Source organism: Crassostrea angulata, chromosome 7 (genome assembly GCF_025612915.1).
Source record: "Crassostrea angulata isolate pt1a10 chromosome 7, ASM2561291v2, whole genome shotgun sequence".
Classification (NCBI taxonomy): domain Eukaryota; kingdom Metazoa; phylum Mollusca; class Bivalvia; order Ostreida; family Ostreidae; genus Magallana; species Magallana angulata.
In genome coordinates this window covers 50862602-51103115 of record NC_069117.1, presented here as the reverse complement: position 1 = coordinate 51103115, position 240514 = coordinate 50862602, and the positions used below count along the sequence as shown (strand labels likewise).

Here is a 240514-nt window from a genome sequence, read left to right as displayed (position 1 = left end):
AAATAAACATGCTTTGCAAGTTATTTTCCAGGTAAAAAAACCCCTAATGGCCATTGTAAAAAAAATGAGAGTGACAAAGTTTTTTGTGGTATTTCTTTTCTACTGAGACTTATGTATCTACTAGTATTCTATTTAGTTGTTACTATGCGTATACTTATCTTACTTGATACACTATCCCTCTAAGGTGCTTAATTCTATTACATGTACTTGTTTACTGTTGGGGCTACCAATGTCATTGAGAAAGCCTGTTGATAGCTAGTGTACCTGTTGTTACACACTGTTCTTCGTACGCTAACAATTAACAACTTCACAAATATCGTATAACAGTTGAAGGAGAACATCACGGATACGTGCTTTGTTTTGACTATACCAAGATGCAGTTTTTTAATCTTGTCCAGCATTGTATTCTGTAGTACTTTGGGTCCTAGTACATTGCATGTCCTTACTTTCATACTCCCTATTTGATCACAGATTCTGCAAGGATTTCTTCTGTATTCCACCTCTCACTGTTCATCCTTTTGTGCTATTTTTGCATGAAAAAGTGCAAGTCGTTTGTTTCAATCAAATCTAAATTTGAGAATGTGTGTAAATGCAAAGAATGATTTGAAATACAACCCCTTAAATTATACAAAAAAAAGTAAAGTTTCATTTTGGATTTTACCCAGTTACAGGTGCTTGAAGACCAGATCGTCTCACCCCCTTTCACCCTAAGTACAGACCACGGGTCTAAACTCTTTTTTTCATTGAATTATTCTTTCCTGTCATATTTTTTAAAATCTAATTTATACCTTCGTTGCAAAAACATAACACAAAGATTAAAAAACCCCAATTATACTCATCTATATTATAATATTCATAGGTCAAGATGGGTATTATTTTTATTTCATAAAAGGATAATTTAATTTGGGAAAAAACAGGCACGTTGAAGTTATATGTACAAGTACTGTACGCGTGTTTATCTGGTGTGGATTCGCTTTGCCTTTTATAATGTTACTCGTCTGAACAGCGCGTGTCACGTGATATACATTTAAGTGTGATCGGTGTGATTTTATATGCAAAACATGTTCATTTGTGTGCGTTCAGTTTTTGCAAATTGTTTTTTCAACTGATGTTTTTCCGAATACTATGTATTCCCAACTGGTGATATTTTGGCGATATCAATGTTTATTGTTATATGGACCACCCATTCTATTCTTTTTAGCTCGGCTCATCGTGTGAGCAATGACCAGGCTATATATAGTTACCGTGCTCGGTACCGCATGCTGATTTAACAATTCTGTTAAAGTTTGTCAAAAAGTAACGGAATCAGTAACCTGGGACAAATTACAATAACCTAATTAGAGATTCGGTGTAGAGAAGAATAATGACCCCCGTAGAATAAAAACCGAGGCTCATTTATAGTCAAATGAGCCCGGTTATCTGTACTTTGAGTACTTTGATTATTCATTGAAATGCAGGGTCATGATTATTCATTGACATGCAGGGTCACTAACTAAAAGAAACATCACTGTTGCAGTTACCGGGTCTTTCATCGATGCTGTGCCAATGCTAATCATTACAAACTGTCCAAGCTCGCGATGTGTCATTATTTAAAAATTATCAATATTATGGCAGATTTTCCGTGCTTCATTGAATAAAAAAGAGCTGCTGACATATCAAGGGACATTGGGTTTTTTTTTTAAACGAATATATATGGTAGTATTTGGCTGTTAAATGCAGCATGCCTAATGTTGTACGATTTTGAAACAATAAACAACAAAATTCATTTATAATGAATATGTTCCCCAAAATTCTTTTTTAACGAAAAGTGCTTACCGTTAGTATATTATCGATATTATCAATACTTAAAAAATTGACCCGAACTGCGTTATCCTTATATACATGATATACGAATTATAACTTCTTTTTTTTGTATAGTGATTCTTCCATTTCCAAATCTCATTTTTAAGTATGCTGTTGCTTTGTAATTTATAATCTTTTAGAAAAACGTGGTCTTGCATAGATTTGGTGGAAAATGGGGAAAAACTGCCATTTTTGTTCACTTCCTGTAATCATCTTACAAACAACATGTGTCCTACATCCCATGGTTCTACTGTCACGTGCCAGACAGTCTGTGTAAGGCATTTAATTATATACGTCCTGTGCATTCGAACAAATCATTTTATACCATTTTTAAAAAAGTGATAACGTCTAAACTTGTTAAAAGGCAGTTAATAAATTTAAGCTACCGATTTGTAGATTTTATTGGGTTGTATACCATCCAGACTAGCGAGCAGTTAAATCCCAACGGCTTCCTAATCCTTTTTTCGCTGTGTGATCGGATTTGATCCTCCGCGAATATGCATAGTATACCGTTAAATATAACTACGTTAAATAGACATAGGAGAACGGACTGCACGAGTTTGTCCTTACCAGTGACATCCAATATCCATCTTCATGTAACCGTGCCATCGAGTCTCGGTATATTTAAGTAGTATGATAAATTACAGATACATTGATGTTGTGTCTAAATTAATATCATTTAAGTCATCTTTTTTTTTTTTATCTAAAATGACCAATACAAATCAATTCAATATTTCAGAATAAAGACCAATAAAGTTTAAGGTGGCTCTATACACCACTTTTTGATGACGCAATACGCAAAAAAGGAAATCTGGAAGCATGCAATTCTGGTACTGGCTGATTTAAACTGAGGCGAGTTGTATGGGGACCGCTCTTTTGAAAAATTTGATAAATGAATAGATTAAATTTAATTGGAAAATTCATTACTTACAAGTGATGTGGTATGTGACATCTTCACGTTGTGTTGTATTATTTAACAAAATAAACAATAAAATCAAGTATAGTTTTTTAAATAGTTTCTTTCCCATCACCGACATCTGCAGTGGGTTAGTGGGTTCACTACAAACATGTAGGTCATGAGTTCGAATCCCGTTGAAGACAATAAATTTTTTAACTTTCCAAATTTTCTAAAACGTATTTTTTGGTTGAATACTGTGAAAGATAACTCTAAGCCGGCGAAAGTATTTCAATTCTAATATACTTTAATCCACATTAATATCGACAGGTGTTCCTTACCACCATAAGGGGATGGGAGGGTGGCTTTGAATTTCTCTCAGGTTGGGATACATAGATCCTGTTAGTTGTTTTTCCTCTTTCTTTATTTGACTTTGTTTTGCATTAAAGCGAATATATTCACTTATATAGGCCTATAATGAAATATGTATGTATTTATTATTCCAACATGACATTTAGGAAATTTTCTTCAACTCAGAAATGAAAAGTCCCCAAGGTATTTGGGCCTTGACACTTAGGAACGATAACTCTTACCTGAGGAACTTTCATACCTTTCTTGTGTTTATTTGCAATGATTTTCATTCAATTTTTTATGTCACATTTATTAAAATACATTTTCTTATAACATCAAGCGGGGGTGGGGGGGGGGCTAAAATTTTAAATCATATCCTTAAATCAGAGTATTATTTGAATTTGGAATTATCTTGATTCTTTGAATAGTCTAAAAATGGCTGCGACCATCAAGCCCTCTGAGGTTCATCTATGACCACACAATCAATGAATGGCTACAGAGGTGTGAAATTTGTTAATTGGAATACATATGGGGAAACAGTGTAATACTAATCATGAATCTCAAGGGTTAAAGCTTGTAAAGACACAAGAATTTTTACAGAAATTCATATTGTTATATCATGAAACCCTGTGTTCCTACAATGTGAGTTCATAGTTTAAAAAAGAAAATTAAAATTAAAAAGGGATAAATAAAATTTGTTGTAAACTGTTACTCAGCTCAGCAATGTGGCCCAGGGGCCTCTTGTTACTTTAACTTTCACAAATATACAGACAAATAGGAAGGAATGTGTTTATTTAAAGATAGAAAAAAAGTACAAACTCAAAAAGGTTAATAAATACAATACATACCCGGGTATGTATAATTCTCATTATCACATAAAAATTGGGCGGATTGACAGAAATGGACAAAATTGTTTGGATCTACTGACAAAATGTCAAATTTCAACAGGAATTGTCTCTACTTTCTTAGCAGTAATGCATGTATAAAATAAGAAGAAAATCACTATATAGACAAACATATAAATGATATGTATGTAACAAAACACAGATGAATACAAAAAGAAATACCGGTAAGCAAATATATCAGGAAAAAATCAAAATGTACAAGACTTAGTGTTTTATGCCTATCAAAAAATACAAAATGATCTATTCTATATAAAATGATGTACAATGTATATATAATTTTATTAGTTACAAAAAATAAATAAATCTTTGTATATCAACATTTAACAAAACCAATGAGAGGCTACACTACTACATATAGAAAAGATCATTCTACAGTGTAAATGTAAAATTCACAATAATAATCAATAAAGCAGGAATTTGATTTCTTCTTAATAATCTGAAGTTAAAAAAGGGCAATTTAGTAAATCATCATCACTATAGAATAAAGGCTAAACTGTAACAGTAAAAAAGTAGCAATGAATACAATGTACAAATAAAATGCTTCTGTAAATATCAAACCATGAGCAATATCTTTTTAATAGTACTTGATGCTGAACACTTCTGTCATTGCACAACAAATTAAATACCCTCCCCTTCTCCCCTGGGTAAGCCTTTCTTTCTGTCAAGACAATAGTATCTGTCATCATGCAAACATCAGTCTTTCACTTCAAAAAACACACACGCTCACAGTCTGAAAACAATTTTATCCTAAGAAACCTTAAAGAGTGCTAAATACAGGCAACTCCAGCCTCAAAATGGACAAGTAATAGCCATATTTAGTCACATATGTTCACACATCTCTCAGAGATAACAAATAAAATATCGAAAAATAAGTGAGTTACAACCTGTGACAGTAAATCCTCCGTTTGTCAAGTGAGGTAAACAATATTATAAAGGGCCAGGTATCTTATTGTTATTAATAATATTGATACCTTAATTCAATAAATCTTTGCATAATGTCAAAAACTGGAGAAAATATACAAAAGAAATTACAATAGCAGTCTGTACGCCACAATCTATTGATTCAATAATTGAAATCATTTGGCTTTTTGTTTGGTCACTGTGGTCAGTCTGGTTTATGAGATGGAGCATCCCCAGGATGAATAATAACCTGCGTCCACTTCTGGGGAAACCTCCACTGGTGGTTCCTCAAACTCGGATGGGAAATACATCCTTAAAACCAAACAATACAATCATATTAAATCTTAATAAGCAGTCACCCATAAGGTAAGCAATGGATCTATACTGGTACATGCAAAAAATAATATGAAAAAGAGTCATTGATGGCAATTATCATATCTAGTTCTATCTGGACTTCAACAAATACAGGCTTTAAACCTGCAAGACCTAATATTGCAAACCTGCATACATGTTGAATTACTACTTTCATGCATATATAAATTGACATTTGATCTTCATTAATATCAAAGACAATGAAAATAGTTCCTAGCAACGTCTCATAAGAATCATGTTACCATGGAGTACATAGGTACTGTAAATTCCTAATTAAACGCGAGGAATTAATATCCGCGTAAAATTGCGAGAAGCCTCTCTCGCGAATTTTAAAATCTCGCTTTTAATTTTCAGACATATGTAAACTACATGAAACTATGATAAAATTTCGGCATTCGCGATTTTATGTTCTCGCGATTTGATGGAAAACCGTTGAATCGCGGAATTAAGTACTCGCGTAAAATAAGGAATCTACAGTATTAAACTTGCCTTGTTACCTGAACAGAAGTATCTACACCTGTGTAGTATCTAATGATCATGATAGTACATGTATAAGGTGCATCAGTATGTTTAAAAAGCTGACTGAATTGTTCACTAAATATGTCCACGCTGGTACAGGCAGATGTCCTCTTTTTAGTGTTTATAAATAAAGATACATGGGGCTATTTCTGGTGACTCTTAACTAACAAGTTATTCTTTATCAATTTAGAGAAAAACTATTCCTTCTACCTTATCCTAAAACCATCAACTAAGAGCTAGCGTTCATGATAGTAAAGATTTAGTGGTACCTGACTGTAGACAGGTGGTAGCGGCCCAGGTTACGCCTGACTGAGTTCTCCACCTTGTCCTCCAGGGTGGGGGTACTGTCGCCGTCAATATAAAACTGGTACTGCACAGTCTCTACACCAAATGGGGGAACCTCTGTATAAAAACACAATCAGTTTTTAAAATACCCATAGATATACATCAGATATCGATTGTAAAGTAATTGTATATAAATTATCAACTATACCGCTAATTAAAGTACATGTATGTTTGTTTTGCTTACTTGTGTAATTCATCCATTTATTTAATCTCATCACTGTCTTTGACCAGGATTCGAAGTCACGACTATACACTCTGACAGGTACAAAAAGTCTGGTGGAGATTTTGAGGGACTGGTAAGGACTTTCGTCAGATTTGGAGGAGTTGACCTGGTAAAATGTGCGCAGGATTTTGCAGTACCTTGTTTCTACATGTGCTGGCTCTGAGGAACTACACTCTTCATGTTCAATTTTGATAAATCCTGTAAAAATAAAAATAGAAGATGTTAAAATACATTATTAGTTATCTTTTGTTAACAGATGGTAAAAGTGAAGAGTATATCAATACCAGTAAGGCATATTAGGATGATTTTTGTTTTTGATCTTTTAAATAACATACACTTGAATTCCACATCTTTTAGTTAACACACAATGTATGTTTTATAATGTCCCTTTGATTGTTGTATTTACCTTTTGAGTCGAGTCCACATCTCACATTGACTGTCTGCAAGTTCAGCATTCTGATGTTCTGTTGATAGATGATCAGTATACTGTATTAGATTGAAACTATGCACTGTTTATTTTATACAAAAAAAAAAATTAAGTGTGATTTATTTTAAAAAAGTAAAATAAAGCAATAACTACCCGCTGCTTTCTTAGCCATATTCCCATTTTGGCTACAGCTCTCCTGAAGGGCAGAAACTTGAATGATGTTCCAAAGGAGTTATCAGCAATATCAGGTTGCTCGTCATGGAAACCTATGTTTTGAAGTACCGGTATTTGATAAAACAACCAGCCATAAAAATGAAGTATAAATATCATCAAGTACAATACAGTGTATATGGTACTTAATTTCTCTTTACTCACCAATAGTACAATATTGAGGTTTTCCAACAATGTAGAAGATTCTCAAGCCATGAACAAAAGCCCTTGCCTTGGACCCATTTTCAGCCCAGCATGTTTCATCTGGATCCACTGACAGTATCTCACCAAAGTTTGTAGAAACCCTATAAATCACCGTCTCCATATTCAAAATACTACCTGAAAAACAAAATAGGTATACAACATTTAAACCTTGACTTACACCTATAAAAGTTATGTGTTTGTTTAATTGGAACTTTGCAAGCTAGGGCTCTCTCTGTTACAAACCTGGTAAGGGACTTTTCATTATTTGTTTGTTTAGATTTGTGATCATTTCTGGCAACCTGACTCCTTCAGATACTTGAATATTTGACTCGTATTGACCCTGCATTATGGAAGTCTGTCGACCTGGTAAAGCTGATGTGTAACCGATCTCTCCTACAGGAATGTCTGGGGAAGGCCTTGGTACAAGCCATAACCTTTCAAATAAAGAAATGGATCATTGCTTTGTCATACATGAATGAAATACAGTAAGTCCTTCTGTATGTTAAGTCATGGAAAACTCATCAATTCAGTAATACATGTATTTGAAAATGCATCTAAAAGTTGCTTGATCAATATCTAAGAATTTAGATTCAGAAATCACCTCTTACCCATTTACATAGTCAGGCCTTAAAATTCTCAGCATTTTTTGTTTTCTTAAGGTATTTTGCAAAAAAATTATCTGATTAAAAAACCTTTTTATAATCTCGTTCTGAAGACCTAATGCATTTTGCTTACTTTTTAGTATTCATAAATGAAATGAATTCATCTAAGTACATAAGTATGTTATACATTCAGATCAAACAGCTTCGTGTTTATGATTTTTATATCCCTTATCATTTTACTCACCGAAGTACCATTAGGAAAACATTGGTGCCATAGGCAGATTCCATATAGTACACACTTTCTGTATCAACTTCGTCCTCTGATTTCAGCTTCATTATAACTGTCTCACATTTCCACAACATTCTTTCTGGGTTTTCTTTCAACCATTGGTTTGCTTTTTCTATCAGGGTCCTGGCAAAAATAATAACATTTAATATGAACATGCACAGAGTTTTTTAAAATTTATGATAGTTTTCATGGGCATATTATGACAGCCCAGATGCAGTTTACAGAGCAATATTTTTATTTCCAAAATGGGAAAGAAAATTTTTAACCTATACAAAAACTTCTATTTATATAAACTGATTATAAATTGTAATACTAAGCCTAACAATAATGTAAAAATTAAAAAAGCTGGTGAATTCAAATTAATTTACTGGCGTGCAACCGGATCTCGCCAAGTACCAATTCTCGCCAGTGCATTGTGTATATAATTATACCGAGCGCAGCGAGGATTTATGGTAACACGTATATATAAGAAAATCAGTGAAAAATGAAAGTTGAATCAGGGGTACTAAGGCCAAAAAAATTTTCTTCCAGCCCTGGGCGCCGCCATATTGGCAGCCATTTTGTTTTTAAAATGTTAGTTCGATCATTGATTGATTGGTACTTATCGATGTTTGTTGCCACTAAACTCGATTTGATAAGTTCCAGTGTTTCAATAGAAGGTAATTTGAATAAAAAGAAATTAAAAAGGAAACCAGATGAGTTTCAATTGTGCTATAATCAAGAAACACGACTTGTTCTATGTATGTCTTATCAAATTATCGGATGGAAAATAAAAACATTGACGTCAAAGAACTGATCTTTAAGATTCTGAATAAAGTATTCAATTTTATTACATTGGCATTCATATAAATTAAATTGATGAAAAATGAAAGAAGAAATCAAAAAAAAAATCGGAATCACGTAGGTCTCTTCGGCTATTTCCGAAGACGTTTTACGTCTGAAATATGACGTCATAATATAGACTGAGCACGCGACGTTTAGTTTAACTTTAACGAATGACCATGCTGGCGGATCCTACTGTGTGCGTTTTAAATAGATTTTATTTTACAAAAATCAAACTGCACTGTGTTAAATCTGCGCTCGGTCCAACGGTCACACCGTTTACATATTATGTGCTGATGAAATGATGATACAATGCAGAGGCAAGAAATGGTACTTGGCAAGAACTGGTTGCACACCAGACGTATATATAAAACCAATCATAAGCCTACTCTAAATTTTAAATTATGTTGACCAACCATGAATTAACTACATATCATAGAAATTAACTACCCAAATCTTGAGTACTGTGGTGCAGTTTCTTTGGATTCTGCTCTTAACAGAAGCTCAGGAAGAATATCATGGTATGATATTGCTGGAATACATTCATCCTGGTGTCCTTCATCCATGGAAAAGGCTCCGTTTTCTGAACTCTTCATGTCTTGCATTGGAATCTCTGCAGGTGTTTGTGAGGGTACAACTGAAATTTCTTCCTGCTTATCCTTCACAGATGAGTTTGATTTCTCTTCAGACACTTTCACTTCCTCTTGAATTGGTACTTCATTACTTGCCATGACTACATGTACATTAAAATTAATTGAGATAATTAGAGATTGGTTTTCATTTACAAATTAAAAAAAAATCCAACTGAAATAAGACATAAAATTGTTAAGGATTAGTAACATTATCAATCTTTCAGCTCTCATGTAATCAGATTTTTACTGCTTGTTGACTGTTTATAAATACAGAAATATAATAAAAAGATGCTTCTATAAATTTGAATTAACTATAGTAACATTTACTCAGATCATCTACCAAACTATAAGCAATACCTGTATCGTATAATCCAACTCACTGCAGAAAACTGATTTGCGCAATATATTTATTCTAAATTGATTGGACTTGACATGTCATGTTTTGGAAACGCTCAGTGTTGTGGTTCTGTTTAATTACATAAGCTCTTAGCGATTTTGGTAAAACGTTTCAATGATCAAGATATGTTTATTTCAGTTTCTACTAAAAGGGGGAAAGGAATATTAAAAAAAAAATTATTATAATATTAAATATGAAAACCATTCATTGTGAATGCAAGTAATTGTGATTTTAATAATTAATAATTACCAGATGAGATACAGATTGAATTAAATTTAAATGTTTAAGCTTAGTATAAATAAATTATTCTTTTAAATATTATCGTAAACTATAGGCCTGAAGTGCCGTATGACGCATGTGCAAATTCGCTGGAGGAAGTAGTTATTTTCGGAATTTGCAAGGAAAATGTAGAAGATGTGTTTATTGAAATTATAAATACGAGGTGATTAAGGTGCGTTTAGTCAATAAATATTTAACGTTTTTATGTCTTAAGAGTAAGCGACATTCATAATCTTACACGCACTTTATTCTTTTGGTATTAAGTTTTAGTTTATCAGTTCTTATTAAAAAATGAAACTGATTTGATTAAATTGCATTCTTCAATTGTTATACTCCTTGGAGCATCGATATGATTCATACATGAGATTTTATTGTTTACTGCGGATCTAAAGTCCCTAGCATCAGAAAATTTGGTCCGTGCTGAGATGTACTGTATGGTTTTGGTTTGGGAGTCGGGGAACACTAATTGTAGAACGCCGGTCCCACTGTATAACATGTTCAGTGTTCCCAATCTTTGAAAGTACATGTTCATTAGATGAAACTCTGCTTTGTCAAAATTTATAACCAGATACTTATATTTCTTATGTAGTTTGATTTCTATTTCAGGCAATATGGGATATGAACTCAATCGCTTTCAAGGTGATGTAGATGAAGAATTGGTTTGTCCCATATGTAGTGGAGTGTTAGAAGAACCCTTGCAGGTAGACATACTCCATAATAACAATGTGTATTGTTGAAAACAATTGTTTTGGTACATGTTTTTTGAATTGATTAAAAGTTCACCATCTACTTGTGCTGATTTTATTGTAATTTTTCATAGTAACCAAATTTTGACATCTTTTTAGGCCCCACAATGTGAGCATGCATTTTGTGGAGCTTGCATACAGGAATGGTTAACAAGACAACCAACTTGTCCAGTTGACCGGAACCCCATCACCCCCAATCAGCTGAAGCCTGTCCCCCGCATCCTCAGGAACCTTCTGTCCCGCCTACAGATCGCTTGTGATAATGCCACCTATGGCTGTACCGCAGTAGTTAAATTAGACATGCTGTCTGCACACATACAGGAATGTGAGCACAATCCCAAAAAGCCCGTTCATTGTGAGAGTGGGTGTGGGATTGTTGTTCCCAAGGATGAGTTAAAGGTTTGTCTGTTTGTAATAGACGCTCTGTGATGTGATGGTGTACCTCTATCATAGACAAATTAGACATGTTGATTAATCTTGGTTTTGTACACAGGATCACAATTGTGTTCGAGAGCTTCGTAATCTAGTGCAACAACAGGCATCAAGAATGACAGAAATGCAGACTGAATTAACAGAACAGAAATTAAATATCAGTGAACAAAAAAGGGAACTACAGCTTTTAAAAGTAAGAGTCAATTTTTATATTAACATACCCAAAACAATTTGGTATCTTATTATGGGTGATATTATTGAACTGTCAAAGAGTTTATGTTAGCTTGTTCTATTTGCCTTATTCATTTGCAAACAATTCCAATATATGAAATTAAATATATGAAGTAATTTTTACATTCGTATTAAAAGGTGGAAAAATAAATTTTTTTTTTAGAAAATGGAAGTTTTTCTTTTTATAGAATTGAGTACAAAGCCAAATATTTTGTCTGCAATAAGTTAGAAATAGGTACATGAGATAAAAAAATATATTTGTCAAGAGTTATCTTTTGATGTGACATTTTTCTTGGGGCAAATTGGGTATTTGGATCAAATTGATAATCATAGTTGGCTTCACTAGTATTTCTATGTAGATATCAAATTCAAATATCCATTTGAAAAGGTCTTTGCAGCTCATATCATAGTTTAATTTTTTTCTTTCTATTTTACAATGGTCAATGTTTGTGATTAAATAAATGTAATGGCCCTCTGAGACACGAGTTTAGGGTAACTATCTCTGTGTGAAAAAAAATCTTTTGTTTAAACAGATATTGAAACCAAAGTCAGAGGGGGGATGTAAATATGGTTGAAGGTGATACATGTATCTACAAACCCCAAACTTTAAGTTATCAAAATAAAGAAGATTTTAAGTTGAGATGCACAAGAGCATACTTTGGGAACTATCATTGGTTTATGAAGTACGGTACTAATTACATGTAATAAACTTATGTTTTCTTGCAGGAGTATATGAGATCAATGAGAGTGTCTAACCCCAGAATGAGAGAAATACAATCAGAGATGGAAAATGCTGATGTTCTAAGGTAAGACTGAATTTCATTTAACTGAGATATCACCTTCTTAAAAGATGCAAGAGTACGCTTTTGATCAAGATGGTTTTTATATAAGTATTATTACTTATTGAACTGACTTTGGACTTAAATCTATAGATTGGCATCTTCCCAAGTCAAGGGTTTCTGATCTGCTCCGCTTCTCAAAAACCCTTGACCGAATAGGCAGAGTTTGACGGGGTTAGAAACCACATTTTCTGGTTGGTCTCATTAAAGTTTGCATGATCCAATAAGAAACGTTTTTTCAAAAAATTATGTTAATTGTGCATCGATCAATTTGTGCCATTATCAAATGATTTTGAGAAAGACTAGTAAGTGATTGACTTACTACCATCAGCTTTTAGTCCAAGTAAACCCATCTTTTCTATGAATTCAATTACTATGAACAACTTGTTCATGGGCACATCCATATTGCTGTCTTTTTTCGGTTTAATATGCATTTGCTGATTGGTCAGAAGAAGAACTCCAAAAATAAGTACCGGTACTCTCGCTAGATGGCAGGATTGTAAACCCGAATTTGTTTTGTTTGTTTGATCAAAGGTTTATGTTGAGCAGAGCGGATCAAAAACTTTTGACTTGGGAAGATGCTCTAATGGCCAAATATGAATCCTTTTGCAAATCCGTATAATAAGCAATATGTTGTTGATATGAAATTTGTTTTCAGCTTAAGGTATTCGATGTATAACGACCACATTTTGTACCTAAGAAATGTATGGTCCGATTTTCCTAATCATGGTATCATTTTGAAAGTGTTATCAAATGAAAATACTCCACCAAAGGAATTTTCAAAATATTAATTATGGTTCAACTAATTACACCTTGAATTTTGTATTAAAGTCTATGGGCAACGTATGTTTTAATGCGATATTGTAATAAGAAACTTAAAATTTGTAAAACACTCTTGGTTAATACATGAATAAACTTTCTCTTTATCAAAATATGAATTAAAATGAATCATTTACCGCAGATATTCTGACGAAATTAAAATTTTCGTTTTTTCAACAATGGGGAGATAACTCTTTAAAAAAATTTAAGGTGCAAAATGACCGGCTTCTTATATGTTGTCAGTCATGTGAATTTGGTTCATTTCACTTTCATTGTTTTTTAGCAGTACTTATTTAACTGGTTTTAAACGATTCAAAATTGTTCAATATCCCTTGATTATACATTGAATACCTTAATTAAGAAACTTTTAAATGCGAGTCACATCTAGTTTGTCATTAAATTTTGATATTCACCTTTAATTTTGAATATCAAATAAAGTTTCTAAGGGCATGGGGATATGGTGTATAAGTTTACACTTGAGTTCCAGAATTTCACGTAATATTTGGTGTATTTTGTTTATAATAGATGGGTGAACAGTTTACAGACTGCCAGAGTGACACGGTGGGGTGGAATGATTTCTACCCCTGATGCTGTGTTACAAGCAGTGATCAAGAGGGCCCTCATTGACAGTGGCTCCCCACCCCACATAGTCAATGAGCTGATGGAAAACGCCCACGAACGACGGTGGCCAAATGGACTCAGTACTTTGGAGACCAGGCAACTCAACAGAAGACAGTATGAAAATTATGTCACAAAACGAATTCCAGGTGTGTTTGATGTACATTTTATTATCCTCTTGTGCAACTTGTTGCGAAAGGGATATAGCATTGCTACTGTGCGTGTGTGTGAATGTATGTATTTATATGTGCCCATTATCAGCTTTTTAGCAAAATTCAAAGAAAACCCTCTCATAAATGTTCATTAAACTTTGTATACTTTTTTTGCATGGTAAAAGGACAAACCCTATAGATTTTCAAGTCATTTGATTAAATATTTTTAAATAAATAGGATTTTTTTGTACGACTTGACAATAGACATTTCCAATAGACACCCCCCCCCACCCCCACCCCACCCCATTTTACACCACAAAGTGTGGGGATTGGGGTTTTAAGAATATGAATACTTGTGTCATAATTAATCTGATACATTTGTTATATTTAATTACTTCTTCAAGCTAGTTAAATAACAAAGATATGAAATTAATAGATAGTAGAAAAAGTTTGTTTGATCCTTTGCATTTCTCATTTGAGTTGTATGTTATTGAACATGTTTATGAATTTAAATGTGAAAATTTGAGTTTAGTTTTTATCAAACCCAGACATTTTTAGTTAATGTTAAAAGAGTTTTTTTAATAGTGTGAATGGTCATATATGAAGTAATTTGTGAAAATATTACACACATGTATATGCATATATGTATGTCAATATATTCGTGAAGAAACTAAAAGTTATAAAATATGAATTCAGGAAAGCAAGCTGTGGTGGTGATGTCATGCGAAAACGAACACATGCCCGATGATTTGATTATGGAGCCCGGACTGGTCATGATATTTGCCCATGGCGTGGAATGACCAAAAATGTACGAGTTATTTATTGGTGTGTTTTTTTGTACTGTTGTTTACAGCATATAAATGAGACCACTATATTTTTAATTTCTATTTTATTATGATGACATTTTTTTATGATGTATGTGTTTGTTTATATTTCATTTTTAATATTGAATAAAGTTTTTTATTTGATTGCAGAATGAGCAACGATCTGTGATATTCTGTGATTAATGGAACTTTTAGGAACTAGATTTGAGATGGCTGACAGAACAGGAGAGATAAAGTGCTTTCACATCTAGTAACAAACAGATCACATGTTCTAGATGACCATTCTCATTACTATTGTGTATATTACTAGGAATGTACATGTTGTTTGACATTCTAATGTTACTTACAAATGGTGCATACATATTTTTTGAATGTTGAATACCTGTATAAATTATAATCATGTTTTCTTTTTGATTTTTTGCTCCAATTTTTAAAAAAAAAATTCTCTGTCACAACTTCTGTTTCACAATGGTACATGTATATAAGTTGTTAGCATGAATGAAGTTATGTCTATGCCTTAATTTCTCTCCAAATGATAGTTTGTCTTGCATCTATCACCTTATTTTCAAGTTTTCACAGGAAAGTATTTATTACAAAACAAAGTTCTTGCTTTGTTGTATGATCCTTTGTTTTGACAAGTGTTAGAACTTTTTAATAATGATAATGTCTTTCAAAGTTTTGAACAAATATATATATTTTCCCACAAGTAATAAGTAATAAAGACACACTTTGCATTTATATCTAGGTTTTGTCCTGTCTGACTATGTACCTTTTGTAATATGTATAGAATTAACAAATGTGTACAGTGAATCACCTCTTTCTTTTTCATTGTTTAATAGTCAGTACATACATTTATGATCATTTTACTTTTACACTGAGGTAAAATAATGATTGACTGTTCACAATTGTATGAGATTTCCTCCAAAATGTATGGTTACATTTTTCGGATATGGAAGTATGATATCATTTTGCAGTCAAACTGTAAACATTACAGCCAGGCTGTGTGTACCATTGACTGTTTATTTAGATGTTGCTTTTAAAAGTACATTAAAAATTATTTATGACTATATTTAATAGGTTCTTTAAGATGTATGTATATTGTATATGATGACATATATTTTATTTTATAAAAATGTAGTTAAAATAGTTATAACTGCATTTCCATGACAGAAATATGTTAAATACTTGTATAAATATTGATTAATGTTTAATGAAAATGATGGATTTATTTTGTGAAGAAAAATTAGTTTCATAGGCAAAAACAATCTGATTTTTGGACAGATTTGGTTGCCCACTTTATCCATTCAATTTTTTTATGTACAATTTGCTTGCCTTATTCACTCCAATAGGTAAGCCTTGAACTATTTAGGAAAACCTGAAAGCTTTGAGTGATGGTTGGCCACTGTTTTTTCACCAAACTGAAAGTGTAAATCATTAAAGGCAGATTGGGAAATTCAAACTGCTAAACATTCTGTGCAATTGTATCCAGGAATCCAAATGCCCCAACATAGGCAATGTCTGTGTATATGTAAGGTTTAATTGAATATCTTAACTATCTGTCAAAGTGTTGTAAATATTGTGCATGTGTAAAATACAACATATCTTGCATTTACAGAAATTCATTGTGTCAAGTCAACTTAATGTTGCGTTCAGCTACACTTTATTGTTTAGATGAAAATAAAAAATATAAAAAATATCCTACTGTTTGTTTGCATTTCGATCAAAGCCATATGTAGAACCATTTTAACAAGACCTTGGACTTTCAGTAGGGCGTAGCTATCTATTCCTAGTGTCAAAGCAAATGACGCGATTTCAAGCAAAATATGCACCGATTGGTAGTCTTAGCTCAAAAGCCAGATAAATCTTGTTGATTTCAAAGAGCCATGGCCGAGTGGATAGCAATGAAATAGACAGGCCTACGTCACATTGCTGTTTGACACAACTACCTAAAGTCCAAGCTTTTATTAAAATAGTTCTAATAGGATTTGTCCTTTCTGGGAGGCTGCATCATTTACACTGTGTATAATATAATACCAACCGTCAAAGTTGTCATCATAGAAATTCTCTATTAGACTTATCTGGTGCAGTAAGGATATATTGTTGCCATCAGTTGATTGTTGCCGTTGCGGCATTTCTTTTGCTTTAAAACTATCTTTAATTTTTAAATGCACATGCCCCCCCCCCCCCCCCCCCCCATAGAGCCGGATTTTCCGACTTGGTTTTAATTTTATCTCTTAGTCACTAAAGTGTTTTTTTGAACGATAGAAATAAAATTTGTTTGAAACGCTTCTAAGACGATTGTAAACAAATTGCAGAAGAGGAAGAGGTGGTCACCGTGATGCCCGTGTTGAAAAGATAGTATCCAAATATGTAAAGTAAATATCCCTTTCCATGTTGAAATATGAGTCATTTCATGTTTTGTATACGTTTTACATAATTGCTACTTCTACGAACTCTAGAGATAAGGTAATGAATCAGGATGGCTACATTTGGAGATTTTGAAATCGTTGACAACGACAACGACGACCTCATCGAGAGACCAAGAGAACAACCCAGGGAAGACATTGAGAGACAATCTGCAGACGAAGCAAAATCAAATGAAAGAGATAATTCAGAAAACTTCCAATCAATTGGAGATTTTGATTTAGCAGACTTTATTCTTGATGATCTGTCATTCGATGTTTGTGAAACCAAACAGCAGTCTGACAGCGGCTCTGAGTTTAGTTTTATAGAGATACCTAAAAACCAAGCCATAGGCACAGCGTTTTCTAATGATGATTATTCCAGACCAACAACACCTGCTTCGTCAGACTGGAGTCTGTTACAGTGTGGCTTGATCTCGGACAGTGACACAGAAAGTTTAGAACTGACGAAAAGCACCTCTCCTTCCTCATCAACAAGTGAAAATGAAAACCAAAATGAAAGCAGATCTTCTTCACAACCGTGTGCATCAAGCAAGAAGGGGGCTCGCAAAAAAAAGAGAAAATCTAGAAATAAAACTGATCATAAATTAATGTTGGAGCTTTTTGGTGGCCTAAGTGTGGGTGACGTGGAAGAGGACAGTTCGTTGTTGGAAATACAAACACAAACAGCTAGGTCTGTTCCTACCACGTCAAATGTCCCATCCTTGACAGAAATGTGCATGAAGAAAATTCACCTCTATCGAAAAAGCCATCTAATCAAAAGCTTTATCAAATCTTCCCATTTCCCTGTCGGAATGAATAAAACAATTTTGTCTTCAAACTTACAATATTCAGTTACAAAAAGTAATTTTTTATGGTTATGTCAAAATTTATCAACTGTGGAAAAAATACTTACAGGAAACATGAATCAGTACCCATTTTATCATGGGGAAAACAGAACTGGTAATGACTTTTATCGTATGAGCAGCATTTGGAAAGAATTGGAAAATGTGAATTCAGTTTTGATTAATGCTTGCTTCGACAAAGATGATTTAGAAAATTATGGACATCATATTAGAGCAGATGTTCAGTTTTTCATGGGTAAGTTAACAGTAGTTGTAGTTTCTAATCACAAACTTATAGAGATTTAACAGGGTAAAATTGAAATTATATAAAATAATAGAAGTTGATATACATATAATGAATAGAGTTCATTTTAAAAAGATGGAGTACAAAAGTCCGATAAAATTTTTATGTTAAGCATATGTTTAACTTGAAAGTTAAATATCTTTATGCTTTTATGTAAATCTCGCTGTCACAATAAGTAAATCAAGCAAATTAATATTAAAACTAATTTTATACAGCTTATCTTGTTAAGTTGTTTTACATTTTCTCAAAATCTACAGTTTTTGCAACTTTGGTGACTTTCTTGATGGGAAGTGCCAGGAAGCATATTGGAAAAGATGGATACCATAATAGGAAGAATAGAAAATCCAAAAAGATATCAATTAATGAAGGCAAAAGTGTGGAGTCACTTCATCAGTTCTTGAAATCAAGGTAAATTATGATGAAGTTGAACTGTTATCACATGGATTTTAATACGATCACATATACATATCTCATGTGGGAGGGGGGGGGATGGTAGGATCAACATTTAAAGATTAATAACTATTCATATACCTAATCAAATTGAACGGAGGACCTGCTAGTCAGTAGACTGAAGATTTACTCATTGCGCTACAGAGAATGATCGACACCCAAGTTTGGCAATATAAAAATTTTCACAATGGGTTGATATCGCCATGATGTGATATAAAACGTAAAGGTCAACGGTGTCCAGGATTCTTGAGCATTCATAGTATAGGACTGTAAAATACTGTATGCTACAGTAGTTCTCAGTGATGTCAATTCCACCAATGCAAAACGAGCATTGTTGTTTAAATTTATTGTCATGATTATTGTATAGCCAAAATATGTACCGGTATTTATGTGGAATCATCCGAATGTAGCATACTTGTAATAATTCTACAGAATTTTTTATTAAATTGCAAAATAAAAATTTTGGATTGTATTTTTTTTAACAAAAAGTTGAATATTTGATTAAATATTACATTGTATTTTATCATCATGATGAAGATAATTACTGTAATATCCCAGGTTGAACATATTGAAGGAAGTACTTAATAAAAAAAAAAAGGCAAGTAAATTGGTAATCAAGTGTCTTTGTGTAACTTGAGTATGTTGGTAAAATGATACATAAACTCAGATTATGACCTCTTCACAATTAACATTGGAATGATTGGATTGTTTGTAAACATTCATTGTGATTCACTCTGAACCGTTTATGCGCCTTTTTTTCTTCAGATATCCTCAGGCAACCAAGTTATACTTTAAGAGAAGTCTTCCATATGTCTACTGGGCAAGAGGGAATTTCAAAGGGGCACTACAGGCTTTTGTAGACCTGTATAAGGGGCCATCTGCCACAGGTATTTATAGTAATAATCCTGTGATATATGTCACTTGACTGCTGACAACTTTTCCTGAAATAAGCATGCTAAGTGTAATTGTGAAGATTTTGTGCTATGCAAAATTCTGTTTAAGTGATAAAACGGAGAAATCGTCATGTTTGTCACTCTACTTTTAAACGTGGTCCAAAATATCGGACATTTTATTTCATTTTTGTTGTTGTTTCAATTTTGATATTTTACATGAATGTTGTCAGGCAAGTAATTAAATAATCAAAAGCCACAAAAACATCAGATATTTCAGACTATCAAAGTTTATTGCTTTTCATGTTGCTTGTATTCCATATTAAAAATGTTTGATGTATAAATTACTTAATGAACCCTTTAAATATTGTGCATTTCAGAAGAGAAGCTGTTTATAATTGGAGAAATCGGGAGACTCTATGCCATGATTTATCAGTCAGAAAAAGCCATCAAAATGTACCATCTTTTAGGGAATTGCCTCTTACAGGCTCATTCCTCGAAGAGTGATATCATAGAAACACAGACTCGGTTACTTATAACTGACGTACAGAACCAGGGGTTTGTAATACAGTAATGATACATTGTTAAAGAAGGTCTAGATATTTCGTGTTTTCTTTGTTTATATTTCTTCTTTTTTTTTCATTTTTCACGTAAAACATAAATTTCTCTAAAACTGTCATTAAAACTAGAAATTATTATTTTATTATAAAAAAAACAACATATGCCATCCAAAAGCCATTTCACTGTTAAAGTTGATGTAATTACAAATTAATGAATGCTTTTTGAAGACCAGTTGTTTAAATATCCCCCGAAAAAATCCAAAATATACGAAAATGATGTAATTATATCGAAAAAAGACTTGATTTCAGAAAAGCATAAAAATGAAAGAGCAATATCTGTTCAAGATCAAGCTGTATCTTTTTCGTTGTTTGATTTGTCAGTGTGAACATAAGCACAGAGATTTGGTTTGTAGAGTTCTGACAGAAAGCAAGGCAAGAAACCAACCAGTTGTTTGGAACACAGTATTTAGATTATGTCCCTCCAACAGGCGCGATGAGCTGTATGTTGAGGCTTCTGATATTTTATTGTGTTTACACTTAGGGAACTTGCAAGGGGACAGGACAGGTAAGATTACCGATTCATACTTAATCCTTATAGCTACTTCTACATGTATACACAAGTATATAATACATGCAGTGATCATGGTGATAATTTATTTAAAACTTTTGTTATTAATTCAGAAATTACTTGAACAAAATTCTTTTGATATGATTTAGATGGAAGCAGCTTGGGCTTTGTTAGAGATGTTTTGCAGGAATACAGCAAAAATAACCCCAAAGTTTGGTATCACCGGGCATTTTTTAGTGCCATAATGGGTCAATCTCAAGAATCTGACCACTGTTATGGAGAATTTATCAAAAGGTATACTCCCTTTAACAAGATGTTCTCATTAAAAGTTGTAAGCATTCTATCCTCTAATAATAGACCATCTACCTCTGACAATTTTCAATGTTGGACACAGGAGGGTTGTCCTTACTTATAGTACATATATATAGATAAAGTTGTTTCTACTGGTTCCCCCAAGATTGTCTCTCTTTCTTTGACAGTTTTGGAGGACTAGACGGTGATGAAGAATACAGACAGAGGGTCCCTGGGCTGAAGATGGTCGACCTCCTGACAGGCAGGAAGTTGTCCCACCACAACATGGACGCCCTGCAGCTGGCTGTCCAAAACCCCTTTGAGCCGCTGTTGTCACTGGGCCCTGTCAGAGCTCTGAAGGTGGTTTGGAGAAGACAGTTTCATCATGCTCGCGGGAGCTGTAATAATGATAAGTATGTCATATAACTATAAGGAGATACTGTGGAAACATTCAAAGTTGTTTTTTTTTGGGGGGGGGGGGGATCTATTATTTTTTTTGTAAATGTCACTTCCGAGATAATGTGAATGGCAGTGCACAGCCGCAAAATCATTGAAATGCAAGCAGCTGAAGCGTCAGGATGTGGTGTTGATTGCTGTGCATGTTCTATGTTTATTGTTGGTTTTATATTTACAAGGTCAATATAGAAATACTTTTGATTAATGGATTTTTGGTGTATAAACTTTCTTCTCAAAAACTATGACGCCAGGAAAGCTCAAATTAAATTAGAAGCATCCTCAGGTAGTGTATATTCTAGTTTGTTCAAATCATGGTCCCCGTATACCCCTCAACTACATGTATGTGAGAGGTATTCAAGCCCATAAAGACTTCCTCAATTTATACATTACCATGTGGATATAATCATTCATATATTAGATTAGTAATGAAAAAAATTTAGTTGCTGAGAAAAGTCCCAGAAATCTTGATTATAATATACTTTGAATTCCTTATATTATTGCTGTTTTGTATCAAATTGCAAAAATATAAAATCACAAATATGAAACTTATTCTTATTTCTTATATTTTCAACTCTCAGAAAATAATTGAGATTTTAAAATCAGCAAAGAGTGCTTTTTGCAATTTTATGCTGATATTAATTCCAAGCAATTAATTAGGAATCTACAGTATATAAAGGCTGAGTGCATGAATTTAACTCCAGGGGCTGTAGTGGATTTGATCTCTGTAATCCAGACCTGAATCTAAGAATGACAGACGATGGCCACGTAACAGGAGACTGCTCCATGGTGTTACCTCCAGTAACAAGCATCCTACTGAACCCTTACACTGGGTATGTGGAGACCAAAAATCTCTTACTTCTTTATGTTTAACTATTTAATATTCCAGTGGAAATCTCTTTCTTCTCTATGTTAATATATGTCTGTCCTTTTGTTTCCTCCACTTTCTCGTAATATATACAGTCATACACTAAATATGCCATAGCCAACAATCTATCAATGTTTTTTGTTTTAATAATGCATAGTACTGTATACAGAGAAATATTTGACTCGTTTTAATATTTTTGCCCCTTTTGCCCTTCTTTTCAGTAGGGGAATTTAAGACTGGGCTAATTGAAACAATTTTTAAAAAATACTGTGTTAGCTAGAAAGAGTTTCTATTTCTAACTTTCTTTTGGCGAATTTAAGAATGAACAAAATGGCTTTCAAGAGTAGAATGTGGAATTACACGGAGCAAAATAGCCCTGTATATAGTATCGTTCTATCCCTCTTGTAATTACTTTCTTTATTTGCAAGCATACACACCATGTCTGTGATTAAAAAAAAAACATTGTTTTTACAATAGTTTCCTGAACTTGGATCGTGATGGGAAAGATCTAAATCCTTGGAAAGCATTTCCCACCGAAGACAGTCGAAGACCTTTTGGTAAGAAGTGATTTTGATGCCTTATGATTACACCAAGTCCTTTCTTGTTTCTGCTTGAATGTCAATATTTGATGGCTTGAATGGTAAATTAAATTTTGATATATTTTTTTTACTTATAGATGACTGGAATTATTTACCTAATGTGATGGAGATCTATCATAATGATTGCAGAAAGAAACAGGAAGACGTCAAAGCTTATCTCACTGGAAATTGTTTTTTTAAGATATCTAATAAGACATATTGGCCGGGTTATTATTGTGAACCCACGACTGACCAGGTTGTTTATGCTCACTGGAATGGTCCCAACGGTCAGAGAGCAAAGTTCAGCTTGGTTCAGAAAATCAAAGACTTCTTGTATCAGGTATTCTTCAATTGTTGTGTTGTTTCGATGCTCGATGTCAAAATCGATGCCTATTTCCCATCAATTTTTTTCATTTACCATAATGTAAGTTTAATGTTAGTTTGCAAAATGTGGGAATTAGCTCATATGAGTGACATCATAGATGAGCAGCTATTAGACAATGATGACTAATATCAAGATTAATGTGATAAACATCCTCTCTATAATGTTTTATAAAGATTTGATTTTGATACAATACTTCATATATTTGAAATTTGCTTAAAATGGGGGGGGGGGGGATACTTGATCATATCAAATGTAGTTGTTTATCATTGAAATATCAAATTAATCATTTGTATTTCGTGGTCTTTTTCAGAGCATGTGTTATTGTCTTATGTCCAGTGAGCATGTTTTATTATAACCTTTACTTATGACCAACTTTGTAGGAAACTGTTGATAGTCTGAATAGTATGAATTGTGGCCCTGAAGTGGAAAAAGTCAATAGTCTTCTGACCAAGTGGTACAAACAGGGCCATCCAGTGGCAAGCGGTGTAAGCAAAAACCTGCACTGCTGAAAATACAGTGGTGTAATAATCATATAAGTGCAAAAACCATGATCAATTTCTTGAAAATGTATATCATTTGTGAAAATATATATGACTGACTAATATAAACTTGTTGGCAAATATGATTATTAAAACTTCTTTCTTATAGGATGTTGGCAGAGCTCTTAACATCATCAAAAGAGACAAAGAGGTGGATAAAAAGAAAAAGAAACATAATGCTCAACCAAAGACAGCAGGAAGACTGTACATGAAATTCGTGGATCCTCCTCAAACTGTGGGAAACAATGCTTTGCTTACTATTCAGATTTATCAGGATATCTATTATGTGGTGAGGCAATTCTTAGATTCTGAAATGACTTAGTAGGATAACAAACTTTTTGGCTTTTGAATTTGAACATACAAGGCATGTAGTTTAATTCCTGTAAAATTGTGAACAAATATGAAATGAATATCCTACATAATTGGAACTGGTATATCAATTTGTGTTGGTTGACTATTACCGTTATAACCCATTTTCTTAAAGTTAAATTTTAATTCTTTATAGCCATTTGAGAGAAAAATGTTGAGAGGCATATTATGCACCAGTTTGATGATGTCATACAAACCAAACTTAGTGTCTAGTGTTTTAAATTTTGATTGGTTTTATACAACATACCTCTTTATCAAGAGTTTTATTTTAAGTTGTTTCTGAAGTGCAGTTTTACAGAAATGTCAAAGTTAAGGGCAGAATTAAACAAGACAAGCATTTTCCTTTATCAACAATTATCTACCATCATGATTTTAATGTATATTGGTTTTAAAACATATTGTACTGCCTTTAAATTAATGGATGATGATTATATATACCTGTATTTGTGTCAATTTTGCCTTGTTGGCCAAAGTTTAAAACACCAATTGAGGACCTTTTATTCTCTATATGTTAACTGAGAAAGTAGATGTTTTCATGTAGATAATCCAGTGCAAAGACCGGGATAGCTTTGTAAGTCCGATAATAATGAGACCAAAACAAAAGACTGGATTTATGGTGACATCCCCTAGATCTGATTACATGTACTTCTGTGTGAGGACCACAGACAGGTAAGAATCTCATGATAGGTCCATGTACTTACACGTTCATGTTTAGTATCAAAGGATTTTTGTATTCCTGGCTCCATTTTATTTTTAAAATCTTATACAAGTATTCTACATATCTTAAAATGAACATGAAATTTAATTGAAAAATATAGCCAGGAATATTTGTTTACACCTGATTTTGATGCGAAATTTTGATTCCTTTATTTTTCTGGAAATTTGTCAAATTTAAACTTTGAATTTTTAAGAACTTTTTGTGTTATTTCTAGGAACTTGATCTTGATTCATTTATTGCTGAATACCTTAGCATGGGCAGTTTGCTTAATGAAATGTACTGCAATACATTATTAACTTGCTATTTTCCTCAGAGGTAGTAAAAAGTTGTTTGGTGTTCAGTTGTTTAATGTACATGTATACTGTATGTAATTATCCCCTCAATTTAGTGCTGATTTGCTCACGGTAAATGTGCAGTAAATCAATTATATCTTTCAATTGGCTGGTTTTGAAAGCATAAAAAAAAAAACTGTGAAGTATTTTTATTGTTTTTTTTTCTTTTTAGCAAATTGACAATTTTTGACAGTAAAGGGAAAGAGATGCAGGAAATTTTCTTAGGTGTAAATGTTCCATTTCACACAATGACACTTATTGGAGACAACCTCATTTTCTTCAAACAAAAAAGGTACTGTAGTTATTTTTATTACTATTTTATGAAACTTGCAGGTTCTTAAATGAATGCATTTCTATTTGAATAACTCTGATTTTCCAAGAGATGATATTATAGTATGATTTTTACTAATTTAAAAGAGATGCAACAGAAAGATATGGTACATGTAGGTACTCCTGATGTGTATGTTCATGTTTCGGTACTCTTTATATTAGGTTCTCTGACTTTAAGCCTCAAATTGTTTGTTCATTATAAAAATGTTATTCGTCCTTCAAACTTTATAAATGAAATGAAGAAAAGAAATTTATTGATGGTATCGATGCAATTTACAAAGATATTGCAATTTGCCCACTATGGATATACTGAAATAAATATACAAGTTGAGATCAAATTTAAAAATAACTTGTACTGGCGTGTCAGTGATACTTCCCTTTACCTATATATAGTGTCTGTAGATCTCCGTTTATGCACTAACCAAGCATTATGTTGAATCAGTGATGGCAATATTAACTCTAAAAGACTAATCAAAAAGGCAGATTTATGGTACAAATAAATAAAATCCGGACAATTGAGAGTTATTGCAAATGGCTGGATCGGAGATTGTTAATTGTTGAAATGAATGATTGTTATGATACATAAAGATAAAGCTTATTCGCTCTTTTGAAGGTTGGGTCTTATGGAGATAAACAATGGGTTTACAAGATATTCTGATGACTTCCTAGAATGCAGTTTGGTTGGAGCTCTATTGGACATAGTGATTCTGAAGAATGAGTTTGGAATCAAGTTTGCAGATGGACGACAGAGTCTCTGTCACCTAAAACCAATGCAGATTCGATTAGATGGATCACTTCAACAAAGGTACTATCTCATTCTGTCAGTGTGTATTTCTGGCTGTCAGAATTATCAGATTGGTACTAATTAGTCTGTTTAAGTGCACAGAACTGTATTTATTCACTAACTTTGTAGTAAGATATACGGCACCATATATATTTCTTAACTTCTTAAATGTACATGTGCAATACTTTCTACACAGATTGATTTTCACATACATGTATGCTTAACATTCCCTATTTCAGAAATTTGTGGCATTTTCCTGACACTCAAAAATAAAAAAAATTACGAATATTATACGTTAATTTTGATTTATTCTTAGAAATAATTTATTGGTGAATTACTGAAATAATACTTTATAATGTCACTTGCTGTAATTTACTTATCTTGCTTTTGTTTCAGTTTTCTTCCATTTAAGATTAGTGAAAATGGAGAGCAATTAAATGGGAATTTTGAGCATGTGGAAGTCTTATCAGAAGACACGGGAGAGTTGATAGGAGCCTTTTCTGTTGATAACATTCTGGTTCTTTTCACAATTCAAAACCCACAAGACAGGTAAGACGAAGAGTCAGAAATCTTGAATAACCTTATAATTATTGTGATGTTGTTTTTTCATTTCATTTTCACTGCTCTCACTCTTCTTAGTTGTATAAGAGAGGTCCTCCTGACAAAAGTCATAGAACTGCCCGGTTTTCCAACCAAAGTGAAATTCCTTCATAAATCAGGTAAGTTACATATTTTAAAACAACATTTTATTGATAAAAAAGCTTACAAAAACAAAAACCAACAGTTAATACAGTGTAAGGTAAAAGTAATGAGAACTTGTACATAATTTTAAGCCTATAAATTGGTAACACTTTTAAAATTCCATGTACAAGTATTAGGGGCTTTTGTGTGTCAATGTATTTGGAAAAATGGAAAAAATCAGTAACAAATTTATGTGCTCAAATAATTTTTGACATTTGATAAAGTTTCCAGTAGCAAACATGTACAATACCAGTCCAGATTTTACGCTGTGGAACCATCACTGTTAGTGGGGGACCGATGTTCATGGCTTTCGTGGAAAGCCCTTGTCCATGAATTTACATCCCCACAAATGTATATTCAAGCATTTGTGCAATACTTATTGAAATTAATATTTAAATCCGAACTTGCTACCAATGAAATAACGTCCCCACGAACCAAGAAAAATTTGGCTGCCCCTGAAGATTGAACTCCATTAATGAAAATTATTCCACAGTATATTCTTTTTGTGATGTACATACATAAGGGATCAGGGTAATTATGAGTAATTACGAAAAAAGACAAAAGTTTGATCAATGTTAAAATCCACGGGTACACAGAAAAAGTTACTTTGCCATTACAGTTGGCTTTCTGGTGAACTGGAGCCAGCATTCCTTGAACCACAAAGTGCCCGGCTACAGAGAGCACCTGTTCCAGTACAGCTACAGTGGTCAGCTACGAGGGGTGCTTCCCTTCCTCTCGCGGTCCCACTCCTCTCTCTGTGTGGTGTACTTGGACGGGGATGACGAAGTTACCCACACGTACCCCAGCTGTGGACACCAGGGCTGGTACCTGTACGTACAAGATGGCAGACAGGGGGTGATGTGTGTAAAGCTGTTCCAGGAAGATGTTTAAGAAGCCTTCAGACGAACCAAATTACCAACCAGACAGTGGAGGGTCCCTGGAAATTACCTGGATTTTTTGGTACAACATAAAATTGACAGCCAGTTTATAGGATACACGAGGAATGGAACTAAAGCATAAACAACAAAAATGTTCCTGCTTATCAGTATACAATTTCTAGATGCAGGGATGTAGGAAAGAAGTGGGGTATCTTTTTTAAACCAATAATGATGTGTCATCAAATGATACAAATGATAAGTATTTTTCAATTCAGAAAGCACACACACACACACACACACACACACATATATATATATATATATATATATATATATATCTCTGCTGATCGAATGACAAACTTTGTGCAATGACAACTAAATGTAAATCATTTAGATGATCAAACATTTGGATCAATGAAATGGCTTTAATAATTAATAATCCTTTTTGTGATATTTTTGAGATTTTTTTTACATTCTGTGATATGAAGTGTGATACCGTTTTATTACCTCTTATATTTTATACCACTTACTCATATTAAACTTATTTATTAACATAACTTGTCTATTGTCTACTTCATTGTTTATGCTGTTCACATAAAAAGTTATTACATGATGGAAAGACATTATTGCAACTTTTAAATGTTGCTATTGTACAATAGTACAAGTACAAGATAAAAGTTGTTAAAACAACTTATAGATGCCATACACAAGATGAAAAATCCTTATTACGACTTGATAACTAGGTCATTATTTAGAGATTAAAAGTTGTAATTCAACTTTTGAAGTCTCAATTGTCTTGTTATTACATGTACAAAACTTTTAAATCTAAAACGGATGGTACTGATAATAAAAACTTTCTTCAATACTTGCATTATTATGAAGTTATTAGCCATTTATATGTTATGTGTGCAGGTGACAATCGAGGAAACATAACGGTGTACAGAAAATAAACCATAGTATTTCTAAAAAAAAGATCAACAATTAATACAAATTTCTTCTGATACTCCACATTAGTATAAAAATTTCAGTTATTCATTTGCTCTTGTACCTGTTTAAATCAAAGAGAAGGCCACATGCAATAATTACCTGGTATCTTATAATTTAATGAAAGGATGAGATCCAATCCCATTCAAAGTCAGCAGTCCTTTTTTAACAATTTTTGGTCATACTAATTACATGTAAAAAAAAAAATTATTTATCAATAATCTTAATTTTATGTTATTTAAGTACTTTCAAAATACTCAGGTAAATTCATCTTTTTTATTTCATACAAATCATCCACACTCAAAACAAAAAATTAACTAAATACACAGCCTTTGGCCAGCCAAAAGAGTTCATTGACAAAAATTACATCTGAACATTCCTACAGTACTACCACCCCCTCCCCCCCCCCCCCCCCCCCCTCTTCTCACATGCAACTTTTAGTATATGATCCATGTATTATGTAAAATATGTTGGAAAAAGTTAATAGTATTGGAATCAACGAAGAGTGAACCATAAAATGTCAAAAATTAAAACTAATTAAATCATTCAGTAACAGAGACTACAAAGGAAGCTTTGTTGATTTATAACTGTTTAATTTAGGCCAGCTACCAGGTATATACCTGTACACAAAACATACTACCAGAGTATCAAAATAAAGTTAAACCACACCACCCCCAACTCCTTTAATCCAGCATCCTATGATGTTCTTAAGTATTACCAGCACACTAGGGGAATATAAAACTAACCCCCCAACAAAAAAATTCCACTTCATTACCCAAATTCTCATGATGCCCTCACAATATATACAATTTATATTCAATATACGGTAGACAACTACATTAATTAGTATAAAAACTAACCTACAGGAGTTCTATTGAGGCCTAAACCTTTCACACTATATATACAATAACTGTCAATATGACAGACTTAAATTCCATCTATTTACAATAATAGGCCTTTTTAGGGTATATATAATATACATATTACAGTTGTATGTACAACATAACTGGCCACAGGACAGAATAAACTATTTACATGTGTATATACACTATTTTATACAATATACAGTGTTATACTCTGGTTCTGCAGGCAATGTTGTACTATTTCCTGCATCACACATTCTCATCTAAATTCAGAAGATTTCGGCGTTAAAACAACTGACAAGCAACGAAGTACAGTGGCACAGAGTCTTTTGATCATCACTGTTTCTAATAAGCTGTCATGTTGTAAATTTTGAATTTACCGGGTGGCAGTAAATACAAAATTTACAACATGACAACTGTTGTCATGTTGTAAATTTTGTATTTACTGCCACCCGGTAAATTCAAAATTTACAACATGACAAAGCCCTCAATGTCCACGCAAGCTAGTACACATGCACAAATGTGAATGGTATAGAAGTCTCCTTGACTCTTTTTCTCATACAAGGGCAGCTAGTATAGTTCACAAGATCACAGCAGTCAAGCACACTCCCTAGACACAACTATGTCTCAACACAAGTACATGCAGCTTTTAAGCTGAAAAGATAAATAGAATGGCAAGATAAGAAAAATTAGCAAAAATTTTATATCTAAAAATACCCAGAACACAGCTCGATCTCAATACTCAAGACAAATACCCAATTCCTATTGACTTGACTTCAATAATTACTTTAAACTTCCTGCGCTGTTTGACCATTTTTAACATTTATTGAGTAACCTTGACCTTTGATTTGATTAATCAAGGTTATAGAGTAAGACACACAGACAAACAAGCTTTGGTACGTCTGTACTTACACAAGAGTTGCTCCTTCAGTACACAATAAAGGAGGAGTCAGGCTGCTGCAAACAACGTCTCCTAGCAACCTTGGCTTCCTCTCTTGTGGCACATTGTGCTTCCTTTGTTGCGGCACATTGAGGCGCACAGGACGATGTCTGAAACTGGTGCGTGCCAGCCATTCAATCTGTTAGGCAGAGAGAAACAATGGATACTTAATAGAAACACAATGTAGAATAATTCATTTTAGAACATATAACACCTTACTGTATTGGCTTAACAAATTCATAACTATCACATGCATGTATTACATAACTTGCATGCTTAAGTCACATTATGAGACACACACTAAACATGATATTACATTTACATTATCCAGTGTCTTTGCCTGTGATAACATTACGTATCGATTTTGTACTATATAACCCATAATACAAATGACGCCAAATTGAGGCGCCAGTGGGGCTTGTTTATTTATATTTAAATATTTAATCGTACGATGGCCTAAAATTGTATAAATATAATAAGAAATCATTCTTTGAATATTATGAGGTGATAATTTCGGTCGGGGCGTGATCAAATCTATCATAAAGCCTTTCGGGCTTTATTGGATTTGATCACGCCCCGACCAAAATTATCACCTCATAATACTCAATGAATGATTCCTTATTCCTTATATAGAATTGAAAGAGTACATCATAACTCTTTTACAGTATTACTTGGAATAGTTTACACTTAAACTGTACAGAAACTGTAAAGTTATATGTGTCGTACATATGAAATAACATATAACTAATCAGCGCAAATTTATTCAATTTCTCTGCTCATGAAAACTCCAAATCTATATTAAAGCAGTACTACATCAATATGAGTGTATAAACGGTTATACATACTGTGTGGGTGGATTGCGGGATTGTAGGCAACTCCCTTCCTTCTTCCGACTTGTTGATTGCACTCGTCAGTTTGTACTGTAAACCAAAATAAAAAGAGACTGCTTCATTTCTACGTACACACCAACACATATTATAATTATGTATTTTTTATTGAAAATTTATCCAGGAGAATTGTTCATTGTTACTGACTGTGCAATCATGAGAAATGATCCCAAATCTCAGAAAGTCTTACATAGTCATTCATGTGCTCTTTCCATGCATGACGGAAGGAGACAAAAGATGGCTGTTGCTGTAGAACACAAAGCACAGAGTGAGAGAGTGAAAAAGGAGAGACAGAATGAAACAGAAGGGAGAGAATGAAGCAAGTGAAGGATGAAACAGGAGAGAGAATGAAACAAGAGGCCCAGGGGCCACACCTCTTACCCGAGCTACGAAAGCTATTACTGATCAAATTAGCTTTATGGTATCAAAAACAAAATTTAAGCATCTAAATTTGAAGATCTTTGTTAAAAGATTTACAAAATTTCTCAACTCATTTTAATGTTCAACATTAATATATAAATAGTGCCTGTTTGGGAGGGTAACAGTTGAAATTGACACCCCGAGAAAACCATTGTCAACCGACGCGAAGCGGAGGTTGACAATGGTTTTCGAGGGGTGTCAATTTCAACTGTTATCCTCCCAAACAGGCACTATTTATTTTGTTATACTGAATGTCTTTTTTAAAATTTTTAAGAAAATTTTACTGCTTTTATATAGGAATAACGTGAATTCTACAGCGAACCGTACGCGCATAATTTTCGCGCATGTAACATTTTTTAATGTTACCCGTTGCCAAGTGCGTTGCTAACGCTGAGGGTAATAGTAAATATTATTAACTGCGTCTTAACCAATCAGATTTTAGTATTTAACATGAAAGTATAACAATATATAAATAGTGCCTGTTTGGGAGGGTAACAGTTGAAATTGACACCCCGAGAAAACCATTGTCAACCGACGCGAAGCGGAGGTTGACAATGGTTTTCGAGGGGTGTCAATTTCAACTGTTATCCTCCCAAACAGGCACTATTTATTTTGTTATACTGAATGTCTTTTTTAAAATTTTTAAGAAAATTTTACTGCTTTTATATAGGAATAACGTGAATTCTACAGCGAACCGTACGCGCATAATTTTCGCGCATGTAACATTTTTTAATGTTACCCGTTGCCAAGTGCGTTGCTAACGCTGAGGGTAATAGTAAATATTATTAACTGCGTCTTAACCAATCAGATTTCAGTATTTAACATGAAAGTATAACAAAAAATATTGTTATACTTTCATGTTAAATACTAAAATCTGATTGGTTAAGACGCAGTTAATAATATTTACTATTACCCTCAGCGTTAGCAACGCACTTGGCAACGGGTAACATTAAAAAATGTTACATGCGCGAAAATTATGCGCGTACGGTTCGCTGTAGAATTCACGTTATTCCTATATAAAAGCAGTAAAATTTTCTTAAAAATTTTAAAAAAGACATTTAGTATAACAAAATAAATAGTGCCTGTTTGGGAGGATAACAGTTGAAATTGACACCCCTCGAAAACCATTGTCAACCTCCGCTTCGCGTCGGTTGACAATGGTTTTCTCGGGGTGTCAATTTCAACTGTTACCCTCCCAAACAGGCACTATTTATATATTATTTTGTTATTTTTCTCAATTTATTCCTATGTTAAAATCAACCCCTCTATTATGGCCCCCACTTCTTCCATGGATTTTGATTTGAACATACATCTGTGAACAATTTTGAAGTACTCACAGTAGACTTGATGTGGAGTTCCAGCAACAAATCGTACCACTGACACTCATTTGCATAATCTGACGTCGAGGCATTTATGCTGTGCTGAAATTTATGATTTTTCATAGTTTTAGCTTTGTAATTAATAACACTATAATTTCATTCATTTAAACATGCATGCTAAGCTTATTGAAATATATTTGTAAGATGACACAACTATACTTATAAAACAAAATCAAACCTCAACCCTACAGTATCATAGTATCATATTGACATGCTTGCTATTTGGCATTTACTTTTGAAATACTTTTAAGTTATTTTCTCTTTTTTTTCTATTAAAAATTATGATTTAAGGTAATTGCAAATCAATTAATATCAAATGGAAGTCGTGATATGAAGAAAGTTGATCAAGTAAAAGATGATTTGGCATCCATCATGGCGACCAAATGGCATCTGCATCAGTTACAGAAAAAAATCACTTAAAAAGGTTATAATACTGCTCTTGTAAGTGAAAAAAACCCTTGATTCTGAGAGCAATTACCCTCTTAGACGAGTTCTTGCTCTTTCTTTCGGATGATCGCTCTCTTTTCATTGCGATTCCCTGATTTTTGCGCTCCGTGTAAAAACACGTCTGATCACCACCGATCAAGTTCAGTAAATAACGCGGTGACCAAAACGCAACGGTGTATATATGGCTATTTCGTGATGACGTTATCCCTAACGACGTCCTACGCTGGATACAGCAATTCTATATTTAGAGTTTGCGTCATCATGCGAACACTGACGTGATGTGAAGATAATGTGACCCACTGGCGTCGGAAGCAAATTGAAAGTAGGGGGGCTAGACTAATCCTCAGAAATATTGCGAAAAAAACCTATTTCCCAAAATCATGAAAAACCTAATCGGGGGGGGGGGGGGGGGGGGGAGGGAAAACCTATCCAAAAAAAATTTTACCTACCAATTTTTTTCCCCCCCAAATCATGAATTTCCTAATCCGGGGGGGGGGGGGGGGTAGGCCTATTACTCAAACTTTCTCAAACTTTCAAGGTTAATTTAGGAACAACTATATTTCCAGTGATTAAAAAGTGGGGGGGGGGGCTAAACCCTCTATGATGCTATGTGCCTAATGGTTAGGTCTACATTTGCGAAAAAAGTGGGGGGCGGGCTAAGCCCGCCCTAGCCCCTCCCCCCCCCCCCGGTTCCGACGCCGATGTGACCTACACTGGTTACAGGGGGTATAGATACGCTCGATATTTACCTTGTACTTAAGAAAATTTCTTTAAAGAATCTCTGCATGCTTCAAATCGGCAATGATAATAAATTGTTTGCAAAAATTGACTTTATTATATGTTTTTCGCGTTTGTTTTGGTGCACCTTGTTTTATAATTGTTGAGGGCTAAAAGATGAATGAAAGATTTATCATTTACTCATACGGTACACGTACTTTTACTTACCGTGCAATATTTCATCTTTGCTAGTGTTTTAAAAATAATTAAAATTGAATTCAACAATTTCTTGAAAACAATCTAATTTTATAAATTATGAAACATTTCGTTTAACTTTTGTTAAAATTGTTTTAATTAGGGTTTTTATCATTTTTGGATACTGCAGACTTCCTATTTTCCCTTTATCATGCATTTGTAGTGTTGTGTTATTATATCCCACGCAAGTTGTTAAGGGACATGAAATTTGTTTAGTCCCCTCCATTAGTCAGTCCTTCAAATCTGTTTTTCCTTTTTTGGATGTAATGAATTTTAGGGGAGTTATGTCCGTTTGTTAAATTATTTTGTGTATTTAATTTGTACAATGCCATTCATTATGTGTAGTATTGTCAAGTAAGGGTCGGTGGGGAGGCGTGGGGGTATTCGAGCTTCAAATGCTCACCTTTTCTTTCACTTTAGAATAAACATATGTTTGGTTTTTTTTTAAATACATTTTGCTCTTGATTCAGGTAAGATATTAGCGGAATCGTAATTCAATTTTTTTAGGGGGGGGGGGGGTGCGGGAAAAAGTTTAACATATATATTTAACTTATGCGTTCAAAGGTATTTCTGTGCCGCCATAGATATATTTTGGTCATAATTGTATATAACATTTTATCCCCCAAATTGCCAACAGTTGACTAGAATCGTTAAGCATCCTTGGTCCTTTAACATGTATTGGGTCGCTGCGATATTATACATTCTCTCAAGTTTATACCATTTCGATTTTATTTCCAAAAGAATGAAGAATATTTAAAGTTTAAGTTACCGTCACGGCTGACAATCTTCTCGATTTTGGCCCAATACCGCTTTTAGAAACACTTGATTTCTGTAATCCTCTCAGCCATGTCAATTGTCATGACACTTTCTAATTTTAGCAGCAATTGTTGGAGAGTTTTCTCTTGAGGTGAACAGTTTTGGGTTTTTTAAAATAAACTTCTGTTTTTGGTTAACCAGGATTGAGATGGGTACGTCAGGCGCAAATTTAGCATTTGTAATCCCTGCAGTATAAAAGTAACCCATCTTGTGCTTGTCCTTAACCATACAATGGCGGACAGTTTATTTAAAGGCTGTTTTGGCATGTTCATCAGCTTCCTTCATTTGAGTAAGTACAAGTCATCATTGACATAGAAACAATCTTTATCGTTGCCTACCGCTGGTGTTTAAAGGTTTTCTTCTTCTTCATGTTCCGACTGTATCGCGATGTTTTTTTGCCGCGTAGTCTCGTGTAACTTTAGCAATAAAGCAATATAACGAAACTTATTTACAATTTACTTTTCGCCGTACCTTGTTCATTAATTTTGTTTTGTACATGTACACATTCAGTGAGCGAAGTGTCGGGCAGGGCTGTGCAACCCCCGACTCGTCAGCTGATTATCGGCGGAACTTCCGCCGACCGATGGGCGTGGCCCTGGCAGGCCGGGATCATGGTGGCGGACCAGCTGATCTGCGGGGGTACTTTAATACAGTACGACATCGTCCTCACAGCGGCCCACTGTCTGATGGGCAGAAGGTACCATATATAATACAATATTGTGATTACTGTCATTAAGTATTTCGGTTATAATTTTTATTACATTATTGTGGTACATGTACTTTGATTCTCTTTTTTAAACCATACTGCAGTACCCAAATTAACATTGTACACAATTTCTTGTCTGGAAAATGTTATTATTTTCATAACCTTAATGTGTAACTTTGATTTTTGTGATAGTAAAGATTCGTACAAGGTGGTTCTGGGTGACTATGATCGGACTGTACAAGAGGGCGGGGAGCAGTTTATAGAGGTGTCAGCTTTTGAAACGGTAAAGGTTGCAATATTGTAATTGTAAAAATTTCATGATTATTGTAAATTTTACTATGCCTTATGATGTGCAATAGATTAAATCGATTCATTGTAAAATGATTTTAATCACCATCGTGTAGCGATCTACATGAGCGGATCAAAAGAATCTAATTTAATAAGATTTGTTGAAAAATTATGTCTTTATTCTTGAAACGATTCCAGCATCCGAAATTTGAAGGTAATTTCCTGAGTGGATACGATGTGGGGATAATACACCTGGTGAGGAATGCCAGTCTTAGTGAGAGTGTGGGGGTCATCAGGACCGCGGAGCCTGGGATGGTCACCCCTAAACTGTCCAAAGCCAGGTGTCTCATCACCGGCTGGGGGGTCAACAGTCTCGGTAAGTTCACGGGGGATTGGTAGTTGTGGTTTGAAAATCTTAGTTATTTCCAGATTTTTAGGTTACATGTATGTGTGTTGGATGAAAAATTCTATTTTTCTGAAAAAACCCTAAACTTTTTGAGATATTTAGGTCTTTATACAACATTGGACGTTTTTCACACATGGCGAAATTTCAGTTAAGGTTGATTTCCAATCTTGTAAACAGTTAACTTTCAGCAAATACTAATTCTTAATTTCCTATAAGCAGGGAATCTGAATTACGGCGTTGATGATATATTAAATTCAATACAAACTAAACAGTGTATGCCATAATGGCATACGTACAAGTTTAATATATACCTGTTTATATACCACTGATGTGTACCTGAACCAGAGGTCATTGCTATGCAGCTCAAGTGACACGTGCTTTCGATACAAACCAAAGGTTGACTGTGCACTCTAACGCGCGTCTTATTGTCAACTAATCGGTATAATTTCTTGTATGACATTGTTGTATGACATTTAGTTTTGTATAAAAGAAATAAGGAACTGGTTTACCTTTCATCTTTAAGTTGATTACTAGCTCTGTTCAAGGTCATTCGTCAGGTTCAAGGTCAATTTTCTAATTTCCTAAGATAATTTACCCATACATTTTTATTATACAGCTACAGGGGACGAGGAGCTGGCCACTCAGCTACAAGAGGCCGACATAGAAATCATCAGCAACAAGAGGTGTAACTCCAAGCGTTACTGGGACGGGCTGGTGAAGCGCACAAATATATGCGCCATGTACAAGGGCACGGCGGCGTGCCAGGTAAATAACTTTAAAATTATACATATTTTTTAATATCTGACAGAGACATATATACGTCCTTGTGTCTGAGAAATTGTAAAATATCGACCGAAAGTGTTATATTAATATAGATCTGGGCAAATTAAGAGTTACGTCTTATATAGATCTATTTATTGACCACAATTTCATGTTAGTTTATGATTTACTACTTGACAAACACCGACATGTAATTATTGTTTAATGCCACGATCGAATGTGTAAATATTTGATTTATTAATACATGTGTGATTATATGACATACACTGTACTATTGCATACATGTAATTTCATGATCGATCATATATTAACAGTTGCATCTATTTTTGAACATTATCGGTCATATTTACATTGTTCCATTCATTTTTTTACCAACTGATATTTATTCATCAGGGTGATAGCGGGTCCCCATTAGTGTGTTGTTGGGACGGATCCTATATTTTAGTTGGCGTCACATCTTGGGGGTCCAGCACGTGTAAGAATTACCCGAGTGTGTATACAGATGTCTCCACAATCATTCCCTGGATTACATCCACGGTAATGGCGCTAAGAAATCACCACTGCACAGAAAACACAAACAGTCCAGATGTACCAGTAAAACTGTATTGATGAACGGAAGAATGTGATACTTGGTATGGATGAATATATGCTTGTACATTGACAGAATCAATGAGACGTGGCCCCGCCGTCACCAACTTTCCTCACGTCAATACGCAGCCTCTAATCCGAGCATGATTTATGCCTGTAAGGATTTGAGTTGAGGATTGAGTTGAGTGATTTGAATATTATGGTGACGGCGAGGTCTGGATTCATAACAACGACAATTTCCTCAAAACACAGGAATGCTGTATAACTATAGGTTAATAAATAAAATAAAAACCAGTACAATGTTTTTTTTGGATTAATTTATAAAAGTTAGACATATCCACTTAAAGACGCCAATGAACCAAAAAACGAGCGGACATACTCACATACATATGTATATCCGAATATAAACAAGTGGCAGTCATATCTGATATGCACTCGATTTACAAACGCTATAACAGCGCATGCACTTTTATAACAAGGAAATACCGTCGTAGTTTGTGATCTGTTTGTAGATTTACACCTGGTCACCGTCTGTTTATACCTGTGGCATTGAGTGGAGTGTGTGTGATGTTCATCAGAGTGTAGAAATACCGCTCTCATGTGACTCCGTATAAAAATTCACGGTCACACGCTAAAAAAGTCTCGTGTATTAGAGAAAACGTGTTCTTCATGTAAACTTATTTTTGTATGTAAAACAAATAAATTAAATACCACTCATATTTAGAAAGTATATCGTTGTAAATATGTATATCGTAATTTTTCTGCTATTTTATATAAAGGTTTACACTATTTTGCTCTTTATTGCAGTGCAATTACATTTTTATAACTATGTTTTAATTAAATCATTGTCAATATAAATGAAACAAAATACAAAAAATCACATTCTTTTGATTTTTAAATTATGTAAAAGAAATTATAAATACTTCGTCATAAGATATCAGTGGCAGTTACCTTTAATACGATAGTAGGACATCTACTTCTGAATGAAGTTTCTTCAAGGCCATCCGTATTTCTTATATTCGTCATGTGACGGCACTCGCTCTCTCTTCACTATTGGAAAAAAAATCTCCCAGTGTCAAAACATACTTATTCGAGCATTAGATAGGGAGAGTTTTTTGTTCCACATTGAGGTTAGATTTCAATCTTCTTTACCAGAAAGTTTCTAAACTCAAAGTGAAACGCGCTGTTAAAATTCCTCCTCTTGAACTCGCACACAGTAACTGTTATTATTAATTGGAATAATGTATTATTGTGGCGAGTATAATTTTACGGAAATTTGGGTCGACAGTGGAATAAACCGGTGCTTCTACGAAACCGTCTGGTCCATCGTTTTGGTGGCCTTTATGACAATAGCCGGATCGGGACAACTAGCGACCTACGCCAAATATGGGAGAAGGATAGACCGTAACTTCAAGCCCAGTCCCGTGGGACTGGTGATACAGCTTACGATAGTGGTGATCCTGATGAACGAAGTGATGGTCCATGTCATCCTACACGACACCACCATTGGGACCCGCGACCTATCAGGGTCCCACGTGGTGGTGCTCTTCAGTATGTTTTACGTGTGGTCCTTCTCCATGCGACTCCTCCTCTTGGAGAGGAACGAGACCCTTCCCAGGTTTGTCCGGGGGCACGGGTTCGCTCTCCTAGTGTTCTGGACTTTAGTGTTTGTCAAGGAGAGTTTGTATTTTATTTCTTGGAACAGCAAGATTTATTGGTGGAATGAAGATACGTAAGTAGAATGTCTCCAGTACAGTAAAGTTTGTTCGATATAGCATTTCCAGTAATGGGCAGTGTTGATGAACTGTCCTAACCCGTTTTCATTAACTGCAGTGTGTCTAAGAGAGTGGAGTTTGGACTTTGGTTGATCCGGTACATTGGAATCATCAGTCTCCTAGTTCTAGGATTCTGGGCCCCAAGTCTTCCGAGAAGCTGTGCCCATCTAACCACACGCATCAGAAAGGTAAGAAATTAATGAAACTGTCACAAACAGGATGTTGGTCAAATCCCTTAAAACACTGGTGAAGAAGTTAATAAATTGATTCTAGGAGCCAAAGACAAACCTTAAAGAGTCTACGTGGAAGGGTCTAAAAGAAAACATTCGCATGATGATTCCTATAGTCTGGCCGAAGGGGAGTTTTTGGCGCCAATTTCTGGTGTTCGTCTGCTTCATCATCTTGGTCTCTGGAAGAGTTGTCAACCTGTTTGTTCCAGAATATACCAAACGTATAGGTAAGAAAACCTTACATACTACAGCAAAAGCATCACGAACATTGTGTGGGAACTATTTTCTTTCACTGCTGGGTTTTGAACTACTGTTGTATTTTCTTGTTTAAGTCGATAGTTTGACGCCCACCAAGACTGAGTCTGGTGAACTAATTGCCCCTGTGTTTAGATGGGACCTGATCCTGCTCTACTGTCTGCTTCTATTTATGAGGGGAGGAGGAACAGGTAAAAGCAAAAAAAAAAAAAAAGACAAATAAGCAAAACATAAAACTCATAACTATACCATCAACACACCTGACTTTGAAAAGGAAAATTAAAGAAAAAATGACAATCCTCTAAATGAGCAGCCGATCTCTTATAGTAATAAAGTATGGGATAGCCACACCAATTTCTCTTCCTTTTATTTTCTAACATACTAACCTCTGTCTGACCAGGTACCACCGGGTTCCTGAACAATCTGCGCGCCTTTCTGTGGATCCCCATTCAGCAATACACCACTCGCCGTATCCAGCTCAAATTTCTCCGCCATCTTCACAGGTACAGTCCAATATAACTAAACTATGCTAACATATTACACACTCATTTTAAAAATCTGTTATATTTTTAAGAGGGTTAAATTGGGTTTTGGCGGAACAGAGCTTCCAACAAATAATCAAAGTACTGAAGTACAGACGGGAGTTGATTTTATCGATTATTATTTATCTTAAAATCAACGATATGTTATTTTGCTTGGCAATTACTTTATAATCTCTATTTGAATTACGCACATTTTTATAATATGGATTATAATATGGATTCTCGGACTTTTCCGACAAGAATTTCGAGAAAACCTCTTATGAATTTTGTTGTGTTATATATTAAAAAATAGAACTGATTTCATCAAACTATGTATCAGTATTCGAAATATTTTAAAAAGTGTATGGATCCAACCAATAATGAACTCTAGTTCAACAGTCTGGGCGGACTCCGAAAACGGAGTAAACGGAAGTGATTTTTCAAAAGAAAAAATACTCCGAAAAAGGAGTTCGGCGCATGCACAGTTAATCAAAATATCCCATTTTTACGTGAAAACAGGGCACTCAGGAAAATTGATCGTGCAAAGCGGATTATTCATTTGCAGGTCTGAAAATACGTTTAAATGCTTTATAAGACATGTTTCAACAGAATGTATTTGGCAAAAATATACGTTCGTTGGGCAAATCAAATTTTATTTGTTGTCAAAGTTGGTCAATTCTGTTTCCGATGACGACGCCACTAAAGTGAATTAATTGATGTTTTTCCCATGATTTCACTATTATTAAAGATAATTTATGTGCTTGGGTGTGAAATACACTGTTACTGTTAAGTTTTTTTTATCTCGTTTGTAGTCATTACACCGTTCTTTTGATCACGCGCTGACTCGCCAAGTCGGCACTTCTTAAAACCTTGTATACATCGTAATTTTGTCGTATTTTTAAAAAAAACCATCATGTATATTAAAGGCTTGAATACTTTCATTAGTGCAACATTTAATTTTCAATTTCCATACTTCCAAGTCTTAATTTGAAGTCTGATTTTCTTATCTTATAACTCCTGGTCGACCACGTATGAGTTTTAATATTTGTATGTATTTTTCCTGTTGTTTACCGAAACATTTCCACTGTTTTTTCTGGTATAATTTTAAGATTAATCATTTCTGAGTCGTTTCCATATTTTTTTTCACGCTTCTGAAGGATTTTAATCTATTTTTCAATCACGTTTTTTACGGGAAAGGGAGGCAACTCTCCATTATTTACATTAGCTACAAAACGGAAGTTGAGAAAATCGCAATGCATGACGGTGCCAAATACTCCGTTTTCGGAGTTTACTCCTTTTTCGGAGTCCGCCCAGACTGTTCAACCAGATGCTCAACTGTCTCCGTTAATCTCCGACAAGTAAGAGATACCAGGTCACGTGATATCTTGATGATGCGACCTCTAAATATAGACTGACTCTCTGCTTGTCGGAGATGTACGGAGACAGCCGATGGTTGAACGAGACAAAATTGAACTCTGGCGTAGGAATATATACGACTGCAAAAAACTTCTAAATTATTCGTACTATTTAAAATCTTACTATTTTTTAGGTATTTATAAATAAGTTTCCTTTAAAAACAATGCTTCAGCGTACATTACATCGAATTTATCGATTATTTTCAAGAACTAATTCTTGTCAGCGGTGATGATTTGTGCTTAGGTCCAAACACTGTTTCGGTTTGCCAGAGTAACTGCATAGGAGAGTTGATTAAAATCAACTCCCCAAAAGTACATCGCCAAATGCCATAACTACACTGTAGTACACGCATTCACAAATATTCTTAAAACGATCTACGCTCACTTTTGAAATATCCATTACCTCTAAAAATCGTTGCAAAATAAAATACCAATATCAAGAACATGCAAGTTTAACAGCAATGAATAAGATCTAATTGAAATGTCATTAAGGCGTAACAAATCTGTATTACTGGTTTCAGTCTATCCCTGCGTTGGCACTTGGAAAGGAAGACGGGAGAAGTTCTGAGGACAATCGACCGAGGAACAACCAGCATTAACAGCTTACTGGGGTCAGTCTCAAAAGGAAAGATTCATCAACAGATCTTTACCTGTTTTCCGTCCATTGACGTATCTTTTCTACCATCCTAAAATTATAGCAAAATTATGTTTTTTTTAATTTTTGGAACAATAGGGCAGAATAGAAAAATTTGTTCGTGAGGTAAGCATGCGTTTTTAAAGAAAGCTTCTTTTTATACAGGTACATTTTATTCAATATTTTCCCGACCATCGTCGATGTAATCCTCGCCATCATGTACTTCGTCCTGGCGTTTAACTACATCTTCGGAATAATCACCTTCATGTGCATGCTGTTTTACTTAGGTTAGTCCTTTACTTATAAGTATTTTATGTTACGCCAGTAACTGCAAGGACAAAGTTTCATTAGTATTGAGCACAGAGGTCACAGAACTAAATGTCTTTGAATTAAATTTCTCATTGCAGGCATTACGATTCTGATCACAGAATGGCGAACTAAATACAGACGTCTTCAGAATCGCCTGGACAACCAGAGAAACCAGACCGCTGTCGATTCCCTGCTCAACTTCGAAACGGTAAATTACCTTATGTTGATTGCATTGGACGGTGATTTTAAGGCGGTTGGATAGTTTACTAGTTCTATCGTAATGCCTTTCTATCCCTACTTCGAACATTTTTACTAATCCTTTCATATAGCCGTATGCATGATCAGAAATCAGACGAATATCGTCTTAGTAACATCTTGCTCTTAATTCTTCACATATTGACACTTTCTCTACAGGTGAAGTACTATGCTGCTTCAGATTTTGAAATCGGAAGATACGATAAAGCAATCCACAGTTTTCAGGTAAATCCTGTTGTACTTCACTAGATTACTATTTTAAACCCAAAGCTGACCTCTATCTTGATCAATATCAAGGTATTCATTAAGTTATGTATATTTTCATCAGTATGAAGTTTGCGAAGTTCCAAACACAAAGCCAAACTCTCCCATGTTCCCTTATTTATGTGGCCTAATACAATTTCAATTCTAAGTTGGCGGAGTTCAAATCCACTGCGTCGCTTAACCTGCTGAGCTGCCTCCAGAATATCACGATTACAGTGGGCTTCTGCGTGGGGTCACTGCTGTGTGCCTACTGCGTGGTGGACGACATCGACGGACTCAAGCTGACCGTGGGGGACTACATCCTGTTCGGGACCTATATCACTCAGCTCTACGGACCCCTCAACTGGATCGGCACCTACTATAGGTAAGTAGAGAGAGAGAGAGAGAGAGAGAAAGAGAGAGAGAGAGAGAGAGAGAGAGATGATATTGTGAAAGAGTTGATAGACTATATTCTTTCCATTTATTTCTATTTATTGCTTTTATTTTGTTAATTCCCATTTTCTCTCTTTTTTTCACCCCTATAGAATGATTCAACAGGCGTTCATTGATATGGAGAATATGTTTGAACTGTTGCAAGAAAAACCTGAGGTATTGGGATTTTTTCATCATTTGTTTTACTAGCATTAAGTCTGATGGTCATATAACAAACCTACTTCAATGGTGCATGGTTTTGTAGATTAACGATCCAATGGGCGCTTCCGGTCTGGTTCTACATGGAGGACAAATTGAATTCAAGGATGTTTCATTCAGCTACACAAAAGAGTAAGCAGAACGTTTTGTTTGATGCTTTTTGTAATGTTGAATGAAATGTATTATCGTCTGCTAAGAAATATGTGACTTTACTTTGTCATTTTTCTTGGTCTCTTTTAGGCGGCCAATCCTGAAGAACCTGTCTTTTACAGTTCCAGCCGGACAAACGTTTGCATTGGTGAGAATCTCTTCAAATAATCAACGACTCTATGTTCACTGGTGTGAAATTTCGACAGAAAGGCAGTGTTTAGATGGATTATGAATATTTCCTCTCATTTGCCTAGCTGTGAACTAACAAAACTATTGGGTTATAAGATCAACTCATATTTATTTTATAAGCAATTCCCTTCCAGGTTGGCCACTCAGGAAGCGGTAAAAGTACCATTGTCCGTCTTCTGTTCCGTTTCTATGACATTCAAGGTGGCGCCATTCTTATTGATGGGCAAGATATTTCACAGGTACACAATCAAGCAAACATAATCAACTTGGTCCATGTTGTTTTTGAAATACTAGTATGCGCGCTTTTGGAGAGAAAGAGTAACACCCTATTTTATTCACCTGTCCAGGTAACACAGGTCTCCCTCCAGAAACAGATCGGGGTGGTCCCGCAGGACACCGTGCTGTTTAACCAGGACATCCGGTACAACATCCGGTACGGGAACCAGGAAGCTGATGACGTGGACGTGCTGGAGGCGGCCGAGGCGGCGGATATACACAACAGGATCCTCAGCTTTCCTGAGGGTAAGGGGAGGGAAATCCTAACAAAAAAAAAACTTTCTATGGGAAGTGAAGAGGAAATTTTAAAAAGTTAAATAGTATATACATGTATAAGGAAGCAATAAATGCGACGACTGTAGCTTGGACCTGCAAACAAGAGTTAATCTTTTTAAAAAATTAGCTATCCACAAAAAAATCATTATATTATATATTTAGTTGGATATTTTTTGGTCAGGCTATGAAACAGTGGTTGGAGAGAGGGGGTTAAAATTGAGCGGCGGCGAAAAACAACGAGTGGCCATAGCCAGAACCATACTGAAAAACCCAGCTATCGTTCTTCTTGATGAGGTAGTTATTTCCTGATGATATATTTATATAGTTATATGATACCAGGACCGATATATAACTATCATAGTCTGAATATTATTTGATTCACCGTGGATGTCTGATGTCCTGCTCTTTAATTGTTGGTAATGATGATGATCGTAATTTTATTATATTCTTGTACGCAGGCGACATCGGCTCTGGATACAAGCACAGAGCGATACATCCAGGCCTCCCTGGAAGAGATCTGTCGTAACCGCACTACTATAATCGTGGCTCATCGACTGTCTACGATCATACACGCTCACCAGATCTTAGTGATGAAGGAGGGAGAGATCATAGAGAAGGGCAGGTATGTACCAGCTTCAATTCTCAGTTATACGCAATGTCTTATTGAAAGTGTTACCCCCCCCCCCCCCCCCAGCTAAGCGCAAACGCAAAATGACATCGTAAAAATATATTCTTATGAAGTCCGACATGCAAACATTTTGCATTTGAATCCATTTCTATGTTTTGGACCAAAGCACTATGAATTTTATTGTATATATTTTAGACATGATGAGCTGTTATTGCACGGAGGATTTTACAAGGAGATGTGGAAACAGCAACTACAGAACCATACCGATAAAGACAATGGCGCCTTAAGCTCTACGTCATCAACTGGCTCAGCAGACGACGGTGCCAGCTGATGAAAAGCCTTCCTAGATTGGGATACTGCTGTTATAATAAGAATACATTGTTAAAAAAAACCCTGCCATGAACCATTTGTTATTCACAAAGTGAAATATTTATTATATATGTCAAATTTTATGGATGAATGGTTGAGAAGAGAAAGGGATCCCAAAAAAGTGTTAGTCTTTGAATGTACGAATTCTATAAAATAGTATGAATAAAACTAAGGTATTTTTAGTATTACGTATGAATTATGTCTGAGTATTACATATGAGATACATGTATTTTTAAATATATAAATATGAGGTTTATATGAGTATTTCGTCTGTGATATGGTTGAGTATTACATATAGGGTATGTTTGAGCAATATGTATGGGGTATGTTTGAGTATTACATATGGGGTATGTTTGAGCTTTACGTATGAGGTATGTTTGAGCACTATGTAAGAGGTATGAGCATAACGTATGAGGTATTATATAATTACTTTATTGAGAGGGGTTGTATTAGCGTGCACAATGTTACCGATCTGTTGCTGATGATTCTGACACTCTTGGTTGTATACTTATAAATGTTCAATGTAACTTTTGCATGTTGAAGAAAAAAACCAAATGTTGATTATACTTACAGCTAAAAGAATCGTGAATTTATTTTGGGGGGGGGGGGGCGATGAACATGTTTTATGGAATAAATCAAGATGATCAGAAACAAGTTCTCGTAACTAACGAGTACTTTGTATTACATTGCAGGACAGAAATGTACAATAACATTGTAACTGTTGCATTCATTGTACCAGTCGTGTACAAATTAACAAGTCAACAATTATTAGCTCTGTGTAGTGCCGAGCACATATCTGACAGCTCCTTTGCTTTAATTTGTGTTTATTCTTGCAAATAAATGTCCTAGAACTTAATTCATTAGTATAATAGTCTTTCCTTGAAGCATTTTCCTTTTAAACGAGATCATGGTTTGTTGTGTATACTCATTTTGTCTGAATTCAGCCACAAAGCATTTTTGTACCGGTATTTGATATCATGCAATGAATCTGTTTACTTAGGAAAAAAACCTGATTTATGTACCTTCATTTATGTGTAAAGAACAAAAAATCTTGTCAAGTGCTGTTTTAAAATTGTTTACAAAATAAACTTTAAAATCAAATGTTTTAGCATGCGTGAATTAAAGCCATGAATGTGAAATAGCGATCAAACCAAAACATTTTATTATCAACTGATTTGAATTCCTAAGTAATGCAGGCATTTGAATCACAAGCTCTTAAAAATTTGAAACCCTGGTAACTACGAGTATAGTTGTTTAAACGATTAAAACATTGACAATGACTGTTCTCTATTATCTAAATGGTGCTACAAAATTTACAATATTTAAACAATAAAATGCTTTCTTCGTTTTTTTCTGCAATGATCGTTACCTATCATAATCTGCATGAATCGTCAAAGAAAGCATTTCAGTGTTTATATTTATAAAACTTTCTTTTGACAAATTATAATAAATTGATTGTAAAAGTAAGTTAAATTAACTAAATTACTGTTAATGTACATAAGTAAGTTAGATAAAAGAAATAGTCAAAATCGTCTTCTCTGGGAATTCGAGTCTGACATCAATGTGATAATTTCGTTTAGTGCGAAATCATACTCGGTAGATGTAAACTCGAATTTCTTCATTAATCTTAGGTGGTGACAGATTAAGCACATTCCGTGGTCGATTATACTTCTCACTCACTTCCTTGATCTTTTCAGCATTGAGCACTGCACGCACACCATCGCTAGTTACTTTGGCCAGTTTTTCATGAACTGGCTCGCCACATTTTTCTTCTGTGCCAAAACATTCGGCAAGTTCATCTAAAATAGTGTCGTTATCAAACTCTTCAACTTCATCTACTTCATCAACTAAATCGCCGAACTCGTCCCTCTGAGTTTTCTCTTCATCTTCTTCATCCGATGACACGTCACTCAAATCTTTCGAGGAACACGGTTGATCTTCGGCTTTCCGTTTCTGTCCTCGTCTTTTCAATTCACCGACAGATGATGCCAAGGAAGCAATATTGTTTTGCATTTCCTTCATCATTATCAGTATGGATGGGTTCACTGGAGCCTCTTTTTCTTCCGAAAGGCCATCAGCCATTTCAGAATGCTCAGAGACACTCATTGTATGAATATGCGTTAAATACGCAAATGTCAATGCGAATAATTCGCAAAATAATGCGTCAATACGCAGTTCAGCGTTAATACGCAGTTTAGCGTTAAATACGCTATATGTTTTTTGAGCAAAATTATATAAATTTCACAAATCACTACAGTCCTATAATAAAACTCACAATGTAAATCCAGATACTTGATAATAATTAATACACGTCTGCTGCTGAACCACGCTAACTTATCTATGAACCACGTGATAATCTTATCATCTCATTTGAGACAGAAGCACCAATTGGGGGAGAAGAAATATAAGATAGTGTATACATGTAATTATTGATATTCATTTTGGTCAATTTCTGACTTATCTTCATATTTGTAAACAACGGTACCACTTATTGACCCTAAGGGTAAACTTGAATCATAGTACATGTAACACATCTCACAGCAAACTTATTACACGTCACAACAGCCTGAACTTATCCGCATTTAAAGATTATTTGATTGAGTGCAATCTAAATTTTACCACAAAGAATTTCAAAAAAAATTTTTTTTTTGGTCAAACAGAATGGAGAGTGTTGAATCACGATTTTAGAACAAACCAGTCGTACATGTACCTGCTGGGACCAGCATTGGTTCTCTTACTTATAGCATGTATCGATAAGCCCCATACTGATATGTAGGTCAAACAATACCAGGAACTCTTAGATAGTCACAAATATGGATACAGTACTGTTTTGCCTCTGTCTTATTTCTGGACAATATATTTTGTCAGGTAGGGTTCATGGTAAAATGTCAAAATTAAGCTCTAAACTCATTGAGAATGACATGGACATAGGGTTTAAATTTTAAATATTTGACTGCAATTTTTTCTGATATTCAATGTCAGTGTTTGCAAGGTACGTGTACATGTTCTAGTTATATTAGTCGGCGAAATCACATGTAAAGTAGTCACGTGATACAAGTATCGTGTACACAATTATACAATGCCTCGGTAAAATCAAAAGGCAACAGTATATCTTGAAGAAAATTCACTATGTACATGTATTTCTAAAAAATCCTTTATCAAATTTGTCTGAGCTACATATTAGTCACGACGTAGTAGCTGATATTTGAAGTTGATATGAACTTTCATGGTTCAATAGCCTCAGCGTCCAGAATACGGTTGGTGAATGGCCATGGGGTACCAAACCAAGGCCGGCTGGAGGTCTACGACAATATGCTGGGTGTGTGGGGGACCGTCTGTGACGACCTGTTTGACAGGAACGCCGCCAGTGTCGTCTGCGAACAATTAGGGTACAGCAGGTGCGTGGATCTTTGTGGATGAACAAAAAAAAAAACAACAAACAAAACAAAATGAGGGGTATGTCTCGTGAATTTAAGTTGTGTTGATTAAAAAAGATTTCAGAGGTAAATTTCACTTTGAACCAGGTTAAACGCACAGGTGAGGACCCAAGCCTTCTTTGGTCCTGGAAGGGGGCGTATCGCGTATGATGACGTCAAATGTTCTGGATCAGAGACAGACCTGTCTCAGTGTTCGCACGCCATGATCAGTGATTGTACTCACGCAGAGGATGTAGGAGTCATATGTCAGAATACCTCAACCAATGGTAGTCAGCGCATCCTAACTATTGTATTATTGTAATATTGATTGATGATGACGACACATTGCATTTTTAATATTTTTATTGGATATTTGTTAATCTGTAACAATACTTTATAAAAATATTTATTGCTTTAATTAAGAATTGGATGAATACAATTTAATCAAAACACGGGTTTATCAAAGCCTTAGATCATTTTGAGATGTAAGGAATATGTAAAGTTGCAATCGATGATGACATGATCACTGTATTTTACAGCCAATTGTAATTTCGAACAAAGCGGATGTCCGTGGGTGAACATTCGTGGTGAGAATTTTGATTGGATGGTTCACACCGGATCAACTCCATCATCGGGAACTGGTCCCGTGACCGACCATACACTCGGAACCTCCTCAGGTATTTACAAGATGGTGTATTTATGAGATGGATCATGGTCCATGAATGCTTTTGGTCTATTTCGACGCTGCGATTAATTTGGATCTTTTGAGTTGATCAAAATTCCCATACATTTATTCTACTTTTTTTATTAGCCATTTCATGAGAAAAGGGATATCTGTCGTGCGCGGATATAGAGGTGGTGGTTGGGTGGGGTGGGGGAGGGGGGTGGGTGGGGGTCAGGGGGTCCACGCATGTCTGTAGTTTTTAAGAGGCAATGACTTGGTATAATTCTTTGGAAATTTCTTATTTGAGCGTAAAAAATGGACGTATTGAGAATGAAAATCAGGGTATATGGTACGAGGGTGGGATGTTTGTGTATTTTTCTAATAATATATTTGGTCATTTCATTAACTATTTAGTCTTTGAAGGGATTGTTAAATACTATAATGTCGAATTTGTTTCCATATTGATGTATTTAAAATTTTTGAAAATTGACCTCACAGTTCTAACAAAGTCAATACTGTTGTTTCAGCAATATTCGTTGAATGGTTTTCGTTGATAAGTTGATCCGCGAAATTCAATGTTCATTGTAGTGCAATTTTTACTAACATTTTGTATTGATATGGTCATAGGCCACTTTTACGCATCCTTGAAACTGCTATTTTCATTGAATCTACGAAAAATGACAAAATTGAATCCACGAAAATTGATACCCTCGAATATTAATGAAACGTATAAAACGTATAAAAAGTGTTCAGATGGAATACAAAAACGATGACGACCTAACCGGACAATCGATGATCAGGGAACCTTGAGTTTGCAGTTGTAGCTCTGCTTAGCTGAAAATTCGTTTCGTAATAAAACATTAAATCTTCTGTCTTTCTTTTATAGATTCATCAGACATCTTCATATATATATTTTTTTCTCTTTTTGCTTAATATTTGTGAAATATATTAAAGTTAAGAAAAAAACCCTGGGTTTGCAGGTCACTACGCTTTTATCGAAACCAGCTCTCCTCGAAGGCCCGGCGACATAGCTCGCCTGGTGAGTCCCAGTCTGTCGCAGTCCAACACAAGGTGTCTCCAGTTCTGGTACCACATGTGGGGCCGAACCATGGGGACACTAAATGTGGTGGTGTCTACATCATCCGGGAACTCTACAGTGTGGAGTCTGAAAGGAGATCAGGGAAATGCGTGGCACCTGGCTCGAGTCCCTGTCACTAGTACAAAGACCTATCATGTAGGTATTACACTATTACAAGAAACAGTCATGTAGATATTACACTATTAAAAGAAACTGTCATATATATATAACACAATATAATAAGAACCTATCATGTATAGTATACACTATATAAGAAGGGCCTGTCATGTAGGTATTACACTATTAAAAGAATCTATCATGTATGTAATACACTATTACAAGAACCTAGTTATTGCACTACTGAAGGGCCTATTGTGTAGGTGTACATTATAACACATTATCACCAAGAACTATCATGTAGGTGTTGCTTTAGAACCATTTTAACAAAAGCAAGGACTTTGGGTAGTTGTGTCAAACAGCAATGTGACATATGCCTGTCTATTTCACTGCTGGCCTCTCAGCCATGTCTCTTTGAAGTCAACAAGATTTGTCTGGCTTTTGAGCTAAGACTACGCGATTGGTGAATATAACTTGGAAGTTCTGCGGTATGATTCGAAATTTCTAATAAAATACCCTGAAAATTGTATTTCCTACAATTATCATTGTAATTGTTGCGCCTACCCACCTGCATATTTTCGAAGTGTTTGGGCTTTTCCAAAGATATCTCAACTCCCAGGTTATTAGAGGTAGTTTATCAATGATCACTGTCTTCCGTGCAATACTTTTGGTAATCAAAAGCGATTTTAATCAAACATGATAAGTCTTTGAATACTCGATGACCTACTTTCATCGCTTCAAAATCACGGCCCCGTGTTACACCGATCACAGCCATGTGGCAACGCACTTTGAAAAAATTACGCACTTTGAAAATTCTTTTCAAAGTGCGTTAAATTTTGGACAAAATCAATGAACTTTGAAATTTTTTTAAAAATGCGTTAAATTTTGGACCCAGTTAACCCACTTTGAGATTTTTTTCAAAAGTGCGTTATGAATGTATATTTTCAGTTTTTAGCATCGAGACGCTTAACGCACTTTGAACAAAAATTGTATAAATCAAAATTCTGGAATCAAATTCCTAATTTGTTGATAGTATGATGATTTGTTAACATTTATGAATCTTATTTACTGTCTTTAGAAATGGGGATAAGGGTGGGGTGTGGGTTAACCAAAGATACAGGTCAATTACCAGTACTTCATTTCACTGATTACAGAAAGAAAGTCCCCATCTCCTCTTTTTTCCTTCCAAAACATATATGATATTCAGGAACTTAGAATAAATGTATAACATCGGAAAAAGAAATACGCTTTGTTGTAAATTAAGTACCTTGATATTGAAAAAAAAAACGATCTGGACAAAGAATAATTTCTCCAATGGTATGTTAAAGGATCTATAAGTGTTTCAACATAGACCCTCTTTTATAATTCTAATCAAATAAATAACTTCATTATAAAAAAAATTACATATACATTGACAAACATTAAGCATTATTAGGTCGTGGTTTTTCTCTCGCACTGATCCTCTAAAAGTTCATTATGTTTTTTAATAACCATAACTAACGTATCCCTTTTTCACATCATGTTTGTTTATAAGCACATGCAATTGAAGACAGTTGAAATATGTTATACATTATGTTTATTATCAATAAATGAATTAGATAATTTTCTTTTCTGGCACAGCACAATGTACCAATGCATTTGCTAAGCGATGCAGTTTATGTCATATTTGGATAAATCAAATCTCCTAAGTTGTTCTTTTTGAAAATTGTAAAACAACGTAAGCTTATGAGAAAAGGAAAACAATTCTAATCGAGAAATTGTTTATCAGCTTAGCTGAGAAGGCAGTGTGGTCTAGAATATACACAAGGTTAAAACAATTATTTATTGTATCTTTATATATTATTTCGACTAAACCCTGAACAATTTTTTTTCAAAGTGCATTAATATCGACGATATCAACACAATTTTAAAAAAAATGATTTTTTTCAAAGTGCGTTGACTTGGTCCCAAAATTAACACAGTTTGAAATAATTTTTCAAAGTGCGTTATAACACAGCCCCCTTATGTGCGATTCTACATGGTATTAAACACCATAACAGTATTGAAAGGATGTACTTTTTAAACGTATATTTTACATCAGTACAAAATCATTACATATGCTTTTCATAAGGTAAGTTTCTACATACAGCCATGAATGTCGTATTTTGACAACGGCGTCATGCATGACAGACTGCGGTCTCAGTATTTTATAGTACACTAGTACATGTATGATTTTCTATACTAGTATGTACATCCTATTGATTGGTTGTAGGTGGTCCTAGAGGCGATCGTTGGGTCTAGTTACACCGGCGACATCGCTATAGACGACATCTCTTTCTCCAACGCCTCTTGTTCAGGTACTGTCCAAATGCCCTAATGTACTAGTAACACTTTGTTTCCTAAAAATAAACATTAATTTTCGTTTTGTATTGTTTCAAATCATACAATTACTGTGTTAAGGTTTATTGATTTCTGTGCTTTTCAGCCAACAAAGTCTGAAAATTTCTACTCACAATGTATTTTGTTTTTAGAATACATAAATAGGGTCAAATACTTAAAAAAAAATTACATTATTATAGTGTTTTAACTGTAATAGACTTTATGTGACAAACACTTACTCGTAGTTGAAATATATATAAATAGACAGAACATTAAAGAGTTTAATCTATCAACTGAGGCACAGATAATTGATATTGAATAATTTCATGAAGAATATACTTACTTACTTACAGTTTCCCCATCAGCTGCTGTAGCACATTTACCATCACAACGTAAGTAGAAAACTGCTTTTGGAAACCCTAAAATGATAAACAATTGACAATAAAAGCGGTATCAAATATTATTAAATGCAAACCCGTTCCTTGCAATTGCTACTGCAAACAAAATTTCAGTGATAAACAATTATCATACTGATTCATAAATTGAAATTTAAAAACAGAAAAGTAGAAAGTCACATGTAATTTATCTTTGCTGTTTCAGCCACTGACTTCCTTGTACGGCTGGTAGATAACAACGGGAAGGCTAACCAGGGCAGGGTAGAGGTGTTCTATAACGGCTTCTGGGGCACGGTCTGTGACGACCAATTCGACCACAACGCTGCCGCTGTTGTCTGTTCAAAGTTGGGATATGAAAGGTACTTTAAATTTTGTAGAAAAATAAAGAAAATCAAGACGATGATTAAATCTTCCCTTAGCTAACCAAGGATTGTCTTTTAAGCTCAACAGCTCAAGTCAGAACTCGTAACACTTTTGGTTCCGGAAATGGCACCATTGTCTTGGATAATGTCGTCTGCAATGGTCACGAGACCGGGTTAGACAAATGTCGTCACAATCCGCCAGGTGTCAGTGACTGTTCCCACGGAGAGGACGTGGGTGTCGTCTGTAGTGCTGGTAAGTAGACTATTGCTTACGTCACCACTCAGTAGAATTATTGAAATTAATGGAGAATCATTATCTACACCGTGCTCCAATATTGTTTCTTTGTAGAGTGCATGCACGTGAAAGCTGACATTGTCTTCATGCTGGACTCTTCAAGTTCCGAAGGAGCGGTCAATTTCCAAAAGCAGAAAGATTTCGTGTCTTCCTTCGTGAATGCCTTGACAATAGGGCCCTCAAATGTCCAAGTAGGGGTGATCACTTTCTCCACGACCGCACGGGTCAATTTCGATCTGAATGACCATCGGACGAAATCAACTGTTGTTTCTGCCATAAACGGAATCTCTTACCTACAAGGTTCTACTCACACTGATCTTGGGCTAAATCTTGCCTGGACCAAAGTCTTCAACCAACTTGGCGACCGCCCTGATGCTCAGAACATTCTGTACGTGCTGACAGACGGACAATCCAGTAACCCCGCGGCCACGGCGGTACAAGCTGGGCAGGTGCGCGAGCACAACATCAAAACATACGCCATTGGCATTGGGACCAATGTCAGGAGACCAGAACTTAACAGCATTGCTATGAACAGTGCCTACGTGATTCAAGTGTCCGACTTCTCCAACCTTCAGACCATCACGGCTAAACTCAGAAACGACCTGTGTTCAGGTAAGGGTTTTACCGTAAAACACATTCTGTTAACTCCCAAGTATTCACATCATGTGTTGTCCCGCGAGACATTTAAGATGGCTTGCTGATCTTTGCCATATTTAGACTACATTGATCTCATTAAAAAGAACAGCGCTAGCTCGAAGTAAAGATATGAGAAAATATTCGAAATTATATATTACATATGTAATTTTTGTTTACCAAATAACAGCTTACAGCTTTAAAAGAATATATCTAAGAATGCAAGGAATATTTGATGGCTTACCTGTTGACCACCAAGCCTCTTTATACTGGAACAATGAGCGTTAAGCATTTGTAATGGTGATATGCTATATAATAGAAGATCTTTAACTCTGTGGACGTGATCTTGTTTTAGATGTCCCGGTGACCACCGCCTCGCCTCCTTTGGATTGTAAAGGAGTAACCTGTCAAGGATACAACAACGTAAGGTTTCTACAATGGTCAAGATGTTTTAGAAGCAATAAAAGCGATTCCGTCCTGCATCTCTTTGACTCTTATATAAATAATTAAAATTGCTAATCTGGTGGGTTTTTTTCTGTTGTCATAAGCATCTCCTTTATTGGCCACTAACGTCCAATACATTCCACAGTGTTTAATTTCGTTAAACCTGGTGAAACATTCTATATATCTGCCTTTTTAGACTTGTATTCTAAGCGACACTGGCCGGAACGGTACTCTTGCAGCCGGCTGTCAACATGTAAGTAATCAGATTTTATTCAAGATACTGTATATCTGAAACTGTAACTAATGTTACCAATAATATACTTGCGCATTTTTAAAAAGTTATAATTTTCAAACGATGAAATGAGATTTATTGTAATGCGTAACTGTTCTAGGAATGCCACTATATCATGACCATTCAATATTCGCCCTGTGGGTCATGGCCGCTCTCATCCTGTTGTTGCAGAACACAAAGCTGCATCGACTCCATCCAAGGTGTGTGAATTTTTCTCTAAACATGCTAAATTATTACCCAGGTTTCCGATTAATTTTGTAACATTACTTTTGTATGGATTATTGAATTAATAGTTTGTATTTTTAAAATTTAAGCCACAACAACCTTCTCTACCACCACTTCAACTACAACAGTTCCAACAACAACACGTAAGATACACGTAATACCTCTCTCTCTCTCTCTCTCTCTCTCTCTCTCTCTCTCTCTCTCTCTCTCCATTGCAATATTACTATGTCCTCTAGAGGCACCTTGTCGAGATCACGGACCAGTTGGCTACTGCACCAATGAAAAGGATACCATTTGTAACCCTACGGACGAGCGGGGTTGGGAATACGCCCAGCACATGTGTCCAGTCACGTGCAACCTATGTTCGGAACACCTCCGTCAGGACTGTGAGGACAACGATAAAAACGGACTCTGTGAACTGAACAGGGACAGTATCTGTAACGCCGCCAATCCAGAGAGAAAGGAGTTTGCTATCAACGCATGCGCAAAAACTTGCAACATGTGCAGTGAATACTATGGTTAGTAAAAGTTCTAAACAGATGATATTTCAATATTTAGACGTTGGTTCTGAAAGTAGATGGCAAAGGTTTAATGACGAATAACTAATGTACACCACACAAGTAAAGTAGTATTCAAGAAATACATGCTAAAAATGTATATTCAAAATAAAATATTAGTCTCAGCAAATTACCCTAAAACTGAAATACACTGTTAAAAGATAGTAAACTGATCGATGATTTGTACAGCAATTTACAACGAGAAGCACGAATTCACAAGCAAAACAACACCGACAACAACCACGCCCACGACAACAACTCCAACGACGACAACAACTCCCACGACAACAACAACGCCCACAACAACGACGACGCCCACGACAACAACAACGCCCACAACAACGACGACGCCCACAACAACAACAACGCCTACGACAACAACCACACCAACTACGACAACAAAACCAACAACCCAGAAGCCGACATTTCCTTCTACAGCAACACCGACAACAACTGCCCCTGCACCTACAACATCGACAGCTGCTCCAACAACTACCACTACACCGACGACGACAACAACAACAGTCGTAGAAACAACAACCGAAGAGAACTCCGGAGTTATTATTATTGGTTGAATGTTTCATGATAAGATCAAATAAATGTGATCTATTATGTGATAGAGGTGTAACGACGTTAATAATACTGGGTATGTTGAAAAGAAAATTAAATTTCTCAGACCGGGTTTGGTGGTTTTGTCATTTAAGACCATTCTAACCTCTTGGAAAGAAGAATACATGTTCTATATAAATTTAAAGAAAAATATTCAAATTTTGAAGCCAAACATTTGGTTTTTTGCTGAACCATAACGTTTATAGTCGATCTGGATGACGGTTTTTCGTTGACTGTTCAAAATTAATTGTTGAGATTAATATGGGAAATTTACTTTTATATTTCTTTAAATGTAAAGAATGTTACATTTGGACATGTCATCACAAAAGCTAACAAGAAAGAGTACTCGTGTCGTACGCTGAGTGCGATATCCTGGAAGCAACACAATTAAGGAGACTGGACGCTCAGCATATTATCCATCAGATCTACGTTAAATCTTAAAAACAGTCATACAATATTATTTAACGAATAAAATCCAAATATTTTAAGTTTAATGTTCATTTCAATAATCCATTTACAATCGACCTAAGTCCTTTGTTATAGATCTTTGCATAAATCAGACCAAACGTCTTTCTAATTTATTTCTTGTAAACCTTATTAAGTGTAAAAATAAGTGAACAAGCTCTTACACCAAACACTCCTAATTCACTTACCAATGCTACACTTTATAAATGGCAGGGATTTGATATAGGGGCATAACTCCCAAAAAATCATTATACCAAAACTTTCGGCACACAACAATTCTCTTCAGTTCAAATGAACCAAAATTCCCAGAAAAAATAAGGAATTGGGATTTCCTAGTTGTATGTTCATTTCCTACTTGTATGTACATTGTACATCTACACATTGTGTCTCATATGTGTATATCATATTTTTTTCAAATTCTACTCAGAACTTTATTCGATACTGGCCAGAGTTTTTTTAAAAGTACCAAAATTCACAGACAAATTATGAAATCGAAAATTTCAGGTAATGTGCACATCTACACATTGCGCCCTAAGTCCCTACAAAGTTTCGCAAAATTATGTGCTGCATTTAAGAAGAGTTGCGCTGACAAATAAAAACCCAAAGTCTAATGTACTGACCGACAGCCGGGTCAAAATGAGTATACCCCCGCAACTTGTTCCTTGAGGTATTATAAGCTTGTGATATCACTATTGTTGTTTAAAGGGTGTTTCTTGTCCAACTGGAGTGATAAATAAATTGGGAAATTGTACAGTTTGTAGAAAGTCAAGTAAGACTTGTTGCTAAAAGCAAAGAGTCTAACGAAATATTTAATAATAAAAAAGAATGCACGATAAAATGATTATGCACAAGCATATATATTTACCATGTTTACACGTATTCTAATAATTCCAACATCCAACTCATATTGTAGATACAATATGATGCAAAAAATGGGGGAAAATTGTATGGAATTTAAAGATTCATCAGCAAGTTCAAAGATCAGACATATATGTGCCACACTATCGAGTGTCATAGATACATGAAAAATAGTTATCAAAAGACATAGCAACTAACAGAACCAACGGTACTTGACGTTGTGTACATCTATTTTGCAAAAATTGTTTATTACGGTTTAGTCTTCGTATTTCTTCAACACATTCTATCTATTAATCTTTTAACAAAATCATAAGCAATTTTCCCCAATACTTCACGACGACTTTGGTGTTGGAACTAAAAGAAGATGGCTGAATAAGATGGCGCAAATGCCCATAGGTTCAATCGTAAGATCTGGAAATCTATTTGATAATTGTATAAGCAATTTTGCAAAGGACAATTTCTTAGTATTGTCAGATTGAATATTCTAACAAACACGAAGAAAAACAAACGAACAAACTGTTAAATATGGAACACTCAACCTAAAAAGCCCAGTTCTGTGTTGAGGCCTGGTGCTCTATAGTAACTGCGCCATTCCGTCACAACAAAACAGGTAATTAAAAGGCTATGTGTGACTCTCGCCACGAGATTGCAAAATTCCATTATTCTTTTAAACAATCAATTGTTAGGATAAAAAAATGATATTTCTAATCACGCAAGTTTTTGATGACTAAAATTGGTTCGTTTCCGATTAAAACTTCAATACTAGGCTATGACAAAAATATAGAGCACAGACCCACTCTATACACTGGTAAAAGGCATCTCTGGTCTTAAAAGTGATACTGATGGAGGATTTTGGAATGTGTACAGTCTAAATTAATATATTCCAAGTATTTACCCTGTTTATGGTTTAAAAATCAATGACATGTGAAATATATATACATACATGTAGAATTTTCAGCTTTGTTGATATATTTTAATTTTTCAGCATCTTTTCCAGTCCAAATTTAAGCATTTTCTCTGCCTTATCCCCCATCTTCTTTACATTACTGATCAATACAAGTAATTATATACATTTAAAGAAAACGAAATCAGTTTAGTATCCATTTATTACATATAAATAATTTAAATAATATATACTGAGTACATATGTATTCACAACGAGGGCTTTGCTGCTGTACATGCATGTTCTATACATAAACTGTAACAATACAAGTATACAGACTACATACATGTACAGGTATGCAAACAATTATACAGGTAAACAATCAACATCATTTGGCACATTCTCTCACCTTTTTATAACATCTGACCATTCACACAACATAAATATCGATAGTCGTCACAACTACACTGCTGAAAGCACCACATACAGATATAACAAATAAAAGTAAATTTTAATTCAAATTTCTGGACGTTTTGTTTCCATGGGACGGTTTAAAAGAAAATAAATAAGATGGTATATGAGACAAATTGTAAATGTCTACAAAAACAAAATTGATTTATAAAAGTTACGATTTATAAAAGTTACTATAAATAGTTAAAACCTATCTAATTCTATATCTGTAAAAACATAATACTAGTTGCAAGATAAAATCACAGACATCTTGGATAGGAATGTCCAAAAGATTGAAAATGACTATGTGTAAATATCACAGCTCTGCAGGAAAGTTTTTAAATAAGTAAGTGTTCACAGTCTACTGGAACTGTTCAGCTTGAGTGTTCTCTGTATCAGGCAACTGAAATGGCAAAAAGAATGAAAATGTAGCTTTCACAACAAATCAAGAATGAATTTAAATTAATGCAAAAACAGTAAAGAAAACACCAATGAAATCATCTGTTTTGATATTGACTGAACAACTTACTGTCTCTCTCAGGAAACAGGGGACTGTGTGACCTCTCATAGGAGCGTGACCTAGATCTAGGTCTCTGCGCCAGGTAACTGCGTCGTGATGTGGGACTTTTGGACCTCTCGCGACCCTGTAAACAAAGCACAACACATCAATGCTTTCCCATAACCCAATAACCTCCACACAACCAATACATACATTTAAGCATATAAAATGCCCCCCATGGCTAATTTTATCTCATATGATACAATTTACTACATCTTTCATACAGTTCCCGCTGCCTTACCCTGATGGTGGTTTCCAGTATGGATTTCCCAGGGGAAGAGGACCGTGACCTCTTTCTGATCAGTGAAAGGCGGGGGTTAGGGTCCTCCCCCGTAGACACCAGCACGTCCTGTAGGGCGTTCATCTTACGTCGCAGACTCTCTATCGTTCCCTCTGACTGCATGCGGGCATGCTCCATGGCCTCTGCGTGTCGCCTCATCTGTTCTTGTAACTGATGCTGCAAGTGATTAATGACATAGAGTTTAGGAAAGAATCTTCATTATTGTACTTGGCTTTTGATTAAAACATTTCTTTATTTTGTATTTTTGTTTGAAGTTTATATATTGATATATTATACTTTAGTTTGTACATGCAGTTTTAAATCCAGGGCACATTATGTCTATTTTGTTCAAAATCATACAAATAGTGACTTTTGCATGTTCAGGAATTATCAACAGTGACCAGTGGAGACCTGTGTTTGTAATATGTTTATGTGTGTGTTGGGGTAGGGAGAATGGACAAGGGCTGGGACTCACCCTAAGAAGATCCTGCTCCTCGGTCATCTTGCCCTTGATGCTGTCCTTCACAGACCCCCCTCCTTCCACATTCACATTCTCCTTGTTGTCAGTCAGCATCTGTAAGTAGGACAAAATTAATCAGCCTGCACTGAATGTCTGTAGAATCTCAATTATATTACTTTAATTGCTGATTCTTTATTGATTTGGAATTATTTTTTAATACTGCATGTTCCAAGTTTTACAAAACAATTTTTTTTTTTATGATAACAAATTTCATTTTGAAAAAAATAAATATATTATACTAAAAATAAGAATCACTAGTACTTGTATTATTTTACTAATACATTTACTATGTTAACAACAGACACAATTACAAGTTAACAACATGTTATAACAAAATGGTACACAATGTCACTTGTAATGAGGACATTTGTATTAGTACTAAACACATAAATGACTTTGATGAGTAATAAGACCAGGTAGGACTAATAAACACAAACTACAAGTGTTTGAGAATGACACAACTATTTACACACTAATTCTCAGATTCTGATACTAAATAAACCATTTATCATACAGACAATACAAAAGAGAAATTTTGTGATAAAGTTACAAGGCTTTCGTTGAAATTTGACAAATGCTAAAGTCAAGTTAGACTACATTAATCCGGTAAGTGTGTAAATTAGAGCTGTTTGTCAACAGTAGACATGAAAACACAGGAACCTCTTGTGATTGCTGGGAGTTAAACTGGAGGTTTGCGAGATGACGGTCAATAATGTCTGGGTCTGTGGGAGGCTCGATCTCTGATTGGTTGTCGCCCTCCTGCTACAAAGTGATTGGATGATAATGTGCTCATGAGAATGATAATGGACGTGCTTTTTGTTTAAACTTTAAAAAATTTGCAATAAATATTTTTAAGAAACCATTTATGAAATGTTCTCTATTGATTAGATAAATATGTACATATTTCAAATAAATGAATGGAGAGATACAGATGTGATCAAGTGTGAAGAAAAAAAAAAACTGAGCGTGAAAGAAATATGTTCCACTATTTTTATGCAGTTCAAATTTTCTACATGCCAGGTGTATTAGTAAATGAAATTTGATATGGTCTTTCACAATGCATGCGCTTCACTCCTTAAAATGACAATAACGAAATTCTCGCCAATGCCTCTTATGCCATGCCCATTGATAAAAACAATAACACACAGTGGCATGTCCTCTAATGCTGACAATTATAGTCTGGTCACAAGTTACTTACATGGCCTATATTTGAATTCAAACAGTCCTCGTCGTCTTTTTCATTTTCATTCAAGTGATTCTTGATTAGTAACTGAAAAATGAATTGTTTGTAAAGTCCCACTGCTCCCTTGTAGATCAGAATAGAAAAAGAGACAGTCAACTCTACATAAAAATGATTATATAGATAATATGTTAGTCATCAGAAATAGAGAAAAGTGTATTACAAAAAAGAAATGATAAATAATGACTGACAAGCAAATAAAGCATTGTGTTTTAAGAAGATTTACCGGTAAACTCTGATTACCAATTTGTTTATAGAAAAAATCCTTTTAGAATGTAAACATATGTTTGGTTACCAAATCATTTTATCTTCAGATAATTTCATTACTCTAGTATCATTGATAAATCAATGTGTGTGGGTCATTATAAATTACATGTATCTTAAAGGGGTATAGTTTTTGATATGCAATTCACTGATAAAATCATAATTCTAAAATGTATCATGGATCAGTTATCAAAATGGATGTACCGGTATATTAGATGGACATGGCTCCTATGAAATCCAAATGTATTGCTGATAATGATTCAAAAATATAATAAAAGAAATAAAATGAAAGAATGTATATAAGTGTACAGTAAGAGTATCATTATGTAAAAAGAAGGAAAATAAATCCATTACAAAATAAAAATTGGAAGCACATCTAAGCAATGAAAAACCAAGAAAAGCAGTAAGTCTAGATGGATCAATTGATGTTAAAAGACATACCTTTCTCCTCATATCTTTATTGTCTTTGCGTATCTTGTTGAGTTCGTCACCGAGACGATTGGCCCGACTAAACTGGATCTCTGCCAAGTTCTGCAGCTCAGTGACCTGGTTAGACGTGCGATTCTGCATTTGTTTCATCTCCTATAGGGATAGAGAATATGTTATAAGTGGCAATGAGAAACGTGATTTTAAAGACTACAAGATAATTAAAAGATGAATGTGATAAGCAAGATGATTGGCTGAATGTGACATCCTGTATTACTGTAAATAATGGCTTGTTGAAGCATCAATGACCACTGATGTGATATTTTGAAAAATGCTCAAAGACAAATGATTTATGATAAATGTGGATTATCTTTTGCTTTTAATTTTTTTTATTAAGTGAATGTAATTACAATGGTTTTTGTAAATGATTATTTCAAAAATAAGTGAAAATGTAAAAAAAACCTGTCAAATCTCAATAAAAAAAGTGTGAATGTAATTAGACAAAGCAATTAAGCCAACAAATCAGATGCAAAACCATTACTTTTCATTATTCATTTAGTTGAATCATCAAAAGCCAGCATTATTCAAACTCTGTGTTAATCAATTGTTGGAGTACTAGTAAGTCAGCTGTTATTTGACTGATCAATTTTTTACTTAAAAGTTACCAATTTTGAACAATGAGTGATGTTAAACAGTTGACATTATGGTACACTGTGAAAAAAATACAACAAGTTTGTGAATGTGAACCCTTTTTTCTGTGAGAAATTTGAATTGTGATGTGAATGAATTTGATTAAAATGAATCAAAGATGTTGACGATCATGGGGGATGTTCAAGAATGATCGATAAATGGAAAAATGGCGATTTTCCTGAGACATCCTGTTGTCGGGGTAGGTAGAGGATTGAACACATCACATAACGGGGGCGTTCACGGAAGCCAATGTTACACAAATCAGTAAGCCTTTTTATAAGGTAGGATTGGCAATAACAATAGGGAATAGATCCTGAATAATCACACAGTTCAATGGTTGATCAACACGCCTAAAACATGCTCACTTATGAAGTCTGAACTTCTCTAAATATTGATTTATATGATAGTATGGGCATTTTCTTTCATATTCTGAATTTTGTACAAAATTGTTCATAGCATTAGAAATTAAGCAAAGTCTTACATTGAAAGCTCATAAAAGCATTAAATTTCAGCAAAATAATTTCCAAACATTCAATGTTAAGACAGTTTGCATGACCTAACTGTTTTCTTTTCTTTCTTTCTTTTTTTTTAAAATTAATTTTTTTAATTAGCAATCATAAGTAAGCATGAGTCTGAACCCTTTACCATATGCTGCATAGTTTCTGTGTTAATGGCCATCATCAGCTGTGGCATAATATATCAAAAATAAGCATCAACATTCAGGATTCTACAGGATTACTGTAAACATGGAAATGTTGGTGTGTGATGGGAACTACAGTAGATTTCACAATGTTCGTATCTGCAAAAATTTTCACTATGTCTAGAGAGTTTTATTTTTTAAATTATTGGCGTTATCAATAATCACTTTTTACATAAAACTAGCAAATACTTTCCCATGTTTACAGTCCAAACAATATAATTGACATCATGCTGCAGCTTATCAATACAACAGGGATACATGTAGTTAGAGTAAATCACTATATCACTATATAGAAGATACGCATGGCTACCTTATCCTTTGTTTCATCACAAATGGACATCTTCAATTAGAGAAACAAAGACTAAAGAAATAAGAAGAGGTTATGAAAAATTCCTCTTACTCACTATAAATGTACCTAACTTTACTATTTTGTTTTGATCGAGAGGCAGAAACATTGCACAAAACAATTTACTCAGCTTCTCATTTTGAGGTTTGTTCCCTTGTTTTCAATTAACCAAATCATACTTTTCATAAACTAATCGATTTAGAGCTTTACCATAATATGTTACCTTTCAAAATATTCCATATAGAGGACTGTCACACATTTTTTTTTTACAACTGGAAAACAATTTTTCCAACCATTCAATTATTAGAAGTGTGTTCTGGCACTTAGATATCATGCATAAAAGACTATCATCAGGAGACTCAGTTTAAGTTTATCTTACACATTGGCTGCTAGGAACCTTTAGACTACAGATTAATTCATAATAATTTTTCATATGTTACATGAAATGCAAGTAAAAAATGATTTCTGTATTGCAAATGCTTGAAATCTTATGTGAGCTGTCAAATTAAATGCACCCAAAACCACAAGCTCCTTGAGTGCTCTATCAAATGGATGAGGTGAAAAAAAATCTCTGATTGCAAATTTCAATATCCTTTATCTAATTCTAGCCCCTGTAAAAAATCTAGGCTAAAAATAAATATATATGAAGCAGAACAGAAAGCAATCTACTATGTCTGCTTATGATACAACATGCAAAATTCTGGGTAATAAAATATTAACCATTTCAGCGATAAGTTAAATAAAATTTCTTAAAATGCTGATTGAGATATTTGACATGAAATGACTGTTACTACATGCAGACGATTTCAACAGGCAGACTATTAAGACATGCAGTGGGGTACACAAGCCGTTACCTGCTTTGCTTGTTCTAGTTGCGTCTGAATATCATGGAGAGCATTTTCTAGTTCTACACGCTCTCTCATCATTCGTTCCTGTTCCTGAGATTGAGGAAGGTCAAGATCAATACATTCAGATATACATAAATAGAAACAGAATTGTCTCTTTTACTTCTTCCAACTTAAATAAAATTTGCAAATTAATAAAGAATGCACACGTTTAGTAAGCTACAACACAAATTTAGTGGTTATGTAGATATATCTAAATTAATACGAGATATAGATGAACTTAATTGATCGGTTGATTATTGACTATTTACCTGAGCGGAGGCAGTGCGAGCTTTTTGTAGTTCCTCATATGACCTTGACAATGCCTTGGCCAATTCATTCTTTTCTTCATTTCTGTCCAGAATTTCTTTTTCTATCGAAAATAAGTTAAAATAATAATAATTAAGATATTTCAATGTCAAAGCCCAGAAATTCAAAAGCAATGTCAAGATAGAGAATATATTTCACAATTTTTGAAGCAACCATTTTAAAGAGAACATACCCAAACTTTTGATTTGCTTGTCCAGATCCATAAACTTTTCTTCATTTACATGTAGTTTTTCAGACTCTTTCTGTTAAGAAAAATAATATTTCTTTACTTTAATTAATAAAGTATGAAACTCTGATGTTTCTGTAGATTTTTTAACATTATAATATATATTTAAGTGAATTAAGATCTTCAGCAACTCAAATTGCAACAAGTGGTATTTCAATGAGATAACAAGAGGCCCATGGGCCACAAATCGCTCACCTGAACAATAGTCCTTGCATCATTTTTTTTCGAAAGGGTTTATTATGATGTGAACTCTTAATAAATATTGTAAAACTCATATATTTCAAGATTTTGCGATATATTAAACAATACATAAAAAGAAGATAATAACAATTTTATCTTTCGCATGTTGTCACTATTCACAATTGCTCCACCTGTAAAATACATTTTATTAATGTATAGAAAAATCATATGCTAGGAAAGGGGAAAACTGAAAAGCTCATAAAAAAAAACTACCTACCCTATTTTAAAATCTGATGAAATAGGAAACACACATATTTGTTTTTCTTGCCTTAGCAGTGTCCGAGAACCTTACTGGAGTGCGACCATTTCTCGCCGAGTACCATTTCTCGCCAGTATATTGTGACGTCAGTTTTCGCATATAATTTTATGTGTTGATAAAATGACGCCACAATGTCCCGGCGAGAAATGGTACTCGGCGAGAACTGGTCGCACGCCAGTAATATAACAATAAATATTGTTCTTTATAGTTCATATTTTAAAAATAAGGGTCCATAAATATCAGTCTTACAATTTTGATGTTGATTGGCCTGCCAATTTATCGTAAAAATTGTTAGACTGCTATCACAGCTTAATATTAAAATTATGTTTACTCCAAATGCAATACAGTCATGCAAACTAATTATAATTAATAAACAAAACATTGAAAAACAAAAACAATTTCTTTTATTTCATTTTATGCTTGTCAAAATGTAGCATCAACATGATATAAACGTCTGTAGAACATCTAACCCCGATTTTAATCTTTCATTGCAAAAACAAATCGTAGTAACATTGTTCTCCGATATCAGTACCATTCATATTTACCAAGGTCGTGGTTGCACTTGTTTGATTCGATCGGTAAACTTTACAATTAAATTACGCAACAATTATTCCAATAATCGATGACAAATTAAATAGCTTTAAGTATAAAAAAAAAGAATCTTGAAAACGCTGTGTAAAAACAAATGGCATGGTGATTATGCTGATAGTTTACTGTAGAGCTGAATTCGGAAGTACGATTTACCACTATTTCATAAAATATTCTTTATAGCGAGCGCAGCGAGGCGGCGCGAAGCGCCGCTCGCGTAGCGAGCTCCATAGACAACGTGTACGAACGGAGGAAATTCGAGTTGAAATCTGCACATTGTTCAAAGAAAATTTTATGAGGCCACGTGAAAACGTTCTACTATCCCAGTGATCCTTTGCGGTGCATAGCAACTTGGCGGAACAGGAAGCGTTTCTAAGGAAAATTAAATTCTTACCTGTAAATCGCATACATCATTTTCATTTAACAATAAAAAATCCTTTTAAAAACATTGAAAGTAAACAACACATATGCTTACGTAAAAACTGTACCTATGACGTCATTTCCTTCCCCGAATTTGTCCGACAATTTACGAAAACTGTCGAGCGCAAAAAGTTAAGTATGACGTCACAGTGATCTCGCGTTTAATATTCCCGCGATACATTTAGAGGTGGATCAAGCATCTGTACTGAATGTAACGTGTAGGAAGTACACAGTAGGGCATCTTCGCTAGCCAAGGGTTTTCTGTCCGAGCAAAGTGGACCGAAAACCTTGGCTAGCGAATATGACAGTAGGGAGTCACCGTTAATACTGATACTGCGCTCACTATTAACGGGGACTCTTTGGCTGATTAATTTTGTTTTGATGATTTTTTTTGCTCAGTAAATACACATGGCATGCAAGTTCCATGCTAAATTTATTGTCACATTGATCCAATCATTGTATAAGTTAGGTAGGTGACAAAAAATTATTAAAAAAGAAAAGTCTAAAAACAAAATGAGAAATAACACAGACGCACAATTTATTGATTTTAATGATCATTATTAAAAGGTAAAGAAGAGAAAATTTTTAAAAAGAAAACCGGCTTTGTGTTTATCAAAATATTCTAATAAGTCTGTTTAACATTTTATTGATGCTCAGTGGTTGGTTTTTGTTTAAGTGTATAAACCTAGTAAGGGACCATTGGAATAAAAGTTTGATATCTTCCGGTTCCTTGCGGTGGTTAAAGTTTTCGAGACAAAGCCAAAGTTTTTTGGTTTGGTTAAGTCCATGGGTTGCATTTAAAAATGATGACAGATCTATGTGTGACTCCTTCTGCGCTCGCCCCAACGGTCACACCGTAAAACATAATATGTAAACGGTGTGACCGTTGGACCGAGCGCAGATTTACCACAGTGCAGTTTGATTTTTGTAGAATAAAATTTATTTGAAACGCACACAGTAGGATCCGCCTGGTTGCCTACTCAAATCATTAGCCAAAGTTTTACTAAACGCCGCGTGCTCAGTCTACATTGTGACGTCATATTTCAGACGTAAAACGTTCAAGTTTTGTCTTCGGAAATAGCCGAAGAGAGTAACGTTATTAACCCCTTCACGGTAACTGCGGTACTGCTCTTTTGCAGGGCAAAATAACATAGTTTGATGAAATATGACGTAACGTCAATTGTTTCATTTACGTCATTTAATTATCTACCTACTGAAATTTCGGCAAAGTGTATCATTTTGCCCTGCAAGATAGCAGTACCGCAGTTATCGTGAAGGGGTCTATTCCGAACTATTTTTTATTTCTTCTTTTATTGTTTATCAATTTAATTCATATGAATGCCGCTGTAATAAAATTAAATACTTTATTCGGTATCTAAAAGATCAGTTCCTTCACCTTAATGTTTTTATTTTCCATCTGATAATTTGATAAGACATACATAGAACATGTCGTGTTTCTTGATTGAAGCACTATTGAAAATTATATGGTTTCCTTTTTAAATTCTTTTAACTCGAATTACCTTCTGTTGAAACACTGGAACTTATTTAATCGAGTTTAGGGGCAACAAATATGGATAAGTACTGATCAATCAATGATCGAACTAACTTTTTAAAAACAAAATGGCTGCCAAGATGGCGGCGCCCAGGGCTGGAAGAAATTTTTTTTGGCCTTAAACCCCTGATTCAACTTTCATTTTTCACTGATTTTCTTATATATATGTGTTACCATTAATCCTCGGTATTATCATTCTTCGTTAAAAACGTTACTTTTATAGTTAAACCGGCAAATCACAAACTTTTCTTTTGTCAAAATTGACGTCTGAAATCTTCTTCAAAATGGCGGTTAGTTAGTACAAACAAAGAGCTTCCGTTTCGTAATTCCGAATAACGAGCCCGATCTTATATAAATGAACACACGATCAGAACACGCTTACAACACATAGTTTGAACCCTTCTAAGGGTCCCAGTATTAGACTGAGGGTCACCATTTTTACAATTTAGAATCTGCCTTATATATAGAAGTTGTCATATAAATATTGGTAATATTGGAGCAGCGGTTCTTGAAAAGAAAATTTTAAAAGATACCCCCCCCTTTTTTCACAGTTTCATGATTATTTCTCGTTTAAAAAGGGATTGCCCTTTGAATTTTACAATTTATAATCTCCTTAATATAATAATGCTTTCTGCCAAATTTCGTTAAAATTGGATGAGTGGTTTTGGAGAAGAAGTTGAAAATGTGAAAAGTTTACAGACGGACGGACAGACGGACGGACTGACGGACGGACGGACGGACGACGGACAACGGGTGATCAGAAAAGCTCACTTGAACCTTCGGTTCAGGTGAGCTAAAAAATGGCAAAGAATTTTTATTTCATGTTCTTTTGATTGAAATAAATTGCCATCAAAAGCTTCCTAGCTTCCGAATTCATGTATAATGTTTGCAAAGCTTTAACAAAAGCCAACACCCAATCTACCTGGTAAATAGAAATTAACCATAACCCCAAAAGAACCCCAAAAATAATACAAAACTTTATTGACATTACAAAGACAAGGAAACTACTCTAATGATTTCATACAAGCTAACATGATGTCATACAAGCCTTGGTGATGTCATACAAACCTTTAGGTTGGTGACAGAGTAGGTAGCCTGTTCCAGTTCTAACTGCTTGGATTTCAGATCGGAGCGAATGTTCTCTAATTCTAAATTAGCATTACTGACCAACTGGAATGGGGAAACAAGGAAGGCATTAACATTGGAGCAATGACCACAAGTCAAAACAAACCATAGGTGAAAGCAGGAAAACACATGTATATGGGGGGGGGGGGGGGGTGTTTACATGTGGAAAACAAAGTTTCTCTGTTCTTTCTATAAAATTAACTCAATGAATTAAACCACAATAACTGCTAAACCAACATGTACACGTTTGGGAGAACAAAGTAGGTGAATTGAAATATAATGATATAAAAAGCTAAGCTAAAGTAAATCATCAAAGGCAAACTATGAAACTAAGTTAATGAGTGTATTGTTCCATAAATTAACTTTTCAAATTGAAACTAAACAAATTTTTCAAAAAACTATCTAAATTTCACAATTTAATATGTCAAGCAGGAGGAAATGGGTTGTGTGTGTAATTCCCTCTACACCTTATATGAATCAAGTGATAAAATAAAAATGGAGAAATACTGCACTGTATCTCACCTTGTTAAGTTTGTTTTCTTCCCGTTCTACTTCTTTTCTGACTTTGTTAAGAGCCTGTTAATAAAATCAACATACTGATAAGCTGTATGATAGTTGACACCTTGTAAATACATGTGTTAATTACAGTAATTCTTGTAATTATGGAGAGTTTAAATTCATTGAAATAATTCTTAGAAAAATATCTAGTATTTTACCATTTTTGCCTCCTGATATTCGATAGATTTATCATTAACATTTTTCAAGAGTTCCTGTAACTCGGACTGTTTTGTCTTCTCCTGGCGCATGTAGTCATCGTGTGCGACTCGGCTCTGACGAATTCCCTCATTCAAACGTTCATATTCTAACTTTGCTTCATCACGTTTCAGGTAAATGTCCTTTAAATCTTGGTCCAAACTTTTGCGCTGATCCTCAGAATCTCTTATATGATCTTTCAGAATTTTCAATTCACTTTTGCAGTCTGTAAAACAAATCAAATTAAGACAATTGAAATTTCATTTAAACCTTTTGTATAAAAAGTCAAAATATCATAGAATCATTGATCATCAGTTGTTATTAAGCTTAGTCCAAAGTATCTGATGTATTCCACGCTAAATTGTATTTAAAGTCTGGAATTTGGCTGGAAAATTACACTATATATTCAGTTTTGAGAATCAGTACCCCAGTGTGCCTGTGTCTACCTTTAGCGTTTGCCCTGAGTGCGTGAACCTCTTTCTGGAGCTGAGCTCGCTGATGATTGGCCTCATCTAGTTCTTTTTCTCGATGTCGGAGCTCCGATTCCACAGTTTCCATTCTCTTGGTAGAGGTGTCCAACTTTTCTTCCACTGATCTGTGAGTTCTATGAAAATTCCAACAAATCAAAACTCTTCCATGAAATATCGACAATAACTACTAGGTGCTATCATTTATGAAGGGAAAACCAATATATTTTTAAAAAATTTTGTGGAGGTAAACTAGGCTTGTACTAATCAGAGTTTGGGCTAACCTTCGCATTTGGTTGATTTTGTTGTCCAGGTTCTTGGTGGAATCTTCCATCATGTCCTTCTCACGAGACATGGCATTCAAACGATCCTCCAGTGATTGCTTCTCCATTGCCAGCCTTTCCACTTCCTGTCTGTCACGGTCCAGTGCTTGTCGCAGTCGATCCACTTCACTTGACTTCCGACTCGTCTCAGCACACAGTTGATCCAACTGAGATCTTTCCTGTTTGAAATTTATTTTAAATCAAACTATTAGTAATTCAAAAATTGTGTTTTTGACAAGTATACTTATTTACCAGCATATCAGATGTACATGTAGTTCATATTGTATAATTTTTACCTCCAATAATTCTCGTTGTGTTTTCTCCAATTCTGACAACTTTTGAGCATGCTGAGATTTCAAACTGTCCAGTTCATGTTTTTCTATTTTTTGCATTTCAAATATATGCTGGAGTTCTGATTTGTTTTTGTTCACTGAGTTAATCAATTTCTGTAACACTTCGTCTTCCGTTTCCACTTCCTCTTTCCGCTTATGAAGTTCACCACGTTTCATTTTCAGTGTTTGTATGAGTTCATTCCTTTGGATCTCTAACTCACTAATTTTGTCTTTATAGTCCTGAGGAAAAAAAGAGTAAACAAATGATTGCTTTTATGATTAAATCATCTACTGTACAGCCTTATGCATACATGTATTTTATGGTATTATTTTTATACTCTTCCTTGCTTTCTTAATCTTCTTTATAACAATTACTGCAGAACAATCAGGGTTTTTCTATTATTGTTCATCTGTCTCTATTGCTCTCTCTCTCTCTGCTTTACTCTTCCTTTTCTTTGCTAAGCTGTGTTTTCCTCTGATTATTCTTTACAAGTTATTCCCCCAATCTTTATATCCATTTACCTGGCGGCACACTCAGTCCCTTTTTTCCATTTTTTTTCTCTCTCTCTAATTCATTTCTTTCCTCTCATCCTTTCTTCTACCATTTTTCCTCAATCACCTACTCTTGACCTTTTCTGTTTCTGACTGTCCCCTTTTCTATCTCATACCATTGCTCCTCTCTGCCCATAACCCTTGCTTCCCTCTGCATGATTCTTTTATACATTTCCCCCTCCCTCTCTCTCTCTCTCTCTCTCTCTCTCTCTCTCTCTCTCTCTCTCTCTCTCTCTCTCTCTCTCTCTCTTTTACCCTTGCTTCCCTCTGCCTGTTTCTTTTATTCACTCTCTCCCTTACCCTTGCTTCCCTCTGCCTGGCTGCACACTCAGCCTCGGCCTCTCGTAGCACTGAGGTCAGTTCCGTAGATTTCTTCTCCATGGACTCCTGGAGGAGCTGGAACTCCGTTCTCTTCTTTCCCATCTTCTGGTCCAGTTTCTCCAACTCCTGCTTCTGCTGATCAATCTGTCAAAACAATATCTTATAGGGTACACAGGATCATTCAACACTCAAGGAGAAATTGGCATCTACTGCTCATGTTGGGTTGCAACATTTGTCTACAACTTATGAAAATGAAAATATACATGTACTTACACTAACTTTGAGATTCTGATCATGCAAATTCTAATTTGCTATGAAAACTACCAATACATGCAATCATGATGAATTTATACACCTGATTTAGATTTCACTGGGTTGTCCTTGTGCCTTGTATAGATCAATCGTTCTTGTGTTTTTGAGTTTCTTCATTTTAAATCATTAAAATTCAGAAAATGTACTATTTTTTTTCTTAGAGTTAGTAATACCCATTTATAGATATTTAACCTGCATATTGTTACAAACTTTTATGACTGTTCTTGATGAAATTTGACAGTCAAGCAGATTTTGTATTTGCTTTATTGTAAATGGTTAACATTATACAAAAATAAATACTGCTATCTGACATAGACATATTTCACTCTACAAATGTAATCACAATCAAATATCACAAAAATCCCATCGTTGAAACATGTACATGAATAAAATTTATATAATTACTTTCAGTCTGTTTTGTTCTAACTCAACTGTCTAGAGATTCTTCACCATAGATAAAGTTAACGTAATAAATACAAATATCTATTGCTCGAGAATGCACATAATATCACAGAAGTAAGTAGGCGACTCCTAGACCCAATACCTGAACTCACCACCAGCCTAACAGAGAGTCTTGCTGAAGTGCTACAAGGAAGAGAGGTCCAGAGACATGTAAACATGGACTTATTGCTTGTAATATTCTTCTGATAAAATAAATGCATTGAATGACGATCAGTATGGCAGTGAAATGAGCCTTGTGGGAATGTAGTGTGTTAATGGACACAGAATTGACACGCCATCACCCACAGTATGTGGTCATTCCCAAACACGGTTAACACAGAGTGCAGCAAGAAGCCACCTGGTTCCCCAAACAAGCAAAGAGAAGCCGCAGAGTGATGGAGTGACCACGTAAGGCCAAGTGTGGAGAGTGGACTGGTGGTCAATGATTGGTTACATTCATTCAATCGAAATACATTACAACAAAGATATTGTCTGTTAAATAGACAAATTCTGAGGTACATGTAGCTCTTCTACCTAGATCTTCTAGCAGAATCAATATTTCAGCCATTATAAACAACGCATTGCAACTAAATGGAGGATTGTTTATAAATTATAATGAATATACACTCTCAAGGGATAAAGTTTCATGCAAACAATGGGCTATCATAGATGAGGACGAATATATTAGGATGCAAGTGAGGGAGTAATTAGGGAGTGTGCTCAGGGTGTTGAAGGAAGACAACAGGAAATGAAGCGACAGCAAAAGCAGAGCGCTGGTTCTTGAACACTACAGAAATCCATATTTACAAGTTATATATTGTGGTCAAATCATTATAGCACATCAACACACATTGGCATATATATTTAAATGCAAACTGAGAGACTGTCCATCAAACCCCTGATACACAACATATTGGGCTCAGCTGGTGGTGAGTTAAAGTTTGACATGGCTGGGTTTTGATCGACGTTTTAGTGCCTTAGGGTGTAACTGAAAAATATAATGCAACAGAATGTTTCTGTTATATTCAGGTTTACTTCTTAAAGCTGTTTTATCTTTTTTTTCAGAAATACATGAATGATATGAAGCCCCCCTTGGTTTTTTAATTTAGTAAAGTGTAAGTTGCAAGTGTTATGGTCAATAATTAGTTTACCTGGTCACGCATTCTGGCAATATCCGAGCGACGTTTTGTCAGTACTTCCTCTGCGTCGTTAAGGGCCGACACCGTCTCCTTCTCCCTCGCAGCTGCTGCTGCAAGCTCAGCGTGAAGCTTGTGCAGACTAAACATGAAAGGTTATTGAATAAAAGATACAATTTTCGAAAAAAGAAAACATAACATATCCACTTCATCATACAGCAAATACAAGTGACCTACTTTTGTGTAGCACCTCTAATTCTACTGTCAAGGTCCTTATACTCAGCATCCTTTTTAGCAGTCACCTGTGAAGGGAAAAAACCATGAAACTCTGATGCTATTACCATTTATAAGGATTTCCTCATATCTTATTGCATTCGTGCCAGGTGACAATGTTCCACCTCAGTGATTCCCTACCTGGTTGATGTCTCGGAGAAGTCGCTCCTGCTTGGTTCGCTTCCGTTCCATGTCCTTGACCTCTTCCCTTATTGCGCGGAGCGTGTCGGACGCCTTGATCAGCTCTACTCCTGCCTGATTGGCTCTCTTCTCCAGTTCACCCGTTTCTTTGACTGTATTCTGTAGACCCTCTGCTGCCAAGTCAAACTTCTCCACTGTCTGTCTGGCCTATAAGGAGCATGAGAAACATGAGCAATTCATCCGAACTAATCTATAAATTTAAAGGCTATCTCAGCATGGGACATAATCTGTACCTCTTCTTTGGCCTCCTGAAGGTCTGAGTTACACACACGCAGGAGCTTGTCTGCGTCCTGTAGCTGACTCCGCCGCTTGGCCAAAGTTCTCTCCAGGGCATCAATCTCATTCCTTAAGAACTTCCTTCTGCTTCCAGCTAAGCCTACGTCATCCTCATCAGTGCAAGACTCATCAAACACATTGGCTCGTAACCGCCTTATCAAAAGTCAAACACAGATCTTATAACACATAACTTTTGATGGATGTGATACAAAGAAAACTTAATCAACCTATAGGAATGTTTGAATAAAGACTAAGTGACTCTGGAATTGTTAAAACAAATTACATGTATCACTTTGGATAAAAATCTTGATCAATGAGACATTGTTAACATCAAGACAGTTTCAACATGGAGGCAGGAAGTGTATTTTCATTCCTTACCTTTTCTTGTTTTCCTTTGAATTGTGATGTCTCATGAATTGAAGTTCATCCCTTGCTGCTATTCTCTCATTTTCTAGGAATTTTTCCTCCTTTTTCAGATCTTTCAAACATTTCTTTTGTCGTTCAATGGCCAAATCTAAACCTTCAAGCTCATCTCTTCTTTGCTGTTCAAAAAGATAAGCAAGAATGTTCTTGTTATCTGGTTATGTTCAGAGGTTCATAAATATCATTGAAAGTATTGCTGTATCATTGTGACAATGACAGATGAGTCGGGCTCTCACCTCTAGCTCTCCCCGTAACCTGCGTATCAATCGATTCTCATCCTCCTCCTCTGCCTGCATTTGTAGTTCCTTCAAAAGAGAAAAATCTCATCAATTTTTTTTGTCAAGTCACTTGCATGGGCTGGAAGTAAGAAAGTGCCACATTTACCAGTGTCTGATGCCTGAGATTGTATAAGATTGATATCTATTTAAAATTGATATACAAATGGAATGGGAATAAATTTTTTTATTAAGTAACTGCATAAGAGATTTTTAACACATGGAAAAAGTACGACTAAGTAGTTAATAAAGACACATTTTGTTGTACTAAATACATGCTTAGGTTTTGGGGGGCTTTTTCTCCCATATTCTGCAATATTAAAAACTCATTGTACCTCCTCTCTTGCTATCTTGGCCTTTAGTTTTCTTAGTTTTTCTTGTAACTCTGCCACATAATCCTCCTAGAAATTAAAAATCAGAAGTTTCAATGACAAACATGCATAATTTCTATAAGTCTACGAATCTATGATACAGAATACATGTACTTTGAAATTATTGGATTTTCATCAGCAGAAACACAATTTAATCGGCTTTACAAGAATTTTTCATAAAAGCTTGTAGATCATTTAGATCTCTCTCAATATAACAGACTACAGTGGATTAGAAGGGATAATATGGTGCATTCATTTTAACTTTCATTAAAAAGTCTTACAAGTAATATCAGTCAATACCTTTACCAATTCCTTTCATTACAAGTACCCTTTATTTTGACATTTATGTCATTTGATTCAATGCTTTAATCCCTGTTGTGTAGGGATAATCTTCCTCTTGTGGCAATTATATTATCACTTATTGAGGCATTTAAATACAAGATCGTAGTAACTTTTCGCCATTTATCAGTTTTTAAAAAATTAGTTAAAAAGGATATACCCTTGCCATAATCCTCTCAAATAAAATCCCTGCACTACTAAAGGAAATTTAAATTTTGATTTTGTTCTTTGTCTTTTAAAAAATCTTCTTGTATTTCCCACCAAATATTATACTAAATCTGAAATTCTGAAAGTTAAGTTTCACTAAATTCATATTAACGCATATATTTCATTTGTTCAAGTATATCAAAAATGAGAACAACAATTTCATAAAAGGACTTTACAAAGTGCAATTTAAGCCACAAATAATGCCAGGAAAAAATCAAATGAAAAATCCATTTATCTCTAACAAATGCGCACTGCAAAATGCTGTTTACTGGGTGGGTTGATGTTCTTTTGGAGGTTGGTTTTATTTTGATGCACAGATAACAATGGAGGTAAGCTGATAGAGTTCCCAATAACAGTTCATTATCAAACTAATGAATTCCATTAAATCCTCCTTACGCCCAGGTATTTGTTGACTCTGGTTTGCTTTGAGTGTGGGTGTCGAGATTTATTGCTTTTGGTGTAGAACACAGCAAGTTTACAAAGTTTACAATCAAGTTTACATTGGAGCCCAAATCAGAATTTCTCACGTAAATGTTATAATTTTTGGAAACAATAATCATGAATAAATAATTTTATTCTCAAGAGAAGGATATGCTTCAGACATTTAAATCACACAAATAGGCACTGATTTTCTAGGTACCACACAATTTACAAATATTGACCCTAATTAATGAATTACTTACCAGGTCATGGTGCTCTGGAACATTACAGAAGAGGTATGTATCGTCTCCGCTGACCTCCGCATTCTTCAGGATCCCTCGTGGCTGACCACCATCCATACTGAGGGATCCAGCCACTGTACAACAGAAATCACACAACATCTCATTGTTATGTATACGCAAGCTTATATATATAATAATTCCATGCTAACTAAAATATAAATAATAAAAACAAGCAAGACAAAATTTAAATTTTCATTCAAACACTGGAGAAATTAAAATACATGCAATTCAAATGATTTGCAAAGAACCGGTCACTGCTTGAGTATTGCCTGGAGGAAAAATCGATGAAAAGAAAGACTAGTGGACAGAGACCAGGCATTGAAAGATTCCTTAATCTCCTTATTTTATGCAGGTGCTATATTTCATAGGATTTAAAATGTCAATTCCTTGATAACATTTAAAATTCTGCAGATCTTCCTTACATTGATATATCCTCTTATCAAGTTTCCTCACTGTCAACAGGCACTTCACCTACCATACAGAACAGCTGTTGATCAGTTTGTTAATTACTCGTTAATTCCACACACATATCACAAAGCAATATGGTCCTAGTGATAGACTATGAATGCTGTATCTCCAACATAACTTGAGTCATACGAGGAGTAAGCTGACCAGACTAGTAAGCCTATGATCTGTCCTCCATGCTAACACACCACCAACCAGTACAGTACACTGATCTGGATGAGTGAGTTTCCTGGACAAGTAAGGACAGGACCAGACTGAGGGCGTATTAACTCAGCTCATGTGTCAACAGTCAATACATTGGGGGGTTTAATTACCATTATTACCCACATACAGATCAAGGACAGAATGCCATTGTCTTAGTTCACACTTTTTAAAGGTCAAATATTAGCTCAATACATGGCACAAGCTAGAGAACAATACACTATATGCACGTAATAATGATTGCCAAAAAAAAAATTACAAACAGAATTTTTAATGTTTTGAAAATATAGGTACATGTAGTACAAATATGACAAGAATTCTTAATTTAAATAGGTCTTGTTGTTAAAATATTAAATTAGTTGTGCATGTATTACTTCATTTTTGAGGTTATCTTTCATTGGCTTAGATAATCATATCAATACATGTAATACCAATTTTCCATTAAGGCCATTGCATTATTCATTTATTTGTACTGATCGTGAAATCAATCTTTCGAAAATAAACACACACAAAATAAGAACCCCAACTGGGCTAAACAACATAATGGGAATGACAAATCCACAGGGACTCAAAATAATACAAACAAGTATAATTACGTGCATCCATCAAAGTCTATTCTCCCTAAGATATCGTTTTTTCCACTGCTTTATCTGATAAAGCAGCTTTCTTTTTTTTTTTACTTAATTTTCAGCTAGTTTATTTGAATAAATAAAATCTATATTACACTTGATCATACTTAATAAATAAAAACTCCATACACTAAACTCACCAATAGGACTGGGAGGGACTGTCATGGACCCGTTAGGTGCCCGGCCCTTTACAGGGGTACCAGCAGCTACTGGAGCCAGGGGAAGGAATGTCACACGGGGCCCAGGAGATGAGGGCCCATACTGGGTGCCACCTGAGGATGGTGGGGGTGGGGGTGGAGGGGCACCACCAGGGGGGTAGTAGATCCTGCCAGCAGGTCGTTCAGGTGATGTGGAGTAGGCTGGTAGGAAGGTCCTTCCTGATCCTGTGGACTGGATAGGATTAGCTGCCACAGGCACATAGCTCATCTGTCCCACGGGGTAAGAGGTCTGTGTACCATGGGTGCCTGGTGTCTGGGTGGCTCCTGCTGCATAAACTGGGACAGAGCCATACCCAGAGGTCTGTGTGGCTCCATAGCCCGGTGTCTGGGTACCAGCATAGCCTGGTGTCTGGGTACCAGCATAGCCTGGTGTCTGGGTACCAGCATAGCCCGGTGTCTGGATACCAGCATAACCTGGTGTCTGGGTACCAGCATAACCTGGTGTCTGGTTACCAGCATAGGCGGGAGTCTGACCCACTCCTCGGTTCTGGTTCGTACCCTGAGGGAACAGACTGCTGTGGAAGGAGCCAGTGCCAGGCTGGTAACCAGGAATGTTTTGTGAGGGCTGTGGCTGGGGGCCCAGACCAGCATCAACCATACCCGGGTAGGCTCCAGTAGTCTGAGCCGGTATATAAGGTTGTGGTTTATGTACTGGCTCGAATGCTGTTTTAGAGCGAGAAGATCTTGTTCTTTCTCGTCCTGATCGACCGTGCCCAGATCGTCCACTCCTGTGACTTCTCACACTGCCTCGGTCAGATTCACCGCTTCCACCTTTTAAAATCAAGACAATTTGGTTACATTTCCAATCAAACAGCTAATCATATACTTATATCAACAAATTTCAAATGCAAATCTTTGAACACAAATTTCAATTCAGTAAAGAATACCAACCCCTGCCACTGTGTCTTGCTCCTTGAGTTAGCCGTCCTTCACTTGACCTTGACCTTCCAGCAGGTCTACCCCCTGATGGTATTCTCCCATCTCCTCTGTCTGCTCCAACCCCTGGTTGCTGGCCACCAAACGAAACTCCACCTTGAGCTGAATACATTGGACCCTGAAAAATGGTACAAGTAAACCACAGTAAGTTATGTCCACTATAGCTAGTAAGTTTTACTTGCAAGGAAAAAAATTACAGCAAATATATCAACAATCAAAGCAACATCTATTACTCTTAAGAAGTTTCTTTTTTACCATTGTTCCTCTAGCATTTGCTCCAACAGGTGCCCCTGGCATGAATCCAACAGGTGCCCCATGCTGCTGAGTTAATACTGGTCTGTATGGAGTAGGTCCAGAAGCTTGACCCTGGTGATGTATACCCTGGGAAAAAGGGCAATGTATATTGTTTCAAATTCATTTCATTTACTGTAGATTGGCAAATAGTCATGATGGTTTTAATTTCACTATGTTCACAATTTATTGTTTTTCCACTTAAATAAACCCATCATAATTATTAACAAGTTTTTCAGAACGTGCTAATGCTTATACTTTGATCAACTAGTTTTCATGGAGCATGAAATTAAAACCATTGTGATTGGGACTTTTTGAGAAATTGGGAAAGTTTAACACCGTGGAATTAAAACAACTTACAGTATACCTTTTAAGCTTTTAAATGAAAGTGAAACTAAAGGATAGTTATATTTAAAGAATTCATTATATAAAGAATGTCCTTACCTGAGCAGGACCTATCCCAGCACTGGCTGGAGTTCCCATTGTCCCCTGAGGTTTAGGCATGGACTGGATGTAAGCAGACTGCATGGCCAGGGTCTCCTTCAAACGATTCACCTCCTGGCGGAGTCTCCATAAGTCATCATCAAACGCAGGGCCAGCTGTCAGAAAAGAAATCACATTGCTCAAAAAAAGTGCATCAAATAGCCTACAATTACAAAATTCAAGTAGTACTTAGCTAATATATGTATTGTTGTTCTGTCAATCAGTTATACATTCATTGAGTGTTCTGTGAAAGAGTTTGTAAATCCTGACCTGCAGCACTGCCCCCTCCAGCCATGGAGTCCAAAAGATGGTTCAGATGTTCAATTTCCTGTCGCTGAGTTTCCAAAATGTCATATAACTTGGTCAACTCTTCCTCTTGGGCACCTACATAAAACACAATCACGTCTAAGCCCATAGCATCTTAGAATCAATTAAACCTGTTATAAGTAACTGAAAATGAATGATGGTCAAATGTTTCATTTGCTTTTTATCTAAAGATGAAAACTTACTATCATGGTACTTTTTTTTTCATTTACAGGTACTTATTATGGGAATTCCTGATAAGTACTGACACAAGACTTAATTTGCATTTTTCACATAAGTGTTTCCAACATTTCTTTGATGGGGAACATTCAACAGATCATGCAGCAATGTAGAAAAATAATTTGCATGCAATTTATTTGACACTGCACATCCACCAAGTTATGAACAACATGTTAATGCTAGGAAGATTGGAGGTAACTGGACCATGATTAAAAGAAGTGCTCCCATTCTTATTTCATGTGAATTCATGTTAGTGCACTGTGTAATTACCTGCTTTTGAATTTAAATCAGCTGTTTACAAAGAAAATAAGAAAGATGAACATGAATAAAATAAAAAAAATTCCTCAATGATCATGACATACATGTATGATTTTCAATCTCTTTCATTATAAAATAATATTGCCTTCAACTTCAATGATCAAAATATCCATGAATGATTCTCTGTCTCTCTATCTGCCCCCTTCTCTCTCTCTCTCTCTCTCTCTCTGTCTCTCTCTCTCTCTCTCTCTCTGTCTCTCTCTCTGACACTTACTGATCATCTGGTTGTTCATCTGTTTGTTCTGTAGTTCTCCGTGGAGGTAGGACTCACGTTCGTCCAGCATGTACTTTAGCTGGTCGGCCGTGCTCTGTGCTTGCTCCAGATCCTGAGCTATCACCTGCATACGGGCCTCATACTTTTCCTGTAACATCATTATCATTGTTACTAATTGATTGTATTTACAAGCATCTGTTTAATATTTATAAAAATCATACCGAACTTGCTATTTTGGCTACCGACTAACATTGGCCAACACAAGTAAAAATAATTCCACAGTATCTTAAAAGTGCTTCAAATGACCTAGATAACAGGTGAAGAAGACCACTGCCCAGGCCCTGAACATATTCTGAACACCAGGAAGTGAAACAGACACTGTTGTGAACAGAATTACGCTCTTGCATTGTGCAAAAATGAAATATTTCCAAATATGAAAGATAACCAGTTTCCATTCATATAAATACTGTACCTTTATCTGATTCTAAAGAAAGGAAATACCACAAATTGATGGTCACATTATGAATCTAACATTCATTTACACTTATTTATAATTAATGGTGCATTGCTTGTATAATATGACACAAAACATAATGTTTACCTTTTCGAGTTCATTTTCCTCCCGAGTCTTGGCTAGTTCCTCTTCTTGTTCTCTCACCATCTGTTCCAACATGGCCGCCTCATTTTCTACACTAGCAAGCTGAAAACAATAAAATACCATGAATTTCTTTTGACATAAAATCTTATTGAGACTTAATTTTTTATTTAAAAGTAGGAGAGAACTCCGTACAAAACATTATCAACAAATGAAATGCCTGGCATCTAGAAACCATTAGTATTGACAACAAGGACTGACCTGTTTGGCGTTCTCGTTCTCTTTGTGCCGCATGTTACGTCGGAGTTCCATTAACTCCCTCTGGAGTTCATCATAGAGAGCTTTCTCCTCAGAATTCAGTGAGTCAGTGTCAGACTCTGGCTTGTACACAATCTTCATTATTGGCCGACCCTGTCAAATAATATCAACCATAACTTTAGCGTGGATTGCCTTCTTATATTTAATTAGTATTGCTATCATTTGATATCTCTGCAATATGAACCAGTATATAAACCATAACTACCTGAGCCGACTTGTTTTCTAGGTCTTTGTAAGCTTCTTTCATTCTCTGTAACTCATTCATCAGCTCCTTGTTGGCCCTTTTTTCAGCCTCCAACTAAAATATAAACGAGGATACAAATACATGTTATTCTTCAGAGTGATGTCTTCACAATAGTTCAGTGACCAAAGTTTTCACTAGACAGTTTATCTCATATCTGACCTTTTCATCTTTACTGTGGTCCTTCTCTGCTCGCTTCTGTAGCCTATTTTCTGCTTTTTTCAGGTTTTCTCGAAGTGTCTGAATTTCAGCATCAGCCTAAAACAATTCAGAGATGGCTTTCAACTTCTAAGAATATGACACATGATACATCATCTTTTAAAACTTTGGCAGACATGGTAACTATTTTTACTACAGCATACGCGAAATCTCATCAAATTCTGTCACACAATTTTGGTAAATTCATTATCACAAACAATAACACTATATGTCTACTCAAAATGCATTAGTGAATTCTACTCAACAAAATTCAGTAGAAGTGTCAAGAACATTTCTAGTTTTCTACAGGAACAAGATACATGACATTGTATAGATCATGTAACTGTACATGATTGGAAGTGGAGATACAGAATTAATTTTACTGATAGATTTATATTTTTAAGAATAGATATGTAGCTTTATAAATCAATAGTATAGGAAAGTTACAGAAATACATGTAACAAAAAAGATATGTTGTATTATTGAATACAATGTATTTTTGAATGTATGGAAGGTAATCTAGAATTTTTTGTGTAAAAAGAAATTTACATAAAATAGCCATCAGACCATCACCAGTTATTAGGTATCAAGGTATCAGATATACCTTGTATAAATACTGTTTACACATGTACTACAAGTTGTTTATATCTACTAAAATTTCAAAACATTGTTTTTAAAAGATTGTCCAGCTAATTCTACACTATGAACTGAGTCTGATGTAAGGAAGCAAAAGGTTATGTACATGTGTCGGTCCCAGCTGGGGGTTGTAATCACTTACGCTGCCCGATTCGAGAGGCTACCAAGGGGAAACATCAAAATAAATAACCAGTGAAATATATCAAATGCATGTTTCAAAATTTACTGCCAATTAACACTGTTACATAAAAACCAATGAATGGTATAAGTAAAGCAGTGGAAACTGTTGTTTAATAGACCGTTACCTGGTTGGTGGATTTCCTAATCTGCTCAACCTCTCGGAGACTCTTGTTGGCATTGTCCTGGATGAACTGCTGGATTTCCTTGAAGGATTTCCCCAGCACGTCTCTGTCACTCTGGGGGCTGATGGGACTCTGTAACAGAGACCACAACCAATGATGAAGCATGAATTCATGTTAAAATGTAAATAAGGGGTGGTTAACTATTAATTACCCATCAGCCTTAGACTTTTAAATATGATATATTTGGTCATAAACTGCAATTTAGTCAAGGAAAAATCAAAATATTCTAGCTTTTAGAATTTAAATATTTTCCTATATCTTTGTACAAATGTCTTTGGCTAGAGGAGGTAAATATAGCCTAAAATGGTCATGCCCATGCAACCCTCTTAAAGTCAACATGGAGAAATGAATAAATGGCCTTACTCTGCCTGCTTTGATAGCCTGTGTCAGGTCCTTCAGCCTCTTCTTGAGCTCTGGGTGAGGGATGGAGTCATTCAGCCGTCTGTCTTTGTCACTTAGCTGAGCCTGATAAACAATGTCAGACATTGGTTAGATCATGAGTAAAATATGCTGATATAATGTAATTTTGGCAATAAAATTACAAAACCATTGTCAGAGAAACCTTTGCTGATTTACAAGCACAAAATGTGAATGTATCTCTATGACCCATTAATGAAAATTTGCATTTTGCTATGAATACATGCATCAGCAACTACATACCGAAGTATTATTAAGTTGACCCTGCAGCCTCCTGATCTCGTCCTCAAGCTGAGATTTATCTCGAGCTTCCTTCATGGCTTTCTCTGTCCTCTCTCTTTCTGTTTGTACTCTCTGCTCATACTGCTGTCTGTCATTCTGTCAAATACAAAATTCACGTTTCAATAAAAACTTTATATACCTGATATTTTTTATATCATTAAATTCTAAATCTAGACTTCTAAATAAGTATAAGAGCCTTTAGTGAAGGAGAACAATGCTCAAATTTTGATCTAATATATTTATCTTTCTATCCCTCTTATTTTTAAAATCATATTTATGTCAATTTTAAGTAAGTATGAACATAAAGTCCATTTGACAGTAAATCTATCTCTTTGACTGTATTTGACCCATTTTCTAGATGTTTGAATGGCTTACATTGATCTTCCTCTCGGCCTCTTTGAGGGCCTTCCTCATCTCCTGGAGTTCCTGGGCGGTGGTCTCCATCTTGTCCTGGTACTCGGCATCCTTGGACCGGTTCCGGTGGATCTGGTCCTCCAGCGTCCGGTTCATGTCCTGGTGCTGTGCCAGGGAATCCTCCAGCTCCATTAGTCTCTGTAAAAATCAGATATAAGCTACATAAGTGTATGTAACATCTAGTCTTTATAAATATGAACAAGAAATCTAGAACTTAAATCTATATGAGGCTAACTAACCAAACATTAGTTTCAGTCTCCATGGATAATTTGTTCTGATATACATGTATAAGGAAACATTACTGAACATTTTTTAGACTTCAAATTTTCCACAACTGAGAAATGAATATCGTAATGAAATTTAAATGCTTTAATTCTTTTCAGGATAAGTGTTAATTGAAACACATTTTAAAATTTACCTGTTCGAGAGTTGGCACCTTGCCAGCCTCACTGTCCAGCACACTGAGTTCTTGCTCGAGCTTGCGACACTGATCTTCTAGAGTCATTTTCTCACTGAGCAGCATCTCGTAATCTCGCTGAGCTTTCTGACCTTTGGTCTTGACATGAGCCAGATAACCTTGTAAACCTCCAACAATGTCATCTAGCTCGTTACGAATGGAGTCGTTACTTTCAATGCGATCTAAACACGAACAAGAGATAACGCAAGTTAAACATCACAAAAATTCTTTTTAAAAATAAACCCTTTCAAATGTCATAAAGCTAAGATTGGTTTTAATGTGAGCCTGGAGGCGGATTGTTTGGCTGATTTACCGTCATTGAGCTGGGTCTCGAGCTTCTTGATGTCATCCGTTTCCCTGGCGATGGTGTCCAGCATGACCTCCAGCTGTTGGTTCAGCTGTCCGTACATCTGGTTACTCTCACTGATCTGCTGCTCCTTGTCAACCATCTCTGCGTACAGCTTCCTCTACAAACAGACAGAAAGGTCAAACTTATGGTCAGCTTCTATGAAAGATGAGTACTAAAATCAACAGTTTTCTTTTTTAATATTTACCAATTCACTTTACCAGGTACATAAAATAATTTGATATCCCCCCCCAAAATTCACTACATTACAAAATGAAAAAAATTGCAACTTCTGACTGTCAATAAATTACTGCATTAGGATTCAGTACAGGTGTTTCAATGAGGGTGTGTCCATTTGTAATTAAGTTATACATCTTCAGTGACTCTAATGATGCAATTTCTCTTTAATGACCCTAATAAAGCAATTTCTAACTATATTTAGGGAATACACTGATGACACTGTGACATATTCAATGACATAAATGGCGCTGCGACTCACGTATTTGGGGTCCTTGGTGTCCATCCTCTCCAGCTGTCCCTTCAGGCGCGCCACCTCCACCTTGTTCTGATGCATCGAGTTCTTCGTCTTGTCAATCTCTTCCTCTATCTGGGTCGCACTGTCTCGCAGCTCATTCACCTGTCATCAGATGATAACTCAAATATAATATACAACATTCTTTATTGTACTGTTAATAAGTAAGGACAGCTCATTCATAGATATCAGTCAAACCTTGATATAAAAGTACTTAATGAAAATAATTAGGTTAAAGATGCACTGTACCATGTGATAAATGTATCTCATGCACTGTGTGAAACAAGCATCTCATGCATTACTTGATGGAAGTTACATGTGCACTATGTGATAAAGGTAACCTATGCACTGTAAAAAAGATGTAACCGTCGCACTATGTGAAGGATATTACCTATGCTCTGTTTGATAGATGTAACAAGTGTGTTATATATTTTACTTATGCACTGTGTGATAAATGTAACTAAGTGCTGTGTGAAAGATGTAACCTATGATCTGTGTGACAGAAGTTGCTTATGGATAGCCATCACTTATTCGTTGTAAACGACATAATTTATGTGATAGATGTAGCTTGTGCACTGGATGATAGATGTAATGTATGAACTGTCTGATAAATGTAACAAATGCCCTTTGTGCTAAATAAAACTTAATATGTACTATGAAATAGATGTTACTATAAATACACCTTATAATAGATTTCACTAAAAATTGTATTTTTTATACAGTATGATAGATGCAACTTATACACCATGTGATGAATGTTACATGCACTATCAAATGGTTTCAACAGTGAAAATATATGAATCTCTACTTAATCGAGATTAATTTGTAATGTATACTTTGTGTTTAGTTGTAATGGCTATAATTGTTCATCTATGTGACACCAATGAACCCGTAGACTACCCACCAGCTGCATCTTCTTGGCCATCCTCTGTCGGATCTGGACCTTGATGTCGTCTTTGTCCGGGATGTCCCCCATGCGTTTTAGGTCCTTGGTGGCCTGTAGCAGCTTCCTCTCCGTCCCCATCAAGTCATCCTGCAGCCGCTTCAGTCTGTCCTCAGCTGTCAACAACACACCAACCACAGGCCTTAGTCACTACCTCTACACTCAATGTCGTACCAGGATGTTTCAAATGCATCTCATATATAAGTGATTGAATTTTCTTTCCTGAATGCTACTATATTTTTTTTTCATAAATTTATTTGTATTTTTTAATAAATAACATATAATCAGAAATTTGATTAGTAGTGAGATAAAAAAAATAATAAATTAAAAAGTACTGCACCACCTGAAAACAGAGTATTTTGATAATGTCAGACTGTGATATTATTTAACTTCTAGCAATTGCTCACACATAGACTTTCAAATATATGTACATCTAATATGATCACTTGATATTATTTGTGCTGATAAATGAATTGCATAATTTCTTGTCATAATTACACAGAAAAGAATAAACAGAAATGGCATGATGAATGGTTTTCTCCACAGGGAAACACTTGAAAGATTTGTACAAACTGTTTTTAAAAAATGTGGGTATTTAAAATATTAGAGAGTGAAAGATATTAAATGAAAGGAACATTAATGGAGAACAAGAGGTCATTGAAAGGTCCATATCCCACGATGCAACATCACCAGGGCTGGGGGATTAGCAACAAAGAGTACTTCTACATACAATAATCTAACTAACGGTGAAGTTAATAATGGAATATGAGCAAAATGGAATATAGCAAAAAGAAAAAATAATTTAAAAGCTAATGCTAGCAAAAACGTTTTCTTTCTTTTAAAAAACAAATTGAATAAAATTTTAATTTGAGTTTTATTTCTATTTCATTTGAGTTTCATTTGGTAGTGAGAGCACTTTGAAGTTTTTCTTCACTCAAGGCAGGTAGTTTTTTAGGCCTAGGAGCAGGTCTAGATCGAGATTCCACAATACAGGATCCGTCAAAGTGCTCTCACTGATGTCCCTCAAGTGGAAACTTTGTCAAAATTGATTTTTTACTCAAACTCTGGTCTCCTTGCTCTCGTTCAATCAAAACATAGAGGTGTAATATACTTACTCTCCTTGACTCGGCTATTTGCTATTTAAAGTCATAAACAAATAAACAATGGTCATCGGTGAAAATTGAACAATCAGTTTGGTTTTCATATACATTAAACATGGCTTACATGAGGGCAACAAAAAGACATGGACACATATTTATGAAGAGAAAATGAAAACATACATCTATAATTAAACTAAAACTATCACCATTATTACACCATCAAACCATTTGACAAATAATCTATTGAATGTTAAACACACATGCTACCACTAATCTACCAGTAAATAGAACTGAAAGACTTTTTTCATTTAAATTCAACTAGGACTATCAGTTCACGTAAATATTTGTTTTCAGGAGAAAAGAGGAATTTTCATTTGAAGTTTTACAAATTCAATTCCCAGCTAAATTAAGGACTGCAATAAAACAGAGTTCAGTATTTGCAAATTTCATGCCTGCATGAAACAGCTAATCCAAAATTTCACCCTGCATAGTAAACTTGTTTAAACTATAAGCTACACACTAAAGCAATTAACTTATGTGTGGGGATTTACTGCTCAAAATCGTCTAAGGATCTCTTAAAAATTGGAGAATTGATTAAAACTAAAACTGACATTAAGGCGGACACAAATATCTACAAGGTGGTAAATTATAACCATTTTATCGATTTTATAAAATGCACACAACTAGAGGGAACAGTAGTGCATCCCATTTTATTCTCTTACCATCTTCTATAGCCATGGGTAACGCTAGTTGTAAATGACCAATATGTGTAGAAAGTATGAATCATAGAAATAATGATGCATTGTCATAATGTATCCAAAGCATATATAAATGCACAGGTGGTATTTTCTATTACCGGTAAATGTTTCATGCAACAATAATATATACACAGAATTTTGATTATGTAAGTGGTAAATATCTGCCCTGCAATAAATTGATCCAAATTTTGATGAATCCAGACATAAAACAATTTTGAAGCTTGACAAGCCTTGAAAGATAAGAGAAGTTTCATGGCCTTTTTTATATCAGTATTTACCCTACAGATAATGAATTTATTTAATAACTTTGACGCAACCAATAAGTCGGATTAGTCAACATAAAAAAAAACCACACAGACATTTACCACATGAGACAACATGATCGTCCGTTATACATAATGACATGATGTGAGATAGCATATTGTACAGGTACTCACTTTTCTGGACTCGGTCCTGTTTCTGAGCCAGCTCAGACTCTAGCTGGGCATTTAACCTCTCCATGACCTCCACTTTCTGGGGGCTGGGCTGACTGTTGACGCTGGCGTGTTGTTGGGGGGAGCCTGATAGATCCCCCTCCCGGGCGTACTGATTGGCCTTGTACCTGGCCCTCCCTATGTATGGACTCTCTCCTAGCCCCCCACTGTCATCTCCATCCTACAGAGAATCAGGGACATTATGTCGGGACATTGATATCAGCATAAGTGCTGAATGCACCAACACAATCAATAAATGCTTTATACTGGTAATCACACAGAAACATAAAAAGCAAATACTAATTTAAAATGTGTGTGAAAGTTAATTACATGTACTTGAAATTCAATATATGTACATCTAATTTTGCTAAAATTTCAATGGTAAAACAACTGTAACTGTTAATCGAGCTCTGTCTATAGGTACCCAACAAAATATCTGTAACTTAATGCTAATGCCATGATTCCATTCTGAAGTTATCATGCTTAATTTCGAGATAAGCATACCGTGTTATAATTGGAAGGACTTTTGCCAAGACTGTCGAACTTGGAGTCAATTTTATAGAATGCCAATTCCTGTTCTAGCTGATAATGCTTTTCACAGGCTTTGTTCAGCTCAGAGGTTTTCTTTTTTAGCTGAAACATAAAATACAAAATAATGATCCAATAGTCTCTATTTCTGACTTATGGCAGCAAGACAAATAGCTCTTAAGAATGTTTAACAGCTCAATTATTTATTATGCACTCGAGATACATTGTAATTGGATTTATCAGTTGGATCGGAACTACACTTTTACTTAAAAGTCAATTGAATCACAGAACATATTCCTGTGCGAAAATTATCCAAAATCCATTCTTTGGTCTTTTCTGATTGGAAAATCATACTTGGCTAGGAGAATGTCTCACAATATTTAGCCTGACTCACAGAAAAAATCATGTGCAAAAAAAAAAAAAAAATATTCTGAACGCATGGTCAAAAGATATTTGAAAAAAAAAATGCATTCACATATTCAAGCTGAATATAAAATGGTATTCCACATATACAGAAATAGGTGTAAATTCTCATCCATTTTTATATTATGTATATCCATAAGTGATGAGCACTGAGTAATAATAAGTGTCTATGAACCCACTTACTCTTGGAGTTTCTGATCGCTCAGAATCTGAGAAATTACATCCCTACTCCCGAGTTCTCGAGGCACACGACTGTGCACCAACACGCTCACTTCACAAGTTCACTATCATTAATTCCGACATATAATAAACATATTGAAAACCATCTAACTCAGGACGATTAAACTCCTATGTGGACACAATTGTAGTAAGACAGATTTCAATTAAATCAGTTGTACGTGACAGTATTGTGAAGTAAATGCTGCCGTTTCTCGTAGACATGTATTTTCAAGCTTTTAACTTTCTATTGAGATGATAACAGGGGTAATCTTTTGAGGGATTAATTGCCTCATTTAACTAAACTGTATGCTTTATTGAAATTCACTATTTGAAATTGTCCTTCTACATCAAATGCAAAGAAATAAATTTAGATATGAAATAAAATATAGCACTGGAGTTTAATTTTTCAATTCGTACAAAAATCTTTTCATTAGAATTATAGGTATTGAATTATTGTCATTGCTAAATATCCCCATACTGAACCCCAGTTCAGAAATATCAGCTCTTTAAACATTCCTTACAATTCAACTACAGAAATGGTGAAGAAAAGCTAGAAATTTATCTACTGTGCAGGGGCATTTACCATAAGCCACTATTATCTAGTACAAATAGCCTTAGTCGGACCATGAAGAGAATCACAGAGCTTGACAGTCACAAATTCATTTTCACTGGACTGATTATTCCATAGACCTGATAGTCTCAGTAAACTGACTTAACACTATCAAAATATTACACTAAGCAAGAAAACAGTCTCTTAAAAATCGATGGAATTTGCATGATCTTATTAATTAGATTAATTAGTTTGGTCCTGAAAGCATAGATCAACATGTTTAATTGATACATGTAATTAATATTGCAGTTCTAATCATTGTACCAGCTAATTAACACCTTTAAATTCTAATTATTTTGACAGCCATTACAAAATTGATTGTATCTAACCGAGTGAAAACAACTCTTACGGTGATGTAAAATGAATTCCTACTGATCAGCAAAGTACTAATATATGAACAGACTGGTTATTATGCATATTTATGGTGGATGTACAAATCCATTGGAAGATTAAATCTTCTACATGTACCATCCAAACTTGACCAATCTCTTTACCTGCTACACTCTATGAACAACATTCATCTTATAACCTTTCCTTGATGGTTCACATTGACATATTAACCTTGTTCAGGCCCTGCCATCACCAACATTTTTAAACCACTCAACTCAGTCCTCAACTCAAATCCTTGAAAGAAAAGTGTATGAATTTGAGGGCAAAACTCGGACTTGAGGCTGAGTATTGACTTGAGAAAAGTTGGTGAAGTATTGTCAATGTAAGGAGAGGTGGGCTGTACCTGAAATGGTGGGGGTTTACCGGTCACATCCCAGGTCTCCTTAGTTTTTGGAAATGTCCGCCATTCCATAGTGTGCCTACATGATTGGTTAGTGATTTGCTGTGGGATTTATCATACAACACTCATATATCCCTCAATGAATTGTCACAACATCCAATACAAAAAAAACTACAAATCCAAAAAATTGCCACACTGTTGTTATTGCCTGTGGTTCTATATGGAATGGCATCCACCAAAACAGAGAATTATGAGAAAGTGCAGCATGCAATCTGCACACAAAAGGAATGGGTTTCTACATGTTTAAAGACATATTTGTACCACACGGTTGAGCCGACTTCTAGTTTCTCATTTTGCTTTATTGGACATACATATATTCTTTTGTCCTCCCTGCTTTTTAATCTGAGATTAAATGGGATTAGATATAGTGTTAAAAACTCTACATGCAGTTTCTATAATCTCCCGTTACAACATTTAATGACCTTTAATTTCGTGTCTCAATATCTGTTATAAATGTCTACCCTGCATAAAAGTCACCAGAAATGCAGTTTATAAATAGGATTGACAAGGAAGATAAATATCAAATTATTGGATCACCACTCACTTCATTTAAATCTATTGATTATTATGTATATATGCATGTCCATCAAACCTTTTTTCTTTAGTTAGAAAAGAAATGATTAATTCAGCTTGTAGATATTTACATGCATACTGATTTCCCCTTTATTCCTAACTTCATTTGATCACACAAGTCAACTTTTTATATATCAAAAACAAATTGCATCACAGACATTTAAGTCATTACGAATATCTATCAGTATATATCATAAACGCAATAGAGTAATCTCCCTTAAAAATGCATATACAACCTGCGATAATTCAGAGGTATTATGGGTCTCAGGAATAATGTGCTTTTGTTTTCAACAAAGATCAAACTCAAGTTCACGCTATATCCACTATATCCTCTCAGAGTTTAAGAACTACATATCCATTCCGTAACTCCTTGACTCGTAAAGAGCTGGTTATATATACATGTATTTAGTGTATAATCTTGAAATCAAAATACATATTCATTCTATGAATTTTCAAACCCTTCTTTCGATGGAGGTATAGATCTATGCTATGATTCAAAGGGTTACAAAGTCATAACTAAACATTCATGTATCACCTTTGGGTTTAATATGACTCACCAGGTAATCCTTGCGTTTGAGTTAAATAAATTGTATATATGTTTTGACTCACCAGGTTATCCTTAGGTTTGAGTTCTATGCATTGACATACCAGGTCATTTTTGAGTTTGAATTTTATGCTTTGACTCACCAGGTCAACCTTGAGTTTGAGTTCTATGATTTAACTCACCAAGTTAACCTTGAGATTGAGTTCTGTGCTATGACTTACAAGGTTGTCTTTAGGCTAAGACTCACCAGGTTTTCCTTGAGTTTGGGTTCTATGCTCTGACTTATCACCCTTCAAATCTTCATCTGCGCTATGACTTACCAGTGCTTGGTCACTTTTTAAATAGTCAGAGTTAAATAGTTCTATATCTAGGCTCTGACTAACCACATTGTCCCTGAGTTTGACTTAAATAGTTCTACCTCTAGGCTCGGACTCACCAGGTTGTTCCTGAGTTTGACATAAATAGTTCTATATCTAGGATCTGACTCACCAGGTTGTTCTTGAGTTTGACTTAAATAGTTCTACATCTAGGATCTGACTCACCAGGTTGTTCTTGAGTTTGACTTAAATAGTTTCATAACTAAGCTTTGACTCACCATCTAGGCTTTGACTCATCAGGTTGTCCCTGAGTTTAGGTTAAATAGTTCTATATCTAGGCCCTGACTCACCAGGTTGTTCTTCAGTTTGACTTAAATAGTTCCATAACTAAGCTTTGACTCACAAGGTCGTCTTTGGCCGACAGCTCGCGCTCCATGTCCTTCATCCGGTCCATGGACATCCTCTGCTGCCTCACGATCTCCTCTTGCTGAGCCTTGAGAAGGGACGACTCCTGAGCGGACAGGTTCTTCTCTTCCTCGAGTTTCCTCAGTCTCCAGTCATCCTCCTCCACCTGTCTCTCCAACCTCTCCAGCTCATCTACAGCAGGTAAATAATACCAAATTAATGTTCCTATCATATGGTACATGTTATGTAAAATCTTTCAATACCATTTTATATGCTACAATAAAATTTTTATATAAGAAATAAGGTCTCATTTTTTGGATGTATATTGGGATAAAAATATGGGTTGATATGTGATCAAATCTTCCATAAAGCCCTTATTTACATTTGTAAATTATGGCCATAACATTGCTCCATATATTCTTTTTTGTGTTACAAATTTAAAATAGTTCAACAGTTTTTCAAGTATGTGATCAATATAATAAATAAATATTACACTACCTTTTATCCTAACAAAGTGAAACAGTTAAGAAAACTCACTCGTGTATGTAAGGGAAAACTTAAGCAAGTGTAAACATTGCTAAGTTAATGAACAAGAACCTACTGGTATCTTAAATTTTTTAAAATTCTAAAATCTTTTATGCAATGTTTTTTTTTAACATTAGAGCTATTATATATGCATTCCCAACCAACTCTTTTTAAACATCAATATTTATATGATTTATTATCAACAATACTTCCCTTTTTAACGTTTTTTAAAATGAATATTAACTGTATTGAACCTACACCAAATATTTACTCAATAATTAACATTGTATTCTAATAATTTCTGAGCTACGAAGCTGTTTGTTTTAATTTAATCAATAAATTCAATTTCTTACCTAATAGAATAAAAACAGGGTAAACATTTACTTAAATCCTATTAGCATGAATATTTTGTCATAGAAAAAAGAATGAACATTAAATATTTACATTCAAAGCCATTAATACACTGTAAGCAATTAAGGAGGTAAGGGACACCTCCATATTGGGACTACTAGTGATTTCTTTCAAAATAAGCCATAAAATTAACTCTCACTTTATACATTATTTCCTAAATTATCTTGTAGATTTTGGAAATTTTAAAACGGTGATTACATTTTGAATTTGATGTACCCGGTATTTTCATCAAATTGATATCTTCAGGTGTCCCATCCTAAAACAGGAGTACCCGACTCCTTTGTGGACGTCTAACGTTTATCAGGGTACTGACCTTGTTCAAACCTGTCCCTGGCCATCTGTCTGTCCCTCTCAGTGACCGGCTGGCTGTCCAGTACTTCCAGGGTCCGTAAGTGGTACACCAGGTATTGTCTGTAGTGGGGCAGCCCCGCCACTGGGTTCTCAGCCACCGTTAACTGGGTCAGGTCAGGGAGGGGCTTCAGCTTGGCCAGCTCACTCAGCTGTTAATTAGAACAGGTGGATTCTAAGTAAGTCATTGACTACAAAACTTATATGGCTAGACTAAAACTTAGCTGTTTAATAGAACAGGAGGACTCTCAGTAAGTCATTGACTACAAAACTTACAAATCTTACCCAAGAACTTAAACTCAGTTGTTTACCAAAACAGGGGGACTCTTACAAAGTTATTGAATACAAGACTTATCCTAAAACTAAAACACAACTGTGTAACAGAACAGGGACACTGTTAGTCAATCTACTCTATAAGACTTACTCAACTCATAATACTTTAAGAATGATGTCATAACAATCAGGGAGATATGTCTTGCACTGATTAATTGTGTATAAACTATATACATGTATGCTCTTCACAGTGGCTGCTGTTACAGAAAGTTTTCATACAAAATAGCATGAGGAAAATAATTGCTTCTAATGGAATGAGAGTACCAAGTCATCATTTACACAATGATGCACATCTTTTGTCAGTGATTCTGTTTGAAAGATTTTGGGAGCATGTCATTTTCCAGCTGATGCAAATCTTTTGTCAGTGATTCTGTTTGAAAGGTTTTGGGAGCATTTCATTTTCCAGTTGAATGGATGTTAATTCAATGAAACAAATGTTTATTTGTGAAGAAAAAAAAAGAAAAAGAAAAGGTCTCCGAATGTTTTATTGATATAAAGAAAAAATCTTGTTTACTAACCGACTGCAGATTGTTCTTGCCCAAATGTAATGTCCGTAATGCCCGCAACCGCTTGGCCAGCCAGACGGGTATGTGTTCGATCCTGTTACCTGTCAGGTTCAACACCTGGAGGTACATCAGGTTCTCAAGGCCCTCAATCTTGGGGATCAGGTTGTACGACAGGTTCAGATCCTTCAGCTTTAGACATTTGTCCAGCTTCTCAATTCTCTCAATCATGTTACTGCTAAGATTGAGCTGTTGTAGCTTCTTTAGTTTATCCAGGTTTTCTATGTACTGCAAACAATAACAAGACACATTCAAACTTTGCACTCATATTTTATAAAATTTACATATCTTCTATGGGGAGGACATCAAATGGAGCTTAAAACAAGAACTTGCTTAACTAGACAGGAAAGCTTACTGGTATACATTTTATAACACAGCTATAATTTCTACTAAAATAGAAATGACTGGATTCCAAAATAAGAAGCAACAACATTTTTATTAACCATTACACAGTTGCTCCATTGGTACATTTTTTTTCTTTTTTTGCCCATCTAAACTTGCAAACAGTTTTATCCCATCTTGAATTTAACCAGACACAGTTCTGGGTGAAATACTTTCTTATCAACACAGTAATTTAAAAATTGTTTTGATTTCATTGTCTAAATTTGTCCTCTGACATTGAAGGCAAATGGGGGGAAAATAAAACAGGGGCAAATATTTCCTTGTATACAGTATATGTGTTAGTGTATCATGAATGCCAGAAGAGCAGTTGCAGTTCATAATGCCATGAAAAAATGTTTTTGAATTCTTTGAATAAAATATTAAAAAAGCATCGATAATTTCATGTACTTTAACATTAGTACTCGGAGTCTGAGACAAAGCATGCTTAAATTTTTTAAGTGTATTCTGAAACAATATCTGAGTAAAGATTATGACCTTTAATAAGTTAAGGCACTTGATACCATTGAAATCTGAGGTACAACCAATTGTCTCCTCAGGTACATAGGAGTTGGGTTTAAAATATTCCATTGTTATCTAATCAACAGATTTTTTTTAAATATTCAGACCTCGATTATATAATATACAACAGGGAGCACAGTAAGTTTACAAAACCATATAACCAGTGTTATTATCAAGATTAACTGTGAAGTGGGTTAAATATAGAGATCACAAGAAATTTTAACTGTCCTTTTAAAATCAATATCTCCAGGTCATCTTTATTTAAATGGAGGCCTTATTTCTTTCATTCCAAATATCTGGCAATAAGTTAGGATATTAAACTCCTACCGTCAGTGGGAGTGGGTAATAAAAACCAAATTTCAACGCAATAAATCTGTTTACATTTTCATTGATATGGCCATGGTATTATTTAATTTTTCCATCTCCTATGAAACTATTTTTATATAAAAAAATCTGCTAAATGCCAGGCTACAAAGTAATGCATGTCCTTTTATATAAGAGTTTCCAAAATCACAGGTGGATGGTAATTTGCTTTCATTCTCACTTCTGGATAAATTGCTTACATCAATGACGATATCTTATCTTGTGTATACAGGTACGGGGAATAAACAAATTTCAGAGAAGAATACTCCAAAAGCTTCATATACATATTGGGTCTGTTTGTTTAAAATATCAGCTTAAACCCAAAATATTTTACTGATGTGATTACTGAAATTTAAACACTACCATAGTCTCAAAGACAGATTTATTTTTCTGATAAATCAAAACGCTACCTAAATTGGTCTGAAGGTGGGTAAACCTGAACAACCGTATTCTCCTTCTTATGGACATACAAATATTTTATGCAAACAAATACTTCATACAAAACATAAGGTATTTTTTGCCGATGAATTTACCGAAGGAGTCAATTTTAAATGAGGGACATTTTCTATGTGAACTAACACAATGGGAAAGAGGGATTCAATGTTTTCTTTCAAAGTTACTACACAAAAGTGGATAATTGTTCCTAAATGAGTTTCAGTAAAAATGGATTTTTTCAATGGCACTTTAAAATATCTCTATTGTTGCGTCTTAATGGTTACCTTGATTTTTTTACCGCCCTCTTTGGCCAGGGTCAGATTTAGGTTTGTGATCATCTCAAGGGCATCCTCTTTGGCGATTTTCTTGACCAGATCCTCTGTTATGTACCTCACACCAGCCTGACCCCCTGTTGATGCAAAAAGAAATCACAAACATTGACCAAACATTTAAAATGCTGCAACTATTGACAAGAATCATTCTTGATTTACTGACATATACGGTATATATCACTCTGAAAGTATTAATACTTTGGTTTTATAAATATTTGTTGAATACCAATTTTCATGGATTTTGTTGTTGAGTTGATCCATGAAATTAAAGATTCTTCAAAGTGCAATATTCAATAACACATTCTATTAATAGCATTATTAACCACAAATTTACTTATCATTAAAACTTTGATTTTCCTTAAATCCCTGAAAATTGCAGTCCATGAATATACTGTAAATGATAATACACAGTATGATAATTTCTTCATTACCTTGCTCTCCAGGCACACTAAGCCCCCTTCTCTGGTCCCCTGGGGACACCGCCCTCCGGTGAGGTGAGGGGGTGCCATAGGAATTCTGTACTTTCTGGGGAATGTCCTCAGCAGAGTGAGCAAAGTTCCCTCCCCTTCCTAGGGACTTGGAGTTCCCCGGGGATCCTCTGGAGGCCTTGGGGACAGGGAGATTGGAGTGGCCTCCCCTTGTTATTCCCCTCCGCATTTTAAATCAACTGTGCATTCTGTAATTAAAAGAAAAACCCATATCATTTCACATCCATTATATCAATACAATAATAGTTTATCAAATTCAATGCCAATAACTTGCTGTTGGTTCCAGTCAGACTAAATCAATTCATCATTTATTAAACACTGACAATCATACAGAAAGAATGTTTTCATAAGCCCATTTAAAAAAAAGTTCTTATTCTAATACTGTTCTGTATTTCTGCGTTTTCTCTACATCAATTCACTTAACAATACTATTCCTGAGGTTTTACAATCACTCATCAAATATGCCTGAATAACCCTAGTAAATAATGAGTGAATACCACGCAAACACAATGCAATTCTCAACATGATATTCATGCAAGCTAAGAGACATATGCACATTTTAAAAACGCTTAATCTCTGAAAGTTATTATTCTTTACAAAACTCATTGAAATCTTCACAATAAATGACTCACAAACACGGGTTTATATATCATACAAAATACATGAGAGAAAATAAACAAAGGTCCAGTAAATCTTAAAAGAACAAAGTAAACCAGGTATATTTCACTGTTCAAGAAACAAGTAATTAATGGAATGCAATTGTATCAAAGAGCATACAGACTTATATTTCAATACCAGTTATAGCAAAATCAGCAGATGGGAGAGGAATTCTTTTCTTAATAATCTTCCAACCTACATTTAAATGCCCCCCCCCCCCCCCCCAATCTAATTAATCTTTCACACTCCCATATTTTATGTTATGCTTTGCGGCATCGAAACCAAAAAGCAGAGGGACATTCTAATTTTAATTCAATTGCCCCAACCTCACCGCTGGCTACAACCAAGTTTTTAGACTGTTCAATCATTTACTACTTGAAACTCGTGTTTATGCAAGTAAAACTAACATTAAAAGTTCCAAACTCCAACTATTTAAAATAAATTATCTGGTATTAGAGCCAAAAGAACATTTTGTAAGCAAAGTAAAACATGCCATAATATACTATATGTACATATCTCATAAATTCATTTTGTGCAACTAAACGTACAAGTTGCTGAAAAAAAGCTAAATATATTCCATGTAATTGAAATCTTATTAGGTACATGTAGTTCAAAAAAAATCCCCAGGTTACGCATAAATGGTAAAATGGGAAATAGAAAGAACGTTTAAACAAAAGTATGGCTAACGAAATAATTTAACGACTGTCACAAAGGATATTAAGAATTGAATAGCACTGGCCTTTACACTTTAAGAATTGTCCAAACATGCTTAAAGGACTCACTCCATTTGTGCTGACTGTTCACAAAAATCCCTCACTATAGTACACCCAAAACAACAGAGCAGAAGATATGCATTTCTTTCCTATGTAATAACAGACCAAACTAATCCTTCAGTAAGAATGCCACACTCCTGTGGACAGGCTCCTTTACTGACGATCACTGGCACAGTTCCAGCCTCAGAGTCGATATTTGTGAATTATCTATAAATGTATTTAGGAAATTTAATGACCGCCAAACCAGCTAGCACTCTGAAGCACTTACATTCTTACAGAAAATGACAGGCACTGTGTAGCTTTCTTCTTCCATTGTGTGCCTCGAACTATGTCACCTCTTATCTAACATTAAACACTCCAAAAAGCAATCAACTTCTCTGATAACCCAACATATATCATTAGGACCTTTAATAGCATTCTATCAATTAACATAATGTATGATAAATATTTGGTTCATATAAAGCACTTTTCCCTTTTTACTGAATACAGGAACATTTTGGGAATGCAACATTTGGCTCCATTTTGGCATTTTAAACTGAACAAATTTATCCCAGTCTATTCAAACACATTTTTCATAGGGAGCTACCAGATAGGTACACTTGCATTTAAATATAAATTCATAATACCACTGTATAAACAGTACATTATATGTACCCTTAATAGCAATACTGAAATATATATTTACCATCAATGCTCAAGTATACAACAAACTACATATAGTAAGGAAAATTGTCAAAAAAGATGTTTCCTCTTGTTCTACTGGGTGTACAGTTATACCTTTATGATTTATAAAACAAACGTCAATACAGAAGCCTTTCCTCTCAGATTTATTAGAGAGTGTAAATGTACCAACTGACACCAGTGAAAAAAGGTAATTCACATGATTGTTTGAACAAGCTGCTTTTTGCCATATACATGTATTATTTTATTCATTCAATGGCTTGAAGATTTTAAATTTACAATTGTTTCCCGATAAAATGCAAAAACTGCTCATAATAAAAAAAAAACCCAGTCAATTGTTTTTATAAGTTTATAACTAGCTCCTTTTTTTCATAAACAAAGTTGGCAGTAATCCCAATACCTCGAGACTAAATCCAATCTTACATCTGTACATTATGTATTGTAAAGTTAAGCATAGATCTTGATGAGAAATATTTTGTAAACGCATTGTTTGCTTCTTGTTTCTTGTCAATATGTTTCAACACGGATGAAAAGCACACATGCGAGCAAAACTTAGAAAACTAAAATAAATTAAACTTGCATGAAAGTTTTATCAAAAATAAGCCTCATTAAAGACAATACATACATCTGTGAAAAATTCAAATTTACTTGTTAATCGATCATCAAAGGGTAAAAATCCAAGGTTTCTTGAAAGAAATGTTATTTCGATTAACCCAGAGAAATTGATTTACCCATAGATATTGACAAGAACAAAAAAAAAACAACAAAAAAAAACCAGATTTCTTACACAGATTTAACAATGCAAGTCTATGAAAAACCTGGCATATTTCCTCCATTTTAAAGGACAATTTTAGTGCTATCATGCATCATATGTCAATTGCAATGTAAAATCTCCAAAGGGATTTTTCATGCTTTTGAATAAATAAAATATTTATTAATAAGCCCAGAGGTATTTATTATATAAGAAAATGTGCTGCATATATATCTTGGGACAAGGTATAAATTACTCTAACATCCATGTAACTTTTTAAATTATTTTTCCTCTATTTTTTCCAATACTTCAAAAGGCATCTACATTATATTCAAAACGTGTTATGGTGTGAACATTCCATGCAATATAACTTTAACACATTTTAACAAGATTAGGAAAAGATAGCTAAATAAAATTCCACACAACAGCCTGAATAAAATAAAAAGAATGCAGTTATGGTCTTAACGATTAGATAGAGATAAAGAGTTCAATGAATGCTAACTGATTTTTAAAGGGATGGATAAGGTATCTCATTTGTCCCAGCATGTCGCAGAGAAAAATATTGATCATTACAGTTCATAAGTCAATCAAATGCAAACAATGCTTTTAAAAACAAGAAGCCAAAATCACAAACTCAATTTATCTCATTTAAAAAAACCTCCTACCTTTACAAAAGACGAGAAAATAGCTTAAATATCCCTGGTCTATCGTTTTGTTGTCATTGAATACGCGCCATGTCCGTTTCTGCGGGATTGGTTTATCTTATTTTCAACTTTGATAAAAGATAGTCAAAGAAATAATGTTTAAATAATTTCTAAAATTATTGCTTTTGACATCAGACAAAATTTTATATAATACACATTTAATAAAGAATTGTGATTGATAACGGTAAATAATTTTGTCCAATAGATACACGGATTGAATTCAACTTATCACTTCCGTTTGGGCGTGTTTGAACTTGACAGGTGCACGTGTGTTTTGTTGACAAACACCATCAATGACAGCATTTATCATGTTTATGCGTTAGTTGCCAAGTCATGCAACTTTTTTTGCTCAGTAGTGGTTCGGCAGTGTTTTACCGATTGGTTTTCTTGTATTGTGTACATCATTTATGGTTGAATTAGAGAAACAAATCGACAGAACATTTTTTGTGAAATTTACCCTTGAATTTTAAATATGCAACCTGTGAAGCTAGTCACTCTGGATGTGACAAACACAGTTATACGAGTTGTTGGAGGCGTTGGCTTTCAGTACGCTAATGTAGCAAAAGTACACGGAGTAAAACTGAACCCTGACGACGTCAGTCGAGCATTTCGACAAAAATGGAAAGAACACAATAAACTTCATCCTATCTTTGGGAGCAAAAATGGTTTGACATCCCGCGAGTGGTGGAACGGTCTGGTAAAGAAAACACTTACACAGAGTGGAATGGATCTAGAGGATGATGCACTAGGTACAGTTTCTCTAGAGATCTGCAAGCATTTTGAAACTGAGGGCTGGATGTTGATTCCACAGTCAGTCCGAGTGTTACAGGAACTGAAGGAGAGGAACCTGACAGTGGGGGCTGTATCAAACTTTGACGATACTCTAGAAAGTGTCTTAAAAAGGATGTCTATTCATCATTACTTTGACTTTGTTCTTCCTGCATGGACTGCAGGCTGTGCTAAGCCAGACCCAGAAATCTACCTCCAAGCTCTGGATGCTGGTGGAGCAACCGCTGCCGAGGCCATTCATGTAGGGGATGATCTTCAAAATGATTATCTGGGACCTAGAAAAGTCGGAATCAGGAGCATTTTATTTTGTCCAAATGCCTCCAATATTCCAACAGATGTGGACTGCTCTATTACAGATCTGTACGATATATTTAAATATTTATAAATTGAGAGCATTCCTTTACCGGTATTTTGTTTCTTCTTATAAATAATGAAAGATGATATCATTAAAACCAAATAACTCACTAGTATTTAAGCTGATCAAAACTAACATTTGAATTCTGCATATTCTCAAATACCACTTAAGTTACGGTACTATTTTTAATTACGAGCTGTTTGACACAACATTTCATAATACATGTACAGCCAACCCTGTCATTTTGAACTCAATGGGGCAGAGATAAAGCTTCGTGTTATTAAATATTTTAAGATTTATAGGTAAAATGTGCATAATAAACCATGGTTGGAATTTCCAACCACTTCAACATATCCAGGTTATTCAATTTGATTTTCAAAATAAAGAAGTTAAACTCCGTATTGGTGTATGAAATATTATACTGGCCTACAGCAGCTTTAATTCTTTCTTAAAATCCAATACAGTATTCTGTATTAAAAGAAGATCTGGGTGCTCAACACTTTAAAATTCTTTCATACTTTAGTGTTTAGTCTTTTGCTTAACATCCGTTAGCTTGGTGGTGTTCCACACTTGAACTTCAGATCCTCGCAAGAAACCACTTTGGTATTCCAGATTCATTTACCAATAAGAACAAAACGAATTCATTTTATATCACTTTAATTTATTATGTTGTATATTACATGATCTGTACACGACATGACTGGTTTATGACCTATTAATTCTATACAGTTTACAGTTGTAGCTACTACACAGATTGGTTTTCAAGATCTTGGCTTAAATATTAAATCTGAGAAGTAACAAATCTGATTCTCTTTAATATCTTTTATTCAAAATTTTTCAGTTTCCCCTTCATTCATAACCTTGAAACCCACCCTCTTTTTGTCTGAAGATTATGAGCAAACTATCACACAACAAATAAACCATTTTTTTTCTACTAAATGCTTAAATGCACAAGAAATATCAATTTCGCTATCAAGAGTGCACACTTGTGAACCTAGATAAGACTATGTATCAAGTCTATCCACATTCATAGTCTACCAATATCAAATTATATAAATTATCATATTCCATACAACTGATTGAAGTGACAGTCTTCTTCATTGTTTTATGTAGAGTTATTTTGAAATTGCAAAAAAAAAAAAAAAAAAAATGATGAAAATTGATAAAAATAAAAATTTCATGGTTATCAAATGACCTAACTAATAGTAGTATCCATAAATCTGGCTTCAAAATGCTAGTTGTAAAAAAGATGAGCAGAGATGCTACGGAGTGAACAAAGGTCTGTGATGTCGTGTTTCAACATGCAGTCTGTTAAACAGATACACAGAACCATAGAGCAACAGTTTGCATATTGATTTCTATACTGTCAACAAAAACAGAACTTGTACATCCTTCACAAGACAACTGTACATCTGGCCTACAAAAGTCAAACAAAGATTGCACAAATCATCACATAGTACCAACAATTCAAATGATGAACATGATAAAAAGATATGGTCGAAAATGTCATATATAACAATCTATGAACATCTCAAATGAATACATACATGAAATAATTTCTGCAGCAATGAAAAATCACGATATTTTTTCCCCAAAGCAGCATAATATTCTTTTCACTGTCTATTGATAAATGTTAAAATCAATATAAAAACTATTGATTAATGCAAAGTTTCCTATCAGGGGCCACATACATTTTAACAGTACATATATTTCTTATACATATATAATTTTCCTTTCTTATTTCTAGTACATGTATATGAGTGCATGCACTACCATGTACAAGTATAAACATATCACAACAATTATTCCAATTTTGACGTTATATGGCTACTACTGGTTTCTACGGAATAAATAGGTGTCTGATGACATCACATCAGGGTGCAAGTTACCATTGATCTAGTACAAGTTACCACTGATCTAGTACATGTACAAGTTACCATTGATGTAGTACAAGTTACCACTGATCTAGTACAAGTTACCATTGATGTAGTACAAGTTAACACTGATCTAGTACAAGTTACCATTGATCTAGTACAAGTTACCACTGATCTAGTATACGTTACCATTGATCTAGGACAAGTTTAGTTATACACCCACACATTTCTTTTTTTAACAATACCTGTACTAATTCACGTGGTAATTAAAATCAAGATTTAGAATTTCCCATAGCTAATCAGAGCAATATTTTTGAGACAATTATACATTCAGTTTGTCTTGGAACCAAACTGAGAGCAATCAGCTGCTATTCATGTAGCAAATTCAAAATTAGTTTCTTGTGATTAATTATCCCTTTCTTGTCAAATGGTTTTACAGTGCATAATGTGGTAAAAAAAAAAAAAGAACAGGAAAGAAGTCCAGTTTTCTTGATCTGGAAGAATTAAATAGGTCACCAGCCAGCTGACGCCCCTATCACAGCTCCCAGCAAATCTTTTGTTGTGAAATCCAGGCTTATTCCAAGTAAGAATGATATCCACTCTGTGCCTTTGCATAATAAAACATCAAGCAGTTCCTGCTTCCACTCACTCCATTGCCTACGATCATCTTCCTCTCAGTTCATGTTTGGTCTTGATGGAATTGATGGTCGCTCTGGAATTCTGGGAACATTTGCTTGTGATCCAGGGCGACTGAAAGACAAAACAAACCTAGTGAGTACATGTACAGTGCAACAGAAAAATCTCAAACCACACAATCAACTCTGCTGAAGCTTTTGTTTTAGCTCAAACTTTTGGGAATTAATTTTCACCGCATAGTGCTCGAGACCATTTCTACTCTATTTGCTGTTTCACAGATGTTTTAACTACTCCATATCCAATTCTTTCCACTTACTGTATACAGGTTATTTTCGCCTGTATTATTTTCGCCCTTCTACACTTGCCAATGGTTTTGTTCAGTCTTGAATTTGCCAAGATGAAATAGTGTTAAAAAAGATATTATTTGCGAGAATGGAATTTGCCCTGTCTTAAATTCTCCATCCGACGAGGGCAAAAGGGGCGAAAATAAAGCAGGGGCAAATATTTCCCTTTATACAGAAGTTATTTGAAAATTTTCACAAAAATGAACTTTCTTCATGGATTGTGTAAAGATCCAATAAAAAGCAGCATGACTAACCATTGCAAAACAATAAATGGATAGTTAATGGTCTCACAAAATTGTACATACATGTACTAATTAACATATTCATGTTTACAGCTGCCAATGCAAGATGACATTTTGAGACAAAGCTAAGAATACTAGTACATGTATTGATGAAAATAGCTGGTGGTGTCCAATACATGATCTGTGATGGAACAAACTCAGAACATATTGTTTCGGCTCAATCACAATATGCAAGCCCCATTTACAATATACATTCAAGCAAATGTTGGGACTTCCATCTCGCTTTCACATATCCATGGTATTCAAGACCAAAATGTTCAAACAATCAAGTTTTTCTTTATCAAGACAATATTGTGAATTTTCTGTCATTGCAATAGGGGAAATAAAATAGCTAGGGAAATAAGATTCACTTCTTTATGCTCTCAAAAATGCATCATGTTATAGTTAAGTTAATGCAATGTACAGAAGTTAACTAGTATGCAAATATTCTATGTAAAGTATATTGATATGCAAAGGGAGGTAATATGCACACAGCTGTAGACGAAGATGATGTCATATATTTGTATGTGCCCGTAGATGAGCCCCCAGGTTTTTAAAATTTTCAATTGAAAGGATTTTTGATGCCCTCTCCCCCTTAGATATGAATGGCTACATGAGGACATGAGAGATGTATTAAATGGTATATACATTGTTAAAAGTTATATTGGCTGCAATATATATGATAAAAGATACAATTAAACAAAAAATCACATTTCAGACAGACGAGACGTTGTAGAGCTACATATAGGCAGTATCATGCAAACAAATTAAGAAGCGAAAGCATGATAACTTCCTGATTATATCAATATAGAAGGAACAGAGGAAGGTCAACATACTTGCGCATATATGCACTTCCAACCGCTTGGCCAACATTCCAGCTAAATGTTGTGAAAAAAATAAACACTTTATATTCATTCCAACTAAAAATATAATAAAAGCACTAACAAAAATGAAGATTTTCTATTTAACTACTTTTAACTTAAAATTTCTCCAAGCATAAAAATAAAATTTCCAATATCAATTTTATGACTATGAAAATTATCATTACGAAATTTTAAAATTTGCTATCTAATTTAAGATTCCGAGCATTAGATATTTCTTTAATAGAAAAACATACATTTATAAACGAAAAAAAAAAATTATTCAAAAAAACTAAATCTAGCCAAGAAGAAATATAAGCCAAACAAAAGTTGCGAGCCTGGTGACTTAAATATATATGTATATATATATAACAGAGCTATCTTTTTTTTACTAGATTATAAATTCAAATACAAAAAGTGTTTATTAAGTACACAAGAGAGGACTTTAGTTTGTTAGTTGGTTACTTGAATGTCACAGAGATAAATAAAGGTTGTTAATAGAATCTGCTAATGGCCAGTAATGTTCCTCCACTGTTGGATTTACTTTGAATGCAAAAGCTCACAATCATCAACTGCCTGGATGTAATATTTTTTGTAATACTAATTCCTTGGTATTTTTGGGGCTAGTTTCACTACCACTTGTGACTTATTCAACAAACCAGTACATGTAATAAAATAAAATATGAATAGCATTACATTTACTTTTGTCTGTGGTAACACAACAAATCATTTTACCCCCAACCGTATTTGATCACCCCATAATACATAATGATTGCTTATTCCTTAAATAAATCTGTGGTGATTAAAAACTGGCCAATTCAAATTATAACCCTATATACCCTTTCCAACAAACTCAGGTTTTATTAACTATATACCTACCAAAATAGGCATATAGGTGATTTTCATGTACTACACTTATCTTCTAAACATGACCACCCCTGACTTATTGGCCACAAGAAGGGAGAGATTGATTAGTGTCATGAATAACAAAAGTCTCAGAAATCAACATGTGCATTAATTGTTAAACCAACAAATTTCAATGCATATATAAACTTTGAAAAATGCCATTCAAAAGCAAAAACCACATGCATGCAAAATGTGTCACACGAAAACATTCATAAATGATTTCCATTTGACATCAATATACTGCAGAAAGACTACAGATAATTGCTGAGACATGAAAATACTCCAAGAAATTCTATAAAATAAAAGCAAGAAATACCATTACAAATTCAGCTCTTAAATGTATAGTTGATTTTCTATGAACAGCAAAGCAATAGGCCATTCTGAACATGTGCTTTAGGCCATATCCCATGTTTATATGTTGATGATGCATTATCAATACAGTTAATTAGGATTGTCAGTATACACTGAAAGTGTATAAATACTATCAATTTGAATTAACTAAGGCTGTAAATATATTGATCTCAATAGTATTTATATATGGAAAGGTGGAATATTTGAATTTTGAAGCAAATAAGTTCTACAAATAAAATCTTCCTTAGACATACAAGTTTTTAACAGCTACAAGTAACTAATGCGCCACAAGAACATTTTCATCATTGAAAGTCTGGGACAACATATGCATAGGATAACAAAAATAACTCAACTTAATATGGTGATGAGAGGGGATTTTAAAGCTATCATCTTAATCAAATTAAAATACTATATATACGATTTAATCTCTATTTTAAAAAGAATTTTTTTTTTGGAGGGGGAGGGGTTAAAAAAAGATGAAGTTTTCTTAGTTTTGTGAAATACAAAGGATTTCTGGTAGTTGAGCTCTATAGCACATGTTCTAAAATGGCAGACCATGCCAGCAGCTACTAACTCCCCCCAAGTCTGGCCAACACCTCTAGCTGTTTGTAAATAAATGTTCTCACTTTCTGTTTATACAGTTCATATGTGGTTTATACAGGTAGATATAAGTTTTAACCCTCCATATACAAAGTCAAAATGTTAGAAAGCAAATACATAAGGAAATAATGTGCTTTGATAAGTTGTTGTGGAAATTAAATTTGGAGAGTTTCCATTTTGGTGACAGTAAATTTTACCAGTCCCTGAGATTTAAGAAACATAGGATTTTGTTATATTTTATTTGGCTGTACAAAGATTTCAGGACTGTTAGTATCAACTAGAACAGTCAAACAGAGAGTGAGCTACTGGAAAGATGTGCTTTGTGTCTAACCCTTTCTGTGCTGTTTTCCGATCTATTTGCACATCATATTTCCTGTAAAAAAAGATAAAGGTGCCCATGTTGTAAATTTGAAAAAACTCTTAATGGGTTCTCTTTAGCCACAGATTAGTATGCTGTATATGACAATTTATGAAATAAAAGTAGATGTACTACTTTTAACCACTCAATTGCAGTGTGTCAATCATACAAACAAGGTATTTCATAGAAATCATTACATTAAAAAGAGCATGTTACACTTTTGTTTCCATTTGTAAAACACCAGCCAGCATTCAGTGAATCATGATTTTTCAACCATATGGCTACATTATAATCTATAACAATATCTATAAAGTGCACCGTACACCAAATACTCTGTGAAATCAATGTTAAACTTCACATACAAGTATCTAAAACAATCTGAAAGAAATAGGTCTCAAGTCAACTGAACCAAATACACCCTTCTCCACCCACTGAGTACAAGTGTTCAATTTTTTTTTAAAAACATATTTTGGATATGCATTAGACAAAGTTCAGCTCAAATTTGATACAAATACAATTCAATATGTAACAAAAGATTTCTGAAGGTTTCCATTGGGAAGGAGTAAACAACATATACTTCATCCTTTAAAGTAGATCCAGTGTTCTGTGACGTCACACTTTTTTGTAAAACTTTGAATTCTTTAAAAATTATGCAAGATAGTTTTATTCATTTTATGTGAATAAAATCACATGGATGTAATTAGAATTATTGGTAGGTTCAAGATATTTTCGCACTTAATTTTATACTAAATTTCCAAATTTTTATATATTTTATCTAAGCAAAGGGGAAATAACTCTTTTTCTGACTTTTCTCTTAGCTGTATGTCTAAATGCTATAGTTTTTCTTATTCCAACGATTCAATTTAAAATATTTTTGATATTTTAGTTTTCTGATAAAGTTGACATTAAAATTAAACAAGAAAAACAAATTTCTGCCTACAAGATTTTACTTTCAACAAAAAAAATATACATTTTTCTAATGCCAAAATATGCTTTAGTTTATGTTTATCTGACATCTAAAAAAGTGTGATGACATGTATATTTTTTCTAACAATTGATGACATTTAAGTCTATTAAGTCGAAATCAGTTGGGTTTTTCAACTTTCCTCAGAGAATTTTACGAGTATGGAGCTACCTTAAACTGTATGAAATCTCTCCAATAATGAGGACACTTACGCTGGAATGGGAGGAACGTTAGCTCCCATCATGTTCGCCACCGCTGCTGCGTTGGATGCACTGAGTCCACCAGGCGCATTAGGCGCCGGTCTGGATGGAATGTTTGGTGCGGGCCTCGCTGGGACATTCTGTGGGGGAGCACTGCCCGGTCGGTTGGGCAGTGGTGGGGGTGGAGCTCGTCCAGGCTTCGGGGAAGATGGCCGAGAATTTGGTCTTCTAAATTAAGAAGGGATATTTTAGTTTTCTACATCCAATGGAAAATGTCATCTTGAAAATTCTTGTAATATAAACTAAAAGTATCTCATTGTTGATGAACAAAATTAGTTTAATATTTGTACCATTTTGCAAAAATTGAAATTCTATTACCTCTTACATGTGCTAGCAATAATCAATAATTATGGTACATGTATTTCAACACCCGCACATGGGACGATTTATGCAGCAACGTGCTCCAATTCAGACTTTTTCCTCCCATGCATAAAAAATTTCCATGGGGAAACACTAATGGATTTGCACATGACTCACCCATTTTGTACAGATTGGTCGACTTTGAGCCATTCATCGTCTACAGGTGGGGGTACAGGGGTGGAGTTAGTGTTCATGGTGATGTCCCCGATGATACTCAGCGCCTCCTTGGTCACGCTGTACATACGAATCAGCTCGTCTCTCCTCTGTGCCTCTTCAGCAGACTCTTCCATCAGTGATCCCTAACCATTCAAAATCATATGCTACATACATGCTTCACTAATACAAAGGTACTGTAAACTACAACTAGTGTACCAGTACTAATGTAACAACTTACCTGCTCTGTTGTGGAGTATAGGTGAGCTAGAAGGTCAGCACCAATGAAATCTTTCACCTGCATAGAATAGTAAAAATCAATGTTTTTAATATACTTGTTATTGCAGTCTCTGGTAATTTCACATCTAAACACATTCTTTACACAAAAAAATCCCTCTAACTAGTACTCCACAATTCTAAATATGAGACTTGTGATTACACTAGATGAACAATTAACTCTACCTGCATGTACTTACATCGTTCACAATGATTGACATAATGCATTTGGGAACATGGTCTCTCTGAGTTTTGTTGACAATCTTCATGTAGGATTCCACCAAGTTCCTGATGGTCTCCACTTGTCGTTCCAACTGAGGGTCCATAGAGCCCATGTCATCTTTTCCCTGCAATACAACAAGACTCCAGGGTTTGAATTATCTATCAATAATATACAGTGCAATGGGAAAATCTCAGTCTCACCACTCTATTCTATGTCTTTTAAGCATAGTTACAGTATATATATCCAATGCAGACCTCATTAAAAAGCTGAGTTTGTTAGCACTAAGCCCCGAGTTCTGTTTGATAGCACTACATTTCGTAGGGATGGCAACTGATATCAGTATTGCTAATCAGTTCATCACAACTTGTTACAGGTACCACCAATTTACTGTTTAATCATATCAAAAAGCACAGCTATATGACACATATATGTAACTGGGGTTTTTTTTTCATTAAAAATCCACACTACTACAGATGTCAGATAAAATACTGTCAAAAACAAAAATAGTCTGTTCATTAATCAGAACATAATTTGAATTTTAATATCATAATTAGTATTAATAAAAAAAACCTAAGATCAAACTAGCATATGCATGCAAATTTCTAAAGTTTTCTGACCACATATCAGATATCAATGTAGTTCCCATGGTAAAAGTTTGTCTTTGCAGAAAAGAACTAAAGCTGCCATTTAAAATATCCATTAGAATCATAGCTGTAATGTGCCCAATATAGAAAATAAATATGTACAGATATATGTAATATCAGAGACATAAATAACAGAGATAGGCAACTCCGCCATTAGCGTGATTTGTTGTTGAAAAATGGTACGGGACCAACCTTACTTTGAGAACTACATTTTAGTAAACTTAGATAATGATCTTAAACCAAAAGTATATTGTTTTAACGAAAAGTGTGCATAGGTTTTGGACATTTTTTAAACAAAATATTGAAAAATAAGATTAATATATAGAAAATATATGGGCCAGCCATATTGACGAAATCTCGGATGGCGGATGGCCGACTGCCTCCTAAAACTCCTCTTTTAATATTTTTTATATGACATAAACTCATGAAAATATAATTTATTTGAATGTTTTGGTAATAGATTTTAGCTGTTTGTATTTCGATGTAATTGTTTATTAGAAAGATATACTGATTTAAACTGGAAACACTTTACAATAGGGACCTTGGATTTCGCGAGATTTCGATCGGTTGCCAATTTCTGTTATTTATGTCTCTGGTAATATAAGTTTCAAAAAATGGTATAAAATATATATTGAAAGTAGCTTTATAATAAATATGTATAATAACAATCATAACTCAGTAATTGTTCTGATCATTAATTATGTAAAGTTGAACATTAGGTCAGTGACAGGTGTAAACAACAGCGTTTATAATTTACATCCAATGACCACTTTCTTTCCATAGTTCCAATAAGCCCTGGGACCTTGATTCTCTCCAATTTAACTTGATTAAATATCAACATCTCTTGGGATCAGAAAATCAAGGAATTGTCTTAAAATATACCAATTTTAAAATTTTTTTTTACAACTATTACCAATTAGCGGTTATGTAACCCATAACCAATATACCACTGTTTTGACCAGGATACCACTTAAATTACCAGACCAAGTTACCACTTACCAGTTAATCAGTTAGCTATTGCCAACCCTATTGAATCCACCAATTAAATTACTAGCATAATGATCACCTAGAACTTAGTAAATAACCATCATCTGCTTCGACTGAATGACCTTGAATTACTTTGTCCTTAACATTCACGGTCACTAAGTCTGAAGATTAACCAGCTACATTTCATAAATCAGGAGAAGGTTTAAGTTTTAGGAATATAGACAGAAAGATAGACAGATGGAAGGACTTACCGAACGCGACTTGTCCTAAAGTTTAAAGGCATACCCATATTTTAAAAAATAAAATGATCATCAGAAAAACTACTAATACTACATAGCATCACACTGTAAGACCTCCATCATGACTGATGGTTGGGTCCTCACCTTTCTCTCCTCGTCGTTCTGGGATCGGTCGGGGTACACCCCCGCCCTGAGCAGGGAGGCCTTCCAACTGTCGACCTCCTCCTGGTTTTCCGCTGACAGTTCAAGCTGTTTGTAGTCCTTGTATACATTCCTACAGAACCAATCAATTATGACTTCATATATTTTAATATTCTCACATTAAAAATTTTTGCATTTGAATAAATACATGTACATTATAATCAACAATATTTTGAAGGAAAAAATAACTTTGTTCTGAATTATATTTTTTTTTTTTAGAATTTAAAATTCATGTCTCCAATCATTATTAAATTCAAATTTCTATTGACAAAATTCAAAGAGAGACACATTTTTCAATAAAGTAACTCATATACAATGAAGGTATGATGCGTAACACAAAGATAATATGGAGGTGAACAGAAATAAAACAAGGCAGCAAGAGGAACAGAAATGTGTGGAATCTGGTAATATAGACGCAGGTACTGGGCAGGTAAACAGTAATCCCAGAATCCCTGCCCTGCTGTACCTGTCACAGGCATTAACTCAACCAACCAATAAAGCTGCAATTTCTCAGAAACCCCCTCCCCTTTTATTATTAACCAAACAGCAGAGATAATAAAATAAGTCATCAATTTTAAGAGAAAAGTCTATTAGATGAGGGGATTTCATATATTCTTATAATACATGCATACAAATTTTTTAAACATCGACATGAGATGACACATTATATATAATTTAAACTTAAGAGAACATACGAAAACATACAAATTTTAACTTAATACGATGTCATTCTTATTGGCAAACTGGCTTATGTTTGACAATATATGCATAATATATATATAAAAGATTTTTATATCGACAGTAGGTGTACACTAGCAAGGCAGCAGCATAGAGCATTATAACATCTGTCAAAATTAAAAATTATCTACGGTAGATATCTGATCTCGGAATGTATTTACTGAGTTAAAAGCTCAATAAATTCTTTCTTTATGTACATGAAATATCAATACACAATACACAATGTTATAAGCAAAAGCTCTAAGCTCTCTGATATTATCATTTCATGACTGAATCTTATTATTTTCAGTGCTGAATTGCTTTTCCCAGAATTTATAGTACCGGTGTCCCGGGTCCAATATTTCACGGTATCAAAATATTATATGACACTGGTAATCTTATTTCTACTGAATGCAGCAAGTACGTACAATAGCTTGAACATGTATGATGAGAGAGAGAGAGAGAGAGAGAGAGAGAGAGAGAGAGAAAGAGAGAGAGAGAGAATTGTTAAACCTCTTCCCACTGCAATCAAAAGATAATGTCAGCTTATTGAAAAATTGATAATGTTGCATGAGCACAGGGCTCACACTCATGCAATTTAATCCACCCTCTGAGGCATGCTTGAGTCTGTTGATATGTCTCAGGTTCCTGGATTAATCAGCCATGTACATTAACAGTCACTAACCCCTCATACTCCGTTATTCAGTAATCCATTGACAGATAATCCATCACACACTAATTGTAGTGAATTAAGAAAAAATAATCACCTACTATCATATCATATTAGTCTTGTTAATTCCTTGAGTGACGAAAGTGAAATTTACAAGGTAGCATAGAATTTTCCTTGTACAGATACTTAGAGACTTTCTAGAACAACTATCATAGTTTACATGTACAAGTCTACAATGCTATTAATTGATTACATGAATACTAAATGCATCAGCTACCGGTATATTCAGGTGCACTATATTTTTCTTCTGCACTATAGTAAATATAATTAACTGTACAGAACGATGATGAGCATTAGCATGAATACAATAGCTAGGCAATGATTGCAACACCCCAAGCCATGCTCATGCAGGAATTAGATGAATACACAGCATATCTCAAACAAGTCCCGTTAGCAATATGAAGAAAGTAAGTCCGAGTAATGACGAGGTTGAAGTGAGGATGAAAACACAGAAAGGCTGTCTCTGGTTCCATCACATACCTGCCAGAGTCGGGGTTAAACAATGCAAAACAGTGTTTAGTAAACAGACCGCTCTCCAGATCTTTCACTTTCAGACCATCGAGGGGTATCATAAATTTCTTCTCTTTTTCCTGGAAATTTCAACATTCAAACATGCGTTAAAATGTTGTGACAATGCAAACGTGTTTCTGAAAAAAGGTGAGTCTCGCTGCTGCCGAGAATCAGTAGTCAGTGGAACGCGAGATCCTAGGGGAGAGATGGAATGTTAGCACCCACGGAGTTACAGACGTCACATTGATAATGTTAATAAAAGCTGAATGTTACACTGGCCCACAACCATGCCATACAGCTCAATATGAGGCCAAGTTTTAGTGGGGGCACGAATGGTCATGTGTTGAACAATGAGGTTTAAATGAGGTGCAATGTTTTCACACATAATGATGATGAGTGACTAAAAACAACACATATTAAAATTCAAAGAGGAAAAAAATTGTTCCTAGTCTTCTGGTTATTATTAAAAACAACGAAATTAATTTCCACCATTTCTATTCCACAGGTGAAAAAATTTGGGAACAAGAAAAAAGCAACAAGGGTTTAGTAGGAGGACACAGGAGACAAGACGAATAGCACACGAAAAGTGCCTTCACTAATCTAGTATCCCGACCTGTTATCTTGGTGAAAGAGTGCAAACGACTTTTTCTTATTCACAAAACCCGAGTCTGGGATATCTCGGACTAAAAGGCCGTCCACCGTCAACACATACTTCTTCTCTTTCTCCTAGAATAATTGGCAGTGATCTCTGTTATTTACAATCTGTTTGGAGAAGTGTGTCAAATATGCACCAGTGCCAAATGCTCGAGTTAGTGGGAGGGTGGGGCAGTTAGTGTGAGACTGATCAGAGTTTGGTTGAGCAGGGAGGGTCATACACTGGCCGGCAGGGTGGGGTGTTTGTCATTCATCCATAGTATTTTGTAGATGCTAACTTAAGTTACTTTCATTCTGAACACTGGGCAAATTACCTCAATTTCATTTTAATTTTAATGAGCTAATTGATTCCCTACTGTCATCCCTAATACAATCTTATCTCAATTTACACCCAATAATTGCACCCTTCCATTTTTTCCTACAGTAAATACTCTCTGTCAGTGTTTTAATTAGCTCACAATGTACCATGCAAGAGCTTCTTAATTTTAAATTCATAAGTGCCTATTAGGAAGTAGAAGTTCTTTTTATTTTTGTTTTAAACGTTGAATTGCACAAATAATAGGGTTTTAAACTTGAAGTGTCTTCTACTCTACATATCATGAAACCATGCAATAAAACAAAATTAAACAGAGTACAACACAAAAGCACACAGAGAGCCCTGCTATGTAGGATTGGCAGATAAGGAGCCATGGAAAAACTTGTTTCCATTCGCTGCCTGTAAATACCTATTTTCACTTGAATACAGAGCAAATGTGGGCCGTTTGTTCAGAATTCCTGCTTCTACATCCCGCACTCTTAAATTCTCCACTGATAACATAAATTTCTTGTCTTTCTCCTGCAAATTCAAATTCTTCATGCTTGACAAAATTTAAATATGCAATTGCATTTCTTTTTCAGCACATTCCAAATCTGCAGTCTGATTAAAACCACCCCTTCTCCTTAAACTCGTCAGGGTCTGACAGGTATCAATAAAAGGTTATCTTCACATGACCCTTACATTTGCATACAATCTAAATATGCCCTACCAATCACAGACATGCTTTCATCTGTTTTATGAGAGGTGCAACTCTTACATACTGGAGGTAACATAAATAACTAGTATAAATTTATTAATCTATCTTCTTTGAAGAGTTCCAATAGATTTTTTAAAGCAGTGAAAGTCCTTCCCTGATTAATCAGACATAAAGGTTGTGGAAAGATGACCTCCTATTGATACTTGTTAGACCCTCACGAGTGTAAAGAGAAGGGGGTGGATTTAATCAGACTGACAAATCTGTTAAATATCGCAATTCACAATAACCAAACATCTTTACAAAATCCAGGGTATAAACCGTATTGGGTTACATAGCACGGTGCTTGTCATGCAGGGCCAACAACTAAACAAAATAGCAGTTAAAACAAAATCACATGACCATTTCAAAAAATTTAGCAGGGACTGAAACTTAAATAGACTAGGAATTAAAAAAAATAGCAAGTTAATAATTACCAATGTGGTGCTAGGATAGCTACATATTTTTTTGTTTAAATTCAGTGACAAATGCATAGCATGCGAGTGGTGACTTCATTGTGGAGGTGAATACATGAAGGATCTATTTACAGTGGACAGGGTGATTTAATTTGTACGTTTAATTCAATGTATGTTGAAAAGAGCACACAATACTATATACAGCTTTTAATTTTTCTCTATACTGTAAAGCAGTGCCCAAGCCACTTTTGCTTTTTGTTCCAATTTAAGCATAAACATATAAATTTTCTTCTTTTTTAAAACTTTTCCCATACATAAACACAAATTTAGTACCCTCAAAACTCTCAAACTCTGACGGAATGAGAAAAACTTTTATCTTAATCCTTAATAAACACAGCAACAGTCCAGTTGTATAGAGTTTTGGTATGCCAAGTAAAAATGCAAGCAATTTAAAATATATAATATTCTTCTGCAATGCAACACTTGAAAGTATAAGCATATTTGATGATACATTATAGATTCTGATATGGTACATGTAAATGAAGATAAATTTAAGTCACATCAATTACAATTACATTTTAATTATATGAACAGTAAGTAATTATTTAAATTAAGATAATTTTCATTTAAATATTTACATCACATAAATTGAATTTGAATACGGTAAGTTTTTTTAAAAATTGGACTTGAAAGTCATTCTCATTCAGCCGAGGGATAGAAATTTGTTCAGCCTACCTCTTCATCCTTGTACCAGGAGATGCTCTCAGCTGTCAGCACAAACCAGAAGTCCTTGGAGCCTCCCTTCATGAAGCTGATGTTGTGTAGAGTCAGATATCCCTTACGTATCACCTACAAAAAAGGTAATTCAATACAGAATTTATTAAGGTATAAAGCATTCGTGTTCCTCATTGACCTTACTTGTAAACACCAGTAGGTCCTGGGACCACAAAACTTCGACAAACTCACATTTTATCCAAGTCTCACTTTCACAAATGGAATATACAGTATATAGTGGAAGAGTGAGACTGAGATCAAAAGTTAGCTTGTCCAACTTTTATGGCCCAAGGGCCAGATAAACAGTCATGTATTTTTGATTTTCAAACTAGAGCTTATTTTGAGTGAGAAAATGTCAATGAAATGTTGAAGTTGGGAAAGTAATGAGAAACTAAGTTTGGTTTCAGAAGAAAATGGTGAGAATGCATCTGAGACACAAAGTTGACAAAGACAGTTAAAGTTTCATTTAAAAATCAATGTTAAGAAATGTTTTCATCGTACAATCAATCACTCATTTGTTAATTAATATCAAGATTAAGTTTAAATCAATGCTATAGTGACTCATGCTTCTGAATCAGTAATCAAATACTTTACAAGAAGGAGTAATATTATCAATATAAGATACTATGGATTAAGATTTGTATTAGATAAGTAGTTTCATATTCATTACCAGTAAACTTTTGTTACTGAAAATTCTTGTAAATACAAACTTGCCTTGGTATACTGTAATTATTCATTTCAGAAATCAATTTATATTATAAGTACCGGTACTGTATAACAATACCCATACATATATTTAATTAGGTTCGTATATGTTATATAAAACATTTCTTATTATTATAGCATTATTTATAAACCGTACATTTCAATTTTTACAAAAAATTGTCTGTACAGAATGAAAAAGTGAAATACCTGATATACTGTGGAAGGTGGCAAGATGACAAGAGTGCGATTGGATAAAGAATGTAAAAGATAAGGATTGAAATACCTGATTTCCAACTTTTTTCCTTTCCTTATTTTCGGCTTTGTTATGGGCACTGAAATGATGATCAGTTTTATGTGAGTCAAAGATAGAAACTACAAGATTAGTACCTGATTGGTGACTTTTTTCCTTTCTTGTCTCACAGCTTGATCCGCGCTACAATAAAACCAGTCATCAAAAAACAGGGGCTCTTTGAGGCCTAAAGTAATTGGTTTTATCATCTTGCCTGAGTTTCATGGCCTGTACCATGTTGTGGAACAAGATTACAATATTAAAATACAACAGCATTGATAAAGAGATTGAGTATTTCATACAATCAACCATGTAACACATGCATATAAATTTAATAATAATTGAAACAAATAAATAAATATTTCTTGAAGCTCATGTTTCTACCCAAAATATTCATTCAAAATCATTTTAATAAAGAAACCGAACGATGTAAATTGATATGCTTTCTGTCCATTTTTAATCTCAAAAAGGTAAAATATTTTCTCTACACACAGGTATATAGGTTTTTCACTTACTTGGCAAATCCAATAAAATCTTCATGATTGGTGTTTATGTAAGCCAGCTCAAATTCTACATGCATCAAGAGCTGGTCCTTAGCAACCATCTCACGTTCCCTGATGCGGTTGTTAACAATACTTTCTGTCTCGTCTCGTAGCCTGGGATATCTGCTCATCTGATCAAAACAAATCATGGAGGATTTTAACTGACAGTAATCAGCTCTTCTCTTGTGTGAAAAAAATTACACAATTCTCATTCTATAATACAAGTATTTCATCGACGTATTTATAGGTTAATTAAATTAGCGTTTCTATTTTTCATAATGTTGATTTCTTTCTTTTTCACTGATAAATTTATCTTGATTTTATAACCAAACATGACTTTCAGCAAGAATCAGAACCAAGTACTCCATACCTTTTCTGTGCACTTGTGTACAACATTTGTTAACTCTGTAACCACCATATCCACAGCTTTCAGAGATGGCTGTTTTAGTTTCTTGATGTATTCCTTTACTATAGCCTCAAAGGCTTTATCTGGAGTAAAGAGACCAGTTCTGAAGAAAAAGTAAATCAAATTAATGAAAGATGACGTATTTGTTGCTCCTTGTCTTAAAATATTCACATGAACAGACATACAGTAAAACATACTTAACGAAGTGCCAAGGACAGGCGATTTTGATTCGAAATAAACGTATTTCGTTATACTTGTGAAGTTTACAACGTGTAATACAGTCAAAGGGAATGAAAATCACTTTGCTGTAAGTGTCAATCTATTATAAGCGTGTTCGTTATAACCATGTTTTACAGTATTTCACATGTATTTTACATGTACACAAATATGCAAGCAGTGAAACTACAGCCAAAAAGTACAAGTACAATATCTTAAAAGAACTACCTGATAGCATGGATGTTTCTGATGGCTATACTAATTTCTTTCCTGAGTTCACGCTCATCAAATTCAATCTACAAATAAATAAAAGAAAATGAGTTAAAACAGATATATATCAATAAAACTGAAACATCCAATGGGAATAATTGTACAATGTAAAAAGTCATTTTTCATTACTAGACCATATGAAATGGTATCTACAACTATGCATACCTTGACCAGCTCAAAAGGAAAGCGTTCGTGAAATATCCTGTTGATTTTGGCTCCCCCTGACAATTCTCGGGTGTTAATCTCTGTTCCAGAACCTTCGATGCTTTTATCAAAGTCGACATTAAACTGTTGAATCATTCTGAAAGAAAGTTAATAATATTACATAAAGTTGATTGTTATAAAAAAATTGTTTGTTGATTACATTAAGAAAAGATTTTGGTTCACCGACAGACCATTATTTAGGCAGACACAAAACAACAGGGCTGCGTTCAAGATCGTACCTGCTACATAGGGCTATGTAGTTTAACGGTAAGCTAGCCTAGCCGCTAGGTAGATATTCGTAGCCTAAATATTTTATACTAAGCATCAAATTCAAGATGGCCACCTTAGTTACCACTTTATAACAAACATGAAATCTATTTATTTAGTGATATTTTATTCTTCCTTTAAGTGAAAATGAATTTTAATATGTATATTTCCGCTTGAAATTAACAAACTATGTCGATGTAATTAGTCTTTAGTTGAATATTCTCAACTTCAAATCTGAGACCTAGCAGCTAACCTAGCAGTCCGTTCAATAGACCTGGATAACTACGACCTAGCGGCTAGGTTAGCTGCTACGATCTTGAACGCAGCCCTGATTATCAGAAAAGCATATATGACCATTAAGCTCAGATGAGCAGAATATTGCAAGGGAACTACTCAAGTAGGGGTTAGCCTTACTGCATCATGGCCTTAGTTTTTCGGGAGGGGTCATCAGGTCTGTAGTTCTTGAACTCCTGGACATCTTTCTCCATGGACAGAAGCTGAGACTGGAGTTTGTTTCTGAGGGTAGGCAGAACATCACGAATATGGTTTGTTAGCTGCTGATTCAGCACTCTTTGTAGGTAGGGCGTACCCATTCTGTCAGCCATGTGCCTAGTGACAAAAGATAGAACCATACCCTATGATACATTACATTGCACACAATATGAGAACTGCAAAGATCAATTACTGTACCAGCTAATTGCTTGACTTCAAAGTTTATACACACAGAAACCAACCTGTTACCAGATGAGTTTATATTCTATATACAAGAATATGTTATTTACACATTAACAGTTACATTTTATTGCTCTTTTAACAAACATTAGAAATGAACAGATATAAATGGAACTATATTTAATGATCACTGAGAAATAACTGGACAAAGTAAGAGACAGTACACAAACCTGTATGAAGGGTGACTAAGGAAGAACTTGCGTTCCCCGGCCAATGCTGCTCGAATGTCCTTTCTTCCATCAATATCTTGTTGACTTCTGTTCACAACTCCAACATAACCTGAAATAGATTTTTCAATTATTATCATCATGAAGAAAAAATTGCCAGAGAATAACTCTGAACATTTTCATCTAAAAGTCAAGATATGTAAATCTTGAAAAATATATACAAAAATAGTAGAATTAAATTCATTAAGAAGGCTAAAAGATTATGTACAGACCAAATACTGTAAACCAACTTTTACTCGTGATGACTTTATTTCATGATTTGCAGAAGATAAACTGATTCGCCGTGACTAATTTTCACTTGTCTCGAAAATATACCAGAAAAAGTTGAGAACTAATTCGCGATGAGATATAGTCTTTGGAGCTATCATGAAAATTTCTCGCACACGAATAAAAGTTGGTTTACAGTCCTTTTCTGGATATTGATTTAACATCTAAGTATCTGATGTCTGCTTTAATCAAAACATCAGCTATTCAAATAATGAACAGCAATGTATTCTTGATTAACTTTTTCTGTACAGATTTGTAATTTTTCCACACAGATTTTAATGTATGTAGAAAACAAGCACAGACACATAGCAATTATAATCTACAGAGAGATAGTACCTCTCCTCAATGGTAGAGTTTTGTTTTCTAAGATTTCCCTGGCGTCTGTTCCTTTGTCCATCAAGTCTAGTTTGGTAATCACACCTATTGTCCGTAACCCTGTAATAAAAGTAGTAACAACAGTGATACACATTCCTAATTATATAATCAAAGTGGGGTCAAAATGTTTCATGAGAAGTATTTCTCTTTTTAATAATAAGTGTTGAAAATGCATTATATCTTATGTACATGTCTTATACAAGTATATAAATGTACAAAAACGAAAACCTAATTAAAAAAAATGAAAGGTCCTTCTTGACCCTGGTCTTAAAATAAAACTTTTGGGCATGTGTTGTACCTTGGGGGTCTACCTCCTTTGCTATTTTTAGAGCATCGGAGTTTGCAAGATCTGTGTTGGCGGGGGATACGGCCAGGATAAGACAACTGTCCTTGGTGATAAATTCTAGAAGCATGGCTCTGATCTGCATTTCTATGTCTGGGGGCTGGTCTCCAATAGCAACCCGTGTCATTCCAGGCAGATCAATCAGGGTCAAGTTCAATACTGAAAATTTGTGCAAAACATTCTATTTCAATAACAGTCAAAACTTCAATTTATTTTTATAAAACAACATTCAAACATATACATGTAGTTAAAAAATATGAGCAAATGTGAAAAGAATATTCAACTACTTGTGAACAAGGAACCACTTAACTTTGACAAGGACATGTGATAATATTTTGATACTTATTACTTACCATGAGGGGAATAGACTCTGAGGTTGATTGGGATGTTGGAAATGCCCTTATTGTGGCCCGTTACTCTGTCTGTTTCTGCCTCGATTTCTTTACGAACCTCTGCAAAGTCCGTGAAGCATGAACCTTTCTTGTGGAGAAACTCTGCATATTCTAAAATTTTAAAAAAAACCCAAGTGGTAATATAAAAGTATACAGTTTTTGCTAAAAAAAATAAACATTTTGCTTAGTCAAAATCATACATAATAATACTAGTTTCTGAATTATGAGGAAAAAGCTCTATGCAGAGATATCAGAATTTCTGCTTCAGGCAATGCAATCAATCACATAATCAAGTGTAAGTATTTAGAACTTATAGATCACAGTGTGTAGAAGCATAAAGTTGATTTTGTAGTATCATCACTAGTATAACAACTAAAAACAAATGTGCTTTAAAATGGATTGATCCTGAAAAGCAATTTCAAGTCTCAATATAGGTCATAACCAACAGTTGAAATAAACATTTATGAAAACAAGATAAAAAATATTTGCATGCACAAATGACACAGGTTAGTAATTGCTTGCCATTCAATCAGACCGGCTACTTTCCTTTCTGCACATCCATCACCTGTCCATACCTTACACTGATTGACAGGCGAGTTCTTACCTGTATTGCTGTTGATCAGTTGTAAAACCAGAGGGCGCCTTGTTACAATACCGGACCCTCGCGGCAAAAAATCTCTGCAAAATATAAAACAGGTGCTTGTATATCATTTACCATGAACATTAAAATTTATACATATAATTTCCTAGAATTCTAAGATAGTTCATTATAAAATTTTGACATTGGTACATGAATTTTCATTGAGCTTAATGACAGACACGCAAATTGAATGTGGATAAAACTAAGGGCCTAAACTTGGCTTTTTTTAGTCTACCTTAGTATTACTATGATTATATCTCTGTGGTTGTTTATCCTTTTTTAAGGAGGGGGGTGGGTCCTTGTATGTAAGTGTTTAAATCACCAAAACATGTTTTCCTACGAGGAAGTTATCCATCTGAATACACAATACACTACCTTAAATCTATATACCAACTTGTCAGTTGTCAAGGAAGAAATTGCTTTTATTCAAGCATCAAAAAAAAATGAACAAGATAGAAAAAGTAAACAAAGTAAAGGATCTGTTCAGGGTCCATTGTGCATCTGTATTCTTTTCCAGGCTTTTGTGGCCTCGAGTTATAATAGATTTACATTTCTCAATAAACAAGACTTAGAGTTTAAAAATAACAAGATATTTATTACATTTACCATCATAAATATTGAAGTCAGTTTCATAAAAAACTATTTTTTTTAAAGAAAAACACTAAGTAATAATCATCAATGTGTAATTCCTTATAAGGACTTTCTCATATACATTAAGCAACACAGGTTGTGTTTAAAGGAACCTAACTTCCTTCCAGTTTCCTCTGATGCATTAATCAATACAATGTATAAAAAAAATATAAAATGAGACAGTTTACTCCATAGACTTGTACATATAATTACGTTTGATAGATTAAGCTGAGAGATGAAAATTTAATTTAATTCTTGGAAAGGCTCTAGTTCTAAATAACATCAATATGCTTTTAACAAGTCAAGGGAGTTTAAAGGAGGCTGGTGCGGTGCTTTCATCAAAAGAGTCTACAATATGAGAGATTCCTTGACAAATCAATGCTGCTCACATTGTAGTTACCCCAGCAAAAGCTAAGAATATTCCATTTCAAAGCTGGGGCATTTATTGACTATTGGACAACAGCGCCCTATCTGATCGCTTTCCAGGAGTCAATCAAATCATGGCAACTCTGCTGTATGAGCAAGAGCAACACAGAGAAAGAAATACCCCAATTAAAATTGCCTTATATGTGTATGTGGTGGTACTTAATGACATTGTATTGGATCGCTCATAATTCATTAACAGAAATCATTGGCTGTGGATAAAATAGGTCAGTAATATTTCAAGGACATAGCAAGAAAACAAGCTGAAGGATGACAAACTTTTCAAATTATCTCGGAGCAGATGATTTAAAAATCATTCAATTCTTCCTCAGAATAAAAACTGTTTTGTAAATTGTACTTCACTCTGCCAACTCTTCAAGGAGATTGCTTACACTAGCCATTTATTGCAGAAATCAGAGATCAATAATAAACTGTTATGGAAGGCTGTACACCACACAAGATTTAGGGCAAAAGAAATAACAACACATTTAACACAGCAATGAGTCTGTATGTCTTTCTTAACTGGTTTGCATTTGCGTGTTAAACTGTTAAACTGCTGTATTGACGGTACTTCTTTTGACATTCATCTTGGAGTAGTTTGAGTATTAAGATCTAGCTGAATTCAATTCTGATTTTAATTTGAATCAACCATCTCCAAACTAATAGAAATATGCTATTATCATAAATATGGATCAAGGTAACGTAAAAGAAATCCAGGCTACAAACTACATGTACATGTTTTAATTGAGCTCTGACCTATGCTTTATAAAGAGTGACCTATCACCAGTAATTGAAAACCAAGCATCATTTCCTTGTAATTCAGAACCCATTTGGGAACCAACATGCAGTTGGTACATATAATGTATAGAGTCTTCAAGGCTCCATTAACCAGGTATAACACATATCTTCCTTTCCACCAGGAAACTCTTATATACTCCATAGTTAATTTGAAGTGTATGTATGACCTTACGGTGCAAGGAGATTCCTCATTACATGTACTAACATCTGATTAACGATATCATGATGACAAACCAACGACATTGATACCATCTGTTCCTTGTGCTTGTATTTCTGTAGATCAACCTAATACACTGAACTTTCAAGTAAACTTGACAAACATGCACTCCAGCAGACTTTAGCAATATGAATCATACATAAGTTTTGCAGATCATTTACAAAAATTATTTTGCAAAAAACATCTGCTTTCTTTTGATTTGTTGAATTGCAAAAATGTTGAGTTTTGAATTTTATTCCTCATAATGCCTATCATTCATTTACTTGTAATATCTGAGAATTTTACCTTCAAAATGAATCATTAATGTCAGTGTAACATTACAATCCAAGATGTGATTTTAAAAAATGGGTATCTACATGACTTAAGGACATGATTCAACTTTTCAACTTGAAGATTTGTCTTATGTACTCTGCTTTTGAATTATATCTCATGATTGCTAATCTTTGAAAAACTTTTTACAGTACCATTAGAGAATAAGCTTAAGTCAGGAGCTTATAATGACACGGTCAACATTACACATTATGTTATTCAAAGCAATTCCTCTGTACTTTTAGGCAATTGTAACTGCCTGCATGTTCATACTTCTATTTGATCCCTATGCAAATTACAAGATGAATATATTCAAAAAATAAATTATGATATACTACACACAGACCTTACTCTTTTGCCCCCCCCCCCTTTACTACTGTAAACAAGGATATTTCGGTGTGTCAAATCAAGCATCGGTGAAACCACTAGGCATACAGCATATTAGATAAAATAGTGTATGATTGGTAAAATGTTTGCAGATGAAAACTACACGTAACTTTTTTCCCCATGTTCAGCAAAATTTGTCCTGATACTGAATAGCACATAAAATTTCCATATTAATTTACACAGTTGTTCATTCAATAAAATCAACTGGTGAGTAGTGAACCCTGTAAAGAGTAGCCATGAAGTACAAATGCTTTTGTTGAATGCATTTCATTTTCTTTGAAATGAAAAGAGGTATATGGGCCACAGCTTCCATACTATGATTAAGATTCCTTCAAATAAACAATGCAATTGATCTATAATCTATTAAAATCCATTTTTTCCATCACACTTTTATTTTCTGACTAAGAGCGCAGTGCAATAAGTGAGTGTGTCAGGTACTTATCTTCAAATCATTAGTATGGTTTGTACAACTTGAATTTTCCAAATGCATTTTTATAAAGTCATATTAAACATGTACTATACAATTTGAAAAATTTTAAATGGTGGTTATAATTTAATATGATGTACATATTTTCATTATCCATATATACTATATAGATTTTTTGAGATGTCCAGTACTACTCTAATAAGTTACAAATGTCATTAATAAATTTATTAGTTACAGTAGACTTTGAATTGTATCCCTATGTAGTACAAGACATAATAATGAATATAAAAGGATAACATTTAAAATGATAATACTTAGTATTACCTTCCTACGTTAAAAATATATTGTACCATTTAAAACATTTAATTTTTCATTATACATGTATTATCACACATCAGTCCACATCATTTGAAACTATTTTTAAACAAAATGCATTTTGATGTTATTCTTTTGATCCTCCCACATGATATGATTCATATTGAAATCTGTGATAGTATTCCACTCAAAAGATCAAATGTTTGACCCAAACAAGATGTCCCGACTTAGCGTTACTTCATTTAATATAACATGGACTGATATACATGTCTGGGTATGTGATTTAAGTAATCTATAAACCAATATTGACCGTTTATTTTGATACGCCCCCTTATGTGCATGTTAACATTTCACACAATAATTAAACTTGACATCAGCATTGATATATAGTAAAAAGTTTAAGTAACATATAGAAAAAGTAGTACATTTGTTAACCAAAGGATTTTATGTGATCATAAAGTTATATTGCATAATAATTTACCTGCCCACAAAATTCTCTAACACCGAACTTTTCCCCGCACTTTGACTTCCAACTACAGCTATCTGGGGTAGATCAAGGGAAAGAGGGAGGCCTAAGGACGCGAAGGCATCTTGCAACCTATTCACAATAGGAATAAGCTGCTCCATACCAACATTTCCGGCCATTTTAGCGATCTGTTTTCGGGTACTATACTATGTTGACAGTCATTCAATTCATGGCGGAAGCTGATATAATGAAGGCCGCTTATATCAAAGAATATTCATAGTGGAAATACAAAATTGTTTTAAACAATACTACAATGAACCTTAGATATAAAAAATATGAATAATTTTTTTAAAATCTGACTAAACGAATTACTTAAAACTCTGTCTAGGCCTGAATTAACATAAATGTCAAACATCAAAATAAAGGGCAGACAACTCTACCTCACATGTTGATGAGCCGCTAACTATATTTAGGCCCTGTATCATAGTTACTCATTTCCTTTTGATTGTGTATATAAAGCGTATAGGAAATTATTATTTGGTAGATTATAAGCATCTCATGAAGTTCCCGAAATCAACTTTCAAGCCTTTTTAATGAAGCACGGGAAAGAAATAAATGGGCAGGGGGGAGGGGGATGTAATAAAAATAAATTAACTGAGTGATTAATATGGTCACCTTCAAATTTTAGTAATTGGTATTTCATATTGATAAAAAGTTTGCAATCAGAAGGGAAAAAATAAAAACTAAGACAAAAGGGACTGATAAATGGTGTGTTTTTAAAATGGGGTTGGTATTTTTAATGAACTTGGGTTTGGACATATCAGTATAAATTATATAATGCCATATTTGATGTATCTTTAAAAAATCATTTTATTTGGCCAAGTTTTGTATCTTCTCTCTCATGGACAGTCAGACTGCTTTTCTTTTTTAAATGTCAAGTACAACGAGCACATACGTATTTTTTTTATTTAGAATAACCTATAATTACATTGTATCGAGAAAAAAAAGTTTACGAAAATGTCACATACAATGGTTTATAGAGCATATTATGAAAAGTGATGTCCAGTCCGAAAAGTATTAAGAAACTGAGATACATTTTTCGGTCACACGTGTCGTAGTGATTTTATGGGTATTTCATGGAAAACAAACAATAAAGTTCCTTGAACATATTTGATCCTGACTATGTCTCCGCGTCATTTTAAAGTAGAAAACACAATGGATTTTGAAATAGAAATGGAACTTCATTTCTATTTCAAAAGCCATTGTGACTCTCGTGAAAACACATGATCCTCTTCGGGGATTGTATTATTTGATTGCTTTTGTCATGAAAGACCAAAGAAAGTAGGTATATACGTTTTTAATAACTCCTAAATTATTTAAATGAAGTTAGTAAAATTGTACATCTGTAGTTGAATGATCGTAATCATCTATTTGTATGTTACATCTATAGATCTCCAACAAATGAGTTGATACAACTTTTTGAAGGCTGATGAAGTTTATTTTTGTTCAAGGATGTTTCAATCTATCGCAATGCAAGCCATGAGTAATAAACAAAAACAAAAAAAAAAAACCACACACACACACACCATTTTACGAAGTAACTTACAGATGATGCCACTATGATTATAAAGTCCTGTATGGCACGCCAAATTCAGGAAGAGTTCCACAGTTGATAAACTAGGTTTACCGGCTATTGACTATTTAACGAATGCAAACTGTAGTTTACAGACTTGAATCCAAATTTATCACCAAAATATATCACTAATGTTTATTTACAGGCAGAAAAACTTAATTTATTTGCATTCGTAAACTATAGTTAAGAATCGTGAAACATGGTTTTACAGATGGAAACTATTGTTAAAAAATCGTTAACTATGGTTTACGGTTCGTAAATATTTGCGTAAAGATTTTTTTATTTTTCATCTTTTCTTTTTATTTCAAAATTGCAACAGTTACATATTCTCTACATTCTGGATATTTTGTGAAAAAAATGGAGTTATTTCTTCCAAAAAGTCAACTTATTGTGAAACGTCTCTTACATTCATTTTGCATAAATCTTAGAATCGTTGAAATCAGTTTTTGTGTAAAACGTACTTAATAATTAGTCCCTTTGTTTTAATTCTAGTTAAACAATCAGTAAATAAATCCCGGTTAACTGAAACCTTTGACCCATTACCATCGTATAGATTTTGTTAAGCAATTTCTTGGCCAGAAAGAAATCTTATTCAGAGATTCTCCCAAATTTGCTGTGCCTTGACGTCAAATACGTACAATAAACCGTCAGTCAGATTTCTATTGATGGGTACATATTTGTAAACTATCTCCGTATTTCAAATCAAACACTAGTGAAACTTGCAAAAAAGTTAGTCATAATGAATAGCAAAATGAACATATATAATTTGATTTCCTTTATTATAAATTGTACGTCTACAAACCCTTGGATGTAGATGTTTAAGTTTTTGGTGTTTTTTTTTTTTTTAATCGGAGTTCGGGCCTGCGCCGGTACTCCGACCACTAGCTGACAAATTACTTATTATTTTGCAATATTACTTTGCTCAATTATTTGTTAGGTTTCTTAAATGTTTATGTCAATTTTCACTAAAATTCGCCTATGACAGGGGAACACATTTTTTGTGTTGTGTCAATAATTTTCGAACAACCCTCGTATATTATAATAAAAAAAAAATCCGACACAAAAATTACGCTAATGGTAATAAAACAAGATCGATTTATTAAAGTGTCATGTTGTAAATTTTAAATTAACCGGATGGTAGTAAATACAAAATTTACAACATGACAACTAAATATCATGTCGTAAATGTTGTATTGACTACCACCCGGTAATTCAAAATTAACAACATGACAAAAGATTATACTTCAGCATTGTAAAATCATCATCCCGATTTTTAATTTCATCATATTATCATTGTAGATGGAGGTTTTGTTTTCTCCATGTCCATGTATTGCACATCACAAGACATTTGCATGGAAAACATTACACATAGGTACATAAATTGCTCAAGCATTACGGTCTCCAGTTACCATCAGTATCTAGAGTTTGATCAATCACTGACCTTTACAGGTCATGAGGTGTTGGAACAGATTACCAAAAATTGGTTTAAACAAGGACGATCCCAATACTAAAGATGGAATATTAATCAAACATATACTTAATAATGATAATCAAACATATACTTAATAATGATAATCAAACATATACTTAATAATGATAACAGATAAAGAACTTTTTATGTTGTGTAATGAAACTATAAAATATGTCTGCATTTATATGTTTAAAGTATGACATGCCGTTCAATCCCATCCCTCGTTATGAACTATGATATCTATTTAGGCTGAAGAAGATAAATTATTTGGAGTACAATATTACACATGCGCGCACCCAGAAAATTCTTTTAATGGATGTTCAATGGATATCTATGTTTGCCGGGGGGGGGGGGGGGGGGGCAAATGCTCCCTCTAGATCCGACGATGTTATATAACTACTGTTTCAATGAATATCGTACGTTCAGGATTGACTGATTTAAACTCCCTGTCACGTCACCCCTAATTATGCAATATAATTTAAACGTCAAAGGTTTTAAAACCGATTTCTTGTAATTGCAACTTTATTCACACTCAGACTTACAGCACGCCTTGTATTACAGCACGCCTTGTTATGCAATATCCATAGTAAATGTTTTTCTATCACAAATTTCTTGTAATGGTAACTTTTATCCATTCTGAGACCGAGTTATTTACCTGTCTCAGGTGCATCTGTAGATCTCCGGACCCACAGGTGTCATAAACATTGTACACGGCATTATTGTCTTAACATGAAATTTACTGTCGCAGTAGGGACACTGGGCTAACGGTCATTTTATGTCCGAAACTCTAATACATTACAACAATATGCCATTAACAAACATAACTTTCTCTCCCGGGATCAAAAAAACAGAATGAAATAAATAATAACGCATACAAGTTGATCTCCATCCCCCAAAACAGCCAGCATTGCCAACAGAAATAAGTTTTATCTCCGGAGCTTGCTAGAGTGCAACCAGTCGACCAATGGGCAAGGCAGCGAGTGGTCGTCCAAAATCACCCCCCTGTGATTAATGTACGCGCTGATTATAGTTTATGTGGACCGGAATAAGGTGTCTGGAGGAAGATTCTGTGTTTGTCGTGGTCATCTCATGGACAATAATTAACGTAAACATCCCGAGAGCGGCCTTCAAGGACGTTACGTTATGGTCTCTATTCACTGGAGGTCATTTACAGTTTCCGCATTATAATTACTCGAATGGATTTCAAAACAGAATCATTTGCAATTGATTTGCAAGGGAAAAATGCACTGTGAATAAGGGTACTTGTATGTTGACCAAGGGGAAAATCGGACACGCCGGGCGTACGAAATGACAGTGAAACCCAGCTTTACCACGTGTCACGTTACATGTTTTATACTATGCGTCTTCCTATTTGTTGGATGCACCCACGGGCACATGCAGGAGGAATGGAAGAAGTATGTGGACTCCCAGCTTCTTTACTTACGCTCAGAAATTCTACAATACGTGAAGGACCATTCCTTCATCTTAAATACCCTAAGAGCTCTGAACTGGCATTTGTTAACTCTGAGGAAGGATATTAAACAACTTGATGCTGGAAGAAGAATTCTGAAGGTACAAATGGAATACTCGTTGACCAACGTAACTAAACATGTAGATAGTATTGAAGAAAAACTAAAAGATTTGGAGGAAATCATAGCAAACCACCAACAAAATACAGTGGGCCCTGACGTTGATACTCTGGAAGGCTCAGAGACTGTTGAAAAACCGGTCCAAACAACAACGGCGAAACCGACAACAGCTAGGCCGACAACACAAAAACCGACAACGCAGAAACCGACAACACAGGAACCGACAACACCGGAACCGACAACACCTAAACCAACTACAGCTGAACCGACAACTCCCAAACCAGAGGGACCAAGTAAGAGAAATCCGAATCCATTGATTGCATGTGTCAATCCCTTTTAATATATTTGAGTTTTTGATTATGAATAATGTATATTAGGTTCAAGTGCTATTTTCACAGCTGAAAATATCAATCTTAATTCAGTAGATAAATTTCATACATTTCGCTTAAAAAAAAGAATTCATTAATTAGATGCAATTCAGAGGGGAGTGGACCGAAAAGTCTGTCTAGCTAAGATGTAATTAGTGCCACTTTTTGCTTTAGAGAAAAAATATTGTTTTTCTCCCGCGATTGAAAAATGTAAATAAACCAAAGTAAAGACTTTCATGAACCGCGTCCATTGCCAGAATCCTGATTTATGTATTTATATGAATAATGTCATGTTGAATTCTCAGTTTAATCAAAAGTTTAATTCTCGGTTTAATTTAATATCTTAGAATGACCATCAGAAGTAAGAGTACTTACTTTGATGTCTCTATACAAATATACCATATTTTGGTGTGATATGGGCCATATCTTGGAGGATATTTTTTATTTGAAATAAACGAAATGTAATGACTGTGATGAATGAATTGGTGGAAAACAGTCTGTCAAATCTACATATCACTGCCATCAATTTATTGTATGGATTTCTATCACATCCATTAAAACTTATCGAAGACCTGCCAAATATTTGGCCTTGAACCGAAGGGTAAATCTGAAAGAGAAATATTTCAGAGATAAAAGAGATCATCGATGTTTTTTCCCGACACTGTTTGGTGTTGGTATAAGAAAATGGAGTACCGGGAAATTGTTTGATTGACAGATCCCATGCACCCCCCAGTTGTAAACAAGTTGATATATAGCTTCTCAAACACAATATCAGTTCCTGTAATACGTTTGATTTAGATTGATACAGAGCCGAGTCTGCATCTCCGTCATCTGCCAATTTACTAAGTATCTGAACATGGTCATCAGATGGGGGAATTCACGGGGAGATAAAAGTGATGGTTATCACCTCGGTAGAGAAGAGGGAAAGCCAATCAAACCAGGTATCCCTGGTTCCGAAATAACAGCGGGGTCACACAGGGTTCTTGGCACTATCAGTGAACATTCATTGGCAATGTGATTACACACTCAATTGCTGAAATAAAAAACAAATCAATTATATCCAGAGGACAATTATATTGCATTGCCTGAAACCCTTTCCAACCAACTACATTTTCTACAATGTTGTTGTTGTTATCCGAAGGAACTTTTTATAACACAGACAGACATGCAAACATTCTTTTCCTTACCAAGGACAAAGTGTGCTCACAATTTCCAATTGCAAATATTTATTTACAAATGTATTTATTTTCACCAAAAAACTGAGATACTCAAACTTGCATATCCAAATTTTAATACATTGCAATATTTGCACAAATGCAGGACCCCATTAGATTTATTACATTAATTTCTTTGATTTTCAGAGCTCCGTTTAGCCGGAAGCTCCACTGGTAACGGAGGGAGGGTGGAAGTATACCACAATGGCCAATGGGGAACAGTATGCGCGGACAACTTCGAACGCTTCGAAGCAACTGTCATCTGCAAAATGTTGGGGTTGTAAGTATCACGTAAACTTGGCTTCTGAAAAAACACATTTCTTCAGTTTACATATAATATACATTAGCAACAAAATAATAAAAAATGAAGGCGTAGGCTCTGAATTCCAATATTTAAAACCTGTATGATTTTTTCTTTAAAAAGTAGAGCTAACTATATTGCAGTACGGTAAGTAAACCGTATAGTGCTATGCTATACCGGTATTTCAGGCTAATGAAGATAAATTGTGTTTGTGTAATTTGACTACATTTTTATTTTCATCACCATTTTAGATTGTTTGTTGCAAAAGACACGATTTTATAATATGTATATACCTTATTAACGTTCGAAATCAAAAAATACATTGTTATGATATTTTTAGTCTTTATTGGTGAAATTGGTGGACTATAGTCTTTATCGGTATCAGTCATTCTGTTCCAACTTCGTTTTCCAGACTTTTTTTGTAATGGTTTTCGGATTCGATTGAAACTTAATGTGTAACTTTATATAAAAACTGCAGATGACGTTCGCGAATTATTAACATTGATCAACAGATGACGAAGAAAATAATCTTAAAAGATGTAAACAAAATTGTTCATCGAACTTTTTCATGCATATTTTAAGCACATTAAATTCTATTGTTTTATAATTGAGGTGCCAGTAGGGAACATATATTTCTTATGCAATACTCACAGAATGCTTGTTTGTTCAGTCTCCGGTATCCAAGGATGTTGATCGTATGAGTCCGGTAAAATAGGCATTTGCATTAAATTTAATTTTATGCTATAATTTTTTTGACAATTTCAATCAAGTTGATCGTTGCATATAATTATAATAATTTAATATAAGCTTGTAATATAATAAACCTTGATTATCTTACCTAAACAAGGCAAGGGTTTGGTGTATTTTATCTACCTCAAGAATTGGATAAATCTTAACTGTATATGACGTGGATGTAAATTAGTTGTGTAACAAACTGTTTCATTATAGGTCAATATGTAAGTTGTGACTAATGAGGTATAATTAAGTTTAGAAGATGATTGCAATGACAACCTCCAACCTCCTTAGGCCACACATTAACGATGATTTTGACTCTTCACTATACATGTATGAAGATCATCTTTCTTTACGTATAGCTCCGGAGGCACTATTCGCGTCTACAAGGAATCGTTTGGCCCCGGAAGTGGTCCAATATGGCTGAGTAACTTAGGATGCCGCGGGGACGAGTTGTCGCTGTTTGACTGTCGGTCGGGGGGATGGGGAGTCCATAACTGTGGTCACTATGAGGACGCCGGGGTCCAGTGTAACTAACATCATGGTATCCTTGGCTAAGCCCTAAGTCAATCAGAAGGTCAAGGACATTTAAAAATATGATTACATTTAAGAGATGTTTAAAAGACCGAAAATGATTTGATGAGTGCTGTATATTATACCGTATACGGAATGCATGTTGACTTCTTTTCAAATGTCGGCGTTATCAATAATTGTGTACTGTAAATAGAAGGTATTGCGTTATTTTGTAAAATATCACTTTGAATTCTTATGTAGTATTAGTCATCACATATTATATATGTAATAGAAAAAACCACAGAGAATGTATCATTTGTACCTCACATAGATTTAGATATGTGCCTTATTTTATTAAATGGCAGTTGAAAATAAAGAAAATTCTTTTGATATTTTGTACTTGTTTTAGTGAAACGTTTTCTATATGCTATCTCAGAGTAAAAGCTTACTTGTAAACCGTTATGTTGAGACATAAACCGACGTCCTGAGTAACATGAAACCTTTAATGTCTTGACTGATTAATCAATATTACGCTTTCATATTTTGAGATCAATAGAAATTAAAGAAAAGAGCCAAGTATCAGTGACACAATTTATAGATTATTATTTAAATCATGGATCTCGAGTAACCTTCAAATGAGTTTGATATCGTTCCGTGCATGTCTGTTATTCATGGATTAGCTTTCCTGTAATCTGTGTAGAGGGGTGCAGGCCCGAAGAGAGTTTAAAATAACCCAAGAGTTTAAACAGAGACTGGCGCTTTCTTTCTATTCTTCGGGATCTTTGGCACCGGAACAATATCACATTCAAAGTTTTTTAATATAAAGTTAAACCTAAATCTCTCTAAGCGCTCAATCTGAATATTGTGTTTCGCCAGTGTTCAGGGGCATTTGATTGAAAACTTCGCCGATTTTATGTATTGTAATTAAACAGAAGGAGACAAACACTTCAACTGGTGTTAGTTTTACAACCTATTAGACCCGAACACCTAATTGCGTTTCCAGTATTTTTGTTCTCCCTGACTAGATTATAAAGTGCAACAAGGAACATTAATCTTCTTATTCCTCTCGTTACCGGATTAGTGGATTGATACTTGTGAATAATTCAAAGTGTAATTAACGGTCAGACATAACAACTCTCCGGGCTTGGTAGAGCCAGTGTCTCTTGGATACTCTAGATTTTTGTGGATATTTACGTTAAAAAATGGGAGAATTCAAGACACCGTTTACTCGTATACTGTCTCAGGATATAAAGCACATCTACAGTGGATTCCCACAGACGGTGACACTGAGGTACTCCTCGCCTTACCCCACCCAGGAACAGCTCAGACAGAAAGAGGACAGTCATGACCTCAAAACCAGCGTTCTACGCTTCTCAGAATACGATAAGTCTTATGGCTGCTTGATTCCCAGGGCACCTGCTTTCCGAATCCTATCCCGACACGAAATCGACAGTTTGGTAAACCGTGTGTCGACGCCGACAGTCGCAAGTAGGGGTTTGAGCAATTCTAGCGACAAAGCCGTAGTCAACGATACACGCAGCAACTACCCCAAATATCTGGGACTCCAAAAAGTTGAAAAAGGGGAAATGAATGAAATCAACAGTAGAGTCAACCGACCAACGAAAATCAGCGAAATTAGAAAACACCAAAATATAACAAAACTCTCCGATATCAGTGTCTGAATGACTAGCGTCCACCGAAGTATCGGCCATCTTTAAATTTGCACAATTGTGGTACCATCGTGATTTAATGAAACTTCGTCGTACAACGACTGTTGTCCTTTGTGGGTAAATTCGGATTTGTTATTTCATCTCTCCGTACAAAATACTATGGGTAAATTTCAGATTTGTTATTTCAATTCTATGTAATACCATGAGTAAATTCGAATTTGTTATTTCAACACTATGTACAGAATACTGTGGGTAAAGTTCGGATTGTTAATTCAACTCTATGTGCAGAACACTTTGCAAAATAAATAGCCATTTGCTCCTTTTTTATTTTTAATCTTGATCCATGTGTGAATTGAAGTTTAGTGCGGTGTTCCGGATTTAGTTGTTTTAATTAGATCAGGACTCGTTGGAAATACCAGAAAATATTTCAATGCCAGAAAATATTGGAATGGTGTCAGAATTTTAGTTGTTTTAACTAGCTAGTATTCTAATACAAAGCACAATCTATAACTCCGATCATTATGAACGTTCACAGTTCTCCAGAGAAAATTAGTTTATATGATTTTTATTGCTGTATGCCTAGTTGGCTTCATTGAATAACGTTTATTCCAAAAATGTGAAGCTGTTTTATAGTTATGCAACACAGAAAACGACAAATGTGAATTTTTAAAAAAGCATTAAAAAGGTCTTAAGTTCATACAGTCAGATAATGGTAGAGGGCCTACAACGTCCATTACTTCCGCCGGTGGATCACCTGAATCAGCAGGGATATTACATGCTTGAGTTGATATGATTTCACAAATTTTGGTGACCGTTTTTAAAGATATAATAAGTTCATGTGATGACATAGGTAATCATCATACTAATTACACACTCTATCAAATCGATATGCTAATGAAATGTAAAACTCGGTGTCGGAAGACCTTCTTCCCCTTGAATATTTACTTCTCTTACGGGAAAGTTTACCACAGCATGGGAATGTTAATACTTATATTTAATTATAAACATTTCTCCATGCGATTGATTCACTCTTAAGAAGTTTTTTTTTCTATAATGTCACCTATGCGCAGTAGGTTAGAGGGTTAAATCAGGAGTTCGAATCCCGCTGGGGGTTTTACATTTTTTACATCTCTAAATATTTTCAAAAGCTATTTTTTGTTAAATAGTGTAAAATTTGAAAATTTTAAACCGGTGGAAGTATTCATATTTTGATGTACTTTAATCCACAATTATATCGAAAGATGTCCCATGCCACCTTAATATAAAAACGCCGTGGGACTTTACCAGAGTTCCCAGACAACGTCATTGTATTTCGTTTAAACGTACTCTGGATTACAATAACCAGTTATTTGGCTTGATATGATTTAAATTGAATGACGTTGTATAATTGAAGACTTTCCTAATTTCCAACCAACGTAGGAATTATAGCCAGAGATAATTTTGAAATGCAAGCAACAATAGAATTCAATTCAATTCAATTCAGTTTATTCGCTCACACCATGGAATGGTACATGAGGTCAATCATTATATACAGTTCAAAAGTCAGAGGTACATTGTATAAATGAATAGATAAGTAGTAGATAAATAGTAAATAAGTATAAATATACAATATATACAATGAAGATAGGAAAAAGTATAATAATGGAGGACAGACTATTATATCAAACTGTATATTTTGATAATAAGATAACATAATTTTTTCAGGTTTGTAGCAATAGAACAAGACATAAGTTCACAAAACTTAATAGTATTTGGCGCTGACCAGTATTTATCATCAAGATATTTACGTCTAAATGTCAATAGTTCTTTACATTCAAGAATATAATGAAATTCGTCAGCAATTTGACCTGAATTACACAGTTTACACACTCTTTGGTTTAAAGGTGTATTGTACCACCTCCACTGGGAGATGGTGATTTGAGGTTCTAAATTTCATAAAAACCTTTCTGAGCTTAAGTGGCAATATATTAATGTAAATTTTCAGAATTAAATTTTTTCTTAAAAATCTTGTAAATTTGCCCTTTTGACGAGTCATTAATTTCACTAGACCATTTTTGGATATATTGGTCTTGTAACCTTTGTTTTACAATTGTAAAAATCCACTTTACATTTACAATATTTACAATAACAACACCTTTTCAGAACTCGTAAACAATACACGTTTCACAGACAGGCGATATGTGTACATAGAAAAAAAGCCATTTAGAAGCCTTTTGAAAAAAAAATCTATTTGTTATATTCAACATTTTGAATTCTATTTGTTATGTTCAACATTTTGAATTTATCTTATATATATATATATATATATATATATATATATATATATATATATATATATATATATATATATATATATATATATGTAATTTTTAGTGCTTATTTATATAAATATATATATATATATACACACACACACACACACACACACACCATAAAGAGCAGAGCGGATAAGATGCCCTAGCTGTGGTCTGCTCAAGCGGATAAATTGTGTTGATTGTTATTGTGGTACGTCTGATATGGGAACAATAACCCAATTGTCCATTAAAACCAATTATACACCAAAATTAATTGCTTTTACCAGTATATTGAAAAAGAAAATGCTAGTAATGGAAAACTTTAATATTTTTTAAAACCTTTTTACAATTACACATGTATATATTGTCTACATATAGTATATAAGTATTAAGAAGTGTATCAATATACATCATTAATCTTTCATTCATGTTACCAACAAGGCCTTTTTTTTTAAATCATGACGCCATTTGCCCTTTTCAATGTTGTATTGGGTTATTACTTTCATGGAAGAAAAAACATAAACATAAAGCAGATGACTGATTACAATGTCAGTTAAGCTATCATTTCTGATCCGATTTAAACTTCTTATCATGATATGGACAGCTAGACAAAATCTGATGAGATTCGTCAATCCACTGTCAAAACATTGATAAAAGATATATTATCCATTTAAGATTAATTTTAAGGATTTGTTAAATCAATGAATCCAAAACCAAATTTGACAATGTTATAGATAATTTTGAAATTTTTTTTAAATTTCTAAACTTTAGAACGCTTATTTCAATAATGTATTATAAAAAAATCTTCAAAGTCACTGTGGTATCTTTCCTTATTTTAATCAACCCTCCATTACAGTTCTAAACAGATCCTCGAACGTGCGCAGTTTATTACTCGTTATTGATGTTCCTCTTGTTTAAAGATTGGATGCATTGTCTACCCTCTCGTTAAAGTGCCGGTGGGTTTCAAGAATAATATACTCTGAATAAAGGTATTGTTTACAATTTAAAACCACTTAGTTTCAGCCTTTGAAGTTTTCTATACATGTACTATCTAATACTATTACTGTCCATGGCATTTAAACAAATTATTTGACATTAGCCTTCAATAAAATTATTTTTCAAAAACAAGTAAATTTTTTGCTAAAAAAAACTTGCTGTGGTTACTGAGAGAGAGAGAGAGAGAGAGAGAGAGAGAGAGAGAGAGTTTCGTCACCTAAGTTGAATCAACTGATGTGAATCCTGTATGCAATGCATTAATGCTTTGCAGGCATTAAACTAATTCAATTACTCGTATAATTACAAGACTTATTTAGCATTAAAAAACCCATTTCATTAAGTTTGGTACGCATTTGATTGCAATAGTTTAATACATTGAAATTTGTTTGTTCATTTTATATTATTTCGATATTGACTCTATTTCTACATACTAACCACTCTCTTCCAGCATCAGTTTTCTGTATTGCATTAATATTTTTATTTAACAAAAACCATGATATCAGTATACTAGTAATTATCCTTTTTTCATATTGTTATGATTGTATTTATCTTCAACTACGTGTATCATTAAAGAACCCAATTGTAGATAATATTTCATTCATTAAAAGTTCATTAATGACATTTAAAATCTAAAAAATATACATATATATCGAAATTACTCTTCTCAGACATGATCATATACAGTTCATGGCTTATTTTCACTTTCAATAATACTGAAAATAAGTCTTAGAACTTCCTTTTCAAAAATTTTACAGTTACGAAAAAAACTTTGAACAAGTCGCTGCCAACCAAAGCAAACAGTGTTCCTATGATAACACACGTACCCAGAATTCCCATCGTCATCGAAGATTGTCTTTCATCAGGTGCACATATTAACTTCCGTTGGGATGACGATAAAGAGGTTTTGGCGACAGTTAGATTTTCTTTGATCTGAGTTATTTTCTGCTGAAGATCTTCCGTTGAAATGTTGGACGTCATTGGACAGGTACAAGGGCATTGAGAGGTCACGTGCTCTGAAGTGCTAGCTAACGTGGAAATACCAGTTGTTGTTTGGATGTCTGGTAAACAGGGAATCTGTCCTGGGTCTGATACCGATGTCAAATTTGTCATTGTGTTGTTGATAAGAACTGGAATATGTTTTTCAAAATATATATTAAACTTTCAAACGAAAGGTTTGATGATTTAGAATATACAGTTTGAATGTCTTGTAATGGTTTTTGGTTAGTAATTATACCTCTATTGTAAGTTCGTAGAAGAACAGTGGAGTTGATTGTAGAATTGACGAGTGTAACATTTTCTGGAACTGTGTCCATATCTGTACATTCTGCGACACAAATCCCTGTTTCTGGGAAGTAAGTCGCAGCGTAACAGAGGGACTCGGAAAATGAATTTACTGCACATTCTGTATCAGTTACATTTTGCCACGATATCTGAGAAGATCCATTTTCTACCAATGCTGACAAAGGGTAAAACTCTACAGCTAAAACAAACACAGATATTCCAATTAATGTTAATTTGATACACTCTGAATTATCCGAAAATGTAATCTTAAGCAAATTCAGTTTATTGATGAACAGGAATATTATACTGATTTAATGTCATTGATCTTGAGTGGAAATATCATTATCGTTTTTGGAAAAAAAAAATCCAAGAAAAATGTTTACTATGGAGCAAGGAAAAAAGTCTAACGAGCGTACTGCTAACGAACATTTTCACATGACATGGATAGAATTTGCTTGGTAAATTGGTAGATAATTTTCTACCAATTTAAGAATTTTTAATAACAGCAATAACAGAAATATTTATATGCATCTTTAGACGTATCTTCATTTAAATAACTACATGAAACGTCGATGACCTTCCTCAGTTTTTCTTTATTCGTAAAGTTTTATTATTATTATCATTATTTATTTATTTATTGATATTACTTTCGTGAATAAATAATCTAAAAACGAAATCTAAAACATTCTCGTTTTAAGTGTATGATTGAAGAAAAGAAGAAAGAGTCATTTTACTGGCATTAAAACATATATTGAGGCATACAAAGATCTTTTTCACAAGCATTTAACTTCTTTATAACATATGGACCTGAATTTATCGGCGAGATAATCTTCTTCTGATTAAACGTTTCATTTCTGAATATTTTAGACTGCAAGTTTATTTTCTTGTTTAAATACTATAGAAAAAATTCACACACGATGAAAACAACGGTAAATCGTATACAATTATCTTATATTTAGTAAGAGAAACTTGCCACTTGGTATCTTTCCGTGGAGATCTATACATACAAATCCAAGTTTTCTATCATTACAGGAATCAGCATACGTTAGATTGGAATTTGCAGAATGAGAAGGCCCGGACATGTTCAGCACACCATATTGTCTCTCGTGAAAAAGTTGTCCGTGTAAAGTTATAGTTAGTTCTACCCATTTTGATGATTTAGCTCCATACCATACACTACTGTTCGAATGCTTCATTAATCCCACCCAAACATCTTCAAAGGCATGCCTATTAATACATAACAACATTTAAGAATAGCTCATACCGGAAAGCGACATTCCAAAATTGCTTAGACAACTTTTTTTCTTCTCCAAGACTCACCAGCCTAGTCTCTGAGCTTTGACCTTTATATACAGATGGACCTTTTCATCAGTCCCTCTGTACATGTTCATCCCATTAGATTCGCAAATGTTTTTAGCCTCTAAGAACGTTTTGCGGTCCGCATGTAAGATGTATGTTTTTTGCCAAACAGCGCCCCAGTATGCTGAAAGATAAAAAAAACAATGTTTATTGCAACTCTTTAATGCATGTTAAAATCAAAACGATTAGAGTGCTCTGTACGTTCTCTTACCTTCTTTAATTATTCCATGGTTCAAAACATTTGTCAATGCTGAAATATAAGATATTGACATGTAGAGTAGAAAGGTTTAATTGACGAAAATGAAATAACGACAACCTTTCTCCAGCAAGAGTACAAACTAAAAATATCATATCAAAATGAATACTGATAGTATACTCACTGTTTTCAAAAATTACATTCAGTAGAAAAAACACACAAATCTTCGCAAAACACATGGTACATTAAGAGAGTCAAACGCACTCTGTAACGGAAATAGTATTAGATATATGTAGGGGGAAATAAGTGTCCAGAGAGTCACCCTAACAGTTTAATGATCTCACCTTTAGACAAACATAATTTGGAGTATATTTACAATTTTTCGTTCAATATATTAAGAATATCAAAATTAAAAATAATGCTTTTTGCTGACTTTATTGTCAAACTGTGCAAGTGCACTTTTCAAGAAACACAATAAACTATTATAGCCCGGTATGTTACAATGTCGTTTAAAACTCTGCATTTCATTTTATATTGGTATATTGTAAAAGCCACAAAAGATAGAACATTATTAAATATAAAAGTGTTTTTATTGCAATATGCTGGAAAACCAATAATAATAAACTTTCCAAATAACATTTATTTTTCAGCTATCAGATACTTTCTGCCAAATGGGGTTAGATATACCGGTACAACAATAAAAAATTAGATGTTTAATGTCTTCTTCTAAATTACAGTTCAGACAATTTTTGTCTAGATTTGCTTTCCATTTATTTACACATTAATTGCAAAATAAAAATATTGGTTATTAATTTGTAATTAAATTCTGACACATTTTATCAAATATCTTTTTCACATTTTCTTGGTGGATATTACCCCATAATTGACGGTTATCAATACCAAAAAGTTGGACCAAACATTTTCCATTCTAGATTCTTTTGAGTATTTTTGTAGAAAATATGGTACAAAAATTTAGATTTTTCTCCTTCTACATGTTTGAAATAGCCATGAAAATTGAAAAGCAACCTTATTGTAGTTAGTTATTATTTGACATGTGAATTGAACTTACTAACTGGGCTAGACATTCCTCACTCTCCGTATGGGTGTATGTCAAAAATCCCAAACGCTTATATTTGATTGCAAAATATACGTACCTTTTTCTCCATCCATTAGAGCATGCCTTTAAATAAACATTCAAATTGACCAGTATCGCAATTGTACATATTATCTTCACAAATCTAATTCAACACCTCGAAAAATATTGATGATATGATTTTTTGTGAAAATACTATTAAAAAATCAATACGTTGGTCAGGAACAACGTTTAACAGCACAAAACCATTGTAAAAATTTTTAAAATCATTCATACTAAAACGTTGTTAACAGTGCTGTTAGCCAAATGTACTTCAGAAACTTGTTACTTAGAGAAAAGATTCAGTTCTATGTAATGCACAATAATTATACACTTTAATTCTCACAATTAACATTGATGATACATGTATTTTTTTTAGGAAACAATAAGACAGATAAGATATGTAACTATGAATTTTGTTTCAATACTATACATCTTATAAGCATGGTAAACTATAATGCCTATTTCATTGTTAAATAAAAAAAAATTCTCAAAATTTTCAATTCTCAAGTGAACCAAGTGCATGAAATGTAATGTTCAATACGCTACAAACCAAACTTTCCATAGAGAACTTTTTACACATACATTCTGAAAATAATTCTCTAAAAAAACATCCAAATCACAAAGTGTCACAAAATCCACAAAAGCATTTTTAAGGAAGTTATCTCTCTTATCAGAGTATCTATGAACCTAAACATGAACGCCCAATATATAAGGCATAACTCAAATATGTTAAATTTTACAGTGTTATCCTTTTACATATTAAAAAGTATTTGTCAGAGAAACGCAAATATATAGCCCAGATATCAAGTGAACATTCAATTCTAAATATAAGTATTCACTAACAAATATTAACACCCCCACGAAAAAAAAATATTCATCATTAAAATTAAATAAAATAGGAAAACTGGAAACCCTCAGTTTTTCTGAAGAAAAACTGTTTAAAAAACACACATACACAATTTAAATCAAAGTACTGAAGAACTGACAGGAGTCAATTTTGTCGAGGTTTTTTTTTTATTTTAAAATCAATGATATGTTATTTTGCATGACAAGTACATGTAGTTTCTGATTTGAATTACGCACATTTTTATAATATGAATTTTCGGACTTTTTCGACAAGAATGTCGAGAAACCCCCATATGAATCATGTTAAATAATATTTAAAGATAAAATTAATTCAATCAGACTACGTATCAGTAATAGAAATATTTCTCGGAAATAGTAAGGATCCAAGCAATATTGAACTCTAGTCTCATTCAACCAAACGCTCGGCTGACAACGTAAATCTCCGACAAGGATTTACGGAGACAGCCGAGGGTCGAGTTGAACGAGACTACATTGAACTCTGGCGTAGGAATACATACGACTACAAAAAATATTTCAATTGTTCGTACCATTTAAAATCTGACTATTTTCAAGGTATTTATAAATAAGTTTCCATGAAAAACAATGCTTTAGCATACATTACACCGAATTTATCAATTATTTTCAAGAACTAAGTCTTGTCAGCAGCAATGATTTGTGCTGAGTTCCAAACACTGTTTCACTTTCGGTTTGTCTGAGTAACTGCATAGGAGAGTTGATTAAAATCAACTCCCAAAAATGATTTCAATTTTCGAATGTTATAAATTGAATCTAATCAGATTTTTAGAATTCGAACAATGCAATTAAGTTTTTTGGCATACACCCCAATATCATCGAATTTGAGTGGTTTAAAAAATCCGTACTGTAAAATCCAAGAAACATATGATTAATCCCAATTATGAGAATTCTGGACTCATTTTAGCGCTCTGATGTTGGAAAAGCTTGCTTATGTTTTGTTTTTGTTTTTTCGCGGGGAAAGGTGTCAATGATAGACTTGGCCCAGATTTAAACCAGAACTCATAAATATTGTAGGACTATCATTTTACTGTCGTTGAAATTTGGATGGATGTAAAAAAGCGACTACATAACAAGAGGTCAATTGGCCTTAACGGTCACCTGAGTAGCTAATAACCCATACACAAACTTGTCGAGGAGTCTCATATATGCATTTAATTAGTAAGGTTTCATTCTTGAGTAGAAAAATTATAAATTTGTAGTGACGACCACCTCCCTGCCTGAAATCTTTCAAAAAGAATTGTAAAACCAATAATTTTGGCGAAAAACTAAAAGATCTGGTCTACAAAATCATGAATTTAGTTTTCCATTCAGGTGTGTGGGAGAAAAGAACATAATTTTTTAACATTATATGCATTAACACCTACACATCCATTTTGGCCCTGCCCTAGAGTCAAACCCATACTCCAGGGGACATGAAAATGAAAATTTCAGTAGAGGACTTCCTGGTAAACAAAATTATAAAGTCAGTTTTTTATACAGATGTGTGAGAATAGATAAGAAATTTTTTAAACATTATATGCATTAAACTATATTGCCATATTGCCCCCCCCCCCCTCATGTCCTGAACCCCTGACCCAGGGGCCATGAATTTCACAATTCAGGTAGAAAAGAAAGTGGACATCATAACCATGTGTTCAGTTTTTTGCCCACATGTGTGGGAGAAGAGAAGAAGATTTTTTAAGATTTTAAACATTTTTACTATAAGGCCATGTTGGACCCACTCTAGAGCCTGAACTCCTAACAAAGGGGTCATGAATTTCACAATTTTGGTAGAGGGCTTCATGGACATCATAACCAGGCATTTAGTTTTGAACAAATATATATGGGGTAGAGAAGAAGATTTTCTAAGATTTAATACATGACCCAGGGGTCATGTATTTCACAATTTTGGTAAAGGGCTTCATGGACATCATAACTATGGAACCAGTTTTTTCCTCACATGTGTGGGAGTAGAGAAGAAAATTTTGAAAATTTGGCTTTTTTTTGCATATTTGGCCCCACATGTGGCGCCCCGGGGTTTGGTAGAGCATGAATTTCAAAATTTAGATTCCTCTTACCATAGAGATGCCTCACACCAAAAATGGTAACAATCATCCATGTAGTTTTGAAGAAGAAATTAAAAATGTAAAATTGTTAACGCACGACGACCGACGAAAACGGATAGCAATAGGTCACCCGAGTTTACTCAGGTGACCTAAAAAGAGTGAACCACAAACAAATATTCATACGCTAATAGGCCTACAGAAGTAATCAATACATTAAAGTTTGCAAGGCAACAAATAGATGAATTACAATGTCCTACGTGATGCCGGAACGATAAACGTTTAATATAAGCAGTACATGTCCCCTACCGGCAATTTTAAAACAATTCGCTTTTAATGTGCTATATATATCCAGAAAATAATCAGTGCCAGATTGTTTTTAAATGCCTACCTGGTTATTTATAAAAAAGAGTCGTTTAAAATTGATTTCTTTATGATTTGTTGATCAAGCTGAATAAACTCAAACATGATCTGCAGTTTCTCATTATAGAGCTTCAAATCATGATTCAAATAAATTCATCAAAATATAATGATGGTCGTACATACAAAGTATGGACAACGAAGTTCGGACAGAATGACTGGCATACAGAGACAAAGACAATAACCCCTACCTCCCTTCCCCGGTTTTCACTGGTAGGGGACTAATAATGCCAGTCAATCAGAATATCGGTCTCGATCACCATTTAGATATAATGTTCGCCCCATTTGGCGGTTTATAACAATGCAGATTTTCCATAAAATATCAATAATGTTTAGCGTAAACATACGAGGTTTTTGTCTAGTTTATCTATTTTTCTTCTTCTTCTTCTGCAATTTGAGAAAGTAAAGAATACCATTTAAAATATCATTGACAAGTAAAATGAGAAGAATTCCAATAATGACACACAATCCCACTATTCCTATTCTAGTTGAAGATTTTCGCTCATCCGGAGCACATATTTTCTTTCTTTGTGATGAAGATAGAGATGTTTTGGTGACAACTAAATCTTCTCTTATCTCGTGTAGTTTTTCTTGAAGCTCATCAACAGAGATATTGGTCGTAGATGAACAAATGCAACTACATTTCGACGATATCTCCTTTGTTTCATAAACTAATGTCGAAACATAGGTTGACTCTCTAGTCGCTATTGCATTGGGTATACACGGGAACTGCCCTGGGTCCGAAATAGTTGCCAAATCCGTCACCGTTTTGTTGAGGAAAACTAAAATTTAAACTTTGCAAAAGTGAGGACAGATGCCGCGTAGTGTAAAATTATCATTTACGGTATACCATATGTAACCTACACTTAATTTATTCTATGTATAAAGTTTCAAGATCTGCGGGTATTTTAATAGACTGACTCTAAATAAAGTACGTCTGCTGTTGAAAATTATTTCTTTAAAAATCAATTGTTAATACTAAAATATACTTTTTGCTGTATTGTAATGTGTATGGCAAGTATGTTATTTTGCACATTTTGTGTAAGAAAGACTTAATTCTTTTGGAAAGTTTTCAAGGAAGTCACCATTTAAATTATAGAAATTTTTGCATTTTTTAGACTAAAAGATGATTTACTTAAAGATTAAAGATTCCTACAAAAACTCTTCGAAAATAAATAAAAATTTTGAACGTATTTGAACGGTCAAAAATTAAAAAAAAATGGTTGAATGCTTTTCTAATAAATCTTTTTTTACCTCTCTAATGACGAACAATAGATGATTAATTTCTGTTAGCATATGTATAAGGTATTTTACACTTGTCAGATTTTCAAAACTTCATTTACAACAATCAGGTTTTCAAAACTTCATAAACTCAAATGACTGCCACATTTATCTATTAATAAATATGAAATCATTTAAAGAAAAATCAAAACCAAAATTGATTCAGAGTGTTAAATACGCTAAATATTTAATAAGTATGCTTTGGAAAGTAATGAGCAATAACCCTATAATTTGGCCACCTCAGATATTGTGGAAGTGCGTTGAAAAAGACATACCTTTATTGTATGTTCGTAGAAGAACTGTGGAGTTGATTGTAGAATTGACAAGTGTCACATTTTCTGGAACATTGTCCATATCTGTACATTCTGCGATACAAATCCCTGTTTCTCGATAGTAAGTAGCAGCAAAACAGAAAAAAATGCTAAAAGAATTTTCCGCACATTCTGTGTCAGTTACATTTCCCCAAGATTTTTGATACATGCCTCTCTCTACCACTTCTGATAGAGTATAACTTTCCACATCTAAGGAAATACGATGTTGGATATTTATGAACATGTTTCTTAAATTTTATTTTCTATATCATTTGAAATATAAAAGAATATATCATTAAAACTACATGTATTTGATGAAAACTGATATATCCAAGGAGAATTTATAATAAATACATTCAAAGATCTATTACTGTGGTTTCATCAATTTTCGTTGAATACCAATTTTCGTGGATTTCGTTGTTAAGTTGATCCACGAAATTTAATGTTCATTGAAGTGTAATTTTTATTAACATTTTCTATTGATAGGGTCATTTGCCACGAATTTACATATCCTTGAAAATGTGATTTTTACTTTATCCACGAAAATTGATACCCTTGAAAATTAATGAAACCACAGTATCAATTTTTCTTTTAAAATGCACAAAGAATATGAAAATGGGTTAATAATTTTGCAGATTAGTTGAACTGAATAAAATACTCAATTACTCATCAGATCCTGTAGTGAATGAAGATGTAAAGCGTTAGAGAATGAATGGAAATCTGTTGACGATATGATTGAGCTTGGAATGGGCAGATATATAAACAAGTTGATAACTAGTATGTGAGTAAAGTAGGTAACGATACTAGTGAAATAGTGACAAAAGACAGTTTAAACTCATTTTAATGATGACAGAAGAAAATGTTAAAAGTCAGTTAACGCCCTGTCACACCAAGCTGCGTCCCCACGGCGTGTTCACGGCGTTGTAAATTTCATGGAATCGCCGTAGGATCGCTAGAAAAATTCAGAAAAAATGTACAGTTTTATTTGAACATTTTACAAGTGGAGATGTCACGGCGTCCTGACGGCGACCGAGACGTTCTTACGGAGCTCCAACGGCGTGTAACTGTGTTTCCTCGGAGTTCTACTTGGCGATTAACTGCGCTCTTGCTGAGTCTCCGCATAGCACTTATGACGTGCTAGTTTTATCGCGCGTCCACAGCATGCTCTGCGCGCTGACTGCGTGCTCAAGACGTTCTTTACTTCTTGGTACGTTAATATTAATTTGTACAATTGTTTGGGAAACAAACAAGAATTTACAACTAGTAAATAAATGATGAAAAAATTGTTTTGATTTTATGAAAAGGTACATTGTAATTGAAACATAACTACTTCTAAACAATTTGTGAAGGACAAGGACAAAACACTTAGTAGTCAGGTCTACAAAAAAGATCCGTTATTAACGTTGTTAAAAACATAGAAAAGATGTGAAAACATCAGAATCAAATGGCATAAATTCCATCTACGTCCATTGTTAGGTCTTGGAATATTAGCAAATGCTATTTTTTACATAGTCATCTACATCCAGTTTGAAAATTATTACATCGCTTGCTATTGTACAACAGCCATTGTTCGAGTTTTCGTGGTCTTGAAGATAACGTACTAGAAACGCCGTGGGAGCGCGGTATAAACGCAAAAGAAACGACACGAGAGCGCGATGAACGCAGCAATAGCTCTTTGTGGTTGCTGTGTGAACGCAGCCATATGCCAAAAAACTTGTTCAAACGCTGTGGATGCGTAGTGAGAGCGCAGTGAGAGCACGATAGAGACGCAGTGAGATCCCAAAGGACTCCGTGAGGTCTCCGTGTAAGCGCAATTGACTTATCACCGCGTTTACACTGCGATTAGCTGCGTTCCTTGAGCGCGCCGACGGAGCTCTCGTGGCGCTGTTGGAGATCTTACGGCGCTGTCATGGCGACCTCACTACGCTTCAACGGCGTGTTTATCAGAACGTAGAGCCACGGCGCGTATTTGTGCATGTTCAAAGTGCGCGCTGTCGCATGGCGTTCTAAAATGTTCAAGGCGATCCCACCGCGACGGACGAAGATGCCGTTGCGTTGTTACGGCCCAGTAGGAGACTCTACTTCGTTTACCTTGGCGTTCTACATTATTTAGGGACGCAGTGGGATCGCCGTGAGAACGCAGCTCCGGTGTGACTGGGGTTTTACATAGAAACATCTGCAACACATTTAAAAATTTGTAAAAGAAATTTACCATTTGGAATTAATCCGTAATTTGCAAGGCATACAAATCCTAGGAAATTTTCTTCACAAGCTGCTGCATAAATTATGTTGGAATTTCCGGAGTAAGAATTTCCAGACATTTTTAAAACTGCACATTGTCTTTCATGAAAGAGCAATATTTTCTTCTTCACATTTATCATTCATTGCTGGGTACCAGAAATTGCTATTCGCATGCTTAATCATTCCTATCCAAACATCCTCAGAGGCAGGCCTATTAGAATATTTACCAAATTGACCAAAGCTCAAAACAAGCAAAATCTATGTAATATATTCACCAACATTTCTAAAATGTCATTTAAATGTGCTCAAACGTTAAAAACACACGTATTTTTTTTTCGTACAACACAGATTTATGAGTGTCCATTAACAGAAAATCATTTTTTGAGTGTCCATAATAGCAAATCAATGGCAGATCTTTTATATATGATCTATCAAAGTTGCTTTATGATATTTAGAAAATATATCTAAATCTTACCACCCTTTCCTCTCGGCTTTAACTTTTATATACCAATTGACAGCGTCCCATGAGTTAAATTGCAAAGTCATTCCAATAGAACTGCATACACTTTTAGCGTCTAACCATGTTTTGTGTTCCGAGTGCACAGTAAAAACATTCTGTCTAAGTCGGCCCATATAAGCTAAAAAATGAAATGTACTTTAGATATTCGAGATCAACTAACGAAAGTTTCATTTATTCTGACTTTAATTCAACAATGCCGTTAATTAACTTATATAACTTATATCTTACCTGGTTTATTGATTTCGTGGTGAAAACCGCAAACAGTAGCTTAAATGCAAGGTAAACACATGTAAGTATTGAAAACATATGCATGCTGTAAGAATATCATTTTAAAACAACTTGAAAAAAAGAGTAAACATACTCACTGTATCTATACCACACCGTAACAGTACACAGAAGAATAATCGTAGAACCTTTCGGCAAAGACATGATTTTTAATTGATTGGGAAAAGAAATGTCTCACTGTAATGTATTTTTTGTCATGACGTAGAAATACATTAACACTCAAATTCTTCTTTTTTTTAAAAATACGAATAAGTCGAATCAAACCGGTTGTTCTGTTGCGGCTTTCAATTTGATACATACCTCGTAATCCCACGTTATTTTAAATATGAGAGATGTCACGAACATTTTTTTATCCATTACCTTGACTTCCTTCCGCACAAACAAAAAACACATTAGCTTTGCGTTGATACAAATAAACCTAATAAATTTTTCTTGGACAACTACCAACGGATATTGATGAAACCATAGAAAAAACAGTGTTAGTTTATCAAAGTTTAGCATTTAAGAGAAAACATACAAATACTATAACACGATATTGCGAGCACATTGAATTTTATTGACATCATGTAAAAACATATATCGAATAAATGTAAATACATGTATTGAAAAAAAAATTGAATGAAAAACCCATAATTGTATCAAGATTTTCTAGATAAAAAGATAACATAGATAACATACAAATACTATAAAACGATATTGCAAGGACACAGAATTAAATTGACATACAAATACTATAAAACGTATTGGAAGCATACAGAATTAAATTGACATACAAATACTTATATTTACATTCCACATATTTTATGCTTGTAAAGTGTGTTGAAAGCTACGGTAGTTATAACACTGTAATGCACACAATGGTAATGGTACTCAAAGGTTAAAATGACGAGATTTATTATGACGTCACAAACGTTGAACGCTGTAAACTGCAACGTCACAAGCGAAATTCAAAGTTCAAGCTTGTGACAGTTACTGTAGCTCTTCCATTAATATGAACTTACCCTTAGGATAAGACGGGAATTTTAAGGTATATATCACATTTGCAGACAAGGTATGAAGTTAAAAAAATGTAAATATATAAGCTTTAAATCATGATTTTTTGAAGTATACAGTTTCATAACTGCAGCTATATGTGCATACGACTTTTCAGAACGCGTAACGCGCGTTACTCAATTTTTTATGCACACACCGCTGCAGTTATGAGACTGAATACTTAAAAAAAATCATGACTCAATGCTATATAAAACAATATTGCAAGCACGCAGAATTAAATGAACATACAAATACTATAAAACTATATTGCAAGCGCACAGAATTAAATTGACGTCATGTATGAACATGTTTTAAAGTAAATGTATATTATACATTTGATTTCGAAAAGCTTTCTGGAAAACAAGCTCACTTTGAGATTTAAAAATGCTATATTTCTCATACACAAATGTCTTATTAAAACTGATAAATCTATTTAGATCTAATTAAATCTTCAACAAAGGTAAGTATATATAAACACGTATTTGCCAGCAGTGAAAGTAAATAAGAAAAATCAAAACCATTAAGGTTAAACTTTTAACAGCATGATTGACGCCCCGTCTTCTTATTCAAACAATACAATGACCTACATCGCCGTAATTGAGAAGTCAGGAGATATCGCACTGAAGTATACAATTTATGTGAATTGATATTATGTTTATAAACAAATAACGCTGACAACATTTTTAAATCTTTCCATATAGACTATGAAAAATTAACGATTTCAAAGTATGCCATTTATTTCCGAAATCATTACACGGTTTTTATGCGATTTTAAAAGCAAAAAATTACAATGCCACGAAATCCTTTTTTTGTGTCAAAAATGCATCTATTTATCAAGCCTGTTGTCTTTCTACTACGGAAAGGTCCGATGCAATTTTGTTAAAACGACAGAGGAATAATTTGGTCTTGACTGTTATTTTAATCTGATTTTAGAAAGCTTTTACCAGGCATATTGATACTGATAAAATGAGTATACTGTCCATTCGTCAGATTTGTGTTCCGTGTCAGGCATTGTGGGAGGGGGTATTACACCATATTCAAAGATTATGCTAGTGTATTCGTACATCTATTCTGAAATCACAAAAGTTTAATTTTTCATATTCCATTGCCGTTACACAATACTGATTCTCAGCGGAGATCTTAATGATCAGTTATTTATTTTCTCATAAATAGAAAAATACTTCATTTGCATGTTTTCCCGGACAAAAATTGATGGTCACATGATTGTGTTTTATTGTGGTTTTATAAAAACTAGTAAGTACATGTTCGTTGATATAAGGTTAAAGTAAATTTTATATTGAAGTATAGCGTTAATCATATTACACAGATAAATGTATTTAATTTACGTGTTGCATAGCTACAATTTCATGGGTCTAATGTAGATGACCGTAAAGTTTGTTCGATTGATCATTGCTGGCACATTTAGTCTATTGTAATTACCTTTATATTTTGATACACAATTACTGGTTAAAATTGATGTCGTAGAAGTGCCACATACACTGAGCTACATTTTCAAAATCCAACATCTTATCGAGTAGGTGCAGTGCAATTTCCTTTCTCTTTTCGTCTATATAAAACGAATTGCAGTACAGTTTCTTTCAATATTTGCCCTTAAACTCAAAAGTTGTTTCTATCTCATGAAAATACACATATATTAATTTGAAAATGTGTGTATATATAAAGAACCAAGTTATACACTTTACATTGTTTCAAAAAATAATTGTGACTTCAATATTTTTGCACACTTTGAAGATTTAGTCATTAATGCTGAAAAATGCTACATTTTCTCATAGTTTTTTAAAGAGGAAAGTATGGATCCGCAGCAGTCGCCCACCACGAAATGAATATATTTTAGGTGATATGACATGATAAAGTTATAATGTAAGTATCATCGTAGGGGACAGCTGCGGACATTTTTTTCTATTTTAAATAAAAACTACTGTGGGTTGGCTGACGTTACAATAGAATTCGACGTAAAGAATTGACTGTCCTAGCAAACTCATACATTTCTTTTAAATATAACAAATGATCTTTAAAAACATAAAATGAAATATTTCAAAAAGCTTAATTGCAGTTTATATACAAACATTTATAATTATCAAGACGTGACATACATTGTCGCATTTAGTTCAATAGGGTATGAGTGTGCGTTGGAACTCTTTCATCTAAAATCATGTTTAGGCAAGTACATTGTAATTAAATTTAACTTCGCTCGTTTTTTAATTATAAATTCCGTATTTTCAAAAACCTATTTACTATTAAAATTATTTTGATTTTAGCTTGTTATCGTATAGTTACGATTACAAACTTATTAATATGTCAATAGTTGTATGGTTATTATTTTGCATTGAATGATTGACTCATTGAGTTTCATGAAAAGAAAAGTAGCCAAGTTTCTTCTCTTCTCAACCTTATATTAATTGCATTTATGCATTTGAAAACATTCATAATAATGTTAACCAGATTTGCATATTCTAATATGTATTAATCAGCTAGTCTTGTCAACCAGCGCATTTTCATTTTTGGTTCTCGGATGTAAGAAATTGATGACGTCGGGCTAACGTCGTGATAAAAATATAGGTTTTTGTAAAATGTTTTAAATCTTTAAGGTCAAGATCTAGTAAATGATTTGGTGCTAGAACCATTATGACGTCATAACTGATTTGAAGAATTTTTTCCCGTACTTTACGGCTTTATAGGAATTATGTAGAAAATTAAAGAATTTCTTGACATTCTATGTTAAATCATGGGAAAAGTAATCCCGATACCTATATTCAATTTGACATCATTCTAGAGAGGAGGTCAAGTGCTTGTTTATTCCGTTTTGGGGGAGACTGTAGGCATTCTAGATATATTTTATTAGTCAAAAATGGACAAAACTCCAAACTTTTTCTTCAATTCCTTCATATTTCATTGAAAATGACAGTTTAAAACATGATTTCTTCATTGTGTTTACCAAATATTTTAGCCCTGGTACACCCTATCAAACAAAGCTATTTTTATGAAGCATCATTGAAAGAATTTGTATCTTAAATTTTATGAACCTGTAGGCACCTTTCATTTACTAGATCTTGACCTTAAAGTTGTTTTGCGAAAAATTGGCCAAGAACACATATTGATTATTTTTTAAAAACTGATTCAAAATAATCTCTTCTGTTATTGTGTTGAGTAAAATTTAATTCTTCTAGATCGTTTAAAAGTTTGGAGCCTAGTTTTGAAATGCGGGTTTCGACTAAGATATGCATTTTACTATATATTTCATTGAAATGGCGTTGCATGATTTTATCAGCGACACTGTGTTTGAATCACGATAACATTATTACCACGCAGACGAATCTCAAATAAATTTTAGATATAAAACTCTGAAACCTATCAATCACGCGGACAAAATTTCAGGGTAGGTTTTCTCACAAGCAGTAAACCCGCGAGCTACCTTAAATATTCTTAGTTAATGTGTATTCTTATGTAAATAAATGTTACATTTCAGTATTTTGTGATATTTTCAATAATCACCCCAAAACAGGACAAATCATGACTGAAACTGTATCTAGCCCTTTGCTTGTAGAAATACAAATCATGTTTTAACACTCAAGGTACAAACTTACACGTGTCAGAAAAAAATAAGTTTATTCTTATGGAGAACATGGACGTATGAAGAATAATTAAGATATTAAAGGTAATTCAATGGGTCTGACCAATTGCTTTAATTTTATCTGTTTTTATGTTATTTATTATACCCACCTAAATTGAATTTATTAAATGTTTAAAGCATTTAATTAAAATGTATATTTTCGAAAGCTGAATGGTCTTTTGACCATATAAATCACCTGGAGTGTAAAGTTCACTTAAGGCAGTGTTGAAGGTGTTTAAGAGGTCTTAGACTCATAACCGTTACTTGAAGCGTGCTAAGTTCTGTCAAAATTTAGGCAGTCTACAGAGGTGATTTCAGCAATTATTACGTATTGTTTAGAATATTTAGAAGATAAATCATCAAACCCTTTGATTAAATTTAAACCTAGAAATTCAGCAGCCTTGAAATGATGCATTTGATCACATTCATCATCTAAATCAGATTATATATAATACGTGTCAAACCTGATATAATGGAGAGATTTGTTAATATTAATCGTTATGATTGATAGCATTCTTTTAAAGAGTATTCATGTACTAATATTAGATATGCGTTAGTTACTAAAATTGGTTATGAACAATTCTCATTGTTGAAGAGGTAATCAATTGAATAAATAATTACTTTAGCACCGTCCGATATGTCGCTCACCAATTCAAACTCATCACAAATTTTATAACGAAACTTTAAAAGTCACCCAGAGGAAATCTAAATTTAATTGCTAATTGATCAACATAAGCAATTCACTCTTGAAAAGCTGATTACAGTGTTTTAAAAACAGTTATTGATGGCTGAATCGTATGTAAAGATAATTTTATACATTTTGATAAGATATTTCTTATTCGTGTCTTAAGAAGTTTCACCGTAATAAATACAGCAATTATTACGTCGCCAGCGGTCAAAGCTATGATAGTCCCAACGATAACACACGTTCCCACAATTCCCATCGTAAATGATGATTGTCGCATGTCCGGTGCAGATGATAAAGAGGTTTTGGCGATTGTTAAATTCTTCTTTATCTGACTGATTTTTTGCTGAAGGAGGTCTGTTGATATGTTATACTCTGTCGTGCAAATACAAAGACATTGTGAGAACACTTCTGTAACACTATCCAATGTTGAGACACCGGCTGATCCACTGGTAGAATCAGTCAATGTTGAGGTGTCTGATAGACATGGAAACTGCCCTGTATCCATTAGAGGCAGATATGTCAATGTGTTGTTAATAAGAACTGAAATATGTTTTAAATAATATCATTCATAAGTAAACAATAAACGAATTATATTTTTGAGTTTTTATGCCATAATTGATTATTGGGTAAAATTACCTTTGTTGCTCGTACGTAAAAGAACAGTGGAGTTTATGAATGATTTAAGAATTGTCACATTGTCAGGAATGTTTTTCCATATTTGTACACTCCGCATTACATATATCTGTCTCTTGAAAGTACATCGCAGCATAACAATTGACGATGGAAAATGATTTTATTGCACAGTCTGTTATGTCTGATAAAGCTTAAATTTAAACGTTATGCATACAAAAGTTGTTTTATAGCTGATTGGATACAATTTTGTACATAAACACCAAATGAAGGAATTTTTCTCAGGTCAAGTATTCGTTAGGATTGCATACAAACAGTACCTTTTAGAACATCTCTGTAAGAAACTAGACAAACAAATCCCAGAGTCCTCCCTTCACAAGCTTCAGCATAAATTACATGGGGATTTCCCGAATAAGAAAGTCCTGACATGTTCAGGACAGCACATTGTCTCTCGTGAAAGAGTTGTCCGGGAAGTGTTATAATGATTTCTTCACACCCATCTTCCTTCACAATATACCATGAACTACTATTTGAGTGCTTTAGCATTCCTAGCCAAACGTCATCCGAAGTATTCCTGAAATTTTTAAATCCTCTTAACACCAATATTTTTATTTCTCGGAAAATACACTTTACTTGTTTTGATGTAACCGATATTATAATAATATACATATAATATATATATTAGTTTAAATTATATACACCGATGTATTGCTAATAGTTAAATGCGTTTGAATTCAAAGTTTGTAAAATATTAATCATAAAAGGATATATATTTATTATTGCTATGTGATTGTATTCCATACACCATTTGGCCTGCTGCCTATGGCTAAATATCCCAGAAATATGATTTAAAAACTAACCATCCCCTCCGTTCGGCTTTATCTTTATATACCAGTTGACATATTTCAACTTGCTGTTCTGCAAGGAGAATCCATTTGATTTGCAAACATTTCTAGCGTCTAACCATGTTTTTAGTTCTGAGTGCACGACATACGATTTCTGCCACCAAAAACCCAAGTATGCTGAAAGTTTTAAATGAAGATTTAAAGTAAATACATATAAAAAACGGAATTTAATCTTATACTTCCAGTGTGTTAATAATGCAACTTTATGCTATCTTACCATGCTTGGTTATTCCATTTCCACCGACCAAATGTAAAGCTAAAAACAGAGCATTTAAATAGTGAAATACTAACCCAAAACGTTCACAAATATAGAATACGGTAATCAAATGTAGGCAATAATCATACTACTGTCTTTATGAAGGATAATCAATATATTTAGTAAAACCACGTACATATTTTGCCGTAATTTTGGTTATAATTTGGCCATGAAATACTCCTATCTGTAATAGAATAAATTAGTTACTATATAGTTTGTCGAATTTTTATGGTCATTATCTCATGTTAAAGATGGCAAACACTCATTCAGGTTTATCAACATTATATGTTAATATGCCTTGTTTATTTCGATACTTACAATTTCTTTATCAAACGTGCATTTTGCACCACTTTATGCTATTATTTCATGTGCTTGACAAAAAATGGATTATAGACTTATTCATACCTTCTGCAATTTTGAACAGTAAACTCACGCCAATCATGTTTTACAAATTAAGGCAAAAGTTAACTACTTTGAAAGTAGTTAACTTAAATATCAAATCAGAAGCAAGATACAGATAATGAAATTGTTAATATTGTAAACAAAGCTGGAGACTTGTTATTGTTTACATATGTGTTGTATTGGTTTAAGTTTCGATCAAATGTTGCGTTTGTTTTAAAGATACTATTTATGAACACACTAAATCAGTTTATCTTGTTTGCCACAAGTCATTTTGTCAAAAAATAGCTATTACTTCACTTTACATCATTTGTAAAGAAATGATAGACTGGACGTTTGTTTTTGTTTTTTACATAGCAATGAATTTTAACGTATATATCTCTCTTGTAATCTAACATCTAACATTCACGTTTTGGTAAATCATTCAAAATGCATAGCTTAACTATTTATACACATAAAATTAAAGTTTTTTTTATTTCGAATCTTGTCTAGGTCCCTTATCAGTATATAAAAAAAGGTGATACATATGTCTGCGAGTTTCACGCAATTATTTATCTATTTATTTTTGACAAAGAAAGTCAAGAAAACAATAATTTTATTAAAGTTTGTGTTTTCTGCTGCAATAAAATTAATATACTAGTGTATTACAAACTCAATCCCTATCATGAGTATTATTAGCCATAGTGTTCAATGCCAATATAGGAGATTAAGATGGCAAATTGTATAAGGGTTCAAGGGCGCGCGGGCTCGATTGATTAATAATTCAATTTTAATATGTGAGAAAAAGGAACATTTTTACCAATTTTTTAAACATGGCGAAGCAAGTGAATAATTTCTAAAGGTCATTAAATTGTGTTTGCCATATATGTCTCCTCCCTAATTGGATAAAGTAAATTTGACTCTATTTTGAAACTAATTAAGTTACAAATGTGACATGTTCAACAATAAAAAAAATTATTGACCTCTTTTCGTTGAAAATTTAAATCAGTAATGTAGTTCGTGGGTTTGTTATGAATGCAGTTGTTGTGTTGAAGATTGAAAGAAAGTTTTCTATTGTCTACATGCTCTATACGTGATTAACCGGCGTATTAAGTATAGTTCTGGGTGATTTAAAATAGGTTCGCTACTAGACATTGCAGCATACCTTATTTTAATTAAGAATATACCTAAAGAATGGTCTAACGTTTACGATACGGTGCAAAATAAAACAACGAATCGGTGGATATTGTCAATATGTTGAGTCTGCTTTAATCGTATCTGGACTAAGGTACAAATCTTGATGGATAAACCCATTAATATGTTATGATTTTGGCTTTTTTGGCTAAGCTATTAAAGAAGAAGGTACCGGTTTACTCAAAACATGAGAAGAAATACACGATTCGATTTTTTTTAAACCAAGATAAACCAAAAGAAAGTTGTCAGTTTAAGGCTAATCCTCTGCTATTATTATTTCTTCCGCTATCACTTTTTAGTATCCTTTCTTGATAAGACAAACGCATTCAAATTACCGGTAAGTCGCTTGCAGTTTAGACCATAGAGTGGAAATACGAGTGGGATTACATCCGCCTCTCACTTTGAGAAATTCGTGCAATTTGTGCAACCAAAGAAAATCAACGCTGTAAGACATTAAAGAACAAATCTGCAAATATTTTCGTTCCTTCTGCTTGTCGCAAACTCGCTCTTACACTTTTTCAGTATTCTTTGTGCAAAATTAACCAACGTACAGACCCTGGCCATACATTGTCAGCTTTAACGGCAAAAAATGCGAAACCGCTTCTTCAGAACGTGCTTTGCTCTCAGTAACAGATCAGTGGACAAAAAAAAATCAATCACTTCTGAATTATCAAATAAATTTGTTTTTAGCAACTCGGATCGTATTTTGAAAAAATATCCCGTTTTCGGTGAAAAGGTCAAAGCCTGAAACATAATTAGTACGTACAAAGAATTGAAGCTAGCGATTTTTTCTACTGATGCAAATAAGTTTAAGCATTTTAATATAAGGAAAAATAAATCTCTGCTCCTAATAGTGTTGACTTTGTTTCAAAATCAATAAAACATCTACTGGATATCGGCTATATGAAAAAAAACAACCTTTTAGCAAGTTTATTGTTACTCACAAAAATTAATAAGTAAATTATCAACTGCTTTCAATTTTAATGTTATCCACATTCCTTTCAATTACTATACTTATAAAACGCTTGAACAAAAAAAAAAAAACTATAGAGTTGATATAACAAATTATGTTTTTATTTACATTTTGAAAGGTCATAATTGTTGTGTTAATACAAAATGTTTTAATGTTTAATGGCGGAATCATATTTTTATTTTTGTTTAAAAATATTCGTATTTCATCAATAAAGCCATGAGGTATTTTCACAACAATCGGAAAGTATAGCTTATGGATGGTCATAACAAAATAGATGACAAAGAGAAGAGATGGTGTCCGTTTCAAAATTAATAGTTATTTTCCTAGGCTTCACTTAATAAAGTGATGCCCAGGAAACAACAACAATAAGAAAACTATTCTCGTTTAACTTTTTAAATATTATATTCAATTTGAATAACAAGACAAGTTTTCATTTTTTCAAATTTAGATTTTTTGTTCATTATCATTAAGTTTGCATATCTTTGTTAATAAGAGACTAGACCATCCATTTAACATAAAACAATTGCGTTAATAAAAAATAATGAGATTTTTTTTACAATAATATTGTGGTTTTATTGCCATTTAAAACAATTGTTTGTAATATATCTAATGATAATGAACCCAGCGTAGAACAAGTCACTTGCAATCAAAGCAAACAGTGTTCCTATGATGATAAACATTCCCACAACTCCCATTCCGGCAGATGATTGTCGCTCATCTGGTGCAGACGTTTTTCTCCTCAGTGAGGATGAAAGAGAGGTTTTGTTGACCGTTAAACTCTTTTTTATCTGACTTATTTTCTGTTGAAGACCCTCTTTGGTGATATTGGAAACCGTTGTACAAATACAAAGACAATGTGAAACTACTGGTCCTGTGGTATAAACTGATGTGGACATAGAGCTAGACAATGGTGTGGATTCGATCTTTGATGAGGTCTCGTATACACAAGGAAACTGATCTGGATCTGTTATAGGTGGCAAATTGGTCACATCGTTGTTGATAATTACTGAAAATTTTTAAAACAGTAAATAGGATATAAGTGATCTGTTTGATTTTATAAAGTGCTTTACACTGGTTTACGGGCAGACATACCTCTATTGTAAGAACGAAGAAGAATTGTGGAATTTATTACAGAATTAATCAGTGTCACATTTTCTGGAACGTTCAGAACATTTGTGCATTCTGCATTGCATATTCTTGTTTCTGGGTAGTATTTCGAGGCAAAACAAAAAAATTTTGAAAACGAATTAATTGCACATTCTGTGATGTTAACGTTGTTCCAAGATTCTCTATATGTGCCTGTTTCCACAAGGTCTGACATCGGATACATCTCCACATCTAGATATTTAAAAACAATAAATAAGCAAATATTTCATATAACCAAGACCAAAAACAACCGTTTCAAGTCTATTATCTAAATTGCGATTAAATTTTGTGCAGTTCTATCCGCAATTATAACTTGAACTGACTCTGACTCTGTAGATTATTTCTGGTATCGTTAATGGCGTAAAAAGATCAGTACAACATTAGAGTCGGTGCAATTTGTTTAAGGCGCTTTTAATAAAAGGAAGCTGAGTTATTGACGTTTGAAATAGTTTTAATGTCTCTGTCAGTTTTCTATCTTTACTTAAAGTGATACGGCTACATTATTATAATATATTATAATATTTCATATATATCGAGGTCTAGCGCAAAGGTTATGGTGATGAATTAAAGGAAAGTAACTCGTTATTTGGAGACTGACTAAGCTTGCCATAAACACGTATTATTGATAGAAATGAGCGGATGCATAGTTGTTAGACAGACATTAGATTTTTGTGAATATTATCGGCATTATGGATAGTATGTTCAACTTGCCATTTGGAACCGTTCCGTATTGTCCAAGACAAGCAAATCCAAAAGCATTTCCCTCACAGTTATCCGCATAGAGTATGTTGGACTTTGTAGCAGAAGACATGTTCAGTACTGCACATTGCCTCTCGTAAAAAAGTTGTCCGGGTATAACTATATTCGCTTCTTCACAATGATTTTTTCTGCATTCATACCACAAACTGCTGTTTGGATGCTTTATGAGCCCTAACCAAACGTCCTCAGAAGCATTCCTATTAAAACAAATTACCATAAAATCTGGACGTATTCCCGTACATGCTTTTTTCTATGATTAATGGAAATACTCTCACAAGACAATTTTTAAAAGTGGTTGTACGTTTTATGAGTTGATATACATAAACTATCATATGCAGATGATTGAATAAAATCGGTTCGTACCTTAATATTACTTCACCATAGAATTAGTTGAAGTGAGATTGTACATCAGATTATTTTAAAAATCTTTTACATCTTTTCATAGCAAAGTTATTTACAAAGTGGCTTTCAGTAAATTTTGTCATTCAGCATTAGGACTGGAAAAACTTTAAAGGGTGATTGTTTGCAGCAGCAGTTTTGACAAAATACGTGTCCTAATATCGCCTACAAATCCATAAATAATGACTTCAAAATTTGACTGGTCGATATTAAAACAATTTTGAATGCAAAATTAGATAAATAAAAAAGACTAAGTAGTAAAGTTTAGCTATAAGGTTAATTGTTTTGCCTTGGACTAGAATGCCTTGACGCCATTGGATGAATCGCGTCACCTGATTGCCTTAAAAATTTCTTTACACGACAAGCGTCAAAATTTATACGGCAACATGGCGGACGTAACGTTATTTGAGCTAATGTTTTACACAAACGTTCAACCATACCCTTAATTTTTAAGCCCCAAAATAGTTAGAGTGACCCCCCTTTGCCCGTGACGTAATAAAACGATCGTACATGTATATATATACAATGGCATCCAGGTTTGCACAGACGACTGACGAGAAAGGTACAAAATTAGAGAATAAGCCTATGAATTTAATTGTTATATATTATCTTTTGTTGTTTACATATCAACCTTTAGGTCCTCGACAAAAGAAAACACTTATTAGGTTTGTTACTGACTGTTTACAGAAATTTGTGGTGTAGGTAAAGTCCATAGAAGGCTCGGCTCCGCCTCGCCTTCTATGGACTTTACCGACCCCACAAATTTCTGTAAACAGTCAGTAGCAAACCGAATAAGTAATATTATATGCCATGTAAAACTGCTTATGTTAGTAATTGTAAATATAATTATATAAAAAGTAGATGTGAAAATTGTTATCAAACAAACGATGTAAAACACTTGCTATTCTAATGTGACTACGAAATAAAAATAGAAAAATACACACTCACACTCCATATCATATATTCATTGTTATCAATTGGTATCGAAAGGAAAACGAGGTTCATATTACATGACTTAAACGTTTTAAAATAAAATGATAAGAGTAATATATGATTCGTGTTTAGAAGAAAAAAAAATAAGTATCATGAGTTCTAAAATTAATGATCCCAAACTCACCAACCCTTCCTTTCTGCTTTAATTATAATGTATTGATTGATAGTCTTCCACTTGTTGAATTGCATGGCGAATCCGTTGGTTTTACAGACATTTCTGGCATCTAACCAAGACTTTCGTTCTGAATGCACTATGTAATTATTTTGCCAAATCTGTCCCATATAAACTGAAAAAAATAACTGATTAAGATGTTTTTAAACGAGAGTTACGTACTAACTAGTGTACTTCTGTTCCATTGATAATATAAATAATTCCCGCATTATATCATCTATATGTTTACTACGGTTCTTTTTTCTTTCTTACCTTCCCTGGTTATTTCGTAGCTCGACACTTCAGTCAAAGCTAAAACACAAGATAGCAATAAAAAGTGCTAATTTGCAACAAAAAATAATAATTAATCGTTCTTCATTTGTTATTTCTTAATCAAATGTTGTAACTTGATATTAACTCACATTTTCTATAAAGAAATATTCCGACACACAAAACAACCTTTGAGAATTTCCCCGAAATCATGTTGCATTATTGGTAATCCCGTCTATTTTGTTACTGAAAAATATGAAGAATAAGTTGGTCAAATGGATCATGAAATTGATTGTTACTGTTCTATTTAAATAATCAATAAAATGGTAAATTTTAGCTGTTCAACTGCATCTTGTAATTTGCTAATTTTCACTGATGTCCAGAAAGACTGGCCTTTTGTAAATGGTCTTTTCATGCTTAACTCCACATATACATGTATCAATAGATCTGACAAAGCATTTTGTAAAGCATGTATATAAACAGCAACAAATGCGCATCCCCTTTCACTACTTGGATGATCTTCTTGATATTTTTTAACGTTAGAAAAAAAACCTCCCTTTTAAATTTGTCATCAAAAAAGTATATATCAGCTTCAGAATGCTTTGAAAAAATCAATGCAGAATAGATTTTTCTTTATAGATTTTGCCACTAAAGGGTCATGGCCATTTGGACATTTTGAAATCATTTAGAATTAATGGGAGGAAAACGAGATAAGTTATCCTTGGTATGTAGCCGTTCATTTAAAAGAATTAATGTTGCATGGTCCGATTTTTTTTTACAATAGCAGTATAAAATAATTTCTGATACAAACCAATTATCTTAGAAAGTTATAAACTTTTGCCTATTTGCATTTTTTTGCTTTTTTGCGACCTCTTTAAAATCTCAAAATATTGAATACGCAGAAATAATATCATGCAATCGCAAAAAATCGCTTTTATAATAGGTACGAGAATATATATATTCGGGCTTTATTGGATTTGATCACGCCCCGACCGAAATTATCACCTTATAATATTCAAAGAATGATTCCCTATTCCTTATTTAAAATCACTCGTGCTTCAAAATAATATAGAAAAAAATGTATTTCAACACAGATATCACTTTTTTGAAAATTGACGTTAAACAGTTTCATTAATTATTTCTATTTCTCTTTTCAGATTAATTATTATATTAAAATAATAAGTTTACCATTTATAAAAGATATTTATTCTCGGACGATCACGTACTATTTTATCATCCATAAGCAGTCTGAGTAAAGTCCATCAGCACAAAACATCCATCCATTAGTACCAATCAACACTCTTTAAATTGATCCTTTGAATTTATCACCCTATACTAAAACCATCACAATAGACAAATGCATACATTTATTGATGAGTTGGCATTACATAGAACTCAATTATAGAATCGATAACTGAAGCTAATTGTTGTAGATGAACATTATTGTCAAACATCGGTAGCTTCGTAAAATGTATAGGATAATTCTACAAGATATTTAAATGATTATTATGATGAATTACATCAACCGTATCACCTAATTACTGTTGTTCGAAATAGTGTACTTGAAAACTCACAGAGTTTAAATTTTCTTAGTAAAATTTTGGCCAATACATGTTAAACAAAAGATAATGACAAAATGTGGTGGTAACGAGCGGTTTTCAAAATGAAAAGTCAAAAAGAAAAATACAAAACAAGAGCAGAGCAAACACGGACCTTTACAAAAATTAAAATATAGAGTTCATGTAGGATGAGGTGCCATGAAAAACTGGGCATAAAAAAGATATATAAGCTAAATCGCCAAAATAATAATAATTGCTATGTCACACATCATTACATGTATAGTTATCTTGTATGTGATAACGTGTATAACAATATTTTAAAAAGATTGATAAATTTCTTTCAATCCCAAATGTATTTTTTATACAATGAAAATATGTTCAAATCGAATCAAAGATTTAAAAAAAAAGTGTGATTTAAATGTTTGTGTTCCAACATTTTACTTAGCACATCAACTTTCAGCATATAAGCTACAATGTGTAACTTGTGAGTGCTAGTACAGACTGAAAATTAGTTCTTTTCAGATTATCATTTCTTTTTAGATACAAGATATACGTCCGAGAATAGACTATATTAGTAATATAATCAAATTTCTACCCATATTCTACATTATGAAAAAAAAACTACATGATTTCATCAAGATGTACATTTTTACAAATTTAGCATTGATCATATTGGTTACAAGACTGAAAAAAATAGCAAGACGTTATATAATTTCACAATTTCATTAATAGGATCGCCATGCAGAGCAGACCTATTATTAGCAGCGTCCGTGACCTCAGCGTTTCGGCTGTACTTTGAACAGCAATTCACATATAGGATAACTCATGTCATATTATTCAATCAGAATGCATCACGTACTGTTAAATATAGGTTTTATCTAAGAGATATTTCTGAAACAGCTCATGTTCATTGACACGTTTATTTGGTGTTTTTTTTAGATTCCTACATTAACGCGAGGAATGAATATCCGTGTTAAATCGCGAGAAGCGAATCTCGCGAATTTTAAAATCTCGCTTTTATGACAGTAAAATTACGAGAAGCGCTATTTTGCGAATTTTGAAATCTCGCTTTAATGACATAAGATATGATAAAAATTTGGCATATGCAATTTTATGTTCTTGCAATTTGTTTGAAAACGGCTGAATCCCGCAATTGAGTACTCGCGTAAAATAAGGAATCTACAGTATTTTTTTGTTAATGTGAGTATTTCTGAATTTTAATTATCATTAAACTTGGACATTTTGTTTTCGTTTTTTTCTGATAAAGAACCCAGCATAGAACAAGTCACTTGCAACCACAGCAAACAGTGTTCCTATGATTATACACATTCCCACAACTCCCAATCCAGCGGATGATTGTCGCTCATCAGGTGCAGACGTCTTCTTCCTCAAAGAGGATGAAAGAGAGGTTTTCTTAAGTGTTAAGTTCTTTTTTATCTGACTTATTTTCTGTTGAAGACCTTCCATTGTGATATTAGAAACCACTGAGCAATCACAGAGGCATTGTGAAATTACTGGTTCTGTGGTATAAACTGATGTGGACAAAGCGCTTGGCAATGTCGTGGATTCGATATTTGATGAGGCCTCGTATACACACGGAAATTGATCTGGATCCTTTATAGGTGGCAAATTGGTCACATCGTTGTTGATAGTAACTAAAACATTTAATTGGAAATAAGTGAACATAGGTCTTTTATTCTTGTTCTGAAATTAGGGGTGAAGGGACAGACATACCTTTATTATAAGCACGGAGAAGAACTGTGGTGTTCATTTCAGAACTAACAAGTGTTAGTTTTTCTGGAAGTTTGTCTACATCTGTGCATTCTGCGTTGCATATCTTTGTTTCTGGAGTGTATGCCGCAGCAAAACAGAAGAATTTAGAAAATGAATTGATTGCACATTCTGTGATGCTAACGTTGATCCAGGATTGTCTATCAGTGCCGGTCTCCGTCAGCTTTGACATGGGGTACATCTCAACAGCTTAAATATTTTCAAAGAAATAAATGCTTCTGTAATAGTTTGATGTCTACAGTATCAACAATTAACCAAACAAAATCGAAAGTCTACAGATTTCTGTCAGTGCTTAACTGAACATAATATTTCACATGAAAGAGACAAAATGGAGAGGAGTGTAGACCTAAAACAGTGCAGTTCCGTAAATTATTTTCTTTTAAGTACTGTTCATCATTAGAAAAACCGTTAGAACTAAATCTTGTTATATCATGCTGTCAAAAGTTATCATTGTGAGAAAAGAGCTTCACTTATTGATTAAAAACAGGGGTTAAAAAAACAACAACAAAAACCCAAAAGGGCTTTGGGCCTTGTCAAAATTGTAAAACAGGAGACCCATAGGCCACATCGCTCACCTGCGCAGCAAAGGACTTAATAGAATCTTTATTGAGCCATATACAAAATACCAAGACGATATAGTATAGTTGGTTCTGTATTTCAATTCCCTTGGATATTTTTTTGCTGATTATGAGCATCTTTATTAAAACGATGATTTTATAGTCATATCACATATTGAACAATGCATTTCTAAAGAGGATTAAAAAAAAACTGTTTATACATGGGATATGCATCACCATCAAACTTTGAACCCCTTATGAAACCCAAGAATTGTCAAGGGGCCAGAGTCTTAACAATTTTAAAGAATTATCAATATGTCAAAATGCTTGTATCTAAGTAAAAACATATATATCATAACATATAAGTTTATAAGTTTTTGTGAATAATTTAAATCTTTTTTTATAATTTGACCCCGCTCCCCCTCCTAAAAAAAAATGTTCCGCCATCCTACGACTGAAGATTATGACTTAAGATAATTTAAATCTACATAAGGTTGCTTTCACTTAAGTTACAACTTTTTCTGGTCTAATGTTTTTAGAAAATTTTAAAGGATTTTTTTCGATTTATTCATATGTAAATGATCAACCCCTTGTGGTTCATAACTTCAATAAGCTTAATCCTAACTGAGGATGCTTCCACGCTAGTTACAATTTTTTTGACCGATCGGTTTCAAAGAGGAATGATTTTTAAGATTTTACTCTATATTGTCTTTTGTGAAAATTCTATCCTCCCCTGTTTTGGCCCTACTCTACCCATGGGGATCAGGGTTTGAACAAACTTGAATTTAAACAAATTAAATATACTCTACTTGAAGATGTTTCCACAAAAGTTTAATTTCAGCTTATCTCTCATAAAAGAGGGCGTGGTCCTTCATCTTAACAAACTTGAATTTCCTTCATTCAACGATGATTTGTGTTAAATTTTGCCCAGTGGTTCTGGAGAAGAAGTCAAAAAAGTTTACAGACAGACAGACGAACGCCTGTCACAAGGTCACAAAAAATCGCTTGAGCAGCTTATATTTGAAAACATTAAATGTCTCTGAAGCTCCTTCTTATTTCGTAAAAATGGTGTGGGTATGCGATGAGAACAATACATAACACATGTGCTTATTTTTAACTGATTTCCTCAAAAAAAGAAACATTTGAGTGTTTTGCCTTCAAGAGTTTGTTTAAATTTCTTTATACCGAGGAAAATAAGCGGATGAATTAATTTTTAATGGTAATTAAACTTTCATGTATGCAACCGTTATAAGCAACTTGCCGTCTGGAATCTTTCCGAGTTTTTGAAGACACACAAATCCAAAGGCTTTGCCCTCACAACGTTCAGCATAAAGTGTGTTCGAGTGTGCTGAAGATCTGGACATGTTGAGTACCGCACATTGCCTCTCGTAAAAGATTTGTCCGGGTAGAGTTATGTTTATTTCTGCACTTCGAGATTTTCTGCATTTATTCCACAAACTGCTGTTTGGGTGTTTTGTTAGACCTAACCAAACGTCCTCAGAAGCATTCCTGTTACAGCAAAATGAAAATAACAATAATACATGTATGCAGACTTTTTTGCAGAGTCTCAATAGAATATCTCATAAAACAGGTTAAAATGATTTCATGATAGGCAGTACTGTATCATTAATTCAGCAAAGAAAAGATTGTGCAATTTAAGAAGGTACTTTGAAAATAACTGTTAAGGCCACATCAATTTGATTTCTTGGTCGCGGGTCCGCATGCATTGTCTAAGGGCTTTTAAAAAAATTATTAAAAAGTGAATCCCACACCCGGAAATGTTCGTTCCGTTTCCCGCTCCATGTTTATTTTTTTTATTCATCATGATTGTACTTTTTTTACATTAATCATGCCAAAAAAATTTCCGGTAGAATGTCAGCAAGGTTTACAAAATAATGTGTGTATGTGTGGATACAGGAGGGGTCTGATACAATGGCAAATACAGTCACTAACTTTTAAGTGATTTTTACATGTATTTTAAAGGGGAAAATATGATGTTTTAAAATAAAATGTAATCACTCGCCTCTATTTTTTTGATGCCGCTAAAAAATTTTGATATTTCAGTTTTGTAATTTTCAAAATTAATAAATCGCCCGCTTACCCTAATATTTTTGGCCTAGAATCCAAAGACCAAGAAACCAAATTGGTCAGGCCTTCAGTTATCAAGTCACCTGATTCCTTTAGCATGGAAATAAGCCTCAGAGATGTATTTACGCGGACGATAATCTTGTTTAATACAGTTCTATTATTAAGGATTTGAGGCAATTTTCATGATTAATACCAGGTATTTATGATAAAAGTTAAAACTAGTGTTTTGTTACTCAATCCCTCAAGTTATTGCGTGCTTTTGTTCGTATTGAGACTGGTGGGTTTTTTTCTATACAGATCCCGAATAAATGGGAGCATGACTTCAGGGTAGGGAACACCCACGCTTAGAAAATACCCTTTCGGGAACAAATGACTTTCAAAACATATGACGGCACAATACAATAGTACATGTATTTAATGCACAGTGTCGCTTGATAACGGCATGCTTTATTACGCTTGTACTTTTTAAAAGCATAATTACTACCAAAAGCATACACCACATGTTGAGTGGTTGAACAAAATTGATAACTACTCCAGTTGTCATCTGACAAATATACAGAGGATGTTAGAGCAAGGCTTTCCCCCTTTAATAGCATTATGTTTTCACTAAGTCAAATAATGTGTCAAATAATGTATCATGAAAAACCGTCAATGCTTACGTATCCTAGTGATATAGTCTAAAAACTTCTTGCTATGTCCGCTCGAACTTAACAGAATCGAAATAATTCTCGAAATCCTTTTTGGGAGTTGATTTTAATCAACTCTCCTATGCAGTTACACTGGCAAACCGAAAGTGAAACAGTGTTTGGACCTAAGCACAAATCATCACCGCTGACAAGACTTAGTTCTCGGAAATAATCGATAAATTCGCTGTAATGATTTCTGAAGCATTGTTTTTCAAGGAAACTTATTTATCAATACCTTGAAAATAGTCAGATTTTAAATGGTAGGAAACAATTTAGACATTTTTTGTAGTGGTATGTATTCCTACGCTAGAGTTTACTATAGTATTGTTCAACCAGACGATCGGTGGTTTCCGTAAATCTTCGACAAGCAGAGAATTTCTCTTGCTTGTCGGAGATTAACGGAGACAGCCGAGCGTCTGGTTGAACGAAGCTAGATTTCAATATTGCTTGGATCCATACAATTTTTCAGAAATATTTCGATTACTGATACGTACGTTGATGGAATTAATAGTATCTTAAAATATTACACGACATGATTCATATGGGGTTTTTTCGAAATTCTTTTCGGAAGAGTCCGAGTATTCATATTATAAAAAATGTGCGTATATCAAATACATATAAGAAACCACTTGCCATGCAAAATAACATTATCGTTGATTCTAAAATAAATAATAATCGATAAAATCAACTCCCGTCAGTACTTCAGTACTTTGATTAAACAAGTCTCATGTACTTTCATTCGAACCCCATTTGATTTATTGCAGACAAAACAACGGTAAAGACAGCATTATGAACACATTGGCGGGAGTGAATAAAGCAATTTAATACTTTATGACTTCATATCACCAAACACTGGACACTATAGCGGAAAGATTTTATGGCAACAGTTCAGACCAATATTAACAAAGCCAGAAATCATTTGAATCTCAAATTACTCTGGACCTCAAGTTGGAGTTATTGCTAATAAAATTTTCGGAAAATTTATTTCTCGCTGAATATTTCATGAATACTTTTTAGCATTTTAAAAGTCTTCAAAACTTACCAACCCTTCATCTCTGCTTTCATTTTAATATACTCATTGACAGGCCTCCATTCGTTGTACTGTAATGGGAATCCATTGGTTCTGCAAACATTCGTAGCATCTAACCAAGACTTTTTTTCAGAATGCACGGTATAGACTTTTTGCCAAAATTGGCCCATGTAAGCTAGAATTGAAAATACTGAAATTTTTTTTTTAATTATTCTCGATTGAGTTTTACTGATGATACAATTAATTGTTGTACATTAATATTGAGTAAGGTTTGCGAAATTATCTTTTATTTCTTACCCGGTCTGATTATTTCGAAGCCCAGCACACCCGTCGTGGCTTAAACACAAAAAGGTAAATAACAAAGTGACAAAATGAGTATAAAATTTAATACCCTTCTTTAATTAATTCTTGATCAAATGTTGTAACTAAACGTATACTCACTTTTTCGACAGAGAACAATCCCGATGCAAAGAAATACCATAGAAACGTTTTTGGAAGTCATGTTGTATAACTTGGTAAGCGCTTAATCCCGAAACTAAAACATGTGGATAATTATTTGGTCGTAGTGATCTTGTAGGTTTTGGAATATAAACGTCTTTTTTGGTTATCTTTGACTTGATGCCCCCCAAAAAACCCAGACCTTTTTGATAACACATCTTTTTTCTTCTCAACGCTATTTTGCTAATTTTGATTACCTTCTTGTTATTTTAGACCCTAAACAGAAAACTAATTTTAAATTTGCATCCGATAAAAAATCTAGGTCAAATACAGAAAATACTTTGAATACATGAGCAGATAATTCTTTCTTTTCTTTAGACAGAGTTCTGACCATTTTAAAAATTCTATAACCATTATGATATCAAAACAATATTAAGTTATCCAAAGACATAGTTGATGTCTTAATTCATCATCTTTTTTAAAAAATAAAGCCATGTTGTGAAGCAAATTTCGAGTAAGCCTTTTTTGGGATTTGAATAAAAGAATTAATAGTAACGATTTTTACGATGCCCAATCATCGATGTTTTACAAATACTATTTAATCCACACAACGTTGTTCCAAATTGGTCGGCGTTGAATTCATGCCATTTTGTCAACGTTGAAAAACAAAATAAAATTTGCCTTACTCACTCTTGAGAAGTTATTATATATTTCATATTCTACTCTATACGTTTGTTACTTCAAACATCTCCCAAGAAATATGTTTGTAAGGTAAAACAAAGTTTATACGATGTTACAAAGTTACATATAAAAAATATACTTGCTGGAAACCAGCAACCTAACACAATAAATTGAAAATATGTTGAAGTTGAATATAAAGAGCATGTTAAACACTTTAGATAAGTTCAACTTTTCTTTACATGTTTTTTGTATTTAAAGAATCAATCAATTGAATTGATAAGTACTTGATCAAAATAAACATGAAAAATTAAATGAAATTAAGGAGAGTCACCTACGTTTTTTCAGTTAGCTGTTTAAATAAAATCCAGGTTTGCAAACAAAAAATAGTGAATCATCTATCCATCAGTATCAAACAAGCAGATTTTAATTTCTCTTTGTAATACTCCACAGTGAAACCATCGGACCAATACCAAAATATATAAAGATAGCTTTAGATTGAAGGGTAGTCTGAAATCGATAATTCATTTCTTTTATCAAAGACGAACACCACTTTAATGCCTTAAAGGTCTTTTTTGATATAAACTAAGCATGTGTTCTGTGTTCGGCTGCTAATGACATATTGAATTGTAGTTCCGTTTTTATATATTTTTTTCCTTCTGCTATCAAGGCACCGAGGAAAACTACTAGTAAAAGGCAAGCTATTAAGATTTTTTCATTAATTTGATAGGTAAAAATTTGTTCGATCAGGATAGTAAATTATAGGTGTTTGAAATATTTCAATTATTCAGAGGATTCGCTCAATGATTAAAAAACAAATCAAAGTACTGAAGAACTGACGGGAGTTGATGTTGTCGATGTTTATTTTTAAATCAACGATATGTTATTTTGCATGACAAGTACATGTCTTTTCTAATTTGAATTACGTCCATTTTTATAATATGAATTTTTGGACTTTTTCGACAAGAATGTCGAGAAACCCCCAAAATGAATCATGTTATATAATATTTAAAGATAAAATTAATTCAATCAAACTATGTATCAGTTATAGAAATATTTCTCGAAAATTGTATGGATACAAGCAATATTGAACTCTAGTCTCGTTCAACCAAACGCTCGGCTGACACCGTAGTTATCCGACAAGGATTTACGGAGACAGCCGAGCGTCGAGTTGAACGACACTATATTGAACTCTGGCTTAGGAATACATAGGACTACAAAAAATATTTCAATTGTTCGTACCATTTAAAATCCGACTATTTTCAAGGTATTTATACATAATTTTCCTTGAAAAACAATGCTTTAGCATACATTACATCGAATTTATCAATTATTTTCAAGATTAAAATCAACTCCCAAAAAGAAGTTACCATTGATAATCTAAAAAGTCTATCGATATATCATTTAAATCCATTGATAAAAACGAAACAAAAATTAACACTTTCTTTTGTTGAAAATATCATAGTTAAGAGTAAGGTACCAAGGATCACACACTCAAGTGATTGAGGTATAATCAGAATAAAATATGGGTCATCAACTTATTCATACAAACGTATATGCACTTCGGATTTCTGAGCAGCTTCATAACGGTATGAAAAATGGTGGTGGTTGTGCAAACATCTACAGTTCAGTCATATTTAGATTTGAAAGTCTTCAATACACCAATAAGACATTTAGACATCACTAAAAGTTTACTTTAAAACGAAATAAAAAAGTAAAACAATGAACCATAACATCATAGTTTTGAAATTTATCAATAGTGCTGATAAAGCAACTGTACGGTTAAAGTCTAATCAGATTTAACGAGCTCCGGTCCTCAGCCATGTTCGAAAACTCTAAATTATCCGGGTTTTTTATTTTCTGTTCGTACCATAAATCTGCCTTTTGTATACTCAAATTTAATAAGTCTTCTAGTGTTACTACTACGGTCAGTTATTCAACAAAATGCTTGGCTTAGTGGATCCACTGAGATCTATTTCATATAGATGAAGGTAAAAGGGTTCCGAACCAACGATGTACTGCTGTGCTATATACCGCCTCTATCCCCTTGCCATCTTTTCCCCCAGAAAAATGGCTATATAGCAGTCCTGAAAATGGTTATATTGCAGCGCCCCCCCCCCCCCCACACAGAAAGCTGACTAAATAGTGAGGTTCCCCCCTTAAACTGTCATATTACCCCCCGGAAAAGGTACTATAGAGTAGATTTTCCCCTGTTTTACATTCCGGTCATGTTTATGGCGGACTATTCGTGGCAAACATTTGCAATATCTGAGATGATATTGACTACTCAGAATTAGGGATAATAAATGCATTCATCAATATATAGTACATGTTTCCCCTTGATGTGAACAAAACACGTGCCATTATTACACTTATTTACCCTTTGTTGCACTTCTCTGGAACACCTTTACACCGTTTTTTTCGGATTTTGAATACTTACAATCTTTTTTTCGGTTTTTTCCCTTCAGTTTGGACTATGACGTTATGATATGGGTATTTTTGTTTTAAAAAGACGTCTTATACATTAAATCGTCAAAAATAGACCGGTTTGGAGATTGGAAAACTAGAGTAAAGCTTGATAAAGTTTTTCATAGTACGCCTGTTTCTGCTATATCCAACTCGTGCCATGTTAGATGGAAACGATACAGTTAAGATTTTTTTTGTGTTTTTTTTTTTGTAATGAACAAAAATGCCGCACCATATTGATCTAAAACGCGCTATTTGAATCATGCCATGGCACAATCCCTTATTTTTCGGCAGAGCCCGGGTTTTTTTTGTGTCAATAAATTGGGTTTGATTATCATCTTTATCATATCTGTTGACATTAGACTTGCTATATAATCACCAAAACTTTGTGTTCATTGTGCTTCATGAAACTGTATGTTTTATACTAGCATACAGACGTAAAATTTATGTCCTCAGTGAAAATTGTAAAGTTTATTTTGCCTCACCTTACATGGAAATAAACAACCAGACATACATAAAGACAATCTTTATAAGTATTTGAAAATAATGTTTCAGTAAAAACATATTTTTCACATCAATTTCTTGCGATATAACATTAAAATTTCACATAGTGTTATAAAAAGAAACAATGATAAGAATAAGTCTAGGATATTAAAATTAAAATTCCTAATCAACTTTTTTCTCTGATTACTTACAGCGAACTGCGCTAGCTTTTATATCTTTTTGAAAAGATTAATTGTCATAAATATTTGATGAGATAAAAAAGTAAAAGACAACCTTGAGGCATTTTTGAATAAACAAACAAATTAATGCAGTCATGATCTTATCTTTTTAGTATATTTTACTTCCATAATTGCTTTTACTAGAGTATCTAAGAAAGTGAGCACTTACGATGTAGATTTGACAGGAATATGGGAGCGCAAGAGTGAAAATTTTATAGATTAAATTTGCACATTTTTCGAATTATTACCATTATTGGAATGGGTAGAAAAATGTTTAAAAATGCAAAAGGTTTTATCATAATATGGGTCTAAATATAGCATGACGACGCTATTGATGAAAATCCTACTTATTTACAGCTGTTAAAAATGATTTTGTTGTCTTTGGGTCTTCTCTCCACAAATTTGAAACTCCTAAAGATGACACATTCTAACATAAATGTTGCTTTTAAAAATAAGATAGTAAGATGACCCATAGATGACTAATTATGTTCTTTTTCAATTTATTTTAAGAGGATAAAAAATAAAGTCCAGAGATATGACAATATTGTTTCAAACACTAACTTATACCGCATATTGTAAAGTCTCACATGGCTTACCTGTTTCGTCCTGGATAAGTAAATACTTTGATCCAGCGTTTTATTTTCAATTTCTCCTTGTGCTCCTTATTTTAAGCTTTTTGTTTTTGTTTTTAAATGTATGTTGATGTAACTTTATGTTGATCTATAGAATATTTCGTAATTTGGTCGTTATTAATTTTTTGTCATATGCACACAATTACCTGTTCTTATTACTGGTATATACAATATAACTAATATTACTGTATTTAAATACATGTTATGCTTTAGCATTTTTGATATAACTATTTATCGGTTTACCCCTCATTGCCCTTTTCAGAAAGATTGTGAGGTTTTTTTTTTAAATAGCAGAAATAGATATTTACTTCAACTCCCAACATAATATAGATTAATTAATATTCGTTCGAATCTGTACATATCATTTCGAGGTTATAGACATTTAATTCCCAAACGATTCTTATTGATGATACCCGCAAAATTACAATCGTGTGCGCCCAGTTTCTTTATACAATAGTCCCCTGTGTTGTATATAATGCGTCTTATATGATCAGAAGAAACCATTTGTCCATAAAACCAAACAAAAAATTATTTTTTGCCAGTATTAAAAGGATACTAGTAAAGGAAATTTTTGATTTTTCTACCTTTCTTCAATTATAAATATTGTCTTCATAAGGTACATAAGTAGTGTATCAATCATTAATTTCTTCATCATGTTATCAACAAGGCCTTTTTAAAGATCATTTAACCTTTTTTTCAATAATACATGTACATGTCTATATATGGAATATTAGTATTCATGTTACCAACAAGCCTTTTAATCGTCACGCCGTTTGCCCTTTTCATTTCTGTATTGGTTTATTTCTTTAATGGAAGAAATATAAACATAAAGTAGATACTTATTGCATTGCTAGTAAAGCTATCTTTATCTAATCCGATTTAAACTCCTTTACAAACTTTTTAAAGACACTACTAAGTCTTTTCATTTATCCAAAGCAATCAAAGGTCTTAAACGCAGCAAGGGCAAGACAGTTGACACCCGAGGTCCATCACTCCCCCTCCTGAGACAACTAATTTTATCTCTCCAAGCAGTCTGTTCCTCACAAAACCAGGCCACGCTATCAATTGTATTAGATTTGGGAGGGGCTGTTATTTAACATCGAAACATTTTAGCAAAGTTTACGCATTTATTTAGACACGACGGCACACACCTGTCACCAACAGGAAATGAATTATACCTCAAAAACTTGGAGGGGGCTTGTTCACATTTTTATCCAACACAGCCAGGGAATTCTCCTAAGACAATTTTGGGTTAACAACGCATCTCATGGGGGAGGGGGGGGGGTGTAATTGTTCCCTCTGATTTGTGTGTGTGTGGGTAATGGAGAACATTTTTCAATGTTCGTGGGGGACCTAATGGGAGGTCTTTTCGGGACATGTCTGGCCCATCTGTCAATGAATATATTGGGAAATTGGCATCCCATGTGCTAATGATTGGGGTTCACAAGTAGTACGCCATACTTGGGACCCCCTCCACCTTCTAACAAAAGGGGGGGGGGGGAGGCTCACTGGGTGTACTCAAGGTTAGCAAGTACGAGTTTATACCAGGGAGCAATCACCGGAAAACCGGGTAAACAGTCATGTCTCGAGTCATCCCCGTCTACATGTCATTTATCAAGCATGGGACATCTCTGGCACTTGTGATCAACACAAGGCCTCCGTCTTGCCCGTTATGCACCTTTTGCGCGTTGGTATTTCGGTGGGGCATACTCTAAAACCTGGCCTGGTCTGGCTTGTCCCCATTGGCCTGGCCTGGCCTCAAAGTTGGCCTGGCCTCACTTTTGGCCTCAAAATTGGCCTGGCCCCAGATTTTGGCCTGGCCTCAAAATTTGGCCTGGCCTCAAATTTGGCCTCTAGAAAAATTTTTGGCCTCAAATTTATATTAATATTTTCTTTACATATTTGATGTTTTTATTGATTTATTTTTAATGCACATTAAACATCCCTTTTGCTGGCTATAGTGTCATAAAGTGAAAGTGTATTAAAAATGATAGTTACAGTTGAAAATATAGTACTAACAATATATATAATATGTATGACTACAAGTATGTTGAGTAACAATTCTAACAGATTTTTATTCAGTCTGATTTAAATTCTTAAGAACTTAAGAATGTGATTTGGCCCTGCCATTATATAATCATGGCATGGTTTTGCTATGTATTTAGATCAAACTGCTCTCAGGATTTGACAATATCTATGAAACTCTTCTTATACCATCGACTTGTTTGAGAAAAAAGTAATGGAAGAGGCCAATATTTGTTTATTCTAATCAACATCAAAAATCACAAAATGTTCTGCTTTGTTCAAATTCTGATATTGACATTTCCCCATAGGAAAACAATTATTTCCTAAATATACTAGCAACACATGCATGAAACTCTACCCTTACCAGGAGGTGATGATTAATGACCATTGCTGAGTCAAGGTATCGAAGGATGCAATGTTGCGGTCGTTCACAAATGCCATTAATTAAATTAGACATGTGAAATGTTATACGACAGGATAGGCAATGAATCTGACCCCAATGTAGCAGATTAGGGATTGAAAAGGTTGATATTGAAATTCTGCTAGGGAGGGAAATTTGGGCATGATTGGTGTTGACAGGTAATGTAAACAAACAGCAAATTTTAAAGTGCATTACACAGTGATAATGATTTAATGCTATGTACCAGTTTACAAATGTTTTGGATATCAATCAGGTCAGTCTCTTAAAACGATGTTTAAATTTTAAATGGGAGATGGGAGTGGAAACTTAAATGCTTAAGTATTGGCAAAATCTATTCCTTATAGTAAGAGCAGGGCTGTACATGCATGTCATAGGTATTTTTTGTGTGTTTAGACATGGATTAAAGTAATTCAACTTGAAAAATCGGTCATATATATATTTTCATATGATTATTCCTTACGAATATGCAATTTCTAAAAGAAATCAATAAAAATTCAATCTAATTGTAAGAAAATGAGAAAAAAAGAAATTTTAAAATTTGAGGCCAAAAATTTTTGAAGAGGCCAAGTGAGAGGCCAGGCCAATTTTTTAGGCCAGGCCAAAATTTGGGGCCAGGCCAATTTTGAGGCCAAAGGTGAGGCCAGGCCAACTTTGAGGCCAGGCCAGGCCAATGGGGCCAAGCCAGGCCAGGCCAGGTTTTAGAGTATGCCATTTCGGTGGACCCCCAGACCTTCCATAACAGAGCAAGGACAGTGTGGCCTTTCTCCAACACCCATGGACTTTGTGGTTAACATGTTTTTGCTTTTGTCATATAGACATTGACATTTATCTGTATATTGATTCTGTGCTGGTAGATAATAAATTGTGAACTGTTACCTAGCTTGTTTTGTATTCAATAATAGCAAACTAGCAAAGCTGTGGGAGCGTGCTCTGATGAACACTGGCGGAACTCCATAAATAGCATGATCGCAGATAGTCACGCAAAATATCATGTGTATCATGTATCATGACTGTTCAATTAATCGATTTTAAATGAGCATAATGTTTATCATTTCAAACCACTTAATCCCTTCCATTAAAACAATTTTTGACATTAGCCTTAAGGTCAAGATGTAGTAAATGAAAGGTGACTACAGGTTTATGAAATTTAAGATATACATTCTTTTAATGATGCTTCATAACAATATTTTTGTTTCATAGGGTGTAACGGGGCCTAAATTTATGGTAAACACAATGAAAAGTCGTGTTTTAAACAACCATTTTCTGTGAAATATGAAGGATAAAAGTAATAATGATCAGCATTTTGTCCATTTTTGACTGATGAAATGTATCTAGAATACCTACAGCCTCTCCAAAATCGGCATTAACAAGCTCTTAACCTCCTCTTTAAAATGATGCCAAATTGAATATAGGTACCGGGATTACTTTTTCCATGAATAAATATAGAATGTCAAAATAGTGTTTTATTTTCTACACAATTCCTTTAAAGCCGTAAAATACAGGAAAAAGATTCTTCAAATCAATTATTACGTCTTAATGGTTCTAGCACCAAAATGACACTCTGAAATCATTTACTAGATCTTGATCTTTAACAAAACTAACTTTAAAAAACAAGCAACGTATTTTCTAAGAAAAATTAATAACTTGCCCTGGGTTCTTAGAGAAAGAGTTTGCGTCGCCTAAGTTAATGTAAGTGAACTGATGATATGACTCATATATGCAAGATTTCTAAGTTTTGCATACAATTATTTGAATTTAAAGTCTTCTTTAGAATCTGAAAAAAATTTACATTTCAGAATTTGGCTACGCATTTGATTTGGAAAGGTTAATATTGCAAACAGAGCGACATTTCTATAAATTTTGAATGTTAAGCGTTAAAAAAAGTTTGGTTGTTAGTTTTATATTTTTCTGATATTGACTCTATTTCCACATATATACCACTATTTTCCAGCTCTGGTGTTCTAGTTTATTAATAAATTTATAAAGCTAAATCCAGGATGGATTCATTTCTATTTTAAGTACAAAATATCACTTTTCCACATAGGGTATGGTCACGGTTTTATTCAAAATTTATTTTTTCCGTTTTATTGTTGACAATGCCTCAATTTAAGGAGGCTGGGGGTCGAAATATAACATAATATAAAACCATCAGATTTATTTGAAAATATTATATGCGATTTCTGAAGCTATCAACTACTATTTGATAAAGAAAAATTTCATATATTTTAATATAAAATTTCATCATTTTCTATTATTTTTATATGGAGTTCATCTTTTAAAGGAGATCAATATTGTTTAAAATGGTAACTACCCCCAGCCCCCTTAATAGTCAACCAAAATTTGAGCGCAAGTCGTCGAGTTATAAGTGAGATACAGAGCTTACAATTCTTTGTTATGTAAAAGCTCAGGTCATGTTTTTGTTTATATTTTGAATTTTCAAGGTTTAGACCTAAGAAAAAGTGACAAATGCCTTGAACTTTTTTGTTTATGTTAAAAATAATCCGTAAATTAAAAAAAAATCAGCTTGGACAAGAACTTTTTACGGTATATTGAACAAATGTAAACAAAAACATGGCACGAGTCTTGTATACGTAACAAAGAATTATTAGCTGCTTATAACTCTAAAGCTGACACTTAAATTTTGATTGATCATTGGAATTGCCTTTAGTTACTTAACATTGTAAACAATACAAATAGAAAAATCAATTTGTCAAAATCGTGATTATGCCTTTTTTAAATTGATAATATATAATATTTCTTTATTTAAAAAAGCAAGAAAAAATTATTTTAAAAGCGTACTAATTAAAAGAAGGTTCATTGATGACATCTGAAATCTAAATAAAATAGTTTACTCTTCTTACACAAAATATATATAATTAATATAAGAAGGCGTTTGATGCCTCTATTTTGTGACGTACTCATCGAATTTAACATGGAACAAGAAAAAACATTAAGCAGATTACTTATTACAATGTAAGTTAAGCCATCATTATCTAATCCTGATTAGCTTCGTCAATCCACTGTTCACTACCCCTTTTAACAGGATCGAAAAAATAAAAGATATATTCAAAACTAACTTTAACAATGCTATGGATAATTTTGAAATTTTTATTTCTAAACTTTAGTGTAATAGAATGCTTATTTCAATAATGTCCTCTTTAAGAAATTTTCAAAGTCACTGTGCTATCTTATTTTATTTAAACTTTCATTAAAGCTTTAAACAGATCCTCTAACGCAATTTGATAATCGTTATTGATGTTCCTTAGAATTTCCAGGACATATCTGTTTTAAAAATTATATGCATTGTCTACCCTCTCGTTAACGTGCCAGTGAATTTCAAGAATAGATTTTGAATAAACGTATTGTTTACAATTTAAAACCACTTAGTCCCAGCATTTACAATTTTCTACACTATTCATGTACAATCAAATGCCAGTACTTTCCATTGCAACTCAAAAGATTTTTTGACTTAACCGTTCAATAAAAATAATTTTCAAGAACAATTTAAACAAGATAACTGTGAGCCAATGCTCACATTGTGATACCTCCGCTCTGATGTGAAAATGGAAATTAAGCAAAGTCGACATTTAACAGAAAGTTGGCATCCGATTGGTACAAAAATATATCCCACAATATGGCATGCCTAAACAAAAAGCGCATTAAAGTTTCAAGCATCTGCGATAAATAATTGCTGAGAAATCTTAGAAAAAAAATTGTAAATTTTGGTTAAAAATAATCAAAGTCGTCATTTAACAGGAAGTGGACGTTCGATCGGTACAAAAATATATCCCACAATATGGCATGTTTAAGCAAAAGGTGTGTTTAAATTTCAAGCATATGCAATAAATAGTTACTGAGGAATCTTTGACGGAAATTTGTTAGAAAATTTATGCTAAAAGTAAACAAAGTCGTCATTCAACAGGAAGTTGACGTTCGATTGGTACATAAATATATCCCACAATATGACATGACTACACAAATAGTGTTATAAAATTTCAAGCATCAGTGATAAATAGTTGCTCTTTGACGAAAATTTGTTAGAAAAATTTGGCTAAAAATAATCTAAGTCGTCATTTAACCAGAAATTGATGTCCTATTGGTACAAAAGTATATACCACGATATGGCATGCCTAAACAAATAGTGTGTTAAAATTTCAAGCATCTGCAATAAATAGTTGCTGAGAAAAATGCGACAGAAATTTTTGTTACTGACGGACAGACAGACACACAAGGGTCACACAGTATACCCCCTTCTCCTTTTGTGCGGGGGTATAATGAACTTATGATGTGATGATAATGTGAATCATGTATGCATTGTATTTATGCTTTGTTAGCATAATTCATTTACTCGTATAATTACTTGACTCTCAAGACTTGCTTAGCATTTAAAAAAAACCCATTTCATTAGAGAAGTCGGATACGTATATATATATAGATATACATGAAAGTACAATATATCTTTTTTATAATGTTATAATTGAATTGATTTCAACTATGTGTATCAATTTAAGACCAAATGATAAATAATATTTCTTTATTTAAAAGTGGAATATAATATTTGAAAATCACACTAATTACAAGTCCATTAATGATATTCTATAGTTCATGGCAGTTTTTAGAAACTTTTAGAACTTCCTTGTCAAAAATTTTACAGTTATGAAAAAAACTTTGAACAAGTCGCTGCCAGCCAAAGCAAACAGTGTTCCTATGATAACACACGTACCCAGAATTCCCATCGTCACAGAAGATGGCCTTTCATCCGGTGCACATATTAACTTCCGTTGGGATGACGATAAAGAAGTTTTGGCGACAGTTAGGTTTTCTTTGATCTGAGTTATTTTCTGCTGAAGATCTACCGTTGAAATGTTGGACGTCGTTGGACAGGTACAAGGGCATTGAGAGGTCACTTGCTCTGAAGTGCTTGCTAAAGTGGAAATACCAGTCGTTGTTTGGGTGTCTGGTAAACAGGGAATCTGTCCTGGGTCTGATACCGACGTCAAATTTGTCATTGTGTTGTTGATAAGAACTGGAATATTATTTTCAATATATATATTAAACTTTCAAAAGAAAGGTTTGATAATTTAGAGTATACAGTTTTAATGTTTTGTAATGGTTTTTGGATAGCAATACCTTTATTGTAAGTTCGTAGAAGAATAGTGGAGTTTATTGTAGAATTGACAAGCGTAACATTTTCAGGAACATTGTCCATATCTGTACATTCTGCGACACAAATCCCTGTTTCCGGGAAGTAAGTCGCAGCGTAACAGAAGAATTCGGAAAATGAATTTACTGCACATTCTGTGTCAGTTACATTATCCCACGATATCCGAGAAGATCCATTTTCTACCACTGTTGATGAAGGGTAAAACTCTACAGCTAAAATATTAAGGGATATGATACTCTCTGAATCACTCAACACAATTAAAAAGGAAAAAATCAAACGTGACCTAAGAAAATTTGTCCGATGGTTCATAGAAAATAAGCTTCGTGAGTTAGTATTAATATATCTTTGAATTGTGTATAATTTCTTTTTTACAGTATTTTGAAACAAAAACTTGCCTTTTGGTATTTTCCCTGAGGACTTCAAGCATACAAATCCAAGATCTCTCCCATTACAAGAATCAGCATACAATAAATTGGGATTTCCAGAATAAGAAGGTTCAGACATGTTCAAGACAGCACATTGTCTCTCGTGAAAGAGTTGTCCGGGAATAGAGAAAGATTTTTCAATACAGTCAGATGATTTGGTTGAATACCATACATTGCTGTTCGAATGTTTTATAAATCCAATCCAGAGGTCTTCAAAAGTGTTCCTTAATACACAAAACACATCTAATGAATCGCATATACCAGAAAAAAGATACATCCCTTAATGTTTATTAATTTTAATATCACGTTGTATTATTTAATAAAACTATCCCAAACCTCCTGAACCCCCACTCCACCCCAGAAAAAAAAACCAAAGCAAACAAAAGAAAACACAAAATTATGACAAAGTTGACGTAATATACATTTGGATAGGAATGTGTTTAAAAAGGTGATTTTTTTAACACGAAATATTAACATTTCCGTTCTCATTGAATCGTACTTCAGCAGACAGAGTATGCTCAAACTCTGTAAGATTCGAACCACACTTGCGGTTATTATGAGTGGCAACTATTCTTCCGCGGGACAATCAACAGTGACATTAAGCTCACCAGCATAATTCTGCTCACCAACATAATTCTAACACAAGAGTCTCTTAGTCATGTTTTGATACAATAGTACACATCCCGTTTTTATCGATACAGTGGCGGATTTGGTGGTGGGGGGGGGGGACACAATTTAAATATCGTAATAAAGTTACAAAAGTGGCAAAAGAATGTAATGTACAAATTGCGAGTTCAATTATCAACTTTTGGCAACCTCATTGGATGTCATTTCATTAGACTGTCAGAAAAAAATGGAAGGAAATGTTTCTAATATTTCTGCAAGTAAGAGGAATTTGTTGGGATTACTGCTGGTCTTTTAATCTACAAACCTTAAAAAATCATAAATAATTTAATTACTTTTTAAAAGTATAACACAAAAAGAAAATATCATATATGTCTTACTTTGAAGACTTCCTTGTACCCTACAAACTCTCTAAAATCCAGGAGCTTCCCGGGGCCTTGTCCCCTGAACCCCACGAGGCTATTTCCTGAATCCACCACAGGCCTCTAAGCGCCCCTCTTTTATCTCTTGTCTTAAACTTGCCCCCCTCTAATATAACTTAAAATCCTGGATCCACCTCTGCGATATATGTAGTGATTTAGTGATATCTTATTCTACTTACTACTATCACATATTAGTTCAGGGAAATTTTTCTGCCAAAGAGACGATCACTTTAAGTATAATAGCAATAGAAAACCTATGAATCCAAAAAAAATTATCTTTTATATCAAAACCCTTTTTAAAGGACTTACCAGCCTAACCTCTCGGCTTTGATCTTTATGTACAAGTTGACATCATCTTTATTACCACTGTACGTCCTCATTCCAGTATACTTGCAAACGTTTTCAGCATCAAAGAACGTTTTGGGTTCCGAGTGTAAGATGAATAATTTCTGCGAACTATGGCCCAAGTATGCTTAAAAGTTGATAACAGGTATTTACTACAACGATCTATACACCTAAATATCAAAAAAGTTAGTGTGCTCTTTACGCATTATTACCTTCTTTGATTATTCCATGTCCCCAAACATTTGTCAATGCTAAAATGTTAAAAAAAAAATTACAGAAAACGTATAAAGGTTAGTTTGACGAAAATGAAATAATAACAACTCTAGTTCAGTGAAAGTTATATTTCATAAATATCATAATACAATAAACCATGCTAGCATACGTACTGTTTCCATAAATAACTATGAGTTCAAAAAACACACAAATCTTCTCAAAACACATGGTGCATTTAGAAAATAAGATAAACTCTGTAACAGAAAGAGAGAAAAAATTTGTTCATAAAACAATACATACCCTTTATGTAAAGTTAAAATCAATTGACGACATTTATTTGATGGCGTATTATTATACCATTTAACCTCTTAATGTTTAGTTGAACTTTTGGTTTAGGTAATGTCATTTTTTGATAAATGTTTGCATCTTAATTCAATTTGTTATACTTAATTGTTATATAATATATAAACAGAACTTACAAACTGAGCTGGACTTTCCTTACTCTCCTTAATAGCGTATGTAAAAAAAATCTAAACGCATTTGTGTCATTGCAAAATGTATATTTTTTTCCATCCATTAGCTCGTTTCTCTGAATAAACATTGAAACGATCGCACAGGTTAATCTAATTCCAAAACTCGAAAAAAAGTATTGATGATAGGACGTTTTTAAAGTAAATGTTATTAAAAAATCAATTTATTGGTTTGGAACATTCATACAAAAAGCATTGTTAGCAAAAAAGCATACTTTGCAAAAAGTTCCAAAAGCGCTGAAAGCTTAACTGGAAATCGAAAAATATAGAAAACCATTCAATTCGCTGTAATGCATTATAATCATTTGGCATTTCAGTTCTAGTAATTAATACAGCAAAACTCGTTTAAAGCGAATTTCAAGGGACCATAGAAAAACCTTCTTTATAGCCGTAATTCGTTATACGGTTTTAGCAAATATGTAAGAAATCTTATTGCGAATTCGATATAAAATGATAAGCTTCAAATTATCGTAGGTTATAAAATCAATATTTTTGTCATTTACAAAAACTGACAAAATAATATACCTATTTTAATTAAAAACATGTTTTATATGCATTTTAAAGTTTCATGTATCTTCAATGAAACTTGTTATGAAAAATATTCGTTATATAAATGATAAAATACGTTAAAATTTTACCAATGAGGGTATAAAAACTACTTTCTATAACAGTGTTCGTTATATTCTGCAATTTCCTATATGTTTAAATAAGATATTTGCTGGGATGTGCATAATAATTCGTTATGGCCGGAAATTCGTTATAGCTTTGTTCGTTATATTCGAGTTTTGCTGTAGTTATTTGACTGATGTTTTTTTTTTCGAAGTTTGTGATTAAACTGAATTGCCACTTTAGTTGTGAATTTCCCGAAGTCCCGTAAACACAAAATCATGTCAATGTAGCGTAACTATCTAACGGAAATTTAAGAATTAAAAAAAAATTATCATCGATAGTTTTTATTATATTTGTTGACTGTAGTTGATTGAACATTTCAAAGTCATGCATAATGTAAACCACTGTTTACAACCTTTATCATAAGAATCAAACGATATTTGAAGATCATAGCTTTTTTATGAGAGTTTCTGATCTCTTTATAAAGAAATCTTTAATAAATTCTTACCATTTATGATGTGGATTTTAATTTGTTTTTTGTATTTTTTAGCATCACAGGTTTAATTAAGCATAAGGACAGAGATGATCCTATCATTATCCACACTGCTAAAATAGACGATGAAAGAAGTCCATGCCTATGTAATCAGTAATCGATACAAATTAATATCAATCAAAGCAATTAGAGGTTGCAGAGAAAAGGTTTGTATGCAAGTCTGATAAAACAAAATTGTTTGAAAGATGGTCATCTATTTTGAGTAGCACTGTATGTCCCATGTATTCAAAATTTTCTGGCTTGTTTGTTCAAATAATTTATGAATATATTTATAATGTACATTTAATAAATACAATTTGGTATTAAAAAGAATCTTTTTTTCATATTAAAAGGAGTTGACTGCAGGACAAACACGTATAACACAATAACAAACCCTTAACAGCTATTTTCAAAAATTGAATATATTTAAATTTAAGAAAAAAAATACATAAGAGTAATAAATTAAACAAACCTACACCAAATCTTCATTCAGTTTAAGTGAGCACAAATCATGTTTAAGTAAACGTCTAAACAATTTTTCCTGACATAAAAAAATCCACTTAAGAATTAACTGACAAAATTGTGTACATCAGCTTATGACATAAATATAAACATGTACATTGTACGTATATCTCAAATATTATTTATATGTTTATACGCTAAATAACTGGTGCGTTACAACGTTGCACGTGTTGTTATGACTATGACGTCGTTAACGTTTTTACTCGTTTATTTGTATATTGAAACGTAACTGCTGTTTACTTGTGTCTAGAGATCAAATTTTGGTAATAGATTATAATTATTTACTGACGTATATTGTTTGTTTAGATTATTAATCTATATAGTACGTAAGCAAGTTTATTGAACAACAATTACATCTGTGAATCTTTATTTTTTATTTAAATACTTAAAGCGGTATTGTTTGTTATATTTGTTGCGTACATATAAATGCGTGTGCGAGTGATTTGTTAAATTGTATTTGTATTTGATTCTTTCAGAGAATCGTCATGATACATGATATGAATAAAACCAAATGAAATAGACGCATACAACAGATACTATAGCTTATATTTTGAAAAAGATAAAAAATATTTTTAAAAAACTAGAATAAATATCAAAACACAACAACAAATCCTTTTAAACTCAAATTTAATTTTAATGATTCCAAATACCAAAATGAATACATCACAGTAGGATAACATATATTTCAATTTTATTTGTTTTTTGAATGCTTAAATACTTGAAAACCCATCACAATACTATTCGCTTTATAGACATTTTCTTCTTTTTTCATTTCTATTTGACTTTTTCTGAAATGGTATTGTTTATCATTAAGAAAATCTTCGGGCACACACTTTAAAAGCAATTGGCGGTTTCCGAGTTACAAAGATCAAAGAAAAAATCGATGACAAAATCTAAGCCTGACTTTCTTGAAAGAAGAGTCCTGGTTGTAGGCAGACAAATTGTCAATAATAATATAAATAGCACAGCTTCAAAAGAAAACCAAAAAAAAAAAAACGAACAGCGTAATGGTAAAAGCTTCCGATATACCAAAATTCACACTAAGAGTTACCCCACATTTGTGAAATCTGTTCATATATTTTTTCAATTAAACTGAGAGAGGAAATTTAATTGTTAATTTATAAGATACATGTTTTTAAGTACTGCATTTTGGGTACAAACATTATGCAAATAAATTCCATGATGAACTACTTTAGAAAGCTTTAGTATTTAGCTGCACATAAAAGAAAGTGAAAACTGCTTTAGAAAAGCTTGTTTTAAAATTCGATGAACTGTTATTTTTCAACTAAACAGACGGTTACTTACTGACGCTTTGCCACCATTAAATGAATGCCGCACCAACACCAAAAAATGCATTAATGTATTGCACTTGAGTTTTACACTGGATATAGACATAGAAAATAAATATATATTTCCACACCTTTTTACATTCCCCTAAGAGAGAGACATTTACATGTAATGGTGGGTGGATTATTACAAAGCACACTATGTATTCAAAGAAAGTGAGCGCACAAGATTGTAAGTTTGCAGGAATCCTCGACACGAATCAATTGGGATTTAAATGTCTATAACCTCGAAAGGCTATGTACAGATTTCATCAAAAATATATTATGTTGAGAGTCGAAGTACATGGCTATTCCGGTTATTAAAAAAATCACAAAGCTTTCAAAAAATGGCAATGAGAGGTAAACCGATAACTAGTTGGAAATGTTAATGAAAACATTATTTAATGAAGTTATATTGTGTTATCCTAAAAAACTAGTAATAAGAAAAGAATTTTTTTATAGTGTTCATACAGCAGATCTAGAAATCAATAAAAACAAATTAAAATATACCGGTATATTATAATTCAACATCATGTTATAATAACATACATTTAAAACAAAAAAGTTTAAATTTTTTTTAAAAGACCACCAGTTGGATTTGAACCCAAAACACTGAATGTATGTATTCACTAAATCCAGGACGAAACCACTGAGCCACGGAGACTTGTCAATATATGCTCTATAAAGTACTGTTTGAAACACCACTGTCATATCAATGGACTTTGTTTTTTATCCTTCAAAAAATAATTTGAAAAGTACATAATTAGCCATCTCTGGGTCATCTCTCCATCTTTTTTTAAAATGCGACATTTTTAATGTTGAAATATGTTATCTTTACACGTTTCAAATTTGTGGAGAGAAGACCCAGAGACAACAAAATCATTTAAAAACAGTTGTATATAAGTAAGATTTTGCATGAATTGCATCGTGTTGCTATATTTAGACCCATATTATAATAAAACCTTTTGCATTTCAAATATTTTTCCACTCATTCCACATCCAACATAAACCAAATAACGGTTATAATTCGAAAAATATTCAAAATTAATTGATGAAATTTTCACTCTCCTTGTGCGCCCAGATTCCTGCCGAATCTACATCTTAAGCGCCCACATTCTTTCCACTCATTATAAATTTGAATGCTAAATTACACAACAACATATACCCACTTCGCTATAACTTTTGCAAAAGGAAGAAATATAACTGGACACTTTACAGTTCAGCGGAGGTTCAGCTGATTTTACTGAATCAACTTTGCGTCATTCACATAACTTATTTTAAGAAAACAGTGCAAAAAATAATACATAAATGTATACATGTATAAAACTTTCAAGCATAGTACAATAAAAAAAATCTTTTCGGTGTTTTTGAATAGTTCAATGTCATATATTTCTATTTTTCTTTTTCCCTTGAATTTTGGAAATATGAAGCACACCATTGAAAATGTCACTGACGACTAAAACGAGAAGAATCCCTATAATAACACACAAACCCAGTATTCCTATTCTAGTTGAAGATGTTCGCTCATCCTGAGCACAAATTTTCTTTCTCTGTGAGGATGAAAGAGACGTTTTAGTGACAGCTAAATCTTCTTTGATCTCATTCAGTTTTTCTTGAAGCTCATCAATAGAGATATTGGTCTTCGTTGAACAAATGCAACTACATTTCGATGATACCTCCTCTGTTTCATAAACTATTGTGGAAACATAAGTTGACCCCTGTGTCGTTCTTGCATTGGGTTTACACGGAAACTGTTCTGGGTCTGTTATAGTTGGAAAATCCGACACCGTTTTGTTTAGGAAAACTGTATTTCAACCATGCAAACGTATACCAGTTTGATGTCCAAGGTGCAGATACGTGTAAATTTATGTAAAAAAAATCATAGAATTTTTAATTTTTTTTAATTTTGTGATATACCATGTGTAACCTGTTCTTAATTCAGCAAATATACAAACACGCAATATCATTAGCAAAACAATAAAAAATAACAAAATTAGATTTTCTTTACGATGTGAAAATGGTTATTTTCTGCTTCTTAGTATATTTCTCAAAATAATGCATAATAAAACCTTAAAACCAGATGTTGAGCAAGTGCGTTAAGAAAGCTGTACCTTTATTGTAAGTTCGTAGAAGAACTGTGGAGTTGATTGTAGAATTGACAAGCGTCACAATTTCTGGAACATTGTCCATATCTGTACATTCTGCGATACAAATCCTTGTTTCCGGGAAGTAAGTGGCAGCGTAACAGACAAAAATGTAAAATGATTTTTCCGCACATTCTGTGATGGTTACATTTTGCCAAGATTTCTGATTCGTGCCTTTCTCTACCACTTCTGAGAGAATGTGAAATTCCACATCTACAGGAATGGGACGTTAATGAGTATGGTTCATTAAAAACTTAAAACTGTATTAAAAATGATTTTGAAATTAAAACATTAAAAGATCTGGTCCAGAAATCGCTTTAGCAGGCATACTTATTTTGGAAATGGGTTCATATTTTCACAGGTTGGTTAAACTGAAAAAATAAACTACTCAATCCCTAATTATATAGAAGTGAAATAAATAGAATAAAGACGATGGGGCAGAAAATGAACAGATATATGAAGTACCGTGTATATACGTAGGATAGTCTTATAGAACATAGTTAAACATTTTACTGATGACGTAAGAAATTGTCTTAGGCCAGTTTCATGCAAAGAGCAGCAACACCTGTACGAGTTTGTAATAGAATTTTACCACTTGGAACTAATCCATGATTTGCGAGGCATACAAATCCAAGGAATTTTTCTTCACAAGCTGCTGCATACATTATGTTGAAATTTCCAGAGTAAGAATTTCCCGACATGTTTAAAACTGCACACTGTCTCTCGTGAAAAAGTTGTCCAGGAAGTGTTTTATTTTCTTCTTTACAAATACCATGCATTGTCGGGTACCAGAAATTGCTATTGGCGTGCTTTATCATTCCAATCCAAACATCATCAGAGGAGCGCCTTTATGAATATGAACAAAGAACGCTATTCATTCAATGCATTTTTCCCGTTTATGCTTTTTTCCAAAGTTTGTTTTGAATGCTCATTTGAATTCAAGATAAATTATCATCAATAAAATTTATTTGTAGGTGTTAACATAAATGAAATCTTACAAATAGGAACATTAACGAAATACATCTACCATCATTTTAACCGACACTTTCGTTTTTAACAATGTAAATTTGTTGTGCTACAATTTTGCAAACAACCAGTAACTAACTTTACATACAAAGCAAATTATATGAGTGTCCATAGCAACAAATTGATTGACGATCTCTTATATACCGATAAAATAAAATAATCTTTTCCGTTTACGTTTCGTCTATCACAGTCGCCATATAATACCATGAAAATGTAAATAGTACCTTACCATCCTTTTCTTTCAGCTTTAACTTTTATGTACCAATTGACAGCGTCCCATGAGTTAAATTGCAATGTGAGCCCACTTGAACTGCAAATGTTTTGAGCGTCTAACCAAGTTCTTTCTTCCGAATGCACGATATAGACATTTTGCCTAAGTCGGCCCATGTAAGCTAAGATAAATTAAGATTTAGTGTACAAATTTCTGCGATCGGTAATTAAGCAATTTTTCTGAATTCAATTAATCAATGTCTTATAATTACCTTATATCTTACCTGGTTTAACGATTTCATAACCGCAAACTAAAGCTTAAACACAAGGTTATTCTATGTTAGTATTGAAATACAAACGTTTGATAAGACTGTAAAACTTTAATTTAACAGCTTTAAAATAACTGAAAACAAACTCACTGTATCCATGGCACACTAGTACGATGCATAAAAGGGAAGGCACATAACTGTTCGGCAAATTCATAATATATTTATTTTGTTTTAAATCTCCCTGCATCAAAACCCAAATCCTTCTCCTTTAAAAAAAAAAAAAAAGGTAATAAAGTCAAATTCTGTAGAGTGTTACAGTTGTGGCTTTCACCTTAAATTGATAAAATAACTTGCAACCTCACGCTATTTTAAATGATTTTTTTAAATCAGAAAAAAAAACCCAGGCAGAATATAAGATTTGTCATAAACGATTTTACTATCCAATACCTTGAATGGTGACTTCCTTCCGGAAAAACATAGAAACGGATTAGCTATGCATCTGTACAAATACACCCGATATACCCGTTCTTGGAAAAATACCAAAGAATAGTGATAAATCATTTTTAATAGATAAAACCCATTAGTGTGTCAATTTTTTTCCATATAAAATGATAACAAAACACAATAAAACTATAAAACGACAGAGCTGGCACATGGAATGAAATGACACCAGTTTTGAATCAGAATCGATAACTGTAAAGTAGACAATTGCATATCAAAAAATAAAATTCCAAATCAAAGTACTGAAGTACTGAGTGAACTTGATTTTATTGATTATTATTTATTTTAAAATCAAAGATATGTTATATCGCAACTTACGCAAGGCAAGTAGTTTCTTATCTATATTTCAATAATTACGCATACCGGTATTTTTAACATGAATGATCGGGCTTTTCTGACAAGAATACTGAGCTATAGACAGTGAACCCCACATGAATCATGCTGTGTAGTATTTAAAGATAGAATTAGCGCCATCAAATTCTACGATGCATTATGACAAGTATTCGAAATATTTTCGTGAAAATTGTATCGAAGCAATATTGAACTCTGGCATAGGAATACAAACGACTACAAAAAAATTATCTATATTGGTTGTATCATTTAAAATCTTACTATTTTCAATGTATTTTTAAAAAGTTGCCTTGAAAAATAATGCTTCTGAATACATTACAGTGAATTTATCAATCATTTTAAGTACCTAATAGTACTAAGACTGAGATGTACTAAGATGATTTTTGCTTAGATCAAAACACTGATTCATTTCCGGTTTGCCAGAGTAACTGCATAGGTGAGTTTATTAAAATCAACTCCCAAAGATCGAATAAGTTTCATAATTTATTTAGATTGATTTGATTTGATGTCTCTCAAATGAACAAATAAAGATTTAAATAAAAGGAATAACAAAGCCATTATTTTATACAGTTAAAAAAAATGACATGTGGTGATAACGAAGTGCTCAAAATCTAAAGTCCAAAGGAAAAAATACAAAACAGGAGCAGAGAAAAAACACGGACCTCTATAAATTAGAGGTAGGATTGGGTGCCATGGAGGAGTGAGCATCCTCTGCTGACCGGTTACTACCGCCGTGTCTTCTTTGTTGAAATTGGTTAAACGAGAAAATCTGTAGACAATTAGGTAATTATGGTCTGAAAATAAGTAGGAAAAAGTCAGTCAGCATGTGACCTAGTAAAAGATTGAATTTGCTGACAAGTCATTGTATCAAAAATAGAACTTACGAAAAGATGACTCGTCTTGAGATTGTCGGTAGTCGTGTTTTATCAACTTGTTTGTCGGTAGTTTGCCTCGCCTTAGAATCTGTTCATATGTAGAACAAGGCCTTGCGTATCGAATTAACTGAGAGACAAAAACTCCATATGCAGGTGAAAAAGGTATATTGCTTCATTAGTAAGGAAAGTTGACCATAGAAAAATTGAAGTCATCACATTTATCATAAACTTTTGTTGTTAGGATATCATCAATGCCACTTTCCATGCAAATATCCAAATATGAAACATATGACGTAGACTCTGTGGTATTCTTTATTTCCAGTTCTCTGTGATATATCGAGTCGACGTAAGTATGGAAATAACAATTGTTAATTGATAATGCGTCATCGATATACCTAAATGTTGAGTTGAAGGCCACAGCGAGTGTTTTATTTTTTTTTATAAATTCTGCTTCATATGAATACAAAAAAAGGTCTGCTAACAATTGGGAGCAATTGGTACCCCTTAGAATTCCAACAGATTGTTGGAAGACCCGATTTCCAAAAACTACATATATGTTGTCTATCAGAACCTCAAGCATCTTTTTAATATCTACTTTAGAGTACTTGTGTGCACAATTCGAATGATTTTTAACAAAATATTTTTGTAAATGACCAATGACTAGGTAGGTAAATTCATGTGATTCACTTTTATTGAAAAAAAGCAGCTATCAGTGATGTCAAAAAGCCCGGACTTTCATTCCTTGTGGGGAATGGTTGTAAAAGGTGTAGAAAAGTTGTAAGTTTTGATGCTAATGATTTTGGTAAAATTTTGGGATTTCAAATTTTCTTAAAGTTCTTTGGGTATGACATGGTCACGTATTTGGTCAAATACTATTTTTCTGTTTTTATCATTTACAATGATTTAGAATGCATTTCTGTTAACAATTAAAATTTGAGAGTCAGTCGTAGAGTTATTATCAAGATACATGGCTCACAATTCGTTGTCAATTTACACCAGGTTCGTGCCCTGTTTTTGTTTACATAGGTTCAATATACCAATAAAATCTGGGGGGGGGGGGGGTTGGTGTTGATTTGTCTATCTTTTTATTCATTTCATGCATAAATAAACAGTTTCTAACGTTAAACACATTCATTTTGGGTCTAAAACTGGAACTGTCACTTGAACATTCAAAATATAAACAAAGACTTTGTTTACATTGTAAGATCTGTATTTCGCTTATACTTCACAGAATAACACTCAAATTTTAGTTGCCTTATTAAAGCATTGTAAGCATTAAAATTGGGGGGAAATCGACCAAAACCATTACCATGCCCATTGAAGTATCCACATCTGATTTACACAGCTTCTTGAATAGACTGTTGCCCAGTACTCTTGAAGCATCTCATTTACTGGTAATATTTTGGCAAGGAGTAAAGAAAGAGGCTTCGTAGATCACTTCCTGGAACCCGCTGAAAATCTTTGCCTGTAAGGAGGTTTATGAAGTTGAGGTATCCAATATAGGGAAGGTGGTGCATATTGATTTTGGTTGCTGGGAATGTTGAAAATATTCAAAACTGACATATGATTTTGAAGAATTTTCTCCTGGGAAAGAGATATCTGAGTATAATTTGGATTGCCACTTGTTGAATTAAATCCAAGTTAATATACACTTTATATAATGAACCTTACAAATAAAGACATCGTTGTTTCCTGCTTTGTCAGCATGCAGGGACTAGTACAAACTGATTGTGTAATCTATCTTTTTTTTACTTTTAAATAAAGTAGAGTACATGGATTTTATATTGCGTTTTAATTGCTTCATGCGATCAAATTAAGATACTTATATAAAATAGTAAAATTTAATAGAGAACTCATTTATATTGACAAACATATTCGTCGTATTTTTATTTAAGGAATAAGGTAGTATTCTTTTAGTATTTATGAAGAAGGCTAACATGGACATTGCCTGCTGCCTAATCCATTTATGTGAATATTTATATTTGCATGATCAAATCCAATGAAGCCCGACCGAAATTATCACCTCATAATATTCAAAGAATGATTTCTTATTCCTTATATTTATAAAATTTCAAGCCACTGTATTATTAAATGTTTGAATATGAAAAAGCAAACCCCGCTGGCGCCCAAATCTTACGTAATTTTAAGTTATTGAACTGTAAAATACAAAATAGATACGTAGTGTTATCACAAGCAAAGACACTGAAAAATGTAAATATTAAGAGTTGTTACAATATATCGTTTTAAATCCTTGCAAATTTCGGGATATAATTATGTTACATTCATCATGCAATGATATACTGTGGCATTACATGTAGAAAATAATTTTCTTATTGATAGGAAGCCTAGAAAATAATCAAAATCAATGGTACCCTATTGTCTGAAAGGACAAAAATGTGAGTGGCACAAGTACATTCTTAATGTGTCTAATGTAAATATCCGTAAGGTTTGTTTATAATTTAAGGGACTGATTTTTGCTAGTGCATTTAGTTTATGCATTTAGTTTATTGTAATTATCTCTTTTCTTAAAATAAATATTCAATTCATCACTTTAATCGACGTCAAGAAATTACCCATAAACTCAACTATATCAAATTCGAAATCCAAAGTGCATATGGGAGGCAAAGTTTATTTTTTAATTCCTATTTTTCCTATACTAAAAATTGTTTAGAATTTGAAGTGCTGAGCGATTTGTATGATGATGAAGTACATATTAAATCAATTCTTTGACTATCGATTACCTCTTCTACAATGGTCGTTTTTCTAACCTATCTTAGTAACTAGTGTTTATATAGTATTTTTACTTGCACATCCTTTGAAAGAATGTTATTGAGCATACCGATTAATATTAAAAATATATATTCATCACATCAGTTTTTGACACGTACTTTATTTGATATGACATAGATGATGTGGTGAAATGCTGAATGTCTAAATTTAAATTGTATTAAAGCGTTTGATGATTAATCTTGTAAATATTCTTAATAATACGTAGGAAGAGCTTAAGTCACCTCTATTGGCTGCCTAAATTTTAGGTAAAATATCCGAGCTTAGCACGCTTTAAATTGCGGTATTTCTAATCCCCCTTTTCAACATTGTCCTTAGTGATCTCAATATGATTTATATGGTCACAAAACCATTAAGCTCTCGTAAATATACTTTTTAATGAAATGTTTTATGCAACGGTCAAGCATTACAGTTTTTAAATAAATACAATGTTAATGTACATAATACATGGCAGAAAAGTAGATAAAATTAAGCAATAAAAGCCCTGAATACGTGACTTAAATCTATACATATTCACGCTAAGAATACACCTAAGCTATATCGTGTTAACAAAATTTAAACAGTGGGTCACGAGCTCGAATCCCGTTGGGGATTTTAAATTTTCACCTTTCCAAAAATTGTTAAATCTTATTTTTGGGTGAAATAATGTAAAATTTTAACATTCTAAACTGGTAAAGGTATTATGATTATTATGTACATTAATCTACATTAATATCGACAAATGACCCATACCACCTTGAAATTATCGCATGTCTTGTGTAGATATTTTCTTTATTACTGAGGATAATATACGTTTTTTTTTAATTATGATTTTTGATTTTTCGATGCATACAGTGAAAAGAAGCGGTTTCTAAGCTTTATTCGGCATCAAGCGTATGCCAATATATGGTAAAAGGCTGTAATAAAAAATAGAACACAAATAGAGACACCATTACAATACTATGTCATACAATACACACACGGTCACATGCATTTATATTCTAGTAGGCTATCTTTAAGAGTTAATAGAGAGAAAATACATATTCAGAAAACTTAATAAATTTATGGTCTATAAATACACCAGAAATTTTGAAAACAAATTGTTGATACCAAGTATACAGCTATAGGACATTTAAAAATGGCTGCCAAAGCATCGATTTAATTTTAAACCGTGTTTGATTAAAAATATTGGATTAAGACATTAAAGGCATTGGAAGAAAACAGAGAGACTCATAACTATGATCTTATATAATCAGTCTTACAGGCTAAGATGTTATAAATCAAACAAAACGAAGGTGGAGCACCTTGTGTAGTTCAGCTTGGTAAGCGTTGGATCAACGTAACATTGAAGAGTTCCAAAATACAAAAACATTATAGTCTGTCCCAAGATATTTTTGCCGCATATTTTCTTAAATTATTCAATATTTATATATACCTCTTGGTTCAGACGATGTTCATTCAATAGTATGAAAAAATCCTAAGATTTCCCCTTTGAAACGCCCACTCTAGCTTGTCGGGTATCAGTACACGGCTAAAAATAAAAAGTCTACGAGGTTTTTCCATTGTCAAGGACATGAAGACGCCCGGATGATAACGTTGAAAAATTGCGCGAGGGGTCCCGAGTACTTCCGAATGGAGAAAAGATGTCAACATTCCCCATTATAAATCTCTGTAGGAAATCTGTTTTCGTTCCTGTGAATTTTTACGAGGGAAAAATGATAATGTGTGAATGAAGTTATCTTGGGAATTTTCCCTTTCATCGATTTTAATTGCACTTCAGTCACAGGTATGTGTATTTTTATTAAAAATCGTTCAAATATGCAGCATAAATATCTTGGGACAGACTATAGATAACTCGTACATAACAAAACTCTTTTACAAAAGACAAAAAGAGGTATAACTCTTGTTTGGTTACAGCATACCTTTTGTCTTTTATTAATTCACGACAACGTTAACTAATGAATAAATTGTTTAAAATTTTCCAAAATTCAATGTTAAATGTATTACAAGCTATTATTAAACGGTGTTTATACCATTAGGTAACACATTCTTTTAGAAGAAAAAAATAATTTATTAATTGAATTTAAAATATATATTGCAATATCAATCAATTTTATCATTGTTAACTTGTGAAACTGTTCCATATTCTAAAACATCACGTGACGTTAAAGTCATAGTACTATCAGACGGTGATAAGTTCGACGCCCAACTTAGTTTTTCCCCTGAAGCAAACACGGCATAGAATAATACTCCAAGAAAATGAATGGATCCTGCTATTAGAAATATGTTCTGCCATGATCCAATATTCTGGGATAAGAATAAAACAAAAAACCAGAAATGGTAAACATATTAAAATGTTGCGCGATGATTCAAACTTAAATTTACTACTTGTAATATCTGACTGATTGGAACCATACTGAATTGTATTGAAATATAAGGTGAACGTGCATTGTCAGGAATGTAATAAATACACTGTTTTCTACCTCCTGTCTAAGGCTCCCAGCCACTAATGTGCTCAGTACAGACCCAATACAGCTGATGCGTGTGAATCCTGTCACTATGTGGGCATACTGCGGCGCCAGGTCTAGAACGTTCACCTGGTACCCTGTTCACATATTAACATTTGTATATGGAGGCTTTAGTAATTCGAGTATATTACAGTAATTTTTATATATCAACATTATTACTTATTAGGTTAGTTACTGACGCACTACGGAAATATATTGGGTTCACCTAGCCATCTATGAGATTGATCAACCCAATATATTTCCGTAGTGAGTCAGTAACATACCTAATAAGTGTTTTGTTTTTCCCGAGGACTATCAAGCGACATATTTATTCACAAATAGCGATGATCTTCGCTAAGCCATGTACAAGATGCCTAACATCTCGTCCAATTTAACTCATTTAAACTCTTCAAATTTTTCAATCTCAGCTTTCAAATACTCTTTAAAAATCTTTGCTTCACCCATGTTTACTTAAAATGTTTTGTTGCTATTCAATTTTAAATGATTTCTCCCTTTCTCTGCAGAGATTTGAGCAAATTTCGACGCTGCCATTTTGTTCTGCTCCAGGCAAAACAATGTGACATCAAAATTCTAAGGGCAACTACTCTAATTTTAAAGAATTTCAAAGGGGAACTACTCCAAATACTTTAAGAACCTACGGCATGTGGTTTATGTATTAAATTCTATCAAATGTCGAAATTAGTAAGCGAGGCGTCGGCCAATGACGGCCATATTGCCTAATATTATTTCTCACCGAACAAATATAGAGATATATATGAGGCAATCACGTGCCATGTTTAAACCAATGAAAGTGTGACATTTCAGTCCAAGGGAAAATAATTATTCATGTACATGTATAAAGCATTTTACAAATCATATCTATGATGTTTATTCGAGTATGTAACAGTATTTGTACAGACTATTTTAACACTTACTCAAGTATGTTATAGAATTTGTACTGAATATCAATAGTTATTCCAGTGTGTTACAGTATTTGTACAGAATATATATAGTTATTCGAGTATTTAACAATATTTGTACAGACTAGCTATACAGTTATTAAAGTATGCCACAGATTTTGTACAGAATACCAATAGCTTTTTGAGTAAATAACTGTATTTGTACAGAATATCTAGTATAATTATTTGAGTTAAATTGGTATTTGTACAGAATATCTATTGATACTCGAGTATGTTACAGCATTTGGGCTGAATATATATAGTTTTTTAAGTATGTATCAGTATTTATACAGAATTTAGTTATTCAAGCATACAGTATGACTGTCAAAATAGAGACTTACCTGATATTGCTAAGCCACTGACTCCGATTCCTACCAAAAGAACAGCTGTCGCTATCCTGTAGTCGTTTATGATGTATAAACTTAGCAAACACAACGATTCGATTCCAAAACCTTTCAAATGAAGATGGATATGATAATTTTAAACGAAAAAAGCGAATTATTTAGCGGAAATTCGAGTTAATTGAATGCCACTTTAAATTGACTGGAATTATTGAACTTCCTAATTTTTTACCTAAATAAACCACATGCATGTACGAAATTGAAAGGCAAAAAGTAACATGAGCAACAAGTACCTGTGCACTGTGCAATTTTTCTGCCTTCGGTGGTTGTGACTTTTTCCGTTGCAATCAACTTATCTATAAGAATACCACCCGTTACAACAGAAATTGCCATCAAAACCTCTGGGAATGCGACCAAGAAACCTATCTAAGAGACAGAATTGCTCCACGTTTTTCAAATCCTTAGTACAGATAACATATCAACACCCAACTGATGCAATCTCTTAAAACGTGATAATAGATCTTACGCTTGCTACATTCAGCCCATATGCATCGGCAAAGTATTGCGGAAGTTCTGACACCTGAAGGGAGAAAATCCAATTTCGACAGAATTTCCAACAAACACCGCCATCACTGGTGTCGAGGTAACTATCTTTCCGTATGGAATATTCTGTACCTGTGTTAAAAAAATAAAAATAAAAATTGATCTAATTAAGTTTTATGAAAAATTAAATATTTTGAAAAATAAATCATAGAGTAATATTGGGAAACACACAGACGGATATTTTTATATTAATATTATTTTTGCATTTTTGAATCAATAAAAGAAAACATGATCAAAAAGACTTACGGAGACTGACATTAACTATCGTGTGATGTGACAGTGTATTGTTTACCATTGTTTCAGAACTCCCATCTATCTTAGGACCCATTTCATCAAAAAGTGATTTTTCAACAGCCGACATTTTGGGATTTGACATCGGGGTGTCATAGATACAAAATGCCCACACTATCGAAAATATGATTGCAAATCCACCTAAAAATAGAAGATTTACGATACATTGCTAGAGATATATATTTAAAATTCATGTTGAATTCATTTTAGAAAACAATCTAAAAACAAACAGGCTAATTTCGAATCTTACCAAATATGAAGAGACTTGAATGCCAACTTATATAGCAGGTAGAAGCGCCAGTAACAAAAAAAGCCACAGCTGGACTTAGGTAGGCTCCTTGATATGAAAATAATCGATAACTTTGTTTTGAAAAAACGTTATGCACAATGAACCTTACTCGTGAAATGTTGTTTTTGAGAATTGAACTAATGATCTCCCTTGGGCGAACAAAGCGCAACCAAATTGAGAAGATTATATGTTCGTTCGCTGAATAGCCCATTTGTGAATAAAGTAAATCGTATTCAAGTGTTGGAATCATCTCTAAGAAATAATAATATAAGTTTTGTTAAATTTCTAAAATTAATAGAAGAAATGTTTCAATGGAGGTTTTTATATAATATGTATTCTGGATAAAGTATATTTCATCTTTTGTTTTTGATAAGCAGTTTGATAAAGCGATCGTTCTTCAGCCAAACAATGCTGGGCTCCGGATGGACGAGATCGGTTTGAATCATATGGGTTAAAAGTTGGGTTTTGTTCTTTTCTGTTAATGATTAAGTGTTCAACTCCAAGGAGTATATTATATATTTTGATTTGGTATCCCTTGTTCATTTTCATTCATTTAGGACCGAATGAAAAATAGAAATATTGCTAAAATGTTTATTTTAGGTTAACAAGATATGAAATTTTAAGTTTGGAATCTAACTAAACTTACCACAATAAGTCAGTGTGACCATTCGTGACTTCTCATTTTTCAATGACCAAGCCGATAACACGCCATTTAGAGCAGGAATTGACAGTCCCTGAAACACAAATCTTACGATTATAATAACAGGTTTTTACTACAAAAGAATTCAAATTCATGAGTAAAAATCTTATTGTTGAAGTCATATGACGTTAAGATATAATTGGTTCTGTCATCACTTAATTGCTAGAAAAACCCAGCCTACCTCAAAAAGGCCCTGAACAAAGCGCAATGCATAGACAACTGCTGTACCATACGCCATTACAAAAGATAGTAAGACCGTCAATAAACCGCTAGTCAGAATGGAAATTCCAAACACCCTAAGGATGGTTTACAATACATGTAGTAAAAGAAAAAGAAATTGAACTGATTTATTTCACACTTTCAATCACAGTCTACCATTGAGCTGGAGATAATATTCATGTAGTCAGGTACTTGTACATGCATACTTCGTAGAGAAAAATAGAGTATCTATGACTATTGGTTTGTAGGTTGTTTTTTTTTTTTTTGATTAATCAGAACACGAACTCAATATTTCAGTTTTAGTTGAATTCATTTTGATACACTGTATTTCAAAAAGTAGCTAGTTGTCCAATATTTGAGAAATATAGATATATTTTGAAAAATCATTTTATTTTTGCAGTCAAATAAGATGGTAAGGAGTTAAAAAAATGCATTAACAAGATTGATTTTGCGTTTTATAAAATATGTATTATAAAATTACAAATTGGTCTATTTTAAATTTTTTACAAGACACTAAATAAAAATTATTTCTATAGAATGTGAGTCTACCTAGATGATGAATAGCGAGCCGATAAGTAACCCCCTGGAAGCTGTGTGATGAAATAGCCAACAAAAAACACTGTGTTGAAGTACTGTGTGACGGATGGATCCCAAGGAAGAATGAGGTCCCTGTCGGTTCCATTAACAGTGCACTACATAAACAAACTTCAATTATCTTTACAAACAACGTCAATTTGATGTTTTGAATCAAGCAACATTGTTCATAATTGTCAAATATTATACTGTAAATATAAAAACATCCAAGTATTATCGAATCCGTCCATACTTTCACACATTTGACTATTACTAATCTGTCATTGTGTCATTTGACAATTGAAAAATTGATTCAATAATTGAGCATTTATGTTACCATTGATTATTGGCATTCTATTGAGGGATGAATTCAATATTTATTTGTTTTATACGATATAAAATGGTTTGGGGCAGTTTACGCTTTATAAACCGCGAAGCGGTTTATAAAAAAGCGTAAACTGTCATTTGACCTTTAATATGAAATAATTTAATTCTGGTTGTAACACGCTTTCTGATTGGTTGAAAAATGTATTTTATATCGTATAAAGAGTGTTGCCTACGTCATAGTAAGACAAACGTCAAAAACATATCAATCCGCCTGATGTTACGTTTGAATTTTGTACAATTTGATGTCATTTTATAGACCAAATGACTGTTTTTATCAACAATTGATAGGAACAAAATTAAATTATAAGGAATGAATTCAATATTTATTAGTTTTATACGATATAAAATGGTTTGGAACAGTTTACGCTTTTTTATAAACCGCTTCGCGGTTTATAAAGCGTAAACTGCCCCAAACCATTTTATATCGTATAAAACTAATAAATATTGAATTCATACCTTAAGTAAAATGGTACAATATTCAAACCTAACGTCAGGCGTATTGATACGTTTTTGATGTTAGTCTTACTTTGACATAGGCAACATTCTTTATACGATATAAAATAATTTTTTTAGCCAATCAGAAGGCGCGTTTCAACCAGAATTAAATTATTTAAGCTTAGAATAGTAGATCTAAGACTGAAGGTTTATTTAAACAGTATATAATATAGACAAGAAAAGGCCTACCTAGTGCTTTGAGTTCAGCTTTTATGAGAATCAAAAACACACACAAAGAAAAAAATAATTTAAAAAAATCTTATTTTCACGTTTTAAAATATATTAATTACTAAATGGTTCATGTTGATCAGTATATTTAATGATAAAAAGAACATTGATTTTACAACACGCATCTTGAATAAATCAGCATTCCAACCCAAAAATGAAATTACTTACCTCAGTGAACAAAGAATTCACTTGGAAGGAGTTGTCACGAAGAACATAGACCATTACCAATGAGAAACAAGTCCGCAAAGAGAACGAAAATAGGAGTCCAAGAAAACCCAGCACGACAACCATCTGTCTCTCCATCGTAACTGTTCAGTCTATGAATCATTCGGATATTTCTCTATTAGTTATTCAACAAAATTGCTCAATTTCAGCTACTTTTATTGAAGCCTCACATTATGTATATATTTGTCGATACAGTATTACAACCGTCGGTCTGTTAATTTGTTTTCTACATTTTGAATGACACAGACACAATTTACATTGTGTAATTTGCTTTATTTCATGAAATGAGAACTCCTGTTCTATCTCGACGTGCGTTCAGGGAGCAACAAACGACGTTTATAATAAGAATTTATTTTCATTCAATCCAAAAAGTTCATGAAAAATAAAAGATTACACAGCAATAGAAAACAAATGATATCAATTTTAATTTGAAAAACATCTTTTTTATGAATTTGGTGAGTGGTCTTGTCAGTTCTGTCATTACCTTTGACTCATTACCTTTGTGAAGATGATATCAGTTTTACATGTGCTTATGGGGCACCTGTTGTTGTTTTTTTTAACATAAAACAATGGTATTGACATATCATAGTTAATAAATTTTCATTGTATTGTACATGAAAATTTTGATTCACGTGAAACATTTATCTGTTTAAGCATAAACAATTAAGGGCTAAGCACGTGATATTGCAAACCAAGGACCCCATTTTATAGCAATTGCAGACCCTAACTTCTTGATCGATACTGGGGCTACAAAATTGCAAGTTCAACAAGAAGTGCAAGGGCATTTTTGTGATATCAGTATGCAAATACACTGATGTAGTGTAGAATCTGTTTAATTCAATCTATAACATTCTATCTAAAAATGGGATCCAATGACGTGTTCAAAGTTTAACATGCATACTTTTATATATCCCCATTTTAAACAACACGGAAAGAGTTTGTAATATACCGGTAACTTTGGAAGTATCCTGATGCAGTTTATCGAAGAACTAAACAGCAATGTTCAATGTTCAAAAGTTCACAGAGGTATGGACTGAGTTGGACACGTGATCAATTCCTGTGAAGTTACAGGGTTTTTCATAAAATTTGATCACGTACTAACCAAGAAAATATCCCAGTGAACTGTGTACCATTGTACCATTGTTATTTATCGTTATATTTACGTTTGAGAAGGTTAAATTGTTCGGAAGTATGAACCGCGATTTAAATGTTTGTTTTAATGCAACAGTCAAACAGAGACTGTGCAATGATAATTGTGATGTCAAAAATCTAACCTCTAGACTGATTAAAATATTCACTACAGCAATTAAAGTTTTTGTTCTTCTGTAAGTTTATATAAGGAAATATATTTGCAAATGTTAAATTATGTTTTGTTAAGAACAATATTGGGTTCCTTATTAACAATGAAGAATTTAAACATTAGGATATGTAAAGACAAATTACTTCCTATAAAGAACTAGAAAGCTTCAGTATTGATAATAAGAATATTTCTCATTTTATGTCTCTTACCCAATAATAAAACTCGTCGCTTGAATTTTTCACTTTTCTTCATCTTTAAAATGGCATAATCCACATACCTGTTGTTATTTAAGAGCATACGGTTTGTCTCTTAATTATTTTGGTGGACATACTTATTTAGTAAAAAATATTATTATACTTTGCACCATGCAGGGTTTCTTATGTCTTTGATATATGTATTACTTATTGTTATAAAAATATCATTAATGAATAAATCAAAAGGTTTCTAATTTTACCGATTGATACGTTTATAACAGTTTTAACTTTTTATAGACCACTTCTTGTAAATGTCGTAGCTTATAATTCATTTCTCAAGGAATACTGTTGATATAATGTAGAATTTCGTGATATGTGGACTAATGGCAGTGGCATCTGGAAGCGCATACTTGGGGATATTTATGGAAAAATCGGCAAGCACAAACACCGACCTGTATAGCTAGGATAGTACTATAATACGAATTAAAAGTTTATTAAATGTTCTCATTCTTATGCATATATGTATAGGTATACAAATTCTAAATGTACCTATTCTTAAACATATATATGTACTAGTATATGCATGGCCTTTAGCAATATACTAGTATTTAACGGAAGCATCTTTTTGTCAAAAACGCTACATAGAGTACTCAGTCAACTGCAAAATGGTTTTAACGTAACTGGCATTTTCGGGACCCCCCCTCCCAAATAAACCCTTGTTTTTTTCTAATTTACCATCAGTTTGTTTAATTTATCTTCCAATTTAAAAAACCAAATGTTTTGAAACAGTTAAAGTTGTGAATAGTTAGATTTATTGTTTACAAGAACCATTAACAACATAACAACAACAAAAAACCACTTCATAATTTTAATATGGAAAAAAAAATTAAATAATGCAAATCAGCAATAGTCATGACCACTCCTTACCAATCTTGCACAATGAAGACAGAAATAATACAATGTTTTGTAGGTCACATCATGGCAATTTAAACAAGCTTATTGTTGCGAGAAACAATGCACAATAGCTCTGCAATAGTGTTATTCAAATCCGTTATTTTACCGTTTCTAAACGCTGTGATAACTCTGAGCACATGTACAGACAAGAGATATGGCTATCTTGATTTATATAATTTTCTATTAAAAAAAAGACCTTTCTATATGAAAGTTGAGTGACTTGGTCACATTAAAAAAGTGTTTATCACAAAACAGTCTGAACACAATGCTCCAGAAAACTTCCTTCGTTAAAACGAGAACTCTCTACCTCTTTGATAAGTGTTTAATTTGTTTTAGGATAAGTGGAATATCAGGTATAACTATAATTCCGATGAATGTCACAATCACCAGTGCCCCCAGACTCCCTATGGCCTGTGATGAGGCCCGGGGGTCAGAGGCAGAGATCTTCTTCCGGGCATTCGATGACAGAGCCCTTTTGTTGAGGAGCAGTTCACTCTTGAGTTTCTCAATCCATGCCTGAAGTTCAGCGTCCGTATAGTTATGAAAGGAACAAACGCAACTGCAATTTGGAGCTACCGTTGACGTTGGAAAATTGTAATTGAAATTGCCTGCAAGATAAAAACAAAATCAAAATTCATATCATAAAACTATCGCTGTAATATTGAAAAATTTGATGAATGGAGACTTAGGACTTACATCTTAAACTGTCCTCTGTGAAATTTGTTGCTGACGGCAATGATGTTCCGTTGTTTATATTAACTATAAAATCAGAAAAAAAACCAATAACCTTCAAAGAAAGCATCACAATTATACATCGATAAATTTTGAAACTTTAACAAGGCTTGATGGTCACCAAATTATCCTTTAGATCCTCCTTAAATTTTAGTTATGATATGTTTAGCCATCAAACGTGAATTAGTAAAGAAACGATCTAAATATTTTAGATTTGATATTTGAGTGTTTCCTATAGTCTGCTTCACGAGGAGATTAATTTAGCCTAATAATGCATTTCCCTTTTTAAAAAAGACCTTGACCCTGACCTTCGTCACTCTGGTTGAGACCTTTAACATATACAGTAAAGTTGTCAGGTGCCGGGATCAGTTCAATCATCTGAACACTCATGTTGCGATGAATGAACTCGTGGAAATGAATCTGAGCGGCGGTACACACCCAGTAAGACTCATTGATCTGCAGGACTTCCACCGCGATACAAGCCCTGGCAGCATTCAGGCAATGCGTCTCGCAATCAAGCGGTGTTGTCTTATTTTCGTAAACACTAAACACCACCCCCGTTACGTTTCTGTCGATTTGTTTTCCGACATAAGTCTCATTAGATGTGAATACTGAAATTTAAAAAAAAACATTACAAAATAGTTATATGCTTTCAAGTGGATTTCAGTATTGATATTTTTTTCTTCTTCCTTTTTAACATTAGATTGACATAGATGTCATTTTGTTAGGTGAGATATTAACGTTGTTATTCTTTGTTTTAGTCAGTAAATCTTAGAAGCAATCATGGAGAAGGGATTATACAATTCATTGAAAAATTGTTTGACATGATGAGGCATGAATTGGAGATGCATAACGCAATTAACTATCTAACGCATCTACACATAATAGATCAAAAAAGCAAGAATACAATATTCTAAAGATTCGAGTGTCACATTGTTTGACAATATAAATAATAAATAAATAAATAAAACTTACATCCGGTCCACAATATTGATCTACATACATACGACATTAACCAAACCTAAAAATATCACTGTTTTTAACATTTCACGATAAACTGCGATTTTTCTGTTTATGCACATTATGGCAAGTATAAAAATACAGCTATATTGCAGTTCAGTTTCTCATATTGAATGAAATATTATTTTTTATAGTCATGTTTTTTAAAAAACAAAATTCAACTTGAAATGGGAGCAATATCATAGCCATATCGTAAGAGAAACCAAATGAAAATATAGTGAAACTTCTCTTAACCGGTCATGGTGTCGGTATTGAGAAGTTTCACTGCAACAGTGTAACTGTCGATTATGTGAGTATGAGTACAAGTTATTTATGAGACTGAGCACAGTCGAAGAAGAGATCTTTTCTTTCTTTACTTAGTGGTTTTTTTTAAATAAAAACGTCACTGAATCTGATATAAAACAGATGATAAGGTAGATTTGGATCTTAATAGGGATCACCACATTCAAACTTCTATTGATATTTTCATCTTTGTTTATCAATAAGTCCAATGTCAAATACCAGTTGTAGTTTAGCCCATATTAGAATTCTTATTTACATATTTGGATTCCCCTGACAAACAAATATGTATTTAGATTTTATAAATAGATTCATATTTAATGGTTTCAAAGTACATTTAGATCAATACGATATTTACAAATTCCAAATTGATCCATTAGATAAACGTAGGGATCATTGTCTTACGTATATTGTGTCCCTTGTTGCACATAAATGGAAGTCTGGTCGAGCAGTTGACAGGTTCCCAAACATATTCGCTAGATGGATCCATCACAATCTTAGCACAAGTATCAATGGCATTCCAAGAGGTTAGAAGACCGTCATTCCTTCTGTATACGACGCATCTATGCACATCATACCAAAAGGAGGTTGCGTCACTGGGGTAGTAAATCGGGGTCAGTAAAGGGCGGTTTTGTGGCCTAAAAATATACTGCTTTTTAGAAAAAATATGATAAATCTATTTTGTGTGTTTGCAATAAAGTCTTATGTCTTTTGACTAAATAAACAGACGACATACCATCCATACTCAAGTAACCTTGCCCGGACATACATATATGTAAATGGACTGGCATTTGGTGATCCCATTCCATTGGCTTTACAGTAATCAAAAGCCTCTGGAACATTTGCTTCCAGGTCAAAAATCTCGTATGATATTTTTCTGACAAGTCCAAAGTAGCCTACCAAAAAAAACTTTGTCAAGTTATTTTAGAGCACATTGAAATGGTTTATACTTTAATCGGTTTTCGTCAGGTATATGTGGACAAGCAGTATATTACTTCTTAATTGCATGTTTTGCTTTTATGCAAAACCAATTTAAAAAAAAAAAACACAATTTTATAAAATCAAATTGAAAAAAATTAATTTTAGAATCACATTATATTGATTGATTTTAAACTTCAGAACAACTTTCATTTAAAACCTCTGAAAAATACTGGGAACTATGATATTATATTTATGCGTACATGCTTTTCTTATTCATCAATTTCACTTCCTGAGAGTCAATGATTTTACTCTTAAAATCGTTTTGTCTTTTTTTCTGACAGTTGTGATCTATAGGTAATTAAATCAAAAGTTCGGTGCTTGCGATTTTCTGTTCTCAGAATTTGTTATAAAACAGTGAACTCGGTTAATACAGTATACAGTAATAAAACATTACAGACTTAAATGGAGCAAAGTGAATATATATAGTGATTTCAAAAGACCAAATACACTTTCACTTCAGCTCTGCAAAAATTGTCTCTGTGGGAATAAGCAAACAAAATTTCATTCCTAAATTAAATAATCTTACAAAATTAAAACATCATTAATCTAGATTTGATTTTTAAAGTTGTGTGAATACGGTAATAACAACATAGAATATACCAACAAATTAGCATACCTTCTACTGTAATTCTTTGTAGAAAACAAATTGGTATAAAACCTACAATAATAAAGTTATAGCTTTAAAAATAATTTTTTATTAGTTCTGTAAATGACATTGGACTCATGTTATTTTCATTTAAGCTTCTTAACTCGTAGAACTATAAATGGACTCCATCTTATTACTACTTTACTTTATTGAAAAAATAATCAATCGTAAGAGTCCTTATCGATTCGATGGGTCTTTTAATTAAATCCGCTCTAATCAAATTCATAGAATATTGCAATATCTGAAAGATCTCTAATAAGAAAAATTCAGATGCTGATCAAAAAAGCCAAAATCTCTCTCATTCGTGGTTGTTTTACTGTTTCTACTACTTTTTTAATCGTTTAATCTTATACTTAAGAGAGTTGTTCGGAAATTATTGAGACACCTCGAATATTTCCCTTTCTAATGATGAATTAAGATGAAATTTGCATAAAAATTGAAGCAACTGTCATGTTGTAATTTTTGAATTTACCGGGTGGCAGTAAATACAAAATTTACAACATGACAACTTGTATATTTTGTATTTACTGCCACCCGGTAAATTCAAAATTTACAACATGACAAAACCCCAAAAATTAATTAAAGAAAGTAATATTAAAAGAATATCTAATATTTTGTTTACGACGGTTGATAAACAAGTCGATGGTCGGGGTACCCGGCGCAGGCATGAACTCGGATATTAAAAACTTGAACATTTACTTTCTAAGTATCCGTAGACTTACAGTTAATGAAAAAGAAATCAAATTAATTAAATATGTTCATTTTCGCAATTTTTGCGACTAACTTTTGATCAAGTTTTACTAACGTTCAAGTTGAAATACGGATATGGTACCTCTATATTTACAAGCAATAGAAATCTGACAACAATTTTACATTGAATTCTGACGTCAAGGCGGCGCAGCGAATATACACCAAACTGGTGGAAATCTCAGAAGAAGACCTTTAAAGCCACGCAATTGTTTAACTATTAGGTGACAAAGGATATAAAGCTTCAGTTCGTCATATTTTTTTTTACATTGTTTAACTAGAATTAAGACAAATGGACTTAATTTCAAGTATTTTTACACAATAATTGTTGTCAGCAGTTCTAAAATATGTACAAAATGACTGCAGGAGACATTCACAGTAATTAGACTTTCGGATAAAAGAATTGAAATTTTTTCGACAAAAATCGAAAATGAGAAAAATGTAAATGATGACATTTTGAAATGAAAACAAAAGATGAGAAATAAAGAATAACTTTTATTTCCGTTCGTTTATAAGGTGAGAAGCGTTAAAATGACGTTGAAAAAGTTTGCAGTTGCGCCGGGTCACTGGGCGAAGGTACGTTGATCCGCTTACCAGAAATAATCTAATCATGCCATAGACAGGAAACTTTTCACATTGATAACTTCTATCCTTATTTAGGTTTTGGTGAAATTTCAAGAGTTTATCTTTATTCATAAAAGAGTAGGAGAAAATGTCTCAATTTTTTCCGAACAACCCTTGTATATGTAAAACTGAAATAGGTTAATATATTTACTTACAGAGTGATGCAAACACTATGACAAATACTTGGTCCATGTTGATAATCCTGTGTTGCGCCATAGAAATGTTTCCAATGCTGTTTCGATGGTTTTAAATCACTCAGTTCATGGACAGACGATGGGATGAGTCAGTAGCCTATAATGGAGAAACACACATAAAATTCCTTTTCGTTTGACTGGAGATATATACTTAATATTTCAGATTAATTGTTATACCTTGAGCGCTGAAACAGTCTGGTTCCTATTGATTTATGATCAGGTAAGGGGACCTGTGGTCATTATTTGTTTTATACAACATCTGATATAACCAAAGTTACATAAGTAATATAATATATACATAATACTAGTAAAGGACAACTACTGAGCATAAGTCAAATATAATACCTTTTTAATGATTTGCGACATAAACTGATAATATTTTTTTTACATACTGAATTTTTACTATCAAAGTTACTTAAACAACAAACAAAAATTCTAACTTTGTTTCAAATATAGTTGAAGCGGCGACACAATGGAACCGAAAGAATTCCCCAAAAATCCATTCATACACTCGTTAGAAAACGGTCTCAAAAAATAGAAATACATACGGATTGATGAAACCACGCATATGTGTATTCACTCTAATAGAATCTTTTGATTCAGTCACCTCTAATGATGTCGAGGGACCAAATATTTATAGAACACGGAACAATTTCGTTTGTCTCTTCAAACACTACTGTATGATTAACCAATATTTTGTGATGAATTATTTTATGTCATGAAATTTCACTGTTCCCAGTGTTTACATTTTAACATAACACTGTAGGTTTAGTTCATTGATGTTTTACACGATGACATACAAAATAAGATCCTGTGAGGAAAAATACACGCGAACTTTATATATTACAACGTTAGAATTAACGGAAGCGAAAACTCATTTTGTCTTGCGTGAGTATTAGAAAGGTTCATCTGTCAATAAAAAAACCCTGGACATTATTTATACCTTATATCCCAATAACTACCACAAAAATATTTTGATTATTTTTTTTTTATTTAAAGCAATTTTACTTATTTTTTACAATCGATTTACTCGTTAGTTAAAAGAAAGATGTAAATATAAACAATAAAATGCTTTCTTTGATGAATCTACGGGTTATGAATGTAGCGATCATTGCAGAAAAAAAATTTAAAGAATCTGCTTACGCGGGTTATGTATTTTTTCTGCAATGTCATTACCTTCATATTCCACATGAATCACCAAAGAGAGCATTTTGTTGTTTAAATGGGCTTCAGTTTTCACATCACAAATTGATTTATAAATATGTAATTTACCACTTAAAGATGATTATTCAAGCTTCATGAATATTGATGACCATAATGTTGTGGGAGAGGGTTTTAGAATCTCTAATGGAATCGGAAATTAGTTTGCAATATACTTTTTTTTCATTTACGGAAATAGTTTAAACAGATGTTTAAAGATATTTTAATACGACTTATGCGACACCTATTATCAACTGCAAATATTATATATATATATATATATATATATATATATATATATATATATATATATATATATATATCCACTTACCATGAAACTGCTGGTCATTTTGTCCCGTATGGGTTACCAGATACGAGTACGACAGAACCTGTGTGGGAAAGTTCTATCATGAGCATTGATTCAATAACGTATTAACACTCTCATCATTGTAGTCAAAAGCTGTATGTCTTTATTGCTCAATAGTTATCAATTTTTTAACTTAGAAAATATGCATACATTAGTGTAATACATAAATAGCCATGAGATGTCCTCTCCTTTTTTCAGTCGAAAATGTGTTTTCGAGATAACATGCATTCCATAAACTTTTAATACCAAGCATCGATAAATGTCCATAATCTAGATGTAAGTATTGACTGAAAACTTCATTTAGAGACTAGATAATTATTTTTTGTAATGATTCCTTGCGCTTCAATAAAGAATGCAAAGTGAAAAATTGATTTAAACAGCTAGTTGTGTAATATTAACATTGGAGGAAGACAATCAACATTTACAAAACGCTTTGTCCTTAGCAAAATCAAACAACTGAAAACAATTGATTTCAACTTCTAAAATATCATACCAAGTTGTGTTTTTCTTTATCAAATCTAACGTCAGTCTTTACAAATCTGCAGGCATGTTCACGAAGCTATCTTAGGATTATGGTGCGTCCTAAGTCCATCTTAGGATACGTCTTAGTCTTAAATCTGTTTCTCAAAGCTCTCCTAAATTTAGGAAAAGCCATAACTTTGTCCTAACTTTAAGACATCACCTACCTTGTCCTAAGACCATCCTAAAGCTATAAAATCACGTTTTTAGGGATATTGGGATGTTGTGAAGCCTTTTCTTAAGACCGGTAGAATAAAGCAATATTTTCCACAGTTCCAGCATTTTTGACAAACATCAAATTCCTAATCCGGGAGGGGAGCGGGGGGGGGGGGGGGGGTAGTCAATTATTCTATCATGTATGTTCATTTTAACAAAATGATGTGGAGGGGGACCCCGAACTCTCACCACTTCCCCGTTGCTACATGCCTGCCTTGGAGCTGACAAATTAAGATATATTTTCGCAAATACTATCTCTGTTTGACGAATGAAAGTTATTCACTTATTTTTTTTATCTACATTGTACACTAAATAAGTTACATTCATTGTTTTGATTATAATAATTTTTGATAACAATTATTTAAATGTCCTTCGCTATAAAAAGTAAATTTACATCGGGTTACATATACCATGCGTAATCATTCCTAATTTTTATCACTTTATTCTAAAAAAAAATAATCTTTAAAAGATTTGTAATGTTTAATGAACTGTATTTATATATTTTCGAGATATATTAGAACTTATTTCTTATTTAACATGTTCGTGTATTCTATATATCGCAGATTGAAGGGAAATTTGTTGTGTTTGTACGAGTACATGTGTTTCCTCATGTAACGTTTCAAATTCTATGAAAATCGCGTGTTTAGGTATCACATATACTTGAATGACAAGATTCTTAAATGTTAATTATGAAATGACACTACACACGTGTTGTTTACATAATCATCTGCTTGTAAGCTAATTCTGTCCTGATACATATTGTCTTTTTTTTTTAAAGAACAGTTATTTGAATTTTTTGGGGCTTGTAATATTTTTTATTTTAATATTTTTTTTTTGCGGGGGGGGGGGGGGGGGTCATTTAATGAAAAACAAACTAAATTGTTAGTGGTAACTGATATATTTAGGTAAATGTAAAATTATTAAAATGCATACATTAAAATTACTGGTTTTAGGCCTTTTGTGTTAACTACCGAGACGTAAAATTTTCTCGGGCTAAATGTTAAATGATTCATCCCTACATTAGTCTCTCAAATTCGATCTGAATGAATAATTGTGAAAAATAAGAATGGTTGTAAAAGGTTAGGATATCCTAACTTAAGATTTTCCTAAGTAACCGTCGAGCTACATCTTAAGACGTGTCCTAAGTTGATCTTAGGATGTTCCTAACTTTTTTCCTAAGTCATATCTTAGGAACACACTTAGGTCAATTCTTAGGAAAGTTTCGTGAACATGCCTGCTGGTCGAAATGTTGGATTCACATACTGTTCCGTCGAATCTGTGTTCATGTGTGTTTTACAAAGATAGGACTTGGCCGTAAATGTTTTATATTGATTTGAGGCCTATCAGTACATTACTAAATCGTGATTCTGTAGACATTTTCTTTATCTCCAACTCTTTGTTATTGATTGGTTGCTCAAATTTAATTAAAACAGAAATGATATCACATTTCGACGAACGCTAATATACAACGTCAATACTTTGTGTCCACGTTGAAGTTGGCTCGGAGCTTTTTAGGAATGCCACAACATATCTCGAGCAATTATAACGAACTTCATTAAACAAGAGATCTTGTTGTCTAACAAACTAAATGATAACTTGCAATTTCATGCAATGAAATAATCATTATGCAACAAATATTTGAATTTAAAATTCTGATATCTTAAAATCTAGAATTATCACGAAATAAAAGTTATGGTGTCCTTTAAGTTGAGAGTTTTTTGTTTGTTATCGAACATTTCACTGTGTAGATAATTAGAAGAACACTGAAAACAAATTACAAAATATTGATAGAAAAATTTTAGTAAACAAGCAAATCAAGGATCGCTAACCTTTAACAAATAAAGGAGATTGGAAATAATGAAACGGACATTATCAGAATAGGGAATTGAAAAACTGAGCGAGCAGAGAGGTAAATATTTCTGTAAAGTATACAAACGGGCTATGTGTAGTAGTAAAAGAAACCTTCCTCAAACCTTAAATTCCACATTTACATGTATTAGCAATAAAAAGAAGATGGTACAGTTTCTTTTAATATTTGCCCTAAAAATCAAAAGTTGTTTAAACCTCATGAAAATACACATATACTATCTTGAACATGTGTGTATATGAAATGCCAAGTTATACACGTTCATCTTGTTTCAAAAAATAATAATGACTTCAACATTTTGGCACATTTCTAAGATTTTCTCATAGTTTTTTGAAGAGGAAAATATGTCCGCAGCCGTCGCCCACAACAAAATTAATATATTTTATGTGATTTAACATGATAAAGTTATAATATGAGTTTTATCATGGGCGATGGCTGCAGACATAGTTTTCTATCTTAAAAAAACGCCGAGGAATTTGTGTCTTCTGCTCAGTTTTATGAAAATTACGGGAAAATGTACTGTTTGTTACGTTACAATTACCCTTGTGAAAGTCTAAACAGACAACTATTTATAGATTCTTAGTTTATGGGTATTTTTGTGTAAATAAATGTTTCATTTCCATTTTTGGTGATATTTTTAAAAATCACTCTAAAACAGGGCAAAATATGACTGAAACTGTACCTAGTTCTTTAAGTTTTGATTTTTGATTTTAAATCAACAGATTTATGTCTGCATATAAGCAACGAAAAATAAATTTACAGAGTTGAGTCTATCAAAGGTTTGAAATCAGCTGCATTTTGCAATTGTCAATAATCAATTATTTGTCATTTCAGAAAGAAACGATTAAGTCAGAATATTTGTTGAACACACAAGATAAACCCAATTCTAGTCACTCTTGCGTGTAAACATAGTTAATGACTTTATAAAATAACTTATAATTTCTTTTGAATTCCCCACTGCTCACTTATCTGTATCCTCCATATTGATATTGCTAACATGCTGATATCAAGGAATAGCTTTAGAATATTTCGCCTGTTGGACATTAGTCAGCATACAGGAAAATTCTCATTTATGTACAGACAGGTTCCATTAGTAACGCGAACAGCGTCCTGGCCAGATTTTATGTTTTCCGACAGTGTTAATGAACTTTGTAGCCTTCACGCAATCACGAATACCCAGTCCATGGAAAATGGAATTATGTCAAAAGTTGGGTGTTTGCGAATAGAACAAAAGGAAGAAGTAAGCCTTTGTCACTAGCGATAGTTAAGTGTATTTCCATTAACTACCTTTAATTATCCGGCAAACAATATGGTTAGATCACGACAGTTTTTTGATCGACATTACGGAGCTGAATGACTTCCGCTGTCAAGTTTCCGAACGTAAATAACCGGCGGACATTGTCATTGAAGAGCTTCTCTTATCTATCAGCTTCATACAATATTATATTGTAGTTTGGAAATAAACAATTTATCAGCATATTATAACGGCATCCTTTTAATCTTATGTGAGTTCAACTCAGTTTTAGTTTGTTCTTTGTTCTTAGGTAATTTGTTCAAATGGCTTGCAGATATATTCACATTTTTCAAAGATTTACCACAAAATCATCGGAATGAGGAAGAGGGAAAATTTATTCAAAGCATTTTTAGTGTTAAATCACCGTTCTATGAATTATAATCTTTGATGATATTCCTTAAAAACGACAGCATACATATGCGTTGGACAAAAGATATATACACTAGTATTGAAAAATATTATCAAAAACTGCATGTATTTCTTTATGTCATTTTAAAATATTGCATAATAATTTTTATTATTGCAGGACCAAAATACTTTTTATTTTAATTTAAAGAGTTTGCTTTAGTTCTGCGGTGCACGTGGAGAGTAATCATAGTAATACGTTCATACACTGTAACTTCATAAATAACCAGTTTCATGTACAGTATATATACAAAAAAAAAAGCATGCATTGAATACAACTTTTGAGAGAAGACCTATACAGATTAACAACAATAATTTTAAATTAAGACAAAAAAATCCCTCACTGTCACTCTGTTGTCAAATTGATAAGCCTAGGTCACGTGACGAAGATAACCGAGTGTTTAGATGCATATAACGGCCACTTCTCTGTTAAAATAAATTATTTTGAAATGCATTGTAATTGTATACTAGTATTCTTTTGACATATTAGAATAAAAAGAATTAATGTGTCCGATTAAACGGTGCACCAAAGGTACAAAAAGGCATTCAATTTAATATGGAATAAAGCACATATCAATAATGCATCGTGCATTCCGTCTTACACCAATATTAACCATTTTAAAACAAATATTCAACAATCAAAAACAAAGAATGCCATCGGAAAAGACATTCAATTAATGCCAGGGTGCATTTTGGCATAGTTTTAATTAAAAACTGGTATATCGTGTTTCAAACGTCTATAGTAAAAAAAATATTTAACATTCAAACGCAATATCATTGATTTCCATATTCTACATTCAGGTTCATCCCTAACAGGGTCTATATCCATTAGTGTCAGCTTAGGAATTTCAGATAAATGGCAGTAATTAAATTTTGGGTTTTTTTGTATAGCTAGCCTTAGAAGTGATCATTTCAATTTTGAAGAAATGTTCCAACAAATATTTTCAAAGTTTCAAAGATTTTTTTTGGTCCGAATCCAATTCATCTCTCTCTCTCTCTCTCTCTCTCTCTCTCTCTCTCTCTCTCAATGTACATTAAATCTCTAGTAAGACTCAAATAGATATCTAATAATATTTGTTAAATGATGTTAAAATTAAATCAAAACGGCTAAACAGAAAAAAATATTTCAATGCCATGAATCTTAATAAATTACAAGAAACTTTCAATATTTCATGAAATTCTCGTTTTACAAAATTTAATCCCTTTGTTAATATAATTCGATGATAAAATTCAAAATGTAATGAAGTTTACTGATCTAACCAAAGCTCTGTTCAACTACTTACTGATACTCGCCTAGATTTTCTTCATCTTTCGTCCTCTGTCATACTCGTTTGCGTTGATTTCCAACCTGTGCTTTGCCACTAAGTACATGTAGCTAAGTTTCGCTTGACACGGGCGCCAATATACCTCGACCAATGATCGCCTCCAATGTCTCTTCAATCAATATAGACAATACTATTTTTGTAAAAAGGATGTGACAAAATTGTCCATATAGATATCATAAGCTGACTTAATGGGCTTATTTTTCATTTGATATTTCAATGGTTTATGCGCCTTTAAAAGGGCATGCATGGTCACGATGTTGGTCAAATTCTATTTCTGGGTTTTCATTATTTACAATGCTTTAGGAATGCATTTCTAATGATCAAATCGTAGAGCTATAAGCAAGATACAGAGCTCACAATTCAATGTCATATAAACAAGGCTCATGCCCTGTTTTTGTTCACATAGGTTCAATATTACAGTAAAGAATCTTTTTCAAGCTAATTTGTCTATCTTCCTATTAACTTAAAGCATAAGTAAACATTTCCTATTAAACGTTTAACACATTCAATTAAGGTCTAAAACAGGAATTTTCACTTTAACATTTTAAATGTATTCAAATGCTTTGTTTACATTGCAAAGAATTGAAGGCTATGTAACTCGTTTATTAATCAACAAAAGACACCTAAATTTTGATTGCTCATTAAAAGTGCCGCACTGAAGCAGTGTAACATTTAAGTCGGAAAAACAAATTTTACCAAAATCGTGACCATGCCCCTTTAATATGTAATGATTACTAAGTACATGTATATACAATAAAAGTGCACATTTGGGCACAACATGAAAGGTTCTACACTACAATGTATGTTTAAGTGGTTTATTCCCACTTAGCCAACATTCTGAAATTCTCAATTCCCACCTGGCCAACATTTTGGTTTTCACACCTAATTGATCATATAGTCTGTTTTCACATGTTATGTATTTGTAATCAATTACCCGAGAATAGTTTGTTGAAAACAAATTAAAAAAATAGCATTAATTTTGCCTATAAGATGATAATCAGAATAAATAATTAAAAATAACCAAATTTTCTTTTAAAATATAGATCGGCAATTTTCTGCAAGATCATTGCCCTAAACATTTTATATGTTGAAACCGATCCGGGCACTTGCATTAATTTCATAGATTGGAATATTAATCAAAATAATCATAGAAAGCAGTGAAAATTGAAAAAAAAAAATGAAATATGACCCATATGATTTATAATTAAAATTTCAAACGTGATTCTTATAATTACAAAATGTTTACAATGCAAAGTTTAAGTAAAGTCATCTTATATAATTATCTCAATTTATGATGAAAATAGACAAACCATGATAATTGTACCCTAATTAAGGGCCACTATACCACTAGTGAATGACCCTGAAAATTTCAGGCCGCAAATACGAATTATAAATTTGAATTGCGAACTGCGTTCTAGAACGCAGTACACTTTTCAATGGCAAATAAGCCTGAATTTCAAAAAACTAGAGAATACCACATCACCAAATATTTTCAGTGGTAGTGGTATACCACTAGTAGATGACCCTGAAAATTTCAGGCCCCAAATTCGAATTATAAATTTTGAATTGCGAAAGTTGCGTTCTAGAACGCAGTTCAATTTTCAATTGCAAATAAGCCCGAATCTCAAAAACTAGAGATGACCACATCACCATATATTTACATCTAAAAAGTATTATTCCCTCTATTTCTTACGGAAACCTATAGTTAATTCATAGCTCTATAGAAACAGCCAGACTGAAATCTACAATCGATTGGTCGAAATCTACAGCTGCTGAAACTGATAAGAAAGTGACAGGACAGATATAGACACGCCCTGTTTATCAGTGGTCCAAACCTAAAGCGACCTAGAATAATTCACGGACTGCACGAAATAATCATGACGATGTCAGACTCAAAGTCTCACAGGAGACTATTTGACTGTTTCTTTTAGCTAACGTACTTACGTACATTGACAGTAATTTAGTGAATTTTACTTACTTTTCATAATCAATTTATCAGTTAGCTTAAAGAAAGATGTTAATATAAACAATAAAATGCTTTCTTTGGTGATTCAATCGGGTTATGAAGATAGCGATCAATGTATAAAAAATTTACATAACCCGCTAACGCGGGTTATGTATTTTTTCTGCAATGTCGCTACCTTCATATCCCGAATGAATCACCAAAGACAGCATTTTATTGTTTAAATATTCACAGTTCAGTTTTGAACTGCGAAAAGCAAACTGCGAAATGCGTGCCAAAAACCGATAACCGTTCTAGAACGCAGTTCGCAATTCAAAATTCATATTTAGGGCATGACATTTTCAGGGTCATCTACTAGTGGTTTGCCACTAACACTTTGAAAATATGGTGAGGTGGTCATCTCTAGTTTTTGAGATTCGGCTTTTTTTGCAATTGAAAAGTGAACTGCGTTCTAGAACCTGAAAATTTCAGGTCCCAAATACAAATTATAAATTTTGAAGTGCAAACTGCGTTCTAGAACGCAAAATAAGCTCGTATCATAAAAACTAGAGATGACCATGTCACCATATTTTTTCAGTGGTAGTGGTATACCACTAGTATATAACGCTGAACATTTTAGGCCCCAAATACGAATTACAAATTTTGCATTGCAAAAGTTGCGTTCTATCTAGAACGCAGTTCAATTTTCAATTGCAAATAAGCCCCAATCTCAAAAACTAGAGATCACTACTTCACCATATATATATTCCCAATTGTGGTTGTATACCACTAGTAAATGACCCTGAAAATTTCAGGGCCCAAATATGAAATATTGAATATATTGCGAACTGCGTTCTAGAACATAGTTCAATAGCGAACTGCGTTCCAAAAACAGCACTGTACTTAACCCAAGAGACTAACAGTAAGTGAGGGCGGCCGTCAATAGCGTACGCCATGGAGGAAACTGAGATAAAAATCATGCATCATACCTGGGAAACATTAACTAGGCTGGCCTAGAACAGACCAGAGTGGAGGAAATTTGTCACTGTCCTCCACACCATGTGGCCACAGGGGCCAAGCCCGTTTCATCATTAATTTCAATGTAACCATAAATAAAGAAAGGTCTTTACTTATAGTTACATTGAAATTAATGTTAAAACGGGCTTGGACCCTGTGCATGTGGTGTAAAGGATGATGAATGATGATGATGATGATGATATATCAGAAAGTCAAATTAATATCCAACATCATAATAAAAAAATGTAACGTACTTTAGAGGAATAACAGAAAATTTTACAATGATATAAATATATAATAGAAAATCCTTGAGTTATCTGCGTTTTAATTATGATATCGCTATCTCTGTAAATTACGGATAATCTCGCAACCCGTGACAGATAACGTTCGGCTATAGTTTTGTTTGCTATGGTGTTCCATAAAATTGATTATAAAAATTGCATCATCAAATACGAATATTCTAGGAGCATCTCGAAATTGATTACTATCAGGATAAATATATTTTTCTGCTATACATATAAACTGCATTGCGTTGGAAACAAGGCCAGGTTATCTCAGTAATTTAAGAAAAATCACTATGTAGGAAACGAAAGTAGAAATAACATACAACCCGGATGTGACGCAATGTAGAGTATAAATAGTCACGATAACTCCAAAACAGCATAGTCACTTTAACAAACCCTTGGGTTTTGGGTCGAAGATGGAGTTTCCAGACTTGGGACAAAACTGTAATGAGAAAACTTGTAAACAGTTAGGTATGTTGCTCATAATAGCATAATGTGTAAAGAAGAGACTCGTGGGTTTTTCTAATTTTACATGTATTTCAGTGTAACAGTGTAACACGTTATGGCTGAGTTTTACTCATTCTGATGTTTTATAAATATTTCTTCACAATTTTTTTTCCAGATTTTCTCCCTATGAAGTGTGATGCCTGTTCACAAATATTTTGGTATGTGTGTTAATTTTAAGTACATATTTTTTGGAATGCCATAATGAATCAAAGTTAACTAAAACAAAAAGATAAAATTTAGAACTTTAAATTGCTTACTCACACTGCTCATAATCATAATTATATATAACGATATAGTGAAGAGCAGAGATTTAGATTTGTGAAATAATGTAAATTTGAACATAATTTTCACAACATTGATACTTGAGCTGTGTTGTGCGTGTTGTGTAAAAAAGAATTTTTAAAAATCATGTTATTGTCCTAAAGGCATTTATAATTCTTTTTTCAGTCGAGATCATATACACTATAATACACACAACTGCCCAGAGTCATACAAGAAAGTAAGTAATCTATGTATAGTTTCAAAAATGTGAATTATTCATAAATATGATCTTACAAAAAACCGATTTTAAGTACTTATCTTTGAAATATTATAGTTTCACGGTTTTTCCCTCCAACATATTAGAAATATGAAAAATTAAGACACTTCTGGTTTGTTCAAAATTTGTTTTGTCTTTTTCATATTGAGTATTTGAACATGACATTTACCGATATTGAAATGTATAAGCCATATGATGATGTTCAGATTGAAGGTCTGAAAAACTTAGTCTTTGAATTACAATGAGTCTGTTTGTATAATGTCATTTCAGTTGATTTTATCAATTAAAAAAATAACTACAGATGTACCTGTGTTGATAATGAAGTATTAGGTTAATTGATTTTTAAATGATGAAATATTGAAGAAAAAGATTAACTAACAAAGCAGCTCCAAATGATATTATGTTGGGGCAGATCTCTCATGAATTAGGAGAGCATCTTGGTATGTCATATTTTATGTCAATTCAATTTAAATTTTGGACAATTTTTATTTCAAGTCAATTTACAGCAAGTTTAAATCGGATAGATTTACTGTTATACATTTAGGGCTCAATATTCTTACAATTTTGTGTACATTTTGCAGGATAATCAGGTCCCTGTGTGTCCGTTATGTAACAACCCTGTCCCAGTCAAGAAGGGGGAGATGCCAGATGTAGTGGTGGGACAGCACATTGACCGGGACTGTCAATCAGACCCCGCCTGCAACAGGAGAAAGGTTTGACTAAATACTTTTTCTTCGTTTGATCTGACTAGATTTTAGTAACCCTTATAGAATTTTTATGTGGTTTAAAGTATACTTTATTCATTTGTATATTGGATTTTCAATTGTTCACATATTAAAAAGAGCAAAAAATAAAATGTAAGGTCCATATACAAGATAATCTTAATTTTGTTTCAGATATACACCAACAGATGTTCATTTAAAGGATGTAAACAGAAAGAAGTAAGTCTGAATGCTTGCAATTCCAATAGATATGTGTTTTTTTTAGGGCCTATCTGAAAAAGCTCGCTTTGATTATAAATTATTTTTGATTACATTCATACCTCCATTTTTCTCAGACATCATTGAATTTTTTGCTGATTAGAAAATCTTGGATTTTCTATTTTACAGTTGATAAAAGTTCTCTGTGAGAATTGTCATCAGAATTACTGCCTAAAACATCGACATGAAACTGACCATGACTGTAAAGGTTTCCAGGACACAGGGAGGGGTGTGTCCAGAGCAGGGTAAGGACAGAGACCCCCACCCCCTAAGAACATTGATTTATATTACATGTAATTAAGGTTGAAAGGAGCCTTATACATATTTATGAAATCATGATGCTTCAAGACAAAAGCTTTGTCAAAATAGGTACAGATGTATATCATAAATAAATTTTTATCTAAACACAATGAAAAAATGTTTTCTTACAATTAAATTCCAAAGAAATATGGAATGAATCACAAATGATTCTTAGATTTCTTTCCATTTCTGACATGTGAACTACCGGTATATCCAGAATGCCATAGTGTCTCAAAAATGATATTTACTGCTAATATGTACCTCACCTCCTCTTGATGATGTTACAAGTTTAAACATAGGTATCAAAATTTCTTTAAACATTTTTTCAAACGGAAGATCAAGGAAATGTTTTAATTTCTACATAATTCCATTAAAGGGATAAAGTTAGGAAAAATATATCAAATCAATCATGATGTCGTAATGGATCTGGCATCAAAAAGACATTCTGCATTCATTGAATACATCTTGGCCTTAAGATTAGCTTATTTTGATAATTTTTATTGATTTTTTATTTTTTTCTTGTCTTGAACCAGAATACATGTAAACTGAAACAGGACGTAATGACATACATTCTTACCTTTTTGGGATTTCAGTGCTGCAGCTATTTTTAGAACTCCCCAGTCTTCCAGTAAGCCAACAACTAGTGGAAGTAGTAATAAGCCTTCAGCTAAAGCGGCTAAACCTCAAACCACCCCCCTGTCACAGTTAGGCCGGGAACTAGACAGGTAAGGTTATAGGTGTCCAATTGATGTTTGTATTTTCTTAATCAATAATCAGCATTGGCCTAGAAAATTGGTAATGTGCAATTACAATGGCAGCATGAAGGCTACATTAAAATGTTAAAAAACTTGTTTAAATTTTTAAACAGAATTGATGGCAGATGCTATAATTATTTAGGGGAAGTGGGGATCGAGAATTCATATTAATAAATTTGATACTTAAACCAGATTACATTGATAACACTTGGAATTCCACAGAGTTTATCAACTGTCTGCATTTTATTTCAATATTTACCCTATGTTTTTTACAGTGAGAGAAGGCAAAGACAAGCTATGGCTGCTCGAACAGTACAAGGAGGAATGGTATGTAACTGTCTTCTTTAAACTAAGTAGTAGAAATCATTAGATCTGGTCTCAGGATCATGGAAATCAACATTTTCTTTCAAAATTTGAATTGTTCTTGACATGTAAATAGTACATGTATCTGCTAATTTTATTCATAAATGAATTTCTGTTTTTATTGCTCAGACGGAAGATGAGGCATTAGCTCAGGCAATTCAAATGTCAATGGCAGAGTCATCCCAACCAACACAGCCTGCAAAACCGTAAGCAAAAATATATCTGTATAGTTATCATAACAGTTATACTATTACTCTCCTTTGATTTATGAAACTCTTATTTTGATTGATTTGTGTTTATACAACAAATTGACAAAGATAATCTGCTATACGAACAGTTACATGAATGTAGAAAGAAAAGACTCTAATAAATACCACTTTTAATGGGTTTGAATGAATGAACCATTTTTTCTTTTAGTCTGACACAACAGGAACAGGACGACCTCCTTCTAGCTCAGGCCATAGCTGCCAGTCAAGAAGAAAACAGGCGAGAGCAAAGGAGAAGGGTAGGTTTTATAATAACGTAGACTCCTCAACTCATCTGAACAACCTGGATCAAGTATTTTTAGTGAATTAAACATTTTTTAGGGTAATTCAGTAGCAATACATGTATTTTTCATACAGGAACATATACTTATGTGCTACATGTATTAAATACAGTATTAGTTGTACTCTATGCAAAAAGTAGCTTAAAATGATCTTAATACATGTATGGGATAAATGAAATAGCATAGTAGAATTGCTTTGTTGCATGGAGCAGCATTGATTGGTTATGTACCTTTGTTGTTATTTACACAGGGGCTGATGGCGGTCAGATAGAAAACAGATAAGATCTCAGCCATGTCTGTTTTCTGTTTTAGCAAGAAGCAGCTCAGCGTAGAGAAGAAAACAAGACATCCTGCCAGCTCTCCTGACACAGGGAGGGCCATTATGTGTATTTATTGGAAACACCTTGACACCTGGATTGTACAGCATTATTCAGACATAATCTGTCAATCAGGTTGTGTTTTGAATTCACAGGAAACATCTTATCTGTCTGTGGTTATGGTACATGTATTATGGTCTTTCACTTTTTAATCTCATGGATATTTTTTAGCACAAGTACATGTATTTTATGATAAGGAGACAAGGTTTTATTTATCAGAATTTTTTTATGTATTAAATTTTTTTTCTCTTTCATTATTGAACTGGAAATTATGATAATACTGTAGATTCCTTATTTTATGCGAGTACTTAATTCTGTGATTCAACAGTTTAACATCAAATTGCAAGAATATGAAATTGAGAATGCTGAATTTTTATCAAAATTTCATTCAGTTTACATCTGTCTGAAAAAATAATAGTGAGATTTTAAAATTTGGGAGATGTACCAGTGCTTCTCGCAATTTTATGCGGATATTAATTCCTCGCGTTTAATTAGGAATCTACATTATCAATTTTTATTGTGTTGTACACGTCTTTATAATACAAATGCTAATGCATCGGTTAAAAAAAATGCATCAGCATCTGAATTTGAATTGCATTCTATCATATTTACTTTATAGACTTCATGTGAAAATGAAAATTACACATATGTAAAATGATTTCTAGTATTGATTTTATATGTTTTACCAATTTTTTAAATTATTCTTTCTTTCTTGTTAAGTAACTTGAAATTAAGAATTTAAATCAAATTTTACCTTGTCACACCCTTGGTACATCTTTATGATACACAGAGTTTATGCATGTGTTAAGTGATTACATGTAGCAGCAGCAAAGTTTGAATTGCATACTACAATATTTATTTACTACAGACATCACGTGAAAATGACATTGCACATTTGTGAACTGATTACTAGTACAATGTATTGGTGTATTTGTCACTGAGAAATTCAATAGCAATGTATAAATTTATCTAAAAGGAATTTACATGTATTGTGACATTGTTTACATATTATTTTATTGTTTTATTACTATATTGTTGATTCAATAAATTATTTTACAGTTATCATTCAGTATTATGGATCAATTCTTGAGAGTGTCGTAGATTAATGGAAATTAACCAAGTTTCCATATCAAGGTCAAATCATGCCTACATAATGATTCATGTTTAAAATTACTACTCATGAGGTGCATGGTTACTGTTGTGCTTATAATGATTCTTTAGAGCATGCAAGATATTTATGTCGTTAAAATTTCATTGCTGCCAAAAACTCTTCTCCTTTTAAACCTAGCTTTGAATGACCAGTAAAAAGAATCCAAACTAGATACGATCTCGTTACGAGTAACGAGTAGGTCTTCCTCGCGATTTCTGTTTTAAATCATACAATGAATAATCGATTCAATTTCAGAATTACCCCCCACCCCCCTCAACACACACTCTCAGATAACGTATACAAATCCCTAATTACGTTATAAATGGGTGTGGTAATGAGTTTTCCAGATGGATATTGCTACAATCAACAACTTTGTTTCTATAATGCATTACGAAATCTTAATCGTTTTTATGTAATTTGTAATAGACTTTACGAGTCTTTTGCCCCCCCCCCCCCCTAAAAAAAGGGGGACAGCCCCTTTTTTTGATTTCTTTGAGAATGTCTTAAAAATACTAACATTTTTTGTTCTTACACCCATCTAAAATTGTTGATCACTTTTGAGATACAAATGATTGAATATTTTAGGGGCCAGCCCTCTAGATCCTTAATGGGGACAGAAATTCGTGTTTTGATATGTGGAATCGATTTAAATGATTAATTCAAACATTTTCTCTTCTATGATGTTTATCAAAATATGTCTACTTCTCTAGTTATATTGCGTCTAAGTTTAAGTACTTTGGCCCTTAAAAATCCCTAATTACGTAATAAATGGGCGTGGCAATAATTTTTTCTGATAGATATTGGTACGATCAACAACTTTGCTTCTATAATGCATTACAAAATCATTATCGTTTTTAAGTTATTTGTATTAGAGTTTAAGAGTGCCTTGGCCCCTAAATAAAGGGTCCAGCCCCTTTTTCTTGATTTCGTTGGAAAGAACTTTTGATTATCTACCACTTTTGTTATACATGTCTTAACAAAATATCAACTAATAAAAAGATATAAATCAAAACGTGTGAAAATTTTGAATGAAAATTCGTACCCAATTTTCGTGCCCAGGCGAGCTCCAAGAAATGGCGCAACAGGCATTAAACAACTACATGTTGCACAACTTCAAACTATCGTCTACCTATCCTGAAAATTTCATATTCATATCTCTTATGGTTTCCGAGTTTATAGCTGCACAAAATGGGTCTTCGAAAATTACAAAATGGCCGATAATTCGGTACCGGAAGTGACTACGAAAAAATTAAGAAAAACGTATTAAGTTTAGATCACGCCAAAACATCTGTGAAAAAATGGTTGAGATCGGTCGAATAGATTTCGAGAAATCTCGTGCACAAAATTTGGAAAAAAAAAAAAATAATAATAAGAAACAGTACGAAAACAATAAGGTCTTCCGCTGGAAACGGAAGACCTTAATAAGAAACAGTACGAAAACTATAAGGTCTTCCGTTGGAAACGGAAGACCTTAAAAAATATATTTCAGTGACGTTCAAAGATGTAGGAGTGACATAAATGGCTGTTAACTGTTCAAATGCAACATATAGTCTGCTATAAGATTTTTTTAATATACTTTCATGTTAAATACTGAAATCTGATTGGTTTAGACACAGTTTATAATCCATTCTATTACCCTCAGGGTTAGCAACACATGTGGCAATGGGTAAGATCACGAATTGTTACATGCGCATAAATTATGTGCGTACGGTTTCCATAGAATTTACGTCAAAAATAAAAGCAGCAACGTTTTCTTTAAAATTCAGACATTCTTTACCAACGAAATCCTTGAAAATTGGTATTCAATAAATATTGATGAAACCACAGTAATGAAATTAATAGTGCCTGTTTTGGAGGGTAACAGCTGAAATTGACACCCCTCGAAAACCATGGACAACCTCCACTTTGCGACAGTTGACAATTATAGTTCAATTTCAATTGTTGCCCTCTCAAGCAGGCACTTTCTATAGAATACCAATGATCAACAACATTTATTAAAAACCCTTTGAGCTAGGTTATGGTTAAAATCATATAAAAAATGCAAATACATAATGTGTAATAACCATAGAAAGTGATCATAGACATCAAGAAATGTTGCCAGCAACGAAGGTAAGAAATTGATACACCATTTCATAATATTTTTTTCTACATAATAATATTCTCTGTTCACCTCGACTCCATGCAAAGAGAACTGAACTCAGGAGAATTGTAAGAAAGTATGAGTGTGCATCATACACCCTCGCCCTTCAGCAAACACACAGACCTATTTCATGTCACCTTGCACCACGATAACTTCATTTCAAACGTTAGAGCTAATTAATCCATAAAAATATATTTTTCTGTAAGAGCTCATAATATCAATTCTACTAAATATCTACGTTAATCTGGAAAGTTAGTAAAAATGGTGTCAGTTTATAAAGTTTTGTTTCAGCTTCCACTTTTTACATCTGAATTTTAGAGCTGGATATAGGCCTAGTAATTCCTTTCTATCTTGTGGCCTTTACCTCCATTAAAGTCACCTTAAAAGGTCAGTAGATGTGTTACCATTGAACTCTACAAATAACATGGCTCTCCCCCAAAATTTAGATACCCTTGGTTTTTATCCAAAATTAAAACCAAATTGCCCTACCATCTTTATAGTAAAATATACTATATTATACTATAATAAACAGCACATATCAGAAAAAAATTAGTCTTTAGTCTTGATAATTTGAATAACTGATTCAATATTTAATAAAAACAAAGAGGCCCATGGACCACATTGCTCACATGAGCAATTAGCCATAAAGAGCAGAAGATTGGAATTTACAATGTGTCACTTATATATACTGGAGGACAGAAGTTGACCTCTGTCATCCTCCAATGACCACTCATTCATTAATAGGAAAGTAATTTAAGACATAGCACCATATCTTACAGGCGGCCTGACCCCTGGAACCCTCTTAATATTTTCTGCTAACCTTGTATTGATACATTAGAACAAGAAAACATATATGGTTTGTGGATGCAAATCTCAATAGTTTAAAGATATAAAGTCTTTTAAAACTTGAACTTGATGCGTGTGGAATACATATATGGTTTGTGGATGCAAATTTCAATAGTTTAAAGATATAAAGTCTTTTAAAACTTGAACTTGATGCGTGTGGAATACATATATGGTTTGTGGATGCAAATTTCAATAGTTTAAAGATATAAAGTCTTTTAAAACTTGAACTTGATGCGTGTGGAATATTGAATTTCAAAGTTTTTTTTATCCTTTCTACTTTATCCAAACCATCTGGAATCACTATTCATCATTCATTACATCAAATAGTTGGGACTCAATATTTCTATTGTTACAGTTGTAATATGTCAGATAAATGATATGTGAACAATATATAATACTAGATATTACGGAAAGGTTAATTTCCAAAATCCTGAAAAATTAAAATCCGAATCGGGGGGAGGGAGAAATTCACTTCAATTTCACTGTTTATTTCCTTATTTTCAATTCAATTTTTACTTGGTCACAGAAAAGGGGGGGGGGGGGCCTGCCAGACTCATCCAAAAAATCTTGACAAGAAAAAAAAAAGGGAAAAGGTTACTTTCCAAAATCCTGAAAATCATAATCCTGGGGGGGGGGGGGGGGGAAAGCAACTCGATGTGTTAATTCAATTTTGTGTATGTAGATTTAAGAAAAATCTTGGTTGTGCAAAAAAGTGGGGGGCCCCCTGATGCTATGTGCCTGAATACAGAAATTGATAAAAGTTGACTGTATAGTGTATACCGGTAAGCACATAATATACATTGGCTTACATACCCCCCCCCTTCCAAAAAAAAAAATCCACCAGAATTTCATGATATATCATATAAGAAGTGAGTAGTTGTTAAATTCGTAATTGAAAAGAAATTAAGAAAAAAAATAGTACATCATATTTTTAGCATGTTTCATTTATTGCATACACTCATGACCAAATAAAGAACTAAATTAATTTTAAATTTTTTTAAAAATCATCATATCATACAGATCGATAATTCAATGAATTATAGATAAACCAAATACAGTAAAACTCATTTAGTACGAACACGGTTATAGCGAATTCTTGGATATAATGAAGTTTTTTTTGAGTTTCTGGTAAAATTCTTTACACTTTAAAAAGTTTGCACTACCATTTAACAAAATAGTTTGAATAAATTAATTTTCATCAATATTTTTTAATTCACAATCTGAATATTTAAGGTATTAAAGTAATGTATTTTTTTTATTTTAAGCCTCACTTAACACATTTTATAGTCTTGTGAAAGAATACATGTATATAGTGAGTTCGCTATAGAATGATATTATTACGAATTCGTTATCCGTTATACGGATATAACGATTTACGAATATAACGAAATAATTCCACTGGTCCCTAGCACTTCGCTATAACCGAATTTAACTGTATGTTAGTAATTAATAAGGATTGAAATATTTAAAAATGTTTTACAACATCATTCATTCTTCACGTTTCTTTGACCACGTAAATGGACCATTTCCTACCATTTCTCATAAACATGAAATATTACTCAGTTTTCTTCATATTCATCAGAAAAAGTGTAGAGCACATTCAATATTGCTCCAAAACGACTTTCACAAATTTAATTGTTCATATTAATTTGCATATTGTTGTATAAATTGGTATTGGGGCAAGAATACGTGTGAAGTTTCCTAATAAATATGTACTATTGTAGATTATTATATTTCTAGTTATTATGACATCGATAAGACAATCCATTTTTAAGAACATATATTATACATGTTTAAAAATTTTATGAAACACCTTTCCAAAGCTTTATTCATAATTTTAATTTTTGGGGCTTAAACACTTGAATAACTCCTGCATACAGTCCTTTACATAATACCCACTAGTATATTAAATAATAAGATTAGTACATGTATAGGGTTGTATAATGAAGATAAATCTATAAAATGATATCATGTGAATATGTAAATGTATTATAATAGGATTATGAAAATTTAATCTCCATGATACTAGTACATGTATTAGTTTTGGATCACTTTTTGGTACATGCATTAATTGAAAATATCACAAACTTTTAATTAATCTACTTTTTAAAAAATTCAATGTATTCTTGGAACAGGAGAGAGAGAGAGAGAGAGAGAGAGAGAGAGAGAGAGAGAGAGAGAGAGAGAGAGAGTTAGATTTATTTTAAAAAAAATGATTTGAACCACATAAATTAAAACTAAACTCCCTAAAATACTCTTTTCAATATCACATTATTCTTTTATTGAGGATAGACATTTCGTAGTTTTTCCTTTTAAGGGATTCATCATTTTAGTTTAAGCTATTTAGATATTACACGAAGGACTTTACGGTACTTTTCATGACATATCACAAAATGGTGATTTAAATGTTTTGTGATAATGTTTTATAGATTGATTTGATTGAAAATCATCATAGCTCATTAGTTAAAGTATTACATGCGCTTGTGAACCCCAGATCTCAAGTTAAAATCTCGCCGTGGCTTTTGTTCTTATTTTTAAAAAAAATAATATTTTTAGGAAAAATTGCTTACAGGCATTTTTATTTGATTTATGTACTTCTAATGCATCATGCTATCTTTCATAATAAAGTCTTTTTTGCCGAATTGAGAATCTATTTCAGGTATAGTGAGCCACTTTAAATGGCTGACATGTAGATTAAGTGTTTAATTAAGTCATGATTGGTGGAGAAATTGCTACCCATCTAACAGTAAAGAGTCAATTTTCATTTTTCGCATGCTAATTTTTACCTTTAATGTTGTGCTTGGACAAAGAAGATGGGTGAATAAGGCATGTAAAAGGCCTATATGAGGAATGATTAGATGCTGCAAAATTAAAATATCATCAAATCTGGTAATTTTTTTTCAAATAATTAAAAACTGTGGATATTAAACGTAACATCAGTTTGTAACCCTTAAATATGTTTAGTACTTGTAATAGGTTGATTTAAACTGGCGTATGCGTGTCAAAACCTTCAAATAGTGTCATTTTTATAACTTCAATGCCTTTTCTTTTATAGAGTGGGTCTGAGCTCCATATTTTTGTCATAGTCTAAATGCGGTTCAATGGAATTTAAACTGATTTTAATCAACAAAAATGTGGCGAGATGAGATTTTGTAGCCCAACAATTGAACGTTTTAGAAAAATAATACAAGTCTGTAAAATCGTGGCCAATATCTCATATAGCATTTAAACAATGCACTTTGTTGTGAATGAAATGGCTCAGTGGTTAGAGCACCAGACATTAGGTAACTTTATAGAACATGGGTTTCTAGGTTG

At 33.5% G+C, this 240514-nt stretch overlaps 19 protein-coding genes, 1 long non-coding RNA gene and 4 pseudogenes across 51 annotated transcripts; 9 read left to right on the top strand and 15 right to left on the bottom strand.

Moving 5' to 3' along the window:
• Positions 1 to 3863: 3863 nt before the first annotated feature.
• LOC128156591 (uncharacterized) lies at positions 3864 to 10037 on the bottom strand. Its single transcript, XM_052818778.1, has 10 exons — positions 9896 to 10037; positions 9357 to 9639; positions 8040 to 8207; positions 7437 to 7627; positions 7155 to 7328; positions 6933 to 7045; positions 6759 to 6816; positions 6314 to 6550; positions 6054 to 6186; positions 3864 to 5205 (listed from the first exon to the last, which is right to left on the bottom strand). The coding sequence occupies exons 2-10, from the start codon at positions 9635 to 9637 to the stop codon at positions 5109 to 5111; spliced, it is 1452 nt and encodes a 483-aa protein (XP_052674738.1). The 5' UTR covers positions 9638 to 9639; positions 9896 to 10037; the 3' UTR covers positions 3864 to 5108.
• Positions 10038 to 10268: 231 nt separating this feature from the next.
• LOC128156340 (E3 ubiquitin-protein ligase NRDP1-like) lies at positions 10269 to 16571 on the top strand. 3 transcript variants are annotated; one of them, XM_052818437.1, is made up of 8 exons: positions 10269 to 10386; positions 10821 to 10915; positions 11060 to 11359; positions 11454 to 11585; positions 12350 to 12429; positions 13807 to 14048; positions 14748 to 14859; positions 15026 to 16571. In XM_052818437.1, the coding sequence occupies exons 2-7, from the start codon at positions 10826 to 10828 to the stop codon at positions 14849 to 14851; spliced, it is 948 nt and encodes a 315-aa protein (XP_052674397.1). In that variant the 5' UTR covers positions 10269 to 10386; positions 10821 to 10825; the 3' UTR covers positions 14852 to 14859; positions 15026 to 16571. The 3 variants fall into 3 exon arrangements, with proteins under 3 accessions (XP_052674397.1, XP_052674399.1, XP_052674398.1); XM_052818439.1 differs by having other exon boundaries at positions 10308 to 10377; XM_052818438.1 differs by having other exon boundaries at positions 10316 to 10386; positions 14748 to 14876.
• A 597-nt stretch (positions 16572 to 17168) lies between these two features.
• Positions 17169 to 28825, top strand: LOC128156480 (uncharacterized). The gene is made up of 19 exons (XM_052818648.1): positions 17169 to 17250; positions 17335 to 18378; positions 18684 to 18834; positions 19642 to 19763; positions 20147 to 20324; positions 20740 to 20891; positions 21044 to 21188; positions 21374 to 21598; positions 22343 to 22471; positions 22984 to 23063; positions 23183 to 23424; positions 23850 to 23954; positions 24118 to 24297; positions 24919 to 25046; positions 25600 to 25719; positions 26371 to 26562; positions 26938 to 27090; positions 27181 to 27260; positions 27902 to 28825. Exons 2-19 carry the CDS (start codon positions 17355 to 17357, stop codon positions 28171 to 28173), a joined length of 3678 nt encoding a protein of 1225 aa, XP_052674608.1. The 5' UTR covers positions 17169 to 17250; positions 17335 to 17354; the 3' UTR covers positions 28174 to 28825.
• Positions 28826 to 30934: 2109 nt separating this feature from the next.
• On the bottom strand, positions 30935 to 34162 carry LOC128192251 (uncharacterized; annotated as a pseudogene).
• Positions 34163 to 35638: 1476 nt separating this feature from the next.
• Positions 35639 to 39013, top strand: LOC128192243 (chymotrypsin-like elastase family member 1). The gene is made up of 6 exons (XM_052864794.1): positions 35639 to 36157; positions 36379 to 36565; positions 36767 to 36857; positions 37061 to 37238; positions 37885 to 38033; positions 38442 to 39013. The coding sequence occupies exons 1-6, from the start codon at positions 36100 to 36102 to the stop codon at positions 38655 to 38657; spliced, it is 879 nt and encodes a 292-aa protein (XP_052720754.1). The 5' UTR covers positions 35639 to 36099; the 3' UTR covers positions 38658 to 39013.
• Positions 39014 to 39680: 667 nt separating this feature from the next.
• Positions 39681 to 47416, top strand: LOC128192219 (ATP-binding cassette sub-family B member 6-like). Its single transcript, XM_052864754.1, has 18 exons — positions 39681 to 40368; positions 40470 to 40599; positions 40685 to 40868; positions 40974 to 41087; positions 41297 to 41399; positions 43354 to 43443; positions 43632 to 43753; positions 43874 to 43983; positions 44190 to 44255; positions 44444 to 44658; positions 44819 to 44882; positions 44971 to 45056; positions 45165 to 45222; positions 45398 to 45502; positions 45611 to 45785; positions 45997 to 46109; positions 46274 to 46437; positions 46639 to 47416. Exons 1-18 carry the CDS (start codon positions 39878 to 39880, stop codon positions 46772 to 46774), a joined length of 2526 nt encoding a protein of 841 aa, XP_052720714.1. The 5' UTR covers positions 39681 to 39877; the 3' UTR covers positions 46775 to 47416.
• A 2130-nt stretch (positions 47417 to 49546) lies between these two features.
• Positions 49547 to 58330, top strand: LOC128192217 (uncharacterized). The gene is made up of 16 exons (XM_052864741.1): positions 49547 to 49680; positions 50051 to 50210; positions 50337 to 50515; positions 50768 to 50905; positions 51873 to 52126; positions 54339 to 54423; positions 54799 to 54837; positions 55046 to 55199; positions 55283 to 55455; positions 55552 to 56109; positions 56486 to 56553; positions 56771 to 56827; positions 56967 to 57066; positions 57181 to 57234; positions 57328 to 57609; positions 57838 to 58330. Exons 1-16 carry the CDS (start codon positions 49626 to 49628, stop codon positions 58221 to 58223), a joined length of 2742 nt encoding a protein of 913 aa, XP_052720701.1. The 5' UTR covers positions 49547 to 49625; the 3' UTR covers positions 58224 to 58330.
• Positions 54337 to 55095, bottom strand: LOC128192258 (uncharacterized). Its single transcript, XR_008244520.1, has 3 exons — positions 55021 to 55095; positions 54789 to 54864; positions 54337 to 54465 (listed from the first exon to the last, which is right to left on the bottom strand). It is a non-coding gene; the product is annotated as an uncharacterized LOC128192258 (long non-coding RNA).
• Positions 58331 to 60668: 2338 nt separating the features above from the next.
• On the bottom strand, positions 60669 to 104373 carry LOC128192211 (centriolin-like). Of its 13 annotated transcripts, XM_052864726.1 has the most exons (55): positions 102203 to 102556; positions 100707 to 100951; positions 100228 to 100352; positions 98201 to 98473; positions 97315 to 97501; positions 96064 to 96257; positions 92161 to 92289; positions 91621 to 91837; positions 90441 to 90461; positions 89287 to 89441; positions 88350 to 88487; positions 87818 to 87971; positions 87466 to 87686; positions 87009 to 87185; positions 86595 to 86729; positions 86298 to 86399; positions 85878 to 86006; positions 84901 to 84996; positions 84703 to 84795; positions 84441 to 84590; positions 84186 to 84284; positions 83585 to 83732; positions 83323 to 83343; positions 82780 to 82893; positions 82471 to 82625; positions 81991 to 82116; positions 81691 to 81853; positions 81214 to 81570; positions 80722 to 81165; positions 79248 to 79360; positions 77983 to 78048; positions 77609 to 77677; positions 77328 to 77491; positions 76907 to 77102; positions 76614 to 76820; positions 76437 to 76501; positions 76215 to 76341; positions 74290 to 74454; positions 73402 to 73677; positions 73067 to 73284; positions 72762 to 72919; positions 72279 to 72541; positions 72085 to 72138; positions 71506 to 71607; positions 67325 to 67394; positions 67095 to 67195; positions 66793 to 66876; positions 65538 to 65576; positions 64218 to 64358; positions 63471 to 63542; positions 62933 to 63034; positions 62228 to 62326; positions 61714 to 61929; positions 61443 to 61557; positions 60669 to 61316 (listed from the first exon to the last, which is right to left on the bottom strand). In XM_052864726.1, exons 2-55 carry the CDS (start codon positions 100930 to 100932, stop codon positions 61309 to 61311), a joined length of 7839 nt encoding a protein of 2612 aa, XP_052720686.1. In that variant the 5' UTR covers positions 100933 to 100951; positions 102203 to 102556; the 3' UTR covers positions 60669 to 61308. The 13 variants fall into 13 exon arrangements, with proteins under 13 accessions (XP_052720686.1, XP_052720680.1, XP_052720681.1 ...); XM_052864720.1 differs by lacking the exon at positions 102203 to 102556 and adding an exon at positions 104291 to 104373 and having other exon boundaries at positions 80722 to 81570; XM_052864721.1 differs by having other exon boundaries at positions 62933 to 63031; positions 80722 to 81570; positions 102203 to 102557.
• Positions 104374 to 104577: 204 nt separating this feature from the next.
• On the top strand, positions 104578 to 106634 carry LOC128192247 (haloacid dehalogenase-like hydrolase domain-containing protein 3). Its single transcript, XM_052864803.1, has one exon. The coding sequence runs from the start codon at positions 104802 to 104804 to the stop codon at positions 105501 to 105503; it is 702 nt and encodes a 233-aa protein (XP_052720763.1). The 5' UTR covers positions 104578 to 104801; the 3' UTR covers positions 105504 to 106634.
• Positions 106114 to 130945, bottom strand: LOC128192218 (dynamin-1-like). 12 transcript variants are annotated; one of them, XM_052864745.1, is made up of 23 exons: positions 130703 to 130945; positions 126680 to 126753; positions 126037 to 126186; positions 125639 to 125842; positions 125302 to 125400; positions 124642 to 124750; positions 124154 to 124348; positions 123434 to 123569; positions 123227 to 123294; positions 122747 to 122885; positions 122350 to 122507; positions 121933 to 121978; positions 120802 to 120915; positions 118561 to 118673; positions 115934 to 116063; positions 115802 to 115816; positions 113897 to 114043; positions 113662 to 113718; positions 113385 to 113566; positions 112860 to 113075; positions 111657 to 111698; positions 109445 to 109486; positions 106114 to 108097 (listed from the first exon to the last, which is right to left on the bottom strand). In XM_052864745.1, the coding sequence occupies exons 1-23, from the start codon at positions 130864 to 130866 to the stop codon at positions 108022 to 108024; spliced, it is 2676 nt and encodes an 891-aa protein (XP_052720705.1). In that variant the 5' UTR covers positions 130867 to 130945; the 3' UTR covers positions 106114 to 108021. The 12 variants fall into 12 exon arrangements, with proteins under 12 accessions (XP_052720705.1, XP_052720707.1, XP_052720706.1 ...); XM_052864747.1 differs by lacking the exon at positions 118561 to 118673 and adding an exon at positions 119327 to 119436 and having other exon boundaries at positions 130703 to 130944; XM_052864746.1 differs by lacking the exon at positions 118561 to 118673 and adding an exon at positions 117918 to 118027 and having other exon boundaries at positions 130703 to 130944.
• A 3789-nt stretch (positions 130946 to 134734) lies between these two features.
• LOC128192242 (soluble scavenger receptor cysteine-rich domain-containing protein SSC5D-like) lies at positions 134735 to 138898 on the top strand. Its single transcript, XM_052864793.1, has 3 exons — positions 134735 to 135673; positions 137110 to 137242; positions 138358 to 138898. The coding sequence occupies exons 1-3, from the start codon at positions 135100 to 135102 to the stop codon at positions 138530 to 138532; spliced, it is 882 nt and encodes a 293-aa protein (XP_052720753.1). The 5' UTR covers positions 134735 to 135099; the 3' UTR covers positions 138533 to 138898.
• LOC128192234 (uncharacterized) lies at positions 137131 to 147541 on the bottom strand. Of its 3 annotated transcripts, XM_052864785.1 has the most exons (8): positions 147374 to 147541; positions 146489 to 146569; positions 146320 to 146358; positions 146070 to 146232; positions 145723 to 145976; positions 144703 to 144948; positions 144293 to 144595; positions 137131 to 137266 (listed from the first exon to the last, which is right to left on the bottom strand). In XM_052864785.1, exons 2-8 carry the CDS (start codon positions 146541 to 146543, stop codon positions 137250 to 137252), a joined length of 1077 nt encoding a protein of 358 aa, XP_052720745.1. In that variant the 5' UTR covers positions 146544 to 146569; positions 147374 to 147541; the 3' UTR covers positions 137131 to 137249. The 3 variants fall into 3 exon arrangements, with proteins under 3 accessions (XP_052720745.1, XP_052720743.1, XP_052720744.1); XM_052864783.1 differs by lacking the exon at positions 137131 to 137266 and having other exon boundaries at positions 142664 to 144595; XM_052864784.1 differs by lacking the exons at positions 137131 to 137266; positions 146320 to 146358 and having other exon boundaries at positions 142664 to 144595.
• On the top strand, positions 139296 to 140501 carry LOC128192250 (uncharacterized). The gene has a single exon (XM_052864807.1). The coding sequence runs from the start codon at positions 139711 to 139713 to the stop codon at positions 140188 to 140190; it is 480 nt and encodes a 159-aa protein (XP_052720767.1). The 5' UTR covers positions 139296 to 139710; the 3' UTR covers positions 140191 to 140501.
• A 3534-nt stretch (positions 147542 to 151075) lies between the features above and the next one.
• On the bottom strand, positions 151076 to 155397 carry LOC128192240 (uncharacterized; annotated as a pseudogene).
• A 5145-nt stretch (positions 155398 to 160542) lies between these two features.
• LOC128191394 (uncharacterized) lies at positions 160543 to 163005 on the bottom strand (annotated as a pseudogene).
• Positions 163006 to 165216: 2211 nt separating this feature from the next.
• On the bottom strand, positions 165217 to 170579 carry LOC128192230 (uncharacterized). Of its 2 annotated transcripts, none has more exons than XM_052864778.1 (7): positions 170015 to 170579; positions 168979 to 169072; positions 168830 to 168868; positions 168530 to 168692; positions 166966 to 167210; positions 166201 to 166446; positions 165217 to 166114 (listed from the first exon to the last, which is right to left on the bottom strand). In XM_052864778.1, the coding sequence occupies exons 2-7, from the start codon at positions 169037 to 169039 to the stop codon at positions 165681 to 165683; spliced, it is 1188 nt and encodes a 395-aa protein (XP_052720738.1). In that variant the 5' UTR covers positions 169040 to 169072; positions 170015 to 170579; the 3' UTR covers positions 165217 to 165680. The 2 variants fall into 2 exon arrangements, with proteins under 2 accessions (XP_052720738.1, XP_052720737.1); XM_052864777.1 differs by having other exon boundaries at positions 170053 to 170579.
• A 972-nt stretch (positions 170580 to 171551) lies between these two features.
• On the bottom strand, positions 171552 to 172696 carry LOC128192248 (uncharacterized). Its single transcript, XM_052864804.1, has 2 exons — positions 172120 to 172696; positions 171552 to 172040 (listed from the first exon to the last, which is right to left on the bottom strand). Exons 1-2 carry the CDS (start codon positions 172355 to 172357, stop codon positions 171613 to 171615), a joined length of 666 nt encoding a protein of 221 aa, XP_052720764.1. The 5' UTR covers positions 172358 to 172696; the 3' UTR covers positions 171552 to 171612.
• A 1260-nt stretch (positions 172697 to 173956) lies between these two features.
• On the bottom strand, positions 173957 to 178102 carry LOC128191393 (uncharacterized). Its single transcript, XM_052863454.1, has 5 exons — positions 177992 to 178102; positions 176979 to 177072; positions 176835 to 176873; positions 176550 to 176712; positions 173957 to 174242 (listed from the first exon to the last, which is right to left on the bottom strand). Exons 2-5 carry the CDS (start codon positions 177037 to 177039, stop codon positions 173957 to 173959), a joined length of 549 nt encoding a protein of 182 aa, XP_052719414.1. The 5' UTR covers positions 177040 to 177072; positions 177992 to 178102.
• Positions 178103 to 188477: 10375 nt separating this feature from the next.
• LOC128192233 (uncharacterized) lies at positions 188478 to 191775 on the bottom strand. Its single transcript, XM_052864782.1, has 7 exons — positions 191592 to 191775; positions 191286 to 191366; positions 191112 to 191150; positions 190864 to 191026; positions 189479 to 189732; positions 189050 to 189295; positions 188478 to 188945 (listed from the first exon to the last, which is right to left on the bottom strand). The coding sequence occupies exons 2-7, from the start codon at positions 191338 to 191340 to the stop codon at positions 188545 to 188547; spliced, it is 1158 nt and encodes a 385-aa protein (XP_052720742.1). The 5' UTR covers positions 191341 to 191366; positions 191592 to 191775; the 3' UTR covers positions 188478 to 188544.
• A 2148-nt stretch (positions 191776 to 193923) lies between these two features.
• LOC128192229 (uncharacterized) lies at positions 193924 to 199289 on the bottom strand. Its single transcript, XM_052864776.1, has 6 exons — positions 198430 to 199289; positions 198295 to 198327; positions 198030 to 198192; positions 197367 to 197620; positions 196742 to 196987; positions 193924 to 196434 (listed from the first exon to the last, which is right to left on the bottom strand). The coding sequence occupies exons 1-6, from the start codon at positions 198524 to 198526 to the stop codon at positions 196013 to 196015; spliced, it is 1215 nt and encodes a 404-aa protein (XP_052720736.1). The 5' UTR covers positions 198527 to 199289; the 3' UTR covers positions 193924 to 196012.
• Positions 199290 to 203255: 3966 nt separating this feature from the next.
• Positions 203256 to 210673, bottom strand: LOC128192226 (vesicular glutamate transporter 3-like; annotated as a pseudogene).
• A 2199-nt stretch (positions 210674 to 212872) lies between these two features.
• Positions 212873 to 225507, bottom strand: LOC128192232 (uncharacterized). 3 transcript variants are annotated; one of them, XM_052864779.1, is made up of 9 exons: positions 225412 to 225507; positions 219792 to 219849; positions 218222 to 218357; positions 216666 to 216707; positions 215805 to 215964; positions 215474 to 215706; positions 214078 to 214380; positions 213734 to 213796; positions 212873 to 213645 (listed from the first exon to the last, which is right to left on the bottom strand). In XM_052864779.1, exons 3-9 carry the CDS (start codon positions 218280 to 218282, stop codon positions 213341 to 213343), a joined length of 1167 nt encoding a protein of 388 aa, XP_052720739.1. In that variant the 5' UTR covers positions 218283 to 218357; positions 219792 to 219849; positions 225412 to 225507; the 3' UTR covers positions 212873 to 213340. The 3 variants fall into 3 exon arrangements, with proteins under 3 accessions (XP_052720739.1, XP_052720740.1, XP_052720741.1); XM_052864780.1 differs by lacking the exon at positions 225412 to 225507 and adding an exon at positions 224473 to 224573; XM_052864781.1 differs by lacking the exon at positions 225412 to 225507 and adding an exon at positions 220321 to 220339.
• Positions 225508 to 229011: 3504 nt separating this feature from the next.
• LOC128192244 (AN1-type zinc finger protein 2A-like) lies at positions 229012 to 234126 on the top strand. Of its 2 annotated transcripts, none has more exons than XM_052864795.1 (11): positions 229012 to 229167; positions 229319 to 229361; positions 229651 to 229702; positions 230323 to 230454; positions 230638 to 230682; positions 230851 to 230966; positions 231615 to 231746; positions 232052 to 232103; positions 232269 to 232345; positions 232557 to 232644; positions 232999 to 234126. In XM_052864795.1, exons 1-11 carry the CDS (start codon positions 229113 to 229115, stop codon positions 233050 to 233052), a joined length of 846 nt encoding a protein of 281 aa, XP_052720755.1. In that variant the 5' UTR covers positions 229012 to 229112; the 3' UTR covers positions 233053 to 234126. The 2 variants fall into 2 exon arrangements, with proteins under 2 accessions (XP_052720755.1, XP_052720756.1); XM_052864796.1 differs by having other exon boundaries at positions 232937 to 234126.
• Positions 234127 to 240514: the final 6388 nt, after the last annotated feature.

Bases quoted from the DNA above. Each gene is read 5' to 3' on its own strand.
- LOC128156591 (XM_052818778.1), bottom strand. From the start codon at position 9,637: ATGGCAAGTAATGAAGTACCAATTCAAGAGGAAGTGAAAGTGTCTGAA. The intron at 6,551-6,758 runs GTAAATACAACA...TTATTTTTACAG, and splicing joins ATGTGGACTCGACTCAAAAG to GATTTATCAAAATTGAACAT. The intron at 5,206-6,053 runs GTACCACTAAAT...TTTGGTTTTAAG, and splicing joins TACCACCTGTCTACAGTCAG to GATGTATTTCCCATCCGAGT.
- LOC128156340 (XM_052818437.1), top strand. From the start codon at position 10,826: ATGGGATATGAACTCAATCGCTTTCAAGGTGATGTAGATGAAGAATTG. The intron at 10,916-11,059 runs GTAGACATACTC...ACATCTTTTTAG, and splicing joins TGTTAGAAGAACCCTTGCAG to GCCCCACAATGTGAGCATGC. The intron at 11,586-12,349 runs GTAAGAGTCAAT...GTTTTCTTGCAG, and splicing joins GGGAACTACAGCTTTTAAAA to GAGTATATGAGATCAATGAG.
- LOC128156480 (XM_052818648.1), top strand. From the start codon at position 17,355: ATGGCTACATTTGGAGATTTTGAAATCGTTGACAACGACAACGACGAC. The intron at 23,064-23,182 runs GTAAGAAGTGAT...TTTTACTTATAG, and splicing joins AGACAGTCGAAGACCTTTTG to ATGACTGGAATTATTTACCT. The intron at 27,261-27,901 runs GTAAGTTACATA...TTGCCATTACAG, and splicing joins GAAATTCCTTCATAAATCAG to TTGGCTTTCTGGTGAACTGG.
- LOC128192243 (XM_052864794.1), top strand. From the start codon at position 36,100: ATGGCGGACAGTTTATTTAAAGGCTGTTTTGGCATGTTCATCAGCTTC. The intron at 36,858-37,060 runs GTAAAGGTTGCA...AAACGATTCCAG, and splicing joins AGGTGTCAGCTTTTGAAACG to CATCCGAAATTTGAAGGTAA. The intron at 38,034-38,441 runs GTAAATAACTTT...TTTATTCATCAG, and splicing joins AGGGCACGGCGGCGTGCCAG to GGTGATAGCGGGTCCCCATT.
- LOC128192219 (XM_052864754.1), top strand. From the start codon at position 39,878: ATGTATTATTGTGGCGAGTATAATTTTACGGAAATTTGGGTCGACAGT. The intron at 44,883-44,970 runs GTATTGGGATTT...ATGGTTTTGTAG, and splicing joins TGTTGCAAGAAAAACCTGAG to ATTAACGATCCAATGGGCGC. The intron at 45,786-45,996 runs GTAAGGGGAGGG...TTTTTTGGTCAG, and splicing joins GATCCTCAGCTTTCCTGAGG to GCTATGAAACAGTGGTTGGA.
- LOC128192217 (XM_052864741.1), top strand. From the start codon at position 49,626: ATGGATACAGTACTGTTTTGCCTCTGTCTTATTTCTGGACAATATATT. The intron at 52,127-54,338 runs GTAGGTATTACA...GATTGGTTGTAG, and splicing joins CTAGTACAAAGACCTATCAT to GTGGTCCTAGAGGCGATCGT. The intron at 54,424-54,798 runs GTACTGTCCAAA...ACTTACTTACAG, and splicing joins CTCCAACGCCTCTTGTTCAG to TTTCCCCATCAGCTGCTGTA.
- LOC128192211 (XM_052864720.1), bottom strand. From the start codon at position 100,932: ATGCGGAGGGGAATAACAAGGGGAGGCCACTCCAATCTCCCTGTCCCC. The intron at 86,400-86,594 runs GTATGTAGTTGC...ATTGTTTATCAG, and splicing joins GTCAACTTAATAATACTTCG to GCTCAGCTAAGTGACAAAGA. The intron at 74,455-76,214 runs GTAAACTAATTA...TTGTTTTGACAG, and splicing joins TTGCCAGAATGCGTGACCAG to ATTGATCAGCAGAAGCAGGA.
- LOC128192247 (XM_052864803.1), top strand. From the start codon at position 104,802: ATGCAACCTGTGAAGCTAGTCACTCTGGATGTGACAAACACAGTTATA.
- LOC128192218 (XM_052864742.1), bottom strand. From the start codon at position 130,866: ATGGCCGGAAATGTTGGTATGGAGCAGCTTATTCCTATTGTGAATAGG. The intron at 113,719-113,896 runs GTAAGTACATGC...TATTCTATGCAG, and splicing joins TGTCAATCATTGTGAACGAT to GTGAAAGATTTCATTGGTGC. The intron at 109,487-111,656 runs GTTAGACACAAA...CACAACATTTAG, and splicing joins CGGAAAACAGCACAGAAAGG to CTGGAATGTTGGCCAAGCGG.
- LOC128192242 (XM_052864793.1), top strand. From the start codon at position 135,100: ATGACAGTGAAACCCAGCTTTACCACGTGTCACGTTACATGTTTTATA. The intron at 135,674-137,109 runs GTAAGAGAAATC...TTTGATTTTCAG, and splicing joins TCCCAAACCAGAGGGACCAA to AGCTCCGTTTAGCCGGAAGC. The intron at 137,243-138,357 runs GTAAGTATCACG...CTTTACGTATAG, and splicing joins ATCTGCAAAATGTTGGGGTT to CTCCGGAGGCACTATTCGCG.
- LOC128192250 (XM_052864807.1), top strand. From the start codon at position 139,711: ATGGGAGAATTCAAGACACCGTTTACTCGTATACTGTCTCAGGATATA.
- LOC128192234 (XM_052864783.1), bottom strand. From the start codon at position 146,543: ATGTGTTTTGCGAAGATTTGTGTGTTTTTTCTACTGAATGTAATTTTT. The intron at 146,233-146,319 runs GTAAGAGAACGT...TTTATCTTTCAG, and splicing joins CCATGGAATAATTAAAGAAG to CATACTGGGGCGCTGTTTGG. The intron at 144,949-145,722 runs GCAAGTTTCTCT...TGTTTGTTTTAG, and splicing joins CCACGGAAAGATACCAAGTG to CTGTAGAGTTTTACCCTTTG.
- LOC128192230 (XM_052864778.1), bottom strand. From the start codon at position 169,039: ATGATTTCGGGGAAATTCTCAAAGGTTGTTTTGTGTGTCGGAATATTT. The intron at 166,447-166,965 runs GCAAGTTGAACA...TTAAATATCTAG, and splicing joins ATACGGAACGGTTCCAAATG to ATGTGGAGATGTATCCGATG. The intron at 166,115-166,200 runs GTATGTCTGCCC...AAAAATTTTCAG, and splicing joins TCTTCGTTCTTACAATAGAG to TAATTATCAACAACGATGTG.
- LOC128192248 (XM_052864804.1), bottom strand. From the start codon at position 172,357: ATGTACCCCATGTCAAAGCTGACGGAGACCGGCACTGATAGACAATCC. The intron at 172,041-172,119 runs GTATGTCTGTCC...TAAATGTTTTAG, and splicing joins TCTCCGTGCTTATAATAAAG to TTACTATCAACAACGATGTG.
- LOC128191393 (XM_052863454.1), bottom strand. From the start codon at position 177,039: ATGACTTCCAAAAACGTTTCTATGGTATTTCTTTGCATCGGGATTGTT. The intron at 176,874-176,978 runs GTGAGTATACGT...TTTGTGTTTAAG, and splicing joins GATTGTTCTCTGTCGAAAAA to CCACGACGGGTGTGCTGGGC. The intron at 174,243-176,549 runs GTAAGTTTTGAA...TTGCTGTAACAG, and splicing joins AAAGCAGAGATGAAGGGTTG to GAATGCTTCTGAGGACGTTT.
- LOC128192233 (XM_052864782.1), bottom strand. From the start codon at position 191,340: ATGTGTTTTGAGAAGATTTGTGTGTTTTTTGAACTCATAGTTATTTAT. The intron at 191,027-191,111 runs GTAATAATGCGT...TCAACTTTTAAG, and splicing joins ACATGGAATAATCAAAGAAG to CATACTTGGGCCATAGTTCG. The intron at 188,946-189,049 runs GTATTGCTATCC...ATAATATTCCAG, and splicing joins TCTACGAACTTACAATAAAG to TTCTTATCAACAACACAATG.
- LOC128192229 (XM_052864776.1), bottom strand. From the start codon at position 198,526: ATGCAGGGAGATTTAAAACAAAATAAATATATTATGAATTTGCCGAAC. The intron at 198,328-198,429 runs GTGAGTTTGTTT...CTTGTGTTTAAG, and splicing joins ACTAGTGTGCCATGGATACA to CTTTAGTTTGCGGTTATGAA. The intron at 197,621-198,029 runs GTAAGGTACTAT...ATATTCATAAAG, and splicing joins AAAGCTGAAAGAAAAGGATG to GCGCTCCTCTGATGATGTTT.
- LOC128192232 (XM_052864779.1), bottom strand. From the start codon at position 218,282: ATGGCGCAACACAGGATTATCAACATGGACCAAGTATTTGTCATAGTG. The intron at 215,707-215,804 runs GTATGTCGTCTG...GTATATTTTTAG, and splicing joins AGGTTACTTGAGTATGGATG to GCCACAAAACCGCCCTTTAC. The intron at 214,381-215,473 runs GTAAGACAATGA...TTTAAATTTCAG, and splicing joins CAACAAGGGACACAATATAC to TATTCACATCTAATGAGACT.
- LOC128192244 (XM_052864795.1), top strand. From the start codon at position 229,113: ATGGAGTTTCCAGACTTGGGACAAAACTGTAATGAGAAAACTTGTAAA. The intron at 230,967-231,614 runs GTAAGGACAGAG...TTGGGATTTCAG, and splicing joins AGGGGTGTGTCCAGAGCAGG to TGCTGCAGCTATTTTTAGAA. The intron at 232,346-232,556 runs GTAAGCAAAAAT...TTTTTCTTTTAG, and splicing joins CCAACACAGCCTGCAAAACC to TCTGACACAACAGGAACAGG.